Source organism: Parasteatoda tepidariorum, chromosome 7 (genome assembly GCF_982258835.1).
Source record: "Parasteatoda tepidariorum strain Cologne lab strain chromosome 7, Ptep-v5.0, whole genome shotgun sequence".
Taxonomy (NCBI): domain Eukaryota; kingdom Metazoa; phylum Arthropoda; class Arachnida; order Araneae; family Theridiidae; genus Parasteatoda; species Parasteatoda tepidariorum.
The window spans coordinates 71,522,955-71,795,409 of NC_141761.1; the positions used below are offsets into that span (position 1 = coordinate 71,522,955).

Genomic DNA, 272,455 nt, shown 5'->3' on the forward strand with positions numbered 1-272,455 from the left:
AGACATAATTTTGCCTACATTCCATAAAACAAAATATAAAACTGAAAGCTATATAAAAACAAGGATTCTATCTTAGAAAAAAAAATTCAATAACAAATTAAAAATAAAAAAAGTTGTAAAATAGATTCAAAATTAGAAACTAACGTAGTCAAAATAGCCAAATAATTAATAAAATAAAACATGACTGAAATTTTTTGGATAATTTGTTTCAGTGAAAATAAAAATAATTTGTTATTAGTGATCATATAAAAATATCAGAACTAATTGTAATTTCACAAGCCTAAATAATTATTAGTACTAAATGTCCCCTCCAAGAATAATTTGTTTTCATAAGTTAAAAATATTTTATTTCTATACTTTCAGTTTTACTGAATTTTACTTACGTTGCAGTAATTATTATTAGATCTTGTACTGGTATGCAAGATGTTAATAACAATATTTAAAACTGTATCATTCTTTATCATTCATATCCTCGTTAAACTTCAGCATCTAAAGAATATTTCTAAAATATTTAAAGTTTCCAATGTAGCACAAATATAAAAAATAAACAGCCTTTTAATGTCAAATATCTTTATAACCAATTTTGTTAAGTAACAGAAAATAATAAAGAGAAAGTAACAAGCTAAGTTAAAAGTCATTTGTTTGTTTCATTAAACAAATTCAGTTCTTGAGCAGCAATAATAAAATCTTCAATTTTGGGTTTGCCTTGTGTTAATTTATAATCACCTTTTTTCAAAATATATTTTGACAAGTCTTCTTTTGGCTCATCTAAACAAAGTACATCTTGCAAGAATACTTTTTCAGTGATGGTCTGGAAAAGAAACAATCAATAGTAATTATAATAATACATCAACCATAGTTGTTTTCTGACAGTATATTTTGGCCTTCACAATAAGCTGTAATATTAGAGTAATACTATTTAAATTAAATTAAAAATTTTAATTTGAATTCAAATCAAATACAATTTTGTTTGAATCAAAGTAAGCTTCTTAATACATGGTAAAATCTGCCTTTTTTGTGTGTTTCAACATTTTGTCAAACCCATTTAAATATTTTTAATTGAGAAGATTATTTTTAAATTTCCCAGATACATAATCAAATAAATAATATACTGTTTAGCCTGTTTTATTTCTAAAAAAAAAGAATGGTGTATTTTAAAAATATTTCTTGTTTAAGAATAAAGAAAAAACTGTATTTTAATTTTTAACCACAAATTGGATGTATTGTTGTTATTTCAATAAAAGATAGTAACAAGACAAAATAAAATAAAATTTAAAAAAAAAACTGTTCAAATAGTTTAAGTTTTAAAAACAAACTATGGCTATACAATTTTAAACTAAAAAATATTAGCAATAATATAAAAATATTAGAGTAATACTAAACTAAACTCAAATTCATAATTAAATAAAAAGCAGTAACTACAATAAAATTGGAAAAAAGTTATAGCATTTTATTTAATATTTAAAACTAGGTACAGTGACCAAAAAACCCCTCGACCACCCAGAATAACTTTTGATCTAATAATCTGATCTTGATGTTCTAGGACTCAATCTTAATGACTCCAGGGGGTGACCTCAAATGTGCTAATTAAGAAGTGAAGACAATATTTTAAGCTACGAAATCAAACACAAAAACTTACTTTCTCTGAATAAACATACTTTTTTTCAACGGATTCGTATTTCTGACCTCTAAAATATAAAGGGTAGCTACATTCTGGGAAACATGGTCCCAAAAGTTTGGTCAGGAGAGCACTCCAAAGTTAGGACCCCATAATGTTAATTTTACTTTTTGCATATTTTGCTATATCTCGAGAACTCTTTAACTGAATTGAAATTTTTTGCGTTTGATTTCGTACTTAAAATAGCGTTGGCATTTATTAATTAGAATATTTGAGGTCACCCCTTCAAACCATTAAGATTGAGATCAAGAAGATCCAATCACTAGATCAAAATTTATTTAGGGTGGTCTGTTTTGGTTTTTATTGTGCACTGCGCAATAATATTTTTTTTTTGGATAAATTAGCATGCAAACATGTAAAACTTAATCAGTAGCATTTTAGTTTATTTCTCTACTTCTTTTTCTTCTTACTTCCCACTTAATGTCTTAGTTATAAACAAAAAGCTTACATCAGGTATTAAACATTCTAACTCTTCTTGATCATTTAAAATCTTATTTTCAGGATCTAACAAATTTTTAGCCTGTATATTTCCCTCATCCAATTGCATTGTTAGAGTATCAATATCTTCAGTACTTTTTAAACATTTAAGAATGGTGAGAAGTTCCTTACGTGGCAGCAGATCCCCTATTATAAACATTAGAGAATAAAAACAAATAAATATTAAATAAAACACATATATAATGTGACTCAAAACAAATTAAAGTTCTTTTATCAAATTAGCATCAAAGAGCTAATACAAACTAAGCTATAAATGGACGAGAAATGAAAACTTTTAAGCTTACTGTTCATATAAGAAAACAATATTATAGTTTTGTTTTCATTACGCAGATTATATAATAAATTAGAGCATATTTTAGTTATACTCATACTTAATAATTTGAATAGAAAAGGGGTCTTTAAAAGGAACTATAGAAAAACAGAACCAAAAAGATATTGTTTTTAGCCATTGAAAAATGACTGCTAGAACAGGTTTTATGTAGGTCTATGAGGATATCCATTTATTATGTCACTGCTTTGTCTTCAAACACCCAAATTTACAATTATATATAGAGAAATTTTAGATATTTTTCCAAGATCACCACTTTTATAGTCCTTATTTCCTCCTTTTATAGTCCGTTATTTTTAATGATATTGCCCATCCATTCAACTAAAAATTTTGTTTTAACACAGGAAAACTATCACCATTTTAACAAACATAATTTTTTTGTGATTTTCTTAACCTTTTCTTTGGTTTTAATGTTTTTATGAGTTCATGGAAGAATAAAGAACCTAAAACTGATGCGATTCTAAACAGTAAAATTTAAAATGTAAATTAAACATCCCATATTTTTAAAACTTTCAGATAGAGTACCACATGTCATACAAAGCTAGACTAAAACAAAATAGTGTCTGATGAGCGAGCAAAGCGAGCTGAAGTTGCAAAGAAATGCAGTTATGGGAAGTCTGCGTGTGTGGGGAGACAGCGTTTTGCAAAAAATAAAATCTAGGAAACAAAAACTAGTATCAGAAAAAATGGAACTTTTTATACCTATTCAAACACAGTATAGTAAATAGCTCTGTAATTTAAAGATTTTTTTCAGTATAATAACATAAAAAGCGTGTAAAATGCAGTTTGTAGCATTTTTTTTTTTTTGTACCAGACATTTCATGTTTTGACCTCATACTTCAACTAGGCCCAACTTTTTCAATTTCAATATTCAGCTTTTCCTTACTACTTAACATTTGCAATTACAACTGGATTGATTCAGTATTTCTCTTAATTTTGCGTCTAATGATACTTTTTTTGTACTAAAATGGATGCATTTAATGTCGTAAATCATTATAATAAAAAATATTGCCTTTCATTAAAATAAATTTTGGTTACAGAATTAAATAAATTTTATTTACAAAATTTACTTTGTAGCTGAATTTTAATACCTCGGGTCTAAGGAAGAAATATATAAAACAATTTATTTAACAAGATGTAAGAAGTTTACATCAAACAGCTCACCTCGAAATTCCAAAATACGAAGAAAACTAGATCTGGCAAGTTTTTCAGGATTTTCTTCAGCAGATAAAACTTCTTTAAAAGACTGTTTAATCTTTTCTCGATTTAGTGGCTCATCAGGTCGATAATTTACATACACTGCAGGAGAAATTAACTTTTTTTAATAATTGAAGAAAAAGGAACAAATACACAGTCAAAGGTCATATATAGAAGCTTATGTCAAGGGTGGCATAAGCAGTGAAACTAAAATTCTTCCCAGATTTTCTAAGTTACACCTTTCTAACACAAATTATCACTTAAAGCTTATGAAGAAATTAATATAAGACAGTCAATTAAAAAACACAAGATTGATTTAATTGCAAATCGCACATAAGAGCTTCAAAGGTGGCAAAAGAGGTGAAACTAAAATCCTTAACAAATTACATTTGCATTGTTACATTTTTCTGTCACAACTCTCACTTTTAGTTGAAGTATAGATAGGTATTTATGTAATTTATATTTGTAATTCAATAAAAAAATTATACATATACAGGATCAACTAAAAAAATGGAAAGAGACAGAAATGCTATTTTTGTTACATTCTGCAAAGAAAACCAATTAATTTGTTAATAAATTTTATGATTAGTTACAATTACAATGCACATGAACAAACAGCACCATAACTGGAAATTTGTAAAAACATCAGATCATGCCAATTGTATCTATTTATTCTGTCCTCCTACTGTACTAGGTTGTGGTAAATGATGGTTCATTTGAAAACATTTTTAAAAAATTTCTCAACAATTTTGATAAAATTTTTAACTAATTTTGAAACTTGGCGGGATATAAATCAAATGGTATCTTTAACAGAATATAGCTAATGATAAATTTTTGTTTTCTTCTGTTGTCCTTTAATTGTTTTTTTTTTAAATCATTGGTCATTTTTGGGATACCCAATATATTCTTTTAAATTGAAATCAATAAAAAATATCTTTAGAAAGTTGTAAGTTAAATCAAGTACTAATATTAATTTTTTTAATTAAAATTTCCTTTTCCAGTAGAGACAAAGCACAGATAAGACAAATATTACACACAGGATAAATACAGAGAAGAATTGGTGTTTTCCTCTTTTTTTTTCCTCTTTATGCAACACAAAAGCAGGTTAGCTTCAATTTAAAAATAAATAAAAAATTCCTTGTTATCTGGATTCCCTGTTATCTGGATTGGGTTCAAAACTGCAAAGCTATGGCGTTGAAGCATCAAAAGCTGCATATCCAGATTATGAATTACATGATACTTATGATAAAATAGAATAAAAGAAGTAGTTCAAAATTTCAAATAATTGTAAAACATACATTTGACAATATCAAGGCAATTTAAAGTAGTTTTCTTTCCTTCATGCATATGTGAGTTTTCAAACTCAAGATCATTTAACATCAGCTGTAACTAAAACATGAAGGTAAAGTCAGTAGAATTTAGATAAAAAATTAAATTTTACTTTAAAAAAAGTTGGAAAAAAATTTTCATTTTTACTATAAAAATATTAAATGGGAAAAAGTTTTTCAATCATTCTTTTTCACTATTTTATTTTAAAAAGAAAGACAAATGCAATCAATTTCGTTTTTTTTAAATCCTGGACGATACACACTTTAAAAGATAACTGAGTATAAAATCTTATTAATGACTTGATCAAGATTTCAATACATAAGAAAATGAATATCATAAAATTTAGGATAAAAAAATACAATAGAGAAGTAGGATATACTTAAATTCGTGCATGGGAATGTTACTTTTAAAAAGTAGGGAAGAGATTAATGAAAAGGAAATCAAGCAGTCAGATGTACATTACACAAAATTTTAAATAAAATGGATCATGCTGAATAACTTTGGTTCTAATGATCAGATCTACACTTCACTCAATGGTGAAAGAAGGTGACCTCAAATATCTTAATTAGTGCAGACGATATCTTAAGTTATGAAATCAGACAGAAAAACAGACTTTCTCTGAATGAGCATGCCTTTTTTTTTCTTGATGGATTCAAATTTCTGACCCTAAAAATATAGGGGATATGCGCATTCTAGGAATTATAGTCCCCATAGTTTGGTCAGGAGAACAATCCAAAGTTTGGACCCCTTAATATTAATTTAACTTTCTGCTTATTTCGTCATATCTCGAGAACTTTTTCAGCAAATTGAAAATGTTTTACCCACAATTATAAAATTCCTTTATCCAAAGATAATTTAATGCTAAGAAGAAATTTTAGTAAATATTTATTATTTTATTTAAAGATTGTCGAAAAAAATTTTAATTATAAGGTATACAATTTTTACATCATTTTAAAGTGAATAATATATATGGAAAAATACAAAATTCAAGCAATCAGTTGAATAATTCCTGAAAAAATCAAATCTTTAAAATTTGATTTTTCAGGAACTATTCAATTTGTTTTGCAAAAATTTCACCTGATTTAGCCTTTTAAACAATTACACAATGATAGAAAATTAGCTGAGTTCTCTTTTAAACAATTACACAATTATAGTATAAGCTATTAATTACCTAAGCATAGAAAATTTAGAAGAAAATTTCATTGCATTTAAAAAAAGTTTATAAAATGTTTTAGTTTCAGATCAAAAAATCCTATAGTATAATGATTAAAAAATTTTCCTACAAGTCTCTTAAAGCTTTGCATAATATTTTGTGAAAATAAAAAAATTTCTTTAGACTAAAAAAAATTAAAGTTAATTTTACTTACATCTTTTGGAGTCATAAAATACCCCATAACTGCCATAATGTACTCTAAGCAATTAATTGGTATTTCTCCTTTCAAAACAGGATCTTGACCTGCACCGAAATTTAGCAATTTCCTAAAATTTCATAAATAGAACGCAAACAATATTATAATTATAAAAAAGCAGAACATTACATTTAAATCATATATATATGTATGTATATATATATAATAAATTGTATCTATTTCTGCCCAATCTGGCATTTTGAATTAAATTTTGTTTTGCTCCTTAAAAATAAAAACAATTATACAAAATTGAGAAAACAAATCGAAAAAATTAACTTATTGTTAAAGTTTTTTGTAATTGAAATGCTTTCTTCACAAGGAAAAACTTTAACAAACAGAACTTAAAAGTTTGATATTCTTTAAAATATCGTATATTTTAGTGTATAAGTCATCTATTCAAACACTCAAAATTTTTATACTGAGAAATAGTAAATCAATATTACATTTGAATATAACACAACGACAATCGAAAATTTATGCTGTAATCCAGTGTATAAAAAAGTGGTTCTCAAATGCGCAATTCGAGTTTCTCATTTTACAATAATATTGCATTAAAAATATCGATGTAATGCCATGATAGGCATGACATATTTCTTAGCTCTTAAAATTTCCTTATTTTCTTAAATTTATTTTTTTAATCATTCTTAATCGAATTTTAATTAAATTAAACCAATTACTTAATTTTTATTACATTTTATAAAAAGCTCATATAAATATTTCATTCCTTTCTTAACAATCAATGTAACAACTAACTTTTTAATTTCAATTGAAATGTAAAACTCTCTAATTCGCTGTCGCGACTAAATTGAAAATGAAATCTAATTATAACTCTTCATTCTTTACTTCTTACCACAAAAATGCTTCAGTTGTAAAAATGTTATACTAATTCTCACAGTCTCTTTGATGATTAGCTTTCGCAAAATTATTTTCAAATTTAATATAGAGTAAAGGGGGTTGGCTTTATTTTTGGCTATATTATCTTTCGATAAATCCACAACCATGAATCTCTTCCCATGCTCCTAACTGTCCATTGGGAACAATTCACTTACTTTTAGTTTTTTTATTCTTGGCGTAAGGACTGGGGTCTTAGAAGCAGAGTCAAAGCGTTAATTAACTTTATTAGTCAAAGCGTTAATTAACGTTTTTTTTTTTTTTTTTTTTTTTTTTTTTTGCTTGATGAGAGAAAAAGAATGATTCTCTTAATCCCCTTAAGGGACTTCCTTTGTTTTATAATTTTGGAATGCGGCCATGTTCATTATAATAAAATTCACATAATAAATCAATTTTTCCTTAGCAACTTTATTTATTTTCCTGGGATAAATATCCCTTCTTCATAACAAAATTAGAATGTATCTCACATGGCCAAAAATTATACTTAAATTCTACAAAGAAACTACATCCACTATACAGTAAAGAATTAGGACTAAACTTTTATGAAAATTGGTATATTGTATCGGTACACAGCCATGTAAAAGTTCAAAAGAATAATCGAAAAAGCCATCAAATCACCACCTAGAGTTACTAGGATAACCGAGCGAATTAAGCATGTGAAAAGTGAAATCTTAAATGTGCAATCTGAAATTTTGAAGTTGTAATATCATACTAAAATATTGGAATTTTAATAACTTGATTCTATTTTATGGCAGCCAAATGACGAAAAAAATTATAAGCCCCTCTCATAGATGACCTCATACCATCTAACCTCGATCAAAAACATACTAGCCTTATGATATATATGATAAATATTTTAAAATATAAGCTAAAAAATACTAGAAAAATAACCACTTTTAAGGCCAGCAATTTTTTAAAAGTATACAATATTGGAATAATTTTTTATACTATCAGTTTTATACTATTGTTTTTGGTACATTTGACAGTTGTTTTCTTTCTAATCGGAGTAAAAAAAGACTTACTTTAGCGTGTGTAGAAAAAAAAGAGGATAATGGTAAGGGAAGGAATAGACTTCATGACAATGAAATTTTGAGAAAGTTTCAAACTTTAAATTTTAGATTTGTGGAACTACATGTAAATTTTATCGTAATATTTTGTGGTATATGTGTATTATTATATTATTTGATTCATGGAATTTCACAAATCAACAGTCAAGATTTGAAGTATTCCACAAATTAGAGAGTAAATCACATGTCCTGTTTATAGTTTTTAGACCTGGGACACAATCATCTCTGCCTTGATTAGTGAGTCTCCAAATGTTCACAGATAGATATAGGAAAAAAATATTGTAAAAATTATTTATGCCGATTTGAATTTAGCAATGAATTTGGTTTGAAATTAATAGTAATATATCATATATTTCAAAAATAACTATAAAAAAATGATTAAGTATTCTAGAACTGGAGAAAAAAAATTAACTTACGTTTCCAACTCAAGTGCATATATACCATAAATAAGTTTATGTTTAACATCCTGCTGATTTTCAATGGATGGTAATACACTAAGAAAGGCATCGATTCCCTGACCACCTGATTTCTGAGACTGAAGCACAGCTCTAGTATTAAAAGTCAAGTGATTAAAATAATTTAAAGCATTTGTTTTAAAAAGAGCAATTAATAAGTTTAAATTTGAGCAAAATTAAAAATTAATAAAAATTGAGATAAAAGTAAAAAACAAATCAGTTAATTTCAGTTTTAAATTATTGGTGAACGTTCCAAAAAAAATCAAGCCCAAAACCTCTTGATAGTTACAAGAACTAACAATGTCAGTGATTCGTTAAAGAAAATTCAATTAACTTAAAGTGGTCTTAATTTATTTGATTAAAAATAGCAATCTAAGACTAACAATATAGAAATAGACATATGCTCATCCATCAAATAAGTGACATGTCTTAAATATAAATTTACACTATGTTTTACTTTTTTTGAATACTCATCACATCACAAGTAGCTGTTCCTTTATTAATCACAAAATATTTACACAACATGCCATTTTATTAAAAAAAAAATTTATAAGTTATATGTATAAAAAAATTAGAATAAAAGAAATTTAAAATCAACTAAATATTTTTAGAATAACAAAATGTTAAATTTTAAAAAATTATTCTAAATAAATCAAATAAAAATGGTTTTTAACAGTAGTTATTGCTTGATGAATGCTACTCATAGGAATGTGCATGCAAATATTTCCAAAGTCAATTTGAAAATTATTGTACAGTAGGGAACCGATTATCCGGAACGATCAGGACCATTGCTATTCCGGATAACTGATTTTTCCGGTTTTCTGAATCGCTACAAAAAGCTGTTTTTCTTACAGTTAAAACCCAACTAAAAAAAAATTGAAAATAATCTTAAAAAGAAGAAAAAACGATGAAGTAATACACTAATGATTATTTCCAAAATGATGGTAAGGTAAACATCTTTCTTTCAAAATAGAAAGAAAAATCCGATGAGGAAAAAAAAAATTTTTTTGCTGAAAATGGCGGGAAAATTTATTGAATTTCGTTCCGGTTTTTTGGTTTTCTGATTTCCAGATAACGGGTTCTGTACTGTAATTTAACTGTTATTTTCATGAAAGTTATGTGTTATTTTCTTCCTCACTTCATATATTGTTGAGCCCAATTTCAAATAGATTTACGACTTTTATACTCATATGGGAATTACATGAAAACATTTCTAGTATACCAAAATTCAAAAATTGTCCTGAAAGTCAAAATTTTTTTATAAATATAAAAACAATCCAGAGTCTTTTAAAGTCTGATAATTGTGCAATAACAAGCAATTTTTGGAATTAAAAGACAAACAAATACAATTTTAAACATTATTTTAGATATTGAATAGAAAATTTCAAAGAGCCTTCAAAGAAAAATCTTATCTGTGACATTAAAAGTACCAAAATCAAGTGGCGTTATAAACTAAATCTGACTTGGAGAAGAGATCAAACATAACTAAAGAATCCTGGTACTAATGTTTATCTGAGAAGATAAATTTCTAAAGGTGTATACTCCCGTGTAGTAAATGGTGACTGATGCACGTTAAATCTGTCAAGTCGCAAAGTCCTCCATGTTCCCATAACAAATCAATACCTCTGGGGGTTCTGGGGGATCCAGGAGTTCCTTTGTCTTTTGGATTCATTCAAAATTACAAGACTATGGAGTTGTACATTAGTAGTCGTAAACCCAAAATTGGGTTGGCTATTCAACGACGGATAAAATGAAATAAAGGTGTATACTATGGGAAACACTTCATTTAAAAATTAATAACCTATAAAAAAAAGTTCAAAATTGTAACGCATTAAGTATGGACTTGGAAACAACTATAAAAGAGATTAAATATTTATTTGGATAGAAAATATATATATATTAAATTTAGTGAGTTAAGAAGTAACTACACACAAACTGATGAATCTTGCTCATATTTAAATTTACATTTTCATTTAAGTAGCTTCAAAACTTTCCCAATTTCAGCAAAAATTCATACCAGTAAAAAAGTGTCTAAAGTCTAAAAGATTGTAATTGAACATGTTTTATAAACAAATATACTTTTTCTGCTAAGAAGTTAAGTATTAAAGTAAATTTTCATTAAATAAGGATTAAATAAGATACAAACTTAAAATAAAGTCATACCTTTAGGTTAAGACAATCTCTATGACATATACATGTACCTGAGGTGTATTATACTTAAAATTAAATATTAGATAATAGTGCAAAAAATGCATACCCAAAGTTAATTTCATACATAAAGATCCAAGAATCTTCTACACCAGCAGTAAATAAAAATGTTTGATCATAATTTGTTAATGCTGTACTTATCTGAAATATAAAAATTTTGTAAAATCCTTTATGTGAATTTATTGGTCTCTGATAAGCTAAAAAGACCTAATTTAATGTCAGAACTAATTTAAACTCGAGAAATCAGAATTTTACAATAGGATGAATTTTTCCTATGCCCATATTAGATATTCAAAATGTCTACATAACTTAAGAAATTAAAAATATGGCAAAAAAAGATTTTACATACACATTATAATTTATTTTGAAAGAATTCAAATAAATTAGCAATAATTTTTTAAAATATAAGTTTTTTAATATACAGGCTTAAACCTAGTATACGATATATGGTGGAATTTACATCATTGACGATGTTTGGGAGGGCAAGTTTGCAATCTGTAGTTGTACATTTGGCAAGGTTCAGTTGGTTACTGCCTTTCAGGCATACTTTTTTTCATGATAGGTTTCTGTTGTTGCCATTTGCAGATTACGATTTTCTATGTTTTTGCCTAGACCAATTCTTGGCGGAAATAGTAAAAATGACATTCCATCATCGTCAACAGTTTGGCAACATGCATAAACGTGTCAGTTTGGCTTTTACAACATCTTTCAAAATCATGCTAAGCATGTAAAGTATCCTAGGATTTTACCCTAATATATATTAATTATACAGGTAAAGGACAAAATAATAGGAACACCTGTGAAAGAATGAAGTCGTTCTCGACCGTCCAATAAGCGTCAGGCACGTGTCGCAAGAATGGGCCACCTAGTGGTGATGAAAGGCAAGGTATCTGTCTAGCTTTTGGCATTGTGAGATTTGCATGAGAAAAATCTGTTTCTAGCAAAACGAGATTATGTCCGACCTCTCTGACCTTAAAAGAGGCAGGATAATCGGAGCTCGTCTGGCTGGAGCGTCCATGTCCAGAACAGCGAACCTTGTAGGTGTTTCAAGGACCACTGTATCAAGGACTCTGTCAGCATACACAAAGTTGGGTAAGGTGTCTTCGGCGAGGCACAACAGCGGCAGGAAGTCAAAGTTGCCAGACCGTGATAGACGGGTGATGAAGAGGACAGTCGCTCGAAAACGCAAGACTACACTGCCAGTGATAACATCCGAGATTAATACTCACCTTCAGAACCCTGTATCCAAGAAAACTATTCAACGGGAGTTGCATGCTGCTAACATTCATGGTAGAGTAGCTATTCCAAAACCGTTAGTTTCAGCGAGGAATGCTTTGAAGAGACTACAGTGGTGCCTAGACCACCTAAAATGGACACAAGTGCAATGGGAACAAGTCATCTGGTCTGATGAATCCTCTTTTACACTATTCCAGACCACCCGACGTGTGTTCGTGTGGCAAACGCCAGCAGAAGCATTTCATGTTGACTGCCTGGTTCCATCCGTGAAACATGGAGGTGGTTCTGTGATGGTGTGGGGCGCTATATCTACCCGTGGATTGGGGCCTCTCATTGTCTTGAGGGGATGGTCAAAGGGGACCATTATCGAAGCATTCTTGCAGATCATCTTCACCCTATGCTTCATACTCTCTTTCCGGGAGAACGTCCTGTGTTCCAAGATGACAACGCCCCTGTTCACACGTCTCACTGTGTTCAAACATGGTTAAATGAGCATAATAATGAAGTGGACCATCTAACGTGGTGTCCTCAGTCCCCTGATCTCAATATCATTGAGCCTTTGTGGGGTTTTTTGGAGAAAAAAGTCCGCGCTCCACGCACACTCTCTGAACTCGAGACAGCTCTGCAAGAGGAATGGCTGCAAATTCCAATGAACTTTGTTCAAGACCTTTATTTGTCAATCCCACGTCGAATGCAAGCTGTCATTCAGGCCAAAGGTGGCCCAACTCCTTATTAATAAAATATTCTCATTTTTCACAGGTGTTCCTATTATTTTGTCTTATACCTGTATATTGTGTTTAAAGTAAAATTTTGATTTTATGCAACACTGTCTATCTTTATTTCATGAATTTCTCATTCTCAGCAATCACCAGGAGTTTTTGAAACGTTTAAACTTGTTTCAGATGCTTGTTTAATCACATAAATATTAGTTGTCATCCCAAAAAGCAAATCTTGCAAGTTAAAAAAAATTTAAATATTTCAAAACCATTCTTACTCCTTTAATATGTGATGGGATGGCTAAACTGGAATAAGGATTTCCATCAACCGGAAATTTAGTAAGACCAATCAAATGAGCAGAATAAAACATTAGACACTCTGCATCACTGCCAATATCATCATCAAGATAGCTTAAATATAAATTCCTATATGAACAAAAAATCTGTTATTTAAAAAAAATAATTGATTGGGAAATACTTCTTTTAGAATTAAACCAATAAAAAAAAATTATATTTATTTAAATTTGAAAATCATACAAAAATAGCAAAACAATTTAACTCTAAAATGAAAAATCTTTTTAAAAACTATTCATAAAATAATTAGAAAAAATTAACTAATAAAGGCACTGTAAATATTTCATTTTGTCACATAATAGTATTGACCTTTACATTACTATTATTTTCATTTTAATAATAATTTCAATTTTCAATTGATAATAATTTCAATATTTAAACTTTAATTTCCAATTAAAAAGATAAATCAACACAATTTTTATTATTGCAAATTTGAGAAAAATGTTTAATTTCTGTAAAAAAAAATAACAATAATAAAGTGCACTACACTCTTGAAAGTGATTGCTAATTCACAGCTTCAGCAATAAAAGGAAACTTGCATGGTATCATTGAAAGGTACTCATCAAAAGGTACAAAGGGCATTCAATAAAAACGAAGAGTTATTATTTTTTTTATGTAAAATACTCTGCAAACTAAAAAATAAAAGTGCAGGCGATTTTTTTTAAAAATGTTAACAAAATGTTTATAAATATACTAAACGATATAGACGTTTTTATTTCCCTAGTTTCATGCTTGTTTCAAGAGTAGCTTTTAGTAGCAATGCAAAATTGGAAGTCAATGATTTAGAGTTAAAAAACATAACATATTTTGCTTGCCTGCATATTGTTACTTCTGTTCAGTGTGCAATGTGTATTTTAATACAATGTTAAAATCATGCCACATTCCAGGTACAGTCCAGATTTTTTATCATGTGATATCTGACTTCTTATGCTGAAGGCAGATGTCCGTGACAGAAAGTTTAATATAGATTTGGATGTTATTTCTGCAGTGCAGGGTTCCTTGAAACAGCTTCCAAAAAAAAATCTTCTTAACTTGTTTTGAAAAGTGGGTTGAGAAATGAGACCATTAGAGACCATCTGAGGAAAGGTATTTTGAAAATAAAAAGATTTCTTTTTTGCTGTAAATAAATTTTTGATTTTTACAATATTACTCTCAATATCAATTAAAAGTAATATTACAATATTACTTTTTAGAATATTACTGCTTTATTTCAAAAAGAAAAAATGTGCAAACTATTTTTGAAATAATTTTTTGAAAGTTTATGTATGTAAACAAATATTTTAATAACGAAAATCATACCAAAATCGTTTCTAGTACTGTTGTTATTATTACCAATAGACTTAGCAGACTAAACAGTTACTGATAGTCTTTTATAAAAATCAATGCCTTTTTGCTATTTATTATAAAGTTTTAAAAAAATTCAGCGATTTAAGTGAAATAGTTTTTTTTCCCTTCGAAAATGAACTGTCTTTGAACAAAAAGCTGTGCTTTCTTGTTCCTAAGTAGAAGTTACTATTTTTGTATACATAAGCATAAATAATTTATTTCAAATTTATTTTTATGAAAAGGTAATGCCTCATAAAAAGTGCTAAAATGGTTATTTTTTGTGGAATAAAATAGTTTTGTTGTATGAAAAAACATTTCTTAAAGTGCTTAAATTTAACAAGATCTAACTGTCAAATTCTTAAAAATATGTAATATTATTAATAGCATAAAAATACTATTTGAGTCATTTATTTTTACCATAATAGACAACAAAATGTCATATATACTATTTACTTTCATATTAGTTGGAGTTCATATTAGTTTTTAACTTAACTATACACTCACTTTTTATATGGTTCTCCAAAAGATGGCAACGAAACAAACCGTACTAAATTCTCAGTATCAATATCATAAACACGAAGTTTTCCCTAAAACCACCAAAGAAAAGATTTAACAAAATATAAAAGTGCATACTTTACAAAAAAATCACATAAAAAGTATTTAATGTGATACAGCTTCAATTTGCTATGATATAAATATTTCTCCAAATATTTTTTTTTTCAAATGCTGTCATTTTTTTCTTCTAATTTTTCTTTTTTATCCTTTAATCTTTTTGAAAATATTTTCATAAAAATTAGTCTCAATTTTCGTTAATTTTAGACTTTGTTTAAAAGAAATTTTGATCTTCTATGGCTGAAAAAGTTTTTAAAAAAAAATTTACTTACAGGAGAGAAAAGCATTTTGCCTACTTTATATCATCCAAAACACTCAACAAGTCAAAGGAAGATGAAAAAGTGTAAAACAAAGTGATAAAACTTGTGGAGAACAATTAATTTTCTCTTTTATCCATATTGATTATATTGGCTTTATGGAACGTCTTTAAAGACTTTTGCCTTCAAAAACTTTTTCGAGGATATTAAGCGAAAGAAATATTATCGTCAAATGATATAAATCTATGAATCTGCTGTAAAAAAGACAATTATTATTATTATTTAGGTTATATTATTATTTATGAAAACAAACTAATAGTATGTTGAACTTTTTATTTTATATTTTTATTGTTGAACTTTATATTTTTATCTGTTGTATTAGATTCAAGTATTTAGATATTGAAAGAAAATCTAAACTTTCTTGCACAAAATTAATTCAAATATATAATAAACTTCATTGCAACCAATTTGAATTTAATATAATTATGCATAAAACAAGTTTGAAATCAATTTGTATATGATATACTTCAATATAAATATTTCTCGCATTACACAAAAAATGGTGTAAAAAAATATATATCCTTCGAAAATCTGAAAGGTAAAGAATGAAAAATGCAGGTTTTCTCTTAGAAATCGTCATTTTTCACTAGATTGCTCTTTAAGTAGTACTTGGTGACATTATCATAGTTGAGCGAGTAGATAAGGGGGGGAAATTGAGTTTTTGCAGTTAAATATTTCTATTTTAAAAATTGAACACTGAAAGTAATCAAAGATGTGATATAAAAAATTATTGGCATATCTGCTTCTGTGCTTGCAACTGTTTACAATTGGGTGAATGAGTTTAAATATGGCTCTGCATTCACAAATGAAAATCTTTCTGGCTATCCATGAAAGTTACTTTCTCTGAAATGCATAAAATTTATGAGATTTTGAATGAGCGATGAATCAAAGAGCCTGAAACAGTTGAGGTCACATGCATATTTCAAAGTACAGGAATAAACTTAATTAAATAGAGTAAAACAATTTAACTAAGAAGGTTTTTTTTTTTAAAAAAAAAAAACAAATAAAAAACGCAATTATACCATTTTTTTCAACAAAAAAAAAGAGTTTAATAATCAGTATACTAAAACTCATTTTTAATTTATTAGTCATTTCAAATTAACAGTAAAACACACCAATGTAACTTTATAATGTAAAGGTTAAAATGACATAAATTGAAATAATTTTATGTGCTCAATATGTTTACAAATTTTTCACTTTAATAGTAATAAAATTTTTAAAAAAAGTTAAATACTAACATCAGAACTAGTTACACCCAAAAGCTCACGAAGATTATACAAGGGGTACCAACACATGCAAATAGGAGCTGATGCTTTATCCAACTTGATAAATTTAATTACTTCTATGTCTTTACTTCTTAAAGAAGATATGTTATATTGAACCTGCAATAAAATTAAAAAGTAAAATATAAAAAGAAGAGTCAATGATAAAAAATAAATACAGTAAACTCATAGAGCTATATTAATCATAGAATTGGACAACAACTGCAGATAATCTAATAATCAAAATAACCAAAAAAGGGTACAATCACAAAACGTGGGTAAATTATTATGAGCAAAGCAGCATATAATTTTATAAATAAAATGCTAACCAATTAAATATGTTTGATGCATATATTCATTGGACTAAAACTCAAACTTAAAACACAAGTGACCATGCGCAAGACATAGGTATGCAATATTTATCTCTGCTACTACTTTTTATTCATATAAGTGTGTGATTACCAACAATAACTAGGCTGAGTAGATAATTTTTAAAAAAAGAAAACTATTCCTCATACATTGTTAAAGAATAATCATTTTTCTACTCGCACTTTCATTTATAATTTAGGCAGAGCAAGCCACTCAATTTTATTATCGCTTTTTTTTAGCAGAATCATTTCACAAGCTTCATAGGTCTAAAAAAATTTCAGATAAATTAATAATAAAAAAATAACACACAATGCTTACGGACTATTAAATCTTTTATTTTCAAAAATTGGATGTTTCTTTTAAAGCCAAAATAAACTGTAATTAATGGATTTTTGAAATAAACAATGAAATTAAAAATTATTCTTAGTATACAATAAAAATTTTACTTTTAATTGCTTTTAGTGACAATTTTTTTTCAGAAAATGATCACTTACCACTAAAAAATCTTCACCTAGAGTAAAGAAATATATGTTTTCTCCTTCATTTGGGACATTAAAAAGAGTATTTACAATATAACCACGGTGTTGACGAGTTTTGCCCTTAAAGCACCATAAAGGCTCTTCAGATAAACTGCTTCCCTCATCTTTGATTTGATCAAGGGCTGAGGGTATTAGCAAATGCAATTGAAAGCGAGTAACAAAAGATCCATCATCCTGAAAATTTGACAGAGTAAATATAATTTAACTTTGAAATAAATAACACAGCTGAAAACTTATATTCAAAAAAATAAGAACAAGTAAAATAGTTTTGAAACATTTCTTTCAATAAAGCACCACATACAAATTTAAGATTTATAAGTTTTAATTGGTAAAATGCTGCTCGTTTTTTTAGATTTTGACATTTAATCCTTCAAGCTGAACATAAAAAAGTTTATAAAAATGGTCAATAAAATTTTTTTTTTAAATTTTAGCAAATTTTATGAATTTTCTTTTTCTTCTTTTTTGAACTTCATTAATTTTATTTATTTTTGTAATTCATTTTAAAGCTTTCCTATTTACATAGATCATGCGACATTTTAATATGATCTCCCAACAGTATATTTAATTTTTTTTAAATTTCAAAATACATCCGACACAAGGAGAAATATGAGTATGCAAGAAAAAGAACATAATAAAAATATCAACATTAAAACAAGTTTTTCTAAACATATGGTAACAAACTTAATTAAAAACTTGGCCATAAAATAATATTTTTTAAAATTAAAATATTATGAAAAAAATTTCAAATTCACTTCAACATTTTAATGAAGATGGAAAAAAATTAATTCAAATAATGTAATTTATTAAAAATTTTCCTAATCACAAATGTGTAACACTTTAATTAGACCTATCAGTACATTTGAATTTTTTTCCAAAATATAATGATAACACTCTCATTAAATTTACCATTTCTTTTAAAAAACTTACTGATAAATAAAAGTTTTTATTAAAAATAATGAGAAAATTAAAACATATAAAACAAAATAAAATTACATACAAATTAATACTATCTGGAAAAGAATAATTCTGTAATATTTCATTATTTATTGTTGGCACTTGCAAAAACACTTACAATGTCCAGATTAATCTGGCACTAGGAAAATAAAACTAAAAAATACAATATAGAATGGAGGAAGGTCCTAAGGAAGGCTCTGGCCAACAAAGGACTGTCATGCCAATAGAAGAAGAATTACAATTTATTTAAGACTTCTTTAAACAAAATTTAATTTCCAAAATTAAGCTGGAAATCATACTTACAACAACAATGAAATATTGAGGATCTGGAGAAAATTTTATAGCAGATGTTTTAAATCTCATCTGATCATAAACAAAACAGGGCTTAGAAGATAGGGCGATACAATCAAAAACTACTATGCTATTATCTGTGAAAGCTCCAACTGAAAAATAAAATTAAATAAAGATAATGTGACATCTTTGGACAGTTTCAATTTTAATTTCAGAACTATAAAAAAGCAGTATGTGTTTTTGGCAATTCAAAATGGAACTGCATTTATTTTTTAATATGACTAACAGATTCTTATATCGAAATTATTAAATAGTAAAATAATTGAACAGAGAAAAATGGAAACATTCAGCAGGGCTAAATTGCTTAAAATCTTGACAATTAAAATTCAGAAACATTTATCAGTTTGGAAGAATTAAATTATTAGAAGATCCGTATGCACACCAGTAACAGAGTTTATCTTGTATGATCATAAGCAACTATTGAATATAAAAATTTCTTATTTCATCATATACCCAGTACATTTCTCTATATACCTTCAGAAATGTTCTGTTTTAATGTTATATGGTCTGTGCTGTGATACAAAATGCAACATAAAATGATAACTAGCACATGCAATTTTTTTATTATAGAGAGAAAATATTATTTCATAAATATGGGTAGTGTGGCCCCACCAAACTACAAAAAAGTTGCATAAAATTAAGAAGTCATCCATAACACAAAACTAAATGTACTTAACAGGAAAAGCTATTTGAAACCAATTAATGGTCCCAAAAAGACAAATTATTTGTAACCATAAAAGAAACATTTGGCACTCTTTTACAGTTTTCAAACTTTTATATAATTCTAGAGTTTAAACATGAATTTAAAGAAATCGAAAAAAAAGAAAGAAAGAAATAGGAATGATTTGATATCCGTGAAACTGAATAGATTTTTACTGTTTAATTGAAACTAGCTTGTTTAAAGCAAATTTCATTTTTGATAATACAAAAGCCAGATGGAGCATTATTTTAAACATCTTCAATATAAAAAATGCTTAATAAAAGACGAATTTAATGAATCAATCACTAACGAAAAATTGAAATTAAAGTGAATAAAAAGCTTTGATACAACATTAATTCCTAAACAAAATTTCAGATTAACTTGGCATAATTAACTAAATTTTTAAAATGTTACATTCAAATAAACTGTTACAGACCTAAATAGTTACCACTGCTGTCAACAATTAAATATTCTACACCAATACTAGAATCTTTATAAAGAATCTTTTTCTCCATAACCCTGGTTGTCAGAAAAAGAAAACATTAAATTATTAATTAATAAATTATTAATAATAATAGCAATTACAATGGTACTGCTACATTTGATTTACCTAATAAAGAAAAAATTTAAAAGCTTAACATAAAAAACTCACATGAACCTCATCTTAAAAAAAAAATTTTGAATCATTACAAAATCCTAAACTAAATAAATTTCAAGTCAAAATTTAAATAAAATTGGAGCTGCGAACTAAAATAAATATGAAATAGCATGACAAAAAGTTTTTGAAATGTCAATTGATCGAAAATACTGAAAATAAACCACTTTTCACACAGACCATTATTTATTAATTTAACCCACCCATTGGCGGCTTCTTTAATTTGGGGTAATATCTGGTTTCTTTCTTACATAGCAGATTTTTTTCTTTACTAGGACATTCAATAAAAGTATATAGCTCAAAGAAAAAACATACTTTGTTTTGTAATTCCACTTCTGTAAATTTCCAAAACCATCTCCAAAATAAATATAAGGCCTATTAAATAATAAAACATGAAATTTCTTTAATTGGACACTTCTATAAATTAACAATCTTAATACTAATTTAGAGCAGAGAATCATTAAAATGTAGTCGAAAAATTCAAATAAAGCTTCAGAATGGTGCTAACAATAAACATATAGAAAAAAAAACTTATCCTATTATTAACATAAGGTAAATTAGTCACTACAGGAACATATAATCAGTTATTAGTTCTAGAGTTCGTAAACAAAAACAGTTCCTCAAATTTCCTAATGTAGTTTCAATAGTTCATCCAAATTATGAAGAGGAATGACAGCAAAATCAGTTATCCCACCAGTCAAAATTTCCCCGAATTTACTTTCTCACTGCATGTGAAAATCAAGTTAACTGTCAAAAAGAAAGGTTTTCTTTAAAAAAATAAAAAAAGCTATACAACTAAGCCAAAATTGGAAAAATTATTGATTAACTCATACAGCTCTTATAATGCATGAATATAAATTTACTTTTAGTAGATTAGAAAAATTTTCCACAAGAAAAAAATTTTTTGAAAAAAAAAATTTTTTTTTTTCAGATAATAAACTATTTGGAAAATAAAAACAAAAATAACTTTACAAAAATAGCAAACCTAATTATCCCAGTTTTTAAGATCTTACTATAAAAGGATATTTAATATTGATTTGGCATATAATAGATACTTTTAATATTTAAGGGCGATTGTGAAAGCAATAAAAAAGAAAGCACAAAAACAATTTTAGAATTCTGAGCAAAAAAATTTTAAAAAAAACTTACAGAAAAGTTTTTGAATTATTTCTTTTGAATAAAATTGAACTAATTGAATGAAGTCAAACAACACTTGAGAAGCTTCAATTTGCAAGAACTATTATAAGTACAGATAATTAAAACACATCCCTTATTAATGTTTCCAAATTTGGAAAAGCTTTATAATTGCCATAAGCGATTTTAGTTCTAATATTATTGGTCTCAACTTCAAGACTCTTCTGTTTTTTCATTATGCAGATATTTATTATCATTATGCAGGTTGATATGAATACCTATGTCCATTATTTTATATTCATAGTTCTCTTGTAACATTTTAAAAGTTGGAGATATCCTTATAATAATGCATACTTTTCAGGCCACATATTTCAGATAGTTTTTCAACAATACATTTCAAAGGTTATACTAAGTTTTTCTTTCTCCAAAAAAAAAAAAATAAAAAAAAATAGTTCTATCAAAAACTACAAGAAAATCAACAATATCAATTAAAAACAATCAAACATTAAAGAAAAATCAATCACATAAGAACAAAAAAATGAATGGTAATTAACTTAGTAGAATATAATGGGGATAAAAACTATCTGACTGCCTTCTCAAAGAATATTTTCTCCGCAAAGTCAGAATGTCCATATTTGTATTGACTGTCAGAAATAAAAAGAGAAAATTTATGCTACATCTTAAGTTGCAATACGTTTACCTTTTCTAAAATAAGCATTTATTTTATTTAAAGGAATATTTTAAGGAAAAGCACAATTTAATGCAAGAAAATAAAAGTTTGTTTAAAAGTTAGGAACAAAATTTATTATTAGCATTTCCTGAATTTATAATATTCTCTCCTGAAAGTCAGCACTGTACAAGGCTATTAACAAGGTCTTTCATATTTGAAGACATGGTAAAGAGTCAAGGAAAAAAATTTTATATAAAAGCACTAAAATAACTTATGGTATTAATTGTAACATTTATATAATAATACAACTCTAAAAATATCCTAAAATAATTATAAACATTGGATAAGTTTTTTGGAGAATGCTCTAACTAAGGATTACCACATATAAAAGTGAATAATAATTTCTCAATAAGATTATATATATATATATATATATATATATATATACTACGACTAGGCTAGACCTTGTAAGCCCCACAATAATTAATAAATATAGATTTTACGTAAGTCTTACAGAAAATAACTTTGTAGGGTTCTTTTTAAATTCATAGGAAGAAATTATGGCGAATGTAAGATAAAAATTATTTATTAAGAATTAAACAAGATAGAATATGTACATTAAAACTAAATCATCGTAACATAACCAGAGCATTTATTTACGTCTGCTCTCCTCTGTATCCCTTGTTCAACTGCCTGACGATCGGACCATGCACAGACGAGCAGAGGAGGGGGTTTGCTATGGTTACCCGGCAAACTTATTCTATTTATAAGTTAGAATATGACTTAATGAGAAAAATTCCAAAACATACTTAAAAAGATATCACAGAGCACAGTAAAAATATAAAAATATATCTAATCATAGACGCAAGAAAATTTAATTTTTTCTTCCATCTTATCTTTTTTTAAGTTTATCAAAATTTATATTGCTTTAAACTAAATAAAAATACTTTTATAAGTAAAACATGATATAATTTTTAAATAAGGCATAATGCTAGTAAACAAGTTAGTAAATACCTACAAATGAGGGTGAACAACAACTGTTTTGACAGTAGAAGCAGTTCCAGAAAGAATTGTTTGAATTTCCTTGGTATTACTGTTAACATAGACAGTTAAACCATATGCAGTGCTTGCCATAAAATCATTCAATTTTTCAAAAGATTTTTCTTTCTTCACATTTTTTCCTAAAACCCTCATAACCACTCTGGAAAATAAAATAAATAAAATAATTAAATAAAAATAAATATAAAATAAAAATAAATAATATAAAATTAAAATAAATAATCTAAAATAAAAATACATAATATAAAATTAAAATAAATATAAAATAAAATAAAAATAAATAAAATAAAACAAAACACTTTCTTTTAATTATTAAAATGAAGTACTATTTAAAATCTATCTAGTTCACTGCTTTGTAGACAATCAAAAAGAAATTCACCATTGCAAATTTAAAAAAATTATTTCTTACTCCTTAAAGGTGAATCTTGGTTTAAAATTAAATGACAGAGTCATTATTGGACCATCTTCCACATCAATAGACCTAGAGATCAAACATTTACAGAGTATAAATTATATATTCACCAAAATTTTCAAAATTTAAAATAAAACTAAATAAGAGAAATTAAACAAAATTTAAGTTAAGGGCCAAAAAAAGTAAGTGAAAAAATATTAAAATAGAAAGTTAAAGATTGGAGAGTACAATTTAATCGCTTTAATCCTTTCAATGCCAGACTCCTGAAGCAAAGTTGTTGTCTGTTATTGAGAAACACTGATTAGTTTGACAGAACAACAGTCAATTTCAACCCCAATTTGTATAAACTGAGCTGAATGTATTTGTGTTCTATACAAAGTAAAATAAAAATGTAACTTAATAAAAATGTATGTAAATGATGAAAAATCCCCCCCCTCAACAAAACATTAATTTCAAAGAGATAGTTCAAATATTTTGACATTAATAGCTTAGCGTTGTCGCAACACGGAATTATGTATTTTATACTTTTTCTCTTCAATTTTCATTATTATTGCATTTGTTTCTTAAACTGCATTGTATGTATGTATGTATGTATATACATATATATACACACACACGCATATATAGTCCCTGGCCAAATCATTAGACGCACTGTAATTTTTTAATAATTACTTTTTTTGCATGAGTTTATATGCAATACTTTTATATTTAAACATACATATAATGGGTTTTTATTCAGATCTTTTATATACTTCCCATTTGCATTGATTTTTAACGTATTGCAATACAATGTTAACCAATTGATGCACGAGCAAGTGCATACTGGTTTCAGCCTCGTTCTCGTGTGCGTCAGTTGCAGACGTTTCTGTGGCTTTATGCACTGTGTTTATTTGTCTCGCAGTTTTATACTTTGCAATTATTTGTTCATTTTGAGTTCAGTGAATAAATAATCAAATGGAACATTTTCACATGAGTAAAAAAGTTTTTTACATGAGTTTCTTGAGAGTATGAGGTAAGTATGAGATTTTTACAAGAAAAAAACAAAATATAAAAAAAAATGCAACTTGCTGAGATAATACAGACAGAAATTAGCAGAGTGCTAAATTTGTGGGGTTGAACATAATTATGAATAAAATATTACCAGATTAATTTAAAAGTTTCACTGTAAAAGCAAATATGACTATCCTGAGTTCCAATAACAATATTTTCTTTAATGACAGTCAGAAAGGAAATACTACTTCTGCTTGTAATAACTTGCACCATACGAAGACATATTCTCTCTTCTGGATTTACTGTCAGTAATGATGTTGAACTTTCTACAGAAAAAGTAACTAACTACTTTAAACTGGTATGATTTATAAAATTACAATCAATTGAAGCCCACAGTACCTGTTTTGGTTTTGTAGAGAGGAAGTCCCCAAACAACAATTTTGCCTTTAGAAGTTCCAGTATAAGCCAAAGTTGACATTACACTAAAAGCAGTCTGAGTGAAATTTCCAGCCTTCAAACACATTTTCTATGAATATAGACAAGTTATATCAGTAATTTTGGTTTAATAAGAACTACATATGTTTTAAAAAAAACTGCACAACTACCCTAAATGCTGGTAGTTATTATAATTTACAAATAGCAAAAATAAAATTATTTTTTAAAAAAATATAGCAGCTAAAATTTTTTATAACGTGTATAATTTTAAGAGTAAATTATTACCAACTTGATCAAAAAAATTAGGAAATGGTTCAGTTTTTAAGAAAATCATAATAACACACAATTTACTAAGTTTTCTTACCAAACTAAGGTAAGCTAATTAATAATCTTCAATTACTTAAAATAGCATGCAGTGACATACATAACTATTTAGGGACATTTAATATTCAGATTTCATAACAATTATATTGCACTAGAACCACTTAAAATATATTGAAAAATATATTTACTAAATTATTTTAATTTAGTAAGTATATTAAATGAATGAATTTTGAAATCTTTGAATGTAATTTTATTGAAAAATATATTTACTAAAAATATATTCGATTGAAAAAACTATTGAACAATGAAAATTGTTCTATAATTTATTTTATAATTAAAATTTTAAAACCTCAATGTAAATAAATATATACCTCATCATACAGAGCTTTTAAATCTACAGCAGATGACAATAAACCATTTTCATTCTGTAAAAAAGGATTCAATTAAATTCTAAATATTATGAAATAAAAAAAATAAAAATATCCCAAAAAAACTACTACTCTCTTTTATAATAAAAATAAATAAATAAATTTTGCTAATTTTGCCAAAAAATACTCAGCATATATTTTTTCTGATATTTATTAACATTAAGAGTTTCTAAAGAAAATAATATTTTTTATTAATTTAAGATAGAGCTATATAATCTCAAATTTCAAAAGACTTACATTTTCATTGATAAAGCTGGGTCACAAAATCTTCAGCTTAACTTTAAGTATATTATTTTATATTTCAGATGGAAATGTTATTCCTTAAAAACATAATGTGAGATTGTTTAAATAAAACACATTCTGTTAATTCTTAATTTTGAAGCAATCCGATGAGCAATATCTGAATTGTGGAAAACATAATTTTCTAATGTGTTTTTACATATTTGCATGAAAAAAATCAAAGCTACAACTAAAGTCTATCTCTAGGTGTTTCACTTATTAAGTATCATTGTACTAAAATAGTGCTAAAATAAATAAGAACAAAAAATTAAAATATTGTTATAACTATATTTTTTATAAATTTTAAGACAAGTAACCACAGGGTGCGTAGCCAAATCTTTCAACAAAAAATAAGCACCTTTCAAGTGCTTTTTAAGCACTTAAAAAATATTTTTAAGCATTATATACATTTATAAAATGCAAAGTAATTCTCAAAGACTTTACATGACCATTATAAAATAACTAGTTTCTGACGAAGAACTCTTTTCTTGATTATATTAGCCATTATGAAATGATCAAGAGACTTTTCGGTTCGATATCACAGAGTGGAAAATGAAGTCTGAAATTTAGAATATCTTGCAAAATGTAGCAGAGTTGCACAATGAAACAGTTTTAAAGTACTATAATGATTATAAAAAATAAAAATAAAAGCAAAAAGCGGAAATTTGACTCATCCTTAAAGTTGAGTAGAGGGAAAGGGGGGAATTCTTCTCCTCACTTGCCCAGAGGAACTTCAATTCTTACCCTGACCTTGAAGATCATTAGATCCAGAGGGGACAGGGAAGGAACAAATGTTTTATTTTCTCCTGTGCTTATTTTCTTTTTCTGATAAGCTGCCATCAATCAAACTTAAAGGAGTGGCAAGCTAATTTCGTTTTCTCTTTGATTTACGAGGGGGTGGGGAAAATTCATTGCACAGGCATAGCAATGAATGTTTGAGTTAAGGAACTTGAAACATCTGGCTAAGAGTATTGATTTTAAAGGTGAAATGTGAGATTTATTTTAAATCATCCACTTCAGTTACTCAGTTTTGTTATTTATTATGGTGAATTGTTTTATTATTTCCGATAATGCATTATATTATTTAATCACCAGTTATATTCATCCATTTGACATCAATTAACAAAACAATATTTTTTTGTTGAATAAATTCTGATTTCTTAGAAATGCGATATCATTAGAAAGTTTTTCTTGATGTGCAATCACATCTGCTTTCCTTAAAAATAGTCTTTTAACAAAAAAATAAACTAAAAGGAGAAGATTGTTTATTAATTTAAGCATATAATTATTTGTTAATAATAGCAGGCGATTATTTTATAAATAAGCTAGAAGTTTTTCTTTTTCTTTTTTAAATTTTAATTTTTTTTCTTTTTTTTTTCTTTTAGGATAAATTTTGTACTCAATAAATAATTTTTTTTTATTAATAAATTTTATCATTAAGTTTCTTTTTTTTTTTTTTAATTCCGTTTATCTTATATCCTGTCTCTTCGAGATTTTAATACTTATATTAGTGCCTTTTTTAAATATCGTTTCCGTTCCATAATTTTCAAGTGTTGTTTTTATTTAGATTAATAAGTTTTCTTTTCATCCTCCCCCGCCAGTATAATTAGGTATGAAATATATTGCGTTTTTTAATTATTGGTTTTGTTTCATATTAGTTAATTTGGAGATTTAAATTATTATCAAAAAATAAAAATGCAAATTTTGTATTTTTTCAACTTGTTTTTCTTGTCTAAATTTGCAAATGTTTTTATCCTTTTAAATGTTATTTTTCTACCATTTTCTTTAATTTAGGAGATCTTTTCGTTTTTTCCCTGTTTTTAAATATGTTTAACTTTTTCCTTGTAATTTGGGTTTGATAAAACATCCATTGACCGCACTTTTGACCGATCCAGAAAACTGGGAAATTCAGACATCCGGGATTGCGATGGTCCCGAGCATACCGGTTAATTGGTTCTCTACTGTATTTCCTCAAACATGTAAAATGATTGGCGCTTTCATACACTATGGACCGACGGTACGCCGAAATAGATTGTGGTTGAATGAATTGTTAAAACATTGAATAGAACTGTGTAAAAAGCACGCCTTCGCACAATACGTGGCAAAAATCGACAAGGTAAAGAAAAAAATCCCATTTTCAAAAAGGGAAAATTAAGCACTTTTTAGAAACACCCAATAAAAAAAAGCACCTTTAAAAGCTTTTAAAAACGAAAATCGAAAATAAGAATCATGAACCAATTTCAGAGCTGTGTGAATTTCTCATAAATCAAATATAAACTGATATCAGAAATATTAAGATTTTCATGACCGTAATAAGATGACATCTCAACAATTGACATTAAAGTATGCAAATAAAATTGCCTAGCGTATATCATTTAATACCGGCTTACTTGAAATGATATTTATGATGAAAAGCGTAATTAACACAAAATTAAATAAGCTAAAATTATTTGTCTGAAATGAAACTGATACAAAATCAATAAAATGAACAAACCTTTTCGAAAAAATAAACATTATCTTCACTTGTAGAAGCAAAATGAGAAGAGTCATTAGGGTGAAAAACCACATGGTGCTAGAAACAGAAAGTAATTTTCTTTCATTTAATATAAATAATAAGGTACAGTTAAAAAAAAAAATCAAATCTCAAAATCCAATAGTGACTAAAAGTTGCATTTAATGTTAAGTAAGAAAAATACCCAATTTAAGAATTTTTGAAAAACATCTTGCGAGTTCACTATTGCACAAAAAGTCAAGCAAATCAAAAAATTGAGCATTTCGATATCATTTACTCAAATATTTCTCATAATATTCAATAGTAAAATAAAGTTGAATTAGGTGTTAATTTAGGGTTAGGCACAATTTTAAATTAATCAGACAGTATTTTGAGGATCCTATTTAACACCAAAATGACAAGGTGTTAACAGAACATTTTAGTTCAATTTTTAACACATGTTTGAATGTTTATTTCAATATACAACAGTGAAAAATTTTCAAGAGTTATTGACAAGAGTTAGTACAAGAATTATAGAAAATTCTTAAATTTCAATGCAAAATTTTTATATTATCAGTAAGAAATCTTGAGTAACAATAAAATACTATAAAAAAGCTTAAGTGAAAATAGTTATAACTGCCCAATTACAAGAATTGTAATTAAACGAATCATTACACAGTTGAATCGCTGCTTCTTCTGCGACTAATTTAAGGCATATCTCTGCAGTTTGAGAGTGGTATTGAAGTTTGCAAATATCACGCAACAGCACCCCAATACCATCTCTTATAGCTCAATCAGTTCATTATTCGTTACTCTTGAAATAAGAACTGGGCCGATTAATCAGATCATTATTGCCCAGAGTTTAAAATTTTAACTTACTAACATTATTCTTTTGGGGTCTTTTTTTCTGTTCTTTCAGCCCTCAAAATTAGACGAACTGTTAACTCCTGGATGGTGTTTTTGCTCTGATAACATGGTCAAAAGAAAATTTTCAGAAAAACCTAGGAACTCATTTCGCTAAATAACAAGACCTATCGCAGATGCAAGATAGAGATAACCTCATTATAAACCAAATTGGGAGAGACCTTCAAAATATTGGTGGTGAATGTTATAAGATTTGATTAATAATTTACTTTGCATTAGAATTTAGTTTATCCCGAATGAACATAGAGTTGAACCAAATTTTTAAACAAAAAATAAGACCCTTTATTTAAGCACTCAAAAAAAGATTTTTAAGCACTTTCTTTTTAATAACAAAATTACACTTCAGCTTTTCATGTTAAAAATTTTTTCTTCCTTATTGTAGAAAGTTCTTCAGAGATAAACACAAAAGTAGTTGCATAAAAATGTTCATATACATCATAATCATGGTTTGTTCAGAGTCTTCCCCAAGAAATGGGTCAGATTTTAATATGCATTATAATATACATGAGTGTTTTCACTACAGAGCGAGAACGCGAGAATCTCGCATATTTTTTTCATTTCTCGCATTAAAAAATTATTAACGTGAGAAGTTCGAGCACTCTATTAATTTTAAAATGCGCGAATCCCTCGAATTTTGGAAAAAATTTCGTTTTTCGCCATTTTGAAAAAAACATGAAAACAGCTACGACAAGTGTTGAGGGAAAAAAATGAGTCCTTTATCAACTACTTTAAACATAGTTGTTTAAAGTTAGCTCTGTTTTTAGTTGTTAATGATTTACCAAACTTCCTCATCGACAATTTACAGCAATTTATAAAAGTTGAAGTCTGTGAAAACTATACAGGAAGACCTAACAAAAAGAATGAACATGGAAATAACTTCAACGAACTTCACTATTCTAAAACAGAAATAATTAAAAACCCTATGCTGGTAGATGTAGAGGATAGGAAAATGTGAGCACAAATGCTACAAATTTAATTAGTGATTCCGAATAGTTCAGCATCTGTTGCAAGGTCACTTAGCACCTAAAACCGAATTAAACAAAATATTGTAACAGATTGACTGATGAGCATTTGAGCAACTTAATGAGAATAGCTGATGAAAAAGTAAATATAGAACATTTTCCATACGATGATGCAGAAAATATTCAATGGTTTAGAAATTATAAGATGTTAAAAATGTATTATAATTAAAGAAATTTTTTTTTTCAAGTCTACTCGTGTTTTTTTTAGTTTTTAGAAATGTCACTTAACTTTTTGAAATCTCACTCTGTTTTTGAGGAAGGGTGAGAAATTCTCTACCATTTTTTTTCTGTATTGAAAACACTGTACATAAACATTTATTATGTATCACTTACAACTTTTTACTGTGTTATATTAAAATGTTTTTAACGATTAGCATAAAAATAATTGCTTTAGTTGTTTTTTATTTATTTATGACACACATATATTTTATATTGAATACTTAATTCTTGAAACTTTTACAAAATTCTATATAAGTTCTAACCATTTGCTAGGAATAATATAAGATTTAGCACTAACACCACAACTTAAATTAGAATCATTCATTTGTAAAATGCAATTACAAATATTGAAATAAATTAAAACGTCACTTTAATACAAATAATCTGCTAAGAAAATATTCACCTGAAATTTATTAGCTTTAAACTTATATGAACAAAAGGGAGTTGTACTTTGCGATTTCCATTCCCATAAAGCAAGACCCTAATTAAAGAAAAAAATAATGTTTATTATAACTCTAAAGAAAACAAATTATAAATCACAAAATTTTTGGACCATCATTAAAAATGAATGCTAGGTCATTGCCAATAGGCTATTAGCACAGCTTTAGCGCAACATTAAAAACAAAACCAGCAATAAAAGAAAACATTTTTAAATAGATATAAAAGAAAACATTTCTGAATTTAAAATTAAAATTATTGAAAGTGATGAAATATAAATTCAGAAAATGTAGTTTACTTGTGGTTTTCCATCACTTAAAGTCATCAATATATTGTTATTCAAAGAAAATGTAATCCATATCACACTTTCCACAGAAAAATATCCAGAGAGGCAAAATATCTTATTCCTAATTACAAATAACACAAAAATAGAATGAATGGAAATAAAAAAAAAATTTACAATAAAAGAAAAAATCTAAAAGAGTTTTTTTTTTAATATTTTCCTCGAGATAATTAATTAGCAGGATTCAAAAATTCTAAAGTGTTTTCAAATCTCTTTTGTTTAATAATTTCTGTGTCTATAATATAGAATTTTAGGCATTCAGAAGCATTACATCAATCAAAACTTAAAAATTAGCAATATTTGTTTTAAAATATATCTATATATATATACAAACCTTTGTTGACTAAAATTCAGGTATCTTTAAACTACAATATACTGACCTATGTGCTTTCCCTTATATACAATTACATTCTATTTCTTACAAACACAAAACATATTACTTACAAAAATATCGTGGGTCGGGTTAAAACTATAGCATGTGTTGTATAAAGGAGTAACTAGAGACTTTAGTAGATTTAATAAAAATTTAATTAAATGATATAAATACATTTTTTAATTAAAACTTGCTTTGATAGAAACGATTAAAGAACCTCCATGTGTATGTAATAATAAGACTAAACTATGTACGTATTAATATGACAAAATACGACTAAAAAATTTCAACTTTTTATTATCCTAAAGCCTAATTGTCTAATACTGTCATAGTTTAAGAATAAAAATAAAAGTTAACTAATACCTTTTTTTTTAAAAAAAAGTAAGCACTTCTTCTAAGTGTAATGCATTTTTAAACATTTTTTAAATCTTATAAAACCAATTATTTGCCATAGCATAGTCAACTAAATTCCTAGAATGAAACATACACTATAAAAAGATAACTAAGATATTTTTTTTCTAGATAGATAAGACACTTTTACTTTGTTTTTAAATTCCAAACAATAATGGTGTTTTCAGATCCACTTGCTGAAGTAGCTAAATAAGTCTTATTTTCACTAACTGTAGCACAAGTTATGTCAGTGGTCTGAAAAAAGAATTGATGACTTAAATTTTATTATAAACAAATTTATTAAAACTGCATATATCAAATTTTGATACCACAAACAATCTTGAATTCCTTATGTATCTACTATCCTCATAATAGAAAAAGAACCTACTTTAACCTAATATATTTCTTGTTTGCCCCTTTTTTATTTCACTATATATTTTTCATACAAAAAAAAAAAACCTTTTAAATTTTTTTACATTTAAAAGAGTTTTCTTTAAAAAAAAAATTTATTTAATTTTAGAAATCATTATATGATATCAATATATCAGAAAGTTGGTAAAACATGAATATATATATATATATATAAACATAAACATGAAGTAGAAAAATGGTATATCAGAAAACATACCACGCAATTCTAAAATATAAATATATACATACACACACATTCAAAAAACCTAACTTACTAGACTACTTTGCAGGCAAAACTTATCTTGTAAAAATACAAATTAAGTCTTACATTTTGTTATTTAGTGAAAACTGAACATTATCTTTGAATGAATGGTGCCAAGGTTGTGGCAAACCTTCAGCTCTATTCTGTTTAGTAACCAATTCAGGTATAATTACCAATTCAGCTAGAAACCAACAGAAGTAGGTAATTTCAGCTATAAACAACAAACCTATATACTTATTTCTGCTATCAATCCTCAATGAACAGAGTATAATTATTTGATTTAAAGTTATTTAATAATGCATGTAAATATTTCTCATATAAAATGCAACTTTAGAACAACTTCATTGTGGTTAACCTTTAAAAAAGTTGAGAAAAGTAAAATTCTTCAAAATTTAGTATTATAGTTTTTAATTCTCTACTATTATATTAAATATTTTGAAAAAAGTGGAGAATTTGGTATTTGCGTATATTTTGACAATTGGAAACTCAAAATATTTTCAATTTTATAATTAACAATTTTAATTATAATTAATTAATAATTTTTTTTCAAAATATTATTAATACAATTTAAAACTATTTTAAAAATAAAAACTTACATGACCAAATAACATATGCTGTGTGCAATTAATCCAATCATAACAAATTCCTGTAGCACCAGCAACAAAGAAAACATTTTTCAGAGATGGAGAAGATAAACTAACAGGGAAGACCCTTGTTTGATATCCAAATACCCACTTTAATTTCTATAAAAGAATATTGTATTAAGTTAAAATGCAAAACAAACACTTAAGTACATCAATGAAATACAAATAGCTAAAAAAAAATTTTTTTTTAATATGCACTAAAGCAGTCATCATGTTTTGAAAAAAATATTAAATTCTTAAAAAATTTTAAATTTTGTTTTGTTTTAAAAATTTTAGGTGTTTTTTGTACTTCATTACATCATTCAAAAGACAATCATAAAATCACAGGACAGAGCAAAACCAAAGAAAAAATCATATAAAAAGGCTAATGCTCAACTTTTCTAACATATATAAACTTATTTTCTGAAAGAAAATATTAAGCGGCTTAGCATTTGTCTGCTTCTGCTTGTAGACTAAAGAAGAAAGCAGACTTTTCCTCGAGACTTCAGCTGTACTACCCCGAGCCCCTTCACAGATCAGTATGTGTCTCCAAACGAACAACCAATCTGACAACACAATATTAAATAACTTTCTGCTTCCATTTGAATTTACTTTTGATTTTAAAAAATTGATAAATGGAGATTTGCACTTACTTTCTGGAAAATCAGCAAATAAACAGTAAAATTAAGAGAAGGGAAATATCATTAAAAATAAAGATTTTTTTGTTTGAAACAGATTAACAAATATATATACATATAATCAATGCTAAAGCATGTCCGAAAAAAGGCTGGAGATGTAGAAAGCTGTTTCTGGATATTCAAACATTTAAAATTCTTTTACAGTTTCATTTCTCCATGTTATTAGTTTAGTTTTTTTTTTTTTTTTCCAATTGCCCACAGTTTGAACTGTATAAATTACTTTTAACAACAACAAAAAAAAGTAGAAAACAATTTTTTTTTAAAAAATTAGAAGTAGAAAACAATTTTTTTTTAAAAAATTAGAAGTAAAAAAATAGATTAATAAAAAATGGAAAAATGCACATTTGAAGTAGAATCCCAAAATCATGACTGCTTAATTTCAAAACACAGTGAATCAGACACACACACTCATAAGTTTAAGTTATAAAAAAATATGTATCGAGCTGCACTCACAAATCTAAGGTTTAAGGATTTAAAATGAGGATTTCTTCAGAGAATTAATGAATTAAGTAAGGTGAGCATATGTAATTTCTTAGTGTAATTGCAATAGTAACAACTGGACACTTGGCATTGCTTATTTGCAATTACATTGAATACATATATATATTTTTAAATGTTTACTATTTTAAAAAGGAAAAATAACTAGTTAATTATACCACATAGTAAATCAAACCAACATAATCATATTTATTCAATAACAAAAGATTAATTATTTTATCATCCCATTCCGTTCTGTTTCAAACTAAATTATCAAATTGTAAGTTGAAATTTTAGCAACATTTCATTCCATTTTTAGCACTATGTTGAGGAAAAAAACACAACCAACTAAATAAATTATAAACAAACATACAAATATAAACCTGAATGATAATAAAATGGGTTCATTACTAACTTAAAGATTTTGAAGACTTATTAACTTATTTAGGTACTATTCAGTTTTCAGGAGCCATAAAAAATTTCCAAGCTGTTATTGATGCCGGTGATACTTTACTTATGGGCTCTTCCCACGTGACGTCACACTCCCGGGGGTGTAGGAATAAACATTCCAATACCAACACGTGTTTCTACAGTGTGATAATCATAATCTTCTGTTCTCTCTATTTTTAATTTCTTTAATTGTACAAATAACACTATGTATAAACTTAGTGAAACACCGTAATATGTTACAAATTTTAATTCATTGACAATTTTGAATTACAGAGCGAAAATAAACGAAAGTAGACAGAATTGCAACAGTGATACTATGTTTATGAATGAAAATACTAATGGTTTTAAGAAGTTTTTAGAAAATTTTGTGAGTAACGTAGAATTTGTTGACTTTGTGGGGGATAATAAGCATTAAAAAATTCAATTTAAGCATTTGAAATTAAGAAAACATCCAAAACAAAGGTTAGTTTACTGTTGTTTTCAACAAACACTAAAGACAAGTTTAACAGATTTAAAAGTTTATATGATGCATCTATCCTTATAATCATTGATACAGCACAATATCACTATATATAATCATTAATATTAAACAATATAATTAAAAATTTGCCTACCTCTAGTTATTGGTAAAGAAAAAATGTGTTATAGTTGCTAGCAAATCCCGACAATTAAGGATAAAAAAACTGAAAAGTAAAACGCGCAGAAAAAGCTTCGTTAAAATAAATTTATACAGAAGATTAATTATTTACAAGATTTAGATTAAAGCATAGCAACAATAAGATATTAAAGTGTTTTTAATAAAAGATAAAAGTAAACACAAATGTGAAAGATACAAGACGGTTATAGAATAATAAGAAATAAAAGCTTAGTTATTACGAAATAGGAAAAAAAATTTCTTTGCAAATATCTATTTACAAAATAAAGTGAAAAGTTTATGCAAAAAGAAATTTTTTTTAAAGGAACAACAAAGTAAAATTCAGTTTAAATTATGCGTCTGCATTGTAAGCAATGGACGTAGTCGGTCGGGCATTACAACACCACGTGACCAAACAGACGAAGTTGGGAAGAACCCATTATGGTAAGAGCTCTTAGAGGGGCTACTGGTATTCTGGTAATAAGTTTTGTGGTAATAGCTACATAAAATACTTATGTAGGCAATTCAGTAATAAGTTTTTATGGATCCCGGAATGGATTAGTACTCTCATTTTATTAATTAATATAAATTTACTATCTTAAAATAGAAAAAAATACTATATAATTCCAATTAGTCTTCATGTAAAAAAGTAGTGTAAAATTAGAAATGTATTTTGTAGGAAAAACATTCAGTCAGAGCCGTTTTTAAGGATGGGCCAAGTGGGCCCTGGCCCAGGGCCCCGAGTTCTAATGGGGCCCCCAAAAGTCTAAAATCTCATTGCATTAATTGTTTTTTTTTTAAATTCTAACTCAATTATTATTTATAACTTAAGAGGGCCCCCAAACCCCACTTTTTTCTTCTTTTTTTTAAAGTTTTATTCAGAGCTGAGGCCCTCTGAAGCCCATAATATACATATTTTTTTCTTTCTTACACTGTTGGATTCTTTTCAAAATCTAATCGCAGTGTTTACAAATATAAAATTGTTACTCTTCACTTTTCTAACTAAAAGAGCAATAAAAAGCTCTTTTCACTAATGAAAATATCCCCACTTTCGTAGCTACCACCCACAGAGTTGTCAAATAGCCTTCTCACCTTACACTGAGGGAAAATGTCTTTAGCTTCTTTATATTGCCTCGGGGCTCTTTTTTCCTAACTTCGAAAATATCAGATATCCACAGAAACACCCCTTTGTCTGATTTCTGCTCATAAATTTCTAGGAAGAAAAATTTCTTGGACTGTAATAGGGGGAGAGTCTTCTTAGAATTCCATTGGGTCACTCTGTCTTGAGATTTCCATAGTGCCTTTAAATTGGGCCTCGTTCAATTCTAAATTTTCTTTCATAGAAAATGTATATATTTTTTTTAATTTTTTATAAAAGCATTTTTTTTAATCATCTTAAATATTTCAACTAGCCCAATAGTTTTATTTGCTTAACTTTTGTAGTTGATTTTATTTTGTTATTTTTCAAATTAATCGTAAGAGAATCCGTGAATTGGAATTTCTACATCAAATTTTCGTTGGATATTAAGAAGACATAAATCTTTCGCGTTGGAGGTAAGCAAGTGTTTTTATTATATCAATTTTGGTTGTGGTTAGGGAAAACATGAAAGGTTTGCGCAGTTTTTTATATATATGTTGTGATTTTTTTGTTTATTTATTTAAATGGCCGGCCAATATTCAATTCCCTCTTTGACTGGCCTGTCTGCCAAAACTCTTGATTTGTTCTGTTCTGGATGAAATTGAGATAACAAATGTAATTTTATTTTAATTTACTTACTGCTAATAGACAGAAACGATATAGGATTTTGTTTAATCGAGCATTGAAATCAAATGATCATCAACTAAACAAATGTTTAAACACGAGAAAAAAACTTTTTAAAACTCCAGTATGATCAAATTTTCCACGTTTCCCCTAAATATGAAATATGTTTAATTTTTAATATTATATTTCGTACACAAAATTAATTTATTTAGTTTGCTTATGATTTTATTGTTTATTGATCATATTCGTTTCTATTTTTAACTCCCTGATTTTTGTTGTTATTATGTGTCTAAAGTTAATAAGGCTTCTCAAATTTTTAATTAATAAGACTTTTAAATTTCCAAATCAAGGTCGAAACAATTTCTTAAAATTGTAAATCGAAACTATATATGAAATTTTGACAGCTTTGCTTTTATTTTAAACGTGTGCATTTAATTTAATAAAATAAAAATAAATGAAAAAAATATAAATAAATGCCTGAATAAAATAAAAAGCTTCGTTATCATATCATCTTTTCAACAATTTGAGTATTAATAAATTATTTAAAAATAAGCAAATTTTTAGTTTAAAAAGTAAAATTTTTTTAAATTTGTTTAAAAGGTAATTGTGCTCCATCATTCGATGATGAGACTATTTAATATCTGTTCCTAAGGATCAGAATTCTCTTTTATTTTACATTATTATGTAATATATTTAATACTTTCATGTGATATGCTGCAGTTTTAAATACCTAAAAGATGACTGAAATTGTCAATTCAAAAAAACAATTAATACTTTTAAACATGAATTTAAATAACTCCGTACGTTTTGTTTGGCTATCTCATTTTACATTATCACAGTATTTAGAGCAGACAATTACTTGTCGGTGTGGATGATATGTAAGTAAAAGAAGCATACAAAAAATAATAATAATAATAATAATATTTCAGTTAATACCCTCAATATTATATTTTAAGCTTCTCGCAAAAATGTGTTTAAAAAATAATTGTCACAAACAAATTAATATTAAGTAAGAACGAAACAAAAATGATATCAAAATATGCTGAATCACTAATGAGATAGGTGGGATGAAAGACATCGAAACCAATTTGATTGAATAGTAAAACTAGAAGGTGTTTCTAAAATCCGGAAATCAATCAGGTTTTTTAGTCACAAAATTTATCAGGGGCTATTCGTTAGATTTCAATATGGGTTATGTTTTTTCTTTGATTAAACATTAACAAATATTTGTCATTTAAAACATTTCATTCTATAATAAAAATAATTATTCTATAATTGTAATTCTAAAACTAATTGCTAACTGATATAAAGCTTTAGTGTGTTTCATTGATATGTCTTCTATCGGCGGAACCCCGACATTACGATTAAGGTAATTAACATTATAACCTAAAACCAGACTATTTTTAAAATATTTAATTAGAGGAATGTAGATTTTTCATCTTTTTATCATTATCAGTCTTAAATAAGGTTTTATATCCGACAGTTAAATTTGCAGTCCTTGTGTTATATCTAGTCTAGTTTTGAATTTATTTTTGGTGCATATACATAAGCTGAAAATGAATAAGATAAGCCGAATTATGGTTCACTTCTAAATGAACTGAAGATACTTGTTATAAACGTTAAAAATTGTAATTTGGAAAGCATTTTTCCAGAATGTCAAGTATTCAAATGACTTAATTTATTAAATTTAAAAAAAAAATAATTAAAAAAATATTCGCAAGGCAGGTGTGTATATTTGGGGCTGATGGTTATGAAATCTAACACAAAACTGTGAGATCGTGGGTTCTATTCCATCTGATGACAGTCTTTAATTACAATTTATTAATACTGAAAAATGTTTTTCTTATTTTTTTTTAAGTATGCATGCTAAAAACTAATAATTTAACAATTATTTAAAAAAGTAGAAGGCTCCGCTCTCTGTTCATTTTGCTCATTAACCCTTGTGGTTGCTTCCGCATTTATTGCAGAATAGGAAGTTAAGAACAGATGGATAAGAACAGTTTATTTCCATTTTTTTTCTACAAAAGTTACGATTGGATTACCATTTATATTTTGAAGATGACTAAATTTCGGCAAATCAATAAAATTCGTACCAATTAATAAAATTAGAAAATTGGCACCTGCCGCAGAGTTATTACTCAATGAAGATGGACTCAAGGAATAGAGCATTCTCCTCTGAATGAGGTGCACCGAGTTCGAATCCCAGTGATGGCTGGTCGATATGAATTTCACACCCAACTTTTACCGACCACAGTGCTGACGTGAAATATTCTCTGTTATAGACGGATCATGGGTTAGAGTCCCTTTACCGTCAGGCTAACCGTGGAAGGCACTTGTGTTCTTCCTCTCTATGTACCGTAAATGCGGGTTAGTTCCATCATAACGTCCTCCATGAAGGCAAAAATTTCTTCCAATACTTTATCCTGGAGTTCTCCTGTATGATGGATTGGGTTCAAAATTACAAGGCTACGGAGCTGAACATTAGTAGTCGTAAACTCGAAATTGATTGGGCTGTTATAAAATAAACTAATAACTTGGCCACTATAGCTTGGTTGGTAGGGCTATGGACTCCTGCTCGTGAGAATGGAAGTTCGAATTCAGCCGGCCGAATAATACCCATGTATAAAATGGTGACTGGTGCATGTTAAATCTGTCGGGGTCATAAACTCCTCCAAGTTCTTATGACAATTCAATACCTCTGCGAACTGATCCAGGAGTTTCCTTGTCTTCTGGATTGGTTTTAAAATGTCAAGGCTACGTAGTTAAACATTGGCTCAAAATTGAGTCAGTTTTTCAACGATTATAAAAAAAAAAACTAATAATCAAACTGTATTTTCTTGTATTCTTTCTAACTCCTAGCATATTTTCTGCACACCTTCATAATTTGATGTTTCTAAGTCTTACAGATTTTGAGCTGCAAATCAGACTGTATGTCTTACAGGAAATTGATTTTGATGATGTGATAGAAGATTCGCCTCTCAAAAAGCGGTGAAAAGTATTGTTAACTTAAATGTTCGATAAAAATAATGTATATAAGTTTTTATAATTAATTTATATGTTTTTTACTCCTAAAATAAAATAAAAAATTAAAAAATTATTCAAAATAAAAAAATTTTCTCTAAATTTACTCATAAAGGGCCCCCAGATACTGACAGGCCCAGGGCCCCTATGAACATAAAAACGTCTCTGCATTCAGTGCTTGAATATATGTATAAACAATAAGGAATATTTATTTTGACTGCTTGAAAATTTGTTTCACAAAAAATATTGATAGATATAGAAACTGATAAAATAATCTATTAAAAATGACATACAAATGGAAGCAACGATGACTTTGTTGAAGGCTTTAATGGATCTTCAATACCACTTTCATTTGACATGATAAAATCTAAAATAAATTACACAATTTGAAGACATACTTAATTAATCAAATTAATAGGCTAAAATTAATTCATACATACCAAGTTAATTGCATAACTTTTCTAAAATTAACTGAAAATTTTAATATTATGAAACAATAACCAGTATTTATTCTGGAATGGGTTTTTAGGACAGGTTACTCTGTTTTCTGTTTGAATGAAAACTTTCCGGCCTGCATGCCCTTTGAAACTGATTATGCATCCCTAATAAAAAAAAAAAGGTTTATTTCATTTGTGCCGATATTTTTGGAGATCTACTTTGTTTTCTGATCGTTTTTTGGCAGTAATTATTTGCTTCAACGACATTTTTTTTACTGTTTTTTAAATTTCAATAAATTTAACACATTTATTATTAGACTTAGAGATTGGGCAGCTCGAAAGAGCAGGGCACATAGACCAGAGGTCTATTGTACCCAAACCCTAAATCATGATTAGCATGAAAACCCTATAGCTGAAATAAAATTCAGCAAGCACCTTACATGAACATCTCGCAATTCCCAGGTTTTGACGCAATGCCGCCCTAAATGCTCAAATCTTTGAGCAGAATAGACCTCACAATCACAAAAAGCATGCGAATTTCAAATATGAGCTACCACTATCTTGATGCCTTCCATTCAAGACGATTTCATTGTAACACTATCTTGATGTGTTCCATTCAAGATGATTTCATTGTAACTTCTTGTCATTTGACAATTGTTTCAAAGGCAGTTATTATTTTTTCAGCCCTCTTCGCATGGTTTCTCAAATTCCTATATTTTTAAAATAACATTTACTTTATGATGATTTTATCATAATTTCTTAACATTACTCTTTTCAGAAGTTATTTACAAATTTTTTGGTCTTTTCCTCATGGTTTTTGACATTCTGATATTTTTATTGCAAAGTTATTACTACATGCAAATTTGAAATTTGTGTTATCACTTTTGGATCTGTTCGATTCCAGACAATTCAATCCTAATTTCATGTCTCTCGATGATATTCTTTTCAAATTATTTGTCACTTTTTCGATCCTTTTCACATGGTTTTTAAAGTTTATTACTCTGTTCAAATTTAGAATTTGAGAGATTACTTTTTAACATAGTTGATTTGTGATGATTCCATCATAACTTCACTTAATTGAGTGATTTTTTTTCCGGCAGTTACTTTTTTTTTTTTTTCGTCTTTTCCACGTGGCTTTTCAAACACCAATATTTTCAAAACATTATTACAATGAATGAAATTTGAATTTAAGTTATCACTTCTCAATGGGTGACAAACATTTTGAAAAGAATAAGGGTTGACAACAACTCCATTGTAAACCCATATTCATTTCAATAGGTTTTTCTGAGAGTTACCTATTTTGTAAAAATTTAAGACAAAATTTGTGAAAATTAAGAATTATATTAAAAATTCAACACAAAAATATGGTAAAAATATGAATTTATCGCTTCTTACGGCATACAAAAATAAAATTATAAGAAAAAATATTTTGCGAATCTACCGTTTTCCCTAAATTTGAATTTGTGAAGGTACCGCTAAACGGTAGTAAATTTGGAATAGACAGACCCCTGGTTTTTCACCCATTTTTACTTTTTTCTTATTCACAAGTAAAAAATTAAGAAAAGTAATATAAATTTAATACTATAAAACAAAGAACTGAAACAAAAAATAAATGTACAATTTGAAATTGAATTTAGTAAGAAAAATAACAATAAGATGGTACAGACAACTGTTAAAGGAACTAACTACAATTGCCAAGATGCCAAATAGATGCAATTTTTTTAACTAGAATTTTTCTTTTTTTTTTAAATGTAGATGTTTGCCCGGGGGTGTCTACGAGTTACACCTTTCGAGTTGGTCCCTTTCTGCGATGTTTTTTTTAGTTTCTCACGGGCCACTGCAAGGAAGTTTCCAAGACTTGGCGATACTTCTGCCACATATAACTATACATGTAAATACAATTAAAGAACTTAATAAATTATTCTCTCTTAAATACTTCAATGTATAAGTCAAAGCTTAAAATAAGAGTTGCAATGATAGAGAGATGTACCTAAATAATAGTATTTTATGAAAAAAGAATTATGGAATTTTCTGCTTTGAGTGATATCTTAAAGTATAAAAGAATATGCAATTTTGTTCCCTTAACAAATCAAGATTTATATAAGCACGTTTTTCAGAAAGTAATAATTCGGAACTGGGTTTCATATAAATTCAAAATCTCCCTGACTAGTTTTGATTTTAATGTATGTTTTGTTGCCAAACCAGCATTTACTTTTTTTAAAAACGTAAAAATTTAAATAATAATAATTTGTTTGTTGATGAATGTGAATTTGTTCACATTTGATAGTAAGTAAAAATAATTTATTACAGTATGATTTGTGTTTTAAAATAAAATTCGCCAGCGTTTAAAAAAAAAAAAGCATATAATTTTAACTGTATTTGTAGCGTTATTCCTCCGTTGGATGTTATTTGTTGTGTTGTGTTTTAATTTGGCCTTTTTAAATTAAATGTCTACCAGTAACGTTATATAATCTTATTTCCCTTCAGAAATGTTATTTACACTATAGTTGTTATTTAAAAAAATTATATAATGACTACCTCAAGGGTTGCATAATTTCATTATATAACACGACTTTCATTACATATTTCATCACCGACCCGACAGATTTTGTTTGTCCTTTCAAAGACTAAACATGCTTCAGTTTGGAACTCCAATTCATTATTTGCCACAAGTAATTGCTCCTTTAAAAAATTTCGCAACAATCTTGTCGAGTTATGTCAATAAAATAAGTGTTAAGTTTAAGGAGAGGAAGCATGAAAGCAAATCTGATGAATGTCTGATAATATGTCCTGAGAGTTTTCAAGAAGTTCTTATGAATGTTGATCCTGCATTCATAAAAATGCACTCGTATCTTATTGAAAAATACAAGATCAACTTAATTGATCAAGGGGTTAGTCTGCATCCTGTATTTTACTCATCAAATCCAACTTTCTTTGAAAATAAGTATGGATTTCCAGAAGTAGAGTTATGTCATAAAAACATGTTAACAAATGGTGTCAGCTTATTACGTCTGAAATATAATGTACTCCACTATCCTATTGCTAGAGGGTTCAAAACTAGAAGTGTTAGTAAAGGTGGCGGTTTACGTACTTCATCCAATAGCTCATCTGTTTCTTTATCTTGGAAAGATCGTCTCCCTTTCTTTGGCGGCTGGAAAAGCAAAGAATTAAAGAGCCAAGCTGCTGTTGATCAACAGGCAAAATTAAAAACTCTGCTTTCAGATGAAAGTTTAACAGTAGATGAACAACAAAGACTTCGCATAGCATTTGCAGAAGGCTATAGTGCTGCTGATACTAAAGATAAAGCGAGTTCAAAAGTCAGCATATTTAATATATTTAGAGATTTATTGGGTATTATTCTTATATTGTATATTCTGTCATCTGTTATGAGTGGGTCTTTTCGTCGAGTTTTTATGGGAACTGCAAATGAAGTTTATCCGGAAGAAATTGATGTTACTTTTGATGATGTTAAAGGTGTAAATGAAGCTAAACAGGAGCTACAGGAAATTGTAGAGTTTCTGAAAAATCCAGATAAGTTTTCAGCTTTAGGTGGAAAGCTACCTAAGGGAGTGTTGCTTGTTGGACCACCAGGTACTGGTAAAACGCTTTTGGCTCGTGCAGTTGCAGGTGAAGCTGATGTACCATTTTTTCATGCTGCAGGCCCTGAATTTGATGAAATTTTAGTTGGACAAGGTGCTCGTAGAGTTCGAGATCTCTTTGCAAGGGCTAAATCTCGAGCACCTTGTGTAATATTCATTGATGAAATTGATTCTGTTGGTGCAAAACGTAGTAATTCGTTATTGCACCCTTATGCCAATCAAACAATTAATCAGTTGCTTACTGAAATGGATGGTTTTAGACAAAATGAAGGTGTTATAGTTTTGGGTGCCACTAATCGAAGAGATGATTTAGACAAAGCTCTTTTGAGGCCTGGTAGATTTGATGTAGAAATTACCGTTAGTGTTCCAGATTTAAATGGCCGTAAGGAGATTCTCCAGTTGTATCTTGGGAAGGTAAAAATGGCACAAGATGTTGATGTTGACATGCTTGCCAGAGGAACAACTGGCTTCACTGGAGCAGATTTAGAAAATATGGTTAATCAAGCTGCATTAAGAGCTGCTATTGATCAAGAACATTCAGTAACTATGAGTTATCTGGAAAATGCCCGAGACAAGGTGTTAATGGGCCCTGAGAGGAAGTCGAGAATTCCAGATGAAGAGGCTAACGTAATTACAGCATACCATGAAGCTGGACATGCTCTTGTTGCTCATTACACCAAAGATTCTCACCCTCTACATAAAGTAACTATTATACCAAGAGGTCCATCTTTAGGACATACTGCTTATATACCTGAGAAAGAGCATTATCATGTGACCAAATCTCAAATGCTTGCCCAATTGGATACTCTAATGGGAGGAAGAGTTGCTGAAGAACTAATATTTGGATCAGACAAAATTACTTCAGGAGCATCAAGTGATTTAAAACAAGCTACTGCCATTGCCACAAATATGGTTAAAGGATGGGGTATGTCGGAAAAAGTTGGAGTACGAACATTTGATGAAGATAATAGATCCATTATTGTTGTGAGTGAACTTTCATCCACCACTTCTGAGAACATAGATTCTGAAATCAAAAGATTGCTTAGCGAATCATACGAACGAGCCAGAAACATCCTTAAGATTCATTACAAAGAGCATAAGAAAATTGCCGAGGCATTGCTAAAATATGAAACATTAGATGCAAAGGATGTAAAAGAACTTTTGACTGAATCTGGTGAACTATCTAGAAAAATAAAAGATGCATAAAGAACAATAACTATATTTATATGTAGATACCTAATTTAAAATTGTGATCTTATTGTCAAAGCTTCACTCGATAGAATCAGTTATTCAAATTCATTAAAAACATTGTTAATTGCTTTTAGTTTTATTCTACCTTTAAAATTTACAATGGTAACAAACAGGATTAAAAAAAAAAAAGTTTTTTTTCAATAAAAAACATGGTTTTTTGGTTTAAACCAGATTTTATTTAATAACTTTGTTGAATAATATTTTAAGCCCTCAATTGAAATTAACTAAACTATTTCATAATACTTAACTGTTCCATTTAACTATTAATCTATGTTTTTAAGAACAATTCAAAAATATACACTTCAGTTCCTTAAAATGCTAAAACATAGCTGCCATGAGCGACCAAAAAGGGATGACTAATTAAAATTCAAAATTTTATTGAAAGGGATTAAAATTAGTAACTTTTAATCAAATATTTTTTTTCTTCAGATTACTATTGAAAGTGAATGTAAAGAATGTGTTTGCTCTGAATATGAATAATATGAAATGTAAGTCATTAGTGATAGTTACAATTGAATACTTAAAGAGATAATAAATTAATAAAAATGAATTAAGTTTTTACATTCACTTATGGCATCCCTGTTAACGTAATAAAAAAGAAACTGAATACCTTAAACATACTTCTATATTACTTTATACTCACTTAAAACTTAAATTTTATTTTAGTAATATATGTTAAAGAGTAATTCCTCTCCTTGCTTGTGTGTAATATTTCAGCATTATTTATTTAATATCATTATTTAGAAATATACTAAAATTTATAATATTAGTATTAAGTTTTATGAAATATACATTTTAAAAATACTTGAAAATAATGGAATGGTGAAAAGGTACAAAAATGACATGTGTTACATATAAAATAATAAAAGAAAGTTTTAGTACTAATGGCTTAATAATAAACTGCAAACCAATTTATTTTATCATAACAGAGCTTTAAGTTTAATAACATCAGAATTTGTAACTGTTCTGAAAGTATTGATTTTCCTGATAAAAAAAATTTTTTTTTTTTTTTTTTAGCTTTTTGACTTGATAATTCTGATTCGTATGTGTTCAGAACATCTGTTTTCTACTATACTAATGCTGTTCTTGAAATAGTCAGTTTGAATAATTGAAAGATTTGAATTTTTAATCTAATATCGTTTTATTTTATTTAATAGTTTATACAAAAAATTACTTTTGAACGCAAATGCTAAGGCTTATATATTCACTGTGTTTTTGTTTCGAAATTATTGAAAATCCATTTAAAAATATTTTTAAAAAATCATGAACTCGACTGCAAATTTTTAATAAATATTGGTTTGAAGGAATATTAACTGATGCTGATTGTTTTATTAATGACTCATACCATTAAAATTTCTTAAATATTGATCTCAAACTGTTACGAGTTGCTCAGTCTCTATTAGAAATTGTTAAAACTTTTTTTTTTCGAAATAAATCAACTCTGGAATAGTATATTTTATTATTTTTTTGCAGTAAAATTTGCCCATGTTATCTGGTACATATATGGTGTATCAAATAATGTCCTAATTTTTCTTTAGCCCTCTAAGAGGTCTGCCATTTGCCTATTAACATAATGCTGCTTTAATAAAATGAGATGCTTTGAGAATATTGTAAATTACTTCTGCATATTTTTTGTTTTATTTGTTTTTTTTTTAATACAAAAAATGCATATTTCAAAACTATGTAACAAAAATGAATAAAATTGTAATATGATACAAATTTATACTTTGTCTAAAGTAAGAACTCCCTTAACCATTTGTCTGGACCTGTGGCAGTGACTATGGTAACAAGGTATAACTATCTCAAGTAGGGATATGGAGTCACTTTTTAGGACAGGGTTTTGCTCTGGTCTGCGAAAGAAAAGGAATCTTTTTCTCTGATCTATTGTGTTAGCCCTAGAGTGAAGAGAAACTCCAGGAAATGCTCTATTCTTGTTTCCATAGCAGCAGATGGCCCCAGACTGTGGGGGGGGGGAGGAGTTCTTACCATTGACAAACTATATTTCATTGATAACAGAAAAAATTTTAAACATAAACCAAACAGTAGAATATAAAACTTAAACAAGCACTTCATTTTAATTTATGCTTTTGATAGTAACAAGCATAATGTGTTTAAAAAAGATTTTTTTCTTTTAATTCTCCAACTTTTTATTTTATTTGTTCAATAATTACACAATTTAACTAATTTTAAAAATAATCAGAAAATGGATTTAGTAATACTTTATTTTAAGCATTTTTAGAACATTTTGTTTACATAAATTTATTTTTTTAAATATTTTTGCAGGAAAGCTATGTTTACTTAAACATTTAAAAATTATACATTTATGTTTATTTAAAGATATTCAGATTCTCATTAGAACTTTAAAGTGAAAAATTTTTATTAGAAAGTTTCATATTTTTTCAGTTAGTGCTATTCAGGCTAAAACAATTATAAATAATAAAATATTTAAGTCTTAATATTATTTTTTTTAAAAAATATACATGGTTTGTTTTTTTTTTTAAAAAATCAATAGGTTTAAACCAGACAACCCTGGTTGCAAATAAAACATAATTTTCAAAAATTCAATGCAATTGAAACTATTTAAAATATTTAATGTACTGAATACAAGTAAAAAATCTAATATTTTTTTAGTGAAAAATTCACTAAATATTAATGCAAAGAATCAATTTTAAAAGCTTAATTATTTATTCATCATATATAACAAAATTAATTTTTATAAGGAAAAAGGAACCTTTATATTATAATGACATAAAGAAGGGTCTCTCATCTCAAAATATATTTGAAATTCTATATTTTAGGATCTTATCAATGCATAAAAATTTAAAATAAAAAATAAAATTGGTTTTGAAGAAATAACTGTTTGCAATTACAATAATGCTATGAATAAAATAACTGGAATACATAATTTAGCTGCTTTTTTAAATCAAGTCTGCATGAACAGAATCATTGCAATAACAAAACATGTTAAAACCATCTTTTAGTAAAATAATCATACCGACCTCAAATGTGTAAAATAGAAGTATTTTATCCTATCTACCCAATTTGTTGCTTTAGAATTTTAGAAATTCTTGAATAATGCTAAGAGAAATTTGATTAAATTCTCTTATTAATAATTTCAGGGATCATATATTTATTTACTATTTTTAGATGATGGAATCAAATCCTGATTCCTTTTAAATAATAATTTGTATTATATCTTAATTTAAAAACATGTTTCCAGAGTTCTATGCCATAGCATGAGTTCTGCTTTTTTTTTTTTATTTACAAAAAAAAGTGGCAGCTTTTGAAGGGTTTATTTAAAAATTAGAAGTATGATTTTTCTTTCCGGAATATTTTTTTTATCAAGTCGTGAATGATGTAGCACATATATATCAGTCTACTGCCTATGAAACAAAAGGATTAAAATTACTGATGTGAATTACACTTTAGGGGGAGAGATAATCAAAATATGTTATTCATAAATGAAAGATAGGATTGTCATTGACTGCCATTTAATATCATCATTCACTCTTTAACCCTCACAATTAAGGAAAATTAAGCAGCCATAGCAGAGTTGAAAAGAAATTCAAATGTTAATTAACTTAAGACTAGTTGGAATGCTTTGCATTTTCAATGAGATAAGCCTAACTATGTAACAAAAGGATCTCTCTTGTTTTATAAACTTTAAAAAAATGCTGAATCTTAAATTGCAAGTTCCGTTAAAAAATAAAAAAAAGCATGCTAATAGTTTAAGACCCATCCGTTAATAGAAAAATATTACTCATGTTTGAATGTCAAATAAAAATTAAAACAGTTACTATAAATTAGTCACTGCATTTATTTATAGTGAACTGTTTAGGTGTATTTCTAAGTAAGTTTAACTTTGAATTCTCTTTCTGACACATTGATTTATAAAATCAAATGTGATCAGAATTAATGTAAATTTAATAAATGGCAGACACTAAGTAGTCAGTTGTCGGCAAAAGGGTCATGCAGATTAAGTCCCCACACATAATAATCTAAGGAAACACAGATGTGCATAAATTGCAACTAAGAAGAAAAGTTATTCAACCAACAGAGGATAAAAAATATGCTTGAAGATGAAATAATCATGTGAAATGTCAATGAGGTGAATAATCAAATGGAAGGAAAACAAGGTGGAGTAGGATAAAAATTCCTTTGACCATTGTATTTAATTTTTTTCTTCGTGTTTTTTATTGTTTTATTTCATTTGGTAGATGCTTCTTTAGAAATTTTGATAACTCGTTGAAATCTTTATACACTGAAGTTTTAGTTTCTATATCGACATTTTTTTTATTGTTATAATTTGCAGGGTTTTCTTTACTATTATTTAACAAAGCTTCAATAAATCCGCATCAAATCATTGGATCAATTAAAGAACATGATGAAAAAAGTCCTTAGAACATTTTAATTTCTTTTTCTGTTATTGGAATATTTCCTTTAAAACATTACAACCGCAGAGCTTCAATCTTACTATAAAATCTGTCCAATTTATTTCTGGTGACCCTGTTAATCAGTAGTTAAGATACTAGCCAATATATATACAATAATTACATATATTTTATTAAACAAAAATGTTAATTATAAAAACTCAATACAGTTCATATCACTGAATTATTTGGTGGTAACCATTTGTTGAAGAATTGTTTGTACCAGGGAAACCGAGCTTGATGAAATTTGATAATGAAGGTTGGCAATCATTGAAGAAAATAAATATTATTAAATTGTCCAGAGAAATGAAGTTAACTAATATATTGACAAATCAAATTTGATAAATAACTATAATTGTTTTATTTTTGTAAATATGGAGCTCAAAAGTAAAGAGGAATTTTCATTTTTATGTACAGTGCACAAAAAATGGACCATCCTGAATAACTAAAAATATATTTTATTCTGCACTCAATTCAAGGTTGCGGTATTAAAAGATTACCAATTATATTAATGATTTGTATTTACTCAGAAAAGGATTAAATAAGATAATTTGGTTTTTAAATGTTAGGAAATATGTTATGCATATTTCAGCATATCAGTTGTACTTTATTATGATTCGGTAAAAATTGTAAATAAAGACACATTCACATATTTCATTTTCATTTATTAGGAAAGTATAAAAATACAATAAACTATTTAATTTATCATACATTATAAATATATAGTAGTAAAATCAGTTCATAAATAGTCAAAAGAAAAATAAATAATCAAATGGTAGTAGAATTATTCTTGACATTTATCAATTCTTTTGTGAAACAATAATACTTCATTCAAAAATAAATATATTCTGATATATTTACTTTTATATAAACAGTTATCCAACAGTTCTAATTTAAATACATAAACAATTATCATTTAAAGTTAAAAATACACATTGGTATACTATTCCTTCTTAAGCTTTAGAAATGTATGCTGAAAAAGATACTTTACAATCCTTCATTTTTTTTTTTTTAAATTCTTTTTTCAATAATATTTAAAAGCATTCTATCAAATCATTTTGAAATGACAGTTAACATTTACAGCAATGCTTTGGACTTTCAATAGATATTATAAAGTATGATTTTTTCTATTTATTTCCTTTCTTTATTAAATATGTGTAAAACAGAAAAGTAATAAAATCAGATAAAATAAATCACTAGAAATTAATATCAACTAATTACCTACCTATTCCCTAATGCATATGGTTTCAATAACTAAGTTTTTTTGCATAAAGCTATTTCTTATGAATACAAATAAAATAAAAAGACAAATTTATTCTCTGTTAACTGTGGACAAAATGTGTTAAAATATCTTATCAGATTGTTAGTCAAGACTTCATATATTTAAGAACCCTAATGAAAATATGCAAGAAAAATAACAAAATTAACAAAGCAGTAAAAATGCACAGTTAAGTTTGAATACTTAAAACATTTTATAGTGCAAAAAGAAAAGTTTGATTTTTCATAAATTACTTAAAAATAAATAAGTTAATGTCGTAAAACTTATTAAAATGAAATTAATATATTTAAATAATGTAGTAAACCTTGCCCTATCAAATGTTATTTAGAATAATTAAGAGTTTCGTTAGAACCGTTAATGTTACAAAGTGTTGGATTTATCTCTTCTAATTTCCATGTCGTAAAACTGAAATTGGGACTTATCTTTAAAATTCTTAAGCCTGTTAGCCTAAATAAAAATCATGATTTCATATACTAAATTATTGTTTATCAAATTAAATAGTATTTTATCATTTTCTATTGATAAGTATGGGGGGGAAGCGAAAATTTGATTTAAATCTAAACAATCCAACATAAAAAAACATAATTGAATTTTTTTTCCTACCCTGCAACCCATTATATAAACAAACAATTTTATAATATTTAAGAAAAATAATTGTATCTTTAACCGCAATAATAATAAATAGTTCAAAGCTGTAAAACACAGTTGAATTTACATCAAAAGTTAATATAAAATTTATTACTGAATCTAGTTACGTTATATAAAAATACCCACTTCCCTCATTATATTATTAAAAAGTTTGAGAAGTTTTTAAACTGTACACACATTAACTAAATGCATATAAAATTCCTTGATATCTAATAGTTTAAAATTTACAAAAATTGAAGTCAACACTTATTTTTCATAACTGCATTTAAACCAATAATGTGTTCTAAATAAAAGTATTTTTCTAATTAATTACTGAACTGCTATTTTACTTGTACATCTTATATTTTTCAAAAAATCTCAATGTAAACTATTGCTACAAAATATTTGCACTTAAACTAAACATATTTGTCTAAAACCTTGAAATTCTAAGATATAAAGTTAAAATTTTAATTCTGTGCAATTTTTTTATTCAGCATATCACACCAAAATTTCATAAACTTAACATTTAATAAACAAACAATATAATATAATCTCACATGTAGTGCAACACATATTATTTTAATTTAGAACATTCTTAATTAAGTTGCCCAGATGCAAAGCCTGCTTTAGACAACTATAAGAAATGGGGAAATTGTGACAACAAAGCAAGTTCAACAAAATAAAATAATAAGATTATGAAAATTAAGACAAGAGTATGGTTGCACTGAGCATCAGGAAAAACTTTAAACTATATATCTTACTTTTAAATAAGATGAAGTTAGTTGGGTGACTTAATTATCAAATGCACATTCAAAATTGTAAAATCTCATGAGAAACATAAAACACTGTCATGACTGATACTAAATAGGTAATCAATATTTTTTATTAAATCATGAAAGGATGAATAATGAAATTTCGTTTCTTGTAAAGGCAGTGTTGAGAATTATTTGTACAATTCAAAATAGTATATTATTGAAAGTCTAATCAATCACTTTCTTTTGTAAATATAAAAATATATAATAGAACTATGACTCAGAAAAATAAAACAAATATAAAATAGCAACATCCCGCATACAGTTTCACAAATCTGAGTCCTAAAATGGATTAAAAAAAACACATCAAATGCTAGCTATTAATAAAATATCAATTAATATTATATTCTACTTCTTATCATAGTAAATTTCAAAAATCTACATTACACAAATTATGATGTTAAAATTCCAATATGCAGAGTTTTTAAGATAATTTGTTTTAACTAAAACACATTCAAAACAAATATAGTTCAAAGATTTATTTAAAAGTGTATTTTAAGTTCAGTAAAAAAATTATTAACATTTTCAGAGATAAATCAAATAAAATTTAATATTTTTTTAAAGATAACAAAATTTAAAACGCTATAAAAGTGCTTTGGTTGAAAACTTTATGAACATTATAATTTTTTTGTAATTTTTATTTTAGTTTGAAAGGCATATCAAAACTTTTTGTATTCCTTTACGAAATGAAATTAATATATAGAAATTTACATTAATTTATACAGTAGACTCTTGCTTAACTGCAACAGTAGGGTTCCGGATAAGCAAATATCCTGGGTAATCGAATTTACGCTAATTATGAAAAAATTATAGAAAATGCAAAATTATTATACAATAAAACATAATTAGTTAAAATTCAAAAGAAAAGGAATTAAGAAGACATTTCAATATTATTTAAATTCACAAATTGTACAATTTTCCTTACTGTTTTGTGAAGAATGAATTGATCGAAAATTTTGTTTCTTTCATTTAGTTTTCGACGAATTTTACAACAAAGATTTCTCAACATCCATGTCTTTGCAGTTGGGCCTTAATCTTCTTGCTCCATGTTTGTATGTAATTAAGTAATACCTCAGTGTGTACCTATCATTGTATCCTTCTTCTACCAAGTTAAAAAGAAAATTTCTGTGGTATATTGTCTTACAGTTTCAAATAACAACCAGATCCATAGGTTGGATGTGATCTGTCAAATTTGGAGGCAGATATTTGACAAAGAACATAATATTTCTCATCTTCTGATTTTAAAATTTCTTTGAATGGGTGACTAGTTGCATTCAACAGAAAACTTTTTGAATAAGACCAACATCTTTTAAATGTTTTTGTATCACAGGAACAAATTTTTTTTTAAACGAATCAGGAGAAAAAAAACGTTAATCATCCAAGCTGTTTTGCCAAAACTTCCATCCAGCCAAACTTCACTTTTTTTTTTTTTCAGTTTTGAAAAAGCTTGCAATTTCAATAATGGAGAAGTTTAAAAATTGTGTTTTCATTGTTTTTCTATAACCTTAAGTAGAGGTTTTCATTGTTTTTCTATAACATATTTTTTTTGGAGTATCTGATGTTCAGCAGAATTAAAGTAGCTTTTGTTTCTTTTTATAATGTCTTATACAGTTTCATCGCCAATCTCATATTCATGCATTAATTTAACTGTTTATCCATTTTCTAATGTTAAAATTATTTTCAGCTCTTGATTTATAATAAGAACAAGGCTTATGAGTTTCGACATGTTAACATTGCAAACAGAAAGTAAAGTATGTGACAAAATTTTAATCAGAACAATAATATATTGACAATAGTTGAATCATATCTCACCTTGTACTCCCTCACTAGCATTCATTCCAGAGCAGGAGCAAAACTGGTTGTAACTGTACTCAACTTGGTAACTGTACTCAAGGTCGGTTAAATGAGTCTAATACAATAGGAAGAAAGAACTTTTCTTTCTTTTTTTTTTGGGGGGGGGAAGGTTAACCTCCCGTTAATCAAGAGTCTACTGTGGATTATAAAACAATACTAAGGGATAAATTTTTTTCTAATGGTATCTTTCCGAAAAGTATATACAGATGTAATATCATAGACAGTATAGTGGTAAAAAATTAGACTATTGCTTTAATAATTATAGATATGATGCACAATAGAGTCTCAATAATTCGAGTTTCGGTTGTTCGAGTTGCCCATTAATCAGAGGTATTGAAAAGAAAGGTAGTCTTGCACATTCAACATAGGGAACAATTACTGCAATTGATTTTACGAAACTTACAATGACGGAAAGTTGAGAAACCTGAATGTTCAATAATGATATTATGTGTTAAACACTGAAATGTGTAAATAGCGTGCTCAAACAAAAAACATTAGGCAATTATTTTAAAGTACAATTAATCTGATGCAGTAATATAATGAATATTGCAACTTGGTTTAATTTAGTAAATGTACCCTGATCCTTTAATGTAAGAATATATTTTTCTTTATTCTTTATATTTCTTTATTATTTTTCTTTATTATTTATTCTTTATATATATTTTTTAATTAAATACTGACATTTAAAAATGGCTTTGCTTCTATTCATTTAAAGATTTATAATTAGAGTTTTTGAAAGTTCTAAGTAGGCTCAGTCCTGTCCAAATTGAATTATCGAGACTCTACTACAGTGATTCGCAACCACTGTGGCGCAGAACTTTTGTATGCCGAAAAATTTTTAGTGATCTGCCAAATTTCAGAAATGATATAGTAAAAATTATAATGCTTTTTTTTATTATGAGTATAGTTTAAATTAAAGAAAAGTGTATATATATATACTTTGCATAATTTTTCCATGCTTTAACGGCGTGAATATCTTTGTTGGCGATAGTCCTGTCTCTGACAATCTTAATATGTTAAAATAGGTAGGAAATTTAATAACTATTAAAATTATTAATCAACTAAAGCAAGCTAAATATTAACTTACAAGAGGAAATAAAAGATAAAAATTGAAAAAAGCTATGCAATGAATAGTTATAAAAACAAATTAACAAAGGATAACAAACAAGCAAACAATTAATAATAAGAAAAAAAACATGTTAGCAAAAAATAAAAATTAATGTAAAAAAGCAAACAATTAATAACTATAAAAAACAAGCTAGCAATTAATAACTAGCAAAAAAACTAACAGTTACTAATTAGTAAAACAAAACAAAAGAACTATTAAGCCATGCGAGGGAAAGAACGCGAAATAAGAACTGCACAAGTTTAAAGAGCTGGCTGACCAGTACAAAGGTATAGCTAATGTACATTCACCACCTCCTTCTTTGTACATTCACTTTAGTGAGAATTTATAGGACATGAAAAAACATGAAAAAAACCTCAAATACATGTTTTCAGATAAAATATTTATAATTGTACGTACATTTAAACTGTAATTAATTCCAAAATAATGACAAACTACTTTTCTATGGCATAGTGTTTTATTTCCTACCTTTCTCTGTAATGCCAACTTGAGGTGAAATGAAGTGTAGCAGATTCTCTTGCTCATTTTCTATCGTTCAAATTGATTGCATATGTGGTTCAGTTTACTGTTTATTTGCTTGCTATGTTGCTCAATTTATAAAATTATATATATACATTTGCCTTGCAGTATTGTGTTCTCGAACTTGAATAAAACATATTCAAAGTTAATATTTGATTCTGCTTTTTTTAAATAATGTTTTAACAATATTTGACAATATTATTTTGATTTTCACAGAACCTTCTGAAAATGGCTGAAATGGTTAAAAAGTAAGTTTAACGATGAAAATAATGATAACATTAGTGATCCGGCTATTGAGCTCATGCCTCGGTACAAGTAAAGATATTTCTTGCTCCAAGAAATACGTTGTACGTCAGAAATACAATGACGATTTTTTGAAATTTGGATTTACATCTACAATGGAAAACGGCATGGTTGTTCCAGAGTGTTTGGTATGTGGTTGAAAAATTATCAAATAGTGCTGTGATTTTGAGCAAACTCCAACGTCACTAGCTGACTAACCATCCTTTGCTTTCAACAAAAGATAAAAGCTACTTTCAAAAGTCTTTATCTTCAAAATCCAAGAAAGTAAAGGTTCTTGAGAAACAAATCAGTGTGTCTGAAAAAGCTCAAATAGCTCCTTATGAAATAGCTGAATTAATTGCAGATAAATTAAAACCTTACAATTTGGCTGAAGAGATTATATAACCAGCTTTTAGCAAAATTGTAAAAATAATGATTAGTGGAACAGCAGATATTGATATTTGCAAAATACCACTTTCGAATGACATAATCCATAACAGATTCAAAGATATGTCATAAAATATTGAACAAAATATTGAAAATACTCTTACAAATTCAAATTTTGCTCTACAATTTGATGAAACAACAGAGAATAAGGGAAAAGCTCAATTAATTGCATTCGTTCAGTTTATTCAGTTTATTCCTAAACAGTTTATTCCTAATTTTACAACTGGCAAATATACTTTTGATGTTATTAGTTCATATTTAGAAAAATTAAAGTTTCGTGGAATTCATGTACTGGCATTGGCACAGATGGTGTATATATATCTAAAAGGATTTCTAGGATTGTTAAAGAACTGAATGCGGATATATTAGTTACCCATTGTTTTCTGCATCGCGAAGCACTTGATTTAAATATTTAGCATCAGAATTTAAAATAGTTCTGGAACAATGTGTTAAAATGGTTAATTATATAAAATCAAAACCATTAAAAAGTCACTTATTTAGTAATTTATGCCAAGCTATGGAAGCTAACTGTGAATCCTTGTTACTGTATATAGAAATAAGGTGCTACTTCAAAGGAGAAGTTTTATCGCATGCGCAGGAATTAAAAGAAGAAATTAAAATATCTTTTGAACAAAATAAAAATTATAATTTTGTTCATTTGTTGGAAGACAAAATATGGTGGACTAAACTAGCTTACCTATCAGTATTATATACTTTACTTTTCGTTATCTTTCATAACATAAATTAAAGTATGCAAGAGCCAAAAGAAATTATATTAAACTCACAGATAAACTGGTGAGATTCCAAAATCAAATAACTTTAAGGAATGTATGTAATTGAGTGTATGGTACCAAGCTCAGGAAGGCAATTTGAAAACATTTTTGTTGGTGAAAAAAATTTTAATAAAACTACGAGACTGCTAAATGTAGAAGGCAATATGAGATTAGCATTGTCATTTATACGACCAAATATAAATTAAATTATCAAAAAACATTAAGCTCAAATTTCTCATTAAAAGTAATCTTATTATTAACTTGTAATTAATCCCTGAATAGACAAACTGTTGTTTTTGCAGTACATATTATTTTATTTTACATTCAAAATTATTATCATAAACTATTTTGCACAGTATATTACAGGAAAGTAAGCTAAGTATAAGTTTGCACAGTATATTATAGGAAACTTATTTTTTCTTTGTGCGCTGTCAAATTTCGAAATCATTAAAAGTGTGCTGCGATAAAAAAAAAGGTTGGGAATCACTGCTCTACTGTATAAATATATATCAAAATTAGGAGAATATTTAATTTCATAAAATGAATAAATATCACTTACCTCAGACATCAAGTGAAAGTGATTAAATCTGAAAGAAAATAATAAATATTAACTTCAAAGAATTAATCAAAATCAATCAATATTATATAATAAATCATAATAGTACTATACAACATTGGTAACAATACAGCAAAATGTCAAAGAATTAATCAAAACATATGTCATATTCCATTTAATATAAAAAAATTTCATACATGATTAAAAAAAAGCAGCACAGGTATAAACACACAGAATCTTCATTTAAAATAATAAGTGCAAATTAAGCATGTGCATTCAATTAGTTTATTTTTTAAGAAGTGAGGACGAATATATTTCTTCGCATTCATTACATTGATAGGCAATTTTCCAAGAGAAACAAATACAATAAAAAATAATTTATATTCTTTGATTCAAAATGTTCAAAATCACTATAACATTTTAATCCCTACCGGTAAAAAAAAGAAAGGGATATAGTCATTTTGTTTAATTAGTAAGATCAATAAAATCCTTTTATGTCTGGTAATAATTTTACAGTGGGTTCAAATTTTTTTTTTTTAAATATTCCACTTAAAAGTTGAATTTTTTTTTTTAAAAAAATGTGGGATGTGAACCAATTGATTGCATGGTACCAAATATTTAATCATTTAAGCTGACTATAACAAACCTGATTCTTCTAATAACATTCAACAGGTTTTAACTTATTTCTTATCTTCGAAAGCCACCACACTTATATTTCATGAATTTATGCTACACATTTTTCTAACAAAGAAATTTTTTTAAGGTGTTAAAATATTAACACTTATTTTAATATTTTTATTTTAAATTGATGACAAAACTAAATCGTATTTAAAATATATTATCGTTTCAACTTTGATATTAAAACTTAAGGCATGCAATGATAAACAATGTCAAAGGAAGCTATGCTATTAAAAGATTATCAGTTAATTGGGTTGAACTTTTTTCATAAAGCTCCATTAAGAAAATTAGTATGGTTTCAAATTTTATCAAAATTTAAATTTAATATGTAATTAAATTCAATATGTAATTTAAATTTAATACACTAAAAGCATTTTTGTTGAAAAACATCTTTGTACTAGCTACCTCTGGCAACCAATCTGATTGCTTCTTTAAAATTAAAACTATTAATAACACATTTCAGTCACACTGCACACTCTTCAGCTTTGTCTTCTTCTTGCAGATGTGTGCATTTTTTTAATAAATTATTAATAAATACAACAGGAGAATGTCATAATAAAACAGCATTAATAATTAACAGCAGATTAAATACTATGTTCTTAATATGTCTCAGTTGAGACAGACACCTAAAATGCAGTATTTTTTTTTCTTCTTCTAATTGTTTAAAAATTATGGTCTTAGATGATTGGAGAATTCCAGCAATTGGTCAAAGGTTTATTTGAAGAAATGGTTTTAAAGTTGAAAGGAGCAAAATGTTTATTGCAGTTTCACCATACATTACATTATAGTCATTAAATAATTCAAAATATACATAATTAGTAAGGCATTTATGATATTATAATAAAACTCAGGTATTATAATGAATTAGAATAGCTGAAATTTTAAATTTTTTTTTTTTTTTAAAAAAAGAGACTTTTTTCTAAAAAAATCAACAACAAAAAATTTCATCAGAAAAATCAATATTATTTCTTTTCTTTTTAATAAAAGCTAATGAATTTAAACTTCTATGTTAATTGCCAAATTAAAAACAAAGGAATGCAAGTAGGAGGAAAGAAATTCTAAATATGATTTTAATATTTTTCATTTAATTTTCACAAGAAAAATAATAATTTGGAGGAAAGCCCATAGTATTTTTTCGGACAAAAATATACCCATAAAATTTAGCAATCAGCATTTCTAAAAAAGTAGCTTAGCACTATATATTTATAGGATTTAAAATTGTTGATCAATATCTAAGTTACATATAATTTATGTTAAACTAATTTTTTTCCTCTTTTACCTAATCAGTATTTAACAGATTAATAAAATTAAAGTATAAATTTAGAAAATCTAAATACAGATAAATGCACAGTATCCAGTAATCTATTCAAAATTACTTACCGTATTATTTTATTTATTTAAGCTTTCAAGAAAAAATCCTAAAAAGTTACAAAAGTTATCAAGCACTATTTTTCAAAATATAATGAATTTATTCCTTTAACTTTTTGCTTTCACTTTTTTTTGACAGGCCTGTTGTCAAATAAGTTCTATCATTGAAAATATTTACGATTAAAAAGAACAAAAGGACTTTTTTTTTCTTTATAAAAAAAGAGAACTTTGAGTAGATTTGATTAAATGAAGAGCAATGACAGCTCTTTTATCATTTATTCTTATAGTTTTTTTTTTTTTTGAACTATGGGGGAAAAAACAATTATAATATTTTCTTACCTTTACCTTTACTAAGAGAGAAATTGTGATCAGTATTTGTTTTACTAATATTGCAATTTTTTTTTCCTTCATAATTATGGTTTATTTATTTAAATTAAATATTTTTTATGTACAACTATAGTTTTGTGGACAATGTTACTAAAGAAATTTGCAGCATAATGCAATAAAAAAAAATTTTATACTTATTTTTATATAGGTTATACAGTGAATTCGCGATAACTCGAATGTGATAGGACTGACGAAAAACGACATATTGGAAGTTCGACTTACCGTTAGTTTCGGTATTGGACTTTTAAAATATTGTCGGATTATTTAATTAATGCTTATTAATTACAAATCTTCTAAATGCTTACAATATTTAAGATCATTTTTCTGACAAGCCTTTTACGATAAGACTGTTTGAAGCACTTTATGATACCCTGGTCCATCGGCTGCAACTTTGCAGTTGTGTTTGGCGGGACAAGTTTACTGCTTATAATTTAGGTAGATAACTATGCGTTGCGCATTTATCCATAAAAAGTATCACTTTTCTTTTTTTAGCGAAGAATTTCCGATCCAATTTTCTTACATAGTCTTCAAATAAAACTGATGTCATCCAAAACTTTTTGTTAGACTTCTAATCCAAAGAATACGTTTTTACATTCTTGAAACATCGGGGATTTCGGTATTTTCCTCCAACTAGGACAGTCAAACAATCCTTGCTCATTTTACCCCCCGAGCAGTTTTCATCCTTAAACATAGTGTTATTTGGAAGAAAAATAAACCCATTTCATCAATATTGAAAACATCATTTTCACTGTATCCTTGAAGTAAATTTGGTAATGTTTCATTTAACCACTGTTCAGATACTTCAAGAGGGACAGCTTTAGCTTCTCCATGAAGAGTGCGAAAGACATTGTGTGTATGTTGCAAAGGAAGGGGCAAGATATCAGCTCCTAGGTTTTCCTTTTTGCTTTAAAAGATCCAAAAAAAATCGAGTTAAAGGGAGTAAAATTCGAGTAATCGAGAATAATTAACATGAAATTGGAGATAAAAGGGTTGGGACTTCATAAAAAAATCGAGTTATAGTAATATTCGAGTTATCGTACTTCGAGTTATAGCGAATTGACTGTATTTACAAAGACCCTCCCTTAGGTTTATCAACCTTTAACTATTAAAAGTTATTAATGATGATCAATTTTCTCACAATATGTTTTATCATTGCATTTTATAAATTATGCATAAAGTAAAAAATGTACAGAGATGGTAATATTTCATTAGATATCCAGAGGTCATAAGCTATCTTTAAAATCAGCCTTATATCTTAAAGTTTTTCCACTATATGGATTTTGTCAAGGTATAGAAAAAAAATTACAAGGAGTAATTTATTCGTTTTTTAGTACCTTGTGTCATTTCTAGGCATTTTCAGCTTCAATTAGAAAAAAAAAGTAAAATTTTCCTTTGTTTGGCTGATGAAATAGTCAAAATCTTGACCCTACTTAATTGAATTTCGAATAGTAAAATAATTTTTCTCACAACTTAAGAAACCTTTTTATCTGTGACTTATCAGAAAAACTATTTCCTGAGTCTGCTTATAGAGAAATTGTTAATTTAAGAGAATGTTTAATTTTTAAAAAAAAGTATCAAAAGATAAACAGCACAACATGAATTTTAAAATGACATAAACTGTGAAAAACAACATTTTTTATGAAATCTCAATTTAGAAAAACTTTAAACATGCAAGGCAATAAAATATACCTGTAGAAGTGTTTCTAGAAAATGGATGAACTCTACTAAAATAAATGTCTGCATCAGTTTCTTCAACAATGCTTTCAAATTGACTTGAGGAACAAGTAGAGAGGGGGTCCTAACATAATGGTAGGTTTAAGACAATTACACAATGTAAAAATTACAGCACTTGACATAAAAAACACAGAAATAAAAACAGTGGTTTATATTTAAAGGATAAAAATATGCAATTACAGAATAGCAACAATGAAAAAGAATGTGATGTATTTAAACGGATGACTGATTCATAACCAGCTTATATACATTACTCAGTTCTGACACATCTAATTCATTTAATAACAAATAGAAAAAAATAAAGCATAATAATTAATATTTATTATGAAAATTTTGGGAATTACTTCTTTGATTTTCTTAATGGAACTTTACAAGATGGTGAATAAATCTTATATTTACAAAAAAATTACCATTGAATTTAACTGAAACATACACTATTGAATATTATGTGACATAGGCAGCATTATGCGCTGTTTGTAATTATTCTATTAATAAAAATTATAAATGGGAAACTAAAAAAATATATACACACATGTTTCAAAATTTTTTTTTTTCAATTTATGCAATGTTCATATCTAGTTTTGTGTCTTGTGTTAAATTTGTATTACAAAACCATAATGAGAAACTTTCAAAAGTGTTTTTTCTTTAAATAACTAAGTTTAATTCGTGAAATAGGGAGAAAATTAAGAATTTTTGTAGTTTAGTTTTTCAGTTTTCTAATAAGAAATAACATTTTAATGATAGAACAGGCCTTTTATTCAGAAATGTTTTCATAGTTAAAAAAAAAAAAATATTATTTAAATTTTAATATCTTTAATTAATACTAACAGAATAAAGAGGTTAAACTGTTTCAAGGTGAAACGGAAAAAAAATATCATTTAAAATGTTTTCCTTGTAATTTTTGGAAAATTTGTCAAAAGAGTGAAAACTTACAATATTGTTATATCAGGTTATGGTTAATTTATCTTTTTTTTTTTTAAATTTAATGATAACCTTAAGACACAATGTTTTGTTATTATATTCCCAATCTTCTCAGTAATTAACATTAAAACTGATTATAACAAAAACTAAAATCCTCCGTTTTATACAGCTAATAGCTGATAAATTTGTGAGATTATATTAAAAGTGTTAGATATCTTCTGTAGGATATTTTTGTTAATTATTTTCCTAGTTCTGCTATAACTATTTCAGTTTTCTTTTTTCAATCTAAAAATTATTATTCAGTCTGTCAATTTATATTTCTAGTAGAGAAAAGGGTTTATTAAAATTAATAAACAATTTTCACAAGCCAGCAACATAAAAAAGTATTTGAATATGCTAGTTACAATACTGCTATTAAAAACTGAATTTTAAAATAATTAAATACAGACATTACTTTTAAAGAATTCTCAATAACATAAGAAGAATACTCACTCTATGGAAAGATAAAATGATTGATAAATTTTAATGAAATAAAAGTAATAATGAGCTGCCAAATTTTTCAAAAGTGCCTAGTCTAACAGTATCAATATAAGAAAAGTACATAAACAAATAGAATACAAGCACAAAGGCAAGGGATGATAAAGACAGCTGCATTTTACATAAAAATCATAACACTTTTGTAGCATATACTTAAGAGAAGCACAAATAGTTTCTGGACATAGTAAGTTTTTTCACTGATTGTTGTTTCAAAATAGAAGAGTAGGAATTGTATAAATTTCTTTTTTAAAAAAATTGTATGCATAAAAATAAGGATTTACTTGCTCTTTTATGAGGATTTTCAAGTACCAATATCTTATTCTTAAATACCTGTATGTATACTTAGAAATAAGTCATTTTACAAGAGAAGTTAAAAATGCATTCCACTTACACTAAATTAAAATTATATGCATTAAAGTTTTTCTATAACAAGAAATAAAAAAATTGCGTTGCAATATTTTAATAATTTAACTAATTAATAAAAATACTTATGCCTGAAATTTTTAAACCTCCTTGGATGTTTTTTAATAACATTTTTGTTATCAGTACTTTTTTATTTATGACCGGTTTATCATGTACTTCAAATATTAAATTTAAGCTTTAAACATTATTGAAAACAAAGCATAAAATTGCAGCAATTCTTACTCTTCCTGTTCGTTTTTTAAGTTCTTCTTGCAGCTCCTTTAATTTTGATCGCTGATGTTCATAACTGAAATTAGAAAAATTGTTAACAAACTCCTTTTAAGAAATATCAAATAGTTAAACAACAGACAAGAAAACTCCAAAATTATAATGAAAATAAAAATGTACACTTTTAATTTTGCAACCAATAATTATCGATCATCATCAAAATATTTGAAAATAATTTAGTTCTTTTTTCAAAAAAAATTTTGTACAAAATAAATGTAGGAAGTGCATGCTGCAATAAAAATATTTGTGACGTAAAAATTTTTTGCAGTTGAATTTCACAATAATGATTCCACAATAAAGAAAATATGTATCTCATTATTAAAAATTTTCAATAAAATCTTCATATAAATCATTCAAAAAGTCATTCAATAAAATCTTAAAACAATAAAATTAGAGGAATAAAAATAACCCAGAATAAATAATATAGCACTTATTTCTATTCTGTATTGGAAAATACTGAAGCTAACTCTACTGTAACTGCCAGACATCACAACTTTGAGAAAAATTATATGGAAGTTTTCCAGCTACATAACACTTTTCCATTAAGTAACATATTAAAACAAGATTGTTTTTGCTAATTTACCTTTAAAAAAAAAACTAGTTTAGGAAAGCTAGAAGTTCATAATTAAGAAAAAGAATAAAAGATTTAAAAGTGTTAAAAATTATATAACTAGAATGTACAACGATGTTTAAACTAAGTCTTACATAAGACAAATAAAATGTAATTAGCTATATTCTTTTTATGCGCACATCAGAAATCAGAAGGAGACAAAAAATTTCTTAAAATAATGCACATATTATGAAAAAAATTAAAAAGTATTCTTGAACTGATTGATCAAATTAGAAACCAAAGGGAGAGTAGTAATACTGAGGAAGAACTAGGCAACAGGGAAGGACAAGAGAGAAGTAATATGTATTTTAATCACCGAACTTTTTTCAAAATTTAAGCTTCTGCTCCCAATTCGATTGTTTTGTTAACCGCACTTAGGATCATAGAATAACTCTTCATCCCTTTCTAACTATGCTCTGAATAAAAAATTATCCTCTCTTATTCAAATCAAAACATTTGTTAATTGGTACAGTAGAGTCTCGAAAATCCAAGGTAATTGGGGCTGACACTACCTGGGATTACTGAGAACTTGGATTTTCCGAAAAAGTAGAAAATTTTTAACAACTACAAATGAAATTAAATAAAATGAACATATTACCTTAAAATCCTTTATTCTTTAGTATAATGACGTAAAAGATTCGTTAAAATTTTAAAAAATTGTAAATTTTTTGTTGCTTCAGTATATTACTTCTCTTTGTTGATGCGATAGTCAGCCAACGCTTCAAAAGCAAAACATCTGCAGGGGTGGCTTCAGTTTGCAGTTCTACATATTTTAAGGCTAGTTCTAAGGCTACAGAACCTTCACTATGAAATTTTTTTTCTTCTGATAACGGAGAGTTGTTTTCTTCTGTTTCATATTCTTCCTCATCCTCCATCATTTCTATAATACTTGAGTCTGTTATTTCCAGCTTGTCGTCACTATTTAGCCATTCATTTAGATCAACTGCATTAGAGTTTTCGCAGCCTGGTAATTCCTTCACCAAATCTTTCAAAACAATTGTTTCACTATCATCATCATTAATTTTCTCAATAGGCGTAACCAATTCAGGTAGAAACTTAGTCCATGATTTAATTACTGTCGTAGGTTGAACTTCTTCCCAAGAATCTGCTATCCAGTAGACAACATCTCTCAGACTTACATTCCTCAAAACATCCGCAACACTTTCATCATCAGACTGAACTAAATGTTGTAACAAACGGTGTCGATATTTTTTCTTTAAATTTCCAATACGCCCTGATCAATTGGCTGAATCAAACTTGTAACATTGGCAGGAAAAAATATAGCACAGATTTCACCACAACATAGCTCATCATCGTCTGGATGAGATGGTGCGTTATCTAAAAACAAAATTGGTTCGCAAGGCAATTTTTTTTTTCTCAATGCCTTCCGTGTTTCTGGAACAAAATGTTCTAGAAACCATTGTTTGAGAATTTCTCGATTCATTCATGCACTTTTCTGATTTGTGTAAGGTACTGGTAAGGCTTCTTTAGTGATGTTTTTTAAGGCTCTAGGTTTGGCAGATTTCCCAATCACAGTCAGTTTCATTTTATGATTTCCAGATGCATTGGCGCATGCTAAAATGGTTAATCGTTACTTTTGCTTTTTGTGACCTGGAGCTGAATTTTCCTCTTTTGAAGCAAGGGATTTTGAGGGCAACATCTTAAAGTTCAAACCTGTTTCGTCACAGTTATATAACTGGTCAGGTGTGAGCTTTTCCGTCAATATAATGTCTTCAATCCGTTTTTGAAATGCCTGCACAGCTGACGTATCTGCTGAGAGTATTTCACCGCAAATATTTAGTTGACGCACACCATATCGTTTTTTCCAACAGTCTAACCAACCAACGCTTGCTGCTAAATCATCTTCTCCTTCTTTGAACTGATTTCTGAAAAACACAGCTTTTTCCTGAAGAATAGGGCCACTTATAGGAGTACCTTTGCTACACTATTGAGTAAACCATAGAAATAAAGCCTTGCTAGTTTTTTCATAGTCTGATGTTCTCATAGATTTTCTTTTTTCTCCTGGAGTCTCATTGCACTTCTGTGAACAAAACGACTAAATTTTTATTCGATTGCGGCGCCAGTCACCAACTGTTACCTCTCCAACACCCAAATCGGTAGCAACACTTTTTATTGTTTCACCTGCATCTAATCTTTTTATAGTGTTCAATTTAGTTATCATAGATACAAATTTTCTCTTATTTTTTCCACTCATTTTCGCAGTAGGCACCTTAACGCAACAGTTTCAACAGCAATAAGTTTCCAAAATGATAAGGATCAAGCACGTGTATTGAGTCCCTAACTAGCATCTAAGCTACTAGTACAATTGAACTTGGAAGAATAAAACTCTTGTAGATCTGGTTTGAAAATTCCTTTCAAACCAACCCCTACCTAGCCACCTTCCAAAACAAAGAGAACAAAAGGTGGTGGGTTACTGAAATTCTTTCCAGGAAGAAACGGAAAAAAACACCCGCATTCTTTCGGTTGCGAGAGGAAATGGGAAGAGTGCTTTTGGTTGCTAGGGAGAAAATTTGGCACCTCGAATTAAGCGGAACCTTGGACTTCTGAGACTCGAACTTTCGAGACTCTACTGTAATTAAAAAAAACCTTCAAAGCATTTGTTAAAGGTTCTAGCATTATTTGGATAAACACTTTTTATGTCAGGTTTGACAGGTGTTTTATAAATTTTTAAAACTTCTTTCTTTGAAGTTATCATAATAATTTTAATTCATAAAACATACAATGTAGAATCAATGTTGATCCATGATCACTATAAGAAGGATGTGAATTAAATGACCCGTTGTAGCTCGTTTTTGTTCTCGCAATACTGGTTTCGTAATTTTGTAATGTTGGAAATTTGAATACATTGCTTTCCTAAAAATACATTAATTTCTTCAATTGAATTTTGCATGCACTTAATTTCCTTCCACAAAAATTTAACAATTGCATTCTAATTCATATTTTATACAAAATATAAGTATCAATAGTTATAATATAATAATATCATAATAATCAATATTATAAAGTTATTAATACTAAGTACTTTTTAATAAAATTGGCTCTTCCATTGGAACTAATTGTAAAGGTTATCAAAGCAGGAAAGTCTTAGCAATTCTGGTTGATGCTTTTTACAGTCAGTCTAGTTAAATGACTTTAAAGTTAATTTTAGTTCTAAAAAAATGAATAATTATACTAATTTTGGATAATATTCATTGATAGAATTCAGCTAATATATAGGTACTAATTGTTAAAATATAAATATTTAAAAAATGTATTTAAAGAATATATTAATCCCTGAAACTTAAATCTTAAAAATATTTAAATCTCGAAGAAAAGGTTTTCTTAAAAAAATCATAACTCAAAAAATAATTAAATATTTTTTTATTTCAATTTTAACTTTATTCCATCCCTAGAACACACTAAAATTCTTTTAAGAGTACCAGTTTTAGGATGGTTTGAATCCTACAACTGGTAATACTAATATAATGAATATAAAAGAAATGCTACAAATTACAGTTACTCTTTATTAAAAAACTTTTTTCTAGATTGAATTCAAAACTATATTTTTTAAAATAAAATAACAGCACATGGTTGTTTTTCTTATAATATCAGTTTTAAAATCAATAATATGTTATCCTACGTGTATTAATATAGCAAAAAATATTTATTTTGCTATTTTTTCAAAATCTCTATTTATAAAAGTTTATCCAAAATTTCCTACAATTTTTAACACTTGGCAACATTAAATTTATAATGGAAAGTTTTTTTCTGTTTTTCTTTTTTTTGTAACAGAAATTCGCTTATAACAAGAAAGTAGGTTTGAAATGCATTTTTTAAACGCATTTCGAAAAGGAACTTATGAAATATTATATAACACTGCAGTTATAATAATAATATACAATAAATAATATAACACTGCAGTTATATTAAATTTCAAAATGTTATAATCTTAAAAAAAATAAAGAAACGAAATAATAACCAGAAGCATTAAAAGAATTACAACCATACATGTGAAGAAAAAATTAGACAGATAAAAAAAGTACCAAAAGTATCTTACCTACAACTTTTAAGACAACCGATCCATTCTTCCACTTGCTTTTGAGATTGGCAGCCAAAAAAGTGTCTTTTTTCATGTTCATTTATGAAAGCTACAACCATAAAAATATTTGTGTTAAAATATAATATACACATAAATATTTGTTTACGTATTTATAATAACAAAAAAAGGTACATTTAAAATTTACAAAATAAATACACGGCAGTAACATGTATGTAACTTTAAAAATACAAAGTTATGATTATTTTTTATTTTGAATTTTATGTTCATTTGATTTACAAAATTTTGGACAACCTGCTAACATTTGCAATGCTTTGTGTTTTATATATATATATATATATATATATATATATATATATATATATATATATATATATATATATATATATAGATATATATATATATATATATATATAGATATATATATATATATATATATATATATATATATATATATATAGATATATATATATATATATATATACAATGAAACCTGTCCAAATTGACCACCCTCGGGACCAAGTCAAATGGTCACCTTACTCAGGGGTTAACTATACCCAGGTGGTCACTTTTACAGGTTCCACTGCATATATATATACAGTACAGAACCCGTTATCCGGAATTCAGAAAATTGGAAAACCAAAAAACCGGAACGAAATTCGATACATTTTTCCGCCATTTTTAAAAAAAAAAAATTTTTTTCCTCAAAAAATTTTAGGATTTTTCTTTTTTTTTTTGAAAGATGTTTATCTTACAATCATTTTGGAAATAATCATTAGTGTACTTCGTTTTTTCTTCTTTTTAAGATTATTACCAAATATTTTCTTTTAGTTGGGTTTAACAATAAAAAAAAAATCGGCTTTTTGCAGCGATTCAGAAAACCGGAAAAATCAGTTATCCGGAATAGCGATGGTCCCGATCGTTCCGGATAATCGGTTCCCTACTGTATATATATATATATATATATATATATATAAATGAGGAATAAGTTTTAAGATATTCTTTAATGGAATTAGCACTTGTTGGTTTCAGGAAATTACATACTTAAAATGATATACAGTGGATTTCAGGACACTACGTTGTTGCTAGTAATGTACTAGTAAACTTACTAAGCATGGTACTTCTATCCTACAAACATGAAGAGAAGCTACCCCTTTATACAACATTAAGCTACTAAGAAAATGATGAAGAGCTTCGTCTTAAAACAATATTCAGTGAGAAATTTCCACAAGATATGGTGGAATAACCCCCAAGTTATTGTAAAAAGATCCAAACACAGGGCAGTTGCCAAGTTTTGCTTGGCTACTAGACATGACTGCCTCCTTAAACACCTTTACCATATTGATATTGTCCAAGACTCTTTGTGATCTTTGGGAGAAGACAGATGCAAACCACCTTCACTACTGTCAAGCTAAATATAGACCTCTGTGCGATCATAACTGGTGCGCTAGAGATATACTTGGCTCGTAAGTTTTTCTGTCATCATGACACTTCTTTTTTTTGTCATGTTAATTTTCCATTTTTATAATGTTCTCTTTTTGTTGTGCAGTGGTCTTTTGCAATCTCATCCATTAAAAGTAAAAAAATTTATGAAATAAGTTTTTTATTTACTTAATTTATTTTTAACTTTAGAAACATTTTCAATTTACATTACATTTTCCTTCCTTCACAGATTAACATTGATGTTTTACATTGGACTTTGGGATGTAATACATTTAAGACATCTATCTTGGTATTATAAAAAAAAAAATTCTTCAAAATTTTATTTAAATAAATTATTAAAATATTAAGCTTTTATTCTCTAAGCATATGACTCGGGACAAAATTGCATGGATCTATTTTTTCCAGTTTCTATTGTAGGAAAGTCACCCATTTTAAATTCAGGAAAAGCTTAGACTAACACTCGGTAAAAACAGAGACAAGGCCTAAAAGGAAGTGTTTCATCTTATTGCATTAAGAAATTTAAATTTCCTTATGATGCGTAACTCATAAAAAAAATTTAGAATAAAAAGATTTTTAAAATAATAGAACAACTAAAAATTTAAATAAAAATAAACAATGACTTTCAAGACTCAACAAAATGGAATAAAAATTTAATAAATTATAAATGGCATCTATTTAATTTAAAATTAACGTTAATAAAAATATATAACAAATGTAAGAATGATTTTTTTTTCTCATTACATACTAACAAAATATAAAGATGATTCTTTACTATAAAAGAAAATATTTTTATTTCAAAACCTGATAATAATTATAACTTTAAATCCGAATAACAATTGAAGCGCTTGATTCTTATAAGGTTTTAATTTCAAACAGAATTCAGTCACAGGAAAAATAGGTAGCAAGTTAATAAAAAAAGTCTCTCTTTATAATGTTACATTGAAAATAAAACACTAGCGAAACTGGTATTTTAGCAATAATTATAGATTTTGATCAGTAAGATATTTAAGTTGAGAAATTCTTTGACTTTTTATTAAAATTCTTGCAAATAAATTTTTAAAAAATGGTATTAAAAAAATTTAGGCTTCTTAAAAATACACTCTTTATTAAAGAAATACATTTTCATACACTTCAACAGTTTTTCAAATACAAAGTAGTGTAGAATGATTTGTTTAAATTGACTTAAATAACTTATATCTAAGAGCTGATTTTTTTAACTCACTTATGGAAAATGCATTTGTAAATTCAGCATAGAGCTCTGATTGAATGCGGCACTGTTCTAAAACAAGAACACCAACAGGCTGAAAAATACATTTAATAAGTTATTTGAACCAACAAAAGCTACATAGGAAATAATTTTAAAGAATATTTACTTCTTTTTCATAAACACCTCCATATTCATTTAATCTGAAGTAAAATAATAGATTTCCTTTCAGTTTAAACCATCTTTCTTTGTAAACTGAAATAAAATAAAAAACAAGTCTGAATAATGAAAATCAATCTTGTAACCTCTATTTATAAATCCATTAAAAAGGAGCATACTTTAATAGAGACATGAAAATAAATAGAAAAATTACAGATATTTAGTTTAGGAATACTTAATTTAGAATGTTTAGTTTACGAATGATAAAAATATGTCTTTTTCAAAATTTGATTAATCAGGAACTATTTGATCGATTTCACATAAATTTTGTACTTTCATTTAAATTTGCATTCTTTAAAAGGATATAAAAATTATTATGAACTAAAAATTCAAAAGCTTTTCATTCGTTATTAAATAAAATTTTAAAAAAATTTAAATTAATAAAAATTCATTATTTTTAGTTGTTATAATTGTATGGAATTATTTTTGGATAACCAAGTTTTATAATTGTGTACAATTTGCTTAAAAGTTCTTCAGGTATGGCAAAATACGTAAAAAGTATAATTAACATTAAGGGGTCCAAGCTTTTTATTGCTCTCCTGACCAAACTACTTGGGCCATATTTTCCGATCAACGCTACTCTTTGTCTAATTTTGTGGGTCAGAAATCCAAATTAGTCAGAAAGAGGCATGTTTATTCAGAGAAATTATGTTCTTAAATTGCAAAATTTATGACTTAAAATATTCAGATTTCAAATAAATTGCTGATTTCCTGAGTTAAAATATTTTCTGCACTAATTAATTAGCATGTTTGAGGTCATCACCTAGAACCATTAAAATTGAGGCCTAGAACATGAAGATCCGATTATTAGATCAAAAGTTATTAAGATTAGTCCGTCTTTTTTATTTTCTTACTGCTCATTTTTTTCAATTAATTCACTAGATTCGGGATATAAAACAAAAGCTTTCGAACAAAATTTTTGAGTGTATCCAGCTTGTCTGTCTAATACTCAATATACTTTAGATTCATTGAACTCTTCTTGTTTGCTTCCAGTTATGCATAATATATTCACAGAAAATGAGTCACCATCTTCGAAAAAAAAATTTTATTACTCATTACATCTATAAAAAAAGGTCAAAATTATTTTGTCTGCTCCCTACCTGGCAGTTACTGATAAGAGGAGAATTTCTTCTCCGCTTCATGCAGTCACACCTAAGTTGTGACTAAATTACATCAACGCATTTAGTTTTTCTTTTGGGGGATGAACGTTGTTTTTCAGCATTCAGCTAGCAGACTCATTGTTACTTTTCTAATCAATTTCCGAGACGTCACAGAATTTTAAACATAAACTTTTGACAAGTCTTGTTAAATTATGAAATATCTAGAACATGTGCATTTCATAGTTCAGATTTTTTTTAAAAATTATCTTTCAAAGTGAATTTATCCAAATTTAGCACTTAAAGTGAAATGCTCTTTTGGGGGTGAAGAACTTTGTGACAAAATTATCAAATATATCAAAATAAAAACACAACAAACATAAGATACGAAACTCAAACTTCAATCTTTGCTTTTGTGCCTGTAACACAAAATTCAAAAGATATTGCTGAAAAACTTAAAACTATTTGCAGATACTGTTTTGCTCAAAATGCAAAAATTTTTTTGTTATTTAAAACACAGAAATCAATGGTTTTTGAACAAATTTCGTTAAGAAGTGGTGATGAAGGGTTGAAACAGATAACAGGAGTCAATAAATTACTGACAGTAAGTCTTATAATTGAGATTTTGCTTTTGCAGAAAGTTTCTTATTTTATCTAAGTCTGTTAAATTTCCACAGTCACAACTGTCATAGTCTCCCTCAACACATATTCGAACACGGTCAACTAAATTATATTTTATTTCCGACCAAAGATAAAACAAAAATTCTGAACGCATTTAATTAGATTTTAAGCCAAAGTTCAGTTAAGTGTGTTATTATTCGTTGTCATTGAATTTCATCCATAACAATACGACATTTAATGATTGACATTAACTAATGAAAAATTTTATATAAAATCATAAAATACCTTCTCTAAACCCTGGGCTTCGATAATGTAACCGACCCTCTTTGTCTCCAGGCTGAGCAGCAATAAATGCTATTTCCTTTTCATTAAATCGCATCCCTAAGTAGTTACCAAGAACAGAATTTGATTTTTCTGTGTTAACAAAGTGAAAACTGGATATAGAATATCAATTAGACAAAAATAAATTAATACAAACATTGATAAATTCTAATTTTACCTCATTGGCAATAAAAACTGGTCTTGTACAAGCAGAATGAAGTTTGATAATTTTGAAACAAAATCGTTGATTCGTTTGTTTACTTGGTGCGCTTTAGGCTGCTTCTTTTTGTCCAACTGAAAGCAGCCGACTAAAAATTCAAAATACCTAAAAATTATAAATAAAACTTCAACTTAAAGCTTCAATCTTGCTGTTGTTGTTGTTCATTTAGTCACACTAGAGCTGCCCAATGGGCTATTGGCGACGGTCTGGGAAACATCCTGAGGATGATCCGAAGATATGCCATCACAATTTTGATCCTCTGCACAGGGGATGGCATCCCCGCTTCGGTAGCCTGACGACCTGCACGAGAAGTCGAGCACTTTACGGTAGCACAGTTTAACGAGGACCAATACCGCACACCCTCGGTCCCTACGCAGACTGATCCAAGTGGTCACCCACCCGCACACTGACCGCAGCCAGTTGATGCTTGACTTCGGTGATCTGATGGGAACCGTGTCTTAACGATCAGTCCACTGCGGGACAAAGCTTTAATCTAAATGTTAAAGCAAATCTTATCTAAACTGGTATACAAAACAAATTACATTTCTACAAAAAACAGCGAGGTTCTGCCGGTTCTAATGTGTATTTTGTACATTAGTTACTTCAATTTTGAAAAAGAGGAAAAGGAAGGGTCAAGTCATGGAACCGGTCTTTTCCCCAGATGGGATATTAGAGCGTTGCGATTGCAAATAAGTGCCACACAGACAAACGTACTAGATTGTTTTATTTTTATAATTAAGAACCTTTTGCATAGAAATGTTTTTCAACTCTGAGGAATGTTCTCTATTATAGGACGCGAAAGTATCCACGACAAGAATGGGCTACTTACCTGCTACCACGAGAATTCCCCCCGACTGAAAGTCTGAGGAGAGCAGTCATATTATATATTGTTCACTTTAATTGTTTATTGTTCCCTGTTAATTAATTGCTTGTCCTTCTTACTCCTTTGTGTTGCAGTAAATTGTATGGATAATTTCCAAATAAATCTATCTGTAACACATAAATTGCGTCTGAGGTTGTCTGCTGCATTGGAAGCAAAGGTGAAATCCTTGCTCAGGGGTAGAGTTGAAGGAACGACAGGACTCCCTCAATTTAGACCAAGAGAAACAGTTGACTCCATCCTCCTAATAACGAATATATGCTGTATGGTATCAAATGTATGCTCCTAATCCAATTTTCAAACGTCGCATCTAATATCGAATGAATATCTAAAAATCGAATGGTTTAATGGTTAAGACATCAAATAATGTTATTGTAAAACATCGATCTGTACACATCATGCACTGCAAACTAAACTGAATCTTTGAACATTGAAATTTCCCAGTTATATTTTAGACTCCAGAGAATTTTATTGGCAAATTTCTTTATTTAGAAACATTTTAATTTGTAGTAAAAGAAATTGTAGTGAAATTTCATCTTTTACCGAGATTTAAAATATATATAATAAAAGTGGTGCAGTTGTGGTTAAATTAGTTTCTATTTCAGCATATCTCTTTTATCTGCCAAGAGACAGATGTTGACATCGATCCAATCTAAAAATAATATATGATACATAAAAACTTAAAATTCACCTTGATGACATTTTAAATTCAAAATAAAAAGTTTTTTTTATTTAATATATGGATTTAGTAAACAATATAAGTCAATCGACTTTTTAAAGTCTAAAATAAAAACTTTTGATATATAACTTCTTGATTTAAAATTCTAGCGTCCATGATTTATAGCTTTTTCCTTTTAAATTAGTAAATCTCAAATAATAAAAGTAAATTTGAAAATCTAAATTACCTCTCCTAAAAACAAAAGAAAAACAAAAAAAAAGAATTACTTAAAATTTCCTTATTTTGAATTTCCAATGAAATAATAAAAAAAAACATTTTGTGTTTCGTCAAAGAAACCGGAATGTTGATTAGATAAAAAACATGCCGACACACTTTACCGTTAATTCGATTTAGGATTTTAAACTGATTTCTGTCAGATTATTTATTATAACACTGATTCATATGAAATGCTTGAAACCATTTCATTGCAATCGGATGACCTAATTGATTCATTTCGACAGCATTTAAAATACGTGAATTTTTGCCAGCTGATTAGCGTCATTTTGTCTAGCTTCGCTCAGCCTAACCTCCCCCCGACTGCATCGAAATAATTTTTTTCTCTTAACAGTCTCTTTATAAATTAATAATTATTCACTTAAAAGATCTCAAAATGTTACATTGCCACGGATTCAGTTTTTTAGATATAGTACCCGATACTTTAGCGATGAAATTTTAACTTAAGTATTTTTCTCAATTACCAAAGCTATACTATTTTAGCTTTTAAATTCCTATTTTATTTTTAGACACTATAAAAAAAGCATTAAATATTTTTGGAAAAGAGATTACTTCCCAAAAGGGTAAAAGTTTTTAATTCAAAATGCTGTTTTAAAATTTTAAGTAGTTGTTTTGTATTCTATATTTCAATTGCATACGTTGACCGAATGTAGTTTTTTTTATTCATTTTAATAGCAAATTTACTTGATTAAAAAGTAAATACAACTTATTTACCATTTAATTATAGAAAAATGATGACTAAATATCTTTATCATAAAATAATGCATAATAAGGTAATATTATGCAATTACTTAGCAATAAAATAAATGAACATTAACTTTAAGCTTTTGGTTTGACTGATAACCAAATTTTTAAAATTTAATTACAACAAAGAATAATATTAAGATTGAATGACAAGTAAATAATACCGGTAAATGCCTTTATAACACAGAAGTTAATAATTTACTTTTATCGATTTTAAGACAAAAACAGAAGAAATTTCAGGATTTTCTTTGCATATTAATCGTCATATCATCTATTTTTTTAGCAACTGAAAATGAAACTGCTTTACTGATTTTATATAAGATTACGTCTTTATGAAGCGGATATTGTCAGGTTCATTCTCAAAAGTGATAATTCATTTTAAAAGGAAATAAACTTCCGTTTTATTTTAATAGAGAAACATGATATTTATATGTTTGTATCTGCTTTCATTATCATTTAAAGGTAAGCAATTATTATTTATTAATTTGAATTAAGATATTTAATATGAACAACTACTATATTTAAAAATTTAAATTTTTTGCTATTAGAAAATAGTGTGTTTTCTTTTCTATGTACCGTAGTGAGCATATGTTGGGTTTAATTAGGGTTATACGTGTAGAGCTATGTAGGGTAATACTGATTTTGAAAAAAAATTAAGAAAGAATTTGAAGTTTTTAAATTTAAACACAGATTTTTCGCCTGCTTGTCAGTTTTACCTTAGAATGGTTATTGTTGCATCTGTGTTCCTAAGTGTTTGTTAGAAAAATCTGCACTCTATTTTAAGTGAAGAAATTTTTTATCTATGTCCTAGAAATGACGCTTATTTCAATTATTTCAATTTTTTTTAAGGAAGAAAGAAAGAAAAAGAATTTATTATTGCACCTTTAGTTTTATTGCACATTTTATTATTTATTTATTTATTGCACGTCTTAACGCACATTGAGATAAAGGCCTTTGAGCGCTCTACAAAAATTAGGACTATTTTTTCATTGTTAAAGGGGTTGTCAATGTTGTTAAGAAGTTTTTTCATTTTGTTATAGCTAAGCCGAGTGAAACTAATTGATTTGTAAAATAACAGAATAAGCAAGTAATTTGTTTACTTTAGTAACTTTAATCGGTGAAGCACGTAGGGAGAGATAGTTAAATTTCATGTTGTTTCAATTTGTGTTCTGCTGTGCAAAAGAAAAATCAACGTAAGCGACAAAAAATTCAAAATTGAGATTTATATATAGATGTCATTCCGGTATGTTAATCTACATGTTGCAAAAATAATTTTTTGCGAAATTTCATCTTCTGAATCACAATTTCAGTTTTCTGAAATTCTATTTTAGTGTTTATAGTGTTAGCTTTCTTTCAATCTCTTTCTTTCCTCATCTCTGCTTACATTTATCGACTAAATTTTGAGAACGAGAATTTAACAATTTAACAAGAAAGAAAAAAGTTGTCAAGCTTCTTTTATCGTAATCTATCGTGAAGCACTTACGTTGTATTTTCAATCGCACAGCAGTGTTGCATTCAATAACCATTGAATTTATTTCATGATATTGTTTTGATGAGCAATGTTACCCTTATGATCCTTAGAAAAATAAGGCTACTTCCTCCGAATCTTAGCAACTGTCATTGAGTGTCAAAATGACTAGTACACATTATTGACTCTAGAAGAAAAAAGAATTATGATATTTTTACTTATGATTCAACTAGTTCTGATAAAGAAACCAAGGGGAAAACGGAACAAAACTTACTCATTGATAAAAGACTGCATAACTTGCAAGCATGAGATTTTGCAGTTGTGAAATTTCTTGGAAAGCAAACTTTGAATTGCAAACTTTGAACAAATTTTCTAACCGTTTGTGACGATGACTAGTTGAAAGTTTCATATCTAAGAAACAATAATAAAATGAGGTAATTCTATTTCCTTAAACAATAATAATTAACAAAAAACGGTTGAATTCAAAATTTTTCAGACCGAAAATGTTTTGAAAAATCCATCTCTAAAGAAAATGACGAAGCAAATTATTTTTTGAAGAACTCTGCTTAAGATTTTTACAAAGAGCATGAGTCATATTATGGAAGTTTATACACATTCTCTTTCTTTCATCATCTTTGCTTATATTTATCTACTAAATTTTTAAAAGGAGAATTTAACAATTCGATTATAAACAAATTTCATAAAACAATCAATAATGTTTTTTTTTTCTTTTCGAACTGTTCTTAATTTTATTCTTGCTTACTTTCCCGCCATTAAAGTCAACGTTGAAGTTGGCGCTAGTTTTCAGTATAAAGGCACTTTTCAATAGAAAATCTGTAGTGAATGAAAATTCTCCTGTTTGTCAAATTAGCTTTGCCCATTAGGTTTATTTTAATTTTTACTGAAAGAGAAAGTAATGAAAATACTTTTTTAAACACCATAAGCTAGCTCTATAAGAACTCATACAGTCCTAGAGAATAATTTTCTTTCTCCAAATGATTGAGAAGTATGTACATACGCGGATTTCAACTAGAAATTGAAAAAAAGGACAAAGTAACTCCTTTTGACACAAAATAACTGGTTTTATCTCTGAAATGAATGATTACAACTATTAATGCAGTTTATTTCCCCGTCCAGACACAATTTATCAGAACTGAGACGATACGAGAAGCAAAAAAGAGAATAAAAGAAACTAGTGTCAAAAACAAATGTAGTTTCTTTTTTGCATTATTATTGTAATTCAGCAGAAAATTGAGCAGATTTCACAATTAGCTCATTCGAAGGATTTTTTTTTCAGACATCGCAGCTCTGACAGTTAATAAAAGTTTCAATTCTTCAAAAGCGTTTTTAAAGAGACAAGTAAGAGCGTCATGTGATAAGGGATGGTATCCTTTTGGTGAGTATTATTATTAATACTTTTTTTTTATATTATTATAATTTTGCTAGATAAAGGTACACATGATTATTTTTCAAACTCAAGTAATCATTTATTTTGTAACGATTCAGTTCTTGACAAAATATTTTTACATAAAACTGCAATAATTGTATATTTTGTTTGAAAAATGCTCTTTATTTTGGTTTTTTATTTATGGTTGTTGTAGTTGTAGTTCATTTACGTCGCACTAGAGCTGCGCGATGGGCTGTTGGCGACGGTCTGGGAAACATCCCTGAAGATGATCCGAAGACATACCATCACAATTTTGATCCTCTGCGGAAGGGATGGCTCACCTGCTTTGGTAGCCCGACGACCTGCACGTGAAGTCGAGCACTTTACGGTAGAACAGTTTTACGAGGACCAATATCGCACACCCTCGGTCCCTACGCAGAATGATCCAAGTGGTCACCCACCCGCACACTGACCGCAGCCAGTGATGCTTGACTTCGATGATCTGGTGGGAACCGTGTCTTAACGATCAGTCCACTGCGTGACTTTTATTTATGGAAAAGGCTGACAATGAAAGGAAAACGGAAGATGAATCAGAAACAGTTACGGGGGTGGTAAGCAAAGAGAATAAGAGACGAACCCTCCTGGTTTATTAAAGTAGAGTAACTTTAAAGTAGTATAATAAACAATTCTTTTGTATTTCAATATTAGAGATTTCGTAATTTTGGTGCATAACGCTTTAAACCTTTAGCTTTACGAAGTATAAAGAAATTTAAGTTTTTTTCTAATAATTTTATAAAATGAAATTTGATATTTTACTTACGGACTAAATGCACGACAATTTTTTAATTTTATAGTTAAGTTTACCATTTAATATTATATGAATTTTTTATCATTAAATTAAAACAAACCAAAAAAACAGAAAATAATACTTTGGAAATTTTAGAACCCTTGAATTTAGTTTACCTTTCCTTAGTAAAGCTAGTAAGAATTTTGAAAATGCGTGAAAATAATATTTTTGTCATTAGGTATCTTTTTATATTTAATGTATGTTAATTAATATTATTCCCCAGTCATTTATGACAAATATGCTATTTATCCATTATATATAAACAACACTCTACTACATAGGGTGTTGCGCTGGGTTCGAAAAAACTCTGAAATTTTACCCGTCCCCGAGGACGGCTTGTCCAACAATGTACCCGTCCTCCTTTGAAACTAACCCGTTGCTTCTAAATAAATAAAAATATAATTTTCTCTTATTTATTACAAACATTTATATAAATTGCACAATGAATTAGTAGTTACTAGAATTACATTATACAGTAATAAAAGAAATACTAGGTTACTAATAGTAACCTAGTTTTTCTTTTATGAAATAATTTATTTCTTTTATGAAATAATTAAAATGTGAAAGGTTTAGTAAGCTGGAATGTCAATTTATTCGAGGGTACTGGGTTTTTTAATTTAATCAAATATGACGTTTGCCAGTTCCACAATCAAGCCAATGATTTACAGACGTTTCTGCACAGAAATCTGAAAGGGGTTTTCCATTTAGGTAGATGTTCATAATTGCTTTTAACGCTTCTTGTTTAAGACCAGTACGCAATGCGTTTTTTTGTAAGTTCATTGCTGAAAAGCCCCTTTTAATCTCTGCAGTACTCCCAGAGAGAGAAAACACCAATTCCACCATGCGCAGTATGTTGCTGTATTGTGGGTCATTTTGCTGCATTAGGTCTTTATAAATAGCTTGGGCTCGGAGGGCTGAAGTTTTCTGGTATTTAACGATGTTATATATCTTAAATTTTAATGACACCCATTCTTGAGAAAAATTTTCTTTATCTACTTCTTCAATCTACTCTTTCTAGATAACAAAAATTGAAAATGTCCTACGAACATTAACGGGAAAATGACCGTCCGCTCGGACGTCGAATTCGAGAAATTCGTTGTCCGCGGGGAATTTTTGACCTCCGAGGACGGGCGGACGGGCGGTTTTTCAAACCTTGGTGTTGCGTAAATATATACATTTTGAAAATCATAATCCGAAATGAAAATGAAAATTTAAGGGCAAGAGAATTAAAAATTAATATTTAACCTAGAATAAAATGGAAACGGTGTCGAAAGCCAACGAATCACAGAAGGTGAGTGCATGTAACACCAGAATGTGTGAATCTGTTTGATTGCTCGGGATTAACAGAGAGAAGTTCAAAGACAATCGTTTGAATTTCAACAAACAATTAAACAGGTTTTGGAATCCTGTTCATCTGCATTTCTTAATACTGATATGTCGTACTTCGATAATGTTTTTCCCCAACTTAAATATTAATTACAAACTCCCTTCGATATACATACTTATTTGTCTTCATTTTTGAAAAGGCTTTTTAATATGTGTTAATGAAGGCCTTTACGGAACACCCTTTATTTATATATATATATATATATATATATATATATATATATATATATATATATATATATATATATATATATATATATATATATATATATATATATATATATATATATATATATATATATATATATATATATATATATATATATATATATATATATTTTTTTTTTTTTTTTTTTTTTTTTTTTTCAAGAGGATAAATGCTACAGAACCGGAGGTACTCAGGAATTGAAATTAAGCTGGGACAGAGCATCAGAACGTTGTAAAGAACTTGGTGGAAAGCTTGCTGCTATTCACTCAAAGGAGCTTTCGGGTAAAATGCTTCATTAAAGCTTTCTTAAATGTTTTTATTCAGTTTAAAGAATGGAGCTCAAAATGTTTAAATGAAAGCTTTACATTCCTTATGACATACAATAAAATAAACTTGTTGCACGGGCTCGTTATCTGATGCATGCTTTGTTGTTAGCAATCCTATCTTCGCTGCTTCATCCTTAAAATTAATGAATTTTAATCTATTGTTCTGCACCAACCAAAACTGTTTTGATTAACAAGATTTTAAAATTTTTATTTTGTAAAAATTGCTGTAATCCGTATTTATGTCTTACTTTTAAATAATTATACTGGGGAACAAAATTTTGTTGCATTTATGCAAATATTTTATCTTGCCTAATATGAGTGAGTAGATTTAAAATTTATAATTAGTTTTGCACCTAAAGATACACATTTTTTAATCAATTTTTTGCCAAAATGTACTAAAGACGTTTTGTACAACAGGGGACCGCGTAAATGTTACGACAAACGTCTGATGGAGTTAGGGTACGTCATAAGGTTCAAAATTGCATAAAAACTCACGCCCGGAAATTTCACCGTACGCGGCAAGTGGCGCTACCCAATCATGACTTAATCAGAAGCACACGAAGAAGCAGTTCATTAAAAGAATGCGCCTCTAAAGGCGTATGTCGACATTTTCGGGCATGGGTTGCTATGTAATTTTAATCCCGATGATGTGCCCTTAACATGGCCGCCTCGAAAGGAGGAGTTGTCAGTAGAGAAGAAAAAAAAATATTAAAATAAAATATTTTTGAAAATATTAAGAAAAATCTTTTTTTAAAATATATATATAAAGTTTGCATTAATAATTCTTAAGCTTTTGGTGAATTTATGTCTTTTAAACACTATTGGTAAGCTATAGTCTCGTTTTGTTAAATGCACAATATGAAATATTTTTACAATATAACTAATTTTAATAACAATTTCAGTTATAAAAATTAATTCTCATTAAAATGTAAAAAACTAAAATAAATTTTATGAGTAGTTTCCGATCTGAAAGTTTTTCAACTATATTAGTTTAAAACTTCACATTTAGTGAATAATATTATCTTGAATGAATCATAGTTTATTCATAAAAGTGAAGTAGGTATAATTTGCAATATATTATTAATAAGCAACATTTCAGCTATATTGCAATTTCATTTTTTTAGATTTATAATGGTAAAGTGTAGAAAAGAAATATTTACAATGAGAAAAATTTAAAAATTAAAATGTTTGAACAGAACACAATTATATTTATTAAATAAACTAGTTAGCTCTTTATGCATTCAGATGTTTACAACTTTTCTTATGGATGATAATTTTATTTGCATTAAGTTTCATGATGTTATATGTTTGGTAATTAAAGATGCAAATGAAACTTAAGTATTTGTAAAAAAATTATATAATGTTTAGTATAAATTAAATTCTAGCACATTTAATATTAAACCACAATTTGTATACTCTAATTCTGTAGTTAGAAAATAGCTGAAAACTTCAAATGTTAAGTAATTCATGCAGGTGAAAAATTGAAAAAAAAAAATAACTTGTAATTCGTCTCAAGTCAAGTTCTGAGGTTAACTGATGTTTGTTTAAAAAGAAATTTTGATATTTGTTTTGTTTAAAAATCTGATTTTTTTATGGTCGAAATATTTAAATGTATTAAGATTTAATTTTTCTTACTCATCTTACAATCCATATTTTGAATTATAAATATGCAGATGGATAAAAAAGTTTTTTTTTTTTCCCTGAGAAAGAGTGCAGAGAAATTCGGGAAATAACTAAATAATTATTCTTTTAAAATTATAAAGGAATTCAACAATTATATTTTCGTTGAAATAAATATTTTTGAAATAAAAATTGAAACTTTATGAATGAAGCAATCTGTTTAGAAAAACATTCGAATTACTTAAAATCTAAAGAGAAAGTGAATAAACGTTGATGAATCGTAATGTGTGACGTCACGAAACGAGTGCTGTGACCCCCTGAACTAATAACTCCTCCTTTCCAGGCTGCCCTGCATAATTTCGTCTTGAATGTATTAAAAATCTACGATCGAACGATAAACGATATCGAACAAAATATTAACGAAAGATTTTTATCAAGTCAATTAAGTTAAAAATAAAAAAAACTATGTTCCGTGGTACGTTAAAACATTTTGTGATAAATCAACTTTCAAACATTTCAGTTGTGTCCTGAATTACGACGATATTATATTACAAAAGATTATCAAGAAAACTTTTTTATGTTCTCTTGAAGAGATTGATTCATGATGAAAATCATGAATCAATGCTTCGTATATTTTATTTCTATGATTTATTCAAAATAGTATTTTGGAATTATTTTTTTAAAAACAAAACCATTTTATGTTAACTATAAACATGATTTTAATTCATATTTTTAGACTTCTTAACAGCCTTCATTCTGATGAATGTAGAGCACACTGCCTGGATTGGACTAAACGATAGAGGTACTGAATCTCATTACAAATGGGAAGATGGTACGGAATTAGATTTCATTAATTGGTTGCCTGGGCAACCTAGTGCTGCTGAAGTTGAAAAGGTTTTTAAATTTCTTCAAATTATAATCATTGCATTTAAATATAGTCTTCGTAAGAGATTCGTCCATTTTTCCTTATTGCAGAGGATTTTTCTTATATTATGGTTAAAAAATGTGAAGGAACTTATGCATCGATAAAAAGGTATTTTGTATTAATAGATATTTAATAGATTTTGCACTTTTCGGTAAGCTCCCGTTCGCTTCCGTAAGTAAGATTTGAAGCAACTGAGCATGCTTGTGTTAATTTTAGATGCTACGCATCTTCACGTTATGTTGCGCTCAGTTAATGTTAGAAAAACAACGTTACAAGCATGCTGTCCATTGGTATTAACTGTTGTTTTCTGTTTAAGCCTGACTTCGAACTAAAAACATGGACATGAAAGACGCGCTTGAAGAAATATAAGGATGAAATTTAGAAATGAATCGTGTTGATGTTACAACAATCGACTAATTTAATTAAAAAAAAATTTTTTTTAACATTATGGTTGTCTAGTTGCACTAGTTCCATAAGAAACTTTTAGACATTTTTAAATTATAAATCATAATTATTTTAATTATACAAAATAGTGGGCCGAGATAGCCTGGTTGGTAGGGAATCGGGCCCATGAAGTTGTCGTGTGTTCGATTCCGTTGGCCAAAGTCTCCCTGTGTAGTAAATGGTCACTGAGGCATGTTAAACCTTCAGGGTCACAAAGTCCTCCAAGTTCCTATTACAAATCATTACCTCTGGGAGTACTGAATTAGAGATTGGTCGTTCCGTGGTTCAGGTCAAGGTTACGATCTGTGGATGAATGAATGGATGTATGAATAGGTCCGCCCCTTAAAATGGACCGTGAAGTATGTATGTGGTACTGAAGATGATTAGATAGAGATTCTTGGCCATAGGTGGTGCCTCTGAGAAACAAGAAACGCATCCTCTGCCTTAAATTTGATTGGTTTCACCAAGCAGACTTGTTGGTGTTTATCAAGTGGCTTAGAAACAACAACATACAATATAGTTGGAAGAAATTTAATCTCGAATATATTTTTTATTCGGTTATAAATACAGAATTTGTCTAGCGTTATTTTGAAGATAAGATATGTTCTGTTTTTTCTCCTTTAAATTGCTTAAAGTAAAGAGCCTTACTCTAGTAAAAAAAGGGCCAATAACTCTAGCATTGAATCAATATATTGCCAAAACTACAAATAACTCTGCCAAAAACTACAAATTTAACTAACAATCAAATGAATTTCAGAATCGTGAAACATCACTTGTATTATTGAAAAGGAAATCTTTAAACAAATATTTTTTACCATCTTATTAATATACCATCAAATGAATATGTTACAATTTTATGTTATTTAGTTTGCATGAATTCGATTTCTCTCGTTTTATTTAGGAAGATTGTGTTGAATCTGTTTATTACACATATCCACATATACCATTGGGAAAACCTGGTCAATGGAATGACCATGAATGCTACCATGAAAAGGAATTCATTTGTCAGAAAAATACAAGTAAGAATACTGGATTCTTTGGTATCCTGAATTTGTCAAAAGTATACGCTCTAATATGAAAATGTGGTAAATATTAAAAAGATAGGCATGTATTGATTATTATATGTACTTAGAATTGATTATTATATTACATATTAACAGTATACTGTTAATACATATTCCGTTCGGTATTATTTGGAATGTCATTAAAAAACGGCATTTTTTTGATAATAAATTATTTATTAAGTTATACAAGTATCAAATTATAATCATTTACGATGTTTCATCATTAGGCTCCTAGTAATTTATTGTGGAATTACGTGGTTTTTTTTTCATGTGAACGAATATGTGTTACAAGAAAATTCTTAATAATGTAAAGGCGTTCAAATAAAAATAAAGCTTGTACCTTGATTTTTTATGCTATTATAATGGATTAAATACAATATACAGAAAATGGATGGAGGTGCCTTTTAAAAAAATGATGAAAATTTTTTTAGTCACCCTGTCATGAAAGGCAATTGGTACGATTAGCTTATAGTGGTTACTGTGAAGAAGATAGTTCTTAATAATACCATAGCTTCCAAAAAATGGACAATAATTTTAATAAACGTATGGTAAAAATGCGCAAGATTTATGTGATTTATCATTGACCCCGCCACAGATTTTTTTCCATGCTTTTTATTCTCGAAAACTTTGTTTAAAATATAGAAAGTATAGTGCGTAAATGGGGTGAAACCTGTGAATAACTTATCAATTCAGGGTCAATATATTAATGGTTTGAGTGATAACATATGCTAGTTACATATTGTAGACGTTTAACTAAGTTGATATTTAGTATTTGTATTGTTATTTGGAGAAAAAAGAACCTGTTATATATAGAGGTTGCCCAAAAAGTAGACATGTATGGAAAGGTGAGAAATACAGAAGTGATATCAACGCCACACTTCAAGTTTATAACTTGAGGTAAGAGAAATATATCTTCGATTGCATATTAACTGATTAATCAGTTCACATGACAGTATTTCAAGTGAACAAAAAGACTTGCTAAGCTCATGCATCCGGAAATGATACGGACTTCATCACTTTCTTTTTGTCACTTTTTTATCATCAGCTTTCTTTTTGTCTTTCAACTAACGAAAAGCCTAACATAATTTAAAGTCTATCTCCATTTGACTTTCCTTTTTACGGTTTGGACACCATGCTAGCAGTAAATGATTATAAAACGGTATGGTAATCATAGTTTTTTGACCGCCCCAGTTGTAAACGGTTTCAAAAATATAAAGGAAAGAAATGTCCCGAACTGTAAACTCTTTAATTAATTGAATGGACAGACTGCTGTCTGTTATTTTTACCGCAATTTTACAATGAAAATTCCAACAGTGTAGCTGTCAAATTTTTGGTGCTATCACACTTGTTCACTTTACATTTGACAACCCTTATACTATTATTATTATTAATATTGCCGACTGGCCTGTGTAGGGGGCAGGGAACTGTCCTTGCATCAGAAAGGTCCAGGGTTCGAATCCAAGGCATGGATGTTACTTTCTCTCTCTGTGCGTTCTATGTCCTTTCTCCTTCGTGTGTGAATGTGACTCTCCCTATAAACGGGTTGTGGTTGTGTGAATGGCGTGACGGAAATCGAATTCCTGACCATAGATTGCGCTGCTGAAAAACAGGAACAATCGCACCCCCACTGCCTTAACAGGCATATGACAAAAAAATTATTAATATTAATCTTATTTCGTCTTTTAGAAAGAAACCAAGCAAGAAAGTTTACAGATCCTAGATTTTGTCCTCCTCGAATAGGGGGTTGGAGATTGAGAACGTCATGCTATCATGTAATTGAAAAGAAATTGACATGGCAGGAAGCTGAAGATTACTGCATCGAGACACATAATGGTCATTTGGTGACTATCAACGACTTTTCAGTTAATTTGTTCATTGAATACATATTGAGAAACTACACAGAAGACATGTGGATTGGCATTAAAATGAAAGTAAGTATTTTCTTAAACATACACGATTAAGTTTGTATTCCTGCACTTGAAGTAAAAACAAGCTCGATTTTTGCTCAACACTGCAGCAAAACTCCAAAGGATTATATGTGGATGATTAACAGTTGTGAGCAAAACTTTTAAAAACAGTTGCAAATATTAGAGATATTGTAGAATTTGAAATAATTGAATCAAATCTTTATAAATAGGATCACTTCTTTACATATCAGTTGCATATAAGCCAATGCAGTCAGACCCTTGTCTGACTTTCATAATTTTTTTTCAAAACAACATACATAAAAAAATATCCTAATTTGATCTAGATTCATTTCTACAATTTACAATTACTTCAATTCACTGCATTGAGGTGCTTTACAGAATCCTTATCATTTATCGAAAATTATTCTAAAATATATCTATTTAGGAAATGAACAAATGAGCGTTTCTTTATCTATGCTTTTCTTCTATGTATTTCTTTACTAAATGTTTATAATGGTTATGATTTTCAATGTACAAGAGGTGATCAAATGAAAAGGTACAAAACGACACGGTGGGTACAAATGTAGACTTTATTCAAAATATACACCATAGGCCTGAGCACCAACGATCCCCACTGATGAACAAGCCGTAGGATTCCTTGTTCCCGGTATTCCTGTGGCCCTGACGAGCCCAGTCCTTCACAGCGTCCTTGAGTACGTCATCCGAGTTGAAGCACTTCCCTTTCAGGTGTTTCTTCAGTGGCCCAAACACATGGAAATCGCAAGGCGACATGTCCGGACTGTAGGGCGAATGTTCCAACGTCTCCCACTTGAAGTTGGTCAGTTCCATGTGTGTGACTCTGGAGATGTGTGAACACGCGCTATCATGGAGCAGAACCACACGCTCCGTGAGCAATCCCGTTCTTTTGTTCTTGATGAACCTGCGCAGGCGTCGTCGCTGTTTGAAATCGGATAACACCTCTCTGCTCCTCGAATTTTGCAACGAGAACGCCGTCCTGTCCTCATACGGGCTGCCGCATCATTTGGACGCTAAGAGCCTCTGCTCTCTCCTGCCCATGCTGGTGCCTGCACATGCTCTGATCACAGTCAGAGACTCCAATTGCATTCCTAGATGTCTCGCTATGTTCTCCCATGGCGAAATATGCAAATATTTAACTGTTGCGTTTTTACGTCGTTTCGTACCTTTTCATTTGATCACTCCTTGTACAATAACTAACAAAATGTATTTGCATAAAAGGATTTCCCATATGACCGAAAATTTTCTCAATTACCGTAAACCAGGGCGAGTCTACCCATCCAGGGGCGAGTCTACCCATTTTAGTTTTATTTAATTTTCACTATTTTAAATTGCAAATAAAAAAAATTTTGCCGACGGAGGACTTAGTTCAGACTCTAAGGAAGATGGCGCTGTAGTAGTTTGATCCGTTTTTATTTATTTGGTGTATTTTTAACCGACCTGTTCAAACGTCTTTTGAGAGATTTGTATTGAAAGTCAGCAAACTTTTAGTTGGTGCTCCGTAAGTATATTATTATTATTACTATTTTCACTTTGGTTAAGTGATAAACTTATCTAAGACTAAGATTACATTAATTTTATATGAAAAAAAAAGAATGTAAGTTTTGCTGTTGTAAACAAAAAGCCAGAATTCGCGGGGCGAGTCTACCCATTCGTATTTAATTTTAATAAAGCATAATAATATAATTTAGAACTTTGTTTACATTAAAATTAAGTCATTTTAAATGAATTTGAGTATATTATTTTAATTCTGCATTGATAAATTTATCATTAATAAGAAAATTTATAGGTTAAATATAAATGTAAAAATAAAATATGTTTATTTTACCTAATTTTTTCAATTTTTATATTACAAAATTAACTTTTTTTATTTAATGCAAGTTAAATAAATTATTATTTATAAATTATTATTACCTCCCAAAAGTATGGGAAAAGGATTTTTCATGATTCCCAATGTTTGAATTTCGATTTTGTTAATAATCTTTAATTATTATTATTTATTAATTATTTAATTGTAAATTTATATTAATTTTAATTTATTTTTATCAACAATAATCAGAAAAAAATGTTATTTTATAATGTTAATGATTATAAAAACAAAACTGTGATCAAAATGTGATAATCGATCAAATACTCAATTTTGCTTTATTTTATGAATAAAAAAATGGAATATATAATAAAATTATGAATTTTACTTCATAAATATCTTATATAGTAACTAAAATAACAATTTAATAGTAAAATTTGATTATTTACAATGTTAACATTCGTTTTAGTAGAATGGGTAGACTCGCCCCATACGAGAGATTTGTCAGCAGTTCTATAAAAATATACAGTAACAGCGTAACTGTTAATATTTTCTAAAATCGACTTCACAGCTTTAAAGAGGGATAAATAGCGATTCCGAAACACCTATTAAAAGCGTTTTTTCTTTAATATTTACAAAAGTTTGACCACTTGAAAGTTGACAAACTGAAAAAATGGGTAGACTCGCCCCGGTTTACGGTATGTGTCTAGTATTTGCGTTAAAGTATTTATTTTCAAGTAAGCTAATTCATTCTTAAGGGTTTTCTTTCCAATTTATTTTTGAGGGAACTTTGATGTTTAATTGTCTTAATGTTTTTATAAGTTTTTTGATCGATTAGAATGAATTTCAACAACAATGGTCCTCAGGCTGGTACGTAGCTTTCACGAATTGGACTGATGAACCAGGAGAATTTCTGGAGGGAATGTGTGCTCTTCGAACTTTAGACCAATGGAGAACAACATCCTGCCAAAGACGATTGCCTTTCGTTTGTGAAACTGCAACAAGTAATTATTTTGATATTTACACTTGTAGGAATTATTTTAAGATAGCACAGGTTTTCATAACAAAAATTTTGCTATGAAGCTCGCATCTAGAATAGCTTTCTGAACTCATTCGCAGTAGAAGCGAGGTTACGGATATTACGAACTAGTAAGCTTCTATTAATGATACGCAAGCTTTTGCAATTTGATCATAGTTAGAATTTCCCTGCACTGTCTTTGACGATTTATTTCTTTAACCTAGAAGAGGATGAATACAGTCAACTAATAAGTTCATATTTACGTTTTGTAAACTTTTATATTAATATTAATGTTGTAATTTCTGATATTGAACTATCTCTGACGTCATTTAATGAAATGCTTTATTAACCGTAAAGCGGCGAGGCGACGGAAACGGTCAATAAGATGGTTAATATTACACTTTGCCAACCTTTACAGCATGTTTATCAATGTAATTTCAGAAACTGCACCATCTTTGACGTCACCTGACTAAATGTTTAAACGTTAAATGTTAACCTCGAAACGGCGAGGTAACGCAAATAGTTAGCTAATAAATTTCTATTTATGCCCTGAAAATTTTTGTAATATGATTAATGCTGTAATTTCAGAGGCTGCACCATCTCTGTCGTCGTCTGAAGAATTGTTTTGTCCAGAAGAACCAGTCGGATGGAGAAATTTTGGTGGTGAATATTGCTACTATATTAACACCGATCATCTTACATGGTACGAAGCTAATTTCAGGTGTATACGAAGAGGTAAAGTGTAAATATTTATTACTTATTTTTATCCACTTTATTATCCCACGCAATCGAAAAAAGGAATTGGATATGGGAAAGGAGTTTAAAGTCATTATTAAAACTGATTTTAGCTGCTTGTTAAAGTCCTATAAATAATCTGCTCAGAAACATAAGTCCAACAGGATTTATCATCATCACCCATTCTGGCAGACGATGTAGACAGCACGTGGACTGGTATCCCTTACTCCAAACTTCTACACCACCACAACCATAGAGAAGACTTTCAGTCACAGCAGATTTAGCGTGCATTTTGATGTGTGTATACGCCGGGTTTTTTTGTCATCCACCAGGGATCAAAATCACTGCCCTTAACTCTTCAACCTTCTTTGTGAGCGATGTCGTAACCGATTACGCCACTGGAGCACCAATACAATTCATAATTTGTCCTTGTTACTTTAGGCTCAAATGTGGTGGGGTTTTTTTCCTACTTTTCATTAAAGCTCTTAATTAAATTTTAACAAAAAACATTCGTCAAATGTTTTACTGTTAATGAAGTTTCTAGACTCAAGTCAATGTCATTCTACTCTTGTACCCATGTGTCTTCGTTTGAAGACGGTTTATTTTTTCAAAAAATATTAGCACACAGTAAAAAAGAAAAATTTGAAAAACATTTTTATTTTTTATTTTGAAGAAACAAAACCTTGTTGACCGTGATATACTCGAGACAATTTGGATCTATAATAATGAAGTTGTGATTTTTTTCATATTAAACTTAAATTGAAGCTGACATAAGGGAATAGGTCATGGGAATTCTTTTTTATTTGGATTATTATTGACCTTCAAAAATTATGGGAGGTAACAACAATTGGGAAAATAAGATCCCAAGAGTTCATAGTCAGGACAGTGGTAGAAAGTATGGTTTCTTAAGCAACAATTTTTACTTTTGCGTATTTAATAGCTATGGAATTCTTTAAGCGAATCAAAAACATTTTGCATCCAATTATTAAACTCTTTTATCCAATAATAGTTTCAAGTGAAATGTAATAAGATATTTATTACTTTGCATTATTTATTTTAATTACTAGCAAAAAATTGCGAGTTATACTAATTTTCATATCATCTCAATCTCTGTTATTAAAACAAACAAAAAAGTCCATTTTTTTCCAAAAAGCGGCTACTTTTCTTTAGTGTGAGGATAACAATCAAAATTTGACGGAAACAGGTGTGTTTATTACCAGAAATATGATTTAGCACCAAATTTCGAAGCTTAATAAATATTGTCGCTCCTAAAAACGTTAAGATTGCATCTGAGTACGTAGAAATCCGATCAAAAGTTATTTAGCTGTCCAGTTTCTTTACATTTATATTTTGTGTACTGTGCAACCACATTAATGGTTAATAATGCCCGTTCTGACCCAAGAATCATAATTTTTATGCATTTTATTTGTGAGACATTCTGCTAGAAACAAAGAAGCTTCCAAAATAAAAAAATGAAAAAACAACTATCTTAATGTATTTTTTCAATTTAATTTTTAATAATTAATGAGAAAAAAAAATATTCCTTCGTCTTATTTATATTATAGATTTTATTGAAGATTTATTTATACTACATATTTTATGGTAGGGATTTATTTAATACGCAATCTAACAAATTGCTAAGTTCCCCCTATTTCCTATTTGATATGACCATAATTATGAAGTTGCTTTTAAGAAAACCAGACTCAATTTTTTTTTTAAAAAAAAATCACAAAAATAATTAAAATATAATAATTTCGGAGCTACGTAAAAAAACATTTTAAAGAAAAATTTCTGCTATGAAATGAAAAACATCATAAATATCTTTGGTTTTTTTTAAACATCGCAATTTACATCACATCAACTTATAATTGATCAAATTAGTTTTTAATTTTATTTTAAATTAAATTTGTTTTTTTGCTTATGATTTAATATATTTTTCTCTTGAAAAAAGGTGGTACGTTGGCTAGTTTTCATTCACAAATGGAAATGGATATTTTGCAGCCTTTCTTGATGATACACTTTCTTAAAAGTCGTATTTATCCTTGGATAGGCCTGCATCGTCACATGCTGCATGGTAAGTGATTTTTACACTGTTTGAAAACTGTATATTTAATTTTTTTGTTTTACTTCGAGGCTCCATTCACTGCTTTCTTTAAATCTCTACTCCCATGATTGTTTCGTACTCATTTTTGTTTCTTAGTCTGCGACATGATAGCTAATAATTAAAGCATTGAGCTGTTATTATGAAGTATTGAGGTTAGATTCTCAATGGCGGCATGAAGCTCATAAATATTCTGGTCAATGAGTATCAGAAAGCTGTGATGGATCAGGAGATAGAGCATTCGTCTTCCAATGAGGTAACCCAAGTTCAAATACCAGTCATGTCTGGAGTATAAGAATTCTGCTTCCGGCTTGCACTGACTGAAGTGTTAGCATAAAATATCTTCAGTTTTAGGCGGATCATGGGTTAGAATCCTATTGCTGTTGGGCAAACCGTAGAGATTTTTTTTTCTCCATGTATCAAAAATGCTTGTTCAACCGCCACGAGTGTTTGTGTTGTCGCGTGGACGTCTGTGATTCGCTTCTCAAACGTCAAGAAAACGATCCATTTTAGAGGTGCATCATTACTGGGGACGAAAATTGGATTGTCTATGACAATGTCAAACGCAAGAGGTCATGAAGCAAAAAAGATGAACCGGCTCAAAGCATTGCGAAATCCAATATCCATCAAAAAAAGGTGATACTGTATGTTTGGTGCGATTTTAGAGGAATAATTTTTTTGAGCTTTTACCGTATAGCACAACAATTAATTCGGAAGTTCACTGTCGCCAGCTGGCCGAACTGAATGATGCATTTCAGCAGAAAAGGCCAGAATTAATCAACAGAAAAGGTATAGTGTTCCACTAAGATAATGCGAGACTTCATACAAGTTTGGTCTCTTATCAAAAGCTTTCAGAGCTTGAATGGGATACACTGCCACACCCACCATATTCTCCAGATCGGATTTGCTCCGGTCACTGTAAAATGTTTTGGACTGTAAAACCTTTACTTCAAATGAAGAGGTTAAAAATCACCTGGATCAGTTTTTTGCCAGCAAATACCAAAAATTTTAGGAGAGTGGAATCATGCTACTACCAGAAAGATGGCAAAAGGTGTTGGATCAGAATGGCTAAATATAATTTAGTAAAATTTGTCTTTCATGCCCCTAAAAAAAAAAACGAAATTACTCTCTGAACAACCCAAGAAGAAGACAAGAGAGAACTAGAAGAGAAGTTGAAGTGTAAGATACTATTTGATTCTCCCCTACGTACGCAATAATGTAACTAGTATCCCTTTCACTTTTCAAATTTTCGGCGCATTTACAGCAAAAAATTTTGGAAATACTGCTTAGGGATTTCAGTCTGCCTGAGGTCATTGAAATAGTCCCAGCCCTGCAGGATGCAACAGCACTCTTATGGCTTACAAAATAGTATTTTATAATTATTTCAGTCAGCAGTGCACTTGTTGAATAACTTTGTCATTAATTTTAAAACTTGGTAAGAAAAATTTATCTCATTTAGTCAACAAAATGCGCTAAATCGTACATTTCTATCGTTTTTTTAAATGAATTTTTTAAATCGTTGATATTTTTATTTGTGGAACATCCAGTATTACTATATAATGTCGTACTTTTGCATAATTATATAAAGTATTCACTGTTAAATAATCGCAGGTATTTTGAGATAACTTTTTTTTTGTAGAGGAAGAGTTTGTGTGGGTAGATGGAACTCCAATGGATTTCAAAGCATGGGCAGTTAATGAACCAAATAGTGAGAAAGAACAATGTGCTGATGTAAAAGTTGAATCGATGACGTGGGGTGACTACTTTTGCAACCACCCCAGGCCTTCTATTTGTTCCATTCGAAAAAGCAAGTAGTTGTATTTTCAACATTTTTTTTACAACATAATATTATTCACTGCATATATTTCACTACACTTTGCATTTTAAGTCCATTCCAAGAGGCTCTGAAGTGTTGCTAAACTGTAGGACTGTCCTGGACTGACGGGAGAGCTTTCGAGGCACGTGCCCAAGGCCTTCGACTTGTAATTGTTACATATGAAAAAATATATTTTTAATTTTTAAAACTATCTACATTATAATGTCAGTTTTGTTGCAAACATTTTAAAATAAGAAAAACATTTTAAAGGAACAGTTTTTATTTCATAAAATTATTATTTCCTCAAATAAACTTAATAAAAAGTGCTTTTTTAAGTAAATAATAATTCTTACAAATGATATTTTACAAGGCTCTAGATGCCTTGATAGGTACTTTTGGTCTTGTTTTCTCCACCATTTTTATTATTCTCGTGGCTTAACTACCACTATAAATATTAAATACCAATTCACTAGTATATAAGACTTGTCAACTTGATTCTATTATGAGGTACCTTTTGACAGATGAAGGTTGACAAAGTCGATAATTAATTCCATTCAATGGTGATTTATAATTCCCCTCATTGGTGACCTGCAGACGTGATTTGAACTCGCTAACATGATGGATTTTCCGCATTAAACAGTTGATCCTGCGGACGTGATATGAACTTGTCAACAATGATGGATAGTCCATAAATATAATCCCACAAATTGGTGACCCGGACGTGATAAGAACTTGCCAATAGTCAATAATTAAATCCCGTTCAAGGGTGACCTGTGGACGTGATATGAACTTGTCAACAATGATGGATAGTCCATAAATATAAATCCCCACATTCTCACCAACAACTTTTGCCTTTTCAGTTAAATTTTAACATTTTTTTTCATAGTTTAACAAAATTAAATTTTTTATTTAATTTTGATATATGGTGTACTTTTAGATAAGGCTACAATTAATTGCTGTCTAGAAAATCATATTTTGATATTATAATTAAAAACCATAGATGTTAGTTGAAACTTGTAGACTCTTTTAGAGGACATTGTTGATCAGAGCCTAGAGATCAGTAAATCAAGACCTGAGGACAGTGTGAGTAATCAACTGATCCTAGATAAAATAACCTTAAAAACCTTGAGTTTGCATTTTAAGCACTTTTATAGTATAAAAAATAATTTTATTAATTATCTTTAAAGAGGCGGAAAAAAATTCTGTTTCATCTGAATTTGATCGAAAGATAAAACATGATTTTGTTTCTTTCTCATATTGAATTTTAAGTAAAGCTGAAGCTAAGAAATTTTTTTTTCTTTCTTTTAACTTTAAAACCAAAGCCAATTAAAAAAATAGCATGGAAATTGGCCATTACCTTGACTTCAAGCATACAAGGGAATTCCTGTAAGTGGCTTGTTTTAAAATGATACCGTGAATATTAGTTCTGAGTGGAAATTTTAATTAAACAAGCAGTAAAAATAAAAATGATTTTTTTTTGTGAAAAAGTATCCTAATATGTATTGATATACGGAAAGCTTTTTAGACATAAATAGTTACTATTCTTGTCACTCTTTTAAATTCTATTATACACCTTGTATTAGTAATAATTTTTTTAAAAAAATAGCTGTGAAAAATAAGCGTATTTTCTTCTTTTTATGTGAAAAAATGTTCTAACTAGCAGCAAGCAATAAACACACACATTTTTTTTAAATGAATTTTAAGATTAATTGACTCTTTATATTGGTATCGTTAACTTTCTTTCTGAAATGATGTAAATTACATAAATGCAGCAATGAAAAATAAGCAAGTTTAGTTTTGGGGGGAAAAGTGTCTAAATATGTAGCGATGCAATGGAAAAAATTTTGTTTTCACAATTTTATCAATTTATTAGAGGTTGAAATAACAAATTTTTTTTACCATCTGTTTGTCTCAGTAAGAAAAATGTCACTGCAGTTGGCTTTCCTGTATTAATATAAATTAAAGTATTTAGTAAATAAATATTTGCACTTCGGAGCTATTATTATTTTTTTTAAATGAATTTTAAGATTAATTGACTCTTTATATTGGTATCGTTAACTTTCTTTCTGAAATGATGTAAATTACATAAATGCAGCAATGAAAAATAAGCAAGTTTAGTTTTGGGGGGAAAAGTGTCTTAATATGTAGCGATGCAATGGAAAAAATTTTGTTTTCACAATTTTATCAATTTATTAGTACTTGAAAATAACAAATTTTTTCCCCATCTGTTTGTTTCAGTAAGAAAAATGTCACCGCAGTTGGTTTTCCTGTATTAATGTAAATTAAAGTATTTAGTAAATAATTTGCTTTATTTAAAGAAAAACTCACAAAAAATTCAAATGTAAAAACAATAATAACCAAAGAATTTACTTAATGTATAGTTATTATATGATATTAAAATCATAAGCAATGTCAAAACTGCACGTGAAATTGTATATTATGAAAAACTTTGATTAATTCATTGCATACGTTGTACACAAAAAAGTTACACATTTAATAACATTATTATTATTATTTTTCTCCCAAATATATGTTAACAAACGAAATAAAATTATTGGTTTTGTCTTAAAATTAATTTCTATTTATATAGCAAGCTTCTAGCATTAAACAATTCTTATTTGCTTATATTTTATTTTATAGTTTCTTCAATTAAATCAACAGGCAATGAAATTGCAACTCCTCCATGCACATGTAAGTATACTGCTTTATAATATATTAAACTGACTTTTCTATTAGGCTGGGAGAGCATGGTTGTTAGGGCGGAGGACTCAAGTCCAAGAGGTTATCAGTAGAGCTGCACAATGGGCTATTGACGATGGTCTAGGAAACATCCCTGAGGATGATCCGAAGACTTGCCATCGCAATTTTGATCCTCTGCAGAGGGGATGGCACCCCCGCTTCGGTAGCTTGACGACCTGCACGCGAAGTCGAGCACTTTACGGTAGAACAGTTTAACGAGGACCAATACCGCACACCCTTGGTCCCTACGCATTCTGATCCAAGTAGTCACCCACCCGCACACTGACCACAGCCAGTGATGCTTGACTTCGGTGATCTGCTGGGAACCGCGTCTTAACGATCAGTTCACTGCGGGACGGAAGTGTGTTAGAATATATAAAAAAAGAGCAGGTAAGAAAACTGTTCAAATTATATTGGGTTTGATTAATGTTCAAATAATAGTTGGTTCGAGTGCTGAATGCGTTCAAACGACTCGAATTGCTTGAATAACGATAAAAAGAGAGTTGGTTGAATGACGATAAAAAATATAGTTTGTTCGAGTTCCAATAAAAAATAGTGGGTTCGTGTACCGATAAAAAGAGAGTAGTTACGAGTGTTATTCAAATGATAAAAAGTTCGAAAACTGTTCAAATGATAGAAGGTTCGAGTACTGATAAAAAATTAGTATGATCCAAAACAGAGAAAAATATAGTAGGTTCGAGTTTTGAATAAATTAGAGTTGGTTAGGAAATTGAACAAATGATATTAGTTCTAGAAATGTAGAGATTGACAAATGCTTTAAGAATTTCAACATATTTTAATAGCTTACAGTATAACACAAAGAAAACATAAGAAAATTGCTGTTTATATAACTTTATTAAATTATTTTATTTTGTTACAGTTCAAACAGCTAAGCAAATATAAGAAAGTAATTTTTTTTAATAATTTTTTTTAATTCTATTGTCAGCTATTATATGTATATAATCCAAATTAAATATTGTACTGGAATATTTATTAGTTAGAGAGTAATAGATCTACTAAAACTGGTGGTCCGGACAACTGAAAAAAGTTGAAACCGCTACCTTAGAGTGTTGTTTTGTTTAGAAGGATCTCCTACCGAGTTTGATAAAGTTTTTTTCTGTTTTTTCAAAGAGACTGTTAAAGTTGCTAAGGTTTCTTCACATTTAATTTTTAGGTGGATTTTCTACTGAAGTTCTTCTTGGTGTTGTTTTCTGCATCCTGCTCGTCTCACTTCTGCTAGGAATTATCATTTACTACTTGAGTCGCCAAGGCAAAGTCAAACAGCAAATACGAAAGGCATCCAGAATATCCTTACCTCCTCACTTGCGAAGAAGACATAAATCTAGTTTGGACAAAGGAATTGTAATTACGGATGATGATTATGAAAGTTACGAAAAACCGAAATGAATATTTTCAACTTTTTTACTGAAATTGTTGCGATGCTTATTAATATTTCCTTTACATGTTCGAATTAAATAAAGTTGTACTTACGGTTACAAAATAAAAATAAAAAATTGGGTTGCAGTCTCTTATTTCTTGTAACATCTATGCACGAAATGTATTCTCATTAAGCTAGACCTAGAACATACTAATTACCTAGTTTTTTTAGTAACATTAAGCATTTTCTATAATTTGTTTACACTGTGATTCAGAAACAAAAATTTTTAAAAATAATTAATTTAAAATTTGGTTTCATTTTATAATTTAATAAGGAAGACATTTTTCTGATAATTTATTTTTTTTACCAAGTTTTTAATACTCGTTTTCGTGTTTGTGAGGGTGAAATCATGCAATTAAAATTTTGTAAAGCCCGTGACAAGCTTAGATATTTTTTCTGAAGGTCCCTGCTATTTTATCACCATTTAATCTCCAATCAAAATTTGGGTTATAGTCTAACTAAATAGTGATATAAACTTTTAAGTGAACTGAATTGGTATCACAGTTAACTGAATTTATCTTCAATCGGAATTTAGACCGCTTTCCAATTAGATACAGGGTTCCAATTTAAACTGCAGATCTATGCACACATGAAAGTAAAAGTCTCAATCGTTTCTGCATCACCGCAAACAAATTTGGTATCACCATTAGCTACCGTTATCTTTAGTCGGATTATCGATATCTTTCAAATTCGTAACAGGGTTTAAAAATAAACGGCAGATCTATGCCACATGAAAGTACAAGTTTCAATCGTTTCTGCATCACCGCAAACAAACTTGGTATCACCATTAGCTACCGTTATCTTTAATCGGATTATCGATATCTTTCAAATTAGTAACAGGGTTTAAAAATAAACGGCAGATCTATGCCACATGAAAGTACAAGTTTCAATCGTTTCTGCATCACCGCAAACAAATTTGGTATCACCATTAGCTACCGTTACCTTTAATCGGATTATCGATATCTTTCAAATTAGTAACAGGGTTTAAAAATAAACGGCAGATCTATGCCACATGAAAGTACTAGTTTCAATCGTTTCTGCATCACCGCAAACAAATTTGGTATCACCATTAGCTACCGTTATCTTTAATCGGATTAGCGATATCTTTCAAATTAGTAACAGGGTTTAAAAATAAACGGCAGATCTATGCCACATGAAAGTAAAAGACTCAATCGTTTCTTGATTGTTACGAGCAGAATCTAGCAGTTTTATCCTCAAATTGAAAGTCTTCGTAAGGGGAGATAAAAAGTAAATAATCAATAAATCTGTGCTGAACAACATAACAAAATCATAAACAAAACTGAAAGATTTATGATAACACTGTTAATATAGCTAGTACATTTCTAAATTTTTTATCTATTATTTTTTTATTTATTACTTGCTGTTTTATTTATTGATTGTCATTGAATGAAGAAATCATGTCTTTACAAGTTCCTCCTATCAAAATAAATATTAACTAAATTTAGTATCATTTGCTAATTGCTATTTCTCAAGATCAACATCTGACATTAAGAAATTACCACAATGAACAACTTTGAACTCCTGAACTAATCCCTTTGGGTAGGCCATAAAAAAATCTATTTCCCCAAAATCTATAGTAGTTATCGTGACACTAATTTATACCTAATATTTAATGCCCATTAGCTACCGTTATCTTTAATCGGATTATCGATATCTAAACCCAATAACCATAATACGAATTCGCTACGAATTCCGCATCCGGCTTGCACCGACCACAGTGCTGAAGTGAAATATCCTCAGTGGTAGACGGATTATGTGTTAGAGTCCCCTTGCCATCAGGCTAGTCGTGGAAGGTTCTCGTGGTCTTCCTCTCCATGTAAAGCAAATACGGGATAGCTCCATCAAAAAGTCTTCCGCGAAAGCAAATTTCTCCCAATACTCGATCCAGGAGTTCCTCTGTCTTCTGGATTGGGTTCAAAATTACAAGGCTGCGGAGTTGAACATTAGGAGTCATAAACCCATAAATTGGGACCGCTATTCAACGACGGTTGAAAATATAAAATAAAGTAAAATTACCATAATATCAGTAGTGCCTACACAAAATTAGTTAAGCATCATTGGCTTCAATGGCGGCGATTATTTATGGCGAATGTGGCGATTATTTATGGTTTTCCTAGACGAATAAGAATCTACCTTTTCCCCATAATTTAGCTCCCCTTCAGATCTATGTCTAACTTGAGGGAGTGGACTCACAAAAATTATGATGGTATACGTCTTAGGACCATCCTCAGGGAAGTTTCCCAGACCGTCACTAGTAGCCCATTGTGCAGCTCTAGTGCGACGACCATAAGTACCTACCTATTTACCATAATTTAGCTTTTCAGAAGAAAACTTTTTTTATATCAAATTGTACCTATTACATAAATTAATTAGAAGTATTTAACAAAACTGTCATTTTGGCTAATTATCTCCCAATAGTTTTCAAAATATCAAAATGAAGTTCTTACAGCTTTTCTATTTGTCTTCTGAAAATCGAGTTCTTACTTTGGAACTTCTAACTAGGTTAAAAAGTATTATTAAGCATTGTTAATTACCCTTATTAATCACGACAGTTACAACTATAGAAATGAAACGTTTCCGGTTTTTTTATCCAACAACAAATTTATGATTCAAATTTGAGACTTCTATCTCAGTAAAAACGTTATTTAGCGTGACTGCTAAATCGGTTAATTGCTGCATGATTACCCCCCCCCCCCCTCATAAGCTCTGTTAATTACTCCCTAACTACCCGATAAACCCCGATAGTTACAATTATCAAAATAAAACTTTCTTAACTTTTCTATAAACCTCATAAAGAACACATGGTCTGAATTTGAGACTTGCATCATGGTAAAAACGTGTCATTTGGAGTTACTATCAATTTTAGGCCAATTAACGATTAATAACCTCAAAAATTACCAAAATAACAAAATAAAAATTGTTTTTTTTAACTCATAACGAACTCATGGTCCAAATTCGACGTTTCTATCTTAGTAAAAACGTTGTTTACAATTACGGCCAAATAGACTAATTACCCCTAATTTCCCGCTAAAGGCCAATAATTTCAAATTTCGAAATGAAACTTTCTTAATTTTTCTTAATGAACACATGATTTAAACTTGAGATTCCCATCTTAGTAAAAACGCTTCATTAGAATTACTGTCAATTTAAGGCTGATTACCCCCTTTGATCCATTGCAGAGGGGATGGCACCCCCGCTTCAGTAGCCAGACGACCTGCACACGAGGTCGAGCACTTTACGGTAGAGCAGTTTAACGAGGACGAATACCGCACAACCTCGGTCCCTACGCATACTGATCCAAGTGGTCACCCACCCTCACACTGACCGCAGCCAGTGATGCTTGACTTCAGTGATCTGCTGGGAACCGTGTCTTAACAATCACTCCACTGAGACGCACAGAGACATACAGAGATAGAAAATTAAATCTTAAAAAATTTTAAAATAGTAGATTTCAGTTGTGACAATTTATTTTGGTATTTTTGTGTTGGAAGATGTTGTTTATAAATTGTAGGTAGAAAGTTTATAATTGTAGGACAATCTAGATTGACGTCTCATAACGTGGCATCTTACAACAATTTAGACCTACTCAAAGCGAAATCAGATGATTCAGAATCAAATGCGAAAAACTAATAGGTGAGTCTGAAAACTTTCGGCATGAATCAAACATTTGATGAGATATATGACCAAAAATATGGCTCTGCAATTATAGCACAATGTTAAACTATAGCTCGGACGAGAACATGATGCTACTTTTTTATATTATTGAACATTTATAAAGCATACTTGCCATTGAAAAACTTCATTAGTTTAAAAAATTGAGATGAAAAAGTTGACATATTTCAAACGGTCCATTAACATAATCTACCAACATGTGGTCGTGAAATATGAAAACAAAGCAGGAAATGCAATGTTACCAACGAAGCAATTAAAAAGAATATGAAGAGGGAAAACAAAAAAAAAAGTAAAAGCCGTAATATATGAGTAGAATGATATTTAAAATAGGCAAATCAGGGCAAGATGCATTTCCAAGCAGAATGGAGGATTTAGTGATAATTAATATGATTAGCAAAATAATTGACACTCATATCAAAAAAGTAAGATTTCAGAGCATCAAGATAATCTGGAACGGAAGGAGTGAAAAGAATTTTAGCATAATCGAAGTTGAATTAATGCCTAAGGTTCAAATAATATGCGGCAATAGATGAATTATTGAAGTCTTGATGTCGGACAAATGAAATAAAAGTGATGGAAGCTCGTCAACAGGAATCCAATATATCATCTATTGCTACCTCAGTCCACCTCAATTTATTTGAATCCAATGAAATTTTTTTCCATTGATAAGTATATATTTATGCTTCAATTTCTTAGAATGATTCATTTCGTTTATGTACCATATTAACTATATAGAGGCATTTTAATATGGCAATTAAAAAAAACTTAAATGGGGATATTTGCATGAAATTTTTTTTTTATTATGAGGAACACATCAATCAAGTAGCCTGTATCAATTGAACCAATAAAATGCAATCTAGAGCTTTCTCAACAAGTTGAACTAATTACTCAGAATGCAGAATCTCATTAAGTAAGCTAAACAGTATCGTTTTTATTTTAAGATTTAACTTTCTTTTTTAATTTTTATTTCGGCCATTTAAAATAATATATTATTTTCAAGCTTCAAAAAGAGCATATTTTTTGAATGAAGCAATAATAAAAAATAAAAAACTAAATTCATACATCATTACCTTCGGTGGATAATAAAAAAACATTCCTTATCTGTTAATACGTTTGAAATCTGAGAAAAATACAATGAAGTTTTACTCATTGATGGGTATATCTTTATATTTCAGGTTCTTGGGATTATTCATTTCATTTATTAATTGTCTTATCGATTACAGGGTCCCATAAAGAAAGATTTTTGCATTAATTTTTTTTACTTTGTAGAACGCATAATTTAAAGTGTCTTTATCATTTGAAGCTATAGAACACATTTGACACTGTAGATTCAGCCTTAGGTACCTACATTAACTTTTCGCTTCTTGTTTGATCATTTTCTAAAGAGCGGATGTTTTTCGGATGTTTTCTTCAGAAAATCTTTTTCTACTTCCTAAGCTAAAGACATTTCCCTTTTATTTTTAGTAAAGAACATGATAGCTGCGTGTTTTTCTCTTATTTTAATGATATCAACAGGTAAAGAATGATTTTTTTATTAATATCCATCAAGGGCACTGATGCAAAAAAAAAAAATTGTATCATTTTTTATTGCTTATTTAATTAAAAAGCGCTTTTATGAAATTAAATAATAATAATTTATTTTAAATTACTTTGATAAAAATTTAGAAACAAACTTGAATTTTCAAAACGCTAGCTTATTAATGAGATGTCTAGCTCATTTAAAAATATTTTAAATTTGGATTACATGCTAGTTCATAAACTATTTTATACAATTGCAATATTTTCGTATACTTGCATTATCCTTCTTTATTGCATATCTTGTATCCTACATCAATTAGATCTTCCATCTGCACTATACTTTGCTTATATAGGAAGAGCAAAATCTTTCAGTTAGAAATAAAATGTTACAAAAGCGTTCTTTAATTTTGAATAAAAATTTAATAAAATTTTTATCTTTAGATATATAGTAATAATATATATATATATATATATATATATAAAATAAAAGATATATATATATATAAAATAAAAGATATATATATATATAAAATAAAAGATATATATATATATATATATATATATATATATATATATATATATATATATATATATATATATATATATATATATATATATATATATATATATATAATAAAAGATATATATATATATATATATTAAATAAAATCTAATAGTTGATATGCAATTTTTTTTTAATAAACTGTCCTAATATTGAATAGTTTATATATAAAATTGAAATTAATAAATTTTTATAAGCGTATGGTTGAATTATTCAATAAATGGTCAATAAACTGCTTTTGAAAGTTGCTTATGGGCATTAAAATTGTTACTCAATGATACCTCAGTCAGTATAATTTCTTTAGATAAACACAGGCTCCGACAGTCCCAAGATATCCTAGTGACCCTTCCCCTTTTCGTTCTTATGTTTTTTGGTGTAAGACATAGTTTCTAACATTGTTTAATTTCACTCCCAACAATGAGTGCCGTCTTAAGTATTTTTTACCTTCAACTTGGTAGATTATAATCACATCCAGCTTTTATTCCAATAAACTGCATTATTTCCCTTCAATTAAATGATTTTGCAGGGTAAAAATGATAAGATTTCATTCCTCACGGAATCTGTTTTTTATTTATGAAAAAAAAAGTTAAAAAAAAGATCAAGGATCTCAAGTTTATAAAAATTATGTACGATTGTTTAACTAATGCTCTAGAATATAAATCGAAAGTTACTTAAATTGCGACAGAAAAACCAACCTTTAATATCAAATCTATAATTTAGAGTTGCCGTATGTTCAAAATCTGACGGTTATTGTTCAGTATTGCTAAAGGCTTGGTTTCTTAGGACAGGACGCCGTCAGCTGGAAATCAGCGCTAACCTCTGATTGGTCCATTTGTGAGCTTGAAAGTATACGTCATCGAACGCTCATCTTGAACTACAATTGCCGTCCAACTGAGCTGCAGTTGGATTACAACGTGACGTTAACCACAGAAGCAATGGCGGACAACATCCAACTGCACATTGAAATCAGTCAAGATTTTGATTTTGACATTAAACATAGCTTCTTCATTAAGCATAGCACTCTTCATTTAGTTCAGCCATAATGTGTTTTTTCCTGGACAGAGTCATTATTTGTACTCTAAAACACTGGTCGACAATAACAAAATCAATACAAATTCAAAATAAATATTTGTTTACGTTATTAACGCATGCGCGATGAGAGATAATGTCTGCGTTGGACCGACTGCTCAAGCTGAGCTAACAAAAAAGTATTTTTGTGGCGTCAGCTCTACGTCAACTTTCCGCTGACGCCCAGATAAGGCGCTAGTTCTAAGAAACCAGGCCTTGAGCTAACAAACCAATATTTTGTTGGCGTCAGCGGCACGTTGACGTCCCGCTGACGCTCAGATAAGGCGCTTGTCCTAAGAAACCAGACCTTAAGATAAGATGTTTTAAGTAGAATGAAACATCTTTACGTTCGCATTTTTTTGTATAATATTTAAATCAATTTTTTCAGATTGTACAAATTAAACCAATAAAATGCCTCGAAAGCCTCGAAAAAATTTATTTCATTAAAAGCTATCATATCGTAACGTTGAAAATTATCTAACGTTTTGAGAAAGCAGTCTCCAATAAGTCATGCAATCATTTTGAGTAAACAATTCAAAAAAGTAATAATAATAATTTTCATATTATCTAAATTTTTGAACTACAGCTTTGATTGCTTTGTGAAAGAAACTTTGAGCCGGAGATTTAATTAAAAAGATAAACCAGCATTTTAAACTTGTTTATGTCTATAGGATATATAATGAAAATTTAAGGTAAGTTTTATTATTTTTAAACAGAACAGGAGATATTCATATGAAAATGTTACATTCATTTAAATACTCGCATCTGAAAATTTATATTTTCAGAGACGGCAACTTTGTCGACACTCAGAAGATTTAACTCTACAAAAGTGATTTCAAAGAGACAAGTACAAACATCATGTGATAAAGGATGGTACCCTTTTGGTAAAGATTATTGCTATTTTACCTATCTAGGTCTAGATCTTTAAGTCTAGATTTTACATTAGTGATCAGAGAAAAATGACTCCGGAATAAAAGCTTAACCAATCACGTTTCTTAATTTTTTTATGTTTTAATTATTCTACAATTGCAAATTTAAAAGCAAAATCACTGAATATTAACTCCTTTAACTACGCTCATAAATCAGTTATCTTAGAATTATAAACAGAAAAATAGTAAATTAATGTGTTTTAATGAAAGAAAGTTGTTCATTTACGTGACTATGACTCTTCAGTTACCCTATACTGGGGATACTCCATACTTTTTTTTCTTCACTTTTTTTTCCATACTTTTTTTTTCTGACTTGCATAGCATAGAAACCTTTTATGCATATAAACATAAAGTGTAACTGTAAATCTAAATTTTCAAACAAACAATAAGTCTCTAAACTAAATGCTCTCAATATGGTTGATGTATTAAATTAAAAGTGGCCTAAGCAACGCCAGTGAAAGATCGTACTTCAAAATAGCATGCTTTAGTATTCAAAGTACCTCATTTAAAAAGGATAAGAAAAACAAAAATAAAATACATCTTTCCCGAATTGGAAACCTCCAAACGATGCCACACGTGAGTGTTGAATCTGATTGGCTGCTGAATCGTGGAATTTCTTTATGACACGATTCAGCAGTCAATCAGGTTCGACACCCACGCGAGAAATCATTTTCAGATATCCGATTAAAACTGAACCGAAAATCGATTGAATATGATAATAAATCAATATAATAAACGCGACGTTGACTCTCTTCTTGTTTATATACAGCTAGCCGATATTAGTGAACTTCTTTCTTTAGAGTTGCACGTGCCCTATTGGGGAAGTTTGAAATCTCAAGAACGAATATGGTGAAAAATTAAGAAATAAATGATGTTGCGTAATGATAGCCTTTAATTTTGTATATATATATATATATATATATATATATATATATATAGCCTTGATGTACTTCGCTTTGGCTATATTAATACAATATTAGGAAGCACTATTTTTTGCGGATATAATCGTGTGAGCTGATGACGAGATTATCTTTTTCTTATTTTGTTTCCGGCTTTTTAATTTGTAATTTTTCTTATAACTTTTTTAAATTTTTCAAAAATATTTTGTTCAACTAATTTTTTTCTTCTTCTTTTTCCATGTTTTCTCTATATTTTTTAAATTTTATTCTATAAGTTCTGCGTATTTACAGCTTATGAGGAGCAAATAAAACGTATTACTATTTTTCTTAATTTTTTCGTTCATCTCTCGTTTTTTTATCCTTTTTGTCCTTATTACGATATATATATATATATATATATATATATATATATATATATATATATATATATATATATATATATATATATATATATATATATATATATATATATGCATCCATGCATGAAATTTTTGATAAAAATTTGGTTTATATTTTAAGAAAATAGGTGCTATAGGGCTGGAGGTACTAAGAAGATGAGACTAACCTGGGAAAAAGCAGCTCAACATTGCAAGAAGCTTGGTGGGAGACTAGCTTCGATACATTCACAAGAACTTTCAGGTATTGTATCGTACCTTTTTTTTCTTCATAGCTTTATTTTATAGCTTTATTTCATTATTTTATTTCACAGATTTCTAAACTTTATTTTTTAATCTGCAAAATATTTTGGAGAAGAGTTTTGCCGATTTTTTTTTACCCATTGTTTACCGATTTTTTCCGAAACCTGTTTTATTGAGAATAAGAAAGTGTTGTTTATCGTTATATTTATTTTGATGTGCTTCATCCTGTTATCTTCATTTTGTCAAATTTTGATAAAAATTGTTTTTTGTTGTCCTTGTCTAAATATTAACTTCCATTCCTTTTACGTGTGTCTCTTCATTCTTAACCACTTCATTGTGAATCTTTTTTTTTTCGGAAAATGTGTATAATGTTGGTCCATACAAATTACCAATATTGTGTATTTTTCTGTACTGATCAATGCTGTATAGTGTTAAGATCTGTGCAAATATTTACGCAAGAATTAGCAAGTTAATATAAAGAAGTGAAAGAAATATTGAACTTTGAACAATAAATATTGATGCCAATCAGTGCATGGATTGTACAATACTAATTAATATTAATAAGTATAAGAATTATAATCAAACACAATGCAATCAATATTTATTGATAGACTATAGATTATACTAATTAATAATAATAAGTAAAAAAAACACAATCAAATATCTGATCATTCGATATTGATGGTAATCAGACCAAAGGCTAGACTAAAAAAATTATAATTAAAAAGTGAAATGAATATAATTATACTAATTAGCAATAATAAGTAAAAGAAACATAATCAAATATCTGATCATTCGCTATTGATGATAATCAGACCAAAGACTAGACTAAAATAATTGTAATTAAAAAGTGAAATAAATATAATCAAACTCCGACCAATCAATATTGATGCCGATCAGAGCAATGGGAGGAACAAATTCTTCAAAACAATTTTATTTGAGGAATTGACTGGAAAGGGAAATCATTTAATAAATTGATGATCTCACTTAATGATTTGCAATAATTGAATGGCAAATCAATCTTAAACCATTCCACATATAAACTAGTTTTTGATGATCTTAACCCCGACTTTGTTCTGTTCGGCTTTGATCTTGATTAATCAGAAACTGATATTCTTTCAGTTCCCTTCTCCTTTAAATATTATTTAACCGATCCCACATTTAAATATTTTAGACACATTTCATAGCATCTAATTAGAACATTTATTGCGGTACATTTTGCATTAAGAAAGTTTATTATATTTAGGAAAGCTATGCATTTTAGTGAATAAAAATGTTAAACAGCAATTTCAAAAATCAAATCTGTTTTTTATTTATACTTTTTAGATTTTTTAACAGCTTTTATATTGCTGGACGTGCAATACACTTCATGGATTGGACTTAATGACAGAGACAGAGAATCTGAATATAAATGGGATGATGGAACAGAGGTTGATTTCACGAATTGGGAACCCAGTGAACCATCGGGACACAGTAACCCAAAGGTTTTTAATTTCCTTCTACATATTATGACAAATAAATAGGAAACTTGTGTGTTTTTAATTTAATTAGTTGAATTATTTGAAATTTAAAGAACATTACAAAATGAAAAAATTAAAATTTATCAACAATAATAAGCTGGAATTTTTTAAACAATTACTTTGTCTGAACCTTGTTAGCTTTGGTTACCAACCCCTGTGAATGATTCCCATTTATCATAGTCCCCCCCCCCTTAAAAATTTATATTTTCGACAAATAAAAATAATTTTGTTTTTGCCTAAAATATCACCTTTAATGTTAAAGTACATAATAATTGTAATTCTATGTAATAACACTCTGCTAATATCTTATTCGTAACAAAATGAATGATTACATGGATTTAAAAAAAATAATCAACTGTACTTAAAAAATTTCAATTTAAGGAATACAAATTGCGTGAGTCAACAAGAAATAAATAAGAAATAGTTTTTCCAGTTAATAAGAATTAAATAATAATAACAGTTCAAATGAACAATTTATGAATTCTTTCATTTTAGGACTAAATTATTGGTGATAAATAAATTTAATAAATAAACAAAGAAAGAAAATTTTTCAATTTTTGATCAAATTATAACATTGGTATAAATGGAAAATTGCTGGAATATTAATGCATTAATTATGAAGATTTAGCAGTCTTCATAATTATCCACGTTCGAATAAAACTACTAAAATAATTCTGTAATTAAATGGCATAAATGTATTGATATGAATTTGATTAAATTTTGTCTGAAAACTAAAATCCGGGATACGCCTTAAATCGCAATTAAATAATTATAAATAAGTGTAATAGTACAATTATTTACTTATTTATATTGTTAGGAAGACTGTGTAAATATGGTATATATTTCTGGAAGATCAGACGGAAGAACAGGAAATTGGAATGATTTGGAATGCGAACAAGAAAGAGAGCTGATTTGCCAAAGAAACAAAAGTAAGAAGACTAGGTAATTTGGTGACATTAAATTCTAATAAAACGTGCTGTTTTAAACCAGAAAAAAACTGAGGTAATGAAATTTTTTCAAAAGGAAAAAAAAAATCAGATGCCCAAAATTGATTGATTTAGATGCCATTGTTGTTTTTGTCATATTTGAAAAAGTTAGAGGGTGAAAATTTTAAGTAACATTTTAATGAAATTAAAAACATCAGCTTTATAAAATATTGAAACACTTTGACACTTATGAAAGACTCTTTCTCATTTCAACCACCTCATTAAATCATTCAATTCCATACATATAACTTACTATAGCATATTTTCGGGAGAGAGCCAAAAATTTTGCTCTTATTCAAAATGTCTTCTTTCACAAAGTTTTTCATCAATAACCTGCCAGACTCTCCTCTCTAATGATAAAGTGTACATAAACACGTCTGTTTACATGACTAAACTGTGACGCAAACAAAATTCAATAACAACGAAAACAATTTTCAAGTGTAATAATCACAACTGGTTTTAAAATTTGATGATACTTCCTACACCTAATATAAAATTTAAAAGCGGAGCTATGAATTTAAAATTTACTAATAAAATTGCATTAAAATTAGACTAAATACAAAAAACGTATATAATTGCTACCATATGTCTGCTGAAATCTGAATTTCTATTTGCTTTTAATTGATAGCAAATCAAAATGAAAAAAAATATTTTTTTTCACGCTTTCAACATAATGATATACCTGTTAGATGGCCTGTTTCTGGTTTCAGTTTTTTAAATACATGGAATGTAGAGATGGCCTGTTTCCGGCTTCAACTTTTTAAATACAGGGAATTCTTGTATTATTAGAATTCTGGTACGAAATTGTCTTTAACTATGATTTTTGGAAGCTTGGATATATTACTTTCTAACTTAAATATTAATTTGCAACCTTTAATTGGCTGAGTTTTTGTACTTAATTCGTTACAAAGATTCTTAAAATATGATCTTGATGTTAGTAGTTGCATGCAAGGCCACATATAAAATATTTAAAAAAAAAAAAGGGTGCTTGTTTCATTTGCTGTGCGTGAAGCTGTTACATGTAGAATTTTTCTTGGAATAGATCGTTATAGGCCATACGCATTGTACATCTAGTTGGTCAGAATTGTGCTATAATATGAATCATTACTGTCATTATGGAACATCCTGTTTTAGAAAATATTACAAGGATTGTGAACTTTCATTTTACATTTTTTTTTGTTTGAGAATAATGATGGTTTTTTCACAAAAAGACATTTTCAAAATAACTCACTTCAAAGACCATGATATTTATTCACATGAGATTCTGAAGAATCTATTAATCAAAATTTTACAACACTGATGTCAGTATACAGAAGATGAGAGGATTGATTTTTTTTATTTATTTAATTTTTGTTATTTAGGAAAACAAATCAGGAAACATACAGATCCCAGGTTTTGTCCTTCACGTATTGGGGGATGGAGACTGGGAATATCCTGTTATCATGTAGTTTCTGAAAAATTGAGTTGGCAGGAAGCTGAAGCATATTGTATAGATAAACATGACGGTCATTTGTTGACTATCAAGGATTTTAGAGTTAATCTGTTTATACAATATATATTGCGAAACTACACAGAAGATGTTTGGATTGGTATTAAAATCAAAGTATGTATTTCTGATCAAGTTTGAATCTCGCAATCATGTGCATATATTAGTTAATTAGTTTTTAAAAGGAAATTTTAAAGTGTTATTGATTTTTTTGATTAAGTTGATTTTAGGAATTTTTATATCTCAAATAAAAGAAGTGCTCGAAGAGTTCGTTGAAGAAATTTTTGAATCATGTAGTCTTGAAAAACTCGTCTACTATTCTAAAAGAGTGGATTTATGAAGACTAAAAATTTTTCAATATTTATTTATGAAGACTAAAGAATAAAATCATTAAGAGGCGTAATAAATTTGTAACAGAAGTAAATACTTTTTCCTCTCTTAATGTAGAATTTCTTTTGTAGCAAGAAAAAAATAAAAATAATAAAAATGATTTAAATTTTTAAATAATATTTCAAATCTTTTAACCAAAACGCTTTTAGAAAAACCTTACATAACATGTTATCAGTGAAAATTTATTTCTACATTATATTTTTTAACTAACTAAAAATTTTATTCAAAAAGTGTAACTTTAGTTTACTTGTTCTACAAAATTTTATATCAATTTATTCTGTTACAAATAAATAACTATTTGTGATAAACATATTCACAAAAATTGTAAAATTTATTTATTCATATTAAAATAATTTTTATTTTCTGTACGCTCTTGGAAAAAAATTTAAGGTCCAATTTTCACATCTTAGTTTCTATTTATTTTCAATTCATTTTTTAATCTTAGATTAGCACGGCTGCGTGAGGTATGCACTAAATATGAGTTTCGTTGTGTATTTTCATTCTTAATGGCTTTTAATGTAAAGAAACTTAATCATTGTTGTATACACCGGTTAAAAGGTAAAAAATGTTAAGCATTTGAATTTAAATTAAAATAAAAATACAAATAATCTATAAGAAAATTTGAGAAAGCAAATTATTACTAATAAATTGCTTTTAAATTATTAGAAAAATAAATTCAATGACTGCTAAGGTGTTAATTCTCAAATTTGAAATTTTCAAAGTCACTTTGCTTCAGAGAATAAAACTAATTTATTATTATTATTTTTTTCTTCCATTTTTTATATTTCTAAAGTTTTTTTTACTCAACTTTTAGGATGAACTTCAACAACAGTGGTCCTCAGGGTGGTACGTTTCTTTCAACGACTGGATGGAAGAACCAGGAAATTTTTCAGAAGGAGCTTGTGCTATTCGAACAGTAAACAAGTGGACAACAATACCTTGCAGAGAACGCATGTCATTTATCTGTGAAATTTCAACTGGTAATGTTTTTGCAAAAGCAACGTTCAAAAATAAATAATAATATATAGTAATTCTATAAAGTGAGCTTTTTCCATATCAAATATAAAATCAAATATAGAAAATCTATTAGCGAAACTTTTCTTCTTAACGAATTTAAAATTAATTGCAATAATTATATTAAATAAATGTTACTTTTAAATTAATTTATAAGAATTATACTTTTAAATTATACTTTTAAATTATACTTTTAAATTAAATTATACTTTTAAATTAATTTATACTTTTAAATTAATTTATAAGAATTATACTTTTAAATTATACTTTTAAATTATACTTTTAAATTAATTTATACTTTTAAATTAATTTATACTTTTAAATTAATTTATACTTTTAAATTAATTTATACTTTTAAATTAATTTATAAATACAGTAATTATATAAGATAAACGTTTTTACCTTAGCAAACTAAAAATCAAATATAGTAATATTCTATTACAAAAAACTTTTTACCTTAACAAATAGAACTAGATCTAAACAACTTAAAATCAACAACTTTTGCTCCATACATATATATATGGAGCAAAATACTTTTTTTCCCTAGTATAGCGTTAAGTCGTTTCGCATTTTCCTTCATATGGTAATTTATCATGTATAACTCATAATAAGAAAATTTACAGCACACAATTCATTACGGGCACATTTTTCCCCCTTGCAATAAAAGTTTTAGGTTCGAATTTATTTTAAAATAACAAAAGATGACGTGATATCACTCAATAAGTAATTTTCTTTCGTAATATTAGTTAATAATTCAGGTATTTTTTCCCAAAGCATTGTCTTCCTTGTTATTAATCCAGGAGTTTTTATTCATTTTTTATAACTAGTGTTGAACATCCAACCTAATTCTAAGTTAACGACTATCACTGTTCAACTCCGAAGACTTGCATTTTTTAAACCTAAAAGCCAAGGTGTTTCCTAGATCAAGTACTGGGACAAACTAGTCTTCACGGGGGACTTTTTGATGAAACTAACCCTCCTAACCCCTAAAAACCTGGAAAAACTCCCATGGTTAGCCAGAAAACAAGGGGATATTAAATTGCCATCCATTTACCACTGAGGATATCTTACGTCATCACTGTGGTCGATGTGAACCGGGAGCAGAATTCGTCTTAACTAGCCAAAGCTGGGTTTTCAATTTGGTTTACCTCATTCAGAGGCAAACGCTTTATTTTCTGAACCATCGCGGCTCTAAACCCAAGAGTTTTATTTTATATTTTAGGCCGGCTTTGAACAGTCAACTCAATTATGAGTTTACAACTATCAATTTTCAATTCCATTTCCTTGTAATTTTGAACCCAATCCAGAAGGCAAAGGAACGCTTGGATCACACGCATTGGGAGAAACTAGTCTTCGTGGAAGACTTTTTTGATCTTCCCAACCCGCATTTGCCCTACATGGAGAAGAAGACCATAAAAACTTCCTATGGTTAGCCCGACAGAAAGGAGAATTTTGACCCATGATCGGTCTACCAGAGGGGATATTTCACGTTAGCACTACTGTCACTGCAAACCAGGTGCAGAATTCATATCACCACCATTCGCTGAAATTCTAACCCAGGCCACTTCATTAGAAGTGAGCGCTCTATTTCCTGATCCACCACAACTCTAATTCAAGAGCTTGTAAGTGAAAGCCAATCATTAAAAGTAATGCTGCTGGAAATAGCAGCGTCAAGTCAGAATGAGGAAGCTGTTAATGAACTAGCTGGTCGGTTGAGGCGGCTTGGTATAAAATATAACAATCTTCCTATTTTTTTTCTTCCATTAGTTTATTTCGTATAAGATTTTTCGGAAGGGGCATTTAATAAACTCATATGCCATGCATTATTTCCTAACATGATCAATGTTTTAGTTTCAGAGACTGTACCATCTTTGGCATCATATGACGAGCTAATTTGTCCCAATGAACCCGTCGGTTGGAGAGATTTTGGAGGTGAATTTTGTTACTATATTGATACCAACCATGTCACATGGTATGAAGCTAATTTTAGATGCATGAGGCGAGGTAAGAAGTAACACCTAATTTTAATAGCCAAAAATAAATGGCATGAAAATGTTTGTATTAAGTTGCGATTTTTTTGCTACAAGCATATTCTTTTGTAATTTTATTGTATATAATTTGAGCAACAAAGAAAATGTATATTTCAATACCAATTTGTATCAACATATGGGTTGCGGTTGAAAAATAATTCGTTAAAATGAATATGAACTCAGATGCTTGAATTGCCATTAAAAATACTTGTATCCGCTTAAACATGACAAAGTTGCAACCTTTGCACTCAAAATAGATCGACACGATTTAAAAAATGGCATTAAAAGAAAAACAGAAACATATTAGATCGTAATATTTGTTTTACTTCGAAAACTAATTATTTATTTTGCATCAATTTGTAAAGTCAACAAATGACTCCGCAAACTGAATAAAACTATGAAACAATGATAAAAACAAGTGTGAAAATATCAAGTGCAACAATAGCGTATAACTAAGGGAAGATATCCTTGCAAATACTTCAGCCGATATGATCTACAATGCTGCAATATAGTTCTTAAAAACAGTAACTCCATTTGTAGACAAACTTAGTGATTATATTTCAAAACTTGCTGCGAAGCAATTTCCTTTTCTGAACAGACCGCAATGAATCGTACATTTCCATATTCTGCTATATTTCTTTACTTGATTTTCAGGATACCCTGTACTGTAGGTGTGACATTTTGCCACTACATATTTCACTTATCTATTATTTTAAATTACGGCTTTACCATTTCTTGCAATTATTTCTAAAAAGGATATTAGAATAAGATTATGCGATGTTTAAGGCATGAAATAAGTAGAAAACAACAATTTTTGTTAAATGATCTAAAGTTTAAATCTAAATTTATTTAGAACCACAGAAAAAAAACAGCTTTATATATAAAAAGGAAAAATAATATATTCATAAAAAGGAAAAGAAACTGGCCTAAGAATAGCGTTCTTTCATTTTCCTCGAATTTTAAAGCGAAGCTAAATTTTGAAAAATATTTTTAAACACATAGTATATGGATGTTAAGGTCCTTGCTGGCACGCACGGTTTATTGACTTAAAGGGGCTAAAACTGTTTAAGGATCAGGTTAAAGTCAAGTTTTTTTTCAAGATAAAGTCGAAGATACCAAATATTTTTGTGGATTATAATCATAGATCTCAATAATAAGGTAAATGTATGTACATATATGGTAAAAGACCTTATGTAGGGTAAAAATTTTACCACTTCCATGGCCCCTGGAGTAGAATACGAACATTTAAAGCATTGGTTCATACTAAATTATTATACTAGTTATCAAACTTATTATAACAGAAATTTAGAAGCATAAATGAAATGTCTCTGCTGAGATTTTAATCCCCGATCTCTAAATTAGAAGGCGAATAGTTTGACAGTTGCACCGCAAATTCATGGGAGCCAAAAAGTTTTATTATTTTATAAGTAAAGAAACTAAAACTTTTAAAGGGCATATTTACCCCAGGGACAACAGTAGCGATAAATTTTCTCCCTATCCAAGATTTTCAACTATGCTCTTTAGTTTAAACTTAATTTCATATTAATACAGTTTTTAGAGATAAGCAGTGCTCAAAAGAAAAACAAACGAAGCATCCTTCGAATGAAAAAAATTTAAATTTTAAAAGAAATCGATCTAATTGTTCCCGAGCCATAAAATTAATAAAACTTTATGTTTTATAAGTTTTATTCCTGGAGAACTATCGAATTCATTCTGTTCAAATGTTACTTAGAATTCAAAAATTAAATACTTTAAAATCAAGTAAAAGTATGCATATATAGAATTTGTTTTCCTTTCCAAGTAAAATATACTTAAACTACGTTTTGGCTAATATTTTAATTTTTATTTCACTAAATAGGTGGTACACTGGCCAGTTTTCATTCTCAAACTGTACTGGATATTTTGCATCCGTTCTTGATGATTCATTTCACTAAAGCACGATTCAATTCATGGATAGGACTTTATCGACACATGCAATACGGTAAATATACTTCACTGTTAGAATTTTCCTTCTAAAGTTCGGTAAAATACCGACAACAGTCTGTCCATCAAATTAACCGTTAAGTTTACGGCAAAGAACAATCTTTTACCTTTACGGTTTGGAAACTGTTTACTTTTAGTATGGTTAAAAAATCATGAATAAAAAAACTATTTTTTTTAACCATTTACGACCATTACGATAGTATAGTTTCAAAATCGGAAAAAAGAAAATTAGCAGAATATTGGAACTAGGCTTTTGGTTAGATAACGGGTATTGGAGCTATTTTGTGGTTGAGTATTGTTTTGTCAAGTGAACTGTGAAATATGACTTAATTAGTTTGTCTAACGGGGCCATCTATTGTTGGAGATGAAAAATACTGAGCTTATGTGTTAATCAGCTCTATGTTGCTGCCATCAATGCGCGGATGATATTTTCGCATTTCAATAAGCCAGGGTCGCCAATTAAAGAATGCAAGACACTGGAAACTCTCCTTGCTTTGAATGAAAAGAGGAAATATTGTGGCGTCAATGTTTAGACTCGAACCTCGATTTTGTAAGTCATGAGAATCGCAGCTTAGCCCTGCCCAGCTGCAAGAAACTAAGTCGGCTCATTAAATGAGCCTAGTTGGTGCGTGCAGTTAATAAACTGTGAAAATATAGGTGAAAACAATTAATAAACGGTTTTTCTCACAGTTAACAGTTTGAATACCATCATATTAATGGTTATTTGACTGTTTTATTTGAATATGGCAAAATATTTATTAAATAAACTGTTATTTAAACACTTCTTCCGAGAAATTTCTAATTTTCTTAATTTTTTTAATTTTTAAAAATGTTTTTTTCAACAAGTTCTTTTTTAATATTGTATTTTTCAATATTTTAATAAATCAAGTTTGATTTCCTTACAACGAAATAATTTAATACCATGCAAACGTGCTATGATATAAACTATTAACCATAACAAAACAATAAAATGATTAGTCGAGAGTTTTTAATGCGCTTGTAACAAGATGATCATATCGTTAAACTAGCCCCTAAAACAACGAAAAGATAGACAAATATTTTACTTAAATGAATTATGAATTAATGTTTGGCAATCATAAGATGAGCCTTCGATTTATTTGCTAACAACTTATCAGAGAGATCATCTCGTGCTTGCCAGACTTTAAACTTAATCCTTACCATCTCCTCCGACTCCGGACATGTAACAAGTGTTAAAAAACTTTTTTTTAAAAGTCGTTATCGGTAATAAAATGTGAGCTATTTGAAATACACGGTGATACATCCAATGCTAACTCAATATAGGGATATGTATTCCAAACACAACTGTCTCAGAATTTTGAAAACTGTCTCAGAATAATTAGTCAGCAAATTAAAAACGGATTTAATTTGCTAACTAATTATCCAGCTTACCTTTTTCGGATAGACATGAGTTGTATGAGTCCAAGAATGCTATATTTCATTTTTATTTGTGATTGCGTTAAAGGTACTTTAAAGTACCTTTAACGTGACAATAAAGCACCGTTATTGTTTCATTAATAATTAACGTAACTTAAAACTAAAACTTTCCAATTATTTATTTTAAAAAAATAATGCATGTTAAGAAACTGAATTTTTGATTCAATTTGTAAGAGATGCTAATTTCTTCAACTTATTGCCGTTTAAAAGCACGAGCTCGCGAATATAAATGCGATTTAAAGTTTGTGAACTGAATACCGTCAACTTACGTTACGTGAGTACTGTGAAATTCATAGTATCAACTTAATATGGTAAAAAAAACTTGAGCTCGTAAATGTAAATGCGATTTAAAGTTTATGAATACTTTCTCATTTCTATGTAGAATCAAATTACATTCAGAATACAGTTTTTAAAAAATGTTTTTTTACGCCTTCACCCTTAAATCCGCCCATTGCTCAATATAAGATATTTGCTACTTTGTGTTACATTTTTCAGAGGAAGAATTTGTATGGGCAGATGGATCACCATTGAATTTCACAGCATGGGCTTTTGGTGAGCCAAGTTTTGAGAATGAACAATGTGGTGAAGTAAATCCTCAAACCATGGAGTGGTACAACTATTTTTGCAATCATCATAGACCTTTCATATGTTCTGTTCGGAAAAGTAAGTGTATACATAAATCAAACGCAAGATTAAAATAAACTTTTCAATATTTTTAATATTTACCAAATGCATATAGGGGTTTTACTATGTTAAATTAAAATAATAAGATTAGTAAAAATGTATTTAATTCATCAATCAAATTAATTAACTAAGACAAATCCTTAGGAAATAATAATAAAATGAAACTAATATACTAAATCCAATACTTAATAAATAAAGTTACGGGTTTTTTAAAGTTACTTTAAACAAGATGAAAAAAACTTAGACGAATCGGAAATAGACTCAATCGCTTGGAATTTGTTTTAAAAAGAGTTATGAAAAGTTTAAAAAGTCATTCAAAAAATAATGTCTTTCATGCTTTTTCATAAGAGTCTTAGATAATAACAGGCGTGACGTGATTAAAATCGGGTAATTTACATAGTCCATATTTCCTAGCCTTTTTTCTTAAAAAAAGGTAAACATATGGTTTGGACTAAAGCTCCTAGCCCTTTCTTCTTTAAAACAAATGTGAACATATGTGCTGGACTAAAAAGCTCCTAGCCACTGGCTCCCTATGCTTTTTTTTTCCTTTAAAAAAAAGGCTCCGCGGTGGACTGATCATAAGGATACGGTTCCCAGTAAAACACCGAAGTCAAGCATCAATGGCTGCTGTCAGTAAGCGGGTGGGTGACCACTTCGATCAGCCTGAGTAGGGACCGAGGGTGCACGGTATCGATCCTTTTTAAACTGTTCTACAGTAAAGTGCTCGACTTCTCGTGTATGTCGTGTAGCTTCCAAAGCAAGGGAGCCATCCCCTCTGCAGTGAATCGAAATTGCGATAGCACGCCTTCGGATAACTCTCAGAGGATTTTTCCCAGACCGTCGCCAATAGTCCATTGTGCTGCTCTAGTGTGACGTAAATAAAGTACCTGCCTACCTTTAAAAAATGTGAACATATGGGTTGGACCACAGCTCCTAACCACAGGTTTCTTAGTCCTCTTTTCTTTAAAAAAATGCGAACGCAAAAATTTGTTAATTTGTTTTATAAGGAAATGGCAAATCATATGATCTAATCTATATATTTATTTATTTAGCATTTTACCAGCTTACAGTTACTGTGTTATGATACAAGTGAAAGTGATAACACAAGAAAAATTAAAACGTCATGTTCTTATTTATAAATTAATGCGTTTTTTATAAAAAAAATTTAAACTCCTTTATTTATCCTTTGTAAAATTAAAATAAATGTTCTTATGAGGAAAAATTTAAAACTAAAAAGCTTAGAACAATAGATATGGTTTAATTATTATTCAATACTTTTATTTTGTAGTCTCCTCAAATAGGACGGCAAACAGTGAAGTTCGAGTTCCTTTATGTATTTGTAAGTACGCTACTCTACAAGATTCTTTGCTCTATTATCTATTGAAAACTTTGTTTTTAATTTATATTAATTAAATCTATTTATCCACTTCTTTCGGTTAATTTTATTAAAAAAATTTGCCCAAATAATAGTGTTGAAATTATTTACATTATTTATTAATATATTAATACTTTCGAAACAAGATAAAAATTTTAAATGTAAGTTTGCTAGTTTCAGTGAGTTTTTTTTTAAATTATGCTTTTTTTTTTAATCATATCTAAGTGACTTCGTCTCCTGAATTCTTCAAGACTTGAGTAAGAGGTACCTATATGAAAAAAAGTATCGAAACTGCTGACTGACTGTTTGGAGTAATATTGAGTAGATTTTAAACAGGGTGATTCATTAGTTATGATTTATTTTTTTTAAAAAGAATAATAAAATCATAATCACAATCTCATCCTCAAAAGTTATTTCAGTGTAGTCGGGCTCATAGGTGAAAGTGTTAAAGGTTTTTGCTCACAATATCACGTATCTATTGGTTTGTCTTCCAATCAGTATTTACTTGACAGCAGTACGTATGTTTTAAAAGTGTTTTTATTTCGCGGAGAATTTTAATCGAAGCGTATTTGTCTCATGATTTGACTCAAATGCTCTAGCATCCTAAATTGTGTTAAAAATTGATGAATAAAATGTTTAGTATTCCACATATTCTTCCTTTTCGTACCGTCACTGACTAAAAAGCTCTTGCTTCCTGAATTGTGCTTCAAATTATGAGCAAGATGCTTAGTATTCCACGTATTTTACCTTTTCTTACCATTACTGACTAAAAACTTTATAAGAAACAATCATTTTTAAGTTAAGAATTTTTCTTTATTATTAGTCAACAAAAGTAACGAAGTGTGCTCATTACTAAGTCTTAATAATTTTTATAAATTTTATTGAAATAAATGTCTTATTTCTTGAAAAGAGCAAACAAAAGCTAAGCCCAGTTTTTTAAATTTTTGTTACAATGGTATTTTTATTATTTCGACGAATGCATTGAATTAACACATTTTTCTTCCGTATTTCCAGTAGGTAGATACACAACAGAAGATTTATTTGGTGTTATACTCTGTGTTCTGATTATTGGTATTCTTCTGGGAGTTGTTATTTACTATTTCTGTCGCCATTACCAAAATGAGCAGCGAGCAAGGAAGGCATCTAGAGTTCCTTTACAACCTTCGTTGCGAGATCAAATGCCCAAATACAGATCAGCTAATGAGATAGTGATTGCCAATGACGTTTAAGAAAATGTGAATTAAATCCAACAATATATTATGGAAATGCTTTACAAGATTTATTCCTTCATGTGCCCAGCAGAAAAAAGAAACCAACTAAGAACTACAGCATTTAATGTATACTTATACTTAACCTTACGAAAAATAAGGTGTTTTCGAGGTTGTTTTGTCGATGTGAAAAATATGTACAAATGTAAAAAATATGCCTAAGGTAAAAAATGAAGTTATGTTTTGTTCCACAAGTAACCTCAACAAAGAACCTCTATTTCAAATTCATTTACACCTCATAAAATCTACTTCGTATATTGAACAAAGATTTTAGTTGAAATTGGGTGAAATTATTCACACCTCAAATATACTTATTTGTTTGAAGTGTAGAAGATATAACATGTACACCTCAAAAATGACCTCTCTAAGCTGGTTGCTCTGAGGTAGATTTCTATCAACCTCAAAACAACCTCAAGTGTGAATAAAACAACTACATACACCATATTTATTAAGAACCTTTTGAGGTTTACTTTTTAAAATTTTTTTCAAGTCAACTTCAAATAAACCTCAAATCAACTTTATGACCTCAAATAAACCTCATATCAACCTTAGCACTTCAAATAAACCTCAAAAGCACCTTACATTTTTGAAAGAATAATAAATAAAACGAAATGGAACTGCAGAAAACTTGTGTGACCATGAGAACGGGGGTCCATGACAGTTGAACTTGCATTACAAATATCAATTGATGAACTTGCATTATAATGTGTTTTGAAAGAATTAAATCAAAATCAATTAAGTGAAACTTAATAAATTTTATTGCAACTGCACCTAAAGTTGAACCCTTGGTGGGAATCCAATTAAAGAGAATGGATTAAAAGTTTGCACATGCACTAAAGAATAGAGTTTATTCATTAAATAGTTAAGATAATACTACGGTTATAATACTATAATAATAATACTATATTAATATAATTATAGAAATAATTATCCATTCTTTGCGTTGACGGTTATGGTCACAAAATTTCTAAATTTTTAAGTGGTGGAACCAATTATTTTCATAAAAACGTTATCGTCACAACAAAAAAAAATCATTGAAAAAAAAAGTTTAAATTGAGTTGGAGTGATACTTTTAGCAAGCGGGTTTTAGCTACGTTAGGCAGATATGAAAAAAATGAGTATATTATAATATTTCGTCTTGTCAGTAATTCAACTATACTGAATGCGTTCCTGACGACAACAATAGCGGAGAGTCGCGGTGTTTCAGGAAATAGAGGACTCTCCTAACAATGAGATGACCCAGGTTTGCTGGTTGATGCGAACTCTGCTCTCAGCTCTGATTGGCTCTCTCCTTATACAGCTCTGAATTATCTTCAGTAGTATAAGGATCGTGTGTTAAAGTCCACATACAGTCAGGCTAACCGTGGGAAGTTCTGTTTTCCTTTCCAAGTAAAACAAATATGGGGATTAGTTTCCTCAAAAGGTCCACCACGAAAGCAAGTTTGTCCCAATGCTTGAACCAGGTGTTCTTTTTTCTTCTGGTTTGGGTTCAAAATTACAAGTCTTCGTTCTGGACATTGATAGTCCTAAGCCCAAAAATGCATCAGCTGTTCAACGCCAGTCTTAAAATGAAATAAAACAGGAAGAAAGGATAAAATACAGTAATTTGTATGTTTCATCTTTCCCTCTTCGTCCTTTGTCTAACACCGCCACTATTTATGCTAAAAATATTGCTCACACTTCGTTTTGAAATTTGTATAAAGAAGATCGCAAAGTGAAAAAAACATGTACCTGTTGCCATTTGAAATGAAAGTACACGTTGCCATTTTTAAAAATATGCGTTGCCATTTGAAAATCCTATTACCATTTCTCCAAATAAGTTGTTTTTGACCCAACTTTTGAGGCGCATAGTTGAGCGCTTTGTACAAATTTCCGTTCTTTCGAACCTCATGCAGAAAAGTCATGTAGTTATTTCATATTGATATTGTACTTACTTTTCATTTTCATTCGTAAACATTACTTTTATAATGTTAAAATATTGTAAGACAAAAATAAACTTGTTTTGGTTCCTCCATTGTTTTTATTTCAAATATCTTTCTACAGAACGGATATTGCTTGCGTTAATCTTAAGATCTTTTTTCAACTTCCGAAGGAAACCTCACTTCCCTTTCAAATTTTATTTCGAAGCATGATAGCTACATGTTTTTACCTTCTGTCAGTAATATTAACAGGTAAACAAATGTTATTTATTAGCGTACACTGATATTAAAAGTTCCTTTAAATTTTAATTGAATGGTTTTTGAATCTGTGAGACATTTCGTGAACATCAGTTTATTATTTGCTATGATTTTGATTACATTTAGAAAAAAGAAATAAAATCTTTAAGTGTTAACAAATGTGTCCCAAACCTTTCAACTGTACAATGCATATTTTTGTATATATTTCAGTCATATGATTAAACAGTTATTATTAATTACAACCGATGATTATTAACAGAAACTAAATATAGCACTTAAATTACATATGTTATGATAATTTATCCCCTTGACCGATTATTTCTATTAATAATGCCTATAAATTCTGTCAAAAGTAATGAAAATGACAACATGATCTTAGCTTCAGTCTATGGAATGAACATCGGGTCAGTTTTTTTTTTTCAGGAATCAGAGCGTTGACATAAACGTGCTTATTATTAATAACCAACAAATAAGTCGATTAAAATTAATATTTGGTGAGAATTTATTTTATGAACCGGTCATTACCAATAATTACCCAATTTCATAAAAGCTTTAACACTGACTTATGGATGCTGCATAACAAATGTGGCTATAATCACCGGTTATTATTAATTATAACCAGTTTCATTATTTGGAACGTGATATCTACATACATCAAGTGCTCTGGAACACTATTCCGTGTATGACTTTAAAATTTGAATTATTTTCATTCACTTACCATTCATTCCATTTTTTTTCAAACGTAATTCTATGTATTGGGGTGACATTTAAGTTCCTGCCGTTTCCTCCTTATTGTTATTATTCTTAACATTCTGCGTGTTATTAATTTTTTTTTTTTGTGATGCTGTTTTTGATCATTCGAAAGAGTATTTCTTTTTCTAGTGGAATCTACGATTTATTTTTTTGTTCGAGTTGATTTATGTTAATTTTCAGATTATCAAAATGATAAATCAGATTGAAAAAAAGGAGTATTTTCAATAAATGAACGAAAGATATTTAATTGTAGATACACAGATGAAACACCGTAAAGCGAACGCTAAACTAATGGAGAAACTTTTCATCGTAAATTCTGTTTTATCTCCATAACTAACTTAAAATTTTCAGGCAAACCCAGAGTGAGCTATGAAGTTTCAATGGCTAAAAAAACATTTAAATATCAAAATGCAAACAATTTCGGAGGAGAACTTCCCATTATGTAATAAGTGATCCTCTCATACTATGTTTAAATTTTGATATTTTGAATTTTTTTCTTCATTATTTGAAACTTCATGGCTTGCTCTAGGTCTGCCTGAACTCATTCTTTCCATACTTTAAATTTGAAATTACTTATGAAGGTAAAAGAAAATTCATAATGATAAGTTTCTCCCGTAGTATAGCGTTCTCTTAAGTCTGCAAACACTTAACTGCACAATCTTTATTAGGAAAATTGAAATTTAAAAAAATGCATTAATATTGTTAATAAAGCAAAATCTTCCCACAACAGCCCGTTGTGGGAAAGAGAGATTATGAAGATTAAGACTCCACAATTTTATGAGCAATGGTAAGATGGTCAACCTTAAAACGCACAGTGGGCCAGCATCCAAGGTTTCGAGTCCAAAATTAGTATTTCAATAAAATTTGTTTCAAAATTTGGCGGGTTTTATTTAGGGGTTTTTATGTGCAGGTAAATTGAATTCCTAATTAAAATTTTGAAATATACTAAAAATACCAACAAAAAAAACAAAATGGCGGCTGAAATATGGCGAGCAAAAATAAAAATAATAATATAGTACGTTTAAATAATTAAATATAGCAATGAAAACATAATAATTTTCGTAATTTAATATTAAAAATAAAAAGCAAATTATATTTCCGAAGTAATATTACAAAATAACGCGAATTAATTACAAAAAACTCAAAAACATGAAGAAAAAAAACATCATTTTTGTTTTTCGGTATATTTGGTCCACCTTTGCAATGCGGGTAAAATGGGGCAGGTTTTTTCGAAGGAAGAAACATCAAAGAAGACAACAACAAAGAAGTTTAGCTAATTACCTCGTGGAACTTTTTGGAGATAAGTTTCGAAAGTGATTCAAACATTCTAAAATGTCAAATGATAAAATATTAACTATAAGTTTGTCAAGAGTATTAACTAATCCAACAAATTGAAAAATTGTACTATAATTTCAGACTAATTACTTTGATAAAAGTGTAACAGTAAGGTGAAATTCCTATATATATATTTCTGAAATATAAATTTAAAAGTCACATTAAAAAAAAATTAACATATTTTTCACTACATTGTACTCTCGTCGGTCCAAAAAGTAAATTATAATGTTTGGAATGATTATGAATACTTAATTTGGGCGATATTAAAACTGCCTACGCATATTTTAGTTGAAAACGTAGTTTTGACTTTTGGCCAAAGATCATGGTCTTCGGGCGCACAGTGCAACGGTACGATGGTCAACCTTACAATGGTACGATGGTCAACCTTATGCATCAACAAAATTTTCTTACAAGCTGGTACCCATTGATTTGAACCTAGATGGGCTTTAAACCGATACCAGGGATTGAACCCCACTCAATGACAAAGATTCACAATAAGAGCTTAGTGTTTTTAACACTGAGTTTCAGCGATTTAATGTTGCTAATTGTATACAATAATGTAATGCCAATATAGATTATTTGTTTGTTGAGAATTATGCTATCGGATTTTTTGTTCACCAAAAATGCTTTTTTTTTGTCGTATGCCTGTTTTTAGGCAGTGGGGGTGCGATTGTTCCTGTTTTTCAGAGACGCCATCTATGGCCAGGAATACGACTTCTGCCATGCCATTCACACAACCACAACCCGTTTATAGGGCGGGTCACATTCACACACAAGGGAGAAAAGACATAGGACACACAGGGAGAGAAAGAAACACCCATGCCTTGCCCGGGATTCGAACTCAGGAACTTTCTGATGCAAGGACAGTTCCCTGCCCCCTGCACAGACCGGTCGACACCAAAAATGTTGGGACAATAATTAGAAATGTCGTATGGTTGAAACTTCCAATTCTTTTCTATGATTAGCTATGAGTGATCATTTGAGTTCTTTTCCATATTGTGTTGAAAAATATGTTCTAAAGAAAATAGTAAAATCGTATTGCAAATTAACGACAAGCAATGACTTGTCATTTTTATCAATAAGATATTGAACTGATATTTTTAGATATTGCAGCTCTGTCAGTAAATTCGTCAAAAGTGATTTCAAAGAGACAAGCACAGACTTCGTGCGACAAGGGATGGTTTCCTTTTGGTAAGGATTTTTACTATTTTTTCTTCCACATGATGTTGTGTGTATCCCGAATTGAAAAAACGTTAAACAAACTGCACCAAAGCAGGTAAAATACATTATATTAAAATCTTAAAGTTTACTTTCTGCATAGTGGTTTTAGTTACAAATCGAAGAAACTTAGTACATACTTGTTGGTTGAGAACCTGTGACGTGTGGATCAGACATTGACCCTAACGTCGATTTTTATAAATTTATTTTTTATCATACAAAAATGAATAGCTTAATGAAAATATTAAAAAAAAATAATAACAATCCAATAATAATCACAATAAAAAAATAATAATAATCCAATTTTTTTTAATAACAATTTATTAAAAAAATATTATCAAGAAGACGATGGCTAACTGCCTTTCTCTTATATATTACTGCACCTGAGTATGATTCATGACCGCCGATCATAAACTTAGCCTTTGCCTTCATTTTGGGCAACCATGATGCTGAAGTCAAAACATGGTATGACGTCACGTCTTATAGGTGATGAACTACTGTATGATCCTCAATAACAAGCAAATGAAAGCAAAGATTTTTATAATAATAATAGTTACGATTATAAGGAGGAAATTTTAATTGATTTCTAAAATCTCATTCTTACGCATATTGTCTCTAAAATTTTTCTGCCAAATTAAAACTGTTATATTTTCAACAAGGCAAAATTTAGGCATAGGCTTAATTAAAATAGGGTGTGACGTCACTTGGACTGCAGCCCGAGGCCCCGTTGAGTAAAGATAGGGGTCTTCATCATTATGAAAAACAAAAATTATAAGACTTTTATATTTGAAGTTGTTGTTGTTGTTAATTTACGTCGCACTAGAGCTGCACAATGGGCTATTGGCGACGGTCTGGGAAACATCCCAGAGGATGATCCGAAGACACGCCATCACAATTTTGATCCTCTGTGGAGGGGATGGGACCCCAGCTTCGGCAGCCCAACGACCTGCACGCGAAGTCGAGCACTTTACGGTAGCACAGTTTAACGAGGAAAAATACCGCACACCCTCGGTCCCTACGCAGACTGATCCAAGTGGGTCACGCACCCGCACACTGACCGCAGCCAGTGATGCTTGACTTCGGTGGTCTGCCGGGAGCCGTGTCTTAACGATCAGTCCACTGCGGGACGTTTTATACTTAAAAACTTGCTTTTAAGAACTATTTAACTATAGATCTTTCAACGACTTCCTTTGAATTCAAACAAACCGCAATTATTTTTCCTCGTTTCTTGCATTCTTTCTTTTCTGCCATGCTAACTACACAGTAAAAAATGCTGTGCACTATCTCTCTGAGTTTGACGTTGTTGTTGTTGTTAATTTTGCGTCGCACTAGAGCTGCGCAATGGGCTATTGGCGACGGTCTGGGAAACATCCCGGAGGATGATCCGAAGACATGCCATCACAATTTTGATCCTCTGCGGAGGGGATGGCACCCCCGCTTCGGTAGCCCGACGACCTACGCGCGAAGTCGAGCACTTTACGGTAGAACAGTTTAACGAGGACCAATACCGCACACCCTCGGTCCCTACGCAGACTGATCCAAGTGGTCACCCACCCGCACACTGACCGCAGCCAGTGATGCTTGACTTCGGTGATCTGCTGGGAACCGTGTCTTATCGATCAGTCCACTGCGGGACGAGTTTGACGTTAAAGAAATCAAAATATTGTATGAAAGAACACTTTTTTTCAAGTTATCACCAAATTGCTAGTTCTTAAAAAGTAATGAATAATATTTATTCCACTTCTATAGAAAGTTCGAAATCTTTTGTATAAACTAATATAGACTATAGGGATAAACTCTGTATAGTATAAGTTCATACTTCGACTGATATATGGCGTTTTTCGTTTACGAAGTAGAACATTAATGTGATTTAGAGAGGTTTAAAAAGACAGTAGTCACTGCCACAAAATCTCTGCATCATCAGGGAGAAAGAACTGCGAAAAGATTATTATTCAGTTCGAAGAGATTGGAGAAAACGGCTGTGGAAACGGCTTTTAAATGAAGCTTAAGTGGAACCAAGCATAACACGGCATCTCATATTGCAGCAATAAGACTAGAAACTAGTCATTTTACTGTTGATTTCGTTGTGACGCGTTTTCAACATGTGTTTTATTTTATTTTATATCAGACGTTCAGCAGCAGACCCACTTTTGGGTTAAAGGCTATCAATATTCAACAATGTAACCTTCTAATTTTGAGTTCTATCCAGAAAACTAAGAAACTCCTGGATCAAGCATTCGAAGAATAATTTCTAATTAGCCATCCACCGTGTAATCATTCTGAATAAGATTTTTGAAAATAGACTGCAGGTTTAAATATTTAAAGTTTAATATTAATACTTTTGCATAGGAATTAGCGTATAATAATTTTAAATAAGTTTTAAAAAATCATTCTAATTTCATAAATGAAATTTTATTGCTATTATTATTAATATTATTAACGTAAAAACAATGAAAAATCATTGGTAAAGTTTTAGTTCTGAGGAATTCACAGCTATTTGTTCGGTATTCTTTTGTGTTTGTTGGCATAATTCAATGATTATTTTTTCAAGAGGATAAGTGCTACAGAACGGGAGGTACTAAAGAAATGAGGTTGAACTGGGAGAGAGCATCCGAGCGTTGCAGAGAGCTCGGTGGAAAGCTTGCTTCCGTACATTCGAAAGAACAATTAGGTAAGTTTCAAGGAGTAAAATTATTTTCCGTTACACTTTATTCACAATATTTTTTTCAAGAGATCTAAAAGAACACAAAATATTACGGAGTAAGAAAAGATTTCGATGCCTGATTTCAACAATTATTCATTTTGAATTTTTCAGCATTTAAATAAATGATTAATGGATTTAATAGATTCAAAAAAATTAATCTAATAAAAAAAACTAACAGCCATAACAAATAATTATTACATGGCACAATTTTTTTAAATCTGATTTTGAATACAACAGCGTTATGAATTAATACAATTTTATACAATGTTAGTCAGTAAGTTTAAATATCACGCTTTTAGATAAATTTGTTTTAAATTTCAACTGGGATCAGAATTTTATTTTTACATAAGCAGATCAAATTAACATTTCAGGACAGTATAAAATTAATTTAATATCTCTCTATATTAATCTATATTAACTGCTATTTCGGGTGTTCAAATTAACGTTACATTTCATTTTGCTATGCAGAACTATGAGATATGGAAACTTGAAGTTACTAAGGTGTGTAAAAAAGTATACAGGAATTACGATGGAATAAAAAAATTTAACATTGGATATTTTGCTCTAGAATTGTTGAACTTGTAGGAAAAATACCACACACGCCGCGAGAATGCACCTGCAGAGTTGAAATTTGACATGCTTAAAGGGTCACGTTTGTTTATGAGCTTAATTCAAAGTCTTTATCAAAATTTAAATTTGTTCGAAAGTTATTGAAATTTTAAGTGCTATTTCGAAATTTTTTTCTCACTTTTTATTGTTTTACATTCCTATTTGAATTATTGTAAGTCTCTTCAATGAATAAAATTACTTCACATTTTTTTCTTCTTGAGTCTCCTACTCTGTACTCCTTAGGTTAATTTTATTTCAAGTTCAGAAGGTAATTTTTCAAATTCGTGCCGTCTATTTGTAATCTTATCTATTATAATTATTATCGTCTATTTGTTGCGATTAAAGAATTGTTTTACATAAAGCTACAATAAAAATGTTTCACGCTTTCATGAGAAATATTTACTTCTAAGAAGAAATAAACAGTGATAAGCAATTAGTGATGAGTTGGTGAGCGGAGCTAGCTGCAGCGGAACCACGTAGTATTTTTAAAATAACATATTGAAAAACTCTTCTAATCGAACTTTTGTATTAATTAGAGTGAATAATTTTGAGTTACCTTACAACGAAAGTTTTTTTTTTTTTTTTTTTTTTTTTTTTTTTTTTTTTTTTTAGGAAATCGTGTTTTTTTATCAAATTTAAAACAGAATTTATAAAAGCTAATAATTTAATTTTCACTTCTTTTTCAAACTGTTATGAATAATTAAATTTTTTACAATATAAGTCAGAATTTTTAGATATCTCGTATTTTAAATTTTTTTATAAGAGTCAAAAATGCCTGATCAATAGAAAGTCTGAAAAAAATTAAGATTTAGAGAAACCAAAGCTATATTGCTGCAAATTTTACTTACCAGAAACTCATAAAACGAAACAGAAATTAGATTAACCATCAAGGACTAGTATAGGGACTATTATAATTCTCTATATCTATGTTTTCTACGGTACGTATAGTTTCCGAGGAAAACATATTTAAAGTGTGAAACAGAATGGGATGTCTCAAAAATTAACGACGACTTTAAATAACTAATTAAGGAAAAAAAGGGGTATCGACTACACACTCTTCATGAAGATGTTGACTGAAAGGCAATATCTAATCACCCAGAATGTTAAAATAAACATGTTGGTTCATGTTAGTGGCCACCTCAGTGAAGGAACCCAATCCATTATAAGAAAAACGCCCCCAAAACATGACAGACCCATCTTCGGCCTGAACATGACCTAGCACACAGTCAGGATAAAATGCTTCATCTGCTCTTCGTTGCACTCGACGACGGGTGTCTTTTGAATAAAGGCAAAAACTAACTGAAGCAATTCCTATCAGGTTTGGAAGTGATTTTGATTGACAAGTCGGGAAGCACGTCTCCGGTCCCTTTCATGCATGATCTTTTCCCGACCACAATTCTGACGTCGTCCTTCGTGACCACGTGTATTACATCACTGCTTGTAGACATGTTGAACAGTCAGCATCGAAACACCGACAAATCTAGCAACTTCATTCATTGTATGACCGTTGGCATGGCCAAACACAATTGCCCCTTTTTGCCACTCGATCACATCCTTACTCTTATCCATATTTACACTCAATTTCCGCTTCAAACAGAAATATCTCGCGGATAGCTACTTGCTTTTGATCACGTTGAAGCAGTGTGCACGCAACTGAACACGTCACTTGACCACTGCATCATCTAACAAAATTCAACGATACATCAGAACGACTAGGGTGCTTGCAAACTAGGGTGACTAATTTTTTGTCCGATGAGCTTATGAAACATTGTGTTTTGCTACTGTTGCTGCATATCGGACCATTGTTGCGGCAGATTGTGATTATTTTTGAAACAATAGTTTTATGTCTCGCACAATTTGCAACGCTATATGTAGACGAGCTTTGTAACTAAATTTAGAATTTAAAGAGGAAAAAAAATCGTGAATCCTTGAGTGCAATCTGCGCATATCGAACTCCTTTTTTAATTGTTTATCAAAATCGTCTACCATTTTTGTCCATTCAAGCTTCAAATAATTATTTTAATGTGTACATACCTCAATAATATGAAATATTATTGTATTGAAATATATATTATATGAAATATATATATTACATACCTCAATAATATGAAATATTACTCAATAATAAAATTCGAAATTATGTTCAAAGTAAAGGCATTGGCATCAATGGCATTGGTAAAGTCTCAATTTACTGACTTAAAAATCTTAAACCGGTTTAGAATCGCAGATTTGCGCTAAGAATATTTCATTTCTATGTGAGTAAGAATTTAGTCAAAATAATATTTTAAAATACGTTCTTTTAGTGAATTGTAATTCGTAATTGTAAATTGTAATTGCTTCAAATAATTTAACTTTAAAATGGTTTTTAATTTATATTTTTAGATTTTTTAACAGCGTTTCTTCTAATGAACGTAAAAGAAACTCTGTGGATTGGACTGAATGACCGAGATAATGAATCTCAATACAAATGGGACGATGGTACGCCTTATGATTATTGGAATTGGGAACCAGATGAGCCATCAGGTCCCAGGCTTGAGAAGGTTTTAATGTTTTTCTTACTTTTAACTATTTACTTCGTGTGAAGAAATTCGTTCAAGTAGTCTTATTTTTCTTTTGTTACTTATAGAGTAGAGAGTAAATCTTAAAAAAGCTGAAACTTTTAAGAAGTTGAAAACTTTGAGCCATAATACTTGTAGAAAAAACTTGTTTTTGCAGATGATAGTATGATACTTTTTTTTTCTTGAATTATCATTGTTTTGCTTTTCTTTTCAATTTTCTTAATATTTGAATTTCAGTTTATGATTATTAAACAAAAACTTTATTTATCCATGTTCTTTACTTTTTAAAACCAATAACAATTACTTTGTTCTTCAACATTTGATAAACTTTTGTTCTATGTTTATAGTAATAGTAAAAGTATAAATAAAGCTGTTAAACAAGTTTTTTTTATTTTCTGTTGCATGAGATTTTTGAGCAGATTTTATATTCTTACGCATCATTGATTTGAAATCTGCAATCAGTTTAAATTGCGAACTACTGTATTTTTTAAATTACATTTTTATCTATTTTTGTTTTTAAATGTACAAGTTTCAACACTTTATATATAGTATATAACCCATTTTCGAGAATATCGTCATACGCTTTTTAAGGCCACTTCCCTATTAGAAACTGTTTCTTCGTGTGCTTCTGAACAGGTAGTTATAGGGAAGTTCCTTTAGCCACGTACGACGACATGGATTACTATACAATTTTAACCCTGATGCATGTGTCCTAACTCCCCTAGAAGTTTGGCGAAAAAGTTACGCGACCCCCTGTTTCGTATAACGTTTAGAAACATGTACATTTCGACAATAATAAACTAAAAATGTGACACTAAAAAAATCTGTAGCTTCTCCCCTCCCGATTTTGGTAAAATCAAGTATTTGTATAATTACAGCAAAAAATTTATTTCCCCGGATATGATAAGAATGTTAAAAAATATCGAAAAAGATTAAGTGTCTGAAAAACAATTTACATTCTTATCACAAATATCGATACGTATTCTTTCATCAGAATTTGATTATGTTTTTGTTTGTTTTTTACTTAAACATCACGAAACACTTAGTACTCGCTAAGATATATTTTATTTTCTTGTGTTTACGAAACCAACATACATTTCTTAAATGAATTTTTTTTTTTTAATTTCCATTTATTTTGATTTATTAAATCTTAAACAGGAAAATTCGGAAATTTTTATTATGCCAAATTACCTAACTATACATTGTCTTGATAACTTTGGTTAAATACGAAGTTAACTAAAACTCTGTGACATGAGCTCTAGAATTATTTAATCCTTGTACTACTAAAAAAAGGAAATCATAAATCATTTGTTCGTTCCCGTCTTAAATATTTTCGCAATATTTGATGCAGTCTTTTTGACAAGTAGATTAATTTAATAAAACTGATTCATCCGTTTTAATTTATTTATTTCATCCATTTAGGAAGATTGCGTGGAATTCATTATTTATTCTGGAAGAGCCAATGGAAAACCCGGCCAATGGAACGATTTAGAATGTGGCCATGACAGAGAATTCATTTGCCAGAAAAAGGGAAGTAAGAAAATTAAATTTCTTAGAACAGGATTTATTAAGTAGAGTATTAGGACAATCTTTGCTGAAATTTTTTTGATTAAAATTAACCCCCATATGTGCTACATACAGATCGAAACAGCAAAACCGTCAACAAAAAATTCTAAGGAAGCCAAACACCGCGAGTTGTCAAAAACTGGAGCTACTCTCTTTTGGAAATCTGGCTTAATGCACGTCTGTATCAATACTGACCTAACACAGATTTTGTAGCATATGTATGTAGAATTGTTATACGGATTTTGTAGCTTGTTCAGTGGTCTCATTATAATTTCGTAATTTACTTCCCTGTTGGGGGTAGTATACCTTTTTTAAGAACAACTATATTTTAGAAATTCCTGTATCCGGTTGCAACACCTCTTCAAACAAAATCTCAGTCAAAACAAATAAATAAATAGAGTTTTAAAATTATCGTTTGTGTCGTCTGTTTGTTGTACTGATTTTCTAATCACTAATGTCAATCGGAATTTTTTAGAACTTTTGCAAGGTACACGTTAAATCTGTTGCAGACTGAAAACCCTCTCGTTGGTTATAGAGCCCCTGAATTAGAGGAGCCTTAGTTGGTTGTGATGTGGAAATTTGAAGAGAAGGGTAAGGGTTTAAACGCTGTTCATAACTTCTGACCGGTTTAAAATTATGTGACATTCCTGGTTGACCATTAAAGGAATATCTAACCCTATGAAACGAATCTAGATGTTTCACCATGGTTGGATAATATGATGAGGATTAAACTTTAGCTAACAATTTACCTAGCTATATTGTGGTTTGAAGTTCAATTTCCATTGGATGTACGGTATAAAGGGTTTCTAATATAAAGAAATGTCCAAATTAACTTCACCAAAACTACCTGAACTTAAACCTTACATCAATTTATCATTAACTGATTTATAATAGCAGTGAGACATCTTTCTGTATAACATAACTAGTAAAAATAAAATACAGTGTTACAATATCAAAGAGAACACGCAGATAACTTATGAACTGACGAGGATTGATAAGGCTCATTTACTTTAGAGTCGTTGATTGGACATCTCAATTTCTAACCATGTAAATCAATTGTATAATAGTTTGGAACAAAAAGTTTCTTTTTGTTTTCAATTCGATGGATATTGATTGAACGATTCGATAAACAAAAACAAACAACTTTATTTTTAGTTATGATGATGAGATTATTTCTTATCATCACATGGTTACACACTGTTCTTCCTCGTTCATTGAGAGCATGCGCATTCAAAGGTTACAGATGGAGCTGCTCCACATTTTGTTTACATAGTCTCTACATCTAAAGTTATGTGTTATAATTTGGATTTAAAAATTCAAAGAAACGGAGTTATACATATGTCAAAAACGCGTATTAAAAACACTGAGGTTTATTATAAAACAATAAATATCCAAATTTGTTAAGAAATGTAGTTTCACAACTTTTAAGAAAAACTAGAAAGTTGTCAATTTATTATTTTCATTTAGAAAAACAAGCCAGAAGATATACAGATGCTAGATTTTGCTCTCCCCGAATTGGAGGCTGGAGATTGAGAACGTCGTGCTATCATGTAATTGAGAAGAAATTGACATGGCAGGATGCTGAAGATTACTGCATCGAGACACATAATGGTCATTTGGTGACTATCAATGACTTTTCAGTTAATCTGTTCATTGAATATATACTGAGAAATTACACAGAAGACATGTGGATTGGCATTAAAACCAAAGTATGTATTACAATTCATATTTCGTGTTATTCTCAAGTATGTATTCTTGACTGGCATATTAAAGAGTGGGGGCGGAGTTATCGACCATGCCAACCTTCATCTATCAGAAGGTACCTCGTGATTGAAACAAGTTAGCATGTCTTATATACCAGTGAATTGATGTTTTTAATATTCGTAATAGTAGTTACGCCACAATACTCCCCCACTAGAATTTTATCGGGGATAGAATTCGATGAACGGATCTCACTAGTTGCTGTACTTGTGAAAGACCGTGAGAGCTGTTTGTTGAGTGCTGAATGTGAGAGCTGTATTAACTTCACGTCGTTGCTTCTGTGTTGCATTTTTGCATTCACAAGTAGCAAGTCAACTGTTCAATGTGGACTATCCATCGAAGTAGGTGTTACCGTCAAGTTATTTTGCGAAGTGGACGTTACTGCGCGTTCACATCACGTCAGGAAATGTGAGGGCGGAGTTATCGATCATGCCAACCTTCATCTATCAAAAGGTACTCTTGAATCAAGTTACTGCGGAAACTAATACTTGGTGCACCGGAGTACCTGGCCAAAAAAGCCACCTCCGTAAATTATATGGTTACAAACTGAATCAAAGGCCATTGATATTAAAATTATTTGGGTTCAGTGGCGTACGCAGAAATTTTTCAAGGGGGGTGTTCATAATTTTCTGGAACTACTAAAAGAAATTCGAGTATGTTATAAAGCACTATTATTTCCCGAATTTAGACAGCTACACAAATTTGAATTTTTATTTAGACAACATTGTATAGTTAAATTTTGATTTGATTTTTTAAATTTAAGAACATAATGTAATATCTTCTGAAAAAAGTCATATGGATGGGAAGTAACACTTTGAGGGCCACTTTCACATTCATCAGATTTTGTTATGCTACAAACGTTTTCTTCAACGGAAGTATGTCACCTTACTAATTTCAGGTCGTGATTTTTTCTCAAAGTAATTAAAAATTGTTAAATTCTTGCGTTTTGACATCCTAAAGATCCAAGAACAGCAAATATATATATATATATATATATATATATATATATATATATATATATATATATATATATATATATATATATATATATATATATATATATATATATATATATATATATATATATATATATATATATATATATATATATGTATATATATATATATATATATATATATATATATATATATATATATATATATATATATATATATATATATATATATATATATATATATATATATATATATATATATATTTATATATATATATATATATATATATATATTGGAACAGAAATATCCGCTATGTTACGATCTCAAAGTTTCGAGCTGGAATGAATAACTTCGATGAGCACAGTATCACCAATGGTATTGTTACTGATTTCTTCACTAGTCGAAATAGTGGCGACGACGGGTTCGGCGATTGAGTGAACTTTTTGTTAAGACAAAACAGATTTAGCGACAATTGTCGCTAAATACCGGCAGGATACCTCTTAGCCCGACTAACTAACTCCACTAACTAACTATTCAAGTTTTATCAGAGTACCTATCCAGTGTTGGATATCTGCTCTTTCATCGCAATAGAAAAATAAATTGGAGGATAGGAAGGGGGTTGCTGCGTTAACAGTAAGTTAAATCTCAGAATGTACAATAGTTGAAAATCATAATTCTAGTCTGGGTTACATAACAATAAATAACAATAAAATCCCAATTTGATATATAATAATAGAAACAATTGAAGATAAATTATTTACACTATTCTAGGATTCCAGAATCATCGCGTAAAGACCTCGCGAATGCCAGCCAGTCTCGAAAACTATCGCGACTGACAGGACAGGAAGGAACCAGTCCGTAACATTATCACGTGAATTTGGTTTCAAAAGTGCAACCCTATTATAGTAAATTTTTTTTCAGTATTCTGAGAAATACCGTGAGAAAAAAAAGTAGGCATAAGGCAAATAAAAATATATAGTCTTAAAAAATAATAGCCCGCATAATTTCTACTAAAATTTTCATTTTTGCCATTGTCTGAGCTCAAGGGGGGTGTTTAAACACCTAAACCCCTCCCTTGCGTACGCCACTGTTTGGGTTAGTAAACTTAATGTTAGGTAGCTAAATAATATTGCGGTAAAAAAGATAGAACAGGGATAACACGGACAGGTAAAAACATAAACAAACAGATAAAGTCATAAGTTCTTTAAATTAATTATTATTAATTATTATTCATTTTTAATTTATAACTATTGACAAATAAGCAGTTAGTGGTTAGCATTGTTAGTAGTTTAATTAGTAAATTGAATCAGAATGAGCCACAGTAATTCCGCGAAGGATTGGGCCTACCCAAGAAGATGGAAAAGGGTAATGGTAATGATGAAAAAAGACATAAGGAGACAGTCAGGGGGATAGAAAAATCAGCAATACGACTCAAACGATGTCTTGAAGATTTTTATAGTTATGGAGAATGACCTTAGGCCGTCTCCTGCACTTAGGGTCATTTGGGTCGTATATGAGGAAGTAAGGGGGTTGCAGTGTCCAGTGCTCTTAAGAAAATATTTAAGAGAACTATTTTTGTATAAGTCAAGAAGGCTAAGCGCACAGGTGTCATTACGGATATTTTTGTTCCTGAAATACCAGGGTGAATTTGTGATATTGCGGAGGGTTTTATTATAAGCACTCTGTAAGAGTTTAAGATTTGTCTTTGCAGCCCCCCCCCTTGAAGGTGGGTGCTGCATATGTTAATAGGGGGGTGAGAAGCATTTTAAAAATTGGAATTCTGTTATTAGTGCTGGGGGGAGAGTTCTTTTTTAGAATAGGATAAAGTGCACATCTTGCCGCTATGAATTTACTCTTAATGCTTTTAAAATGATATTTGAATGTCAGGGTTAATGGATGTTTTTAATATTCGTAGTGGTAGTTACGCCACAAAAGCAAGTTTAATTCTGTTTATAAGAAAATAACCGAAACATATCGTTTTAAGGAATGCTTTATGAGACATAGATAATCCCATGTCACACTTAATAAATATGTAGGAAAACTAATGAAACATTTTTAAGTGGTTAATTTACTACATCTGTTAAGACATTATAAGCTCAAAATAGTCGACTGCTTAGTTCTAAAATCTAGCTCCAAACAAAATTATTTTTCTCAATTATAGAACAGCTCAAAATTTTTAAACTATTATTATAATTGGTAATAATTTTGATTTAGATCTTTTTTGTGTTGTACATTATATATTTACCATTTCTATTTCATTTGCAATTTCAAATTTCATTTCAAGTTCTTCCTGTAAGGCTTTATTCTTTACCCTCTAAATTTCCGAATTTGCTACCATTTAATTTTACCAGATACCTCAGCACTTTCTTACGTTATTGTTTTAAATAGTTTTTTTCGAATGCTTAGAATAAATTTCAACAACAATGGTCTTCTGGGTGGTTTGTTGCCTTTACAAATTGGATGGAAGATCCAGGGGACTTGCTGGATGAAGCATGCGCCATTCGTAATTTGAACCACCAGTGGACAACAGTCTCTTGTAAAAGACCCATGCCTTTTATCTGTGAAACTTCTACTGGTAATTATTTTAAGAATAAAAGCTTTATCGAATTGAAACTTTTTGTTCAAGTAATTTTCATGAAGTCACTGATGTATCAATAATTTTAAGATAAGTATTTAAATTTATAAAGATCGAAGAAATAAAACTTTTTTAATAAATTAAACATAATTTAAGTTTCTTCCACTACAAATATAGATAACTTGTGTTCGATAAAAATAATTCAAAAAATCAAGCAATCAATGAATAAAATGATAAGAAATAATTATTTTTAAAAAATATTTTTTACGTGGAATCATTGTTGGATAAACATATTTCATGACTAAGCGCAAAATTTTTGATTTGCTTTAAAAACTCATGAGATATAGCAAACAAAGCAAAAAGGGAAAAGAACCATAAGGAGTGAAAACTAAGGTCCTCTAAGTGTCCTCTGGTCTGAACTAATGGAACTATATTTTGTATCTAGATTTCATTTCTAGTATCTGGTATCTAGTATCTAGATTGTAGATGCTATATTTTGAGGGTCAAGTTTTCAATAACATTATTTATGTTCATTTAAAAATTCTTGTCGGAAACGAATTCTAGGAAATATCTACATTAAAAGACACAAATATATATTCACAACAAAAATCATGAAGAAATATAAAGGACTCTTATGTATCAGTAATTTTACGATAAGTATTTAAATTTATAACGCTCAAAGAAATAAAATTAATTCACACTTAATGAATCGTACAAAAAAAAATGATAAGTGTTGTAGTTTCAGAAACTGCACCATCTCTGATGTCATCTGAAGAATTGTTTTGTCCAGAAGAACCTGCTGGGTGGAGAGATTTTGGTGGTGACTTTTGCTACTATGTCAATACCGATCACCTGACGTGGTTTGAAGCTAATTTCAGATGTTTAAGAAGAGGTGATGTGTACTACTTAATTTATAAACTAATAAAAATGTTATTCCGTGTCTTTTTCAAACTAATTATTCAAACTAATTTTTACATCTAGTGTTCAGTAACTAGCAATTTTTGTTGCTCCCTGTAGTTTTATTATTAAATTTATCAAAACGTTAATAGAATTTTTTTAAGTATCTCTTATAATATTTTTTTTTACTAATATGGACCCAAATCAACAGCCCTCACAATTTAACAAGGGACTTTAGACTAGATCACACCTGTTTAATGTTCATAACAAGTGATAGTTTCAAACTTTTTCTAATGCTTATAACGTCTAATAGTTTGCTTTAATTCTATTTTCCCTTTATTTCCTTTCTCAAATGTAGGCGGTACACTGGCTAGTTTTCATTCCCAACCAGAACTAGATATTTTGCAGCCTTTTTTAATGGTGCATTTTATGAAAGCACGATTATTTTCGTGGATAGGTCTTCATCGCCATTTACGATATGGTAAGTAGTGCGGTGATGTATTTAAGTGTTTTGTATTATGTATTTTTATACAAATAACCTGTATTAATGGTTTAAACACTAACGTATTTCTATGGTTTTAGCTCGATGTAGTTGAATGTTATAAGACATAAAATGAACGAAATTGGACTATCTGTTTAATGTTTATAAAAATAATCGTTTAAAACTATATTTAGTGTTATTAACACTTAATACATTTGTAATAGCACAATAAAAATACTTTAACCAGTTATTTTTAAAAGTAAAGTGGTTGTTGTACGAGTGATATTAATAAAGTAAATAGTAACATGTCTGGGAAACTCTTTTTAATGTATGTACAGTCAGCAAAAAAAAAAAGATATCACCCTGAATAACTTTCGTTCTAATCATAGGATTTTCACAAACTAAGTATCAATCTTAATGGTTTCTGGGGGTGACCTCAAATATGCTAATTAATTAGTGCTAACTATTAATTAAGTTACGAAATCAGACACAAAAACGTACTTTCTCTGAATAAACATATATTTTTTTTTTACATATTTGGAATCGAGACACTTGAATTAGGGGGGGTAGACAAAATTTTAAAAAAATTGGGTGGTAAATTGGGTAGCAATAAAGGTTTATATATTTGGCGATAGTCCAGAAAACCGCCAAAAAAAGTCGCCTGCGCAAATGAATATTTTAAGATAACCCATTGACTAATTCAAAAGAGGAATGTTTAATTTTACTAGGTTGCTAAGCAACCAAAATTTGACCGTAAAAAAACTGAAATAAAGTTCTGTGATTGCTTTAAGAGGTTTTATTAATTATTAATGGAATATTTCTCGAAGTTTCTACGCAATAGACAATTTTTAAGCTGATTTCTGTCCAAAGAGCAAAAAAAGAAAATTTTTTTTAATCCCCTTTGAAAAGAAAATTTGAATCAATTTATAAATTATTTATTACGTTCTGAGTTTTTAGTATTTAAACACATGAACTTTTCATCTGATACTATTTAGATTATGTTGTTTTTGCTATATTTATTCGAGGATCTCATACTAAAATCAAATTAACATAACTTATTATAGCTATATACAAAATTTTAGGGATTATCATTTTTGAAGGGAAAAAAAGTGCTTGAAATATAAAATGTAGATTGTATAGTAATTCTAATGCACATTCACAGAGTTTTCTATAATTTACGATATTTCTTTTTTCTATAACTCAAGGAATTGCTGAATGTTTAGTGGCATTTTAAAAACATTGAAATATGTTATGTTTAGGAATAAGATATTGAAATAATATGTTGCATATTGTATGATTAATTGTTTAAAAAATCACTTCATTCTGCTAGATATTTAGGTTACATGGTTTTCTTTGGATAAAGATGATTAGAAAATAGCATCCTCATGTTTCGATACATTCTGAAACTTACGTTCTCAAATTCACCATTAAGTGTCGCACAGCATATTCTTCAATTACGATAAGCTACATTTACCACCAAATACTGCTCCTAAGATTATTTTTGTTTCCCTTATGTATATCTGATACTCTCTTTCTAAACAGAGCTTGTAAGATATTTAAGATACTGAAATAGGGGCACAAAAACTTAAAAGATAAAATATTTAATTTCATTAACTGAAAATATCTGGTCACAAAATTTTAATTTTTAAGTTAAATATAACTTTTACAATATTGATGCTCTTACGTTTTTAAAGACCACATGAATCCTGTTAAAATATTAAAATGCATATGTTTACTTTAACGAGTGTAAAATCCTTATCAAAATAATGATCAAGACTCAACTGTAAAACAGTATAATTGACAATAAAAAGTCAACTGGCTTCAAAACATATGAAGAGGGTACTAAAAGTCGACAAGTTTCGAGCGTTCAAATATAATCGCCCATTCTCAACTCTTGTCAGGTTTGAATAACTTGTGACTTTTATTATTCTACGCTCAAAACATGTCTATTTTTACTATTATCTATTATTTTTTTAAATCAATGAAGTTTTTATATTTTCGATTCAGTTTCTTGGGATTATCCATTTAGTTACACAACATATTAAATTATTTCACTCGATATTAAAATAAGTTTTACATAAGTTAGAGGCACAGGTTCTTAGATTGAAAAAATTAATAATTCACTGCTTTGTGAAAAAATCAATGCAGTACATTTTTTTTTTTTTTGCTGCAAACCTTAACATTTTAATTCAAGGACATAAAAAAATTCCTTTTACAATTGAAATTTCAAAAGTCGAATGTGAAAATGGAATGTCCCCTAGCACCAGGAATCGAAATTAAATAGTTACAGGGACAACTATTTAAAACAAGTTAGCGTTCCTGTCCTACTTGAAGTTGTTTGAAAAGGTATTTTTTATATATAGATTTCAAAGTTTATTCTACATATATTTTAGGGTATACATTCAGAATATTTCGATTGAGTTTATTTTTACACCTTTATTTGCTTAAAATTATTAAATAATTTGCTTAAAATAAATTATTCAAGCTACATGATTTAATGCATTTATAGTATAATAGTAAACGGGGCTTCCATCGCATATCCTTAACCTTAATACCGTTATAAATGGAATAAGCTTAGATAAATAATAAAAGTTAATTTTCAAGGAGTAATATGTTTCGATCAAACAGATTTCATTCTGGAAATAGCGAAATTATTGAGTAGATCCCTTGGAGCAATATAAGTCTTTAAAAAAAACTTGACTATAATTTTGAAAGGAACTTTACTTTAAAGAAAACCTAAATTAAAGTACTAAAAAAATTGATTAGTATATTAATGAGGAAATAATAAACTTAAAAGGGTAAAGAATAAGATTTTTAAAAATGTTAAACTTTAATTAAATAGTTGGTAAAATAGTTTGCGAAACACTTCCGAAAATTTCTTTTAAGATTAAGACGATATAGGGTAAACCAACAAGTGAAGGAACACACCCCAGTGAAGGAACATTTCATAGATATTTTTTAAAAATACGATTTTAATCGTTTTGATTTCGATTGATTGGTAACAGTAGCTTACTACCTAACAATAGGAAGTCATCTAACAATGCACTGAGTTACCTGGTCTTAGAGTCTTCTCTGGAAAAAGTTTTGAATTTGTTAGTATCTGTTCAACGCCTTGTTTCTTTGACAAATTATAAGGTCAGGGTTTGTAGTTATCCGTTTAAAGTACAATTAATTGCATATAATAATGTTTTTTTTCTCATTGTGAAAAAGAGATTTCAAAATATGGTTATTGAAGTTACGTTTTATTTATTTTAAGCATCATAACATAAGCAAGTACTGAGATTAGGGGCTGTTTATTAACTGGATTACCAAACGATGAAAAACCAATGAATAAACAAATGTTCCTTAACTGGGATTTTTTTAAGTTAATGAAAATAAAAGAAAATTTTTAATTTTCTTGTACCTTTAGTCATATTATACATCAAAATTATGTTAAAAATACAAAAATCAACTTCTAACCAGTGAAGGAACAGACATGTTCCTTCACTGGGAATAGATTTCCCAGTGAGTGAACAGTATGTGTGAAATATGATTTTACATGAATAATAAGTAGCTTTGAGGTATAGAGGGCATCCAAAATTCAGTTAAATGTTGTATGAATAGTTCCTATAACAATATTATAACAAATTTAATTACTAAATTTATTTAAAGAATTATAATAATAATTTATTTATTATTTATCTTTATAAATGTAGTGATTAGTTATTACATCATACCTTAGACACCTTGATAAACTATGTTTACTGACTAAATAACAAATAAATATAATAATAAAAGCTTGAATCGAAAATTTCTTTGCAGGTTTTTGTGCCACTAATTAGCTAAATTATTATCTTATTGCGGTCCTTAATGTTCAGACAGGAACTGGTAGGAAAAATCCATTTAAAGACAATCATCCAGGTGAAAAATGGGTGAAGTTTTTTTTGAGGTGACATCCACCGATAACTCAGTGCAATGCGAAGATAATTTCAAAAGGCAAAACTTCCCTTAGAGAATAATATTTGAAATACTGGTTTTTAGAACTTTAGAAGAATCTTTAGGAGGGAAGTAGCCCTGGCACCCTTTTAGGAAGTGATTGCATTTACAATGCGAACGAAACAAGAGTTGAATACTGCCCTTAAACGGGAAAAATCTTTGGCCCAAAAAATTATAAGGATTTATATTCTAAAGTACCTAGGAGAGAAAAAAGTACCTCCATTATTAGTTTTTCCTTACTGAAGAATTCTTTGAGATATTACAGAATCAGTCACTACTATATACTTCATTGGAAAAAGCGATTCATGGAATGAAACGATGACCGCAGCAACATTTTACAAATATATTGCAGATGTTTCTACCCATGGCTAATTAAAAATGTTATCAAATTCCCTATTTTGCTTCTTCTGGATAGATATAAATCTCATATCAATTTGAAACTGAGCAAGTTTTGTTCTTAAAAACAAATTTTCTGGTTTAGTACCTAATTCATGGAACTCTCCCGTTAGATCTTGAAAACAAAAGAATTGTAAAACATATGCCGGGAAAATTTTACATCCATTTTTAAATAATATTTTAAGGCATCATCTGATGAAGTTAAAATGCTTTTATGAAATGCGATATTTTTCCATTCGATGTAGAAAACGTTTATTTTAACAAATGCATGTGAGACAGACACCAAGAGTTAATGAGCAAGACAGCTTATTAACAAAACACATACTTCGAGAGTAACGATGCTCTATTTCTTCAGAAGCTTGAGAAGGAAATCTCACAAGTTATGTTGCAAATTTTTAACGGAACATTGACAGAAAAATTTAATCTCCCAAATATCCAATAGCCTGTGCTTTTCTCAATATTGAAGAATTTATTTCAAAAAGAAAATTTGGTTAATCAAATTTTGGCACTGAAGCTGATACAACTAACATTGATAATGAAAGTATCTTGAAAACTGATTCTGAGATAAGCCCTCTTGAGGCATTGTTAGTTGCAAAAAAAAATTGGTTCCATAAGTAAATGGTAAGTACTGCTGAAGATCCACTAGATATAAGTCAATGGGAGATGGATTTTACTCAAACTTCGAAACTCCTTTTTCTCATTTATTATCCAGTGAGGAATTCTAGAAATGGTACTGGAAAAATCAAAAGAAATTTCGAAGATACATTTACATTGGCCAAAAATTTGGAAAAAAGAGGAAAGTTAAATCAAAAGAAAAGGAAATAAATTACTTTTTTGCATTAACTTCAGAAAAAAAACGAAAATTTGAAGAGATTGAAAGCGCTGGGAAAAAAAGTTAAAGCAGAAAGTATGACGAAGAGAAGAAAAATACTTAAAGAGATTTTAAAAAAAGCTTAAAAAATATAGGGAAAAGAGTAAACAAAAAAGTGATCTAATTATAATAATAATAAAAACATCACCGGATTACACAATGATAAACGCTCATAATTTAGAACGGACTACTAAACTGTGAGAAAAAAAAATGAAAAACATTTTTTTAAATTATGTATTCAAACATATTTTACTTTCCATTCCATGCCTGAAAAAAGTAACATTTTCCACGTTAACTGTGGTTATATGTTGTAATTCCAAGAAAAATCTTATTTTTAGGCATTTGTGTGGCCTATGGATTCCTAACGAGCATCAAACATTCTCAAAATTAAGTGTTCATTCACTGGAAAATTTAGTGTTTATTCACTGGTAAGAACTGTTCCTTCACTTGGTTATCTTACTACTTATTATTTAAACCACCGAAAGCTTAAGACAATATTATGTAAGTTATCTAATTTTTTTTTACATAATTTGCATTTAATAACAAATACGTCGACACTATCATTTAGCTAAAATTACAAATTTTGAGATTTTTATGATTTTTTTACGGGCAAGCTAAGCTTAAGTGTTCATTCACTGGTTAGTTTACCCTATAAGATGTTGAGAAATTTGCGATGTTGTGAGAGATGCTTAAAAATGTTGACTACGTATTTTTATTGATATTTATAAAATATATATTCAAGAAATTGAAAAATATTTTATTCCAAATTTATTCATACGTATGTATATTATTGCAATTGTATCAGTTATTGAGTAAAAAAAGCTGAAAAATAAAAAGTAATCACATTAAAGACGCACAATCTGTTGTATAATCATATTCTATCAGAAGCATGCTTTTATAAAACTCGACATTCGTTGAATAAAATGTTTTTTATTCAATAAAATGTTTTATTCAAATTTCTTTACTAAATTGCAAATCGATTTTTAGGAGACTAAAAAAGAAACATTGTATTTTATAGTTTAAAAAAAATAAAAATAAAAAGATTAGCAAACGATTATTAGCGAAAGAAATATGAATGAAATTTTACGCGACGAGCGCGAAGTCAAGTTCTCGCAAGTTTATCACATTTTAATATTAATAGCCCCATTTAAACATTTCTTTATTGTCGCCAAATTAATTTTTTTTAAATAATTAATTTTAAATTTTCTCAGCTTCTAATAAATAAAAACAGTTGAAACTTTAGATTTTTCAATTGAAAAATATGTAGATTAATATGGTATAAAAAAATTCATACCTTATAATTCAAAATTTTTTCATTTTCAATTTAATTAAATAATAAAAAATAATTAATTATTATTAAAAATTATTTTTTGCATGAAATTATCTTTGGGTAAATGAGTTTTATGACTGGGTGAAATTTTCTTTGAATTGCTTTATTAGTTTTAAAAATATGACTAAAAACGTAAAAAGTGAAATTAACATTAAGGGGTACGAACTTTGGATCGCTCTCCTGACCAAACTATGGGGACCATATTTCCCAGATTGCGGCTACCCCCTATATTTTGAAGGTTAAAAATCCAAATATGTAAAAAAAATTATATGTTTATTCAGAGAAAGTACGTTTTTGTGTCTGATTTCGCAACTTAATTAATAGTTAGCACTAATTAATTAGCATATTTGAGGTCACCCCCAGGAACCATTAAGATTGACACTTAGTTCCTGAAAATCCGATCATTTCAGGGTGATATCTTTTTTTTTTTGCGGACTGTACAAGCGAAATTACATTATGTTTCTTCAATATAAGTACCTGCAAAGTTTTGTATCTTATGCTAGAAGTTAGGAAGTCGTTGGATACCGTAACAAGGTATTGCCTGTTCATGTTAGCGACGAAGTGTTCTATAGCTCGGAACACAGACGGCACGTCAGAAATCAGATACTTCGACGGAACAATCCATGGATAGTCTTTGGAAAGAAGACCACATACGATGTCCACCAGTGCAATACAAATCCACAGCCTCAATCTTGGATTGCTTGATTTCAAAGCAACTGTCCTAAACTGTAACACATTCTCAGCATACACGTCTTCGATAATATTGCTATTCAATTTTGTCAAGAGTAACCTCAATTTTAATCCATGACCTCTGATCACTTTTTGTAAGCATGAGTTAGAGTGGTAGTAACGACATTGTCCCCTGTAAAACCACGCCAACAATTACACCTTTTACTGATCAACGGTTTTATGTTCTCTACACATCGAAAAAAAGTCACTTCACGGCATAAACATGTTGTCCCTTGATCAACGTGTTCTGCGACTTTCTAGCTCTCTACGTTGCCATTAATTTCTTAATAGCCTCTATGATTGGATAACATTTTAAGGTAAGTGGCACTTGCCCTCAAAACATGACAAACCTTGAGCTTTATTTACACCGAAGAGCCATTACATTATGATCACCCTGCTAATAACATGTAGGACCACCTTTAACCCTCAAAACTGCTAGCACCCGCCGTGGCATTGATTCCACAAGGTGCTGATAGGTAGTCTGAGGTATCTGGTACCAAGAGCTCACCAACTGGTCCTGCAATTCCCTCACATTGCGAGGGGGTAGCGTGGCAGCACGAATTTGGATTTCCAAGTAGGACCACAAATGCTCTCTTGAATGAAGGTCAGGTGAATTTGGGGGCCAAGGCATGACTTGAAAGTCACTGGATTGTTCCTCGAACCAATCCATGACGATTCGATCCTTATGACATGGTGCGTTATCCTATTGGTAAACACCATCCCCCGCAGGAAAAACTGTTGACATGAATGGGTGAACCTGGTCTGCAACTATGTTCAAGTAGCTTACAGACGTCAGGGATTGTTCTATGAGGATTATGGGTCCTAATGTGCCCCATGAAAACATTGCTCCTGGGCGAGAAACCATGAAAACCTGGGCGAGCCCCATTGTTATATATGGAGGGTGGTCATAATGTACTGGCTCTTCGGTGTATTTAAAGACATTATTTTTATTGTCAGACTGAATTTACTTGCATTATTAACTAACACGTGATCGGGAACAGGTTAACTATTACTATACTTCATTAATATTTAACTTTCTTATAGTAATCAGAAATTTGGCGATTCGATAATTAAGACAGGTAATTGGTTTCGATTTTTATTGAACAAGCAGGTCTCATTATATTATAATTATTATTTGTATGAAATTTATCTATCTATTTGTTCATTTATTTATTTAAATTTCAGAGGAAGAGTTTGTATGGGTGGATAGAACACCAATGGATTTCACAGCATGGGCGAACAATGAGCCAAACTTTGAAAAGGAACAATGTGCTGAAGTCAATCCTAACTCAATGAAGTGGAACGACTATTTTTGCAACCACCATAGACCTTCGGTTTGCTCGATTCAAAAAAGTAAATTATTACATTCCAGAAAGAAAAAAAAATTCTAAACAATTTTGGGGTCCTTAAGATCAACGGAATTTTTTTTGGGGGGGGTCCCAATGAAACAGGTCCCAATGAAACATTAACTAAATATTCTAATTTTCTAAAATAGCCTAACTTTTCGGACATCAAAATAACATAATAAATAAAACGACGTGTGTTTAATTCTATTAAACCACACAAAAAAACCCACAAAAACCTTACTAATTTTCCTAAACTCTAAATACAATAACAAAGGCAGGGATAGCCTGGTTGGTAGGAAGTTGGTCCCATGTCCAAGAGGTCGTGAGATCGATCCCCGCAGGCCGAAGACTCCCCGTGTTGTAAATGGTGACTGGTGCACGTTATATCTGTCGGGTTACGAAGTCCTCCAAGTTCCAATAACAAATAAATACCTCTGGAAGTAATTAATTGGAGATTGATAGCTCTCAGTTTCAGGTCAAAATTACGATCTGTCGATGAATGAATGGACGTATGAATGGGTCTACCCTTTAAAAGGTAGCAAAATAGAGAGGGGGAAGATTACTAGTTGCCCGACATCAATCTTAACTGCCATAGTGAAATTTTTAAGGATGAAAATAGTTAATAAATAGCGATAGAAACCTGTTCCCTATTAGTATTGTTGTTATAAGTCTCTTCAACGATTAAAATTACCTCATTTCGCATTTATTTCTTCTTATTGATTGCAATAACCTGTATTCCTTAGGATGATTTTTTTTTTATTAGATGATGATTTTTTCTATTGATGATTTTTTTTATTTTTTATGTAGAGATAATTATTTTTCAAATCTAAGTAATCGTCTATGTCGTTACTATTAAGTCATTAAAAAAGTGTTCTTTCACAAAGCTACAATAATTGGATATTTTGAAACCAAAATTTTAGCACATTCAGCACAGTGGTTTTGCTGATAGTTCTGACTCAAAATTCATAAGAACGTTTCATTTCACCAAGATACTTAAAGAAATTTTTTTATCAATAATTGAAAACTATTTTGAATGTTATATACTTTATTTCATAGTTACTGCAAATGGAACGACGAGCAGCGAAGCTTTAACCCCTGCATGCTCTAGTAAGTACAGCATTCTACATTTATTTATTTCTACTATTATTGATTTGTTTGTTTTTAAATTATATTTATATTCAATCTACCATTTTATTCAGGATCTTTACATTATAAAACATCAAAATTTAAACAAATTTTTTTAGCTCTTGTTCTTAGTCCTGTTTCATAACATTAAGTTGTACTAAAATTTTTACACAGTGCAGTATAATAAAGCCAAAAATCGAATATACATTTTGGATTTAGATAGTGTATTTACAAAAAAGGGAATCAAAATTATATTTTATTTTTAAAATAATTATTTTATGGTATTTAATATAAAACATTTATTAAAATTTCGAAGGACGAAATTGCTTGCCTTATTTATGCAGCGTAATTAGATATGGAAAACAAATTTGGGATTGGAATCAAATTTGGAAATCAACAGTTTTTGGATTGTAGAGCATTTTTAAAATGCTGAGAAATAAGAATTATTGAGTTGTAAAAATCAATAGTTGTTTCCTAAGTAAAAGGAACTTACAACAGTGATTTTAACTTTCTATATAAAAAATAGACATAAATTATTATTTGACTACATTAGATTTTGCTTATGTAGTTAAAAGAACAGCCTGTGTTACAGACTGGAGTATTAAACTCTGCTTTGCTACATATAGAAAATATTTTTAGAGTAACTATTTTTAGTAAATACTTTTTTCTATTTTTAGAGTAAATACAACAGCTTCTGTAACGGAAGTTATTCTCATTAAATTATTTATTCATTTAAGAACTTATTTTTAAGTAAAAATAACTTCTCCAACAGAAATTTATTTCACGCTGAGAAATTATTTTTAACATGAGATTTTGAAGATTCAACGAGGTCTTGTTGACTCATTTTCAGAGTGCACCGTAATGACTCCTCTTAATAAAATGAGATTTTGAAGATTCAACGAAGTCTTGCTTACTCATTTTCAGAGTGCACCGTAATGACTCCTCTTAATAAAATGAGATTTTGAAGATTCAACGAGGTCTTGCTGACTCATTTTTAGAGTGCACCGTAATGACTCCTCTTAACAAAATGAGATTTCGAAGACTCAACGAGGTCTTGCTGACTCATTTTCAGAGTACACCGTAATGACTCCTCTTAATAAAATGAGATTTTGAAGACTCAACGAGGTCTTGCTGACTCATTTTCAGAGTGCTCTGTAATGATTACTCTTAATAAAATGAGATCTTGAAGATTCAACGAGGTCTTGATGACCCATTTTGAGAGTGTTCCGTAACGACTACTCTTAATATAATGAGGTTTTTAAATTTTTGTGAAGACTGATGACTCATTTTGAGAGTGTTCCGTAATAACTACTCTTAGTATGTGTATTTAAAATTTTTGTGAAAAATGACATAATAAAAATACACGCAGTATAGATCAAAAATTTATATTCATAACAAAAAAAAAAGAATCAGCAACGCTATAAAAGTCTAATGAATCACAACTGACGCACAAGAAGACAGGGAAGAAAAATATCAAACCTTATTTTTAATGATGAACTAAACAAAGAGTTGATAGGTGATAAATAAAAATACCTCAAAATTTTATCTGGCAATAAAACTGGTTACGATGCTTTTCATAGCCTTTTACTAACTAGCAATTCCATTGATTTCAATAGCGTTTTTATTTTTTTCTGCACATAAATATTAGTTAGCGTTTCGTAATGTACCATGGGCAAAATATAAGAAAACTCTTTAAACATGTGATTTAATGATCACATTTTCCAGAAATAACACTAAATTTTTAGCAGTCCGAAAGCCTTCACACCAAAATTTCATGTATTTGTTGATATCATAAAATTGTTTATTATTTTAAAGGCGCTATTCAAGTAACACGTTTTTGTTTAAAAAATCTTTAGTTTCTGATTGAAATTTCATCTTTTGATACCATAAAATTATGTTTTATTTTATATACGCTATTTAGAGTAACGAACTTCTTTTTTCAAAAAAAAAAATCAGGTGGATTCTCAACAGAGGCTCTCCTTGGTGTTATATTTTGCATACTGTTCGTCGCTCTCCTTCAATCAGTTGTCGTTTATTACTTTTGTGCTCATGATAAAAATGGAAAACAAAGGAGGTCGTCCCAACATCCTCCACTGAAAGTTCAAATGTCAAGACACAAATCAGATAATGAAATTGTGATAGCAGATGATTATTATGATAATTATGAAAATGTGAGATAAAAAAACACTGTTATGTATTTACTGACGACGTTGTGGTGCATTAAATAATTTTAAAATTTGGATTGAAAACATAATAAAAGAATATTTTCCTAATTAATTTTCTTTTTTTTTTAAATTTTTGTTGCAACATATTAAGAGTGTTTCTATTAAGAGATAAAGGTAAAGAGTGTTTTCTAAGAGTTTGCAGAGTGCAGTTTTTGTGCTATGAAAATTGCCATCTAACAAAACAGAAGTATAATTATACTATTGTATTATACTATTGTTGTTGTTGTAATCGTCGGCCTTTAAGGCAGGGGGTGCAATTGTTCTTGTTTTCCATGGGCGCCATCTATGGCCCAGAGCAGTAATATTAATACAGAAATATTTTTTTAATGGCGGACATTTTGTCCCATTGGCCACAGAAATGCCAGAACTGCTACTCTCTTCTCGTTACCCAGTAGGCACCTGTGGCGAAGCCACGGCGTTGGAGCAGCGTCGCCCACGTCACACAACCACAAACCCGTTTATAGGACCGGTCACATTTACACATTCACGCAAAGAGGATAGGACATAGAACACGGAGAGAGAAAGAAACATCCATGCAGGAGCAGGGTTCGAAACCGCGGCCAATGGCTCCGCAGTCAGACACGCTAACCACTCGGCCACCTGGTAGGCTAATTCAGAAATATTAAAATACAAAAAAAGTCAACTAAACAACACGTTTTCATTGTTTGATAATGATGAGCCCTTCCGTGTAATTTTTTATTTTAGCCTATACTTTTTTTCCCTTTCATAAGCAACAAAATGCAAGTGGGTAACAATTATGTTAAAAGGCAAATTGATTTTTTTTAAAGTAATTTTAAAAATTAGTTTAAAGCAACATAACTTTTCCTTCTTAACTTACTTTAGATCACTCAATTTTAATTTGATTTTGAAATGGAAAAAGAAAATGAAAAAACAGTATTTTTAGCTCTTAAAAAAGCTATAAAAATAAATTCACATAAGTGATCCGCTAAATAGGATTTTATCCGTTAAAAAAAAATATGTTATACTAAGCTTCTAATATTTTTGAAATAAACAAAGAAAAAAGAAAATTAGAAAAGAAATCAATCAATCTAATTTTATCGAGTCACATTTTCTTGAAGAAACGGGAAAAGAAAATATTTGTTTCGATTTTTTAAAGAAAAGAAAAATAGTGCTCAAAAGAGAGAATGTTAACAAATAGCCCTCACGTTTAAGTCCTCACGCAAAATAGATATAAATATCAAATAGGAGGAGAAATATTTGCATATCTTTATTTTTTGCAACATGGATAAATACATATGAAAGTTAAGAAATAAAAAAAAAAGGAAGGAAGGAACATGAAAGCATAGTGCGATAAGTATACTCTGCATCTTTCTCTTTTATCATTGTTTAGCGCAGGTAAAAATATCGAAATATTGATTCTTTATCGATTAAGAATAGTGTTATAAACTTTAATGTGCTATAGTGATCAATTTAAGTTGTTAAAAAAGTTTAGTGAAAAAAGTTTAACATTTTAAATCGCAACATTTTCTTTTTTTCATCCATATTGTTGCAGAAAGTTGTGGTTTTCCTGAAAATATTCTTATAGCTTTTCTCATTTAGCAGCGCTGCCTAGTGACGAACACTGTTTCTAATTTCGACACGTGATTTGGAGAAATCAAACCATGTATTTCCATTCTTTGACTTTTTTATTATTATAAGTTTTTTTAAATTTCCTTATAAATTATGGAACGCGGTATAAAGACAGGTTAATGAGTAGAGCATAATGATTTAACACTACTTAAACTGAGAAATGCTTCTAAAGTTTAAAAAAAAAAAATTTTAATTCTGCAGTAACTCTACGCAATGTTAACATTGATTGTCTCATGTGTTTGCATTTTTTTAAACGTAAGAGAAGCAACTAATTCATTTTTTTGCATGAAGCAAGACCTAGTGACTGTTCGCTGTTTCCAGAACTTCTTTTTTATTATTTAGAAATTTATATTTATGTTTTAAGTTTTTGTACTCAGACTACACCAGACTTTTGCTGCATCTATTCAATCATCTGCTTGGAATCAATTTTTAGCTAAGCAGCGCCATCTGTTGATAAATTTCGAAACTAATTTTTAATCTTGGAGTGGGAAACAATGTTTTCTAAATTGTCGGTAAATTATGAGACCGGTTATTTTGCTCATGTGTATAGCATAATCTGCTCTAAGCGTTTAACCACTACTTAAACAATCAAAAGTAGTAAAGAGAACGTTAATTTTGTGTTAACTCTATGCATTCAATGCTGACATTGATGTCTCCTGTGTCTGTATCTTTTTCCAGCAACAGAGACACAATTAATTCATTTTCTTTGCAAGTAGCAAGACCCGGTTCTCGTTTGCTGTTACCAGAACTCCTTTTTTTATCATCTGGCAGTTTATATTTATCCTTCAATTTCGTGCATTGAATGGCAATATATTTCAAATCACCTTCGAAGCACAGTTTGATCCCTGTGAAGCAAGAAAAGTCATTTTAGACATCCAAAGTGCTAAATATTTGCATTTTTGAAATAATTTACCATGAAAATAATTACATTTTATTCGTTAACCGTGTTACAGGCATGCAATAATTTTCACTAAGAAAATTAAAGAGTAAAATAGATTGAGTAACAACAAACAACACTGTAAGAACTGTGGTGTAATATCTCACCGAATTTAAAGTTCAACAACCCTAAAAATTGTGAAAAGGAACACTTTTTCTCAAGTTGACTCCAAATCGAACTTTCATATATAATTTAAAGAATGCCGGAAAGCCCTAAACAAGGCAAAAAAATCTTGCACCAAAATCACTTATCATATGTTTCACCCCATGTTAAAAATTTTTGCCTCCAAAAACTCTAATGTTGGCACGTTTTACTTTTATCTGTAATTGTTTACAATTGATAACTAGTTAACGAATGTTTATGGCTGCCTTTAATGTTTCTTTACTCAAAGATAATTTCATGCAAGATTATTTTCTTACTAGCATTATTATTTTAAATTTTATTTTATAACCGTCGTTTAACAGCCGACCCAATTTTGAGTTTACGATTTCGAATGTTCAACTCCGTAGCCCTGTAATTTTCAACTCAATATGAAAAACAAGGAAACTCCTGGATAAAGAATTGGAAGAAATTTTTTTATGTAAATGACGTTTTGATGGAATTAACCTGCATTTGTGTTACATGTAGAGGAAAACCACAAAAAAAAAAACCACGGTTCGCCTAACGGCAAGGAGACTCTAACATTTGATCCATCAACCCCTGCAGATATTTTAAGTAAAAAATGTGGCCGGTGCGAGCCGGGTGCAGAATTCGTATTGACCAGCCATCGCTGGGATTCGGATCCGGGTTCTCTCTCCCGAGCCACCACCGTTCATAAATTATTATTTATCATAATCTTCTGAGAAGAATTGCAGGCAAATTCTTAGAAAATTTAAAACAGTGTGTAATTTTGAATCACAAAATCCAAAATTAGCGCAAAATCGTTCATTTAATTTAAGAGTTATAAAACTAGAAGAAAAAAGTCAAAATCTAAAATTTTCCTTTTTTTAAGAACTTTTAGGCTTATTCTACTTAAATTTTATTAATGAACCTTACAATTCAAAATTTCTCACTCATAGCTATAACAGTTAATAAATACTAATAAATAGTTAAAAAAGAATATTGTGCATAATATTTTGCATAATTTTGCATAAACAAATTTTTATAATTGAGCACATTTTTTTTTATTTGCTCCAATATTTCAAAAGATATGATGGTTTATTCAAAAGATTAGTTTTAAGGAATTCCCGACATTTCGTGACTGAAGTATAAAGATTATTTTTTTCCTGAATGTGACAGCTCCCAATCCCTTTTTCGATGGCCTAATTCAGAAGAAGTATATTTTTGTGTCTGATTTCGTATCTTTATGAATTTTTCAAAACATTTATTTTGATCCGTGATGGCTCAGGGGATAGAGCGTTCGCCTTCCAATGAGACGAACCGGGTTCGAATCCCAGTCAATACGAATTCCAAATCCGACTTACACAGACCGCAGTGTTGACGTGAAATATCCTCAGTGGTGAACGGATCATGGGTAAGAGTCCCTTTGCCGTCAGACTAACCGTGGGAGGTTCTCGTGGTCTTCCTCTCCATGTAACGCAAATGCGGGTCAGTTCCATCAAAAAGTCCTCCACGAAGGCAAATTTCTCCCAATACTTGACCCAGGAGTTCCCTTGTCTTCTAGATTGGGTTCAAAATTACAAGGCTACGGAGTTGAACAATAGTAGTCGTAAACGTAAAAAATTGGTTCGGCTGTCAAACGACGGTTATAAAAAAAATATTTATTCTTATATAGTACGTTTTTGCGTACGCGATCATTCAACAGATTAAACATATATCCTATTGTTAGCAGCGACAAGAGCTGGGCAGAAAAGAGTAGCTTTCGATATTAAAGAGCGGAAGTTTTAAAAAAAAAACTTGAAAACATGCGAAGAACTGAAAAAAATTCATATCCACGTAAAATACTCTTCATATTCTAAGCTTTAGATTTTTCTTTCTTAATTACCCATATGATTACAGAAAACTTGAAAGTAAAAAAAATGCTAAGAAATGCAAAAATATACGAGATCAGTGCTCTGAACTCAATTAAAAACCAATAATATTTTTCGAGTAAGAAATTATCGAATTTAAAGTCAGTTACGACGATAATCACCACAACATTTTTAACGCTTTTTTAAGTTACAAGCCTTTTTAAAGCCTGCAATGGTGATGCAAACATATAAAATTTAAGCTTCAACAAAATTTTTAATCCCAAATTTCATACATATTTTTTTTACTTTTAGCAAACCATTCTTCATCTAGCGGTCAAAATGGAACCCTAGAAAAATCTATGTAATCTCAGTAAGTGAGTCATTTGACAATATTATAACGTTGTCAAATGACTCACTTCAAGGTGAGTGATCCACGTTTCAAAGAAATTTTAATAGTAAATATTTTTAACTTAAAGTTTATTTCAAAAACTGTTTTTTTGTATTGCAATACCTGTAATTACTTATTCCGTTAGCTAACAGGACATATTTCAAATATATTAGCCTTGGCAGCAATCATGTTGATAGATTAGATTGCATACCAATCTCTGGGGGTTAATGAACTTTACAGAACACGGGACTGAGCCAACCAATAGGCTTATAAGTTTTCAATACCCTAATCTCATGTAAGGATATATTTAGAAAGATTTATATATTGCTTAAAGCATTATTTTCTTTCAATTTTTTTTTTTTATTTTTAGAATATGCTTACCAGTCATGCCAGAGTTGACGCCGCAATCGAATTTCCCTTCAAAAGGCTTTTTTATTATAGAATTTACATTTGATGTGAAACCAGAACCTTCCTTGAAAACATATTTGCACTTCATTTTCATGTTAGGGTTAGTGAATAGAGCTCCTTGTCTAAAAAGAGAACACAGAATTCATGAGAGTTAAAATTAAAAACACTATAATCGAATTAAAAACAAAATTATCGAAAATAACTACTGATGACACATTCATAGTTATTTCTGAGTGTTAAAATTATTAATTACTAATGACATTTTAGTAACTACAAATGGTAGTTTCATAAGTAATTATTGGGAACTAGGTAAAGGAGAGGGGGGCACATGTGAAAACATTTTTTTATTTCTTCATTTTTCAAAAAATATCATAAATTTTTCATAGTAAAGAAGTCCATATATTTAAATAGTCTTTTCTTTGTCTTTGGAATTTTTTGAGATTTTTCAATAAAATATTTCTTTACTTTATGATATTTTAGAAAAATGACTTCAATTGTTCACATGTGCCCCTATTGGGGGCACATATGAACATGCCTGGGGAACATATGAACAAGATTAAAAACGCAAAGCAATCATCATATTTCAAAGAAAAAAATCTTTAATATAACCGATACATATACGCATTATACTGAAGGGATTGTAGCTTACTATGTGAATTTAAAATGTACAACAGTACTGTCAATAACAAAATAATTTTTCAGCTGTACAATAATTTTTCCGTTGTTGGGTTTTTCGCAACTTCATGTTCCTCGGTAGTTGTAATGGGCCTTTTTCTTTCTTCTCTAATACTCTTTCATGCCTTTTTTCATTTTTTCTATGTTTTCATTTGTAGCTTTGGCAATTCTATTTTCTCAGGTGCAACAGTTAATATGCATGATGCGCGATCAACCATTTAATAAAAAAAAAATTTTTAAAGGAAAAATTAATCAATTAATTATGGAAAATTAAATAATAATGATTTTAAACGCATACATATTTTTTAAACTTATAATATCATGAGGATAATAATCTTAATACTATGTAGGGGCACTTGTGAACTGTTCACATCTGCCTCAGATGTTTTGTTCACAAGTGCCCCATCATCCTTCTTAAACCTAACTTGAAAAATAAAGAATTTTTAATTGAGTAAAAAAAAAAAAAGAATAATTGTCATAAACTTGCCTGAATGTTCATATAATGGTCTGCAATAGTTGATTTTAGTTTATTAATTGATTTATACTATGCTTTCACTTGAAGAAACGAGTGATTATAATATATACAACACCAGCTGATGCAAAGAAATTGTCAGAATAGAACAACAAAATGTCTCATTGTTCTGAAAGTTTTTCAAAGAGGTAGGACAAGTATTGCCATCAATTGAAAATTTTTAGAGATTTTTTATTTCAAACCATATTGGTAAAACATACCATGTTCACATGTGCCCCCCTCTCCCCTACTACTAAATTTTTTTTATTCCTAAACTGCTACAAATTATCTTACTAAAATGGTATTTTGACTTAACTTAAGTTTTTTTTTTTTTTTTTTTTTTAATGCGTTAGAGACTAAATTTAAAACAGTCATTATTGTAATTCTACTTTACCTTTATTTATTTTGAAATTACTGATTTTTGTCTTAGACTTAAGTTTACTTGAAAAACTAAAAGCTTTTTAAAAGCTTTGTTATTGTTGTTATATATTTTATTTTAGTTACATGTTAGTTAGTTTCATGACGAAACGTAAAGTAAATCTCTTCAACAAAATCCGTTGGGAGATAGGAATGTAATAAAGGTTAAGGGTCCAAACCTTTCGCAATGTGGTCAGTATTACGCCCTTTAATCTGGTGGGTCTCAAGCCGCAACTGGTATTTGAACAACTGTTCAATATGAGAACTCAGTAACTTATCGCAAGTCGTTTTTGACAAAGTTTAGCAGATGAGTCACGGTGGTTCAGGGGATAGAAAGTTCGTCTCCCCATGAGGCTGGTTGATACAAATCCTACACCTGGATCACACAGATTACAGTTCCGACGTAAAATATCCTCAACGGTAGACGGATCTAGAATCCCCTTATTGTTGGGCTAACTTTGGGATGTTTTATGATTTCCCATATCATGTAACGAAAATGTGGGTTATTTCCATCAAAAAAGTTCTCAATGAAGGCTAGTTTCTCCCAATGCTTGATCCAAGAGTTTCCTTATCTTCTGGGCTGGATTCAAAATTACAAGGAAATGGAGTTGAACATTCATAGTCGTTAACTCGAAATTCGGAAATTCGGTCAGCTGTTCAACGTCCGTTATTAAATAAAAAAATTAAATTAAATTTAGCTGAATATTCAATTCATGCTAAACTGCACTTCAAGCTATTGAAATAATAATAATAACAATAAAGTAAATATTTGAATGAAATGGCAACTTTGAAAATAAAGAGAAAACTGAATGAGTTCCACTCATAAAGGACAGTAAACTAATGGTACTTTATATTTTCATACATTACAAAACTTCAGCTAAAATTAGAGTTAGTCGAAAAGGGAGCAAAATTTCACTTTCAAGATTTGTCATTGAATAACAGACACTAAAGCTTCAATGAAGTAAAACGAGGAAACAAAATTATTATTATGAAAACTTTTCAACTCACTCCGAGAGTAATCCATATACAATATTTGTCGTTCTATCTTCACAAGCTTTGAGAGGAGGAGGTGTTGCACAAGTCTCACCCTCTTCTTCAGCTGAAGCAAAATGAACAAACATAAATTTCTTAGATGAAGCAGATCACACAAATGCATTCTCCAACGGGCAGCATAGATCACAATATTGCTGTAACCTTAGAGGTGTTCCGTGGTTTATTTACATGGTAGAACCAATAAACACAATGTGTCCGCAAGGAAATGGGGCAATTTTCATATGTTACCGGTCAAAAGTGCGCCGAGTTAACAGATACACTGCTATATAACGGGAAAACTCTGCACTAATCCTAATAAGTAAGACAATGAGGATTTTGCTTATTTATGGGTGCATTGTTTTCTTCATTCTAAACAAAACTTTTGAGATATTGAGCATTAGATATTCAATACTCCAATCTCGAAATAACACAGAGTGTTCAGCAACCACCACTCTTCACGCACATTTTGCTAATTCTTCTCGAAAATTCAGTTGAAACGTATAAACATTAGGGGTCGAAAATTTACAATTAAGTATGAAAGAAGCAAAAGCACCATCAAAAAAAATTAGACAACCAGAAAGGAACTCTGGGTAAAAACATCAAAACCAGTTTGAGTACCTGATAAGAAACGGGGTTGTTTCTAAAAATCGCCTTTCAACTCTTCTTCGTTTCGTTCGGCAATCACGTAAGATATCACCCCTTACTTCCTTAGTAATTCAAAAGATTTCGAGAGCGTTATTGTTTTTTCTTTACTTATATATTAATTTGTGATGCCTAATGTTTATAAGTTTTCTTTTCTGTATTTATTAAGGGTTGTCGTATGGAACACCCTCTGTATGAAATATATCCCGATGTATGCTTCTAAAGTTGAAATATGATGTTTCCATAAAGTTGAAATATGATGTTGAAATATGATGACCCATTATTCTAAACAAAAGAATCAATCAGCACAAGTTTTAAACACGTTGTTTTTGAGATTCATATGTAACGCAAAATGAACGAAAAAACAAAAGAAAAAAATCGGTTAAACTGCAGTTAACTAGTTAATGATAAAAAGCAAAGTATATTATAACTATATGTTTTTATAATGTATAAATTATTTTCTCCTTTAATATTTAGTTCGCGAATCGACACGTAACTTTAAATTATCGCACTTTTTTTTAATTATGACCTACAAGCACTTACAACAAAGCATTTGAAGTAAAAAGGCGAGTTATTTATCATAATTCAAAACCTTTTTTAGAACTACTATTAGTCACCTATGATAAATATGATATGAGAGTAACATCTTTCTGATTCGAGAAATTGTTCCTTATTTTATGTGCATGCGATCATTTTCTCACTGTTGAAACAAGTTTAACAGTACAGAGCTATTAATAAAATTATTTTCAAAAAAATGCAAAATTCTTACGGGCTTCAGTCGTAACTGGAACAGAAGTTGTTGGTTGTTCAGTAGTAGTTGTTGTAGTCGGTTTAGCTGTGGTAGTTGTAGTTGGCTTAGTTGTCGTGGTTGTGGTGGGTTCTGTTGTAGTCGTGGTTGTGGCGGATTCTGTTGTAGTCGTTGTTGTTGATTCAGTCGTAGTGGTTGTTGTTGGTTCAGTAGTAGTCGTTGTTGTAGGTTCAGTGGTAGTTGTTGTTGTTGGTCCGGTTGTAGTCGTTGTTGTTGATTCTGTCGTTGTGGATGTTGTTGGCTCAGCTGTTGTGGTTGTTGTTGGCTCAGTTGTTGTGGATGTTGTTGACTCAGTTGTTGTAGATGTTGTTGGCTCAGCTGTTGTGGTTGTTGTTGGCTCAGCTGTTGTGGTTGTTGTTGGTTCAGTTGTAGTGGTTGTTGTTGGTTCAGCTGTTGTGGTTGTTGTTGGAGCAGAAGTTGTGGTTGTTGTTGGCTCTGTTGTTGTGGTTGTTGTAATTTGTTCTGTGGTAGTAGTTGTTGATTCAGTTGTTGTGGTTGTTGTTGGCTTTGTTGTTGTGGTTGTAGTTGTTGGTTCAGTTGTAGTGGTAGTTGTTGGTACTGCAGTTGTGGTTGCAGTCGGCTTCATTGTTGTTGTGGTAGGCTTCATTGTAGTTGTGGTAGTAGTTAGATCAGCAGTTGTGGATGTTGTTGGGGCTTCAGTAGTTGTTAGAGGTTTCGACATCTAAAAATTTTCTTAATATTAAATTTCAGGTCAAGGAATATTAATCAACTTTTCTACGATACTTTAAATCATCAAATATTTGTTTATGCAAAATTATTTTGCTCCATATAGTCGTTTAGTTTTTATTTCTCTCTGTCTCGTTTTTTAATTCACATAGGGTTAAAACAATATATTTGCTTTCTGAATGGCTTTGGAACCAATAAATGATGCATTCTTCAGGTTTTCTGTATGACAGTTAAAAGAACCAAAGCTATCTTACTTATTTGGTAAAAAATAAATTAGTTTTCGTTAAACCCGTCTTAATTCAAGAACTTTCTCAATAAAAACCAATTCTTATTTTAGTTAATTTATTTATTTATTTATTTTTCTTTTATTTGCAAAATATATTTGAAAAGCCGAGGTTTAAGAATTGTAACAATGATTCTTTAGCTAGGAGAACAATCGGAAGTTTTGGAATCTCATATTGTTAGTTTTTACTTTGTCACTTCACCCTTCATCAGCGAAAAAAAATTGCACTTATGAAAATGTGTTTACAAACGTTTTTATAACTCACGTATTCAAAAATAGCTTTGCGCAAAAAACAGTTTTTAGTAATATTTTATGGTATAATTTATTAAACATGCATCGAAATGTTTCATAAATTTAGTTTTTATGTAATCGAAAACAAGTGCCTAGTATTTTAATGTAAAATACAGTAAGACATTTTCTAGACTGTTACGAGTACAGTAAAGGACATTATAAGTCAAAAAAGTTACCATAAAACATGACAGTTTGTTACTAGATAGCACAATTATGACTTTTACTTAGAATTAAAAGCATAATTAATTTTAAAAATAAGTAGTCATAAAAAAATAAGGTTCAATGTTGGATAGGATTTCGGCTCAATTATGTTTTAGGTACGACATACAAAACTTTTTCTTTAATTTTTGGCGGCAACATTTATTATGAATCCAAGTTTTACATTGGAAACTATACACCATATCTGTAACTGAATGAGGTTTACACATATAGTAAACCATTCTTCAAATCTTGTGAAAGGGTGCCTATTTTTGAGCGCTTGAAACATGTCCTTTTCATTTTCATCTATATATTTTTGGAGACAATGAAGTTTTTTAAACCAATTAATATCCTACAGCTTTCATTTCTCGGGACTATTTATTGAATATATCTAACTTGTTTCGATTCTTTGCTTCGAGGAGTTGTTTTCTTAGATTTCAGTTTACTGTTTTCAATTTTTTTTTTTTTTTTAACTGAATTTGAGGGTTTTCGACCAAATTTCTTTAGTTTTACATTCATCTTCCAGCTCTTTAACTTATTCTAAGTCGAGTGTACGTTCAATCGATAGTTCCAGTTTATTTCAATAAGGGTTGATTGTTTAAACTACAGCTCTTTGTGAATTACATATTAGGTGTTGAAATCAATGAAATCTATTTAATTGAAACGTTCGGTGCAAAGAAAGACATTGAAGCATATTAGTCTGGTAAATCCTTTCCAAACGTATAATTACTTACGTCACGAGAAGGCGCATCATTTGGATTCGATTAATTCGTCTAGTTTCAGCTAGTGAAATATCAGTTTCATTAAAAAGTGGTGGATCAACAGGTCACGCGCTGAAGTCCTTAAATCCTTGAACAGAATTTTCAATGGTTGTTGCCCGATTCTAAGCCTCTTTCACTAGATTTGACTCTTGGTATTGTGTGATAATCAAACCAGGATAACTTTTCAAACATTTCCCAGCTGCTTAAATAAAGTACAGTTTAAAAGGCTTGAAAAATGACCTGCTCAGCGGTTTGAGTAGTAGCGTCACGTGTCCCGGTAGCTGTAACGTAATTAATGCAACATTCCTCGCCAACTCTAAAGAGTCTAGATTTTTTGAATGAGTCAAATCACCATTAAAAAGAAGTAGAACTTGCATTATACGGGAAAAGGTAGGCAAATTTGCAAACCATTAAGTGAGTATTCAAAAATGCTATTTGATTTCGTGAATTTCAATAGTGTACAAATCATGTTACCTTTTTATTGCTAAGCGAATTTTGGAATAAATTAAACTGATACTTAAAGATATTAAACGCGTAGGGCATATGTGGACCTTGGAATTTATTTCTAAATCGTACCGGTATGATTTAGGAGCACCCAACCAGTACAATTTAAGCAAGCAGGTCACATAACGATGCGTTTAATCAATGCCTTACTCTTAGCCTTAAACAATAATTAGCTACATAAGAAACAAGTAAAATATAACAAAATAAGTTATTTAACAATTATGTGATGCATATAATGATTTGCACACAGCATTAGATCTACTATATCCTAACACATGATGTTCAAAATGGCATTGAAAATTTGTAAAACCTATAAATCTAAATAAAATTTTAACGCGTGTGCACAACGATTTGATTCTTCTGCCTGAATCTCCACGTGAAAAAAAAGCTTCCTAATTTATTCGATGTTGTATTCTACCCTCAATACTTTTTTTTAGAAATAAAAGACGATATGATTTAGGAGAGGTAAGATTTAGGCAACTTTTTATACCTCCGTAGAATAAGGTTCCCCTGCAATAAAACTAATTCTTGAAATATAGTAATGAATCCTTCAAAATTGTTTTTGTTTTCCTTTGTTATTTTCAATTCATTAGTTACGACATACTTACAAATTAAATTTGAAAGATATCACAATATTTCAATTTCCCAGTATTTCGTTTTTACTGATGCTAAAAAAAAATAAGACTCTAAAAAAAAATTTTTAATAAGAAAGTTTATGGAGATATGGCAGCAATCTGTTTGAAATTATTAAAACATATCACCATACAATTGGAACTAACATGCAACTAAATTAATGCATGAAATGCAGTAAAACACTTCAAAATCAAATTTTCAAATTATCCTCATAGACTTACGTGGTAAACCTGATAACCCTCGTAAGCACAGCCGCCATCAGAACAATCCTCTTCATTGATATGTTTCAGAGTGTAACAATCTCTTGAATAATCACCTTCCTCAACTGGTCCAAGCGCCAGACCAACACAATCGGAATTGCTTTGGCATTTCTGCAGACAAGATATCATAAGAGATTTGTTATATTCACCCAATACCCAATTCTCGTGGAATTTATCTTCGAACCAAAAATAGTATGGTGAAAATGTTGAAACCTCAAAACCCAATGTCTGGCAACTTATCCAGAGAAAAAAAGTTATAGTCTTAGTATTTATCATTATTACGAGATAACTTCCGGGAAAAACTATGAAACGATGAACCAAATGTAAATAACTTTGTTGTACTTTAAACACTGTTTTTCGTACCTAAGCATCTCCTATATATATTATTAGCATCGCAATTAATTTCTTTTTTAATTCACGAAATACGAAATTATAAGAAAAATGATTTTATTATTTTTAGAAATAACTAAGCAACCGAAAAAGCATGCAACGTCTAGCAAATAAGCTATTCAAAAATTTTAATATTTTATTCTTCCTTTACACGAAGTATTAAAAATTCATAAAATGCATCTATAATCAAAACATTTTGGTAGGTCTAGGTTGGGGCTATGTCTGATAAAAGGTCATCACGACAACAAACAATGTTGCAAGCGAAGGAAGAAAAAAACACCGATTTAGAAACAAAGTACTTTTGTTGTAATTTTTTTTAAGAAAAGCAGTCTAAAAATAGAATAATTGACATTTTAAGCAGAAAAGTTTCTTCATCAAATAAGTATTTATAATTAATGAAAAAATAAATAATATTACAGAATTTTATACAGTATTGTAACAAATAATCATAACATACAGAAATGTTTATATTTAGGTTAATTATAATATTTAATTATAATGCAATTTATCATAAAATTTCTATTTGAAATCTTTTATATTTTATGCCGTATATTCATGTATTTATGAGATTATCTATTGCAGAATATTTTAATTAAGAAGATACCAGCCTCCATAAGCCAATGCATTAAGAAATTTTTATTTAAGGGAGAAAGATTATAGCTTCAATGTAATTTATCTCAATTTACTTCGTAAAAAATTATATATATGTAGAATTTATGTAATAAAAGGCGTAAAAACAGTTACATAAATTATATAAAATGATAAATTACCTGGAAAATGATAAATTACCAAAAATGTTAAATTATCTGGATGATCTCAATCCAGATAATTTAACATTTTTGGCACTTGGTTTTGAGTATAGATGTGAACATTCTTATAACACTTTCAATATTTTGCCATATTTGGGTGTCTGAAAAATACTGAAGCAAAACTAATTTTCGATTCTAATATATTTTTCTTACTGGAAAAGCCAATCGAATCTGGAAATTTCGTTGAGCAATGCAGTTTAAAACGGAACCCCAAGAGATTGTTTATGATCTGGTCCTACCGCGGAAACTAAAGCTTTTTGAAAATGTTTTTCAACGAAGATTGCTTTTTGAGAAACAGTGCTGGGTATTTTTGTTCTAAATAAACTATAAAAAGGTAGTTCAATATCAAGTTTTTGACTGAAACTTTCATCCTCCGAAAGAACAGTTTAAAAAGTGATTCTGCATCAAAACTGGAAATTTGGAAATTTATTATTTATAAAGAAAAGTAGTAGCTTATTTTCAGAGTAAACAAGGGTAAAAAATTCTTAGCATAAATAATTTAAGCAAAAGTTTAGATTTTAGAAAAAAATAGAATAATGCCTTATAAGAGCAAAGACTCCATAATTACAAGATGTCAAAATACAAGGCTTATTTTGCAAAAAGTCTTTACATTTTGTGTATCTCCATGGATATAGGTACTGAGTGTGCTATCTCTGTGTTTAGAGGGGCGAAAGGTTTTAAGTTCATATTGCAATCAACGAGTAACCTTAAAGTTATTTTGACTGTGAAATCAACTTGGAATCTTTCCCTTCGGAAAGCAAATATTGACCAATCAGCATATGCATGACTTCATATGCACAAAATTTAAAGACTTTGCTGAATAAAATGTATCGTTGGCGAAGATATTTTTCTCCACAACTCCCATTTCTTTGAAAATTGCCGCTTTAAACAGTTAACTAACCTCTTCATATGAAAGTTTTTCTGCTATGCGAGTACAAAGGTCATGAATCACAATTTCGTGCAAAAGTTTTACTCAATACTTTTATTTATTTATAATCAGTGTAAAAAACAGATAGTGAGATCTTTTATAATTTTATTTAATGAAACTCAAGACAATTTACTATAGTTATACAAAATAGATTCCTTTGCAGCTAATTAGTTTTTCGAAATTAATTTTCACCTAGTTATGCATACGATTGATGTAAGGCTAGTGTATGAATCTTAAAATTTAGATATCTTTATAGTTATCAAAATTAATAAATCTTTTTTTTTGTTGATAAAATTTGAGCAAATGAAGGAAATAAAATAAAAATTTAAATATAAAAATATATTTATGAGAACTTACTTTTTGAAAAAAATTAAAGCTCTTAATCATAAAATTAAAACATTTCGTAAAAGGCAATGCAATTTAAGTTTTCCAACCTTGTTTATTTTATTAAATCCTAGCTTTATAAAACTTAGACTCTTAAAATGAAACGTAAATTGAAAATTTCCTGAAAAATTATAAAATGAACTAATCATTTTAAAAAGAGGAAAATTCTTCAATGGATTCAAAGTGTAGATGACCCTTTTTAAAATAATGAATTCATTTTTAAATTTAAACTACTCCAGAAATTTAAAAAGAAATATTTTAAATGCGAATTAAAAAAAAAACTATTGCTAATCTAGTCAAATTGGGCGAACACCTAACAAATTATTACGATAATAACGCGGATAAAATTTGGCTTAGACTTTTTAAATTTGAATTTAAAAATTTGAATTTAAATTTGACTTTAGATTTTATTGGAGTATTGCAGTTAAATCGATGTATAGTTTAGTTGCACTGCTTTAAAAATTAAAAACTAAATGTGTTGATACTCAACTAAAAAGTATTCAATTTAAAATAAAAAATAGATTTTGTAAAACTAAAGAAAAATTACATTTATTATTTAACAAATAGAGAGTGAGCGAGTAACTTTTCATTTTTGAATTTCTGGTACAGCGATAGTATAGTTTTTTATCTAGATTTTGTTCCTCCTGTTAAAATTAAGGTGCAGTTTTTAACTTTTATCTTGAAAATTAAATAAAAATTGCATTCCCTTGCTGAATTTAACTTATATTTTCAAAATACTTTATCCGGAAATTGAGTATAGCAGAAAAAAATAACTAGTTCTCGATATGTTAACGCCTAAAGCTGATAATATTATCAACAATTCAAATTATTTGAACTCTATAGCATTTTTAATTTACAAACTCCATTTTTTAAATTTTATATGATAGCTAAATAAAATTCCAGAGTAAGACAAGCATATTTAAAAGTTATTTTCTATTCCATTATCAATTAGAAAAATATGATTTAATACATTTTTAAGCGAAATAAGAAAGTTAAGTGGCAAATGTGGTAGCTAAATTTAGATAAAAATTAAAACGGCAGTTCATCCTAAATAGTGCCTAGTAGAATTAGCTTAAAGCCTGGATAAAGTGCCAAATTATTATTATACACTGTTAAATTCAAGACAATTCAAGTTATGCAATGTTTGAAGATATGTGGCAAATATAACAGGGAAATTTAAACGAATTAAAACTACGGTACAGCCTAAATAGGTATATCAGTAAGGCAACCATTAAAGTACCAGGTAGAATTTGCTTATATCACTCGGAATAAAGTGTACAGTTATTACAATACAATGTTAAATGCGAAACTGGTTGACCGATGTTTTAAGATACTTTTAAAAATTGACATTTCACTAATTTTCAACCTATTGCAGATGGTAAGGCAAATACAGGATAGGGTCAAAGTAGCCTTCGCTCGACTTACATGGAACTAACCCGCATTTGCGTTACAGGGTGAGGAAAAACGCGAAAACCTCCCACGGTCAGATTGATGGCAGGGGATACTAACCCATGATCCGTCTACTGCTTAGGATATTTAAACATTCAAAGGAAAAAGCTTTATACAAAGCTTTATACTCAATACGGAGGAAACTTCTTATATTTAAAAACTCTGTTGAAGTAAATGTTGAAGTAAGACAAGCATATTTAAAAGTTGTTTTCTATTCCATTATCAATTAGAAAAATATGATTTAATACATTTTTAAGCGAAATAAGAAAGTTAAGTGGCAAATGTAGTAGCTAAATTTAGATGAAAATTAAAACGGCAGTTCATCCTAAATAGTGCCTAGTAGAATTAGCTTAAAGCCTGGATAAAGTGCCAAATTATTATTATACACTGTTAAATTCAAGACAATTCAAGTTATGCAATGTTTGAAGATATGTGGCAAATATAACAGGGAAATTTAAACGAATTAAAACTACGGTACAGCCTAAATAGGTATATCAGTAAGGCAACCATTAAAGTACCAGGTAGAATTTGCTCATATCACTCGGAATAAAGTGTACAGTTATTACAATTCAATGTTAAATGCGAAACTGGTTGCCCGATGCTTTAAGATACTTTTAAAAATTGACATTTCACTAATTTTCAACCTATTTCAGATGGTAAGGCAAATACAGGATTGGGTCAAAGTAGTCTTCGCGGGGGACTTACATGGAACTAACCCGCATTTGCGTTACAGGGTGAGGAAAAACGCGAAAACCTCCCACGGTCAGATGGACGGCAGGGGATACTAACCCATGATCCGTCTATCGCTTAGGATATTTAAACATTTAAAGGGAAAAACTTTAAATCTTACAATATACAGAGTACTCAATAAGGAGGAAACTTCTTATATTTAAAAACTCTGCTGAAGTAAATGTTCGCTATTACACTGCATTACCTTTTTTTCGTAAAAAAGAATTCATTTTTTAATCCTAAAAGTAGCATTCATTCCTAGTATAAATAACTTTATGGTTCTATTCCTTTAGAGAAGTTTTAATTAAAAATTGTCAACTGTTAAATACAGTTTACACCAATTCCAGTCTATTTAATATTTCTCATTTAAGCCAGTGAGTTGTGTTTTCATATCTATTTTGATAAAAGTATGAGTCAAATAAATTTCTTTTACCTTCAACTTTTTGTTAAGTTTACAAAAAATTTATGCTTGCCATTTTATGGCGGTCATCTTTATATTTTAATACTATTTAGCAAGTGAGATTTTTCCTGTTATGAACTTTCGGCATATAAAAATCTTAGATTAAACTTATTCGTAATGATAATGGTTCAAACCTTTCAACATTTCTCAAATCTTAATATCGTAAAAATTTAAATTTTGAATATTTTCATCATATTTTCAGTAAGAAAACTTTTTTAGCCAAATATATATTGATCATGACTAATTATCCAGCTGTCATAAAATAGATTGATATAATGCCCACATATCGATAAGTTTCAACCACATTCCCTAATTTCAGTTACTGTGAATTTTCATATTCATTTCACGTATTTGTTATGACTTCGAGTTCATCAAAATATGGGTAAGACCAGAAAAATAACAGGATGTTTGCTTTTTTTCGGGGTTGATCGTAGCGTTATTTTTAAATAAACTATTGCACTTTCAGGAGAAGATGGAAATTACACATGTTTGTATTCAAAATAAATCGAAACGATATTCTAAAATGAATAGTTAGTGCCAAAAAAATTGATGAAACAAAAGTTCAACGTTATTAGAACTTGAGAAAGTGCATTCTTTTTCGATGAAGAATAGTGGTTGTTGAGGGAGTCGATATGCGGACTGCATTTACGAATAATTTAGAACAAACGATAACTATTTAATTATTGATTAACGAAACGATGAATGACGCCATTTGAAGACGTCCGACTATATCAGAACAAAGAACAACAAGAGCTTTTCCTTTCGCCAAATTAAAAGATAAACGAAGCCAAAGCCGAGAGAGGCGCCAACAGTGGTGGAGCGTCAATTTTTGTTTTCGTTAGCGAACAGTAAATAAGAAATTATCACAGACGCAGAGATTCATCGTGTATTTCAACGTCTTAAATATTGTAGTCCTGATATTATAAGGAACTGGGGATTTTTCAGGGTCCAGGACCTTACTCTTGTAGACTCCACCCCTTTGCGATACTTAATTATTATAATTATTTTAAGAAATGTCAGAAGTTAATTTATCAATTCTAACTCCTAGGCTTATCACTAATCGTAAACGCAAGGGTTTTCAGTTTACTTAGGATCCCGAACATGCGATCTAGCATCACAATTCCGGACCACCCAGGTTTTAGGAAAACTTGACGTTTACTGCTGCGTACACTCTAAAAACTATACCTCTTAAATAAAAGGCACAAGCTAAATGTACCCTTCATTTTCTCGTGTTAGAGGCACATAACTAATGTGCCTTTAAAAATGAGAGGCACCACAAGAAATGAAAGGCACCAAAGCAAACGCGAGTCAATGCGCGGTACGAAAGGATTTTACCGGTTCCCTGTGCCTCTCAAATGGGCTTCAATTCTTTTTCTTCAGTACGATGTAACGGAGAAGAAGCGCATGCGCACATCAATGAAATATTTTATGACGAAATACAAATAATAAAAGCAGACGATAAAATTAGAACACCAGAAAGTTGTTGATTTTTTAGAATTAGTTTTGTGCGGAATTTGAGTTTTCATATTACCCGTTACGGGTTTATCCAGAGTGCCTTGATATTTTATCTATCCCGTTACGGGTGAGTTTTCATATATCCCGCTACGGGCACTTTTTCTAGTTTCCTTTATGAGATTTAACTATCCCGTTACGGGTACTTTATATTTGTTATTGTATTTGTTGAGGTGTGAAATAAATGTTTTTATAAAAAAACTCAACAGTTCTTTAATATAGCTTGATACGCTACAGCTATGTATTTAATTGGTGGCAGCGTTGGGATCCGTTCCAGAAATGTTTTATTAAGTTTTTGAAAGAATTGGTGACAAATATTATTGTTATTATGGATTTCCTACTTAAGAAAAAATTAGTGAATGAGATGTTTAAAATTGATGCCAAGAAGTGTGGAATTCGACGGTACTTCGAACTCTTTGAACAGAAAGCGAAGAGATTTAGTGTGAATTTCGATCTTTGGTTTTCGTGTGCTTTACAGCTTATTCCTGCTGAAAGGTCAGAAATTTATGATTATAATTATTATTACTTTAAAGAAAATCTCATTGCCAATTTTCAGTATGATCCACAAGATATTCCGTGTAATAACGATCGCCAGAAAGAACATTTTAATGAGAAATGGAATTCGCCAAGTATTGTGAAGAAATTTAGATCTGAAAGTGAATGCTTCTATTGTAGTGAAATAGGGCATTTTAAGAAATACTGTAGACATCGAATTTCGGATTATAGAAAAGAGAATTAAGATAGAAGTCTGAAGTTTATTAATCCTCAATCCGACTATAATCTGATTGTTGTAATTAAGTTGAAGCACGAAAGTAATTCTTATTTTAATGATATTTATAAAACAAATGCATGTTTAATGATTGGGACAAAAATGCAGAATTTCACGTTTTTTTAAAATACAATTAAAAAAAATTCTGAAACAAGCTTTCCAAAAAAATTGCAGAAGGCTTTTCATATATTTTGAGCTCACATAAAATCATCGATTAAATAATATTAAGTACAGTTAGTTCTAAAAAAATTGAAAGCTAATGTTCCCAAAATGGGAATGATGGCGCCTAACCTGTTAATATTCTTCGCCAAAATTTGGATTTTAAAAAAATCCATATCAATGGAAGGAAATCTTTCATTTTACACTTGTTAAGTCATTTGATTAAACATATTTTATGTTGTAAAATATCCAAGTTGTCAAAATCTACATCCATCATTTTAAAATATTCTATGTAAGTTCTATGTTTTTCCATATTTGTGCAACTGTTACTAAATTATGTAAAATTGTTCTTTATGTGTGAAAATAAAAGATATTAGATTTCATGATATTTATTGTTTAATTTTGATCATTATAAAACTATTTTATTAAATCTCTAAATATTTAAAAAATATCTAAATTTATAAGAAATTTCCATTTTGAGGATGCTTTTTGAAAAAAAAATCCATGAATTATTATTGAATTGGGTTAACAGAGATAAATATTATCTTTTTGTACCTATATCTGATCAGAAAAGCACCATTTTAGTTGTTGAAGTATCATTAAACGCTACATAATTAAAGAAATTGTATAAATTTACATATTTTATAATTGTCTATGAAAAAGCCTTAGATGGAATCCCTTGAAATGATCACTTTCAAGTGGCCAATATTCAAAGAATGGAGAAATATTTTTCATTAAGAATTATTATAATTAATATCTTGGTAATAGTGTAAACCAAATAGAAAGTCCCTTTTTATATGAAGTGCTAACAAATTACAAATAGGTAAAAAAAAAATGTGTTCAAATCTGGTAAATAACAGGTTTTGGAACCACTAAATGCTTGTTTCAATGAGCAAAAGCAAAAGCAAAAGCAAAATCTAAGGTACAGTGTACCTTTCAAGTTAAGATGTACATCTGATTTTGCCTCTGAAATCAGAGATACATTGTGCCTTTCATTTTTAAAGGTACGTTGTGCCCTTAAAATTTAGAGGCACAAACGATCCAAATGTGCCTCTGAAATCAGAGGTACATTGTGCCTTTTATTTTTAAAGGTACGTTGTGCCCTTAAAATTCAGAGGCACAAACGATCCAAATGTGCCTCTGAAATCAGAGGTACATTGTGCCTTTCATTTTTAAAGGTACGTTGTGCCCTTAAAATGCAGAGGCACAAATGATCCAAATGTGCCTCTGAAATCAGAGGTACAGTTTTTAGAGTGTACGCTAAAATGGAAAAATTCCGAAACGGCTGGACGAATGTGAAGCACGAAGAGGAAGCAGAACGGCAGTCTACCGCTACACGTTCGGGCGTCACATTTGTTCGACAGTCGTGGAATTTTTTGCGTTTCACATAATCCTATAAGTCTACCTGTGATCTCTTTAAGTTTACCTTTGTTATAAGAAATGTTTACAGAATGATGTCCTCATATTGCGTCGAAAGTTTCATATGAATATCTGATATCAAATAAATTTCAATATCAACGACCAATTTTCCATCGTTTATCATGCAAAGAAATCTACTTTTCAGAAAAAAATTAAACATTGTAATTTATAAGATCATGAAATGAACCATTACCGGACATTGCATTAAATCTGCTTTCGTAGAAATAAAATTTACTTGGCATCTTTTTTAAAGTACTGAATAAACACTAAGTAAATTTCTCCTCCGAGTTATTAAAAAGCTATTAGATTACAAAGTGGAAAAATTAAGAGTCGTAGAGTAGTTTTAGAAATGTGGCTCACCTGTTCAAGCTATTATTTAAAAGGAGAGTAATGAGATAGGAATCTCTAGAGCGAATACTTTCTTGTCAAAAGGTGTATAAGCATTTAACTATTTATGATTTTAATTCAAAATGCAAATTTTCTTGCATTTTTAAAATCTTAACTCTTACCTTAATTAAACAAAAGTAACGTTAACTGCGCCTTCTATACTAGTATACACGTGAATTAGTTTCAATAAAAACAACATGCAACAACATTTCAATAAAAATAACATGCTCAAACATGCCAAGTTCGTCATGTAATATTTTTTTGAACTAGTTATAAATTAATTTTTTTTTTTAAGAATTGTAACTGGTGCCAAATATTATAGCAATTTTAAAGCATTTTTTTGCACAAAAAATTTTTCCGTTTAAAATAAACACGATAATTTTTAGTATTTAAATCGGATGTTCATAAAATACGCCTACATGCCGTGATTGAGTGCGGAAGCATCGGTAACAGAAAATTTCAGTACTTTCCTATCAGTAGTAAATTTAAAAATAATTTTTATCTGCTTTTCTGGTCTATTCAAATTAAAAGAGTCTTTTCTAACTTCTGACAACGTCATTATAAGATAATATTTAATTAAAATAATTGTTTATATGCAATTTCATAAAAAGGGAAACAGGGCTGAACTACAATCCACAGCATAAAAATATTGGCTATATGAAACTGAATTTCGTTAGACACTTGGGATCGCCTGAACTAATTTTGATTTCTTTGAAACCATAATGATTATTTCAAAATTTTATTAAAATATACACTGGTTATCATAAATTAAGGAAAAATCACAAAAATAGCGATAACTCTTTCAAAAGTAAGCCAAACCGTGCAAAATTTGCATATGTTGTCCACTAAGAGTAGCTGAGTAAAATTGCAATATGCAAATTAGTGGCGCTGCACTCGGCTTACGTCATCTGCCTGGAGCATAAAAGTCCAAGTTTGAGAGAAAGCACACAAATTTTACTGTGATTGCGACATTGAAAATTTGAGATAGCCAATTCGTAATAATGACCTCTAGGCATCATTTGCCTGAAGAACTACGATGGAGAGCCATCGGGAGACTAGAGGCAGGGCAGAGTCAATCAGAAGTGGCCAGATGGCTAAATGTGAGTCCATCTGTGGTTCATAGACTTTGGAGGCAATTTCAAACCACAGATTCGGCATCTAGGAGGTTCAGTCAAGGACGGCCAACTGTTACGACCAGTGCCGATGACCGATATTTGACATTAAGTGCACGCAGGAATAGAACCGCTACTCCGACACATCTTAGATCCTCTCTTGCTGCAGCCACCGGAAGGTTGGTGTCAACGTCAACTGTGCGCAGAAGGCTCCACGAAGGTGGTCTGTATGCGAGACGACCAGCCATTTGCGTGCCGCTCACATCACGCCATAGGAGAGACCGTTTGCAGTGGGCCCGACAACATGTCCACTGGACGTCAGATCAATGGAGGCCTGTTCTCTTTACGGATGAGTCCAGGTTTAGTCTAGAAAGTGACAGTAGACGTTATTTGATATGGAGAGAACCTGGGACCCGTTATCATCCATCAAACATCCGTGAAAGAGATGCATACGGAAGAGGCAGTGTCTGTGTTTGGGGAGGCATATCCTTAGGAGGGCGCACATACCTCCATGTCTTTCCAAGGGGAACCGTGAATGCTCAGGTTTATCGAGACAACATCCTTGATGCTTATGTGCGCCCATATGCCGGGGCAATTGGTGATTGCTTCCTGTTACAGGACGATAATGCAAGACCACACAGAGCTCGCATTGTTGATGATTATCTTCAACAGGAAACAATTACTCGCATGGAGTGGCCAGCTCGATCCCCGGACTTGAATCCTATCGAGCACGTTTGGGATGCTCTAGGGAGGCGTGTATCTGCCATCAATCCGCCCCCTCAGACCCTTGCCACGCTTGCAACTGCTTTACAAGAGCAATGGCTCTCACTTCCTATTGAACTGATAGACCGCATAATTGAAAGCATCACACATCGCTGTTTGTGCTGTATTGCTTCTAGAGGCAATCATATTCCATATTAAAGGTACTTTTTCTATTGCAAACCGATACTTCCAATTTGTTTATTTTATACATGTGCTAATTTCTATACTACTATTAATGTCTGATAATTTCTTTTTATGTTGTTTAATACCTTACTATGTGTTGTATATTGTGGGTAAGTTTCATAAAATTCCATGTGTAATTTCTTGAGTTATCGCGATTTTTGTGAATTTTCCTTAATTTATGATAACCAGTGTACTTAAAACTTAATAAATTTTCATTTTTATTAAAATTTTAAAAATATGAATTTTAATTTTTAATTAAATTTAAATGACTATTTGGTTTTTTTAAGTAAAACGGACATTAAACTGAGCGTTTGAGTAAGGAGATTTCATAGGATTCGGTTCTACTTCATAAAAATTTTTAAATTGAGATTTTTATTTAAGTATTACTGTTATTTTAAAATTAAGAAATAGTTATTTTACACTAGTAACTGCTTTTTTTTTTTTAAGAAGAAATTTAATTTATGAACTTTTATCCATTAAACGCTGTTCTGCATACTTCACCATCTGACTTCGATTAAGGGGAACGTTTGCAAATACTGACGTTAGAAATTTTTATAAAAAAATAATTTTTACAATAAAAAAACGTCATTACGTAATTTAGTACGTAATTAAACACGCAATTAATGTAATAATGTAAACGCAATTTTTGGAAAAAAGTATTCTACGCAATTTTTATTCTCTGCATAACCAATATTAACTATACAGAAATTGTTTTTATTATTCTATACTTTACATTCAATTTTATTCGTATTCAACTACTGAAGCAACAGATTAGTGTTAGGGTATAGTTAATATTTTTTAGCAATAGCCTAATGGCTTAATAATAACTTTGTTAGTAGCAAAATACAATTATAATTTTCATAATTCAGTTCATAATTTTATTATATTAGTTTCATCTTACAAATTTGCTTGAGATTTTTGAAATGTCTGGTTGTTTGACTTCACGTTTTTTGCCAATTGTTTGATGATGAGAGGGTCGAAATATATTTAACTATTTGCACTCTATCTTACTGAACATTAAAATTGTTTTATACAAAGAATATTTTATTTTCATGTGTATCTTATCTTGATGAGCTATAGAAATGTTTACGTTGATCAAAAATGCTTAATATTTCCTTTCCAACTTTATTTTGGAGCATTCCTTTATGCTACGCAACAGTTATAAAATTGAATTCATTTGAATTGAATTTTTTGAGACTTGCTTTTGTTTCTATCAACTTATGCAGTGAGAAATTTTAATTGTTCGTAGTTACGTTATTTGCTCTAAGATTAAAAAAACAAACTTTTCTTTTTTTTTTCTTTCTGCGAACATGCAATATACAAATTCTTAAATTATTTGGCAAAAACGTGTAAATTTTACTAGTATAGGTAAATTATTTAATGTATAATATACAGTGTGTTCTCTAAATTCTGATCCTGATATGTATTTTCATTATACTTAGCAAAAAGGAAAACAAGAAGTATGCATATTACAGTTAGTATTATGGTAAGGACAAAACAAATATACTATTGAAGTCTGACAAACTACAGTTGAGAAAGGCAGATGTAATAAACATCAAAACAGGTTTAATTGGATGTTGAAACTTAAATTTGTTTTATAATCATTTTTTAAACTCCACTCTGTTTCTTCCCTTAATCAAATGTGTTTGTTGTATGTTTCTTACTCTTTCCTGTTCCGTGATTTGTCAAATTTTGATATCGTTTTTTTTTTCCCTTTGTCAAATATAAATTTACGACATGCTAGTGTATTTTTTTCTCATTTTCCGCAAGGTATCTAAAAAGACATATTAAGAGCAATCCTCACGAAACACTCTGCATAAAACCTAAATCTCATAATCCCATTGTGCTTATCGAATTCCAGTATTATGCCGACCTGGTGGCAACTGCTTTGCATGCAATGAGAATGGCCTTTGAGTAATATATTTGCCTTTTTTCAACGCATGTAATAAGCCAAGTCTACAATGAACTTGATTATAACCGTTAAGGTTAAGTTATGATTTAGCTTCTTCACCCCATGAAACTGGAAAAATTCTAAGCTACGCATCCTTAGAAATGACCCTAATTACCTTTAGAATCCTCTCACGGATGTACGTCATAGCTAAAAATCTCATACCGATGCCCATAATTAGCACAATTATCACTATTTTAATCAAAGTAGGCATGAAAGTTGAACAGCCATTGAAGAAGATTACGTCACATCAAAGTTAGAGACAATTACAAATGCAGGTAACTTTTTATAAATTTATTTAATTTTAAGGACAGCAATTTTTCCTCCTTCCTTAATAAAAGCACAGGATTGGTTAAACTTTTGTTTTGTTTACTTTTATAATGGAATTTGAATATAATCGCTTACTTTGGTCAAAGTACTTTGATCGTGTCAACGCACCTTAAGAGCACGGTTTTTCATGTGATGTCGGTCCATACCCTATCGTATACGGAAACGAGATCAAGTGCGATGCAGACTATGAATTTTCTATGTTCGCGTACTTCTAATATATCATGATAAAGGATTGAGTAAGATTTTTTATTTTATTTCCAATGAGCTGCACAATCAGTCTTCCCGATGAGCAGACCTAATGCGTTCTCCAGAAGTGGTATCCACTCTTTCAGGACCACCACAATGGGTGAGATACCGTTGGCCATGTTAATTTGGACGTCTAGTTCCTGCCACACTAGATGGCAGCACTGAGACTCTATTTGGATGCTAAAGTGCACTAGGAATTTAATTTTTCCTGAAATGCCAAGAAGGATTGAGTAAGTAGTATTGCAGTTTTGAAAAGGGAGGAAGCCAGTGCGGGATGGGTGGAAGCAGTTTTGTTGGAGACTAAAATTAAGGAGCCTTTGCAGCAACATACATTCGTAAACTATTGCGAAAAGTAGAGGTAAGAACAATCCGGTGATAACTGCGGATTTCTAAGGGTTTTTTCTGGTTTTAGGCTAGGAACTACTTTTGCTGTAGTCCATTAGCTTGAGGGGGGGTGAGATGTATCTTGAATGTCGTTAAAAAAATTTAAGCAGCTTATGAGAGTAAAAAGAGTGAGTGAATTTAATGAGGCTAGTCAGAATGCAGTCTGGTCCAGAGTCGAGTTTTTTTTTTTTTTTAAGTTGAGCTACTGCCAGTTCGGTGGGCAACAGTGGCGTAGCGAGGGGTGGCAAGGACGGGCATCATGCCCCGGGTGCTACTCACAAAGGGGCACCAAATGGTCCGCAAAACAAAAAATTGCTGGATAATTTTTTTTTATTATAATTGATTTCTGGAAAATATATTTTAAATTTAGTGCCAGTGTAATATAATAAATGTTAATTCATAAATATTAATATTTAATTCATAATGTCACTTTAATAGTCTAAATCAAACTGTAATAATATATTCATAATAGAGATGGGACGTCTTTTCTAACTGGCAGACCTGTGTCTGCCAGCACTTCCTTATGGCATCTACGCTGTGTGGTTACACAAACTATCTCATAATATGTTATAATAAATATTTGCAGTGTACAAAGTGCAAACATTCTTTCTTTCAGAACACTATTTATTTTTATTTGTATAAACGCAATGTAGCTTACGCTTGTTATTTTAAAACGATAACAATAACACTCTAATGTACTTATATGTACAGTCACGGAAAGAAAGTATCCGGAAAATAACAACTAAAGGATCGTCTATTTTTTAATATAGATACTTCTCAGACACACAACAAATACAGCGTTTTGTCGTTTCTAGGAAAGGACATAAACAACGCCGTATTTGTTGTGTGCCTGAGAATTATCTGTTTTTTTAAAAAAAAGATTATTTGTTATTTTCCGCATACTTTTTTCCGTGACTCTACATATCCGTGACATTTGCGACAGGTTGTGGAAGCCCGCAACAAATTAGTGAAATACCCGAAATAGTATCCTTTAAGTTATTTTGGGCGTGTATTTTTCAGTTTTGCGTCCTTGTCACCGCGCTCTGCTTAGAATAAAAATGAAATGTTATTAAATGTTATATATAAGTTTAATGTCAGCATAAATTATATTGCATATTTCACTATGTTACTACCTTTCAAGTCCAAGGCATTCTTGGTAAGTAATAAATCAAATAAGATTACTTACTACATATACTCGACGATTCTATTCTTAAGTGAATAGAGTATGAAAAAATTTGTTAACAGAAAAATTTTTTGTTCTCATATTTGTCACCACAGATTCAAATGAATTCATTCATCTTCTGGCATCTACAGTTCGAAATCAACGAATAAACGATATCAAAAGAAATAAGTATTATGGACTTTTGTTTGATTCAACTCCTGATATCTCTCATCGAGAACAAATGTCCCAAGTCGCTAAGTATGTAGATGCTGATTTTATCAATAAAAAAGTTTCCATCAAAGAATCTTTTTAGGGTTCTATTGAAATACATGCTAAAGATGCAGCCTCGATCGAAAATACAATTTTAGAGAAATTAAATTACGATGAAATTTCATTAACAAACTGCAGATCACAATGTTACGATAATGCTGCCGTGATGGCAGGTCACACATCTGAAACGCGATGGAGCGCCAGAATACAAGCGGTTAGCGTTATCATCTATGGGCTAGAGAATATAAAAGAACTATTAGAAAAATTAGCAGAGCGCACTGCCACTACAAGTGACAACAGAAGTGAAGCTACAATTCTGTTGCAAAATATACTAACCTTTAGTTTTATAGCTTTAGTTCATTTGTGGTATGAAATTTTAAGAAGGATTAATCGTGTGCAGCTCAGATTACATGATCCTAGAATGAATTTTAGAGAAGTGTTCCATGATCTTGAATCATTAGCGACTGAACTAGCCGAAATTTGAGACAAGCTCTGTAAAGAGGCAATAGAAAAAGCGAAGTCTCTTTGTGAAAAATGGGATATGGATACAACAATACGTGCCTGGAGAATTGGCTATGGTGGTCTTTCCGCAGAAAGTGAAATTTCTCGCGTTATGAAAAGCACTCTTGATAGTCTCCAACAAGAAATGTGTACACGATTAAGTGACCTTAATTTCAAATTTAGATTTTTACTAGACGTTGAAAATTTATTAAACAAGGATAATGTTGATAACGACCTTGAAAATTTTTTTTAAACATTTGGGTGAATTTTATAATACAGATTTCAATGGAATAGAACTTTTTATCAAAATATGTGACAGCAAAATGTTACTCCGCAGTAGAAAAGAAATTGAACCTAAAACCCCATTAGAATTTTTTACTTTTATAATCAATCTCGAGTGGAGAAGATGTTTTTCCAAATTTGAGAGCGGCACTTCAAATACTCCTGACTATCTCAGTATCAATTGCTAGCTACGAACGTTCATTTAGCAAATTAAAATTAATTTTGACAGATCGCCTAAGTGACCTAGCATTTTTAAGTGTGGAAAGAGAAAAATTTTAAATGATCAATTTTGATGATATTATTGATACAGTTGCTTCATCAAAAGCACGGAAAATTTAGACTCAGTAACTAGTTTTATTAATGTATTATAATCATATGATTATTAAATATATGTATCTCCTTAGAGATAATAAATATTTACTTTCTTATTGTTTTAAAACTGCGTGTTTTTAAAATATTTCTTTATAAATATGTAAAATAAATAATAGGTATCTTTTGAACTAATTCTAGATTATCATATACATTTCAAAATCTAGTCTTGTTCTCTCAACTACATTTTTTGTCTCAAATTTGAAGCCTAGCTTGAGTCTATGACTTTATTTATTTTACTTTATTTATTTATTAATTTGCGAGTATATTGTACATATAATATTATATGGCTTTCGAATGGGGGGGGGAGCTAAAAGGGTATTGTGCCCCGGGCGCGAGTTAAGCTCGCTACGCCACTGGTGGGCAAGAAAGGAATATCCAGTTCATTATTGTACGGACCCCAAAGATAGAAAGGGATTGGGGAGGGACTTTGCTCACGAAAATGGTCTTCATCGAAAAGGTTGGCTTGGTCGAGTGGGTCTGTATTTGTAGTAACTTTGCGTGGATTAAAACCAGGTTTCCGGAGGGATGGGAAGAGTTTCTCGTCGAGATATTTTTAGGACCCTCTAGTTCTTTGAGGACCTTAAATTAGCACAAATTTTGTCCCAATGAGTTTTTTTTCTGCTTCTAATGTATTGGCGGAGTTGAGTGGAGAGTTGTTTGCATTTAAGCCGGAATGCTGATGAGACTTACTTTTTAGAATTCCGCAAAAAATTTACTTTTTTGACCTAACAAATACGCGCATTTTTGGTCCCACCACAGAGTCGAGAACTTTGTTAAGTTTCGATTTTAACTCAGCACGTTGACATATTCTCCTGCCACGGACTTAATTATTTCTGCATAGGAGGATTTTTTTTAAAGAAAGTAATAAAATTAAACAAACAATTCTTCTAGCTTTGCACAGAGGAACATAATGAGTGGAATTAATTTTAATTAGTTTTGTAGTTTTGCAAAATTTAAAAGTGCAGGGCAATCCCGCTGATTTGGATTATGACTTCCGTTACAATTCCGTCAACATGGCTTCCGAGTGACTGGGCCCAGATGGGACAGAAGGCGTCCACAGCTGTGGCATCTAGATGGAAATTTACAGTATTTGTCGGGAGTGCCAGAAATCCAACAATTTTTGCATTGGGAAACATTGTCGTGAAAAATTTTAGTTTCGTAATATTGGTACAAACGAAGTTTCTTCGGTATAACTGTACCTACGATATTAAACAAGATTGTTGTGGACGAATTTCTAGAGCCTGTACTTTGTTTTTGAGATTAAATTCTTTAATTATGTCTGAAACCGGTATTTCTACAGGAAAGTTGCTGAGAATGAACTTTTTTGTAATACATTCAAAAAGGCATTTAACCGATACTGGGACTTCCAAAACGTTTTTAATCTCAAAGAAGTATTTTGCTGTTTCCATGTCCTGGCATTGGATAAACAGAGAGCAGTTTTTTTGAAAACGTATGCTTTTTATTCTTTTGGTCTGTACAGAAGCGATTAAATCCTCTTTAAGACGGATGATGGATGTCTGGGGTATAGCACATGATTTATCTTCGGCTACGATGCTAAACCGTAAGTCAGTTACCCCATTATTTTTGGCATGAGCCAGGTTACTTTCTATGGGCTCATTGGAGCACTGTTGTGGTGAATCTAAAAGGCTGATCATTTTTGGCAGATCAGTCCGCAAAAAGTAAAGAGTCAATGTGGCTTACCTGCTTCTTGGTATTCCAAAAAAAGACGCTATTTATCACATTGCTGGTAATCTATAGGTGCACACTTGGCACCTGATTAGCTTTTTGCTTAAGACAACTAGCCAAGTAATGCTTTGCGGAGCATTACGAGAATTCCAGGAACTTCAGTTTGACCTGTTCAAAATACGCTTATTAAGTTGAATTTTTACTACAAATTCTAACCAAAACAAAACTGTCTCGACTAGGGACTAAAGGGACCACAGTGTCCACTTTAACAATATATTCGCACTCACTATGCTTACACTAGCTTAAGTTGATGATCTATGCTATGCGCTTTTATTCACTGTGCTAAGTTGATGATCTATGCTATGCGCTTTTATTCACTTTGCTAAGTTGATGATCTATGCTATGCGCTTTTATTCACTGTGCTAAGTTGATGATCTATGCTATGCGCTTTTATTCACTTTGCTAAGTTGATCATCTATGCTATGCGCTTTTATTCACTGTGCTAAGTTGATGATCTATGCTATGCGCTTTTATTACTTTGCTAAGTTGATGATCTATGCTATGCGCTTTTATTCACTGTGCTAAGTTGATGATCTATGCTATGCGCTTTTATTCACTGTGCTTTGTGAGTTTTGAGCTAAGAGCTTTATTGTTTATTAGTACAACATATATTTGCAGGCTTGTGTGCTTAATTAAGGGTTATAAATAAGCAAAGAACAAACGCGGGTTGTGCTTTTATATGAAAATAAAAAATCTGCTCTGGCTGGTGCTTGCTTAATTACAGAAAATTAATATAGATAGGGTCCCCTAGGATTGATCATGTCTATGCCAAAGTCCAGTCGTTCTATAGCGACAAGCGGGTTTGAATCCGGCTGTAAGTTTGAATTCTACTGCAACGCTTTCTATGGGATGTTCTGCTGCAATTTGCACCACTTGCCTTTCAGTTTAGCAGGGACACGTAAGCCCTTCTTTGTTATAGTACACAACCCTGTTGAGTTGAGGAAGATGTAGGGAATCTGTGCTACTCGCTTTCATCCTCTTTGCATTGACAAGAAAGTTGAGACGAGTTGACATTTCAAGGTCAAAACCCTGCAGATATGTGATTAACTTTTTGCACTTCAAGTACTTTAATATGCTGTTATAACTAACATAAACACTAAATCATTTAAACTGCATAGTAGAATATTTTTATCAAAGTTTCTAAAATTCATAAAAATAATGTGGATACTAGTTAGTAAGATTTAAAAATTGTAAGTTTTCAAATGGTTCCATTCAATGCCTACTAAGAGGAGATATCGGAGTTTAAAAGGTTAAATTGTCGATATTATAGACTTGTCTTATATAAGTCATCCGTTTAATGAACACACAAATCACATTGACTGAATAACATCAGTCGTTACTGACATTCAAATACTTATAAAACTAGAGTAAGCGCATGTTATGAATTTCTGACTGACCAGCAGAGGGCGCTGTAATCTTGCATAATAATTTTATTATGTATCGCTTGTGTGACAAGTAGCGTATTTTTGTTTAATCGTATTATTTATTTAAAGCTATTACTTAACCGTTTTTTTTTCCTCCCATTTGTGATAAAATTGCTAATTAGCGACCGAAATGGGCTACAGGTGGCGTAGAGCAGAACTCTCTACCTATGGCAATACTTCGCACGCTGTCACCATTAGCGTCTAGAAAGTCATAGAAGGAAATACGCTAGTTTCTCTCTTTATTTTTAAATGGATTAAAAACTTTAAAGTTTGGAAACTATTTGGAACTGAAAGCTATATTGAACACAGTTCTAAAAGGAAACATCGCGGACATTTAAAAAAAAAAAAATTTATAATTAGATACGAAATATATTAAGAAAGAGGAAAATATTGTAGTACATTCCTATACAACTGAAAAGAGGAGGAGAGAGATGGGGGAAGGGTCGAGACATGGAACCGGTTTTCTCTCCTGCGATCGCGAATATTTTCTTCCGTTTCGGTTTTAAATTCATATTAAGCCTGTTAACAAAATTAAATTAAGTCTCTTAAAGATCATATTAGCTTTAATAATCACTGAAGCATTTACCACATTATTTGTCAGCGTGACATTAGCTAAATCGGACAAACTAGGTGAGCTTTAAAATTTAGACTTAGGGATAATAACAACACAATAAATATGTCCGTAATCAAGAATACAAGAAGTTATCAATTGCTGTACATTTTTGGAATCTTGGGCAAAAATTCAATTTCGACAATGCCGAAATTATTTGTAACCCAGTCACATCAGCTCAATTTGATGCCCTGGAATCTTGTTTTAATCATATGAATACTGATTCCCTTGTTAACGACATAAGTATCTCACCACATCGCCACCCTTAGGAAAATTTGCCATAGGTTTGCCATACACGTATGGCAAAATTTTGGCATAGGCAAAACCCCATAGGAATATCCTATGGAAATTTTTTTATATGGCAATTTTTTGCCATAAAACTAAGATGTGCTACAGTTTATGAAGAAATATTTCTCCATAGGTTATGGTACACCTTTGCCATACAGCTATGGCAACATTTCTCGTGGACATTTTACCATACGTCAAAAAATAATGACTTACAAGAATCTTTCGCAATGGATATTAAAAATGCAAAACTTAATAATTGTAGAATAAATATATATCCAGAAAGCTTTTTTAAAAATTTCTTTGATAAACTTCACCTGTTTTACTTGCAGAATCCTTTTTGTATGCTGTTCTTATTGAAATAAATTTCAAACGGTTAGTACTAACCGTTAGAAAATGGGTCCGGTGGTCGGAGCGAGTGAGGAAAATATTGGTTATGTTGATTAAGAACAAAATATATTGAGTACAAGCAACCAATATTTGTTAAAGCTGTAAAAAACAAGGAAATAGAAAGCGGGTCCGAAGGTCGGAGCGAGTATAAAAAACGTTAATTTGATTGATTGGTATCATAATTAGTTAGATAAGCGTCAGATATATGGTCGGAGCGAGTATGAAAATTTTTTACATTTTGATATGTGATACTAAGCTAAAAATTAAACAGACTACTAAAACAATAAAATACTATTAAAACTCAAAAGATAATGAGTGGGGCCGGTGGTCGAAGCGAAATTAGTTTAAAATAGACCAAACGGGACAAAAGCTGAATATGTAACGGTGTAACCAGCGGTGGCACGTGAACAAAATTTTATCTATAAAAAATATGGTATTAGACTATGAAAAGCTAAGAATAGAAAACAGGCTAAATTAGTTGATCCCCTACTAGTGAGAAATATAAAACTCAGAAAATTTATGTTGAGTTGCGTTAAGCACAGTTAGAAAAGAGAATGCAATGTGGAAACATTGGTAAATACATGTTTAAGACATGATTAAAATTGGTAAAATTAATAATTGTTATTGACAAATTGATACTTGGTCAGGGATAGTAAATAAAAATTAATTGGTTATAGGGAATCGCTTTGACGAAAAAGTTGTAAACTTAAGGAAAGATTAAATTGCTAAAAGCATTTTTGGTAACAGCAGCAGATGATATGGCCAGGGACTGTCCAGTTGATGATAAGCAAAACAATTGTCAACCAGTAATCCAGCAAATCTAGTTAAGTTATGATCCTAAGCTATGTATAAATATGTAACAGAACATTGTACAAATATATGTAGATACTTAAGAAATATTGTAAGATAGTAAAACACAGAGACATGATAAAAAAAAATAAAAAAAACAATTTAATGGCAAGCAAAAATTAAACACAAAATAAAAATATAAAGCCCTAACATATGTAAGATAATGTAAAAAAGCATTGCAAGAACCCAAGTGGAATTAAAATCAAAAACTAATGAGAATGTAAACACTGACTTTGATATTGATATATGACAGCAATAAAATGAAATTATCACCGAACCAGTTAAAAGAATTAAAAAAATTTTAATTATTAAAGAAATGATTATCTGGCTTGATTATCTGGCTTGATCATAAGCACTTAACCGCGTTTTTCATCATGAAGATACATAGTTTACAAATTGCTATGGGGAATAGAACACCATTAATAATGGAAAAGTGATGTGACTTTAAAAATTGATATAAAATCAGAGGGAGGGGATAAAATTAAAAGAAAGATGTCGTTTAATCAGAAACAGTTGGGTGAAAGAAATATAAAAATTTTGGATAAAAATATAAACAGCAAGATATTAATTAAAGTGAACAAAGTCAGCTTTAACAAATGACAAAATTTAACATAGCGGAAACCTGTACCCAATCGCGACATATTTTGAAAAGATACGGATAATAAAAGTACCAGACTGCCGGAAATTAAAAACTTAATAATTTCAGATAGATAATCACATAGGCGTTTGCAATAAAATGCTTTTGACCAAGAATGAGATCGAAAAAATATTAAAATAAGTAGCCAAAGATAGCGAAAGATTCCACTTGTAGTGGATGACACGTTAATATGGCCGTCTGATACTCTAAGCCTAAATCAATGGAACATCGGATTTCAAATACTCAAAAATGGGAAAATTGGTCAAACAAATCTTTATGTTTACCATTGGCCTATGGTATACTGCCATACAAATTTCTATGGTTGCCATAGGCCAATGGTGATGAGCCATACAAATCTTTATGGTTACCATTGGACTATGGTATACTGCCATACAAATCTTTATGGTTACCATTGGGCTATGGTATCTTGCCATACAAATTTCCAGGGTAGCCATAGGCTTATGGGGTGTTGCCATACAAATCTCTAAGGTAACCATAGGCGTATGGTATCTTGCCATACAAATTTCTATGGTAGCCATAGGCTTATGGTGTTGTGCCATACAAATCTCTATGGTAACTATAGGCGTATGGTATCTTGCCATACAAATTTCTATGGTAGCCATAGATTACCATAGGCTTCTCTATGGCAAATTTTCCTAAGGGCATAGCTCGTGGAAGTGCATTTTACCTTGATATGCCCTTCTCGGCCATTGTGGGTTTTTTGTTCTGTCTTTCATCGTTTTTCTTGTTCGGCTACTGTAGTTTTTTTTTTTTTTTTTTGTTTCTCAACTTTTTTTTCCATTTCTATTGGCAATAACACTTTGTTTTATTTTTCAAATAGCTTTTATTTCTACTCTTTCACGTCTGGCAAAACTTGAAAATAGGCGCTTGTTTTCGATTGCTCGACAGAAATTTCACGATTCTCCAACAGAAATTTCACGTTGAGGAACTAGTTTTTCAACGTGAGAGTTTGAAAACTTTGAAGATTCAACAAGGTCTTGAGGATACCTTTTCAGAGTGTTCCGTAATGACTACTCTTAATACATGTGTTTAAAAAGCCTCGTCAAAAATGAAATAGTAGAAGTAAATACAGCATAAGTCGAAAATTTATATTTATAACAGGAAAGAACAGAAACTCTATCGAAATGTAATGAATACCAAATGACGCACAGGAAGAAAACATCAAAACCTATTTGATTGTCAAACTAAGCAGAAAAGTGCTGAAGGGTGATTAATGGAAATACCCTAAAATTTCATCTGGCAATGTAACTGGTTTTGATGCTTTTCATTCCATTTTTACAAGTAATTTTACAGATTTCAATAGTGTTTTTATTTTTCGTGTACTTAAATATTAGCTTGCGTTTCCTCATGTACAGTAGTAAAGAGAACAATTAATAGTTTTTATTTTATGGTCAGTCTTAGTATGTAAAAAGATCAAAAGTTATTTCTTTCCAGAGTTCTAGATGATTTTTCTGGTGCACTGTGTATCAATTTTCTTTTAAGAAACATATTTTTTTGAGAAGGATTCAAAAAATTTACATAATAATGTTCGTTTTAAAGAACATTCCGTGTTTGTATTTAAGACTTTAAAATATCTTAAAAAATATTTTGCTCCATATTAAAATTACACCGGTTAATGCCATAAAATTGCTTATAATTTGAAAGGTGATATTCAAGTAGCAAATTTTTTAAATAAAATTTTTTGTTTAATATCAAAATTTCATGATTATTTTGATACTATTAAAAGGTTTATTATTTTTAAGGTAAAGTAGCAAATTAAAATAAATTTGCATCAAGTGGCCAAATTTTAATTTCATATTAAAATTTCATGCATATGTTTACACCATAAAATTGTCTGTCATTTAAAGGCGCTATTTCAGTTACATGCTTCTTTTTAAAATTCAGGTGGATTCTCAACGGACCTCTCCTTGGTGTTATATTTTGCATGCTGTTCGTCGCTCTCTTTAAGCAATTGCCGTTCATTACTTTTGTGCTCATGACAGAAATAGAAAACAATGAAGGATAACATCTAAACATCTTCCATTGAAGTTTTATATGTCCAGACACAAATCACACAGTGAAATTGCGATAGCAGATGATTATTATGATAATTACGCAAGGGGAAAAAATAGCCACTATGTATTTACTAACTGCGTCATGGTGTATTTAAATGTTGGTATTTAAAATTTGGTTTAAAAAACATACTAAGAAAGTATTTTCATAAGTGATTTTTTTTTGTTGCAACATGTTAAGAGTGATCTAAAATTACATTAGATGTGAATTTTGCACATTTGTGCATTACCAACAAAAAAAACAACAATACTATTAAATCAGGACTATAAAAATATTAAAAAAAATTAACTCAACACCGCATTTCCATTTAAGTTTTTAAAAAGACATTTTTCATTAAAAAAAACCGAAGTTTAAAATGTTTAAAAATGTTAAAAATGCTCACAGTTTAAAAATGATCTATATCAAAAACTTTTCCAATAAACTATTATTATTAATCAATTTTCAAAAGATTTTAAGATTTAAATGTGATGAAATAACTAAATTTTGGAAAGCTTATTTATTATTTAGCAAAATCTGCCATTTTTTTATAGAGCCCGGAGAAGCATTTGAATATAAAAATTAATTTTGTAATTGGAATGTTTCATTACTAAAGCTTGTAGGCTAACTCAGAAATTAACTTAAATTGAAAAATCTACTTTTTGAAGACAAGTATTTAAATTATTTTCACTTAAAAATGTTTCTAATGTTCTTAAACAATAAATGCATGGGGTTAATTACTAAGCAATTTAAGATAAAAGTTTAAAGAATTAGTGGTTTCGCAAATTTCCGGCATTTTAAACACTTAAACAAAAAATGGGTATTTAATTATTTAAACGCTAAATAACTGCAATTATTTCCTAATTAGGAAATAGGAAATTTAATTAGTCACAATTATTTACTCAAGTAATCATCTTCCAAAATTTTGATGTTGAAAAAAAAACAATAAAGCAACTAAAGGAACGAGTAAAACATTTTTACTAAAGAAATTGACATTACAAGGGAAATTATGGTAGTAATTCATAATTAATTCGCATTTCGTGAGCATTGAGCAGAAACATCATGCATTTATCAAATGTGTTGTGAATTGTGTAAATAAACATTTACTTAAATGTTAGCTGAACTGCTGCCATAGCTACAACATCCGTGCAATTGCAGTAATCATTTCTGACAGTTGCTCTTATTTTTAGCACGCAACTGAAATACTATAAGATAAAGTTTACTGTTAAATAACTCGAAAGTTACTTTATTTAAATAACTATATTTTAGGGAGATTTGTTTCAGCTATTATCTTCGACAAGAATCTTGTCGAGGAAAAACTCGAATTATTCACTCCAGCTTTTTCCTTATTTAGAAACAACATAAGCTACATAATAAATAATAATATATCAAATATCTCACAAATTTCCCTAAAATTTAAATAAATCAACTAAAGAAAAATGGAAAAAGATGTATGGTTTGTTATGTTCTGTTCAGATAACTAGTTTAATATATATTCTCCCCAAGTTTCAAAATTAGCTACAAAAATCGTAGAAAGATGGCGCTGTTGACTAAAACCTACAAAGCAATAGCTTCCGTTCGCATAGCGTACAATTCGAACTAAAATATTTGCAAGGGCACGTGTTAAATTGTACTCAGACTGCACCACATTGTTGTTGCAAATAGTGGTACACTTAAGAAAGTTTTTTCTTACTTCGCTCGCCTAGTAGCGCAGTCTGTTGACAGATAATGTTACTAATTTTAAGACTTCGTTAGGAGAAATAATGTTTCCTAACAGAACGCTACAAACCGTACATTTCTATCCTTTGACTTTTTTCATTGTTAATTATTTTTGAAATTGCTTTATAAACTTAAAGGTGAAGTATTATGCTCATAAGTTGAGTATAATGAGCTTTTTTTTAACACTACTTAAACTGTCAAATGTTTCAAAAGTTTAAAGGAAAATGTTAGTTCCCTGTTAACTCTATGCAATGTTAACATTGATGTCACTTTTATTTGCAATTTTTTCAACAACAGAGACGTATTTAATTAATTTTCGTTGCATGGAGTTGTTGTATGCTGTTTCCAGATCGTTGTTATTATTATTAAGTAGCAATTTATATATGTACTTTAATTTTATATTGAGACAGCGCGAGATGTTGACTCCTAGTTGTGGTTTACTTGAAAGCATTTTTACAGCTTTTCTTACCTGACATCGTCATCTATTGATGAATTTTACATCTAATTTTAAATCTTGAAGAGGAGAAATTATTGTTGATTCAGATATATTGACACAGAAAACCGTACATTTCTATCATTTGATTTTTTTTTGTAAATATTATTAATTTTTTCAAATTGAAATAATAGTCGGTAAATCATGAAACCCAATATTTTGCTTATCTGTTTGCGCTTCTACGTGTTTACATTCATCATCTACGTCTTTTAACATTACTTAAACTGTCAAGAGTAACTGTTTTTAACGCATTAAGGAAAACACTAATTCTGTGTTAACTCTATGCATTCAATGTTAACATTGATGTCTCCTGACCTTTCATCTTTTTCCAGCAAAAGAGACACAATTAATTCGTTTTCCTTGCAAGGAGCAAGACCCGGTTGTTGTTTGCTGTTTCCAGAACTTCTTTTTTTATCATCTGACAATTTATAATTATCCTTTAATTTTGTGCACTGAACAGCAACGTATTTCAAATCACCTTCGAAGCAGAGTTTGATTCCTGTGAAAACAAGAAAAATTTATTTTAGATATCTAGAATCATTAAGTGTTAAATATTCATTTTTTTTTGTGATAATTTACCATGACAAAAATTAAACTTTATCCGTTAATTTATTTAATCACGGTGTAACAAGCGTCCAATCATTTTCACTCAGAAAATTAAAGAGAAACATAGGTTAAGCAACAACAAACTACATTGTAAAACTGTGGTGTAATATCTTTCAGAATTTAAAGTCTAACGAACGAAAACTATTTTTTTTTTCAAGTTAACACCTAATCGACTTTTCTATATACGATTTAAAGATTGCGTGAAAAGCTCTAAACACCAAAAACTCAAAAAGTTTACACCAAAATCACTTGTCTTTACACCATACGGTTAAATAATTTTTAATCCAAAAAATACAATGTTGTCGTATTTTTACTTCGTCTGTAATTGTTTACAATCGCTAAGGAATAGACGAATGTTAGAGGTTTGCCTTAGATATTGCTTTTATCAGAAGAAACTAAAGTTTGCCGTTAAAAACATGTATGTATGCTTTTAGTTGTGAAATTAAGATATTTATATTCTAATTTCCAAGTCTCTGTAAACTGTATAAAATAATTTTATAATGTATAATTACTTGCCGCTTAAGCCTAGTACAAATTCGTCTTAATATTTCTCCTGTTATGTGTATGTTTGATTTGCAAACTTATTTTAATTTAAGAATTAGGTATATATATATATATACACTATCTGGACGGAAGTCAAGTCACGAGACAACTGTAAAGTTTGGTGGAGGATGATTGAGGGTATGGGCCTGGATGATTGATGGCTATTCTCGACAATCATGTCCTTCCTACCTTGTGGGCAACGTACGGTATGGATGATTGCTTGTATCAAGACGACAACGCAAGTTTCCATGTTGCAAGGAGGGCTCTTGATTGGTATGTGAACAAGAACGTTAAACGCATAGAGTGGCCGGCGCAGAGCCCTGATCTTAACCCAATTGAACATCTCTGGGACGAATTGGACCGTCGGTTGAGGGCCTGCACTCCACTCCCCAAAAGCAAGCATGAACTATGGAACTTCCTGTTAAACATTTGAAAGGAAATTTCCCTTGCCACTATGGCTAATTTAGTGGAAAGCATGCCCAGAAGGATTGCAGCTGTGATCGCAACCAAAGGAGGCCCTACCTCCTATTAATTTTAATAAATATGGGTTTAAGTCGTTATAGTGTCGTGTCCCATCACTTTCTTCCAAATTATATATATATATATATATAGTACAAATAATGTTACTGATTCTTATATGTATCATATGTTACTGAGGTTAAAAATTTTTGTGTCACTAAATAACAAACATTGGGATTGGTAGCAGCTACGTTACACCTAGAAGCTATCTTAGGGTTTTGGTGTATAAGAACACCACTTCGGTTTAAAGTAGTTACCACTATTCTTGGTGTTCAAATACACGATCAAATTTTCGCATATTAACTTATAATTCTTGTGGCTCAAGGGGTTAAAGATAAGAATGCTAATAATTTAAAATACAAAATCAGACACAAAAACATACTTTTTTTTAATAAATATCCCTTTATCTTCAACAGATTTGGATTATTGATGTTCAAAATATGAGGAGGAGGAACCGTTGCGTGAATAAAGTATTTCTGAAATAGTTTAATGAAGAGAGTGGTCAATATTAGTTTCAATTTCCCATTTAATCCTTATCAGATAGAATTCAGCCGTATTAAAAATTACAAACCCCACAACATTTTAAAACACTTTTTTATTCGAAAATAACTTCGGGTAATTTTTTTTTACTTTATATTATTATTTTATTTTATTAGCATCATCGAACAGCCGACCCAATTTTGAGTTTACGACTACCAATGTTCATTTCCGTTGCCTTGTAATTATGAACCCATCTCAGAGGACAAGGGAACTCCTGTATGAAACATTGGGACAAACCAGCCTTCGTGGAGGACTTTTTTGAAGGAATTAATCCGCTTCTACATTACACGGAAAGGGAAACCACGAAAACTTCACTCAGTTAGCCCGATGGCAAGGGCATTCTAACCCATGATCTGTCTACCACTTAGGATATTTGGCTAAAGAACTGTGGTCGTCGCAAGCCGGGAGCAGAACTCGTATCAACCAGTCACAGCTAGAAATCGAACCTGAGTCACCTCATAAGGCGCTCTATCCCTTGAGCCACTGTGGCTCAAATACATTATTATTTACCATAAACGTTTGAGAAGTAAGATGGATAAATTCTTAGAAAATTGTAAACAGTGTAATTTTGAATGACAAAGTCAAAATATCGAGCAAAATCGGTCATTTAATTTATGAGTTATAAAACTAGAAGAAAAAGTCAAATTTCTTAATTTTCATTTTTCAAGAACTTCTGGATCTAATCAGCTTGAAGTTCGGATTTTGTCATTTCAAAATATACTTCAATGATTTAAATTAATGTACCTTACAATTCAAAATTTTTTCACTCCGAACAAATTTCCGATATTTCTTGACTCAATCATTAGGATTATGTTTTCCAGAAGCCGACCAGGTGGCCGAGTGGTTAACGCTCCTGACTGCGGAGCCGATGGTTGCGGGTTCGAATCCTGCTCAGGGCATTGATGTTTCTTTCCCTCTGTGTTCTATGTCCTTTCTCCCTTGTGTGATTGTGACCCGCCCTATAAACGGGTTTGTGGTTGCGTGACGTGGGCGACGCTGCTCCATCTCCGTGGCTTCGCCACAGGTGCCCACTGGGTAACGAGAAGAGAGTAGCAGTTCTGGTATTCCTGAGGCCAATGGAACAATAAATCCCAAGTGCTCGCCATTGAAAAAAAAGAAAAAATATATGTTTTCCAGAATGTGACGGCCCCTATATTTTAAATGTCGAAAATCAAAATCACTCGAATAAAAGTTACTCTAATTTTGAAAAAATTGTATTTTTAAGTCTGGTTTTGTATCTTTATGAAATTTTCAACATACTTATTTTTACATGGAATGCTTTTACGTATGTGGTCGTAAATACCGATGCGACATTTTTCCTCATGTTGGCAACGATTAATAGCTGGGCAAAAACGAGAAGCATTTAATGTTACAGAACAGAAGCTTAAAAAACTTGAAAACTTGTGAAGTACTGACGAAAGAAACTCATATCAATGTGAAGTACTTCATATTCAAAGCTTTAAACTTTTTTTCCTTATTATCCACATGATTACAGAAAATTTTAAGTTTAAAAAAATGCTAAGAAATGCAAAAATATAAAGGATTGACATTTTTAACTCCATCAAAAACCAATAATATTTCTCCAATAGGAAATTATTGAATTTCAAGTTAATTACGATTACAGCCATGCCGACATTTTTAAAGCCTTTTTAAGGACTCCAACAGTGATGCAAACCAATAAAGTTTTAGTTTTTCCAAATTTCATCTAAATTTCAATTATAAACTTTTACTTTTTTCACTTTTGGCAAGCCTTTCTACATCTGGTGGAGCAAAAATGAATTTCAGTAAGTGAGTAATTTGACAACCTTGCTGTAGCAGTGATATAATTGCGTTTCAGAGAAGTTTTTATTGTTTAGTGTGATTATTTTGAATGAAATGTTTATTTCAGAAATGATCTTTTTTGCAATGCAATACCCGGAATTATTTATGCCATTAACTACCAGGACATATTTCAAACAAGCAAGCTAGTTGAATGACTAAGATTGTATAGCAATCTCTGGGTGCTGATGAACTTTACCGAGCAGGGGACTAAGACAACCAGTAAATCAATATTTTATTTTCATTAACCCTTTGTTTACGGTGTACTATCTTCTACCATCACATGTGGTCCACATGTCGTACCAGCCGTAAGGAAAAGGTTAAAGAGTAAATTGGTAATTGGCTTTATTGTCATATAAGGGTATTGTGATGTATGTTTCATATACTGCTTAAAAGCATTTTTTATTCAATGTCTTATAATTTTTATAATATTCTTACCAGACACGCCGGAGTTTATGACAAAACCAAGTTTCCCTTGAAAATGCTGTTTCATTATGTAATTTTATAATATTCTTACCAAATATGCCATAGTTTGTGTATATGTAGCAACCAAAGTTTCTTTCAAAAAGTATTTTTATTACGTAATTTTATATGTTTACCAGACAGGCCATAGGTTAGGCCGTAACCGAATTTTCCTTCAAAAGGATTTTAAGTAATTTTATTATGTAATTTTGTAATATCCTTACAAGACATGCCATATGTGGGGATAGTAGTTAACGAAAATGTCAACATTTACCTATGAAAAGGTACCCTGCAATAGAATCAGGTTAACATGTCTTATATACTAGTGAATTGGAATTATACTTTTGTAGTGGTAGATACACTACACCTACACCAGAGTTTATGTCGAAACCAAATTTACCTTTAAAGGGCTTTTTTATCATGTAATTTTTTAATATGTTTACCGCACATGTCATAGCTGATGTCGCAGCCAAATTTCCCTTCAAAAGGATTTTTTATTTTGCAATTTTATAATATGTTTACCAGACTTGCCCTAGTTGATGTCGCAACCAAATTTTCTTTCAAACGGCTTTTTTTATTATGTAATTTTATAAAATGCTTACCAGACACGCCATAGTTGACGCCGCAACCAAATTTTCCTTCAAAAGGCTTTTTTATTATGTTTTCCACAGTTGATGAAAAAACTGCACCTTGCTGGAAAACATCTTTGCACTTCATTTTCATGTCAGGGTTAGTAAACAGAGCTCCTCGGCTGCAAAAAGAACACCGAATTCTTGAACACAGTCATAACTGAAATTCTCGAAAATAACTACTAATGGCACATTCATAGTTTTTTTCGGGGCTTAAAATTATTAAGCACTAATGGTAATTTTATAAATAATTTTTGGGAACTATAGGTACTTCTAAACCTTTTTTTGCTGCAAATTCTCCTGCTAAAATGGTATTAGGTACGTAACTTAGATTTTTAAAAAAAATATGTTTGAGACTAATTCAAAGCAGTCAATATTCTAACTCTATTGTACCCCTATTTATTTTTAAATTAATGCTTCCCGCGTTTTCAGTTTTAGGTTTGAATATATTCTAAAAGCTTATTTTTTAAAATCATTGTTTTTGTTGTTATATAATATTTTTTATTTCAGTTACATGTCTGCTAGTTTTATGACAAAAGGTAAAATAAATCACTTCCGTGACAGCCCGTTGGGACACAATAAGGTCATGACGGTTAAAGCTACTAAACTTCGCCAATGGTGACATTATGGTATTTATTTAGCCGCAGAGTGGCGGTAATTCGAACATTCGCCGCCAAGTGAAGTGGCTGGTTGATATTAATTGTGATCCTGGCTTGTACCGATCACAGTGCTGACGGCCAAGTGGTAGACGAATCATGGGTTAAAATCCCCCTGTCATCGGGTTGACCGTGGGAGATTTTTGTAGTTTTCCTCTCAATGTAACGCCAATGTGGTTTAGTTCCATCAAAAAGTTCTCCACGAACGCTAGTTTGTCCTAATACTTCAACTAAAAATCCCCTTGTCTTCTCGGTTGGGTTCAAAATTTCAATGATATTGAGTTGAGCATTGATAGTTAATAACTCAGAACTTGTTAGGCTGTTCTGCACCGGTTATAAAATTAAAATAAATTTAACCGAATATTCAATTAGTGCTAAGCTTTATTTTAAGATGTCAAAATAATAATGAAGTAAAAAGAATAAATAATTTGAAGAAACTTAAATTGCCATTAGGCAAAAAGCTTTGAAGATGAGCACTCTATCTAGTTCAATTCTGATTGGAGATGAATTTCTATTTTGAAAGGCAATTTCAAAATTAGAAATGAATTCCCTTTATGAAGGTCAGGAAACTAGTGGTACTATGTATTTTCATACAACACAAAACTTGAGTTAAAATTTGGTTTAATTAGAAAGAGAGCAAATTTTCACTTGCAAGATATGTCATTCAATAACAGACGCCAAAGCTTTAATAAAGTATAACGTGGAAGCAAAATAATAGCGATAATAATACTAATTATTATTATTATAATAAAACTTTTCAACTCACTCCACGGATAATCCATATATAATATCTATCTTATTATTTTCACACTTAATGAGTGGTGGAGGTGTTGCACAAGTCTCACCCTCTTCTTCAGCTGAAACAAAATGAACAAACAAAACTTTCTTAGACGAAACAGTTCATACAAATACATTCCGCAACGGCCAGCATAGACCATAATATTTGCACCAATCTTAAAAGCTCTGCCGTGTTTTATTTGCATAGTAGAACCAGTAAATACAATGTGTCCGCAAGGTCATAGAGCACTTTTGATCTGTTACCGGTCAAAAGTGTACCAAATTTAATGGACACACTGTTATCGGAATAAAAAGACTAAGCACCAATCCCAATATAGTAAGGTAATGTGAATTTTGCTCATTTATGGGTGCATTGTTTTCCGCATTCTAAACAAGTTTTTTTTTGAGATATTGAGCCTTAAAATTCCAAATTCAAAACATTCTTAAAATAAATTGAAAATACAGAGAGTTCCGTAACCGTCACTTTTAATACGAATTTTATTAATCCTTGTCAAAAATGGAGTCAAAAGGTACAAACATTAGAGGTCCAAAATTATTAATTTAATAAGGAAAAAAACAAAAACACCATAAAAATATATCGAATCGCTAGCGAGGATGGCGGGATAAATGCGTCAAAACCAGTTTGATTGCCCAATAAAAATCAGAGATGTCTTCAAACATCGCGTTTCTATTTCTCCCCCGTTTCTTTCACTATTCAAGTAGGTTTTGTTGATCTTAACCCTTACTTTCTCAATAGTGATTCAAAAGATTTAGATATCGTTATTGTTTTTCCCTTAGCTTTATATTAATTTGAAACCCCTAATGTTCATGATTTCTTTCCCATTTTCTATACATTAAGGGAGGCCGTATGGAACCCCCTATATATGAAATAAATACCGATGGATGCTTCTGAAATTGAAATATGTTGTTATTCCCAATATCCTAAATAAAAGATTCAATCAGCACAAAATTTAAATACTACATTTTTTAGATTAATTTATAATGCGCAGTGTGCACAAAAAAAAAAAAAAAAAAAAAAAAAAAAAAAAAAAAAAAAAAAAAAAATTGACCACCTTGAATAGTTTAGATCCTAAAGATCGTATTTTCACGAACTAGGACACAATTATAATGGTTTGAGGTGATAACCTCAAATATAAAATTTAAGCTATCGAATAACAAAGCTATCCCATGATATCTAACTCAATCTTCGACCCTTGACCTTAGCCCAAAGGGTGGGGTAGAACTTTGAATTACTCTCCGAAAAAAGTAACTCCAGAAAAAGGAACCCGATTCAATCTACAGGTTTATACATTTTGCTTAACCGAGGGGCTGAAACCAACATATATTAAAATGAGATACAAGTTGTTTAAAATGGCGATATCGAAATTTTTGTTTCTCGAAATAGAAATAAAAATATTTCAGTATTTCATTTAAAAAAACATTTTAAATATTTTTTTTTCATCTTTTTTATTTGATGGGTTTCGTGATTCACCATACCCTATTTTTCTCGGTTATAACTCCATCTTTGAAGCAAAATGAATAAATCGATAAATTACTTTTTTTTCTTGAATCCGAATCTGCAAAAAAAAAAAAATAATAAAATAAAATAAAATAAATAGAGGTTTTTATTGAAGATTTCAAAGCTACCCCTCTCCCCAGAGGGGGGGTTAGGAGATCAAGTTTGGTATTTGGTTAGTTTTTTATAAAAAATATCGAAAGCGTCTATTTTCATTTTTCGATCTGACGTATATTTCTAGAGATATTTGACAGTTTCCAAACTTTTTTTACACCCTATATATTAATTTGCGTCCTCTAATGTGTATATTTAATTCAACAGTTATAAAATGCATACTAATAGTGATTGTTTCGTAACACCCGATGCATTAAAATCAGCATTGACAAGGTTAGGTAAATTCAGGAGATTTTTCTTTTTAACGTCTAAAGTGTCTGTTGTGTCTTGAATAACAAGGTGTAAAGAATAGTTAAATAATATAAACATATATTCCAATTTTCAAATGCAAACATTTTGCTTGAATTTCAATGTCAAGTTACTTAGGTACTTAGCGCAGTAAGGGTAGTTACTTAGGGCAGTACTTACATTAAGGAAGTTAGGCATTATTTCCCCCCCCCCCCAATATGTGACGGTTACATTCCACTGCAATACCATCTAACACGTTCTATGATGCATTTTTTAAGCAATTCAATTCGGGCATGAACTTTATCGGACACGTGATGATTTAAGGACTTGAGGCAATATAATAAGCCACACACTTCGCTAAAGATAGCATTTATACATCAAACTATTCTAGTGTACTTTCTTCAGATATGTATTTTACCACGCTTCAGAAATTTCTTCTTGATAACATCTTATTCCCTATACCAGTGAGGGGGGAAAAAGATGTTACTAAACATAAATCCTGTTCCCTGTATAGAAATCGCTGTGTTTTTTTCAGAAAAAACGATCTTTTGATTATTTTTAGAATGTAGTTTATCATTATATTACCCCAAACCTACAATTTTTGCACGAATAAAAATATTTCCCTTCTCTCAGACCACAATCTTTCAAATTAGGTAGAAGCAATGAAAGAACATTCTGCTTCTGCTGAGTTATTTTATCCTCTACAATAATATGAAAATATTGAACTAAAGTTTAGTCTTGAATTTTTCCTTGAGATTTTTATCTTATTACAACTTTTATTATACTAAAACTGCAGTTAAGTAGTTAATTATAGAAATGAAAGTGTATAACTACATAGTTTTATAATGAATATTAGTTAAATTTATTATTAATTTTAATATTTACTTAGCAAATTAACAAGTAGTTTAAAATTATCATTAAAAATAATTTAATTACGACCTATAAGCAGTTAGTAACACAAAAAAGTTTTTTGAATTACTATCAGTCACATATGATGAATATGAAGTGGAAGTAAAATTTTTCGTATTCGCAACGTTATTCCGTATTTTATGAACGTGATTATTTTACGGGAACTTGGTCATTTTCAAACAGCGAAACAAGTTTAACCGTACATGGTAAATGGTAAAATTATTCTTTAAAAAAAATGCAAAATCTTTACGAGCTTCAGACGTAGTTAGAACAGCAGTTGTTGGTTGTTCAGTAGTAGTTGTTGTAGTCGGCTCAGTTGTGGTTGTTGTAGTTGGCTCAGCTGTCGTAGTTGTGGTGGGTTCTGTTGTAGTCGTTGTAGTTGGTTTAGTCGTAGTAGTTGTTGTCGGCTCAGCAGTAGTCGTTGTTGTAGATTCAGTGGTCGTTGTTGTTGTTGGTTCGGTTGTGGTCGTTGTTGTTGGTTCTGTCGTTGTGGATGTTGTTGGCTCAGCTGTTGTGGTTGTTGTTGGTTCAGTTGTAGTGGATGTTGTTGTTGGCTCAGTTGTTGTAGTTGTGGTTGGTGCAGAAGTGGTGGTTGTTGTTGGCTCTGTTGTTGTGGTTGTTGTAGTTGGTTCTGTGGTAGTAGTTGTTGGTTCAGTTGTAGTGGTTGTAGTTGTTGATTCAGTTGTTGTGGTTGTTGGCTCAGTTGTTGTGGTTGTAGTTGTTGGTTCTGTTGTAGAGGTAGTTGTTGGTACTGAAGTTGTGGTTGTAGTCGGTTCAGTTGTTGTGGTAGTTGTAGGCTGTGTTGTCGTAGTGGAGGTCGTAGGCTCAGCAGTTGTGGATGTTGTTGGGGCTTCAGTAGTTGTTAGAGGTTTGGACATCTAAAAATACTCTTCATAATGAAATTTCGGTCAATGATTATTAATTTACTTTTTACGATACTTTAAATTATCAAATATTTGCTTATGCACAATTATTCTGCTCCATTTAGTAATTTAGTTCTTATTTTTCTCTGTGTCGCTTTTTATTACAAATAGCATTAAAAAATCTGTTACACTTTAAAAACTTTTGAACTGATGTACGGATGTAATCTTCGATTTTCTGCATAACACTTTGAAGGACCAAAGATATTCCACTCAAATAGTAAAAAGAATAATTATTTTTTGTTGAATATCAATCTCAATTCAAGGACTTCTTCAATAAAAACAGTATTTTTTTTCTTTTAGTTAATTTGAGTATTTTTACTTCTAAACAAATATTAGAAAAGCCGAGATCTAGAAGTTGCAACAATGATTGTTCAGTTAGGAAAACAATAAGAAGTTTGGGAGTAGCATAATATTAACATAGACTTTTTCAATTAACTCTTCATCTGTGAAAAGCAATTGCACATACAAAAATAGGTTTACAAGCAATTACAAAACACATGTATTCAGAAATAGTTCTGCACAAAAAATGTTTTTTATTCATATTTTATGGTCTAATTTATGATGATCGAAAAAAATTCAAACTATGCTACTTAATTTAAAATGTAAAAAGTCTTTCCTGTTCTTCATTGGTACCGATAGAAGAAGAAAGTTCGAATATATCACTACAGTATTATATGATAAATGATAACTAGTTTTAGAAGCAGTAAAAATTAATGAATTCGATTCTTTATGAAATGAAAAAGGGTTCGAGTATTTATAAAAAAAGCTGAGGGCTCGAGTACTGATTAAATGAAAGCGGGAACAAGTACCAATGTAAAAACTGTGGGTTCTATAATGCACAAAAAATTGGGCTTGGAAATATTTAAATGATAGAGGGTTGAAATACCGTGAAAAAATAGTGAGTTCGAATATTCAAAAGAAGACAATGGGTGAGAAAAAATATTCAGTTCTTCCCTAGTACCGATAGAAGCAGATTAAGTTCGATTAGAGATGAAATGGTAATTCAATAGATTATTGAATACATGATAACAAGTTTTAGAAGCAGTAAAAATTAATGAATTCAATTATTTTATCGGAGTGAAAATGGGTTCGAGTATTTATAAAAAAAGATGAGGGTTCGAGCACTGATTAAATGAGAGCGGGAACAAGTACCAATGTAAAAATTGTGGGTTCTATAATGCACAAAAAATTGAGCTCAGGAATATTTAATAGCTAGAGGGTTGAGATACCGTAAAAAAGTAGTGAGTTCGAATATTCAAAAGAAGACAATGGGTAAGAAAAAATTCTCAATTCTTCCCTAGTATCGATAGAAGTAGATTAAGTTCGAATAGAGATGAAATGGTAATTGAATAGATTATTGAATACATGATAACAAGTTTTAGAAGCAGTAAAAATTAATGAATTCAATTATTTTATCGGAGTGAAAATGGGTTCGAGTATTTATAAAAAAAGATGAGGGTTCGAGCACTGATTAAATGAGAGCGGGAACAAGTACCAATGTAAAAATTGTGGGTTCTATAATGCACAAAAAATTGAGCTCAGGAATATTTAATAGCTAGAGGGTTGAGATACCGTAAAAAAGTAGTGAGTTCGAATATTCAAAAGAAGACAATGGGTAAGAAAAAATTCTCAATTCTTCCCTAGTATCGATAGAAGTAGATTAAGTTCGAATAGAGATGAAATGGTAATTGAATAGATTATTGAATACATGATAACAAGTTTTAGAAGCAGTAAAAATTAATGAATTCAATTATTTTATCGGAGTGAAAATGGGTTCGAGTATTTATAAAAAAAGATGAGGGTTCGAGCACTGATTAAATGAGAGCGGGAACAAGTACCAATGTAAAAATTGTGGGTTCTATAATGCACAAAAAATTGAGCTCAGGAATATTTAATAGCTAGAGGGTTGAGATACCGTAAAAAAGTAGTGAGTTCGAATATTCAAAAGAAGACAATGGGTAAGAAAAAATTCTCAATTCTTCCCTAGTATCGATAGAAGTAGATTAAGTTCGAATAGAGATGAAATGGTAATTGAATAGATTATTGAATACATGATAACAAGTTTTAGAAGCAGTAAAAATTAATGAATTAAATTACTTTGTGGAGTGAAAATGGGTTCGAGTATTAATAAAGAAAAACCTGTGGGTTCAGGTTCTGATTAAATGAAAGCGAGATCAAGTACAGATGAAACAATTGGCGGTTCGATATTACACAAAAAAAAATGCGCTCGAAAAAATTTTCAAGAAATTGAGGTTTCGACTGTTGGTCAAAAGTGAGTTAGTTCGAGAGCTGATTCAAAGATAGTGAGTTTTAGTCCTGTTCAAATGGTAGCGGGATCAAGTACCTATAAGAGGACAGCGTGTTTATTGATCGAAGGAGAGTAGGCTTATGATGTGTTCTAATAATTTCGAATTCTCGAGCCTACTCTCTTTTGATCAATAATTGAACACGCTGTCCTCTTATAGGTACTCGAACCCGCTATCATTTGATCTGTACTGTACTAAACCCCACGAACTTTTAATCGACTTTTGAACCTACTATCATTTGATCAATAATCGGACTTCCTATTTTTCATCAGTACTCTATCCCCAATCATTTGATCAGCAAGTGATAATCTATTATTTGAACAACTCTCGAATTTACTATCACTTGAAAAATTTTCTTACATACTCTTTTTTCAATATTCAAACCCACTCTGGTTTACATCAATGCTTAGATCCACCATCTATTTATTGATTTTTTAACCAATTCTCATTTTTTCGATTTTTAAAACCACTACCATTCAACCAATAATCGAAGCAAATATTTTTATCGGTCTCAAACCCACTATTATTTGATCAGTATTCGAGCCGAATATCATTTGATCAATTATCGAACTTCCTATTTTTATTGGTACTCAATCCCCTATCATTTGATTAGCACTTCAATCCTCTAATAATCGAACATTACTCAAACCCATAGTCATTTGAACAACTTTCTTACCCTCAATCTTTTTTTTAATTTTCAAATCCACCATCTTCTGCAGCCTGCAATCATTTGAACAGCTTTCAAGTTCACTCTTTTTTGAACAATACTGAATCCGCAATCTTTTTATTGGTTTTTGAACCAGATATCATCTAATTAGTATACCGACGCAATCGTTTTTATCGGTACTCGAACACCCTATCGAAACAACTTTCATTTGTTCAATTTCCAATAAATTTTGCTGAGAAATTTATTCAAATTAATTAGCACATTTTGAAATATCATGATAAAAGTGGTTATAAGTTTTACTAATATTTTGCAATTATAAATTTGCACAAACCGTTGTAAATTTAAGAAAATTGAAAATTTTTGCTTTCGTTTAATGCTAACATATAATTGCAGTTATTTTTTGAATAATAATAAAACCTAAATTAAGTGACACAAAAATCTGGTATATTGTTCCATTAGAATGTATTATTGGAACAATCTTTAAAAATAAACAAGAAACTAAATTTTTTATTTTTTTTTTTTCGTATTTAGCAATAAATTTAATATTTCGTAAAATTTATTCGAGATCTTAACTCGCTAACTCAAAATAAAAAGGAGAAAAAATGAATGAAATAAAACACTGGAGTAAAAATTTACGTTTACTCTAGTATCTACTTGTTTACTAAAAAAATTGGGAGAAAACTGGCGACAATTTATCTGAAATTATTAATAATTGTATATCACCATATTAAGTTAGCATGCAACAGAACTAATTCTTGAAATATAGTAATACATACAGCAATTCTTTTTTTCTTATTTTATTATTTATTTTATTTTTTTAGTTAATACTCACTTACAAATTAAATTTAATAATTAATCCTCGCAATATTTCATATTCCTCAGTATTTCTTTTTATTAATACTACAAAAAAAAAAAAAAACAACTTTTAAAAAAACTTTAATTTACTAAAAAAATTGGAAATATGGCATTAATTTCTTTGAAATTATTAAAACATATCACCACAGAATTGGGGTTAACAAGCAACTAATTCTTGAAAGGCAGTAGAACACTTCAAAATCAATTTTTCAAGTAGCTCTTATAGACTTACATGGTATACTTGATATCCCTCGTAAGCACAGCTGCCGTCAGAACAATCCTCTTCATCGATAACTTTTAGAGTGTAACAATCTCTTGAATAATCCTCTTCCTCAACTGGTCCAAGCGCCAGACCGACACAATCAGAATTTCTTTGGCATTTCTGCAGACAAGATATCATAAGAGATTTGTTATATTCACCCAATACCCAATTCTCGTGGAATTTATCTTCGAACCAAAAGTAGTATGGCGAAGGTGTTGAAACTTCAAAACCGAAAGTCTGGCAACTTGTCCAAAGAAAAAATGTTATAAACGCCTTAGTGTTCATTATCACGTGATAAAATCCGTGATAAACTATGAAATCTCAACTCTCTCCTTTATGAGCTGCTATTCATACTAAAGTATGTTCTAAATATTCATCATTATTACGATCCGTGATGAACTATGAAGTTTCAACTCTTTCTGCACTTTATGCGCTGTCATTCATAGGTATGTTTTAAATATTCATCATTATTACGTGATAAAATCCGTGATGAACTACGAAATTTCAACTCTCTCTGTACTTAATATTTTATACGCTGTTATTCATACTTAAGTATGTTAGCATCGTAAATGAAAGTCTTAAGTCGCCGATCTCTGAATTTTAAAAAAAATTTGATTTCATTATTTTTAATAATAACTAAGCAACCAAATAAGTATGCAACGTTTAGCAGATAAATTATTCAAAACTTTAAATACTTCGTGCTGGCTTGCACGAAGCATTAAAAATTCATAAAATTCATCTGTAATCAAAGAGTTAGAAAAAAGGCCATCACTACAACAAATGTAGTTGCAGGAGAATAAAAACAACATCACTAAAAGAATAAAAACATCAAAAATAAATATATCGATTGCAAACTCATTTTGCTGTTAATTTTTTAAACTAAAGCAGTTTACGATAGAAATCGAACGATAATTTGACATTAATTAGGTAGAAAACTTTCTTTATCAAATGCAGTCAAACCCCGCTATAGTGAACCTTCAAGGGACCGACATTTTGGTTCACTATAACCGGGGGTTCACTATATCCGTTACGCATGCAATTTAACTAATGATTCCCAAACTCCTCCCTTTTATTACACATCATTCAAATAAATGACTTAAAAATATTATGTAGTAGTAAAAGATGAGTTATTTTTCATTACTCTTCCTCTTGCGTGCAAAAAAAAAATTTTTATTTTTTAGGTGATGAGCAATCCTCAAAATCAGATATGAAAACACTTCCTGACTCTCAGATAATTTTTCCTGAATTTCTGTTATTCCGCTATTTAAACCTGTCTAATCTGCCATTCGAGCACATAAAAGTTGCCTCATAAAATCGCTTAGCAAATTCATGGACATTTGTCCAGATACTGGAAGATTGCGGCTTCTTCGAATGGTGAACCACTTCAGTAATGCTTCTTCAACATCCTTGTGAACCGCTTTTCTCAACTTTTTTCTGCCATCCAAATTTTTTTCATGAGCAGAAATAACTAATTGCCTATTTTTCCATTTGTTACAAACTACAGATTTGGATAGTTTATATTCCCTGCAAATATCAACTTGATTGTATCCATTTTCAATTTTTCTGATTATGTCCATTTTATCATCAATGGAGAACGTTTTACGTTTACTGGTCGCCATAGTTAAATTTGAGACACTTGTTTGCAGTTTTTTTTAACTGAACTGAGAGCAAAAAGGAATTGTAATGAGGGTCTTATCAACACATATTAGTGTCCAACCCTTTGACCAATTATGAATAATTACTCATTCCCTCTGACAGAAAATGCATATTGATCCCACTGACACCTTATAGGTGCATCATCTGCCTGGTTTGGAAACATCTGTTTGGTTTGTTTAGGGATTGGAAAGTGAAATAAAAGAAGCAAACAAGAAAAAATGCTTATCGCTACATTCCCCTCTATAGATGGATTTAAACACTGGTATATGTATTTATTTTGAAGTAGAAATTTCAAACTTATTACCAAAAAAATGAAGAAAAAAGTTCATTATAAAAAGAAAAAAGTTCATTATATCCAACTTCCTCACATTTTTGGTTCACTATATCCACGAAAAATAACATTATACGTGTATAGCATGGCACGGGACCGAACATTTCGTCCACTATATCCGGGAGTTCACTATAAACCGTGTTCACTATAACGGGGTTTGACAGTTGATAATAATTACATAATTCTATATAGTATTGTGACAAATAATCACAACCTACGAAAATATTTATAGTTATGTTTAGAAAAATGTTTGCAAATTATAAAATTTCTATTTGAAACGTTGTGTATTTATGACTCTATCTATTGGAAACTATTTAAGATAGCAGCCTTGTTAAACCGATAAGTTGTGAATTCAATGAATAAAGATTTCTCTTTCAATGAAATTTTGAAAATTTAAATACTATATTTTTTTTTATTTTTAAAAATGCGTAGTTTGAGAAAATATTAAAAATTGTTATTTACAATGGGGTTGTTTGAACACCCTAAACCCCTCCCTTACCTACGTCCCTGAATAGTATGAATGTCTGCGACGAATTTCTTAAGTGAATTAGCATTAGTTCTCCATTAATTTTTCTCTTTAGTACGTAGTTTACTTCTTTATTCCAACTGATAAGTTTTACAAAAATTAATAGAGTATTATTGGTGCTTTTATTAGTATGACAATTTTTTACCTTTCCCCTAAACACTATAGTACTATTTTTTTCATTATTTTTGCTATTTCTTTGTTTCAAATATCAATGACTCTAAATTATTTAAATATTTTTTAAGGACTTAGTTATATATATAAAAAAAATAAACAAGTAGCTTATACTACTTAAATACTAGTTCGAATTAGTCCGCTGTCAGACGCGGATTTTTATTTTACAACCATCGTTGAACAGCCAGCCCAATTTTTAGGTTTACGATACTAATGTTCAAAGCCGTGGCCTTGTAATTTTAAACCCAATCCAGAAGACAAGGAAACTCCTAGATCGGGAAAAATTTGCCTTCTTGATGGAACTAACCCGCATTTGCGTTACATGGAGAGGAAGACCACGAGGACTCCCCACGTTTAACCTGACAGAAAGGGGACCCGAACCCATGATCCGTCTACCACTGAAGATATTTCACATCAGCTCTATGGTCGGAGCGAGTCGGATGCGGATTCGAACCCAGTTCACTTCATTGGAAGACCCTGTGCAATCGCGGACTCCACGCCGATTATTGAGTTTGTGACATCAAAAAATAAATATCCAAGAACGTGTAACTTTTTATAAAGCAAGCATCATTGACGCTATCTTTAAAATCCTTAACAGTTTCATTTTATCAATGGCATAAGCTCTAAATCAATGAAGGAATTCCATTAATTCAAAACGATTTAGTTGAAATTTTTTAATGATCTGTAGTAACCGGGGCTATTAGGGGTCCCTTCTCTGAGATTATTTAAAGTAAAAGGATTTATTTTCAACTAATGTCTACAGACTTAAATTCTTAACTAGGCTAGTCCCAGGACTGCAAAACTCAACTGTCGGACAAGCTTGACGTAACTCAAATTCATTGATCTTTTTAAGTATTCAAAGAATAGTATAGTCTGGGTACCACCAAGAGGTAGTTGATTATTTGGTAGGTTCCCATAGCCGAAACAAATTGGGAACAACTGCGCTAAAACATTTATTTTCATTCTCTTCTACCAGCTATCTCACACCTTGCAGTAAGTCTACCACAATCAACTGCATAAACTACCATGAACACACTAACGATTTCAACGTTTAAGAGCACAAAAAATTTAAGAAAGCAGACAGCTGTTTCGGATGCTCAAAGGGCAACCTTCATCAGTGCAGCAGAGGGAAATAACTTGAACTTGAACTGGAGTAGAGAACAAAGTGCCTGTCCGCGAAGCGGACAATTGACTTCTTCATCTGAGGTAATGCCCGTGGGCGCCTGTAATGATGTCGATGGAGAGAAGGGTAGAGTGGCGAGCGAAAACGCAGAAGCGGAAGTCACAAATTAGTTTAAACTAAGAGTGAAGAGTCCTTATATATGGTGGTTACTAAGTAGTAAGAGTGGCAATATAAAAGTTAGGTAAAAGACTAGGGGTGGTATGCTCGCGAGTCAAGGATCATCCTTCTGGTCATTTCCCCTCTCTGCGAGCATCCATATAAATAAAGGGTGGCCACTATTTGTAGTGCTTTGATAGAATACAATCAGAGAGCATAAATGCAGTGATTGGGTTGTGGTTTTTCATATCCACAATAAGCTCTTTATTTAGTAGGGCGTTAAATCCACCTGAGTCGTTATTTTTTGATTTGCTATAGAAGCTAGCATTTAATTTGTTAATGAAATTCATAATAGGGTCGATGTTTAGGTCTTTTTTGATATTAATGTTAGGCAGGTATCTAGGTGCACCGGTAATGCGTCTTCGAATTTTGTTTTGAACAATTTCAAGTTTGTTGGTCTGGGTATTATTAATTATATTGCCCCAGGCGGGGCATGCATAGGTGAGGATTGGCCTTAGGCATTGCTAGTAAAGTAGACGTTTGAGGTCAATCGGGAGGGAAGAATTTGCATTGAGTAAGGGTTTAAGGCAGTTGTATGCTGCATAGGTTTTGTTAATGATATTTTGTATGTGGAGATTCCACGTGAGTTTGTCATTGAAGGTAACTCCTAAGTATGTAGCCTTATTCGTAATCGGAATTTTGTTGTTAAAGAGGATGACGTCACTATTAATTTTCTTGTGCCTTTTTTTCCTTCTAATGATCATAAGTTGAGATTTATCAGTATTAATCGCGATTTTATTGTTGCGACACCATTGTTCAATTGGGGGCATTTGTTCATTAAGGCTCTTAACAGCATGTTCCGGGTTTAAGGATCTCATAGCAATTGCTGTGTCATCAGCATAAAATAATTATGATTGGTGTAGTTAATGGGAAAATCGCTTGTGTAGTCGATCGATTACACAAGCGAAATCAAATCGGTCGAGTTGAAATAGCAAAATTATTGTTAAGTTTTAAAGCATTAATTTGAACGTCAGAAAGAGTGGTACTTGAGAGATTAACAACAGAATTTTGATTAACAACAGGCAAACTAATGTCAGGTTTTTTATCATTCACTTTGATGAGTCTATTCAACTTGTTATTCAGGTTTGAACTATGTTTTGAAGAGATCTTGGTTGCCCTATTCCAAGACGATTTTTCTATTGTGTCAAAATTTGAATTTAGATTAGACACACTGATGTGTTAACAATAATTTTGCTATTGGCGATCGAAATGGGCTGCAGGTGGCGTAGAGCAGAACTCTTTTCCTATGGCAACACTTCACATGCTTTCCCCATTAGCGTGTGGAAGGTCATAGAGGAAGGAAGTACGTTAGTTTCTCTCTTGATTTTCACATAGATTAAAATCTTTTAACTTGAAAAACTATATGGAACTGAAAACGACATTAAACATAGTTCTAAAGAAAAGTATCATAGAAATTTTAAAAAATATTTTTATTAAATAAAAAGGAAAAATATTAAGAAAGGGGAATTATCGTAGTACATTCCTATACAACTGAAAAGAGGAGAGGGAAGGGAGAAGGGCTAAAGGCATGAAACCGGTCTCTCCCCAGATGGCGTATTCGAGTGTTACGATCGCGAATTTCAACTCGACCTTCATTACCTGAAATTATTGCTCCTATCGAAAGATCTTTTAAATTCAGTAAAATTAATGATGCTCAAAAAGATTCTATCAGACACCTTATTGCCAACACCGTAGACTTCAACTCAAAAATTTCTAATTCCAACCTTAGCCTTTCCTCTAAAGTAATTCTTAAAGATATAAAGTCCAATCCCAACTTAATCGTTACTAAGGCTGACAAAGATGGTCAAATTGTCCTTCTTAACAAAACAGACTATTTGGAAAAATCTAAACAACTTATTCTTGATGGTCCTTATAAAGAAATTCCCAAAGATCCGAGCACTAAAGAATTAAATGTTATAAAATTAACTATTAAATCCTCTATGTTAATTCCCAATAGACTTAAGGCTGTTTTGACTCCCTCTATTTCTCATTGCGCTAGATTTTATACTTTACCTAAGGTACATAAAGTTGGCACTCCTTTTAGACCAATTGTCTCCAACATTGGTACTTCGTCTTACAAGCTCGCAAAATTTTTAGTTTCTGTCTTCTCCCCTCTCCTTGGTAATAATTCTTTCACTACCAAAAATTCACTTGAGTTTGTTAAAAATCTAAGACCTAATGGTTATTTGATAGCCTCATTTGATGTTAAATCACTGGGAATTTGGATTGCCTAAAACTTAGACTTTCGGAATATCATTTTTCCCAATATGAGGTCGATGAATATGTTAACCTCACTCGTGTTTGTTTACAACAAAATACTTTCGCGTTTGACAACAAATTTTACCGTATGACCAATGGTCTTGCCATGGGAAATCCTTTGAGCCCTATACTTAACTATTCAAAATCTTAACTTTCCCCTTTTATAAAAGGTATGTTGATGACAGTTTTGCTTTGTTAGATGAAAATAATTGTAATTTAGACCAAATTCTTAATGTTATGAACAGCATTGATTCTTGCATTCAATTCACCTTTGAATTAGAGATTGATCTAAAACTTCCTTTCTTAGATGTTCTTGTGACTCGGAATAATTCATTCCATACTACTGTTTTTCGTAAACCTTTTGCTGTTTCTCTTCCCCCTCATTACAAATCCTCCCAACCAAAAACTTGCCTCTTTTCGGTCTTTTGTCTACCGTGTTGTTATTATTTGTTCCAATATTGATCTTCTTGATGCAGAATTAAATTACATCAAAGTCATTGCTCATGACAGAGAGATATTTATAAAAACATGACTAAACAATCAGTGGCGTATCTAGGGTATGGCAAGTATGGCGAATGCTATGGGCGCATTATTTCAAAAAGGCGCAAAATCGATCAACATCAACGATTTTTTTACTTAAAAATTTTATTATGTGTTTTTTTTTTAAATTTATATATATATATATATATATATATATATATATATATATATATATATATATATATATATGTATATATATATATATATATATATATATATATATATATATATATATATATGTATATATATATATATATATATATATATATATATATATATATATATATATATATATATATATATATATATATATATATATATATATATATATATATATATAAAGAGAGAGAGAGAGAGAGAGGGAGAGAGTTAGTTAGAGGGGGAATTAAAATAAAGTATACAACATTTAACCATTTCATGTGGGCTCGAAAAGAAGACATCGTCTTTTGAGGGACTCTTTTTGTCACTGGGGGAGTGAAGTATGAAAGGGAACCGCTAATCGTAAAACAAAGTAGGTGACAAGCGTCAAACAATTCAGGTTAAATAGAATTTGTTAATGTTCATGAATACATTCACGATAAATACTAAAATAAGTAACTGAAAAAAATATCTTTGTCCTTTCTGCTGTTATATTTACGACGATTTCGGCAAATAGAAAATTTTAATTATAAAATCATAATTTAAGGAATAATGCTTAATTTTTTATAATTATTACTCTCGTTGCTAACTTTTTGATACATTCCAATTAAAATATTTTTAATTTTAGAGAATTTCCTAAATAATTCCCATTTAATTTTCATCAAAATCCTTTTACTAAAAGTCTTTTATATTTTTGGATGCTTTCTTAAGGAAAACTAAAGTAAAGTTTACAAAAATAAATAAATGTATATAACTGCAAAATTTAACACTTTTTGCAGAGAATCTGGTGGAAATCAAAATTTTTCAATTAACTCTGTGAATGATTTTTAAGACTAATCAAGTATTTTTCGATTTTAGAGGAAAATTAAAATAATTCCTGGTATTTCATTTTTAAAAATTCATTTTCAAAATTTCCTGACCCACAAGCTATTTTCCCCCCTTTCAAATCTATAAAATATAACCTAATTTTATTCTCAAACTTTCCGGATGTTATGCAATGTTTTCGAATATGCTTTTTAAATTTTTAATGAAAATATTTTCACTGTGGGTGTCAAGATAATATTCACGTAAAAAAAATATATCGAACTTTAACCAATTTTTATGGAGAATACAAAAGGTTAATTCAGTATATAAACGAAATTAGTAATTAATAAAAATAACAAACAACTCTTTTTTTTCTATCTCCTAGAATGTTGAGAAACCTGAGACAGTTCTCCATGAATTAATAAAAGATTTCTTATTATCTACCGCATTTATTATTATTATTAATTCAACTATTTCGCTTTTTGTGTCAAAATCGGTTAGTTTCCACTCCTTTGAAAAACGTAGTGTTTATTTTATTTAACATTATTATTTTATTCATAATAATCATTCAAAAATATTCTATACATTTAATTTGTTTAATGTAAAACAATTTAAAGTTCTGAATTAATAATAAACTTAATTTATAATTAAATCGTTACATGCTGCTTCACTTTAATTTCATATTTGTGAAAATTAACAACAGAAAGTGAGTTTTGTATATAAGTGATACTGTGATTATTTTAGAACGCACAATCATGGTTATATATAAAAATAAAATAATTAACTAAATAAAATATTTTCTATTACAAAAGTACAGAATATGTACTAGCATTAAGAATGTATGTTATTATTATGTATTAATGCAAGTTATGCCATGTTTCAAAGGTTTATATAGCCTGTGCTATGTATGATGTTATAGCTTTTGAGTAGTAAATATATCGATATATCAAATTTCTTCTTCCTCGGCAATGCATAACGTATTTATTTAAAATCATGTACTTTTCAATAATAAAAAAAGAAAACAAATCCTAAAAATATTTATTGATTTTTATTTAGAATAGTTTACTTTGATATTCATTTCAGTTTAAAATAATTTACTTAAAAAAGTGCTTTCGACTTAGATTATTTGATATTATTTATGTATATTTGAAAATACCATACGTTAAAATTAAACTATAATAAAGAAGCTGAATCCTTAAATTTAAAATATTTATCTATATGAAAAAATTGAGTAAAAATATAAGAGACTAAAAGAAAACGAAAGGCGAAGGAACGAATTTTAGGATGTTCAAAAGTGGGTGAGAAATGTAAAGAAACTTTTTCTCCTTATCTAAAGGAAAGTGAGACCTCCCATAGTGCATCCCACTGTAACTTTACTCTTTCTTTTGAAGAAGTCCCCCATTCTTAAACAAGAAAAGATAAGAGAAAGACCAGAATGCAGAGAATCCATGATCCCTGAATAAATTTTTATTTTCTTTATTATTTCACTACCACAAGCAAAGAGAAAAGAATTTGTTCCTTCTCTTCGTATCACATTACAAGATTGTAGTCGTTCTAATCAGGGAACCCCTTCGCAGAGATAGATCTTTGGTGATGACCAGAGGACAGAGAAATGTAAAATCCATAGGGTGTCTCATGCTTGTAAATCTTCAGTTTCATCAGGGGTTAAAATCTCTTTGAAAAACGTTTTCGAGATCTGTTGAATAGATTTCAAAAAGAACCCCTGCTGTAAATTAGCGTAAATCCTTCCAAAACAGGAAATATTTGTCATCCATGGTGAGAATCACCTCCACAAAAGTGTGAAATACTAAAAATGGGAGGTGCCTCTGTCTGGTAGTACACCCCTCTATTTTGAAAAATAAAGACAGACGTAATTGTAAGTTGTTAGGTGTTCACGCTCCTATGAAAAATTCTGCTCGTTCTAGTTGTTATATCAAAATTTAATTTAAGAAAATAAATAATTATAGTCTATTTTGGAATTTTATAATCTAATTTGATAGGTTACAGCTTTTTCAGATAGGTTTTATTTCATTCAACTATTTAAGTGGTAAGATTTTTTTCCTTGATTGTAAGTAATCATTTCCTAAATATTTAAATAAATGTATTACGCATAAATTATTAATTAGCGTTATAGGCGTTCGTTATATTTTTTAGAAATGATGTCTATGTGAAGGGATGTCAACTGCTAAGATTTCTCAGAAATATTTTATTAAGTGGTGGAAAGTTAAAGACCAAAACTTGCAAACGTTTGGATAATTTTGGTTAAATTTAAAATGCTTACCACTAGATAACTGGAATGAAATTGTGTTTAACACGAAATTTCGAATTATACATACGTAGTGGCTTAAAAAATAATTTTATATCAAATTTAATAATTAAATAATTGTATATCTGCATAAACCAAGAAACAAAACATAAATTTTGCTACCACTAGAAAAAAGTTTCCCATTAAACAGAGCAAGTTGGCATCTCTCTCTATATATATAGATCGAGAGGGACATTAGGCTCTCCCCCCTTTTAATTTTATAAATTAGAATTTATAATATTTTTTAGTTTCTATTATTGCTGTTTTATATGAAAAAACATTTAACATGCACAAGGAATTTTTTTGTAGTAATAATTATACATTGTATAATTAAATATTCGTTAATGCTTTATTATTAAAATTAATATGTAGTAAAAAAAAGATAAATGTTAAAATTTAAATTACATTGGGGACATAATTTTTTAAATTTCCTGAAAATTTATTGCGATAGGTAAATAATTTTTTGTTTATAAGTAAGTAACATTCATAAAGTAACATGCTTTTCTTTTTATTTATTAATAGATAAATTTTGAATTTAACCTCTTGTAAAAATTTGATCTTTTTTTTCCTTTGAATGGTTAGGAAGCATATCGTCAGTTGTTGGCATTTTTTTTTTTTTTTTTTTTTTTTTTTTTTGTACTCTAAGTTACAGAAGTATATTCACTCACAATTTTAATTATATTTTAATGCTTTAAATGTGAATTGCAATAATCCTTCTACTTACAAATTGAAATTTTTTCTTCCAATTTTTAAAGACATGTTTGCTCTGAATTTTTAAATTATATTCAGTTAATATTTATCAAACTGTCTTTGACTTTGAGATTGAATCAACTTCTTCTTTATTTCTCGGCCACAAAATTTCGCAAATCTTTCTCCTATATTTTTTCTTTTTTTTCAGATTGCCATTTTCTTCCCTTTTTTTTAATAAAAATAGATTTAATAAATACTACTTTTTTAATTTTATATAAATACTATTCTTTTAATTTTCAAGTGTTTTACAATATATGTCACTTACATTACATTTATATCATCCCATATCACATTGCTTGAAAAAAATTGGTATACTATTTTCAAATGGGTTTATTAAGTGTCCTCCATTTATATATTATATTTATTTTTAATAATCAAAGTAAAATGGTAGCAAAATAATATTAATGTTATAATGTGTAGTTTATAACCCAATCATTACAACAGTTTAGTAACTTGAAAGAAAAAGTTATCAATAAAGTGATAATCACAATAATATTTATTCATTAAATAATTATCTTTATTTTAAGAATATATTTAGAAATGTATTTCCATAAAGATGCAAAAAGTCATCTTCTCGAATATTTCAATGATTTATATTTTTTTCTTTTTCCTAAAAAACAACTTAATTTACACAATTATAAACGACCTTTATAATTGCGCCGAAATTTTTTTTCACTTTGCTTGAAAATCTCTCTAGGTACTTCTCAGATTGCGATTACCTCCTAAATTTTGGGATTCAGAAATCCAAATCCGTCGAAAAAATGGCATGTATAAACAGAAACTTCAGAGAAAGTACGTTTTAGTATCTGATTTCGTAACTTAAAATATCATACCTTCACCTATTAATTATCATATTTTAAGTCACCCCTTGAACCATTGAGATGAGAAGAAAGTGAAGATCTGATCATTAGATCAAAAGTTATCAGGATGGTCCGTTTATTTATTTTTTTTGCGCACTGAACGCCTAAAAATTTTTAATTTAAATTTGTTTAATATTTTGCTTTATTTTTAATTTGTTTTCATTGTGATGCGAAGAGAATTTTTCATAATTTGTTTTTTTTTAATTAAATATGCTAGAATGTATTCTGGTCTATTTCTTTACTCTTTGCCTTTTTTTTACTGTTAGCAAAAGAATTATTTCTAGATATTCTTAAAACTAATCGTCAACTTCCCCTAATTTATTTCTCAATAAAGAATGTATTATTGTCGTTATTAAGTCTTGTTTTGTATGTTTTTTCTTATTATCTGTTTCTATATAAGGATTGTAAAACGTAATTATATTAAGAGCATCGGTATTTTTATTTTATTGAACAGTAAATAAACAAATCAAAATATATCTTTTTCTTATTGTTGCCATTTTATTCGTAATTATCATAACAAATCGTAATTATTTACACTGTAATCTTTATTGAATTTATTATATCGCGATGATTTTATTTTGATGTTAGCAAAGCGTGATTATTTAAAAAAAAATCAATTTCCTTCAGTTTTAATTTTGAAAAATCATCCGGTTATGTTATAGTTCTTCTTTAACTCAGAGCTACATTTGTTGTGTGTACGTAATTCTGTTACCAAATTATATTTGTAAAACTTTAAAATATAATTGTGCTTAATTAAACAACTTCTTAGAATTTTTATTGACAATTGAAAAAACGCAATAGAATCTTCTATAATTATGATAAAAAAGGTATTTTAATTTCTTACCGATGAGGATTTCGAATACACGTGAATGCATAACAATTAAAAAGAAATAATTTTATTGTTATATTTAATATTTATTTATTTAAATTTTTTTTTTTTTTTAAATTTAATTTAATCTTTTTGTGATATTGTCAAAAGAGTTAAATACTTCAAACAATGCTTTTATTTTGTATTGTATATATAAAAAAAAGAATTTTAATATTTTAGTAAGGGCGCCAGTAAGAGGTTTGCCATAGGCGCTTCTTTCCATAGATACGCCTCTGTAAACAATCACCTACCGATAAACCTTCCTGAGAATTTTCTAACAATTTGGTGATTTTACCCTATTTTCCTAAAATAAGTCGGTACGTTGCTAATATCCTAAAGAAGTTTGATTTTAATATTATTTTCAGTCCCATTAACAAGATAAAATTTTCTAATCTCAAACAGCCCATCGACAGTCAAAATAACTGGGGCATATACCAAATTGCCAATGCGGCCTTTCATATATTGGCCAAAGTAAGTGTGCCGTGTCAAGGAACATGAAGCTTATGCCAGAAAACAAGAATTTAAACGCTCATCAATTGCCCAACATTGTTGGGACTCTAATCATAATGTTAATTTTTCTTCTAAAGGCATTCAAAATTGTTCTTCAATATTAGATTTAGATTTTTACGAGTCTTTTCATATTTTCAAAAATTCCAAACTGTTGGTCAATGACCTATCTAGCGTTCCTTATCATTCTCCTGCTTGGAAATCTATGATTAAACCTAACTAACCCCCTTTTTTTTTGTTCCTTGCCCCCTATTCGTCATCCACTCACCCTTCCCTCCTATTGGCCGTTGCTCTAAACCCTCTTGTGACGTCATCTTTCTATATATATTTACCCTGTTTTCTCTTATTTCTCTCTGTTGCACTGATGAAGGTTGCCCTTTGAGCATCCGAAACAGCTGTCTGCTTTCTCAAATTTTTTGTGCTCTTAAACGTTGTTTTACCTAACTTTGTATTCCAGCACAAAGGTCGCCTTTCTGTTTATTTACACAAACGATTTGTTTCGAATTTCTATCCCGTCCAGTTTGATATTAGGTCAAAAAAACTGTCGAAAGGCAGTTAAGCTTTAATTGATTGAAATCCCTCCTTCGACAGTTCCGATACCGTGAGAGAGGATAGGAAAATTTTTTATTACCTCCCACAAATTTGTTGCTGCGGATTAAACTCTAAGAAACTCTTTTGCTCTTCTTTCCTTATCATTATACTAGCTGTACCCTGCGTGCGTTGCAACGCTTTCAGTTTGAATTTAAATTTTGTATTTAAGTGTGTAAATGAGATTTGTGATTATGATTTGAATAGAGAATTTTATTTAATGGTGAAAAAACCAGTGATAGTCTCAACAGTTAATTCTCCAGGATATCGTTAGTGCATTTTCAAACAGACATGTATGGTGATGCACACCGACCATGAAACATATTTTGGATGATGATCTGAAATAATTCTGGATCAATGGCGTCATGAATATTTCTGCTGATATGAGCTGACCAATTTGTCCTGGTGTGAGTTTTTCAATAAGCCAAATCATGTGGCAATTCTCTTTTTCTGCCGTTCAATAAAATGCATCAAACACCGTGTCTCTCTAAAAACATGAATTTTCGCAATAAAACCAAGTTTAGAGCTTAATATTTGTTTTAACTCACGTGTGATAATGTATCATGAAGATCCGATGATGTTTGCCTAAGTTACTAAAGCTCTTTAATTTTAGCTCAAGCAGGATTGCATGTGAATGTAATAAATAACTCTAGCTGTCCATATGCGCACCGATACTTGTAGCAGCACCGAATGAAGTCATTTGGAAACACGAATGTACTGACCTATATTCGCCAAGAAAAGTTTCTATTGATTTGCTTGACCCGATAACAACGTTGATAATGGCTCGGCTGGCGACGTTAAATCTGGTAGTTACACTTTGCCTCCAGAACAGCAAATTCCAGCTGTTTCATTCTTAAATTTGAGAGCACTACAAAACATACATAATTGATCCATTTTTCCGATGATGACGCTTGGGTGAAAGACTATAGTTGGTTGTCGTATCATAGTGAAATGCACTCAGATTCAAATCAGAGTATTGGCAGCATCTGAATAGCGAAGTGCGTTCTTGATTGATTTTTATTCTTGCATCCCGTTGCTCTGATGTTTCCGACGAACGGGCTTGATAAGTGCGTAGTTGATTTGTTAACAGTCTTCTTTCCCGCTGCTCTGATGTTTCCAAGGAACAGGCTTGAGTAGTGCGTAGTTGATTTGTTAACAGTCCTCTTTCCTGTTTCTCAGACGTTTCTAAGGAACGGGCTAAAGCATTGTGTTCTCGATTAGTTTCAAGTCTTTCTTCCCGTTGCTCCGATTTTTCTGAAACACGGTTAGTTCTCTTCTTGCGTGCTTGAGATGTTGATCGACCAAGAGCGATTCGTTTAGGCGGCATATTTTTGCAAATATTCTCTTTCAAACAAAAAGAAATGTAGAAGTTGACAGTGGTCGCAAATTTGCTAATTCGAAAATTCACGTATTTATTTTAAATAATAAAAAAGCAATAAAAATGAAATAAATTAAATAAGAAATATAATAATGATAAAATTTAAAACAAAAATCTATTTTTGGTAAAAATATACTTGTGGGTGCCCCTTGACGAAATTGGTAACTTATGTTTATCACCATTCCTGTTTGCGCGGAACACCGCGGTAACAGGAATGGCTGCCGAAACATAATGATATTTTAATAATACATTGGAAAATTTCAGCAAGACATCGGCCAAAACTTTATAAAATTGCAATGAACCCAATGTAAGCAAAATTAATAAACCCAATAAAATGCATTTTGAATCGAAATAAAAATTAATGGAGTAAGCACAGAAAGAAAAGGAAAAAAAAAACATCTCACTTATTCATTAAGCTTGAATTTCCTCAGTTTTAGGTGCACAGAATTCTCTAATAGCAGTTAGATACTGTCTAAATTTATCATGAATAGAATCTGTGTTCCTCCATCGCCACATAAATTCGGCGAAATACGAATTGAAAATGGCGTCTGTGGTATCGGAATGGCGGTGACATTTTTTTCTAAAGTCCTTTTTTATGACTGCCCACATACCTTCGATCCTATTGATCAGAAGCAAAAGTAACCTAACCAGCCGGTATCCAACATAGAACTAACGGACTTCTGAAATTACATATACCGTTGAACATTTAAAAATAACGCTGAAATTTAAACGAATCACGATTGGGATTCAACATCGGCCAGCTTGGAGATCAACCGCTATCACAACTTGGTGAGAGTCAAGGGGCACCCTCAAATATAGTCTACTCCTATTTTTTAAATGAAATAATTAAAATGAATGTGAATTCGCAAACTTTGTAATAATAAACAATCTAATAGTTTTCAAATGACAACTGTCAGCAATGAAAAATTGCATACTAAATATAAATAATTATTAAAAGCGTGCAAGATGAATAAAATTTGCTTTTGCCTTGATTTTTATTAAACAGTTTTCACAATACTAAATCCGTGATACGACCAATAATTACGAAACTTATTCTCGTTGATTTTACGTGCTTGTGCTCACCTGAAATAAAGAACCGAATTATGATTAAATATTAAAGTATATGTAATTTACTTTTCTAAAAGAATAGAGCTATAAGATAGAAAATATCACTGTTATCTTCAAGATATTTGAAAACTGATTCGTATACAGCAAAATTTAACCAACCAGAAAATTCCATTTCGATTTTCGCTGATACCGCTGGAACGGTTTGTGGCAGAATGTTCTATTGTGAATCTAAACCATTCTCGAATCCTTCTGAAGGTACACAGAAAATTTCATTTAAATCAGTCCAGCCGTTTAGGAGGAGTTCAGTGACATACACACGAACAGTCGAAATATATATATAAAGATAAACAGGAGGATTGGATAAAAATCCTGACTTTATGAATATGTAAGAAAAATCCTGCCTTTTGCAGGTTTTCCTCATCGTGTAGGAACCCTGGATCTACTTCAGTATGATAAAAGCAAATCTTACCAGAAAAATAATAAAATATTCTACTTTTTATAAATACTGAGTAACTCACAATAGTTTCAAATTAATGCATGGAGGAAATTTTAAGTGCTGCAAAAAAAAAAAAAAATTTGCATAGATAATAACCTCATGCAAAAAATTAACTCTAATTGTCATAAACAGTTTTCCATTGAATGACCAAAGCGGTTAAAACAATGAATCATTTGAGTGAGGAGATACGTCTAAACCTTGTATATAATTAGTAATTTTCTTTGCTTTAATATGTGCTTGGGTGCCATTGTAAAAGAAATTCCGAATTTATAAACTTGAAGTTCTTTATGTTATCTTATAATTTTGAATAGTAATTAGACAAGTAAAGATTTTAATTAAATTAAAAAAGGAATTCTACACAAGTTGAAAATTTTTGAACAGAAAAAAAAAAAGCTTTAAATGATTACTATAAACAAGGCCTATGTATTAGTAACAGTTATCTAAATAATCAAGCAAGTTAACATTCCTAAAACATGAAAACTGCGAAGGAAAAAAAAAAAGACAGAATTCTAGTTTTTTTTTCTTTATTTGAAAGATATTGATCTGTTTACAATCTTCTACCACGACGTCCACCTTTCCTTCGTGTGGTATCTGATGGAATAGGAGTAACGTCCTCTGTAAGAAAAATACACCAGTGAGTAAAAATAACAAGGTTTTTATTTTATCACTTCAGTTTTAACCAGATTCATAAATTAAATACAAATAACACTATCATCAATTGAATCATCAAAGATCAGAGGATTCATACAGAGATCAGAGGAGTGTTCAAGGAGTCCAAAATTTTAAGGATTTATCAAAAATTAAAAATTCGCAAAGGAACTCGCAATAATGTATAGTTTGAATATTTTTTCTAGCTCTTTTTAAATAAATTTACTTTGTCAAACTTTATCAAGAAAAATAAATAAAGTTATCACTTTTACACATAAATACATTTTCCAGTTTTAAATATTTTAATTAAAGTACAGATGTTAAAGAGAAACATAAAAGCTGACCAATCATATTTTAAAATTTGAATACATAAGAAAATCTGAGGCATTTTATACAAAAAAAAAATCACAGTAAATTATTAATTAAGTTTGCTTGTAACATGTGAAATTATAATTATTTGTTTCTTCTAACTCTTGCAATTCAATTTTTTTTTTCTAAAGGTTTTCTGAAACTATTAGATTTCAACAGTTAAGTCATATAATTTAGTCATTAATAACAACAAATTCATCAGCATACTTAATAAGTTCATCTATGCAACACAATAATCTAAGGAGATTTTAGGGACTAATTTAGAAATCAAAGTAGTTCCAAGTACCCCTTGGAGACTTATTTCCAAGGAGTATAAGGAGTCTATATGTACCCGTTACTAAATTACGGAAAAACGTGCAAATACGAATTGCGACATTGGATTTTAAACTTGCGCAAATATGAACCGCAATGTCAGATTTCTAAACACAATTTATTATGTGCAACTTTTAATTCGAGTAAACATGGAAAAAAATTCCCGTGAATATTAACTGTGGTAGTAGCAGATCCCAGCTTAGTTTCAAATAATAATAAATGGCAAAAATAGACTGACCGAAGGAATCAAATTGCCATAAGAGTAACACATATGAAAACATCTTGTTAACATTTCTTTTAAACTTTAGATTGCAGAATTCACCAGAGCATAAGTTTTGATTCACAGAATTCCAAAAAAAATCACAAGCTCTTACCCTAGTCTCTAGACCTGGATGGACATGAAAAACCAGGCATTCTAAGGTACACTTGGAATAAAATCCCTGAATATCATTCAAATGACAATTCAATTTAAATAGCTCTATTGAAATGTACAGAAATCAGACAATGAATCTTTGCACAAAAGCAGAGCGCAATATAACAGGGTCCTCTTTCATCAAAGCAAAAATTAAGAGTTTAAGGATATTCCATCAACTAAAATTGTCCTTTTCAAAAAATTAAGTGCAACCTATAAATAATTTAACAATTATATAATACAAATATACATAAACCCAAGGGGACAAATCGAATTATTTACCTTTAAAAAACAATTTAATCTTATTGCAATACTTCAGTTAAATTAGGAATTTTAAACAATTTTACTGCTCTTTAAAAATTTATATTCAGTTAAAATATATTGAAATATCATACACTTATTTAATTCTCCCCGCTTTTGGAAATAGTTGCCCCCCTTACGGACAGCACAGAATTTTTTTAATATTAATTCTTTTTCAATAACAAATCAAATTTTTTAAAATCTAGTCTGGTCTGTATCATAGGTCAATGTGGGTACCTTAAAGCTGACACATATACACTGTTACGCCTTATACTCTTTCAGAATGCTTCACTGTCCACAAAAAATGCAGCCAGAGCATGCTTTCCCCCCTTTGCCTGTAGGCAAGCCCACCTCACAAAAAACCCTTTTTGTCACTAAAAGGCTCTAGCCTTTATGCAGAATCTCATTCTAAACAAAGAAACTCACAATTTTTATTTCAAACATTTTGTAAGAGTAACATTATTTATTATGATCAAATAGATACACAGGAAAAAAAGAACTTATACTGAGGAAATTCCATTTGACTTCATAAAAGAATGAAGAAATTGAAAATTTAGAAAATAGTTAATTGACTTAAGAATATTACCTGATGAATATTTCCCTAACCCAAACAAGTGTTAGCCAGCATTAACAAAGGTGAATAAAATTCAATAAATACTAAAATATGCATTAAAATTATAAAACGTACTTAACAGAAGAAAATGCAACCTGTTCCATGCACTTCTTCAAGGTGTGAAACACCTCTAGAGCAAGAGATTACTTTAGGATGCACTTCCCGCTCACAAGACATACAATCCTCAAGCAGTATAATGCATCCATATCCATACAAAACCAAGGAGATAAAGCCCTGTATACCCTTTTAAAGGTCTTATTAACTTGAATTAAACAGGATAGACTGCTTATGAATATCACAGGCATGCTAAGGAATTTTGCTTCCAACCCAACTAAGTTTGTAAATGATTGTGAAAACAACTATGGACATGGGTATACAGCTCTGCACCTATGCTACGAGAAGGAGCACAGGCAAAGGTAATCATTTAAATCTGATACATACTAACAATAAGCACTAAAATTATAAAATCTAAGTAATAACAAAAAAATATAAAACTTGTATCAAGCACTTCTTCAAGGTGTTTTAACACCTCTAGAGCAAGAAATTACTTTAGGATACACTTCCCGCCCACAAGATATGCATTATCTTCAAGCAGTATAATGTGTCCATACTTATGTAAAAACAAGAAAAGAAAGGCAGACATAACCTAAACAACAGTGTGAACTTGTATCCTTCAAAATTAACTGAACTTTTAAACTTAATTTTAATATTAAAAGTAGATTTTGATGGAATTATCTTTGTTTTGTTATCCAAGCAAAATGACCTCATTCCATATCACTAATACTTCAGATACTCCAAAACAAACATTAAATTGAACTAAATAATTCAGCACCAATACCACAGGGTTGCCACAGAAAAAAAATTAACAAAATAGCTGTTTCCAGTAGCCTAGAGCATGAAAATAATGGACGAAAACTATGAAAATAGTTGCCTAAATAAGACCAAAATGTTATTAAATGACTTAATTGTCATATACGATCCATTTAGTCAAGTTGGTGGCAAATATGATAATTTTTATATAAACGGTGTCCTAGCACTAAATTTTTATACAAAAAAAATTAGTATATTTTCCCTTTTATCAATAATTGATTTGACAAATATATATATACATATTATGAAAAGTGATTACTCAAATTCAAAATTCATGCATCGTATTAAAAAAAAAAATTTGTTTTTTAAAAATCGTACAGAATGTCTTAGCAAAAATCATTGAAAAAGCGATCGAGAAACAAAATAAACGCGCGATAGAATCTGTGCAAATTGAAAGCATTGAAATGTGATTGCAACGTATTAAAAATTAGGGTTTTCCTTTTAAACCGTGCAGAATGCCGTAGCAAAACCATTGGAAAGGTGATCAAGGAACTTAAATAGACTCACGACAGAATAGGTAGGTCATTTATTAAATTTCATTCATTTATAATTTACATCTTTTTATTTTTTAAGAAAAGAAATTCAGTGTGTCCAGAAGATTTCACAGGCTGCAGGTGTTCAACCCAATTTATGGTAAAAAAACATTGCTAGGATTACAGAAAAGTCACCTGAAATAACGATTTAAATATAAATTTTAATCTTAGAGAAAGGTTTAATGCTAATTACTCAGCATTTCAATACTACCAAGAACTGTAGTACTTTTTAAGTACACTCATTAGATACTCTTTAAGTACTTTTGTAGGTATTTCTTTAGATACACTCATTTGATATGTCTAGAGGCAACTTATCTTGCCTTGTATTAGCCAAGACAAATATACCAAATTAAAATAAAAAATTAGAGACATGAAAATTTAGCAAGGAAATTTCTCAACCATTGCATTGTTCTCTCCCTTCATACTTTTAAAAGTAATATTAAAATGCAAGTTGATAAATAACTTTTTATGAGAAAAAATTTTCACAAAACATACACAACTTTCACTGATATTGACTGTTAATAGCCACTTACCTATCCTTCCTATTTTCATTCCACTACGGGCTAACGCACGCAAAGCTGACTGAGCACCAGGACCGGGTGTTTTGGTTCTATTAACAAAAAGTAAAAATTTAATATTTAGGAAAACTTCAAGAGTTTATGACAGAAAGAAAACTAATGAACATAGTGTTTAATATACAAGATTTCAAAAAAGATTAAAAAAAAGTTAATAATTTGGAACTGTTTGTGAAAAGTCCCACTTAAAGGGAAAAAGTACTCATTTCCTGAATCTCAAAAATCATAGAATCGAATTTTCATGAAGAAAATATATTGTTTATATACTTTAAAGAATTATATTTTTAATATCATCAATAAATTTTTAATATCAATAATTATATTTTTAATAGCATCAACTCTTAATTTTTCTAAAGTATTTGAGAAGGAACCATTTCTAATATGCAAATTATTCTCAAATGCAAGTATTTTGTGCAAAACCCATTAATAAACAGATATCATTTGTTAGTGATACTTAGTGCACAATATAAACTAAAAATCTTTCAAGAGGATAATAAAAATTAAACCATAGTAAAAAACAAAGGTTAAAACACCTTAACTTAATAAACGTTCTTAACAAACTCTTCTCAAAACTTAACCAGTTTATATCACACACAAAAAATCAAATTATATGAAAATTTATTAAAATATTTTCTTGTCTTTTAATTACTTTACAAAACACAATTAGGATGTCATGCGCAAATCTGCTAACATCAGAAATTAAAAAGTCGTAACTTTTAGTGACTGATATAATGCAATATGCAAAACAAAATTTCATTATTGAAATTAAATTCCAGAAATTCTTTTTCAAGATTTTTTTTCTCAGATTTAATTTTTAATAACTTCATACAAAACTTATTCTCTATCACATTTCAATGCTATAAAGAATGATTAGTACCACGAGCATTAATGACTAACAATTGCGGGCACCATTTACTTGCTAATAATTTCTAACTTGACTAATAAATTGCAGGCATTATTTACTTGCTAGTAACTTCATATTATCTTGTAGTCATCTAATCAAAACATACAAGCGTTGTGTTCACAAAAAAAAACTAGACAATTTTTTTTGATAAATATGTAATAATTTTTAATTCTAATATTATGGTTGATATTCTCAAATTTTGTGAAGGGGGGGTACACAAATTATTTCCTCCTTTGCATTTTGTAAATAACTATCACAATAAAAAATATAATTAAAAATCATGAAACCTGTAGTATGAATCACTGAAAAAAATAGCGAGGACAAAATTATGCGAATCAGGCTCCTCAAATGAGCGTTTCGTTTCGAGATTATGTTGTAGTAATAAATTAAATCGCACAAAAAATATCGGATTTAAAAACTATGGAAAAATCGATAGCAATAACTGCCAAAAACTCGATAAAATTATTGCCTTAAAAAGTAAATACTCAAATGCCCGATTCGAATTTTCCTTACTGCTTGAAATATATCAGGATATTTTTAATCCATGTGTAAATCAATATCAATAACTGCCGAAAATACAATCGAAACATTACATCAATTTACAATACTATCGTCGTAAATTGAGAGTGTCAAAAAGTGATTATCCAAATTCATGATTCAAATATTACGTGTAAATTTTTGTAAAAAAGAAAAGTAATCTTTTTCAAAGGAAAAGTCTTTCTGCAATAACTGTAACGTTCCGCAACAATGTCGTCGCGATTCTGACACTAAACTGTGATAATTATATTTACACTTAAGTTTTGCACAATTTTCTTTAACTGAGACTACAAATTAACTACAAATATCCCACTTTTATAGCGACTTATTAGAGAAAACTGAACAAGAATCATAATATTGGATATTTAGAACAGGATAATAGAAGATAAATAGTTTTGTAGAATTTAAAACTGTCGTGAATACAAACCACGGTATCAGCTTTCATATTCATTTAAATATGAATTGTAACAAGCAATTTTTAAATCAGATGAATATGAAAGCAATATTAGCTAGCGCTATTAATTCAAAATGCAAAACTCCAAAAAAAAAATTGGAAGAGTCACTATGTTAGTGAGCAGGCAGTAGCAAACGTTTTAAAAATTATATATTAAATTGTATTGAACACAAAAATTCTGTCACAAAAGTTTCTGATTCGTAGAACATGAACTAAACTAATGATCTTAACTCTGAATTTTGAGAAATTTGCAGGCTCATCTCTTTAGTTTTAGACCCGGGAGAATGTAATACCAATAATGAATGTTAATACGAAAAACCATGAGAAAACACAAAATAAAATCACCATAATCAATCATAAAAATTTAAATTTAACATAAAAATTTTTTTATGAAATAACCAAATAAAATTAGAGACAGGGATGATAGTCAGAGAGTAAAAAAAGAGGAAATTCAAGAATTAATATGTATGTAATATGTAGGAGCTATGATATTCAAAAATTTGACAAAAAGTGCATTTTTAAACCATGCAATTTGATTTTTAAACTCTGGAAATATGAATTGCTACATAGAATTTTAAAAAAAGCTTAATTACAAATCACACTATTGGATTTTTTTTTATCTCGTAAATAAGAATTGCAATGTATGATAATTAAATCACATGAATAAGAATTGCAAAGAGCAAATTTTAAATAAGATATATAGGACCATGGATGATTGATAAAATCACGATTTTAAAAAACTAGTAAATACAAATCATGATATTGGATTTTTAAATCTTGTAAATAAGAATAGCAATGTACGATATTTAAAATGCACGAATAAGAATTATAATGCACAACGTTTAATAAAGTAAATACGAAAATCGGTGTTTAATATTAAAATCAGGTGAATAAGAATCAAGATATTAGAACATTCTGAACTTGGGATTTCTAAAAGCCTGGTTTATAATGTTTTTGCTTAGTCTTAATAAATAAAAAAAATTACAAGATTAATAGAAAGAGCAAATAAATAATTTAACCTGATATTTTCTTTTATTATATCTCTTGTTTTTGCACCAGTAAACAGGATGCAGCGAGAAGTTTGAATTACGAAAAAAACGAGTTATCTGGTTGAAGGACAAAAAAATCTTATTTTCAGCGAAAATAAGTAAAAATGCGGAAGGGTTAGAAGCCACGTAGATTGAACTTTCTTTGAAAATTGGACATAGATAAAATTATTTTATTAGAACAACTAAATTTCCAGAAAAAGCAGAATATGTATGGAAAAAAAAAATTTTTTTTTGATAAAAAGGCTGAAATTTGAGAATCAACAGTGAAAAAAAGCAGAAGAATCTCATCCCTGAAGAGAGTAGCTTTCTAACTTCTTTCATGACGATGTAACATATCATTTATTAAAAATGTTGCAAATAAGACGGGGGGGGGGGACATTACTGTATAGAAACAGGTAATATTACAGATTAGCTTATCACTTTTATCATTAAGATCATCAATCTTTAAAACGCACAATTTACGCCAAGAATATTATAAATCAATGCAACATTTCTTCGTGATATTGGATTTTTTAACACATAAACAATTAATGCATCTTCAATTACATTTTCACTAACACAAATTTTAAAAAATTAAATTTGGCAAATTTAAAAATGAAATACCTTGTTCCACCAGTTGCTCTTAATTTAATATGAAGAGCTGTTATTCCTACTGTTTTGCACTTTTCAGCAACGTCTTGTGCAGCTAACATAGCAGCGTATGGAGAAGCTTCATCTCTGTCTGCTTTCACTTTCATGCCACCAGTGACACGTGCAATGGTTTCCCTAAAATTCAAAGGAACACCTCAGTTTAACAAACTCTTAACAACTATGGATACTCAATAGTCGTAAACACATCCGAAATGTTAGCATCTTGCAGGCTGTTACTCTGGCATCGCCAAAGTATGACGATTATGTTGCCTCAGATAATAAAATGGAAATCTTTCTGATCTATATCCAAGTTATCGGTTTAAATATATCGTGGCTTTTCAAAGCAAAATTACATCATTTATTTATAATGCTACCCATGTATGTGTTCAAAATGTTATTCATGATGAAACACATTTGGTCACATAACTATGAAAGTTCTTTTCAACTACTAGACATTAGTCAAAAATAAAACTTATTTCTTATAGTGACCTACTACAGCTAATAATGAAGACAGTGAGCATCTGTTGCAGTTTGGGAAAAATGTTTCACACATCACTTCAATCCAAAGCACGATTACTGAAGCTAAAGATATGTTTTTGGTGTTTCTAGTATCAAAAACAATACACAATCAGTTATAAAATTAATATTTGATTTTCAAACATATTAAAATATCATGGGCTTGAAATTAGAAATTAAATAATTTTCTATCATGGGAAAAATGACATAATGTTCAGATTTCCCAAGTATATATTGAGCAGTAAAAATCTTACTAAATACTAAAAAACCTCAACTTAAGAAATTACTTACCTTCCAGACAAGTCTGTGACATGGACAAAGGTATCATTAAAGCTGGCATAAATATGAGCAACTCCAAATACGTTTTCGCCTTCTAATGCTTGAGGACCTAAAGCAACAACTGGCTGTTCTTCCTTCACTTTACCCTTGCGAGGAGCCATAATTTATTCTATTATAAAAAAAGATTTATAAATACATTACATACTCTAATGCCCCACAGAATAACTACATAAAACACATTTTTTGTGGTCAAAACAAGTTATACTTATAGCATTCAGGAAAAAATTTTATTCAAGAGTTAAGATGCCTTACAGCACTAAGGTACTGCAATAAATATTACACAAACGATCAAGATAATAGTTTTGAAATTATAAAAAACACGCATTGAAAAGTAGAAAATGAATTAACCACGTGAAAATTCCGAAATCCTATTTTTAAGAACAGAACTTTTAAAATTCGTAGAAATCATTAAAGTATTAAATTCAAGACATAAGTTACAAATGTATCCATGATTTAGATTTAAATTACGTATATTTCCTTTAGACTTAAGTCTTCAAAAGTATGCTTGAAATTATTTCAATTCCAGAATAATTGATTTACGGTATTACACGTTAGATTTATAACCTTCTAGGTAATTTTATAGGAAAACAATCAAAATACTATTTTTCCTACAACGAAGCCGTGACACGGCGAAAAATAACAATTGCTTTAAAATAATTATCAGACCAAAAGAAAAAAAATATATACACTTTTTAAAAGTTCAATATACTAGATTCATACAAGATCTAATTGTTTATTAAATTTCAAAGGATTACTTACGATTATTTAAGATAGGTATCTTTTTTAATAAGACTCCTGAAGAAAGCCACCAACTCGCTCACCAAACATCCATATTGAATGGAATCTAGAGTTGAGAAGTACGATTAACTTCGTTCGAGATGAGAAATAGAACCTCTGTGGCCAAGTTTTAAGTAAGATTTCAAAGATACTTCTCACTAGCGAGACGAGTTGGCGCGTTAAGCACCAATGACCCTCCCTGATTTTTTTTTACAGGCGAATAAGAAGCCTATTGGTCGAAAAATAGATACAATGAGAATGGCTCTTTAATGTTGCTTATGTTATTCAAATTGCATGTTATTCACAAATGTGATCGCAAACCAATGCGTTGAATTCGTTGTTGTTGTTGTAGTTTATTTACGTCGCACTAGAGCTGCACAATGGGCTATTGGCGACAGTCTGGGAAACACCCCTGAGGATGATCCAAAGACATGCCATCACAATTTTGATCCTCTGCAGACGGGATGGCACCCCCTCTTCGGTAGCCCGACGACCTGCACGCGAAGTCGAGCACTTTAAGGTAGAATAGTTTAACAAGGACCAATACCGCACACCCTCGGTCCCTGCGCAGACTGATCCAAGTGATCACCCACCCGCACGCTGACCGTAACCAGTGATGCTTCGGTGATCTGCTGGGAACCGTGTCTTAACGATCAGTCCACTGCGGGACGCGTTTAATTTGTATGGGTGCAGTTTGTATCACACGTGGTTTCTAAGCTATTCGCGATCGCAACGCTTGAATTCGCCCTTTAGCGGATGGGTATTTCAGACTTTTTTTTTATTAAGTTTTCATTTAGTACTAACAAAATCATTGGTAAAGTCGAATGCCATTTTCTAAGCAGCAAATAAAAAGCGAAATTTCCCTATGAGAAAGGCAGAAAAACTTGAAAATACTGACCAGAACATTGGGAGGTCCTTTTGAAACAGAACACGTGTTATATATTAATTTTAACACGTGTAGATAGTAGATAGTTATGGGGAGGTTTGTCAATAAGTCTTAAATTTGAAAAAAAAATTTGAAAAAATAAAATATATATCTTTTTTTTTCCTTGATGGGATGAAATACTATATATTAATTTTGATCGGTACATAAATTTTTATAAAAAAAAAAAAGAAAAAAATCAAAAAAAATCGAGACATCACAAACCAACATTTGAATTGTTAAAAGTATTTTTATTTTCTTTTAATGTTTTTAATCTGTTTTGTACAATCGGCTGGTGGTTGGGTCGCGTGTAAGCAATTTTCCTTTTCTTTTTAAGTCCCTTCGCAAACGATTATTCCCTATAACAGGCAGTAAATGGCTGAAGTGGAGTGACGTAATGGATGAAGAGGAGTGACGTAATGAATGAAGAGGAGTGACGTAATGGTATGAGAGCCTATCAGCGAATGCCAGAGGGCGCTGTTTTTTCTCCCTCCTTTTTTCGAATCTTCGACGCAGAGCGCGTTAGTCACTCTTTTAACTTAAAAAGGTGAGACCTCTCGCAAACACTAAAACAATAAAACACGTCCCGATATAACTTGATCCTCTCTCTTAACTGAGGAGGAGATTTTTTCCCCTATTCTTATGCTGAAAGTGTCACATGCCCACCACAGGACCCCAAGATCAAATGTGACAACTGCTGTCACAGCCCCCCGGAAAAGGTAAAATTATAACACTGTGGTAATAAACAATTTTTATAAATTATAACACTGGGTTAGTTTTGTCAATGGATAATACTGAATACCAATTTTTAAATTATACCTGGTTTATGTTTTAATTATTACAATAACTTTTTATAAATTATAACACTTAAGCCTAAGATTGATCAACAATTTTATTTAATTATACCAACAATGTAATTAAATTATAACACACGCCACACATTTGAAGAACAATTTCTTAATAATTTTTAACTTCTATTATCAACAAACTTGCAACCGATAACTTCTGATAACGGGATCGTATACTGTTACAGATGTGTGTATTATGGTAAAATACATTTCTTTTTTTCTTCAATTCATTACGAATTAAAGTGAAGTCAACATTTCTTACTTTATTTCAATGAATAAATAAGATTTCAGAACGTGCAGAACTGCAATAGTTATAGAATATTCTTCTTCTCAATATATATTTCTGTTTCTTTATAATTAGGAAAAATACTACAAAGAATCATCCGAATTACGTGAAATAGCATCATTTGTGTTGATTATTTATAATTTTTTATAGTTTTCTTGGTAAGCATTTTTTAATTTTGAAAGAATAATTTCAACTAGAATTCAGCTATTCTGTTTTTAAGCTACATATTGAAATTCATATCATAATCTTACAATTATAAAATTTTGTTGTGTAGTATGTCATCTAAAAGTAATGAAGGAGTAATCTGTGTATATATTATTTGAGAATAAAATTTTCAGACGAAGAACATATCTTTTGGAGTTCTCCGGATTTATAAAGCAAATAAGTGTTATAATTTTTATAATTAAAAATTTACTTGTAAATAATTTTTTTTCTCTCGTTTTGATGATATCCCCCATTTGATTCTGATTCTACAGAATGATTTTTTTACGTCTGATTAAGAACTTTAAGAATAAAAAACAAAGAAACATTCTGAAAGTTTTTTATTTCAATAGGAGGAATTTTTAGAAACTTTTTTTCTTTTTTTTTTTCGTAGGAATTCTTCATTTTTACGTTTATAATTTTACGTATCGTATACGGTATCCGTATGCGATAATCCGTATACGATAGAAAGCTCTCGCTCAGTTTCAGTGCCTGCATTCTCCATGCCCTTATTAATTCTCTTACGATGGTAGGTATTTTAATACTTGCTAATATGGCACTACATGCAAAATCTAAACTCTTTAACAAAATTTATAAATTTTGTATTTTAATGCTGGTAGAAATTTTTTTCACTTTACTTTCACTTTAAACTTAAATTTAAATGCATTAAGAATTTTATGATGGTCTCTACTTCAGAGTAAATTAAACAAAATCAGCAATAGGAAGAAAAATTAATCTTAAACACTTTACTATGAAATTACAATAGTTAAACTTTATTTAAAGCTTTGGTCTTGTAATATGCTACAGGTTTAAAATTTTTTGATTTGTCAACGTTTTCGTAATTTATTCTAGAATTTAAAAAATAGCAGAAATTGAAATAAACTACCTCTAAAATAATTTCTTTTAGAATACTTTACACATTCGAAATGTTTTACCTGAAATAAAGTTCTTGTAAAATTGTTTCTATTCAAAACATTTCGAATGTTTCATTTGATATTGTAAAGAATTCAAATAAGTTTGTTTTGTTCTATAATCCGTCTGTTAAAATCTGTTTATATTTATGTATAATTTTCTGGTCAATTGTAAATTGAATGAAAACTGTTGTAAAAACGGCATATTTTTAAGTATGCATTTTTAAGTTTAAAAAGTGCTTGTTAATTTGTAACTGTTTTAACTTCAAATAATTATAAATAAATATAAATATAAATATTTATATATAAATATAAAATTATAAATAAATTTTTTATATGCAATGCTAAATCTTTTTCTTGATGTTTTTCAATTTGAATTTGTTTCAGTGAATTTTTAAACTTTCAGTAACTTTGCTGAAAAGTTTCATAAGTTTTCGAGAAACACAATTTCAACTAAGATTCGTGAGAATTAAAATTCTTGTCAGATTATAGAACTAAGCTTTGAAGTTGTAATGCATACCATCTATTGGGGACACTTTGTCCAGCTTTTAAGTTCCAAGAAATCAGAAATCCGTGTACTTCTCTAAGGAAAACGAAAAAACTTTCACGAGTCCAGTTAAGGTTTAGAGCTTAATTTATTGTTAAATTTTTTTGAAGTAAAATTGAATAACCTAGAGTTTGAAGTTACCCATATTACCAAGATAATTTTGCCTACAAGATTTCTATTCGATACATTCTTTTATTCTGTTTATATTTTCTATTGAAAATTAGTTTTTTTACAAGTTGCCGCTTGAATTGTTACTGCTGAGGGGATAAAGTAAGCCAAAAAGAACTTAGACAGGGGAGAAAAAATTTCTTTAAATTCATAGTACGTTCTCGTTAAATTGATTTTTCCAGTTATAAAATTCTGGATAAATTATAATACATGAGAATAAAGAAAAGTACGTAGATTTATTACGCAGTTTTAAAAATGACTTAGTCTCCAAATGTGCTCAATGTCATCAATGATGGAGCTTTGAAACCTCTGTCAGAGAGTAGCTTTTTTAGGAACGAACACTGTCTTGTAACATGTCTAGGACTGGGCTATAAATCGATATATCGCGACATATCGATTTAACGCCTATATCGGCAAACCGATACAGCAACTTTCATTCCAAGCGATGCATCAGAAATCTGATTTAAGCCGTCGAGTGAAGAAGACGATATAACGATATAGCGATATAGCGATACACGCAAGGACTTTCTCTTACGTTCCGATGCCAACTCGCGCTGTGGAAGACGATATTGTTTCGTTATGTTGAGACGGCCTTGACTGATGAGCGGTAGAATCAGAATCACTTTTGAGACCTTATATCGTTATATCACATGTTCGTTTTCGCACCTTCGCGATTTGAAATCGTTTCTTGTAGATTATTTTCAATGGGATTAACTTCGTGATCGCCGTCGTAACCTTGTTCTGAACGCAATCTATTATTGAAAAGAATTTATAAAGAAAAGTTTCTTCATTAATTAGGTAAGTTTTTTATTTATTTTCTGACAAAACTTTTTTTATATTTTTAAATGTGAAAATTATCGGAAATCTAATTTAAGGCACCCATAAGGAATTAAATTACAAAGTAAATAAATTTGTTAGGTTATTTTTTTACTTTCTTTTAATTTATTAAAAACCTTTCGGATAAAACTTCTAATAATTTAATGGGCTTCTATTACTGATTTTAAATTTATAAATCTTGAGTTGTTTTTATTTTTAGAAATAAAGTTAAAACAAAACTTATTTTTTGGACATAAGTCAATAAACTTTATTTGTTCAAAAGAATTTGAAAAGTTTGCGAATTTTATTCATTTCTTTTTTTTATTTTTATCAATTACTACTTCGTTTTATTAGAGAGTAAAATCATTATTTTTTTTTAATTTTCGTTTTATATTATTAGTTAATTAGCTAAATATATTACCGAATATCACAATTCTTTTGTTTTTATTTTTAAGAATTTAATTAAGAAACTTTGCCTTACTTTGTTTTTCGTTCATAATTCGGTCATTATTTAATTTAATTTAATTATTTATATGAAATAATAATAAAAATAGTGTTTAAGAAACATTTTTTTTCTAAAATTTATTTAGCTCTTTGTTTTAAGCATACAAATAATTTTTTAACGAACTTATTTTTTAAATTTTGTTCCTATGCTGTTAGGTAAATATATTGATAAATTTCACTTTTATTTATTTTTTTTATTTTTAAACTAAGAAATCTATTGTTATTTGCGTGATCATTTTTAGAAAATATAACAAAACTTGTGTTTACTTCTTCATTAAGAATTTGAGCATTACGATCGAACTTAATAATTCTGTAATTATTTACGCATAATAGTACAAGCAAATATTGATTTGTTAAAAAAAAGTTTCTTTTTTAAAAAAAAAAAAAAATATTTTTAACACTTTGTTTTAAGTGTATAATGAATTTCTTAACAAACTTTTTTTTAATTTTTTAAATTTTCTTTCAATAATTTCAGCTAGATATCTTTATAAAATTCCCTTTTTATTTTTAAACTGAGAAATCTTTCAGAGAACGAAAATTTTAAGAAATTATTACAAATCTTATGTTTACTTTTTAGTTTAAAATTCGAACATTTTTAATTTTAAACTTCGGCTTTTAGTCAATCTAACTTTTATTTTAATTAAAATATATTTTGAAATTTTAAAATCAGCTTTTGTTTAATAACAATATTTTTTTTCATTAAGGATGTTTTAGGGGTTAACTTAAATTAAGTCTGCTTATACCTTATAAACGATAAAGAAGTGCAAATATTTCATTCTGTATCTACACACATTTTTTCAATAAATATTTTAAGTAAGATTTGTACATCTTAGTCAATTTATTTAATATCTTTCTTTAGCAAAACATATATATTTTCAAATTTATAAATTGATTTAAATCAATATGCGTATGAAGTCTTGATAGAAATCTGACTTTCTGTGCCTTAAAGTAAATGAAATTCAAAAATACTATATCGCGATACATCGCTATATCGCGATGCAAAACTGACGATATATCACGATATATAATTTCTAATATCGCCCAGTCCTAAACATGTCCCTAGATGGCCCTCAGGTTTTATTGTAACTAGAACTTGTAAAGTTGTAACTGGCAACAGTTAATGAAAATAGTTTGCAAAATAAAAATCGCGGTAAATGGCATTTTATGATAGTGTTTAGTTAGAGTTGGGTTTATTAGCCGATCTCGGACACTAAGCATTTCTTTGGTCCTAGTTTAGTAAAACCCAAATCAATCTTCACAAATGTTTAAAAGTTTTAGCCAAACAATGCTTAAGTACTTTTTTCCAGAAGCATTTTGAAACAAATATCATACTTGATAATTATGGGATCTTTAACTAATTTGTTCTAAATTTCCATAGTTTTTTTTCTTCAGAGTGAAGACTTTATTTAAATATGCTATGTGTGGCTTACAAGAGCGTTTATGTAATTTTCCTCTAAATTCTGTATTTTCGGAGAAATATATTTTTTCGCAACATCACATAGCACCACGTGTCAAAAAACAGCAATATTGAGGTTATGCCAATAAAAAATCTGTATGCAGTGCCTCAGCAAGCTCAAATTGTCTTATCTCTAGATCGTACTAAGATTGTGCTATTTCAAAATAAGTATTAGTTTTGTGGGGGCGGAGTTATCGATCATACCAACCTTCATCTATCAAGAGGTACCTCGTGATTGAATTAGTTTAGTTCACTGGTTAAACTGGTCAGTTTAAATTTCGTAGTGGTAGTTACGCCACAATACTCCCCCACCAGAATTTTATCAGGGATAGAATTCGATGAACGGATACCACTAGTTGCTGTACTTGTGAAAAACCGGGAGAGCTGGTTTTAAGATCACCGGGTTTTTGAGTGTTGAATGTGAGAGGTGTATTAACTTCACAGTCGTAGTCGCTCCTGTGTTGCCATTAGCAGTCGAGTGTATGCAGGCAGACGTTGTGTTTAATCGAGACGAGACTGAGTAGCAACAGCGTGAGAAGGTTGATTATGTCGCCGTCACAAGTAGCAAGTCAACTGTTCAATGTGGACCAACGAAGTAGGCGTTACCAAATAGAAGTGGGCGTTACTGTCAAGATTTTTGCGAAGTGGGCGTTACTGCGTGTTCAAATCACGTCCGGGTCACCAATGTGGGGGCGGAGTTATCGATCATACCAACCTTCATCTATCAAAAGGTACCCCGTGATTGAATCAAGTTAGCAAGTCTTATATACCAGTGAATTGATGTAGTGGTAGTTACGACATAGTTTCTTTAAGTATTCTTAAAGTATTCGGGACAGTATTCCTTAAGTTGATTTTTCTCAAATGCTGTTTTTTGACTTGTGTCAATTTTCTTGCCGAGGGGGCGACATATCCCAGCTTCTTACATTGTCTTGAAGTATGGAATTTAACAGGCCTATTCTGCGACTAACAAATCAAAATTTCAACCGTCAATTGCGTCAGAATGACGTCACATACTTAAACCTCTTAATTATTTTCCTACGTGTTTTGTCATTTCGACACAATTTTATCACAGAAATCAATAATTATGTGGACATCTCCGCAGAAAATAAGCTTACAAATAATTTATTTTCTAACTTTAGAAAAGAATTCGTACACGGAAAGATAATCACTTTCTCTACTATAACCTCTAGCGTCCCGCTATAAAACGCAGTTAGTTAGCACATACGGGTAGCAATCTGTAATTGGCTGAGTGCCAAATTTTTTTGTAAGGAGTTTAAAAAAAATTGGCCTTAGAATTATTATAGAATGATTGCAGGGCACTTTTCTCCCCCTGAATCTCAATATTATTGGTATTTATTCTTTTTCTCACTTTTAAAATTAATCTTAACTAGTTAGAGTATCTGTCACAAGCAAATATGTCAAATATACTTCAATTTTTTTTTTTTTTTTTTAATGATTGCAGAAGATAGGCTATGCGCCACTAGTTCTCCTGCCCTCCAATACCTCCGAATTTTGTAATTAGCATTTAAAAACTATTACATTTATATTTGGTATTATATTAGTATTTAACAACTATAACTATATTTCTAAGTTTTATCAAAGTATTTATGGTAGTCTATGCCTAATACTTATTAATTTATATCTTAATTTTTATAAAACTAGTTCTTGCTAAGTTTTTCTCTTAGAAAATTTTTCTAACAATATAAAAGTTATAGTGTTCCATTTAAAGCGAATAAGTTCATCAATAATAGTCGCAAAAGTTAGGAGAAAAATGAGGTAAACCTAGATTAAACAAAGATTGTTTCAAATGCTGATTTTGCTTTTCAAAATACAATTTATGTCAAGATTGCGCATCGGGGAAGTAATCTTGCCATAACTTGTTTGAATTTTGATATTTTTAAAACAATTTTTCTCACATTTGAAACTTAGCTGAAATTTTAATATACCATTAGAGGTGAAACATATTTCGCCCTGAAAAATTTCTACTGCGGAAAGCTAGATTCTAGAGTAACTTGCCAAGTTTGATAACCTACTTTCTCTTTTGGAGAATTTTGTAATTGCTTATCGTAAATCTCTAACTAAGTTAGTCACAGAAACTCAAAATAGTTCCAAGTATTTTATTTACATGCAAAACTTCTCAATGGTTTTTCTTTGCAATTTCCAGTGGTCAGCACACTTCTGTTAGCTGAAGTGGTATGGAGTAGAGATCATTTATATGTTGAAGTCAAATTTTCCTTGGCATAACATACTTTTCTTTTCAGGTTGAATTTTTCTCTGTGGTTTCACGTTCAGCTTCTATTGAATCTTGGAGACTATTCGTTTGTCTAAATTCCAGACACATATTTTAACAACTATCAGAAAGAGTCTTTTCATTGGAGTCTTGATTTCTCGTATCATTAGAAACTGTATAAATATTTTTTGATTTCAAACCAAGTGAAGCCCTCCTTTCCTTACTTACTGAACTTCGTCGTCTGAAAAAAAGTAAAATATATGACTATGATTTTAGTAATAAATAGAATGATGCAGTTGCAAAACTTTTTTGTTGTTGTTGCATAAATATGATCTCCAAAATGGTTAATTTGATAATCGCATCGTACGAATCAAAAGTAATGTAACGTCAATAAAGCATGTACCTAACACAGGTCCTGGCAAGTACGATTCTACTGATGGAAGTTCATGCATACATACAGAAGTTTTTGAATTTTTATTGCTTAATGTGATGGGTTTTTTTAAATTTTATTACCGTCGTTGAACAGCCGACCCAATTTTATGGCTTTACGACTACTAATGTTCAACTTCGCAGCCTTGCAATTTTGAACCCAATCCAAAAGACAAGAGAGCTTCGGGTCGAGTATCGGGAGAAATTTGCCTTCATGGAGGACTTTTTGATGGAGCTAACCCAGCATTTGCGTTACATGGAGAGGAAGACCACGAGAACCTCCCACGGCTACCTTTACGACAAGGGGACTCTAACCCATGATCCGTCTACCACTGAGGATATTTCACGTCAGCACTATGGTCGGTGTAAGCTGGATGCGGAATTCATATCGACTGGGATTCGAACCCGGTTCGCCTCATTAGAGGGCGAACTCTCTATATCCTGAGCCATCGCGGCTCTAATGTGATGGGTTTTATATCCGTCGTTGTACAGCCGACCCAATTTTGGGCTTACCACCACTAATGTTCAACTTCGCAGCCTTGTAATTTTCAACCAATCTAGAAGACAAGGAAATTCCTGGTTCAGTACCCCCAGAGGTATTGATTTGTTATGGGAACATGGTGGACTTTGCGACTCGACATATTTAACGTGCACCAGTCACCATTTACTACACGGGGAGTCTTCGGCCGGCGGGGATCGAACCCACGAACCCTTGGATATGGGTCCAGTGCCCTACCAACCCGGCTGCCCCGGCCTGGTGATGGGTAATGTGATGGGTTATCATATCTGAAAACTCACCTTATAAAACGGGACAAACTAATAATCCTTTTCCCCCTTTTAAAATGGGACTAATATCCATTACCGCCTTTAATGAAAACACTTTAACCAGTAATAAACCTTCTTCTCTGTTGCATGTATATAAAAAAAAATTCTACTAGGTCGTTAAAAAAATCTGTATTTAAAATAAAATTTGCGTTTCCTGCCGCTTTGATATTCTTTAAGACCGATATTCCGAAATTTATTAAATTTTCACTAGAGAGCTTTTGCCACTGGGCCAAGGTGACCAGATTTATAAGCTCAGATCTGTGGACAAATCAGCGAAGCTTCTTCTATAAATTTTGCGATTTGAGGACACCGATATATTTATTGAAAATATTAATTTATATTTGCAACAGATTTTTTGTTATTGATATTTATTATCGGGTGTAGAGCTATCTTCATCAAACTTGATTTTATTACTAAATAGTTTTATAATACATAGTATTCTGCTTTCTGAAAATGAATGAATACATGATTATTAAAATTTGGTAATATTTTGCTGAAATTATTTTAAGAGAAGCATGGCATTTTCGCGTGTTAGTTTAAGCATAGTGTTAACATCTTTTTTTTATTTTATTTTTCAAAACTTTTTCCTGAATTTTTTTAATAAAATAAAATAGATTATGTTTTGGTAACTATTGAAGACACATATTAAAATTCGGAGACATTTTCTGTCCTTAAAAAGTTTGAAAGAGTTTTTGTGGACAATTTGAGAAATTCGACTACCGTTCTCAAGATATGAGAACGTTTGGGTCACTTTACACAAAGTTTTCATTTGTAGCTACACGAATAATTTAAACAGTAGACAAAATTTCAATAAAGATGCATAATTTTTATACTGCAATTAAACTATGCATTTGTGCATTTGTAGTGTTGTTTAGGTTAGTTAGGATTGTTTTTAAAAATAAATTGACTAAATTAAAATTTATTTTTGCTTTTTTTGCAAAGTACATCTACATCTTTACTCTAAGTGAAGCATAGTCTCAATTTTGAAGGGAGGGGGAATCTGAGTTAGTATTTTATTTCTAATTTATTTTTAGAAATGAAAAACTCAATTTTCTTACAGAAAGTTGCTGTGATATTTAGTTCCTTAAACAGCTAAAATCAAAAATATTTTAATTTTTCCGAACAGAAGAAACATTCTTTTATTTCAATTTATCTTAATATTTTAATTTTCATGAGATATAATTCATCTCTAATTTAAAACAGTAGAATTTCCTAAAACTTATAAAAGTTTTTAATACTCACCCGCCCAATCCTGTCAATTTTCTCAGGCAACTAAGCAAGTTTTTTTTTTCAAGTTCCGTCTTCCAAAATAATGATTTGTCAAACTTTGAAAGTGGTTTTGTTGTTTCTTTTCATGTTAATTTTTCAATCCTACTATGTACTTAATTTCAGTTTCAATTTTTGACAAGGCATTTAAAAATATGTATTAGGGGTGACAATTACAAAATATCACGTTTTTAGCCCACCTATAGATTAAAATTGCTACACATATAACAGATGATTTGCTTCATGTATTTTTTGATGAGAGAGACAAAACTGAATTTAGAACTTACTCTCTCTGGCATCAAGATACTCAATTATAATTTTGTACCAGGCGTGTTGTGCCAGAATAAGGAAAATTTTAAAAAAAATAGTCGAACATTTTTAATAAAATACCAAAATTGAAAGCCAAACAGGAAAGAAGCAAAAACTTATTTGGATAAGATTAAATTTGCTTCAATCGCAATAATATCCTAAAAAAACTCGCTAAGAATTTAGATTGCTCTTGCAGAGAACAGTGTTTACAAACCTTGTTCTATAGTGCCAGTGAAGAAGGATAAATTGAGCTGAGAAGTGCAGTTATACTTCATCATAGATCACAAATTATATGAATGAATTTTGGCCCTAGACCACTACATCATCTACCAAATGAAACCTGAAACTTCCACATGGCTAGATTTGAGCACAATCTAAGTTTCACTGTCCTTCATTGCATTGATGGACAGTAAAATTTGTTAGTCCATATCTCTTTCATATCTGTTGTAAGAAAAGTTGCCCTTTTCGAAGTTCCAAAACTCGTTAATTGGATTAAAATTTCCCGATAGATTTATTAGAAAAGTAACTCCGGGTAGCTAAGTGGTTGCTCTCAGCGGTCTCGTATCACAGGTCCTGGGTCCGATCCTCTGGATGGACAAGGTTGGCTAAGCTTTCAGTGGGCCTATGAAATGAGTACTAAGCATGCTTGGGAACACTGGGAGTTCCACGTTCGGTTGATCACCCACCCGAAACATCTGCTCCAGTCCCTCAGAGCCCAACGTCAAGAAAACTGAGATGGGTACAGTAAGCTATGGCCCTCTATGGGCTGCATCACCACTGAGTTTAGTTTTATTAGAAAAGTATTAAGAAGGTAAAAACGACAATACCTATTCCAAGAGAAGAATTTCTGAGATCTACCAAACTCTTCAGCCTCATAAATACTTTGTGGTAAATTTTCATTCAGAGTTTCTGGAAGAAAAGATGCCAAGAGACCACAGAGTATGCAGCACAATCCAATGATCACAAAAGGAATAGCTTTACCATAAATACTCTGAAATATGAATTTTCAATGTAAGTTAAGGAATTTTGAGCGAAAGAAAATTAGATAGTTAAGTAAGAAGAGCAATTAAAGTTACAGAAGTAATTACTTACCAAATAGATGACGTAAGGAACAATGAGAGTAACGATCGAGGCTAGTGTACTGCTCATTCCCATTCCTAAAGATCTAACAACTGTTGGGTACAACTCAGAACTCTGCTGATATGTAGCCATAAACGTCCCAGCGGCAAAGTATTTACCAATCATTGAGCATACCACATCAACGTAGGGCAAATCTAAGATTAAAATCAAAAATATAATACAAATGTAAAATTTGAGAAGTTAGGAATGAGTTATCATATATTGACTGTCTCGTTAGATGATATGGGAATGAACGGTTCAGAAGTGGTGATTAGAAAACTTCTCGCGGTGATTGGAAAGCTATAGAAACTCGTGAGGTCATCTCGCTCAGAGAGTTGCAGTTAAAAGTTTAGTGCTTATGCTAATCTTAAAGAGATCGGAATTTCGATTGAAAAGAAAAAATTCCCTTTCACGATAATATCGTAATCAATTCTGCTTAAAGCAGTCAGAAAATGATCGAAACATGTGATGTCATCCAGCACGTAGCTGCAGCTCAAATTTAAGCACCCTATTTAACCTTAAAGTAGTCAAGATTTGATTGAATATAAATTCATTTTTTCGATAATATCGAGATAAATTCTGCTTCTTATGGTAAGGAAACAAAAACTTGCATTGTCATTGATACTGGAGCTCTTGCATAGAGTAGATTACTCTTACAGGTTAAAAGGTGGTCAAATTTTCGATTAAAAGAAACTCACCGAACACTGCTACAAGCACGATAGAGAGTTAATAAAAATGCATAAAAAGACTACATTACTAAATGTTAGTTCATCATATGCTAACATAAATAAAATGGAGAGGAAAATATAACTGAAAATAATTTATCTTCAATCGATGATGAAGAATAAATAATGCAAGAAACCCTCTTGTATAAAGCGTAAACCCAGAATTTTTTTTTGTTATTTAATTTTTAATAAACAAGAGACTTTTTTTTACATTTTTTAAAAATTTCCTAATTTTTTGTGACCAAGGCTAAAATCTAGTAAAATGTGCTGAGTATTTCTTGTGAATTAAAAATTCAGAAATAAAGCACTGAGTACGTATTTAAACTTTCCTTTTTTCTGTAGTAATTTTTCTAAATTCAGCAACTGGAAGCCGTGGCGGCTCAAATAATAGAGCGATTGCCTCCCAATAAGGAGACCCGGGTTCGAATATCAGTGCTGGTTGGACGATACGAATTCCGCATACGGCTCGCACCAACCACAGTGCTGACGTAAAATATCCTCAATGGTAGACGGATCGTGGGTTAGAGTTCCCTTGCCGCCAGGTTAACCAAGGGTGGTTTTCGTGGTTTTGCTCTCCTTGTAACGCAAGTGCGGGTTAGTTTCATCAAACATCATATATAACCTAAACGCATTGACCATATATAACCTCAATGCATTGAACATACATAAATCTGAACAAATTTAACCTGAATGCGTTGAACCTCAGTTATAAAAATTAGATTTGTCTTCTTTTAATTTTCTTTTTCATTATATGAAATTGAATTAAAATGGAATTTTGAAAATAACTCTGTAAAATGTAGGATCAAAACGCAAAAAAATTAGGAGTGTGAAAATTAGGCGTACTTAGGGAAAATGGATAATACAATAAGGAAGAAGAAACGACAAAGAATCTTCATCATTCAAAACTTCACAACAAATTCCGAAATGATTTACTGCCATACAAACTTTAAATCGGATGCGACAAGCAGTTTTGTCACTGCAAAAGGAGACCATATCTTCTGGTGATTCGACAGGCATCTTATTAAAGACACCTTTTAAAAATTTCCAAAGGTTGTTTGGTCTGGAATCTTAAAAAATTAGTCTATCCTAGCAAATGCATCTGTTGGGAAAGACAATGTCCAGTCAGTTTCACCAGCTTTCTTACCCTTTGCTTTATTTACCCTTTTTTAAGGCATACTTTGATTTTTGACCCAGCATTGTATGTTTTGAAGAGTTATATATCTTCGACCATTAGTTTTGTTACACCCTGCACACGAAAGAAAGTGCGTCTGAAAACAGAGAAAGTAACTTTATTTTATCGTACCTATTAATGGTATCATGCAAGAAAAACCAATTAGAAGAAATCCAACAACAGCGCACCATCTTCGGCCAAATTTGTCCATGAATACCCAACAGGTTATGTATCCGGGTGCCTCAACCAAAGAAAGTAGAAAAAAGTTGACAAATTCATTACCAGCAAGATTAGCCACGTTGATTTGTAGTCCGTAGTATGCCATTATATTTGTTGTCCTGGAATTACAAAGAGACCCATTTAGCATCTTCTAAGAAACCCTTCTCACATGTTACATAGAGTTATAGAATACCAGTAATTGAGTAGATACTGAATTAAATAGATAATCCAAGAAGTATATATATATATATATATGTATGCTACGAAATATTTCACAGAAACAGAAGTGTTCACTGTTACAAATGCATGTTCGTTTTTACTCTTTAAACATTTTTCGTGTATCTTAACTACTTTATAGTTAAAAAAAATTTCACTACACCAAGAACTAATAATACTTTTTAGTATAGTGAAACACTAAGAATGTTTTTTAACACTGCTTAATGTAAATTAGCAGTCACTATTTTTGGTATTCAGTAATGCGAAAATTAGCTATTGCAATAAGATTAGATACATAAGAGTCAGTAAAGGTATTTTCACAATATAAAGTAAGATTCACTAATTTAAAATGCAAACATGCTCTAATTCTTAAAATAAAATAAATTCATTAATCAATCGCGCTTAGCACAGACAGAATATTAAGACGAATTCGAACTAGGCTTAACAGAAATTAAGCTGATGGAAATTATGCGTTATAAAATAAAATAATAAACTTAACTTAGATTTGAAAATTGAAATATAAAAATCCTTATTACGTAACTAAGAACATACATAGAAAGTTTTGTCTCAGCAGGCGTATAGCCGCATGGAAGAAAACAACAAAATTATGCCAACTTGTAAACAGTCTACTAACGATATCCTAATCGAGCCAGCTTTTGTGTTAACGGAAATGAAAATAATTTACGCATGGCGTGAATGTGCGTGAGCTTAGTGCAAGCTTTTCCTATTTTAAGTGTTTAGATGTAACTGCATTATATATGAATTTTTGATTTGGTGTTAACTTGAAACAAAGTGTTCCTTCACGCAATTTTTTGGCTTGTTCAACATCAAATTACGCCCTTAGATAAACAAATATTACACCATAGTTTTGTTTTTACAGTGTAGTTTTGTAATAAGGAAATATGTTCTAATAAGATTTACATAATTCTGTCAATTGTATTCAGCAATTTCATATTATTTAATTTCTATCCACTATTACGCCTACTTCGAATTTATTATATCAAAATTTATTTATCTGTGATGCAAGTGGGGTTGATAAATTAATTTTATTTCAAGAATTGTTTATTGTATGCATTCTAAATTAATAGATCTTAATGTAAATAATTTTACTTGCATTTTACATCATTGCTATGGTTTTATGTCTCTAGCTTTGGTGTTAAGCACCGAGAAAGGTGGTAACTTCCTTACACTAAAAGAACTGTAATGGAACATTTGTGGTGCTTACTTTACCAAAAACAAAACTTGGTGTTTCATTACACCATTTATGGGGTAAAGTAGTTATGTAGTTATAACAGTTTTCGTTTTTAAAATAAAGTAAAAATTTTTACAAAGTATTTTTTACACCTATATTACATAAATATATATTTACCAGCAAACAGTAATTATTATAAACTTCTTTCGCATCTGGGGATACCTGATGAGATCAACTGCTGAGTTCTGAACCCCATCCACAATAATTTCATGTTTCAATTTTTCACCAATTACCTAAAATAATAGAAAAATCAATCATTAAGCAACTGGTGCCTATTGTCACTTTGTACGGAAAGTTCAAAACATGTTTACGGGAATTATTTTTTTGAATATACTTGAGATAGTTTAAAAGTATTTATTTTTATCAAATAAGTGGCAGCTCGTATCCATTGTTTGGCTGACAATGCTCAATATGGGATGGGATGACCGAGCCACATATGTGTCCTGAAGTTAAATTACAACTAGACAATTCTATCGTAACAGATTAAAAGTTAGGAATAAAAGAGGGCGATATTTTTTTTTTTCAAAATTACATTGAAAACTTTTTGGTGCATGACTCATTATGGAACACGACATCATTTATGTTCTTTGTAAACAGAATAATAGCTGCATGGCTAAGCTATTTTCCCACTGTTTATATAGTTTGTCTTAAGTAAGAACTGCCCTAACCTTTCGCCTGGTCCCTTGGTGGTGACTATGGTAACGAGGTATAACTATTTCAAGTAGGGAATGTGGGTCACTGTTTAGGGCAGGTTTCGGCTCGGGTCGGCGAGAGAAAGGGAAACTTTTTCTTCTGTACATTGTGTTAGTCCTAGAGTGAAAAGAAGCTACCCTACCTGAAATGCGCTATTCCTGTTTCCATAGCAACAGGCAGCCTCAGACTTTGTGGCGAGGGGAGTTCTTACAGTTGACAAACTATATTTTTTCACCATTCCGTTACCTTGGTATCTACCAATAGCGCTTTTTTCCCTACTGCAGTATGTTTTAGTTAGCAGTGGTAATATACTGGTGTAAGGAAAAAGCGAGTCTATCGTAAAGGAATACTATCGTAAAGGATACTATCGTAAAGGAAAAGGGAAAAGTGTAAAAAGTGGGGAATCCGAGTTAAAACTACTTTAATTACAATTAGTATAGTATGTGACTGTTAAAACAATACAAATATATTTATAATCAATTAAGGAAATTTTTGCAATAATAACGATTGTTGTAATTGCAAAAATAACGATGTTGCTGTAACAGACAGACAGCAATTATTTTAACTATCAATTTCTTAATGAAGTAAAAAAGAAATATGTATCTATAAATGTGAAAAGTGACAGAATGAAAATATCTCTTCGAAACTTCCATGTTAAATTTACGTGAAAAAGTTTGCTCCGTTTCTCAAAGTTAAATTTTCACTTTTAGGCTTCGTTTCATTCATTCATCTGTAATTTCCTTATTTTTCAACAGTTCATATTTTTTATTTCCATGAGCTCTTTTTGAGTTTGCGTATTATTTGTCTTAAAAAAACGCTATCTTATTTAAATTTATCCACAGAATGTTCCTCATTAAAATATTACGCAATTAGTTATTTTCTAATTTTTTAATAGACAAACTTAACTGAAAAGTGCTTTGAGCAGCATTTTCTTGAATTTAGAAACAACTTTCGCAAATATAGCAGTAATAGGAGCTAACTGCGAAACACATTTTCTCATTAAAATTCCTCCTATACATGGCTATAAAATTTGTTCTCTGAAGGCATCTAACCATAACCTATGCTTTCAAACCAACATTTTGCGCTTTTCTAGAAGTCACTTAGTAGCTCCTTCATTTAAGCTTATTCTTTTTATTAAGCTTATTCTTATTTGTTACTATCAAACGGGATAATATTACGTTTTTCTCAAATTGTGAAGATTGCACTCCAATATTTGAAAAGCAAATCATTATCCTACTCCCATTTCCTATGCAGTCAGGAATAACTATTCATGATTTCGCAAATATTCGCTACCTGTAATTTTTGAGTAAGTGCAGTTCTGTCTTGTGTTTTTCCATTCTTTTCTGCTATTTGCATCATGATGTCTGTTGCCTCTTCGTATCTTTCTTGGGAAACAAGCCATCGAGGTGATTCCGGGAGAAACCTGGAATAGCAAACATAAATACAATATTGATCTACATGTTCACAAAATTTATAGATTCTTTCACATAAAGTCCTTTGATTAATGCTGCAAAAATTTTAGTGGATCTTAACACAAATGGTGGCTGCTACTTCATACCAAAAATGAGTAGCGAAACAATATTTACGATTTGTTGGTGTTTGAAACAACAAAAATGTTCCTTTTCCCTACTTTTGGTGTAAAGTATTCGTCCTCATTTTTGAAGTTCATCTATTACGAAAATTTATAATAACAATAAGATATGATGAAGATAAGTGTACGTAAAGTTATTTTTGAAAGTAAGAACAGTTAGTTTAGAATGCATGGATACTGTAATTCTTCAAATAAAATTACACAACAGGAAACATGCATACATTTTGTAACGATGAACATTTGTTTCTGTAGATTTGCAGCAGATTTCAAGATCACGTCAAATTTAGCCCCTTTTGTACTCGATTGGAAACAATCTACTCTTAATATCCAAAGTACTCCAAAATTAGTGACTTTTGAAGCGAAATAATTCTTGAATAGTGCGAATGGGCGTGAGCCTGGCATAAGCATGTCAGATTATTCGAGCTTAGACACCTTTTAAAGTGTAAATGAACCCTCGATTATGCAAAAAACAAAGACATTATCGAATGACTATTGAAGACGGTGTTAGACAACTATTCAAATAAACTGTATGGTATATGGTTTTCAATGAAAGTTAATTTGCAAAAATTAATGAAGTCAGGGAATGTTGCAAATTTTTCTTACACATTTTTTCGCAAACTATCAAGCTACTTAAAACTTTTCTTTAAAGTCTACAGACATTTTCCCGAAATGGCAGAAAATACAAAAAGATGATTTCGGATTCAGTTTTATTCAAAGTTTTGCAATTTTGAATTGGAATTGATTTCATCTGTTCTTCAGAGATAAAGCTATATGTAATACATATACGACGAATTCGCACAAACTGTTCACATATGGCAGCATATTTGTTTATTATCCTGACGAAACTTAGAGCGATTTCTGACTTTTCCTTAAGACTAAAAATTGTTCCAAAAGCGAACTTATTTTTTCATACTATACACAACAAAAGGAAAACATCAGCATTCGTTCCTCTACATATTCTCATTCCTTCAACACCGATTCGCTAGTTGATTCTAGTTTCTCTGTAAAGAGAAAAAGTTCAAGCATTCGAGCATTGATTTCAAACTATGTCTCCCTGGATTAATTCGTCTTTTTCCAATTATATCATTATTTCAAAACTAATATACTATAAATGGCAGAAATGACCCAAAAAATGGTTTTGGATTTGTTTTTGTACAAAGCTTTGTAATTTTGAATTGGAATTGATTTGCAAGATTGTGCAGTTCTTCAGGAATAGAGCCATGAGCAACACAGAAATTAAAAATTCGTACAAACTGATGACATATTTGCCTATTATCCTGACAAAACTGTGACTTTTCTTTAAGACTAAAAACTTTTGCAAAAAGGATCTTTTTTTTTCATTCTGCACAAAAAAGGAACTATCATTCTTTTACATGTTCTCATTCACTCGTCAGTGATTCGCTACCTAATTGTAGCTTCTGCATTGAAAGGAGGAGTTCGAACATTCGAGTATTGACAACAAACCAAAATTTGAAACCAAATTATGTCTCCTCAGAATTATTAGTCTTTTGCCAATTGGATAATTGAAAGTGACGTCATCGTAGGTAAATCGTAGCATTTGTCGATTCAGAAGCCACTCAAGTTCGACTCACAAGCATAACGTCACTTACAGGTATCCAATTAAATCTGATTTCAGATGTAATGTACTATAAATTGTCCATTAATCTTTACTCATAAAGCGTTTCAAACGCTCAAACTAGAACATAAAAAGGACTTACTTCCAGTACAGTGCGAAAAGAAGGGTAACAGAAGAGGTCACTAAACCCAATATAATCCAACTTCTGGAAAAATAAGCAATAAGCGACAATAGGCAGAGACCAACAGACCAAGAACAATTCACTAGTCCGTTCATTCTTGTTCGCATTTCAGGTCCGACTATTTCCAAAACTATTAAAAAATAAAATTTAATTTTTAACGAAATAAATACTATGAGTATATAATTTTTATGTAATTTTGTATTTGTTGTTTTGAATCAAAACGAATTGATAAGGTGAACGAATTAATTTTGGAACTCTCATAACATGCGATTTGAACTGCAGAAACTATCTTAATTAACTCAATTGTATATACAACCTTATTTTTACTCGTTTAAACCTTACTCGTTAAACGTTATTAATTAACTCGTTTAAACGCTTCATATTTAAATTTTCCTTCCTAAGAATGTCTTTTACTTCTTTTTATTTTTTAAAAAAAAGAACTATAAATTAAGAGAATTGTGAGCTTTTTTTTAAAAAAGAGCTGCAAATTAAGAGAATTGTGAGCTTTTTTTAAAAAAAAGAGCTGTAAATTAAGAGAATTGTGAACTTATTTTAAAAAAAGAAGCGGTAAATTAAGAGAATTGTGAGCTTTTTCTTAAAAAATGAGCTGTAAATTAAGAGAATTGTGAGCTTAATAGCAATTCTAACATGTGAGCATGATAGAGAAGTAACAAAAATTTTAAGTTCTTTTTTTTAATAATTTTGAATTTAATATTCTAGGAAACGCATTTCTTTAGATTTGCTAAATAGATTGACAAACATTACAATAAATTAATTGTAAATCAAATAATTGGGTATATAACCTCGTGCATTATTTAAGTTCATTAGAAGAAGAACAGAAAAATTATAAAGTTATGTGACTGCATGGAAAGTATTCGAAACAAATAATTTTCATAGGATAAAAAGTTATAAAATTTACACCATCTCCAACTTCAATCACTAGAAAATTGTAGCGGCTCAATGATACTTTATTTTTAAGCTTTTAAACGAAGATGGAGATCTTACTTCGCAATTTACATCTAGTTTATAATCTTTGTTCGAGTGTTACCAATGTGAATATTTTTGGTAACAGCATTTATTGAACATTTTGTCTTCATCTGTTCTCCTTATCTCCTTCTATTTTGCCGAATCTATTCCTTGGTTTCCCATTTATCGGAACAAAATGCCCTGAATCTGTGGAAATCTCTTAAAAATCTATTCTGAGGGTAAATTTTTACTATTTACTAAATCAATATTCAATTTATGAATTATAAATTTAATGCAATAAATTTAAATGCGATTTTGTAGATGATTTTATTGATAAAGACACTTTAGCGATATAATAAATCAAAAGTCATACTTGGTAGCTCCAGTAGAGATTTTAGTGCCTAAGCTAGCCTAAAATCATTCGATTTTTGACAGACGAGAAATTCTTTCTAATTATGTAGAAAGCAGAAAAATAATTTCAACTTAAATTGAGCTCAAAACAGAACTTCATTAAAAATTTGAATGCTTTAACAAGTCTTAAGCTGGTTGAGGATCCGACTACAAAGGCGTCATCGCCGCAGATACAAGAATTTATAAAAATGTAGAATGTTATGACTTCTTTCCCGAAAAAAATTATTCATTGCTGATCATTATCGTGAATATTTTCGACGTTCTCAACCAATAATTTAGTGAAGTATACAGAATGTCTAATGATTATTAGGACAAGCTTCACAAGGATTCAGATTTTCATAGGAACCTATGGTCGAAAAAGTTTTCGTTCATGGCTAGGGGGTTATCAACAAGATCATTGGCGAAAACAGACTTGCATTATTGCAGTTCTTTGAGCTGTCATCGCTCGCAGAGAAGTATGGAACGTTTGGTGAACACCGAGCTTGTAGATCTGCACATGATGTACGGCTTGACGGAGAAAAATACATGAGCAGCAGAAATATTGTATCGCGAAAGGTGATCACGGAGAGACGCACAGGGTTGCCAGATCACCAATCCATCTCCCAACTGTGTAACGCTTGCATCACAAGCATTGATGGAAACGTTAGACCTGTTCTGTGACATTTTCACATATCATCTATCACAGTACGTGTATAATTCGTTGACCAGAAGTTGGCACGTGACTCCATCTCCTCGAAAGCAGAGTTCATTTCATTGCGGGAGTAAGAAGAAAAACATATCTGTCCTTGAAATTGAGACAACCCTTAATGCGCGTCAAACACAACTGGTGACTTCTTTTTCAGTCATTTACTTAGCTTTATAAACTGCTATTATACCTTTTATTTCTCTGTCTAATTAAATATATTTTAAATTTAAAAACTGCTGCTTTTCCAGCAAATTGTCTTAAAAAGGACAAACTATTCACTCGAAGGAGAAAAATGTCATAAAAAATGGTGCGAAATATTATCAAATTTATGTAATATTCATTGTTAAAAAAATGCAGATAAAGTTTGCGAATTAAATATTTTTGTTATACGATCGCCAAATAGCAACCTTGTTCAGGATTGCTTACAACCTTCTCCCAAAAATAGCGAAATAGTATCGTCGCTAACCATGTGATGAAGGTGGAGCCAAGTGTCAACTCCTGATGAACGATCTATAATATCTTTGACCAATAAATATTTCAGCTGATCTGTGTCTTGTGCCTCTTTGTTTCTTGTACTTGTCATACGACCTTTCATGGGCTCCTATGCAATTCTGGATCCTTGTGATGTTACTTCCCTTCCCTTAAAATTTGTCCCAATAATCCTGGGAAACCAGTATGTATATAATTTACAGGGTTAAAAGTTTAACCACCTTTGATAGTAGAATGAAGCAGAAAGGAAGTAAAAAATGATGTTTAGAAACTATCATATTTTGACAATTGCATATTTTACTTAATTATGAAATAAGACAACAGAAAACCGCACGGTATTAGGGCTTCATTGATGGTTTTGATAACTACGAAAAGTCAACGAAGTATATGAAGTCATTTATGAGGATTGATGATTTGGAGATGACTGCTGTGACAAACATTACTACGAAGAAAAAAAAAGTTTTCCTACCTATTCTATAAATCAATATCGCTAAAATAATTTCACCAAAATCGAGGAACCCAGTTCTACCCCACTCTCCCCTACATTAAGCAAGATTAAAAATACAGCTACCTTTGATTGTACAATGAAACAGAAAAGAAGTAAAAAGCAATCTTTAGAAACGATTATTTTTGTCCATCACACCATTTACTTACTTATGATGTACGGCAACTGAAAAGCACACGGCATTAGGGTTCCGTTAATGGTTTTGATTACTAAAAAAGCAATAAAGTCATTCATGAGAACTGAAGATATAGAGGTGACTGCCGTGACAAACATTACTATGAAAAAAGCTATTTTCCTTCCGATTCTGAAAATAAAACAAACGTTTTTAGGAATCAGGAAGTACACAAAAAATTATAAAATAATAACTACTCCTGAATTTATAAATAAACATTTTAACTGGATGTCTTACTCATGTTCCTGTTATATACATGTTCGTATATGTATAATACAGGGTGTTCCTTAATCACCACCATTAATGTATATTATTTTATGAATAATCTTTGTATTGAAGAGTCTTTGTCATAAATAAAATAATAAAAAAGTTAGGAGTTGCAAATTAATATTTAAGTGATTAAAAATACAAAAACTAAACCAAAATCTAACGAATCATTATTAAGGTATAAGAGAATAAAAAATAAGCGAATAAAAAAATGAGCACCGTGTTTAATTGTCGGATGAAATAAAGTAGAGGTGATGTTTTTTATTCCATCTAGCTCGCTAGTGATTCATAAAATTTGGATAGTATTTTTTCTTCTTCCTCCTTTAAATATAAATTTGAAGATTGCAAGTAAGCATTACACAGAGGGAAAACAACAGCTGGGAGATTAAATCAATTAAAGCAAGTTTGAAATCACATTTTAATTATTAATTTGATTTTAATTTTATCTTTGTTAAGATTACTCAAGTAAAACACATAAACGAAATCATGCCTTTCGACTTATTAATTGGAAAATTTAAAAATTGAATTATTTCGTCTACTTGTTTTGTTTTAAACCTAAAACTCTGGGCCGGCCAGGTGGCTGTGTGGTTAGCGTGCCGCACTGTCAAGCCAGTGGCTGCGGGTTAGAATCCTGCTCAGGGCATGGACGTTTCTTTCTGTGTATTGTCCCCTATTGCGTGTGATGTGTGAATGTGACCAACCTGTAGCAGTGTGAACGAGTATCTGTGGCAGTGGGACATGGGAATGCTGTTCACTTCAGTGACAAGGTGCTCACCAGGTAACGCAAAATGAGTAACACTTCTGGCACCTTCCATGGTGAATAATGATAAGTTCAGTGCTAGCCATTAAATGAAAGAAAAAAAAACTTAATGCTCTGGGAATAGCTCATTTGTAATTAATTTGCTATGCAAATTATTCAGGCTAAAGTTCACATTACACAAATTTTCAGCATAAAATTATAACTCATCAGTTGCACATTATTTAAACTAAAATTCCATAAATTTAGCTTTGGCACTTGTTTCTAAACATTTCCTACACTAAATTTATTTGTGTGGATTATTTACTGCTGTTAGTTTAACTTGGTTCAATTTGATTTAAATTAAATATAGAAAAAATAGTTCCATACTTGTCGGCTAACATTCCATATATAGGTGTTCCTACAATGCTTCCAACATTGAACATACTCAAGACAAAACTATAATAGTGATCATCCTCACAAACCAGGTTCCACTGAAAATGTTTAGAAATGTATGAACCATTTTTAATCCAATATTTAAACCATTAATTCAAAAACTCACAAAGTACATCATTCAATTAAAATGTTAAATATTTTGTTAAAATATTTCTCTTAAGAGTAGAGTTGTAAGAGGAATTTTCAGTTAATTATTTCAAATTATCATTAATTGAAACAACTTTTAACTATTTATTTTTATTTTTAGGAATCGAAATTCATATGAGAATTGATAGGGTAAAAATATTGAGGATGAAGGATTTAAACTAAATAAATTTTAAATTTTCTATTCCTATATTAACTAATTCTAAGTAAAATTCAGAATTTTCGCAACATGAATTTCTTAATATTTTCTGAATAATGTTGCAAGCAAGTGTTTTTTTAATAATAATCTACAAGAAAACAATATGGGAATTTTTGGTCGTCTAACAGTATTCAGTGAATTGCCAATTAGAAACAATTACTCTAAATACTCTACTAGTTTAATTTAAACAGTTTTCTGTAGTTACAAATAACAGAAAATGAAATTTCAATTTTAAAGTTGCCAGACTAAAAGTTTTATTGGGCACTATTTTTACGAAAAATATAAACAATTTTCAAAATGTTAACAGATGTCGCATGTTGAAATTTTTGGAGTCAAGAACCATAAAAGACCGTAGGAAATGAAAAACTGAAACACGATAGTTGCTAAAAAAAGTTTGATATCAGCTGAAAAAAAAAGTTTCAATGGTTCCAATGTTACCCGAAAAATTATTCCAATTATGGTTCCAAAAGATCCGAAAAATTACGCATCAGAAATGTGCCTATGCTTTTCTCACTTAATATTTGTATACCATTGACTATCAACACTAAAATACCGTATGTCAAAATTCATCTATAACATCAAACTCCGTTTGGGAGAGGGTCAATTTAAATCTTGGCAAATCAACAACATTGCCTCAGTTTCCAAAGAGTTTCTGTAAGTTGCCTTCAATCTATTGTGACAGTTGAATCCTCTCTTACAGGAAGCTGTAATCACTGGTAGAATAACACAAAAATTTTATAATCTGGTGCATATTCGAGAATCTCACTGAACATCCTTCGTTGTTTAACTTCTCCAACATCTGAGTCAAAGCTACGGCAGCGAACATTTACTTGAAATTTTGTCCACTCTACCAGCACAACATCCACTTATTTATTAAAGAGATTCTGGCTTAAATACGTGGAGAATTCATCTCCTCTATCCAAATTCAAGAATTTTTTCTGTTACTGCAGTTTCAAATGCCACTTGCCAATACCAGGAAGTCTGCTTGGTAAAACCAAGCGAACTTATAGAAGAGGGTACATTTCCTGTTCTTTAGTGATGCCATCAATGACCAAGAATAAGATTTCAGCCACATACACGTCACGGCCCCTTCATAGGGCAGACCCATTTATACACCCATTCACCCACAGATCGTAATTTTAACCTGAACCTAAGAACGATCAGTCTCCAATTCAGTACCTCCAGAGGTATGATTTTCTATGGGAACATGGAGGACTTTGTGACTCGACAGATTTAACGTTCACTAGTCACCATTTACCACATTACGGGGATTCTTCGGGAGGTGGTAATAAGACTTACGACCTCTTGGAAATGTTCCTAATGCCTTACCTACCAATTACTCCCAGTAGAATTTTTTTTGGAAGGCCAACCCAGCCCGTCAAAAATATGTAGAGTCAGAAGATGTTAACGCATCTTTTGACATCGACTGTAGTATTTTTGAGGTGTGCAACTTTGCATACTCAATTAATCTCCCTCTTAAAGGCTGAAACTATTGCTCCCCGTTTTAATTCTTTTACCAACTCAAAGCTCACAACTAACTCGAGTAAAAACGTAATATAGTTTTATTTGAAGCACCACATTTTAATAGACAAAACTTAATCGGGATATTTAAGTATTCAGTAGTCAATGGCGAGTTGATGAGTGAAATTTTTTACTCCCTGTTAACATTAAAAAATTTTAACTCATTAGAATCGGTAAAATAATAGAGAGCTATTAGTGCTTTTTACATGAACACTGAACATTAAACGCAGTAACAGATCATACTTATTAATAGTTAGATTTTACAATATTTGAGTAAGATTTAATTTTTGCTAAATTTATATTTTATTTATAACTGTTATAGTATTTGTTACAATATTTATACTTTAATATACATGGTAATTAAAAACATTCAAATTTAGTATGCAAAAAAGTTTAATATTATGAAAACCATCATTTCAAGAGATTGTCTTTATTTTTATTTTCCTTATTCATGCTTGTATTATCATAGTGAATGACATTTATTTTTTACTTATTTTCACAAAACATAATAGATCTTTTTTTTCACGAATATATCTTCATAAAGGATGAATTTTGAAATTGAATAGCTTTCGAGGAAATAAATGCTATTAACAAACTCTTATCAGATGGTTGGCGTATACATTTAAAACTGATAATCATAATAAATTATGCGTCAAGTGACACACCGAAAAATTAATTGTCAAAATAATACAATAAAGTTTTTTTTATGTGTGTATGACTGTATGTTTCTAAATCATTAATCAAATATTAAATAATATATACTCATTAATACCTAAGTTGGGGAAATTCCCAATAGTAACTTGTATGCTAATGTTAATTGCAATGAAAAACTTCAGAATTGCTAAAATAAATCTTGTTTAAACATGTTTTGATATATTTGGAAAAGTTTAAACGTTCCTTAAAAAGAAACGTTTTGCAGCAGTTATCAGTTTTTTAAGAACAAAAACGTATTGAATATGCCTTAGTATTTTGCATAATTTTTTACCTCTTTAATTTAAATGAAGAATTTTTTATCTGGGAAATTTTATTTTCATATAAATCTAGCATACACTCTTTGCATTTACGTCATAAATAATAAGGGGAAAACTAATGGAGAGAAAAGACACGTTTGAAGCTGTTTTTATTATTAAAAAAATCTTTTTGTTTATAAGCGTGTGTGCTATTTTTCATTATATATTACTTTTAGTCATTATGTTAGTATTCAAAATTGCTTCTTCTATGCTTCTTAAATTATGTTATATACCTGATAATAAGTAATTAGAATAAAACATACAAAGGAAATTATCTATCTGGAAAAAATTTTATAAAGAAGGAAAAAAAAAATAAATCAAGATATATCAAGGAATTACTTTTACAAAAGCATCCCAGGTTAGGGTAATATATTTTATTTCGTTCCCACCCGATTCCGACTTTAGAGATGTAAAAAGAAATCCTCGATTAAGGGTGGGTAATCACAAATTACTTCAAATGTTAAATAGACGAGTAAATGTAACCAGATAGTTAACCAAACGAATATCAAAGGTTCGTATAAAAATTCGGATTTATCCCCCCTCCCCTCCTAAAAAACCCTCTCTTTCCGAAAACTTTTCTAAACAGATAAAGGATACACTTTTCTTACACCGTCGGGTCACGAAGCACACCATGTTTCCATAATAAATTACACGTCTGGGAGTACTGGATTAAAGATTGATCGTTCCTTGTTTCAAGTCAATATTACGATGTATTAATGAATGATTGGGTCCACCCTTTAAACAGATTTGTCGTATGGGTGGGAGAATTTTTATATATAATAAGTAGAATTTTTGGTCATAGATGGCGCCACAGGAAAACAAGAGCAATCGCACCCCCAGTGCCTTATTGGCCTACGACAACAACAACCACATAAACAACATAACTCATTTAATTAATAAAAATCCAATTATAAGCATGAATAACATAATCAACTAAAACATTTAAAATGGTAATAAGCAATAATTGATTATCGCTTTCTTGATTGTAATTGAAATTCTGACTTGTTTTCATAATAGATCCATCGATCATCAGAATAAAAATAAACAAATAAAAAACATATACATTAAACTTATTTAAAAATTAAATGAATACGCTTACTTTTGTCGACGCTGTGGTGTCCCAGTTAGTGTTATCATATTGCCAGCCTTGATTGCAGGGGCTGGTAGTAGTATTTTCTGGAATAACATAACTCCCGTTGTCCAAAAAGTCGGTAAAGTTTAAATTGTACATATGGCATTTATCTCCAGGTGGACTAATAAGAGATCTTTGATCAGAAATACTTAAATTAGATGAAACAAGTTCTGGCACATTACACCAATGATCAGGCACGGAGACCATGAAAAATATATTCATACTAACCCATGGTAGCAGCAATGCAGCAGGTATTAAAAAATATCTGATGAGGCTTTGTTGGTACTTTCCATAATCACCCACATCCAACAAGATGTCCTCAAAATCCATCTTTAATTGATTTGATTTAATTTATTTAAAATACTTATCTGAAGACAAATGTAAGACTTCAGCATATTTTTCCATTTTAGTCTTTTGATAACTTAGCTAAAAAATCACTTCTTACAATGTTTCAGTGAGTTTGGTGGATGATATCAAGGCCCACTTGAGTTCCGTTATATTTTGTTTATTTTATCAAAAAAACATCTGATTTACGGCTTAATCTTGGGGATAGCTTGTTTTTTTTGCACAGTATTTTTTTTTCAAAAATAGTATTTGATGAAATTAAGATTGCTTAAGCTGACAGCAGATAGTGCGAAAAGGAGTCCATTATCAGTTATAGTGTGGCCTTCTGAATAACTATACAGCTGAGCTATAAAGCGGCTTCCTAAAGGAAAAGTAATGTTACAAAATTTCAAATGTTCAATTCAATCCAAAAATGAATGAACAGCATCTCAACCGCCGCTCAGTCATCGTTCGTTTTCTCTTGTCACTCGCCACTCTCCAAATAAAGGAAATGAAAATTGTGTTGAAAGGAAACGCAATGAGAGAAGGAAATATTAAACTTTTAACAGCAAGATCAGTACGATATTGCAGTTGTTAATTAGGTTTAATGCAACTAGTTAAGAAAATAAATCTTTTGGTCTAATGTGAAAATGCTTTAATGCTTTTCTTTTATCTATATATCATCACATAATTATTGTTTTCGTTTATAGCTCATTGGACTTTTATAAAATTAAAAAAAAATATTGTATTAAAAATTATTAGCTTATTGCTTGCTAATTGTTACCTTGTTTCTGCAGGATTTTATTCCTAAAGAATTAGAAATATTGAGGAATATACTTTTATTTGGTACTAGAAAGTTTAACTTGGTTATTTAGCATAAGAAGCTCGCAGCAACCGAAGTGATCTAACACTCCTTATAGCCTACTAAATGTTAGGCCCACTTTTTAAAATGAAAAAAAATTTCCTGATATTTTTCCTGATATTTTCTTGATTTAGAAGCGAAACGTTGCTTGTATATAATCACGTCAGGCAAAGTTTTAAGGAATTAAACTCTCCCTAGGTTCATCATGTCAAATTTAAGCAGGAACAACAATCATTATTTACTATTGTAAGATACCCATTAGTTGTACTCGCAATAGTTTGTAATTGAAAAAAAACTGAATTCCTTAAGTTTTATTTTTGCTATATCAGTCAATCGTGAGATGATTTTGTTTGTACCTCGAGAATATTCCCTCAAACCATATACTGCACAATGTATCTTGAGATCTATTACATGATTAGACAATAATCACATCTGTGTTAAATTGTAATCCAAAAAAAATTGTTCAGAAACTCAGGTATGCAACGTCGTGACACAATTCATCACTAAAATTTCCATCATCATGTTAAGACCACGTACTGCGTAATACGCCTTGATGACTATTACATGATTAGATGATAATCGCTTCTGTGTTAAATTGTAACCTATGGAAAATATATTAAGAAATTCAGGTATGCAACGTCGTTCTGACACAATCTAACAATGAAATTTTCATCATCATGCTAAAAATCAAGTCCCCGAGAAAGTGAATTTACATGGAATTCAAAATTAAAATGTAACCGAATGAAAGAGTTGTTTCAATGTTTGAAAAATGGTTAAAATAACAATGTTTCTAGACGCAGCTTTGAGCAACAATTTATACATATACCATATTTCTACATTGCGGCTACCCTCTATATATTAGGAGTCAAAAATTCAAATCCGTTGAAAAAAGTATGTTTATTCAAAGAACGCACATTTTTGTGCCTGATTTCTTAACTTAAAATATCAATTGCACTAATCAATTAGCATATTTGGGGTCACCGCGTCAAACCATTAAGATTCAGACCTATATCGTGAAGATACGATCATTAGATCAAAGGTTATTCAGGGTTGTCCGTTTTTTTAAATTTATTATTTTTATGGCACACTTTACATTGGAACAGTGTTTAAGTGATTGAAAATATATAAGCTTACGAGAGTAACATTTTCCCTTCCTATGATAAGTTTTATCATAAGCTATTGTCTATTTCAGTTTTAGTACTATTCAATATGGAGATATACTGAATAATTTTGATGCACTTTTATTCTTTTTACTATGGATAATTAATGGTTATGCTACTGATAATGAATGTATCATAAATTATTCTCACATATAAATTTTAAACCTTATCCATCTAATAAAAGGTAGCTTCCAGCAAATCATTATAAATATAAGTAGAGAACATTTATTTATGTTTGACAATTCAGTGAAAAAAATATATTATAATTAAGTATGATCTTTAAATTTAAATAGTCGCTCAATTTGGCGACAAAAAAGCGTAATTTAATGTAAATAGGTTGTCGTAGCCATGATAATGCTTAAAAGTTAGCTTTGTTGGGAGTATATGTTGATTAATGTCTGGACGGAAAGAAAAATCTCCTGACAAGAAAGTGCCCCCATCAACAGCCATTTGACTAACGGGTTATAAATAAAATAATAGAGTAATAAAAGAAAGAAAGAAAAGAAAAAAGAATCATAAAAAAAATTTTTTTTTAATAAAGAAACGTGTTTGAATGAATGATTCGTACAATTGTGTGTAAAAAGTTCGTCAAGTATTACTGTATTTGTGTCTTATTATAAAATAAAAAAAAATCATGTTTTATACGCCAGGAACAAATTAACAAAATACCTGTTTATAATTTTATTTGTTAGTTTTATTATTTCTAATGCAAGCAACGTATCGCCACATGATACTTAACGGGCAGTATTGTTGATCTGATTTCCATGGTTGCCATTTAAGTGGATCACCGTCACCCAAAAAAAAAGACAGAACAGAGAGAAATTACATCCAAGCCCGAAACAGAATTTGAAACCAGGATCTTCTTGGTACGAGGCCTACTAATTACCCACCATACATCCGGGAGGCTTTTTGAATTTTTTTGTTTGCTAAAATTGATTATAAACCAATCGCGTATTTCATAAAATAATAAAAGATAAACATTATTTTAATATTAATCTGTGTTATTAATGAATTTCACACCCTCCGTGCCAGATGTATGCAGTATCACAATAGAAGCCCATATCGCACTGTTTTCGGCAAACTGAAGATTTTTTATAGAAATAATTTATTTTATCATATTCCATACAATTTATATTATTGAACTCTCGGGAATTTCTCCTTTTTTAAATGTCGAAAATAAATTTTGAAATAATATAGGAGCTCATAGGATAGTAAATTTTTCAATCTTCGTCGAAATTATTTCTTGCCATCTCGCAAAAGAATAACAGTGAAAATGATTTATTTAAGTTGAGAATACAGAGAAATATATTAGTATTAATTAAAAATGGTTTTAAAAAATGAATTACTTGGTATTAAATGGCACGACTCGTGAAGACACTTAAAAGTAAAAACAACTGGTGATTAAAAGCAATTAGCAGCTAATGAATGTTTGAATTTATGTAACTACTCAATTAATAACAATTTTCTGTATAAAAATTTTTTTTATTCATAACAAAAACAAAACAGTAAAGCTATTAATATCAACAGTTTTATCAAATAATTTCAATCTTTTCAATGATTTATAATCTTCTCTAACAGAATTCAAGGTGCAAGTGGATGAAAAAGCAAAAGTAAGCTCCATGAATTTTTTTTAAGCTTTTCGTATCTTCGCATGTATCTTTCATGTTACTATCATCCGCTGAAATTTATGCAATCTAAGATGCAAATATCTGATCGATACTGCTAAATAATAAAATGTATCCAATTCATATTGTCTTTTGCATATGATACTATGAATTCCATAACGCATAGTAACTTTATTAAAATTTACTAAAATATTACATATCTCCTTCGTCCACTTGCATCTTCAAATATAAACATTATTTTTCTTATTTTAAAATATATACAATTAAAAAAATACATGAGACAATATTATTTGCAATTAAAATTAGAAATAATTTTTTCTTTTACAGCTTTAAACCACAAACAAGTGCAAAAAATGATTATAAAATTTACAGTACGAATATTATTAGCAAAATAGTTTATTTTTCATACAATGATTAAATAATTATCTACTTTAGTTGCAAATTGATTGTGTAATTTTACTCTTACTAGGTTCAATGCTTATTAACACTGAATCTATACGCATCACATAATTATTAGTTTCTTTACATGCAATATTACATTAAATACAAGACTGATTAGAAAAAATTTAACAAAAATGCTGTACTTTGGTGTATGATAATAATCTACAGAACTTGAAAGTAACATAAGATAAAATTTTGCTATATATGTCAGACTAAAATGACAATGACGAGAGAAACTCAAAATTTTCTGTTTGAGATTCATTAATGTGGGTGAGCTCTAGACCCTTAAAACGCTTTTGAGAGGGACCTTAATCCCATTCCGAGACTGTAAAAATAATGAACTTTGCTATCCTTCTAGACACGAGTAAAACTTACTTTATAATTTATACTTTTATTTCATATTTTTCGGACTGGCCAGAACTGTCTGCAATCACCATCCAAAATAGGACTCTTATTTGAAATATAAAGAAAAAAAGCGAATTTACTTAGTAGAGTCACAAAAAAGTATTTAAGGAAGAAAATTTTTTAAAAAAGTGCTCTCAACATCTAATGAATCACTAACAAAGTAATGAAGACTGAAAACATCAAAACCAGTTTTATTGCCGGAGCAAGGTTATGTTAGAAGACAAATGTTCGAAACACCCTAAAGTTTCATCCAGTTATCAAAATCGTCCAGATGATTTTTAATTTCGACTTTCTCTATAATGATTTGTCAGATAATGACGTTTTTGTTATTTGATGATATAATGATTTTTAATCTCAAATTTCTCTTTAGTGATTTGTCAGATAATAACGTTTTTATTTTTTGATAGCTTTAATATAAAATTGAAATAGGTTTTTACTTAATTTTTAACAAGGATTCTGAAAATATACACCTAATTAGAAAATATGTTTAATTTTATTTGAAATCATTAAAAACATTTTATTTTAAAAGTTTTCAAAACGGAAAAAGCATTTGCTGCAAAAAATAAGTATCGCAAGTAAATATGTACTCAAAAGTATAAGAAATGGGATTGTTTTCAAAACATTCCTAAGATTATATGATTGATATTTTGTAAATCCAGCAACACTATGTGAAAATTTTATATTTTTGTTCCATTAAAGAAGTACTGTTGAATTATAATCAATATTTTTCGATAAAATTTAATGGATATGTTAATTAAATTGGTTACTTTAAAAGCTAATTTTATCGTGAATGGTCTTGATATCTTACTTTTATTACCTTATTGCTTTGTCTACTTATTATTTGTCGTCTTATTATTTTTAAATATTCGGGAAATTAAAATTCAACCATTTAAATGCTTTTTAAATAAGACTTCTATCTTCATTGGTAACTAAAAACATTAGATGTTTTTAGATACCGCTTTTAATATGTGTTTTTTGAACTCTTGTTCAAATTAAATTTCATGCCTCACATAAAGGAATAACAAACAAAAAATTTATACTTGAATTAAAAGATAACATATTAATATTGAGATCATTGGAACCTTCAAAAATAAAGAAAGTAAACTAAAAAATATAGATAATTTAGGACATCTAAGAAAGAAGATAATTTAATAAATTTAGATGCCCTTTAAGAAACTTACATTATTAAATTATAAAAGGAAAAACTATTATAAAAATATCAGAGGGGGAAAAAATTATTGTACTGCGTATAATCAAAAAAATTTTTCAAAGGGGAAGCATAATGTAGGTACAAACAAATTATTTGCAACATGAATCAAGAGTATAATTAAACCCTGTTTCCGAACAGATTGAGCTAAAATGATGTGCAATCAAGTGCAAGATGATGCTTTTGTACTGTTGATGCAAGGGTTCATCTTGCGTTTTGTTAAAGAGGCAGCAAACAATTTTATGGTTTAACCCGTAAATAATAGTGTTGTTTAATACTGCAGGATTAGCACAAATGAATTAACGGATATTAAATATAGTTATATTTTCAAAACTATTACATATTGTACAATAAGTAAGCATCAGTAATTGAAAAACAGCTTCTGGGGTCTACTATGAATTGCCCATAATCACTTAACCACCAAGATTTCTGGACCTTATGCCATGTGATTTTTTTAGGAGGTTACTGTTTTATGGTTATGAGTTTATGGTTAAAAATGCTATTGAAGAAATACTGATTCCAAACGGCAACGCATACGAATCATAAAATGTCGCAAATTGCATAATGTGTATTGCTACAGATTAGATGTT

The 272,455-nt window shown here is 29.9% G+C and overlaps 9 protein-coding genes across 20 annotated transcripts; 4 read left to right on the forward strand and 5 right to left on the reverse strand.

The window, feature by feature from the left end:
• Window positions 1-537: 537 nt before the first annotated feature.
• LOC107448524 (cilia- and flagella-associated protein 251) lies at window positions 538-43,287 on the reverse strand. Of its 7 annotated transcripts, XM_043056905.3 has the most exons (26): window positions 43,148-43,287; window positions 41,014-41,087; window positions 33,652-33,798; window positions 32,534-32,637; window positions 31,575-31,683; window positions 31,242-31,319; window positions 28,677-28,754; window positions 25,847-25,900; window positions 25,116-25,242; window positions 24,868-25,042; window positions 23,724-23,795; window positions 23,274-23,456; window positions 20,767-20,826; window positions 20,233-20,315; window positions 19,049-19,188; window positions 17,747-17,965; window positions 16,860-17,003; window positions 15,197-15,279; window positions 13,291-13,438; window positions 11,110-11,201; window positions 8,814-8,945; window positions 6,398-6,509; window positions 5,000-5,090; window positions 3,669-3,803; window positions 2,127-2,302; window positions 538-811 (listed from the first exon to the last, which is right to left on the reverse strand). In XM_043056905.3, the coding sequence occupies exons 2-26, from the start codon at window positions 41,077-41,079 to the stop codon at window positions 635-637; spliced, it is 2,985 nt and encodes a 994-aa protein (XP_042912839.2). In that variant the 5' UTR covers window positions 41,080-41,087; window positions 43,148-43,287; the 3' UTR covers window positions 538-634. The 7 variants fall into 7 exon arrangements, 5 of the variants coding, with proteins under 5 accessions (XP_042912839.2, XP_087024169.1, XP_042912964.2 ...); XR_006227482.3 differs by lacking the exon at window positions 5,000-5,090; XM_087168043.1 differs by lacking the exon at window positions 8,814-8,945.
• YME1L (ATP-dependent zinc metalloprotease YME1L) lies at window positions 43,282-46,075 on the forward strand. The gene has a single exon (XM_016063813.4). The coding sequence runs from the start codon at window positions 43,791-43,793 to the stop codon at window positions 45,960-45,962; it is 2,172 nt and encodes a 723-aa protein (XP_015919299.3). The 5' UTR covers window positions 43,282-43,790; the 3' UTR covers window positions 45,963-46,075.
• Window positions 46,076-51,086: 5,011 nt separating this feature from the next.
• On the reverse strand, window positions 51,087-74,898 carry LOC139426010 (pleckstrin homology domain-containing family J member 1). 4 transcript variants are annotated; one of them, XM_087168046.1, is made up of 9 exons: window positions 74,778-74,898; window positions 74,564-74,692; window positions 72,511-72,596; window positions 72,360-72,438; window positions 69,695-69,785; window positions 64,983-65,046; window positions 62,835-62,943; window positions 58,716-58,743; window positions 51,087-53,437 (listed from the first exon to the last, which is right to left on the reverse strand). In XM_087168046.1, the coding sequence occupies exons 2-8, from the start codon at window positions 74,655-74,657 to the stop codon at window positions 58,724-58,726; spliced, it is 543 nt and encodes a 180-aa protein (XP_087024172.1). In that variant the 5' UTR covers window positions 74,658-74,692; window positions 74,778-74,898; the 3' UTR covers window positions 51,087-53,437; window positions 58,716-58,723. The 4 variants fall into 4 exon arrangements, with proteins under 4 accessions (XP_087024172.1, XP_087024173.1, XP_087024175.1 ...); XM_087168047.1 differs by having other exon boundaries at window positions 74,564-74,659; window positions 74,778-74,896; XM_087168049.1 differs by lacking the exon at window positions 62,835-62,943 and having other exon boundaries at window positions 74,564-74,659; window positions 74,778-74,896.
• Window positions 74,899-77,722: 2,824 nt separating this feature from the next.
• LOC107448540 (macrophage mannose receptor 1) lies at window positions 77,723-100,757 on the forward strand. Of its 2 annotated transcripts, none has more exons than XM_043056841.3 (12): window positions 77,723-77,857; window positions 80,161-80,259; window positions 82,854-82,973; window positions 85,374-85,531; window positions 86,908-87,025; window positions 88,757-89,001; window positions 91,659-91,824; window positions 92,427-92,573; window positions 94,525-94,647; window positions 96,314-96,481; window positions 99,131-99,181; window positions 100,404-100,757. In XM_043056841.3, the coding sequence occupies exons 1-12, from the start codon at window positions 77,815-77,817 to the stop codon at window positions 100,634-100,636; spliced, it is 1,671 nt and encodes a 556-aa protein (XP_042912775.2). In that variant the 5' UTR covers window positions 77,723-77,814; the 3' UTR covers window positions 100,637-100,757. The 2 variants fall into 2 exon arrangements, with proteins under 2 accessions (XP_042912775.2, XP_071039409.2); XM_071183308.2 differs by lacking the exon at window positions 77,723-77,857 and adding an exon at window positions 79,248-79,297.
• Window positions 100,758-105,452: 4,695 nt separating this feature from the next.
• On the forward strand, window positions 105,453-126,188 carry LOC107448550 (macrophage mannose receptor 1). Its single transcript, XM_087168052.1, has 12 exons — window positions 105,453-105,875; window positions 108,294-108,392; window positions 109,856-109,975; window positions 111,301-111,458; window positions 112,312-112,423; window positions 113,842-114,083; window positions 115,171-115,336; window positions 117,222-117,374; window positions 119,259-119,381; window positions 121,334-121,501; window positions 122,811-122,861; window positions 123,912-126,188. Exons 1-12 carry the CDS (start codon window positions 105,833-105,835, stop codon window positions 124,124-124,126), a joined length of 1,650 nt encoding a protein of 549 aa, XP_087024178.1. The 5' UTR covers window positions 105,453-105,832; the 3' UTR covers window positions 124,127-126,188.
• Window positions 126,189-126,269: 81 nt separating this feature from the next.
• On the forward strand, window positions 126,270-155,800 carry LOC107448577 (macrophage mannose receptor 1). Of its 2 annotated transcripts, XM_087168050.1 has the most exons (12): window positions 126,270-126,336; window positions 129,535-129,621; window positions 132,200-132,319; window positions 135,344-135,501; window positions 136,942-137,053; window positions 138,553-138,794; window positions 142,209-142,377; window positions 143,117-143,269; window positions 143,633-143,755; window positions 152,242-152,409; window positions 153,459-153,509; window positions 155,484-155,800. In XM_087168050.1, the coding sequence occupies exons 1-12, from the start codon at window positions 126,294-126,296 to the stop codon at window positions 155,705-155,707; spliced, it is 1,650 nt and encodes a 549-aa protein (XP_087024176.1). In that variant the 5' UTR covers window positions 126,270-126,293; the 3' UTR covers window positions 155,708-155,800. The 2 variants fall into 2 exon arrangements, with proteins under 2 accessions (XP_087024176.1, XP_087024177.1); XM_087168051.1 differs by lacking the exons at window positions 143,117-143,269; window positions 143,633-143,755.
• A 2,025-nt stretch (window positions 155,801-157,825) lies between these two features.
• LOC107448495 (uncharacterized) lies at window positions 157,826-210,684 on the reverse strand. The gene is made up of 11 exons (XM_016063722.4): window positions 210,236-210,684; window positions 205,503-206,130; window positions 202,415-202,505; window positions 200,966-201,114; window positions 196,140-196,374; window positions 189,430-189,478; window positions 168,688-169,089; window positions 165,071-165,791; window positions 163,636-163,726; window positions 160,998-161,146; window positions 157,826-158,187 (listed from the first exon to the last, which is right to left on the reverse strand). Exons 1-11 carry the CDS (start codon window positions 210,548-210,550, stop codon window positions 157,952-157,954), a joined length of 3,066 nt encoding a protein of 1,021 aa, XP_015919208.4. The 5' UTR covers window positions 210,551-210,684; the 3' UTR covers window positions 157,826-157,951.
• A 16,675-nt stretch (window positions 210,685-227,359) lies between these two features.
• Window positions 227,360-236,739, reverse strand: LOC107448583 (small ribosomal subunit protein uS11A). The gene is made up of 5 exons (XM_016063849.4): window positions 236,670-236,739; window positions 235,863-236,019; window positions 235,029-235,190; window positions 231,440-231,516; window positions 227,360-227,464 (listed from the first exon to the last, which is right to left on the reverse strand). The coding sequence occupies exons 2-5, from the start codon at window positions 236,009-236,011 to the stop codon at window positions 227,397-227,399; spliced, it is 456 nt and encodes a 151-aa protein (XP_015919335.1). The 5' UTR covers window positions 236,012-236,019; window positions 236,670-236,739; the 3' UTR covers window positions 227,360-227,396.
• Window positions 236,740-245,449: 8,710 nt separating this feature from the next.
• LOC107448511 (carcinine transporter) lies at window positions 245,450-266,670 on the reverse strand. Its single transcript, XM_043056505.3, has 10 exons — window positions 265,809-266,670; window positions 261,770-261,873; window positions 260,354-260,508; window positions 257,110-257,278; window positions 255,094-255,223; window positions 253,225-253,340; window positions 251,553-251,758; window positions 249,498-249,679; window positions 249,233-249,396; window positions 245,450-245,817 (listed from the first exon to the last, which is right to left on the reverse strand). The coding sequence occupies exons 1-10, from the start codon at window positions 266,169-266,171 to the stop codon at window positions 245,691-245,693; spliced, it is 1,716 nt and encodes a 571-aa protein (XP_042912439.2). The 5' UTR covers window positions 266,172-266,670; the 3' UTR covers window positions 245,450-245,690.
• Window positions 266,671-272,455: the final 5,785 nt, after the last annotated feature.

What these genes read in the sequence shown, in the direction of transcription:
- LOC107448524 (XM_043056905.3), bottom strand. Translation starts at nt 41,079, where the DNA reads ATGTCAAATGAAAGTGGTATTGAAGATCCATTAAAGCCTTCAACAAAG. An exon ending in TTAAAGCTAATAAATTTCAG is followed by an intron (nt 28,755 to 31,241) that starts GTGAATATTTTC and finishes TTCTGTTTCTAG; the next exon opens with CACCATGTGGTTTTTCACCC. An exon ending in TATGCACTTGAGTTGGAAAC is followed by an intron (nt 6,510 to 8,813) that starts GTAAGTTAATTT and finishes ATGAAATTTTAG; the next exon opens with GAAATTGCTAAATTTCGGTG.
- YME1L (XM_016063813.4), top strand. Translation starts at nt 43,791, where the DNA reads ATGCTTCAGTTTGGAACTCCAATTCATTATTTGCCACAAGTAATTGCT.
- LOC139426010 (XM_087168046.1), bottom strand. Translation starts at nt 74,657, where the DNA reads ATGCGATTTAATGAAAAGGAAATAGCATTTATTGCTGCTCAGCCTGGA. An exon ending in AAGCCCAGGGTTTAGAGAAG is followed by an intron (nt 72,597 to 74,563) that starts GTATTTTATGAT and finishes ATTTTATTTCAG; the next exon opens with TTTACAAAGAAAGATGGTTT. An exon ending in GGTTGTCTTAAAAGTTGTAG is followed by an intron (nt 65,047 to 69,694) that starts GTAAGATACTTT and finishes TTCTAATTTCAG; the next exon opens with TTATGAACATCAGCGATCAA.
- LOC107448540 (XM_043056841.3), top strand. Translation starts at nt 77,815, where the DNA reads ATGATATTTATATGTTTGTATCTGCTTTCATTATCATTTAAAG. An exon ending in TAAGGGATGGTATCCTTTTG is followed by an intron (nt 80,260 to 82,853) that starts GTGAGTATTATT and finishes TTTTTTTTCAAG; the next exon opens with AGGATAAATGCTACAGAACC. An exon ending in TTTCAGGTGTATACGAAGAG is followed by an intron (nt 92,574 to 94,524) that starts GTAAAGTGTAAA and finishes TCTTGAAAAAAG; the next exon opens with GTGGTACGTTGGCTAGTTTT.
- LOC107448550 (XM_087168052.1), top strand. Translation starts at nt 105,833, where the DNA reads ATGATAGCTGCGTGTTTTTCTCTTATTTTAATGATATCAACAG. An exon ending in TTATCGACACATGCAATACG is followed by an intron (nt 119,382 to 121,333) that starts GTAAATATACTT and finishes TACATTTTTCAG; the next exon opens with AGGAAGAATTTGTATGGGCA. An exon ending in CATATGTTCTGTTCGGAAAA is followed by an intron (nt 121,502 to 122,810) that starts GTAAGTGTATAC and finishes TTTATTTTGTAG; the next exon opens with TCTCCTCAAATAGGACGGCA.
- LOC107448577 (XM_087168050.1), top strand. Translation starts at nt 126,294, where the DNA reads ATGATAGCTACATGTTTTTACCTTCTGTCAGTAATATTAACAG. An exon ending in TATCTGTGAAACTTCTACTG is followed by an intron (nt 142,378 to 143,116) that starts GTAATTATTTTA and finishes TAAGTGTTGTAG; the next exon opens with TTTCAGAAACTGCACCATCT. An exon ending in TTTAACCCCTGCATGCTCTA is followed by an intron (nt 153,510 to 155,483) that starts GTAAGTACAGCA and finishes AAAAAAAATCAG; the next exon opens with GTGGATTCTCAACAGAGGCT.
- LOC107448495 (XM_016063722.4), bottom strand. Translation starts at nt 210,550, where the DNA reads ATGAACACTAAGGCGTTTATAACATTTTTTCTTTGGACAAGTTGCCAG. An exon ending in TCCAGTTACGACTGAAGCCC is followed by an intron (nt 163,727 to 165,070) that starts GTAAGAATTTTG and finishes ATTTTGCTTCAG; the next exon opens with CTGAAGAAGAGGGTGAGACT. An exon ending in GTATATGGATTACTCTCGGA is followed by an intron (nt 161,147 to 163,635) that starts GTGAGTTGAAAA and finishes TTCTCTTTTTAG; the next exon opens with ACAAGGAGCTCTATTCACTA.
- LOC107448583 (XM_016063849.4), bottom strand. Translation starts at nt 236,011, where the DNA reads ATGGCTCCTCGCAAGGGTAAAGTGAAGGAAGAACAGCCAGTTGTTGCT. An exon ending in GTCACAGACTTGTCTGGAAG is followed by an intron (nt 235,191 to 235,862) that starts GTAAGTAATTTC and finishes TTTGAATTTTAG; the next exon opens with GGAAACCATTGCACGTGTCA. An exon ending in AATGAAAATAGGAAGGATAG is followed by an intron (nt 227,465 to 231,439) that starts GTAAGTGGCTAT and finishes TTTTTCTTACAG; the next exon opens with AGGACGTTACTCCTATTCCA.
- LOC107448511 (XM_043056505.3), bottom strand. Translation starts at nt 266,171, where the DNA reads ATGGATTTTGAGGACATCTTGTTGGATGTGGGTGATTATGGAAAGTAC. An exon ending in CTTTTCGCACTGTACTGGAA is followed by an intron (nt 255,224 to 257,109) that starts GTAAGTCCTTTT and finishes TTGCTATTCCAG; the next exon opens with GTTTCTCCCGGAATCACCTC. An exon ending in CACTTACTCAAAAATTACAG is followed by an intron (nt 253,341 to 255,093) that starts GTAGCGAATATT and finishes CTATTATTTTAG; the next exon opens with GTAATTGGTGAAAAATTGAA.